This window comes from Thunnus maccoyii, chromosome 14, assembly GCF_910596095.1.
Source record: "Thunnus maccoyii chromosome 14, fThuMac1.1, whole genome shotgun sequence".
In the NCBI taxonomy this organism is placed as follows: Eukaryota; Metazoa; Chordata; class Actinopteri; order Scombriformes; family Scombridae; genus Thunnus; species Thunnus maccoyii.
Window position 1 is genome coordinate 17,674,642 of NC_056546.1, and position 277,634 is coordinate 17,952,275.

General features: G+C 39.4%; 28 protein-coding genes and 3 long non-coding RNA genes across 58 annotated transcripts in view; 17 read left to right on the top strand and 14 right to left on the bottom strand.

Annotated features, from left to right (window-relative positions):
* The first annotated feature begins 12,173 nt into the window (after positions 1 to 12,173).
* LOC121911873 lies at positions 12,174 to 17,391 on the top strand. Its single transcript, XR_006099967.1, has 3 exons — positions 12,174 to 15,305; positions 15,469 to 16,208; positions 16,467 to 17,391. It is a non-coding gene; the product is annotated as an uncharacterized LOC121911873 (long non-coding RNA).
* Positions 17,392 to 30,096: 12,705 nt separating this feature from the next.
* Positions 30,097 to 35,057, top strand: tmem72 (transmembrane protein 72). Its single transcript, XM_042433696.1, has 5 exons — positions 30,097 to 30,442; positions 32,781 to 32,847; positions 33,644 to 33,715; positions 34,045 to 34,184; positions 34,335 to 35,057. Exons 1-5 carry the CDS (start codon positions 30,367 to 30,369, stop codon positions 34,766 to 34,768), a joined length of 789 nt encoding a protein of 262 aa, XP_042289630.1. The 5' UTR covers positions 30,097 to 30,366; the 3' UTR covers positions 34,769 to 35,057.
* Positions 35,058 to 36,931: 1,874 nt separating this feature from the next.
* rassf4a (Ras association domain family member 4a) lies at positions 36,932 to 59,534 on the top strand. 4 transcript variants are annotated; one of them, XM_042433691.1, is made up of 12 exons: positions 36,932 to 37,223; positions 40,892 to 41,013; positions 44,801 to 44,869; positions 45,018 to 45,093; positions 53,404 to 53,510; positions 54,488 to 54,567; positions 56,325 to 56,494; positions 56,901 to 57,002; positions 57,091 to 57,142; positions 57,241 to 57,362; positions 58,469 to 58,566; positions 59,019 to 59,533. In XM_042433691.1, exons 2-12 carry the CDS (start codon positions 40,988 to 40,990, stop codon positions 59,086 to 59,088), a joined length of 972 nt encoding a protein of 323 aa, XP_042289625.1. In that variant the 5' UTR covers positions 36,932 to 37,223; positions 40,892 to 40,987; the 3' UTR covers positions 59,089 to 59,533. The 4 variants fall into 4 exon arrangements, with proteins under 4 accessions (XP_042289625.1, XP_042289627.1, XP_042289629.1 ...); XM_042433693.1 differs by lacking the exon at positions 40,892 to 41,013; XM_042433694.1 differs by lacking the exons at positions 36,932 to 37,223; positions 40,892 to 41,013 and adding an exon at positions 44,237 to 44,359.
* Positions 37,528 to 38,428, bottom strand: LOC121911830. Its single transcript, XR_006099959.1, has 3 exons — positions 38,319 to 38,428; positions 38,050 to 38,207; positions 37,528 to 37,726 (listed from the first exon to the last, which is right to left on the bottom strand). It is a non-coding gene; the product is annotated as an uncharacterized LOC121911830 (long non-coding RNA).
* On the bottom strand, positions 42,341 to 44,084 carry LOC121911828 (C-X-C motif chemokine 10-like). The gene is made up of 4 exons (XM_042433697.1): positions 43,940 to 44,084; positions 43,625 to 43,754; positions 43,448 to 43,531; positions 42,341 to 42,913 (listed from the first exon to the last, which is right to left on the bottom strand). Exons 1-4 carry the CDS (start codon positions 44,067 to 44,069, stop codon positions 42,787 to 42,789), a joined length of 471 nt encoding a protein of 156 aa, XP_042289631.1. The 5' UTR covers positions 44,070 to 44,084; the 3' UTR covers positions 42,341 to 42,786.
* On the bottom strand, positions 50,037 to 53,388 carry LOC121911829. Its single transcript, XR_006099958.1, has 2 exons — positions 51,050 to 53,388; positions 50,037 to 50,749 (listed from the first exon to the last, which is right to left on the bottom strand). It is a non-coding gene; the product is annotated as an uncharacterized LOC121911829 (long non-coding RNA).
* Positions 59,535 to 68,007: 8,473 nt separating the features above from the next.
* LOC121911589 (NACHT, LRR and PYD domains-containing protein 3-like) lies at positions 68,008 to 79,666 on the top strand. The gene is made up of 12 exons (XM_042433207.1): positions 68,008 to 68,094; positions 68,559 to 68,695; positions 68,863 to 68,988; positions 69,261 to 69,377; positions 69,646 to 69,762; positions 70,296 to 70,374; positions 70,550 to 70,781; positions 70,944 to 72,741; positions 72,859 to 73,032; positions 76,145 to 76,297; positions 76,610 to 76,656; positions 76,809 to 79,666. The coding sequence occupies exons 2-12, from the start codon at positions 68,607 to 68,609 to the stop codon at positions 77,372 to 77,374; spliced, it is 3,498 nt and encodes a 1,165-aa protein (XP_042289141.1). The 5' UTR covers positions 68,008 to 68,094; positions 68,559 to 68,606; the 3' UTR covers positions 77,375 to 79,666.
* Positions 79,667 to 81,277: 1,611 nt separating this feature from the next.
* Positions 81,278 to 88,890, bottom strand: paox (polyamine oxidase). The gene is made up of 10 exons (XM_042433155.1): positions 88,651 to 88,890; positions 86,739 to 86,915; positions 85,837 to 85,967; positions 85,507 to 85,694; positions 84,636 to 84,817; positions 83,365 to 83,534; positions 82,816 to 82,901; positions 82,595 to 82,707; positions 82,297 to 82,451; positions 81,278 to 82,206 (listed from the first exon to the last, which is right to left on the bottom strand). Exons 1-10 carry the CDS (start codon positions 88,802 to 88,804, stop codon positions 82,054 to 82,056), a joined length of 1,509 nt encoding a protein of 502 aa, XP_042289089.1. The 5' UTR covers positions 88,805 to 88,890; the 3' UTR covers positions 81,278 to 82,053.
* A 2,314-nt stretch (positions 88,891 to 91,204) lies between these two features.
* mtg1 (mitochondrial ribosome-associated GTPase 1) lies at positions 91,205 to 95,611 on the top strand. Its single transcript, XM_042433184.1, has 11 exons — positions 91,205 to 91,440; positions 91,561 to 91,625; positions 92,281 to 92,385; positions 92,675 to 92,761; positions 92,869 to 92,925; positions 93,400 to 93,490; positions 93,599 to 93,660; positions 93,736 to 93,832; positions 93,941 to 94,022; positions 94,128 to 94,240; positions 95,311 to 95,611. The coding sequence occupies exons 1-11, from the start codon at positions 91,338 to 91,340 to the stop codon at positions 95,406 to 95,408; spliced, it is 960 nt and encodes a 319-aa protein (XP_042289118.1). The 5' UTR covers positions 91,205 to 91,337; the 3' UTR covers positions 95,409 to 95,611.
* Positions 95,612 to 96,651: 1,040 nt separating this feature from the next.
* sprn (shadow of prion protein) lies at positions 96,652 to 98,476 on the bottom strand. The gene is made up of 2 exons (XM_042433200.1): positions 98,258 to 98,476; positions 96,652 to 97,541 (listed from the first exon to the last, which is right to left on the bottom strand). Exons 1-2 carry the CDS (start codon positions 98,381 to 98,383, stop codon positions 97,074 to 97,076), a joined length of 594 nt encoding a protein of 197 aa, XP_042289134.1. The 5' UTR covers positions 98,384 to 98,476; the 3' UTR covers positions 96,652 to 97,073.
* A 1,111-nt stretch (positions 98,477 to 99,587) lies between these two features.
* On the top strand, positions 99,588 to 104,513 carry echs1 (enoyl CoA hydratase, short chain, 1, mitochondrial). The gene is made up of 8 exons (XM_042433188.1): positions 99,588 to 99,771; positions 101,115 to 101,312; positions 101,431 to 101,558; positions 102,193 to 102,292; positions 102,409 to 102,513; positions 103,677 to 103,796; positions 103,889 to 103,956; positions 104,052 to 104,513. Exons 1-8 carry the CDS (start codon positions 99,681 to 99,683, stop codon positions 104,115 to 104,117), a joined length of 876 nt encoding a protein of 291 aa, XP_042289122.1. The 5' UTR covers positions 99,588 to 99,680; the 3' UTR covers positions 104,118 to 104,513.
* Positions 104,514 to 111,976: 7,463 nt separating this feature from the next.
* On the top strand, positions 111,977 to 117,439 carry fuom (fucose mutarotase). 3 transcript variants are annotated; one of them, XM_042433205.1, is made up of 7 exons: positions 111,977 to 112,202; positions 112,388 to 112,432; positions 112,955 to 113,023; positions 113,116 to 113,186; positions 113,275 to 113,373; positions 113,480 to 113,553; positions 113,841 to 114,233. In XM_042433205.1, exons 2-7 carry the CDS (start codon positions 112,411 to 112,413, stop codon positions 113,905 to 113,907), a joined length of 402 nt encoding a protein of 133 aa, XP_042289139.1. In that variant the 5' UTR covers positions 111,977 to 112,202; positions 112,388 to 112,410; the 3' UTR covers positions 113,908 to 114,233. The 3 variants fall into 3 exon arrangements, with proteins under 3 accessions (XP_042289139.1, XP_042289138.1, XP_042289137.1); XM_042433204.1 differs by lacking the exon at positions 111,977 to 112,202 and adding an exon at positions 117,421 to 117,439 and having other exon boundaries at positions 112,237 to 112,432; positions 113,841 to 113,924; XM_042433203.1 differs by lacking the exon at positions 111,977 to 112,202 and having other exon boundaries at positions 112,238 to 112,432.
* On the bottom strand, positions 114,257 to 141,379 carry si:ch211-217g15.3 (uncharacterized protein LOC368914 homolog). 2 transcript variants are annotated; one of them, XM_042433190.1, is made up of 5 exons: positions 140,943 to 141,379; positions 115,589 to 115,627; positions 115,378 to 115,441; positions 115,169 to 115,206; positions 114,257 to 115,078 (listed from the first exon to the last, which is right to left on the bottom strand). In XM_042433190.1, the coding sequence occupies exons 2-5, from the start codon at positions 115,594 to 115,596 to the stop codon at positions 114,409 to 114,411; spliced, it is 780 nt and encodes a 259-aa protein (XP_042289124.1). In that variant the 5' UTR covers positions 115,597 to 115,627; positions 140,943 to 141,379; the 3' UTR covers positions 114,257 to 114,408. The 2 variants fall into 2 exon arrangements, with proteins under 2 accessions (XP_042289124.1, XP_042289123.1); XM_042433189.1 differs by lacking the exon at positions 140,943 to 141,379 and adding an exon at positions 132,846 to 134,017.
* On the top strand, positions 138,294 to 140,948 carry msx3 (muscle segment homeobox 3). Its single transcript, XM_042433191.1, has 2 exons — positions 138,294 to 138,973; positions 139,397 to 140,948. The coding sequence occupies exons 1-2, from the start codon at positions 138,613 to 138,615 to the stop codon at positions 139,801 to 139,803; spliced, it is 768 nt and encodes a 255-aa protein (XP_042289125.1). The 5' UTR covers positions 138,294 to 138,612; the 3' UTR covers positions 139,804 to 140,948.
* A 133-nt stretch (positions 141,380 to 141,512) lies between the features above and the next one.
* On the bottom strand, positions 141,513 to 144,780 carry znf511 (zinc finger protein 511). Its single transcript, XM_042433185.1, has 6 exons — positions 144,497 to 144,780; positions 143,848 to 143,921; positions 142,982 to 143,183; positions 142,747 to 142,871; positions 142,027 to 142,296; positions 141,513 to 141,679 (listed from the first exon to the last, which is right to left on the bottom strand). Exons 1-6 carry the CDS (start codon positions 144,662 to 144,664, stop codon positions 141,607 to 141,609), a joined length of 912 nt encoding a protein of 303 aa, XP_042289119.1. The 5' UTR covers positions 144,665 to 144,780; the 3' UTR covers positions 141,513 to 141,606.
* A 1,525-nt stretch (positions 144,781 to 146,305) lies between these two features.
* Positions 146,306 to 155,728, top strand: adam8a (ADAM metallopeptidase domain 8a). Its single transcript, XM_042433131.1, has 25 exons — positions 146,306 to 146,595; positions 146,716 to 146,825; positions 146,922 to 146,995; positions 147,107 to 147,185; positions 148,266 to 148,342; positions 148,753 to 148,984; positions 149,696 to 149,773; positions 149,920 to 149,988; positions 150,698 to 150,867; positions 150,955 to 151,036; positions 151,144 to 151,286; positions 151,397 to 151,574; positions 151,666 to 151,755; positions 151,921 to 152,116; positions 152,215 to 152,296; positions 152,388 to 152,565; positions 152,671 to 152,757; positions 152,838 to 152,922; positions 153,282 to 153,390; positions 153,504 to 153,702; positions 154,021 to 154,053; positions 154,157 to 154,213; positions 154,298 to 154,348; positions 154,446 to 154,526; positions 154,862 to 155,728. The coding sequence occupies exons 1-25, from the start codon at positions 146,550 to 146,552 to the stop codon at positions 154,904 to 154,906; spliced, it is 2,631 nt and encodes an 876-aa protein (XP_042289065.1). The 5' UTR covers positions 146,306 to 146,549; the 3' UTR covers positions 154,907 to 155,728.
* Positions 155,729 to 155,832: 104 nt separating this feature from the next.
* On the top strand, positions 155,833 to 159,823 carry spef1 (sperm flagellar 1). Its single transcript, XM_042433192.1, has 7 exons — positions 155,833 to 156,044; positions 156,264 to 156,375; positions 156,902 to 157,049; positions 157,182 to 157,227; positions 158,294 to 158,378; positions 158,476 to 158,581; positions 159,109 to 159,823. Exons 1-7 carry the CDS (start codon positions 155,936 to 155,938, stop codon positions 159,220 to 159,222), a joined length of 720 nt encoding a protein of 239 aa, XP_042289126.1. The 5' UTR covers positions 155,833 to 155,935; the 3' UTR covers positions 159,223 to 159,823.
* A 7,294-nt stretch (positions 159,824 to 167,117) lies between these two features.
* erlin1 (ER lipid raft associated 1) lies at positions 167,118 to 175,674 on the bottom strand. Of its 3 annotated transcripts, none has more exons than XM_042433178.1 (12): positions 175,575 to 175,674; positions 173,675 to 173,803; positions 173,177 to 173,258; positions 171,820 to 171,866; positions 171,665 to 171,726; positions 171,442 to 171,567; positions 171,229 to 171,302; positions 170,623 to 170,681; positions 170,377 to 170,468; positions 170,111 to 170,200; positions 169,945 to 170,024; positions 167,118 to 169,847 (listed from the first exon to the last, which is right to left on the bottom strand). In XM_042433178.1, the coding sequence occupies exons 2-12, from the start codon at positions 173,797 to 173,799 to the stop codon at positions 169,656 to 169,658; spliced, it is 1,029 nt and encodes a 342-aa protein (XP_042289112.1). In that variant the 5' UTR covers positions 173,800 to 173,803; positions 175,575 to 175,674; the 3' UTR covers positions 167,118 to 169,655. The 3 variants fall into 3 exon arrangements, with proteins under 3 accessions (XP_042289112.1, XP_042289113.1, XP_042289114.1); XM_042433179.1 differs by having other exon boundaries at positions 175,509 to 175,608; XM_042433180.1 differs by lacking the exon at positions 175,575 to 175,674 and adding an exon at positions 175,363 to 175,428.
* A 3,194-nt stretch (positions 175,675 to 178,868) lies between these two features.
* On the bottom strand, positions 178,869 to 186,362 carry LOC121911546 (inhibitor of nuclear factor kappa-B kinase subunit alpha-like). 2 transcript variants are annotated; one of them, XM_042433139.1, is made up of 22 exons: positions 186,049 to 186,362; positions 185,326 to 185,462; positions 185,127 to 185,221; positions 184,877 to 184,994; positions 184,714 to 184,783; positions 184,531 to 184,619; positions 184,349 to 184,438; positions 184,131 to 184,255; positions 183,546 to 183,653; positions 183,282 to 183,417; positions 182,939 to 183,139; positions 182,293 to 182,395; positions 181,954 to 182,077; positions 181,711 to 181,862; positions 181,547 to 181,608; positions 181,345 to 181,454; positions 181,213 to 181,262; positions 180,472 to 180,580; positions 180,221 to 180,368; positions 180,055 to 180,104; positions 179,558 to 179,657; positions 178,869 to 179,279 (listed from the first exon to the last, which is right to left on the bottom strand). In XM_042433139.1, exons 2-22 carry the CDS (start codon positions 185,428 to 185,430, stop codon positions 179,220 to 179,222), a joined length of 2,205 nt encoding a protein of 734 aa, XP_042289073.1. In that variant the 5' UTR covers positions 185,431 to 185,462; positions 186,049 to 186,362; the 3' UTR covers positions 178,869 to 179,219. The 2 variants fall into 2 exon arrangements, with proteins under 2 accessions (XP_042289073.1, XP_042289072.1); XM_042433138.1 differs by having other exon boundaries at positions 185,326 to 185,465.
* Positions 186,363 to 191,632: 5,270 nt separating this feature from the next.
* On the top strand, positions 191,633 to 195,040 carry plaua (plasminogen activator, urokinase a). The gene is made up of 11 exons (XM_042433170.1): positions 191,633 to 191,716; positions 192,241 to 192,345; positions 192,435 to 192,492; positions 192,584 to 192,722; positions 192,810 to 192,892; positions 192,978 to 193,019; positions 193,113 to 193,293; positions 193,444 to 193,589; positions 193,672 to 193,812; positions 193,901 to 194,049; positions 194,678 to 195,040. Exons 2-11 carry the CDS (start codon positions 192,295 to 192,297, stop codon positions 194,870 to 194,872), a joined length of 1,185 nt encoding a protein of 394 aa, XP_042289104.1. The 5' UTR covers positions 191,633 to 191,716; positions 192,241 to 192,294; the 3' UTR covers positions 194,873 to 195,040.
* Positions 195,041 to 198,391: 3,351 nt separating this feature from the next.
* Positions 198,392 to 224,336, top strand: LOC121911538 (vinculin-like). 7 transcript variants are annotated; one of them, XM_042433112.1, is made up of 25 exons: positions 198,392 to 198,910; positions 206,210 to 206,280; positions 207,483 to 207,633; positions 208,273 to 208,381; positions 209,387 to 209,509; positions 211,007 to 211,167; positions 211,383 to 211,385; positions 213,878 to 213,968; positions 214,047 to 214,194; positions 214,306 to 214,459; positions 214,721 to 214,896; positions 214,980 to 215,078; positions 216,007 to 216,197; positions 216,623 to 216,649; positions 216,995 to 217,194; positions 217,517 to 217,645; positions 217,797 to 217,946; positions 218,035 to 218,143; positions 218,290 to 218,592; positions 218,708 to 218,832; positions 219,375 to 219,560; positions 220,630 to 220,806; positions 221,873 to 222,076; positions 222,160 to 222,264; positions 222,372 to 224,336. In XM_042433112.1, exons 1-25 carry the CDS (start codon positions 198,743 to 198,745, stop codon positions 222,516 to 222,518), a joined length of 3,507 nt encoding a protein of 1,168 aa, XP_042289046.1. In that variant the 5' UTR covers positions 198,392 to 198,742; the 3' UTR covers positions 222,519 to 224,336. The 7 variants fall into 7 exon arrangements, with proteins under 7 accessions (XP_042289046.1, XP_042289047.1, XP_042289048.1 ...); XM_042433113.1 differs by lacking the exon at positions 214,980 to 215,078 and having other exon boundaries at positions 198,393 to 198,910; XM_042433114.1 differs by lacking the exons at positions 211,383 to 211,385; positions 214,980 to 215,078 and having other exon boundaries at positions 198,393 to 198,910.
* A 727-nt stretch (positions 224,337 to 225,063) lies between these two features.
* On the bottom strand, positions 225,064 to 233,505 carry ap3m1 (adaptor related protein complex 3 subunit mu 1). 2 transcript variants are annotated; one of them, XM_042433165.1, is made up of 9 exons: positions 233,424 to 233,505; positions 229,487 to 229,764; positions 227,924 to 228,095; positions 227,659 to 227,796; positions 227,420 to 227,505; positions 227,154 to 227,287; positions 226,609 to 226,816; positions 226,328 to 226,472; positions 225,064 to 226,150 (listed from the first exon to the last, which is right to left on the bottom strand). In XM_042433165.1, exons 2-9 carry the CDS (start codon positions 229,757 to 229,759, stop codon positions 226,050 to 226,052), a joined length of 1,257 nt encoding a protein of 418 aa, XP_042289099.1. In that variant the 5' UTR covers positions 229,760 to 229,764; positions 233,424 to 233,505; the 3' UTR covers positions 225,064 to 226,049. The 2 variants fall into 2 exon arrangements, with proteins under 2 accessions (XP_042289099.1, XP_042289098.1); XM_042433164.1 differs by lacking the exon at positions 233,424 to 233,505 and adding an exon at positions 230,143 to 230,662.
* On the top strand, positions 232,423 to 242,795 carry adka (adenosine kinase a). Of its 2 annotated transcripts, none has more exons than XM_042433173.1 (11): positions 232,423 to 232,610; positions 235,508 to 235,582; positions 236,794 to 236,847; positions 239,039 to 239,117; positions 239,236 to 239,408; positions 239,511 to 239,619; positions 239,831 to 240,001; positions 240,097 to 240,132; positions 240,241 to 240,355; positions 240,459 to 240,545; positions 240,651 to 242,795. In XM_042433173.1, exons 1-11 carry the CDS (start codon positions 232,519 to 232,521, stop codon positions 240,773 to 240,775), a joined length of 1,116 nt encoding a protein of 371 aa, XP_042289107.1. In that variant the 5' UTR covers positions 232,423 to 232,518; the 3' UTR covers positions 240,776 to 242,795. The 2 variants fall into 2 exon arrangements, with proteins under 2 accessions (XP_042289107.1, XP_042289108.1); XM_042433174.1 differs by lacking the exon at positions 232,423 to 232,610 and adding an exon at positions 234,013 to 234,129.
* Positions 242,796 to 243,460: 665 nt separating this feature from the next.
* LOC121911583 (dual specificity phosphatase 29) lies at positions 243,461 to 246,568 on the bottom strand. Its single transcript, XM_042433198.1, has 4 exons — positions 246,475 to 246,568; positions 245,021 to 245,208; positions 244,713 to 244,936; positions 243,461 to 244,607 (listed from the first exon to the last, which is right to left on the bottom strand). Exons 2-4 carry the CDS (start codon positions 245,197 to 245,199, stop codon positions 244,372 to 244,374), a joined length of 639 nt encoding a protein of 212 aa, XP_042289132.1. The 5' UTR covers positions 245,200 to 245,208; positions 246,475 to 246,568; the 3' UTR covers positions 243,461 to 244,371.
* A 383-nt stretch (positions 246,569 to 246,951) lies between these two features.
* Positions 246,952 to 250,081, bottom strand: LOC121911562 (dual specificity protein phosphatase 13-like). Of its 3 annotated transcripts, XM_042433168.1 has the most exons (7): positions 249,711 to 250,081; positions 249,430 to 249,555; positions 249,104 to 249,345; positions 248,810 to 249,026; positions 248,598 to 248,720; positions 248,291 to 248,508; positions 246,952 to 247,416 (listed from the first exon to the last, which is right to left on the bottom strand). In XM_042433168.1, the coding sequence occupies exons 2-7, from the start codon at positions 249,552 to 249,554 to the stop codon at positions 247,187 to 247,189; spliced, it is 1,155 nt and encodes a 384-aa protein (XP_042289102.1). In that variant the 5' UTR covers position 249,555; positions 249,711 to 250,081; the 3' UTR covers positions 246,952 to 247,186. The 3 variants fall into 3 exon arrangements, with proteins under 3 accessions (XP_042289102.1, XP_042289103.1, XP_042289100.1); XM_042433169.1 differs by lacking the exon at positions 249,430 to 249,555 and having other exon boundaries at positions 249,716 to 250,081; XM_042433166.1 differs by having other exon boundaries at positions 249,104 to 249,555.
* Positions 250,082 to 250,787: 706 nt separating this feature from the next.
* zgc:153981 (dual specificity protein phosphatase family protein) lies at positions 250,788 to 252,371 on the bottom strand. Its single transcript, XM_042433201.1, has 3 exons — positions 251,823 to 252,371; positions 251,457 to 251,674; positions 250,788 to 251,366 (listed from the first exon to the last, which is right to left on the bottom strand). Exons 1-3 carry the CDS (start codon positions 251,945 to 251,947, stop codon positions 251,155 to 251,157), a joined length of 555 nt encoding a protein of 184 aa, XP_042289135.1. The 5' UTR covers positions 251,948 to 252,371; the 3' UTR covers positions 250,788 to 251,154.
* LOC121911582 (dual specificity protein phosphatase 13-like) lies at positions 252,138 to 255,253 on the bottom strand. Of its 2 annotated transcripts, XR_006099897.1 has the most exons (4): positions 254,657 to 255,253; positions 253,279 to 253,493; positions 252,906 to 253,168; positions 252,138 to 252,206 (listed from the first exon to the last, which is right to left on the bottom strand). XR_006099897.1 is itself a non-coding variant. In XM_042433197.1 (3 exons), exons 1-3 carry the CDS (start codon positions 254,881 to 254,883, stop codon positions 252,960 to 252,962), a joined length of 651 nt encoding a protein of 216 aa, XP_042289131.1. In that variant the 5' UTR covers positions 254,884 to 255,253; the 3' UTR covers positions 252,859 to 252,959. The 2 variants fall into 2 exon arrangements, 1 of the variants encoding a protein (XP_042289131.1); XM_042433197.1 differs by lacking the exon at positions 252,138 to 252,206 and having other exon boundaries at positions 252,859 to 253,168.
* A 240-nt stretch (positions 255,254 to 255,493) lies between these two features.
* Positions 255,494 to 266,333, top strand: LOC121911559 (sphingomyelin synthase-related protein 1-like). Of its 4 annotated transcripts, none has more exons than XR_006099893.1 (7): positions 255,495 to 255,622; positions 259,451 to 260,080; positions 261,532 to 261,627; positions 261,770 to 261,887; positions 261,995 to 262,145; positions 262,555 to 263,169; positions 266,251 to 266,333. XR_006099893.1 is itself a non-coding variant. In XM_042433161.1 (7 exons), the coding sequence occupies exons 3-7, from the start codon at positions 259,455 to 259,457 to the stop codon at positions 262,857 to 262,859; spliced, it is 1,296 nt and encodes a 431-aa protein (XP_042289095.1). In that variant the 5' UTR covers positions 255,495 to 255,622; positions 256,074 to 256,094; positions 259,451 to 259,454; the 3' UTR covers positions 262,860 to 264,529. The 4 variants fall into 4 exon arrangements, 3 of the variants coding, with proteins under 3 accessions (XP_042289096.1, XP_042289095.1, XP_042289094.1); XM_042433161.1 differs by lacking the exon at positions 266,251 to 266,333 and adding an exon at positions 256,074 to 256,094 and having other exon boundaries at positions 262,555 to 264,529; XM_042433162.1 differs by lacking the exon at positions 266,251 to 266,333 and having other exon boundaries at positions 255,494 to 255,622; positions 259,403 to 260,080; positions 262,555 to 264,529.
* On the top strand, positions 264,989 to 267,057 carry LOC121912147 (beta-microseminoprotein). Its single transcript, XM_042434238.1, has 4 exons — positions 264,989 to 264,994; positions 266,251 to 266,356; positions 266,689 to 266,791; positions 266,937 to 267,057. The coding sequence occupies exons 1-4, from the start codon at positions 264,989 to 264,991 to the stop codon at positions 267,055 to 267,057; spliced, it is 336 nt and encodes a 111-aa protein (XP_042290172.1).
* A 416-nt stretch (positions 267,058 to 267,473) lies between these two features.
* On the top strand, positions 267,474 to 271,845 carry npy4r (neuropeptide Y receptor Y4). The gene is made up of 2 exons (XM_042433159.1): positions 267,474 to 267,542; positions 270,365 to 271,845. The coding sequence occupies exon 2, from the start codon at positions 270,435 to 270,437 to the stop codon at positions 271,785 to 271,787; it is 1,353 nt and encodes a 450-aa protein (XP_042289093.1). The 5' UTR covers positions 267,474 to 267,542; positions 270,365 to 270,434; the 3' UTR covers positions 271,788 to 271,845.
* A 1,894-nt stretch (positions 271,846 to 273,739) lies between these two features.
* Positions 273,740 to 277,634, top strand: part of mcph1 (microcephalin 1) — a 37,063-nt gene continuing 33,168 nt past the window's right edge. For 2 of the 5 annotated variants that reach the window (XM_042433133.1, XM_042433136.1), the window contains exons 1-5: positions 273,741 to 273,848; positions 275,126 to 275,261; positions 275,344 to 275,435; positions 275,540 to 275,658; positions 275,794 to 275,878. In XM_042433133.1, coding sequence (XP_042289067.1) covers positions 275,228 to 275,261; positions 275,344 to 275,435; positions 275,540 to 275,658; positions 275,794 to 275,878 — 330 coding nt within the window. In that variant the 5' untranslated portion in view covers positions 273,741 to 273,848; positions 275,126 to 275,227. Of the gene's footprint in view, positions 273,849 to 273,962; positions 274,068 to 275,125; positions 275,262 to 275,343; positions 275,436 to 275,539; positions 275,659 to 275,793; positions 275,879 to 277,634 lie in introns of those variants that run through there. The other 3 variants (XM_042433135.1, XM_042433137.1, XM_042433134.1) reach the window with 3 other exon arrangements.

Below are 277,634 nucleotides of genomic sequence, written 5' to 3' on the forward strand. Positions count from 1 at the left end.
GATGATGACGAGATAGAAAAAACATGAATGTCACATGCCAATAGATTGTTAAACATTCCTTAACTACTATCCACCTCAAAAGAGAGACCATGCGCCCCAGGGGGGAAGGAGTATGGATGGCTGCACGTATTATGGTGGAGTGGCCAGTTTCTACAGATCAGACTTTGGTTTGAGAACATACAGGCAACTGGTCCCAGCGGGGGATCTGCCACCGCTCCATTGAGGCTCTGTGAGGCTGAGGGCCTGCTGGCTAAAGCCCTTTTGTCTGGTTTCCTCTACATCCTCCAGAGAGTCATGAGACCTCCACCTTCACACCGCCATATGGACCACCTCAATGGCCTGTCAACAAAGTCTTTAGCCATAGATGTTGAATCAAAAGAGAAAACAATGCTGCGGATAATAGCTTTATAATCACTGCTAGGTTTCAATTCCAGCAAATACAGCAGCAAAAAAACAATCCTACCACTAAAATTTAAAGGTCACATAATGTGACCCAATGTCCCTATTTTCAAGGAAGAGTCTCCATATTTGGTGCTTCCTCAGATTTCCTTCGACTCTCTCGCTAATTAGTTCTCTCTCTTTCTTTATTTTAAAAATGTCAAGCTTTCTGTTTTGTCCTCTAAAAAGGGTTTGTGAACCACACAAAAGCCTTGTTACAGAACAACATTGTCATCACATAAATACTTTACACAAATGTTTAATTATTGCAAGAAACCACACATGACTCAGGACCCTGTTTGTTGTGTTTGCTGCACACAAAAACTTAATGTTGGTACTGTGGACAAGATGCTACAACTTAATGTTAGATTAATATCAAACAGCAGAGTGAGTTTTTGCATTCTGATAATCCTTGAGATACAGTAGATAAAAGATGGGTGGTGACTTTACATCCAGCCATAAATTTCCAGTTTTAAACATCAGTTGTGCTAGTTTTTATGGTTTCAGCTGTGATTTTATGTGAGAGTGGGCCACATGAGCCACAGCTGGTGTTGAGCCGGTGGTGATGGGTACAGTAGTGGATCCATTGAGTTTGACACCTGGCGCTGTCCGACCACGGGAACAAAAAGCCTTCAGCTGCTTCTGTGATGTTGCCCAGGAGGAGCCGAGGAGCAGCCCAGAGACACATTAAGGTTCGCGGTAACAGCGCTGAATTGGCTTTTTGAAGTCCAGACTGATGATATACTGTTGTCATGCAGTTATGGTTTTTGTAAATCGAAGGAATGCTATTGCGGTACATCATCCTGACTCTTTCTGAAGAACTCGTCGCTCCTGCTTAATATTGAAGCGGCTTTCTCAATGGGTCAAAGAGATCTCACAACATTTAGAAAAGTTAGAACATTAATTCGGTTCTGGATTTGATTTAATCTGTACACCAGATAGGCTCGGCTCTGTTTCTTTCTTGCAGTTTCTCAATTCTGTAAATGCTGGAAGCAGTGAACCATAAACCTGTATATATATACACGCTTGTCCACGTGGTTGTGTATTGTAACTGTCTATAAACACACTAAATACCAGGACAGCAACGCATATGCAAACACACTTTTTTTTCTCACAAGCAAAAACTCTTGCAGTTTATTTTGTCACTGAAACTGAAAACCACAATACAAAAAATATGCCTCATGCTTTAGTCCCAACCACATGTTTAATCCTTTACAAAGGAACTGACACACAATCCCTCTCTCCATCTATCCCCTTTTTCTTTTTCCTATTCACTTTTAGCCTCTTTGGCTCTTACATTAGTCAAAGCATCTTCACACAGTTGATGTTTTTGGCTATTCCTTAAACCTGATCCATTTGTGTGATTAAAACCAGCATTAAAGACATATGGAGCCTGTTAATATTTCATTATTCATTCAATCTTGTGTGTCAAACAGCACAAGTCGTATCCACTATGTTGATCCTTTCTGTCATCAAGCTGGAGTATGGCAATGTGATGTTTGAGTGCTGAGAGATGCTGAAACAGGTGAGTAGGTGCCAGAAACAGCTGAAACCTTCACTGCTTAAAGGAAATACCTTTTAATGTGAAATTAATCCAGCCTATTTGGATTTGTTTATGAGCCACAAGAAACTTTCTTTCATATTTCAGTGCTTTCTAATTGGCAATATCAAAAATATGCAGTCTAGAGCTAAACCATTAGTTTCGGTTTGTACACGTGATGACTCAAACCAATACTTTCCCATAATTATACAATAATAATAATAATAACAAAAAAAAGCATCTTGGCTCTTATTTCAGGCAAAAGGGACCAGCACTAAATATTAAATAATACAACAATAACAACACATGAAGTGTCCTGTCACATAAAAACAGTCAGCTGCTTAAATTCAGCTGTGTTCGTGTTTTGCCATGACCGTATGAGGCCTTCACCAGTGATCCTCATCCTCAGACTCCCAGAGAGATGTATTTGAATTTTGGAACTCATATCAAAAGCTCATTAAAAGGCAAACAAGAAGATGGAGAAAAATGATCTTGGCTTTAAAAAAAAGCAAACAATATTCTATTTATGTGTGCTGAAAATCCAGCCAAACTCGCAGATTGTAAATAATTACCGTAAAAGCTTAACATGGAGCAATCATTGCAGCATCCACTCTCTGGTGCATGCATGAATTTGCTAAGTGCACCGGACATATCATATTTCCTAGACTGATCAATTATCATGGGATCATAATTGTAAAGAAAGCACTTTCCCCCAATTTAGCCACATCTTCCCCCTTTCCCTTTGCCACCCCCCATTTTAGGACAACCCCCCAGGTCTTTCTATTCTCAGTCCTCCGCTGAGCCGTAACGCCAACAGCTGCTGTCTCTTTACTGCTTCTCCATGCCCAGGTCACTACATAAAACACTTAAAGAGCATTTAAAAGGAGAGTTAAAGCTACAGCTGTCAATCAGAATGATAGAGCGGCTTAACATGACTGTCGCTTTTATGTGCACTCTTTGTAACTCTGTAAGCTGTAATAGTAGGCAGCTACGTATGGCAGGGCACAGGTCTGTAGCTGCAATCACAGGCCTATTAATCAGCGTGAGGAAACAGCACCAGCAGAGCAGCGAAGACAGAATATCTTGTCCTCTTTCACTTGGACAAATACGAGATATTGTTACATGCTATTCATCCTGCATGGCGCCTTTGAAGTAGTTCCCCAGCTGGGAAACAGAGGGTGATTTTTCATGAAGGCATAAATGAACATGAGGGGGATTATGTGTACGGATCCACTCGCGTGTGCCCAGACTCACGATCACACATACATGCATACAAACACACAAACCCACAGTCTAAAAAACAACTATGGATGTGTGTAAAAATCTATTTTATGGCAAAAAAAAAAAAATTATATTATGGAAATTGAGTTGTGGAGTTATAGATGTTACCTGATAATTGTGAACACGACGTGCGTTGACATGTTGGTGAATTAGCCTGGAGTTATTTTCCTGTGTTCCTCTGCTGTTCTTAATGGGCCGTGTGATCCTTGAGGCCTTGTGCAGTTTCGCTATCAGCAACATACATACGTCATCGATGTTCTCTGAGGAGCAGAGTGGATGAGAAATGAATGCAGGACATAAAAGGGACGACTGACAGAAGAGGGACAAAACAGGACGCAGAGTCAATGTCAGGTAAGGATGTGATGTTGGAGAGGAGAAGAGGAAAGGAGAGGAGAGGTACAGATGATGTAGAGGAAAGACAAAGTAGCAAGAGGTGAGGGAGAGAAATGAGCAGGCAGCTAAAGGTCTGTTTCCAGAGCTGGCTTTGATTAGTGACTGTAACCAGGCTCTGGTCCTCATTAACTCACCACAGCGTGGAGGTGTAGCTGCCAGAGAGAGAGGGGGCTGAGTCTTTCTGGGAGGTTAGACCATGCAGAGTGAACCAGAACTCCGTCCTGCTCTAAATTCATCCTCATACATCCTTCATTCCCCCCTCAAATTAAGGTCACCATAATTCAACAACAGCTTCTGATCTCATTGGTGTTTCCACTCTGGGATTCACGGCCCTTTACTGGTGTAAAATATGTGAGTTAGAATAAAGTGATCTTAACTGGGGGGTTAAAAGGCCTCACCTGCTATAAAATGTGTCGGTATCTTCATCAATGAGGCAAAACTACAGGAACGAAGCCTAAAGAAATATTTATTTTCTCTGTTTGGTATAATTAAATCTTTGTTTTTCCTTAAGTTTTTTTTCCTTCCAACCTCATGAAAACCCACATTGTAGAAAAGTATTGAGTTGGAAACCTTCCCTTTGCCTCAAATTGCATGCACATTTGATGGCGATGACAGAAAATGGCCATAAAATGTTGTTAGACTAAATACGGAAACAGTTTATGTTTTACATGTTATATAGGCTATGCATCAACAAATGTATATTTCTTTTGCTCACCAAAAAGTTATTTACAGACAAAGAAATGTAAATAGTGCCGTTACTCATCTTTGGAGTCATACTAGGCAGAGATCCAAATTGTTTTTATTTGATGCATAAAAGTACTGTCACCACTGGTATTCTCATAAAATTAGTATTAAGGTACTAAGTACCTAGTATTAAGGTGATAAAACAGTTTTAGTATTAAGGTGATAAAACAGTTTTAAGTCTATTTTTTGAGCTGTCAACATAAGAAAGACCATAAGGTAACAGGATTGTGCTTTATTATTTTCACCAGGTGAGATCAGGGTTCATTGTAACTTCACTCAATTAATAAAAAAATATCAATCAGTAATAGCTATCTATTATCTAATCAGCAAAGCAAAATGAAAGTTAGAAATAGGGTGTTGATATTATCTGGGTAGTTAGCCGTGGTCCATCATAAACACACACACACATACTCGGACACATGCAGGCTAATTATGGGTGTTCTTTGAAGTGGCCACATAAACAACAGCAAGTGCTCTTTTCAGCTTTTCCTATATGTGGTCTGGACATTTGAGCAAGTCTGACCAGTGTTTTCATGTTTTAAGGTCGTAAACCACTACGTCTCTCTCTCTCTCTCTCTCTCTCTCACACACACACACACACACACACACACGCACACACGCACACACACACACACACAGTATATATACTGTATATATATTCTCAACACACCTGCCTTGATTGACACACCGAGGAGTCTGTGTTCTGCTCGTACAGGCTGGTGATGCCAAACACTGCAACAGGATGCAACAGAAACCATTAAACTTTCATTGGGAGTTAATTTGTTTCTGTCACAGCAGGAATAGCTACACGATTAAGTGCATACTTTGAGGATCTTACACAGCTTTTGAATGAAAACAGAGAAAAATAGCTCTAAATGGTAGTGAAACGAGATCTGTTCATCCTGAGGACAAAGTGACAGATGAAAAATAGTCAAATTTCTTTTTCTGACTCTCCAAAACCTCAGTGGGCCAGTTACACGGGACTATAATGTCTTTGGTGTTCTGCTCTTTGTTTCGTCAAATTTCATCAAATTTCAGTGATGGACTATTTTTTCAAGGAAGGAATAAACTGGACCAATATAGTGTTTAGCAGCTCATTCACAGTTTACATCCTCTCCTCTCCTCTCCTCTCCTCTCTCCTCATCTCCTCTCCTCTACTCATTCATCCTCTCTTCATTGCTCTCCAGCGACAATGACTTCACACCCCCGTCATGTCGTTCTGACCACACAGAATTGAGGGAGGGTAGTGCTCATTGCAACAGGATTCATGAAATTCACATCTGTAAAATGTACATACACTTTGCATACACTGTGTGTGTTGCTGTATTTTCTATGCTGATGAGGACCATATGAGTATGAAACCTATTTTATTTTAATCTAATTCAGAATAATGATTTGGGTTTGGGGTTAAGGTTAAAAATAGTATTAGGTTCAGACCATGTCAGCATTAATGTTAATCTTACTGTTTTGGCTTTTTATCTACGCAAGCAGCCAACTCTCTTTTGCTTCAGGGTCTCTGTGAACACTCATCTTTCTGCTTCTGTTGAACGTCAGCTACACATATATGAAGTAGTGATTTGATCAAGTGTGTCAGTGTAGCATTACCAGTGTTACTGTTAGCCTTGAGGTAATGTTTAGTCAATCTATATTTTATATTGTTCAGACAGAAAGAGAGAGACCTTTTAACCAGGCGAAGTATGCATCTGTTTATGTTTGTCACAATGTCCAATTTATTTAGATGTGGTCTTTACCATTTGGTAATGTCTCAACCACAAATGAACTAAAAGTAGAAGAGACATGAGCATTTTCCCCATGCGTTTGAGTGTATATGGCAAACATTTTGAGAACAATCTAAAAATGCCAGTGTGGACAAAAAACTTCAGCACTTTTTAGCATGGTGCTAGGGATGGCAATGGCTGTCTGTCCACCACTTTGGGCAAGACTGAAATATTTCAACAACCATTAGATGGATTTCCTGACATTCATGTTTCTAAGATGATGTACCCTAACAACTGTGGTAATCCCCTGACTTTTCCTCCAGCACCATTGAGTTTCACATTTGTAGTTTACCTTTAACACTAATGACACCCCCATCAGCCTCAACTGTACTTTGTGCTTAGTGCTAATTAGCAAATGTAACAATGTTACCATATTAAACTAAGATAGTGAACATGGTGTACTTTATACCATACCATATAACATTGTCCATTGTGAGCATGATAGCATGCTGATGTCAGCATTTAGCTCAAAGCACCGCTGTGTTTTACAGCCTGTAAATATATCCACATTAACAGAGATGTGGCCTGATCAGTTCAACAGTTTAAGAGACAATACAGATGAGGGTTAAAGTTTCCTGTGGGAGGTAAACATAACTCATCGAGGTTCACATTAATCGAAAAGGAAAAATCTGTTTTGTATTTTTAGTTATAGTTAGCTAGAATGTAATAACTTTAATAAGAACAATGTTTACAATAGTTTATATATTCAACATAAACCTTTCTTTGTGTGTATTTGTATCAGTGTGTGTGTGAAGGCATGGAGATTCCCAGAGGCCTTGCCTCTGGACCCTAACAAGACTCTGTTAACCCCAGACTCCCCAGACAAAAGCAGCTTTGTGTCTGAGAGTTGTATGTGCCGTGAAAAGGTTTCGGGAGGTGAATGTGAAATAAGGCTCTCTCTTTTCTTCTTTTGCAACCATGTCTTTCATTTCCTTGCTTTACAAAAGTATGGATGCCATTAACAGGGAATCAAGACTATTCAAGAGGTGTATAATGGTCAAGAAGCTGTGATAATCCACTGTTCAGATGTTGGCCGGCCGTTGAAATTTGAGCTGGCTTTGCTTGGAACTGTATGTAAGTGTTTGTGGGTCTGTATGGCAGCTATTCAGCTACTGTGGCTTTCACTTGAATTACATTAAATAGCAGGCAGAGAATAAAAGTACTGAGACCAATCAGTACAGCAAACCTCTGCATTTCCCTCCTCCTCTCTGTCTCTCAGAAAACTACCTCTCTGTTTTTTGGCTGTAACACTTAATAATAGTCATGCAGGCAACTACCATTTCTGCATTTATTATGTGATGATGCTGAACTGGAGAGAGGGGTATTTTCTGGATTTACATGATTCACACACACTGAGGTAAAAAAAATAGGAGGTGCAGTGCTGCATGGACATCATTCTAATAGGGTTTCTGTGTAAATTTTAACTGGACTGTAATAGTGTGTGCCAGTGATGATGGTTCAGGTTTACTACAAGGAACCCTGCAGTGAACATACACACATTAAATCTTTCTGCTTTCAAGACTTCCTCATCAATCACAGCAGGCCTCCGTAATGCTGCATTCAACTGTTTAGAAGTATAAGAGCAGTATGTGATTTGTTTCACCGGACAAGCTGGCGGTGACACAGGATGTACTTGCATCGTTATCACCTGCAATTGGTGATTCATGAGATTGTAGGTTAGAATTTAGTACCCAGATAAAATCCTCTGTGTTAATCTCCCTCTTTGATGCGTCTCTTCCTTTCCATATTTTACTGTCCCCTGCAAACGGCCTTTTACACTCTCGCCTCTCTTCCTGGTGCTCGTTCTGAATCAGTGTTATCAGGTGAGGTTGGTTAGCAGGTCTGTGTCGCGCTGTGATTTTGATAAGGGATGTCTTGTTCCCAGGACGGAGTAGGACAGCACCAAGTGACCTTGTATTGGCTACCTGCTGTCAATCTGCCTGACCAAACCTGAAGAATCACGGGGGGGCTTCTGGGAAGCGTCTGACCTTTCAGGCACTATCTAGAACCTTATAAAACCTGATAACACCAGATAAATCAGCAAAGAAAGAGAAACAGCTTTCAATTAGTCACATTTTAACATGTATAGTAGCTATATAATGATTAAAAGGAGTTTAAAGGAACTGATTTGGCAATGTGGAGCAGGGCTGACTCTGTGACCCTCTTTGTGGGGCGTAATGAGAGGATACAAGGGAACCAGGCCCGCTGCATGACTGAACAGTTTATTGGCTACACTGTTTGTTGTGGATTCTTAGTAAAACAGAGCAACAGACCTCGCTCTAACAGGACAATTAAGGGATCTCTGTTGTTTGCTGAAGTCTGTGAAGATTATGTGTCTTAACTAGAGATCAGACTGGATTTGAAACTGTTTCAGGAGTAAAAATCACAATGTGAAAATGTATTTTTGTCAATGATGCACCAAAAAAAAGGGTCATCCAGTCTTCTTCAGAGATAAAAAAGTTCAGATATCTTTGCATTCAAAATCTCTGAGACGTAAAAGCTTCATTATCATATCTACATATATCTCTCTCATCTCACTCCAAAATAAGCAACATTTTTTTATTCTGATTATATATGAAGGCAAGACAGCTACCTCTGGAAAAGATTATAGAGCTTCCTTTTGACTGGTTCCATGTCTGTGGTTAAGGCTCTGCTTGGCAGTTTCTATTGTCCTGATATATTAGGTGTCCCCTCTACATATTTTATTTCTAAGGTCTGAACTCTCTGCATTGGCTGGTCTGTCGTCGTCTGCTGCAGGGCTCTTGTATGAAATGAAAGTTATACTCCCTGTGGGTAAATCGTTCATATTTTCGCAGCTGGCCCGGGCATGCGTGGAAAGACTTAGAAGTATTTGGACAACTAAACAATTTTAATTTGAAACCTATTAACATTCTGCTTCGGTTCGGGTTGAGGAAGATATTTTCAACGCTTAACGAGCACACAAGAACAGCATTTGTTTCCTGTTGCCTTACGTTTTCATCCGTGAAATCATAACCACCATGCGGGACCCTACCGCATGGTCTTCAAGAAGAAATGTGGGGTGAAAAACAGTGATCGAACTCCAGTTTGTTCTCTTGTGTTGAAAGAGTTGCCCACATGTCAAGCTATGAACAGTTAAGTGTCTGAGACAGTATTGTTTTTTGCTATATTATGTTATTTTTGCAGAGGTAATTATTTTTTTCCTTTAATTGAATCTGTCTGGGGCTTAATGGACTGATCCTGATGGATTAGGCTGGTTTCCTGTCCACCCCCACCCCGCCCACCCTAAACACATACACTAGTAAGCACTCTACTCAAGCAGTTATGACTTGCAAAGACAGCCCGAGGCCATTTTATCCAGCCATAATCTAATGTGGCCTTCAGGACAAACACTAACAAATGCAGCTTTCACACACGTGCAGCAGTTTGAGGCGACTGTGAACACACTCAGGTCTCAGTCTGAGGAGAACAACCATAGCTCAGAGTGTGATGGTGGCCCAAAGGTAAAGTTTGGTTCCCTAATGTATGATTTATGGGGAGCTTTCTGCAAGAAACATAGGAGTCTCCTCATGTAACTATATACTGCCCGTGTTAGTTTATAGCAAACACTCATGTCACCTTGATCCTTCGTGTTGTGTCCTTTTTGTTGAGTTAGCATTTCCGGAAATGAACGTAGCAGCAAGTGTCAGTCTCTTTAAATGTCTTGGGCTAGTAAAATAGCTTCACTCAGATAATCACTGTTATTCATTTATACATCAGATTTTTTTTGCATATACACTCATACACTGTTTAGAAATAAAATGTCTATCAAGCTGACATCTAAAACAAATGCAATACTGCACAAATACAAAAATAGTTTTAATAAATGAAAGAAAGCTACAACTTTAGGTTTTTAATTGAGGAACCAGTGGAGGATTTACTGTCTCTTTAATTTACTTGAAATTCATGATGCCTCTATTATAGAACATTTGATGTGTTTTAATGAATTATATTATCAGTTAGACAGTCAGTAATTGATTAATTACTATCACTTTACTACTATTATTTACTTGTCTTACAGCATATTCCTGTGTTGTGTCTTCTTGCTCAGCCTACAGTATTTATCCATACTGAATGGATAAATACTGCACTGTGCGTCTCAGTGAGAGATGTTCACTGTGGGTTTATCTGTCTGGCATTTGTTTAGACTGTGGTCAGGCTTGTTTCAAGGGGTCCTCGGGGGAAAACATGTCAAGCACAGACTCAATTTGTGAAGTAAATCTGCTCTTTTTCACCTAAAAGAGAATTATTTTCCTCTCTGTGTGTTTGGTCTTTGTCAAGTGTGGATGATGGTCTACGTCAGAGGTTCTCAAACTTTTTTGGGCCAGCGCCCACCTATCCATTATCCAGGTCCCTTACCACCCCCCATCAATTAAAATGTAGGCTAATTGTCTCCCCTGAATATTAATGTTGACTATTATTTTGTTTTAGATCATTAAGAAAACATGTCATTGGATGCCAAATAAAAGATCTGATTTAACTGCACAGTTTGAATATCATTATCATCAGTTTCCCATGCAGGGAGCAAAGAAGCCATGTGAATAAAAATTATATTTCTGAGTGTTAAACAAATGCAACAGTTAGAAATTTGACATTCAAACTTTAATTAGGTCACAGTATTGATCACAAACAGCAGCCAATCAGAAAGCACTAGTTTGGTGCCAAACAAGAAGTATTCTTATTAATTGTTCCAACTGAAAACAAGAGCAGCCTACAAAGGAAAAAGTCTGAGGCTACTGGGGCCATTTTGCTGATATGATATGATTGTTGTTGTTTTATGATGCTATCCAGTTGATTAAATAATTGGACCTTCAGCAGTGAAATAAAATAACCAGTTTAAGGGCCCACAGGGGTTTTGGTCAGGGGTTTGGGGTCCTCCCCCAAGAAAATATGATGTTATTGGACTAAAAAACTATGTATTTTCACATAATTTTGGACTATTATCATTACAACATGTGGTAACATTTTATAATAGAGCCCGCGTTTTACGGTGTAACTTCCTCGTATGAATCCGTACACATAAAATACTTTCCGGTTCTTACTGTTACTTAAATGTAGGTACAGCGGAAGAAAACAAAACAACGAGAAACAGGGGAGTAACAATTGGTGTTTTAAAGTGTAACTTCCCAACATTTACCATGTAACTTCCCGGAACTTATGGTGTAATTTTCTCGCATGAATCAGTACATTACATGTGTATATGTGTACTAAAATCAAATGTTTTTGCTCATGGCGGTTATCATTTTTTTATGCATGTGTGTTTGACAGACAAGCTTCACCCACACTCAAGAGATTTATTATGCTTATGTCTTCTACTTCACTGTATGAATTTCAATAGAACAAGTCGAGAAATGGGTCTATACTTTTGAAAATTAGCTCCTAGCAGCCATGTTGGTCCAGCACTGCAGCAGTTCATAAAAGGCAAACTTACCTCTCCAGTGCACAGCTATGAAAGGCTTGTATTGAGATCCGAGGATGAAAAAATAACAATACAGTAATGTAATAATATACTTAGTATATCTTTAATTACACAATAATAAGGTACGCAGGAAGTTATGAAAAATGATTTTATTCTTTAATTACACATAAACCACAACATATGTGCTGTTCTCCCAGTCTTACTCTGTAAATTCAGACTACTTACCCTATAAGTACATGGTAGCAACAGGCTGGATTATTTTATTTTATTATTTTAAATATAAGTATTTTATATGTACGGATTCATACGAGGAAGTTACACCATAAGTTCCGGGAAATTACATGGTGAGTGATGGGAAGTTACACTGTAAAACGCGGGCTGTATTATAAAGTGTTACCACACGTTGTAATGTTAATAGTCCAAAATTATGTGAAAATGCATAGTTTTTTAGTCCAATAACATCATATTTTCTTGGGGGAGGATCCCCAAACCCCTGACCAAAACCCCTGTGGACCCTTGAACTGGTTATTTTATTTCACTGCTGAAGGTCCAATTATTTAATCAACTGGATAGCATCATAAAACAAATATCAGCTGTCAAGCTGTAGCTACTAGCCAGCTGTAGGGACGGCTATATTTATCTTGTCCACAAAGAATTTATTTGTCCCATTTTGCACATATCACAGAGACACAACAGACTGCATTAATGCCATCTAGTCACTTTTTATCTCCATGTTGGAATAAACGGCACACATCAGACTTTATGATTCACTGATAAAGATTTATACTGTTTATTAATATTGGACTTTTGCTCCAGATTAATCATTCCAAAGCTCATGAATGGAGTCATATTGCTTTGCTGGTTTACTCGGGGTGAGCGCCTCAGAGCCAAAGGTTCATGCTCTAGAGGCTCTGGTGTCTGCACCAGTAGAGTCAGGGACATTCAGGTATTTTATCTGCTGACACTTTAGCCTGAGTTTGTTTAGCCAATTTCTGCCACACAGTGATGATCCATTTCCCTTAGCAATTAAAAGTGGAAAGTCCTCTGTTTGACCCTCATAGACCACCATGGCTGTGATCCTCCCCAAAACCGGAACACGTGGTGATTTTTCCCTTTGCATCTGTAGCAGTTCTTAGTTCCCTGTGGCCTCACGTTGAGAACGCTTGCTGCCTCAACGTTTTCACTCTCCATCCCTCTCAACTGACATGTGTCTCTGTCGGCCGTCTTCGTGTTGAGAACAATCTCAAAAGCTTTGGCAAAAGTGAGATCATTTTCAGAGAGTAGCCTCGTCTGAGAGGCTTTGTTTCTTATTCCACTGACAAACCTTTCTTGTAGTGATGAGTCTATGTTTGCACCAAACTCACAATTAGCTGCACATTGCTTCAGCTCAGCTACATACCGTTAGCCCACTGACTGGTTAGCCTAGTGGTTACACTAATTAAAACAGAACCTTTCTGCTACCAATAAACCTTTGGTTTGAAATGTTCCTTGTGAATGGCCACTATTTTGTCAAATGTTTTGTCTTTTGGCTTACTAGGCTGCACTAAATTTCTCAAGAGTCCATAGGTAGCTGCGCCCATTACACTTAGCAACGTGGCTACTTGCTTCTCTACAGCTATGTCGTTAGCTTGGAAGAACTGTTCCAGCCGTTCGATGTACGCTGACTACTGCTCATTTTCTGGCTTGAACTCATCAATTCCTCCAAACTCACTAGTACCAACACCTAGTGGAAAATATTATTTTAATAATCGTCACCAGTTTCTGTTCTGTGATGTATTAACAAGGTGGATGCAGAGGTAGCATTCATTCACTTTACCAGGCCATATTTCTCATTACAGCTCAATGCACATGCAGCCCACTTACAACCGTATTCATAGAGGTCCAAAAATATAAGTGAACATATTAATCGTACAACAATTATGTGATCAACATACCACAGTTTTTATCAGCAAAATCACTATATAAATTCAATAATATCTCACTTGAAAGAAATAAAAAATGTCAGCAAAATAAATAATAATCCTGTCATTAAGATACTGAGAAAAGTTTAGAAAGTAGACAAACACAGAACACAGACATCAGTCAGTATCATCATCCCGTCCTCCTCCTCCCCCCTCTGCTGCTGGTTGAGGGGAGGTGCTGTTTCAGCCAGTAGCTAAATTTACAGGGATTTGCCAAATTTAATACATATTACAAACTAAGCTAAACACAAACACTGACAAATAGAGCAGAGGAGAGGACAGAGAAGCTAGCGTGACCATAAATGACAGCAAAATGTGGTAGAGACTCAGCATAGTTTCCCTGTGTGTCTACACAGGAGGCGTACAGGTACAGTGTTGAGCATAGGTCACGTGTTTTAGGTTGCACGTTTCAAAGCACTCAGAGCCCAATACACAAATTTTACTGTAGTTATGCATGTAAAATGGAGGAAGATAGACTTAAAAAACAGGAAAACCCTGAAGTCTACTGATGAAATTGTGAAAATGTGCATTCGACTGTAAGAACTAAACTGACATTAAAAACAGACACACACAAGAACACTTCAATGCCCCCCTTTCAAAAATGTTGCTTCCAGCGCACCCCAACTTTCTCTGAACGCCCCCTGCTCAGCACTAACAAACCAGGACCAGTTTTGAAATCATTTAGGTCTCTCTAATAATGTAGTTCAATATCTGATGGCTTGTCCTTGACTTATCAGTCTAAAGCCGTTACCCTCATGCCAGCTGCAGTTAGTACATGAACTATGACGTACACTCAAGAAAAAATAAACATCTATTCTGGCAGACACACTTTACAACTATTATGAACTCATTTTTGTCCAACAGAAAATGTAAACACTGATACAAAACTATTAACAAGCCCAGCCATCATTTATGATTATGATGACGCAAAACAGTGAACCTATTCAATCATTTCCATTCAAACTCCACATCATTTGTTTATGTTACACTACAAATAGCAAAACAGGTTTATCGCTTAGTACAAAAAAATTGTGCCTGATGTCGCCATAGGACTTTGTTTTTTTTCCTCCACCTATGACAAATGATGAATATGTTTTCACAGGAGAAACCATGACCTCTGCATCAGTTAGCACAGCTCTGTGTGTGTACGAGGACAGGAGAGGTTACGTGTGTGTCTAGGCGTGTGTACTGGGCCATGTGCTTGTGTGTAGATGTTGAAATAATGCAGTGAAACCTGTCACTTGTTTTGATTTCTTCGCTTTCTTTCCAAGTCTGCCTATGATTAACCATACACTATGTCTATACATTGTGCTTATTGTGACATTTATATTACTCCTTGTATCAGTTTGGTGTGTAAAGCATTATTCCAAATTGAAGTCAGGCCTCCTGTAGCGATACATTGAGGAGTGACAGCGATGAGTCAGGGGGAGGGAGCTTGTGACTGTCAGCAGCAAACCTCCTGCAGTAATCCCACATCACCATCGGATTGCTTGTTCACAAGTTGTGTGCGGTCGCCAGAGGCCGCAGTGTTAAAGGTCAGAGAGTACAGATATATCATAGTGTGACCTCCATCAAATAGAGTGACCATGAAATCTGGACAAGGTGCAGTGTCAAGCATCACTGGCCAGCTAATCGTCAAATTATTCTGAGAGTGTGGTATGCGGAGATTGCTGGTTTTCTCTGAGGTCATGGGAAGTATTTTCATGTCAAGGAAATCTCTGCTGTTTAAAGAGGTAAATAATATGCATGTTACAAACCCAAATATGCATGTTGATTCGATTATGTTGTTGCATGTTTGTAGAATAAAATACCAGCTCATTTTTGTCATGTCCTGAAAAATTATTACTGTATACTGCTGCCAATAACCTCCCACTACCAGCATTTTTATTACTGCAGAAAATACAGATAATGTAGCCATACAGGATTCAACCTGGAGGTCACGTCTCACTGTACTTATGCAGGCAGCTGAAACGAGCTGTAAGTAGAATTTCAGGCTTTATATACCTGTTGGCCTTCAGGCATGTTTATAGCTCTTGGCTTTTAGTCAGTTTGATGTGTAGTGTGTAGCCAAAATAAGGGTTAACAGCTCTGCTGTTAAGAGCAGGTTGGGACGAGGACAAACAATAAAGTCATCAGATGCTTTATGGGAATAAAAGGGGATTTTTGCTTTTAGTGGGGTTGAAATTTGCAATTACAGCAGTGCTTTAGAAGGGAAATCTTAACTGGATAAAAACCAGAGCAGCTGCTGTAATCAGAAACTGACAAGTTCATACTTTAGCTGAGCAAATAACTATTCATTTCATTTCAGTTTTCCTTTCACCTGTAACCACTTTTGCTTTCAGGAAATGTCATCCGCCCCCAGTGAGTAACACAGACCCAATTTCAATTCCTATAGATAAACTGAAACAATTACAGTCATTACTACCAATGTTATTACAGTAAGACAATCGTGTTATTTCATATTTATGTACCCTGTGCATGGAGGACATGTTAAACTCTGTTGTTAAGTATCAATATACAGTTCATACATGACTTATTACTGTGCTGAGTTTCTCCATTTAGACAAATGGCCCTGGATGAAAAGGGACTCGGGGGATCTCGCACTTCAGGGTCACCACTTCCACTAAAACCTAGAAGTGAGAGCTTTGCTTTTTTCATGCCGCGCAAGCACTTGGCTTTATGAAATCCCACTGACCTCGCTGTTAACCTTCCACCAATCTCTTAATTGATCTTCTTCCTTCTTCCTTCTTCCTGTTCCACCTTCGATTGTTTTTTTTTTAATGCTTTGTCCTTTGCTACCCTATCATTTCCCTAATTTCTGAGCACAATGATATGCAATATTAGGATCATCTTCTAGGTGTTTAAATAATTGCCCCCTCACCTTGTTGCCATAGGAACAAGCCAACACAAGGATGACCCTTGACATCGCATGTCTTACAACATTAAAGCCGGAGCAGCAGCAGAGAGGGTTAAAGTGTGGCCATGACCCTGCTGAGGGAGTGCTTCTGGGTGGTCAAACGGGGTCACGGTTTCACAGAGGAGCAGCCAGAGGTTAGGCAGGAGTGACAGGAGACCAGCATACAGGCAACACATCCATCCAACACCAGAGTGAAACAAGTCACTCCGACAATGGTCAAGCTCTCATCCATCTTGTCTCAATGGTCCACTTACTCCTGTTTGTGTATGTTTCCCTCATTCACCACTTCCTGTACTTCTGTGTGTGACACATTTTCAGCTCATTGGCTGCATCAAGACACATGAAACATCTTTAGAGGCATTTCTGCATTTTTACTTGTGGAATTGGATCTTTGATGTGCATTTAAAAATACACCTTATGTTCACCTCTTTTCTGTTATTTAGATCATAAAGCATGATGTTCTTTCACTTCTAGAGTCCATCTGTTGACACTCATATCTTGTTAGCACAATCAGCTATGGAGACAGAGTAATTAGAGAACTTTGTTCCTGTGTGTCCTCTCATGAGTCTGATGTGATTTATGTATGTGACAGGTGTTTGTACAAATATACACACAATCGGGGCGTGCCGTATCTGTTATCACCATCAAGTCAAAGCCGTATTGTTACCAAAGAGAACTTTTGCTCCCCTCTCATTAGACCAACAAGTTTGCTGATGCCAGAATAAACCATTGCTGAATTAATGTCATCAGATCTGTCGATTCTCATAACATAGCAGAGCATTACTTTTGTTATGAAGTCATTTAAATTCATGTTTCATGGTCAACATTCAGAGTACCCTGAGAGGATTTAGTTGAACTGCTGCCCATTGGATAATTATGTTTATTTAGTTGTTTAATAAAAATAAAACTGGTCTAATAATAAAGTTAACAAATCTGTCTCATCATGATTCTTGACTCCACGCTCGTTGCCTCACAAACTGAACAAAAACATTCAATATATTAATTGCATTCTTTAAAAACTCAACTAATTTCCCCATCATTTACCCATGTGTACATAAATGTGTCCTTTTGCACGCACATAAAAATCATGTGCATGCAAACTTGCGCTCTATCAGCTGAAACTATCTTCCCGGCAAACTGTCCTTGATCAAGGCCTCCTCTCAGTGGCACAGCAGGGCAACCAGCTGTGGTTAGCAAGATTTTGCTGCATGGAAACATTTAAACAGGCTGAAGGATGGCCCTCACCCTGACCACCACACACACTCATAAAACACAGCCATATGTAAAGGATCGAGAGGATGATGGCTTCTCTTTTGATATTCAGCATGAGGGCAGTTGGCATGACTAATGACATGGTGTTTACAATGTGGCGTAAAATAAGACATGATTCCACTCTCTCAACCTGGGTCTTGAACTTAATCATCCAATTTATAAGATGTCTTTCTACAGTTGTAAAAGTCAGCTGTGGGTTAGGGGTCGTGTTTTTGGAAAAGACCATACTCAGAACTGCAGGGTGTGTTTTTTTACTGCCTGAAGGACAAAGAAGCTGCTTAGACTAAGGCCAATCTTCCAATCATAATTTTCCAAACTTTGCATCCATGCAAATCCAAGACCACCAGTCAAACAGAAGCTGCACTTTCTCCTGTCTGGATTCCAGTGGCTCAAAATGATATAAACACAAAGCTGCTCACCATCTGTTTGGGCCTCTGAGGATACTAAATTCACTCCTGGTTTGCAGCCTTGACAAACTCACAGGAGATAGAAAAACTTACATGAATACTTGATTATAATGGACTATAAAGTACAGTAACAGTCACACTGTATACATCTGTTCTTCAAGTCATGACTGCTTTTCCTCGTTGCTGGAGCAGTTTGTCTGTGTTTTGAATTTTGCTGTCATAATTTTTCAAGGTTCACACCTGATGCACCTGCAACGTGGACAGTTTGATCCCTTTGAGCTGTGGTGTCCTTTTGTTGCACTGAGGAGACTTCTCTTTATAATACAAATGTTGTTAATTGTTATGTAACCTAGTAAGATCCAAATTTGTAGTCGATTTGTAATTTTGATAAAGTAATGTAAAAGTTTAAGTCCCTCTTCATGAGGTAATTGGGTTAAGGTATCTGTATGTTTCAAACAAACTTGTTTGTACGAAGTGTCATTGAACATGTCTAAAGGCAAGGCAAGTTTATTTTTATAGCACATGTCATATACATGGTGTTCAAGGTGCTTTACATAATAAATTAAACCATTAAAAACAGCATAAAAACTATAAAATGCAAATTTAAAAGAATAGAAACTATTTAAAGGAAATACCAAAAGTTAAGAACAAAGGCAAAAGTGTTTTTGTCCGTTACAAAGTAGCCACACTTAAAGCCAAAAGGGGGAATAATCATTAAAATCATTACATATGTCACTCCTCAAAGACATTAATGGTCTTGTAATCTGCTGTGACATGTACACAGGTACACAATGATATTCAATGATCCCATATAAGCACTTAGTTTGAAGCATACTCAGATAGCAAAATTGCTGTGGCCCAGATCTGGCCCACACCTGACACTTTTGGCACTGTCATCCGGCTCACATACCATGTGGAATGATGGCACTTGGGCGGTCCGCCGCTGTTTCCCAGATCTGGGCCACAAGCAAGCCATATGTCAACCAAGAACAAACCAGATAAACCAGAAGTAGCCCACATCCAAAATACACATACCTGAGAGAACCGTATCTTTACCAAAAAAAGGCCCACATTTGATTTGGGATATCTGGGCCATATTTGCTGTTTTACATGTGGGCCATTTCAGATTCACATCCATTTTGTCCAGGCCAGAAGAAGGCCAGCAGTGCCGCATCATTGCCTGAAGTGGCCCACATCGGTATGCTATCTGGCTACTGACGCCTTTGGTGGTACATTATTTGTACAATCCCCTGAAAAGCTGTACTGTATCTGTTTTTTCTCATGTTTGTATTCTTACACACATGCGGGTGAGAAGTGTGTGTCCAGGATATTTGTGCTTTAGCTGTAAGCTTTTTTTTTTTGCTTTGGCAATATCTCTAAAACTAGTCTGTCTGCAAATATTAGTGTAGATGGTCTGTTTCTCAGACACAGATATGTCTGTTTAGCCTTTGCCTTTATTACTTCACTAAATTTATCTCATTTGGAAGTGATTTATGTAAACCATAACTGTATTTTACTGCTCCCTAATGAACAATACATTAACAATATTTTTCAACCACAGACCCACCCTGCTCTGTAATGGGAGGTCACCCAAAACCTGCAAGTTAGCTTTGTCCATTAGCCTGCATACACACGCTATACCGGGATGTAAAACACCATTTCCTCAGGAAGGAAAAACCCCTTCATCCTCCCATATCCCCTGCCAAGCTCTGACAGTCTATTGTATTCAATAGTGTATTAAGGATGGTTGATATCTGCCTCAACTCCTCTTCTCTCCTTTCCTCTCGTGAGATCTCAACTTCCTCAACCTCCTCAGAAAATCTTTACAACCAGGCCAGATTACCGTGAAAGCTTTCCCTCAACTCCTGAGTTGGAACAAGGAAGAAATGGGGAGCATATTTCAAAAGTTTGGATGTCATTAAAGGAATGTTATGAAACGCTTCTTCTGTTTACGATGAAATACTACACCATCTCAAGATATTATCATGGGGGAGATGATGCTACACAGCTATATGTTTTGAAGGAAGAATACTGTGGGTTTTTGTTGAAGTCCCCTAAGAATCTTTTATTCATATTTTAAATCATTTTAGATCCACTTCCTTCTGTCACATTTGACTTGCTGAAGAAGGCATGTGTAGCAAAGCCAACGTGGGCCAACCGGGCCATATGGGAAGCTGCCATCAGTCTGGAGGGAACAGTGGGGTCTGGGTTTGCGCTGCAACCCCTTGGTTACAGGGCAAATATTCCATCTTTTAAGAATTTGCACTCTAACCACAGAATAACTGCTCATGGGACAGACATGTCATTTCATACAGAAAGAAATTGAAGAAAAAAACATCTGAACCCCTCAGTACCAAGGCCAAACTCTGAATTGCTTGCAGTTCTCTTCTCTGTTCACTATCGGTGTGTGAATCTTATTGTGTGTGCACATGCGTGTGTGTGTGTTGATGTGAGCACTCCAGACGCATTGCCCTCTCACTTGAATTCCTTAACCTTCCCCCTGTAAGACAATGTGTAAGGACAGTTTGGCGCTGTTACTGCTCAAGATAATGATCTGTTATAAAAACAACAGACCAGTCTGACAGGACGTCTTTGGTCATCCTCTCATTGGCTGAAGTGAATTCTTCACTCATCTGGACAGCTCATCTGATGGCATTTGTCAGAATCAAAAGTTGTTTCTGTTAATTAGGTTTGTCTGTGAGCTGAAAAATGCTTTAGTTCATCATAAAATGCTGTCAATTAAAGTGAAAAGACAATCACCACAAAAGCCATGGATGACCTCCACGGTATGTGCTGAATACACGCAACACATCAAAGTCATAGTCTCTTATTGCAGAGGATGTCAACTTCCTGACTCAGCTCTGCCTAAATCAAAACCTGAAGCAGAGAAGACAGCTCAACATTAGCTTTGGAAAAGAAAATTGGAATTGTTTGGGATAATTATTGATCTGACTTTTCTTATGTGAAGTTGACCTCAAATTTGCAATTTAGAAGTCAAAGAGAAACACTCAGTAGTGCATGCACATACTGTACAGTGTGCCGGTATGTGAGAATCGGGTTTGATGGATGTAGACTAGACATTTCCTTGTTTTCTTAAGCCAGCTCATTTGCATCCTGTGTGAACGGGAATCAAGACTTCTCTCACCTCTGAGCTAAGTCACGCTCTTCCAATAAAAATTAAACACGTGAGCACATTTTAGATGAACTGGTCGTTAAAACTTTACCATATTTACAGCTCCTCACCTTCTCTTCACTCTCTACACTTGCAGTCAGAGGAACACCCTGTGGATAAGCATTGTTTAAATTTATTGATCTTGATATGCGTTTTGTGTCAAACCTTGTATTTGTAATGGGTTGGAAATGCTACCTGTTAAGTTTTTTATGTAAACAGACACCCCCTAATTTTTTTTTTATTATTTGAACTAATCTAACTCTGTTTATACAGTTTTGACATCAGGTCAGTACTCAAAGATGTCAGTAGACAGCACTCTAATGCCACTGTGGATACCTGAGGGAGATCACTCATACCTGCTCTGCTCATGCGCAGCTCAATATTAAATAAGCATTGGCTAAAGCAAGACGCTAACTTTGGCTCTCTCCCTTATTAATCCACAGGTATGTTAAAACTTGCTTTTCTATGATTAGTTCTGTTTACTAGCTAATGTAAATGCATTGCAAAGCGTTCTGTGAAGTTGTGACATGGTTTAGAGATGTGTTTGGAACGTATTTTTGCTGCTGTGTGTTTTCGTGGGCGCCGCCATTGAGAATATTTACCTCCGTGAATTTTGGTTTTCTACTGTTTTGTCAGTGAAAGTTACAGACCTTTGCATGTGGTAACATATAAAAATGTGTTTAAAAGATTGTTTCAGAGTATAAGCCAGTCAGTCACGAGTTAATGATAAATAGAGATGCTATATTCAAACAGTTTCACTTCCGGTCGCTCGTTCACAGCGCAGAGTCGCGCCATTTTGTTCAGAGGTTAAGTGCAAGTGAGTGTTATGCTAATGTTGCAGAAAGGTTCTGTGTAGGTCATATCAGTGTAGGATGAGTGTAACTGTGGTGTATGTGTTAAAATAGGAGTGATTGTAGTAATGTCAGTAAAGTAAATGTGTGTTTTGGGTAATATAACTTTTGTACTGTTATATTCTATTTTATACATATATTTTATATATATATATCTTAAATTATATTTTATACATATATTACATTATATTTTAGTTAAGCCTATTCTTATTTATTTAGAAATGTAAGTCATATTTTAAATTTGTGTGAAGTTATTTTTCTTTAGACAGACTGTTTTATATTGTTTATTGTGAATTTGGTTTCAACATTTATTTTATTTCTGTAACATGTTTTGGTGTGAATGTGAAATATGAACTTTGAAGCAGCAGGTTTTAGGAAACTGACGTAACTGAGAAATATGTACAGTTTTATACTGTTGTGTTAAATATTAAATGAGCATCGGCTAGAGCAAGACGCTAACTTTGGCTCTCTCCCTTATTAATCCACAGACTATGTTTTTATCAGCTACACAGTGCACCCTTGCCTGTGTAACCTTTTGCTGCTGGTCCAGATTTCCCCTAGGTCTGGCACCAGTAACATATTCACTGATATTTACATATTGAACAAGGGTCACACTTCCTCTTTTTGATGTGATGTTATCTGAGTCTATTTTTATCGTGAGTTCTTCCTAAAAACATTTTATCAATTGTTCGTTCCCAAGATTAAATGATCTAGTGCTTATTTTCTAATATTTCTACATGTCAGACAACAAACACCTGTCTCCATCTTGTTGACTGACTGTGTAGACATCAGGGACAATGATTGAAATAAGTCCATGACTATATCGTTCCATCCCTGATAAAGCCTTAGCTAGGGTCATCAGGTGATCACCCTCCGTCCTTGGTGTTTCGTTGATAGGCCTACGCAGCAACAGAACTTCAAGAGGATCAGTCAAGTTCAGGTTTCTTCTGTAAATGATTCTGTCCTGTTTGTGCAGACTGTAAATTATAACCAGCAGCAACAGAAATTCAGGAGGATCAGTTGAGTCCAGGTTTCCTCTGTCAATGATTCAGTCCTGTTTATGCGGACTGTAAATCATAACCAGCAGCAACAGAAATTCAGGAGGATCAGTCGAGTCCAGGTTTCTTCTGACAATGATTCAGTCCTGTTTATGTGGACTGTAAATCATAACCAGCAGTGGGGGGTAGGGGTAGAAGCTTCATTGGGGTTATCAGGTCGGCACCTTCCTTCCTTGGTGTTTCGCTGATAGGCCCACGACACCTCCAGAGGGTGCAATGGTGACACCTCATTTCTTTTCAGCCAGAACCAGAACCAGAACCTGCTTCACTCGGCAGCAAAGCAGCAACACTACCTCAAAACTGAGGGGGGGTCTGAACGATGTGAAATACATATCACCACCTTGTAATGATGTATAAAATCTGTGTTCACTATAAGATATATGATAGACAGACATTTCTTGTCCTCCTTGTCTTCACAAAACCTTCTCATGTTAAGTCAAGTCAATTTTATTAGTATAGCCCAACATCACAAATTTGCCTCAGGGGGCTTTACAGTCTGTACATAAATACAACATCCTCTGTCCTTAGACCCTCAATCTGAATAAGGAAAAACTCCCTAAAAGACCCTTTAATGGGAGGAAAAAAGGAAGAAACCAAGTGAAGAGCAACAGAGGAGGGATCACTCTTCCAAGACGGACAGACATGCAATAGATGTTGTGTGTACAGAATAGAACACAAATTACAGAAATACAGCATTGAACAGGATAACTAAATCATAATGGATGTATATGAAGAGTGTGATAAAGAGCTCACCAAGCAGCTTGCAGGTGCCACCAGAACAGTATAGGACCTGAGCCACATGACCTCTATCAGCATGGAGACCTGGCAGGAGGACAGACTACACATGCACACAGAAGTGACTCACATCACACCAGTCATGGGAGACATGAAAAGACATTATTCACACAGGAGAGAGAGAAGAATAAAGACATCATTCAGAGAGAGAGATATGAGGTGAGGCTAAACTCCTGCAGGATGGAGAACCAGATCCAAAACCCCAGGAAATGGTGATGATAGCCAGGGAAGCAGAGCAATTAAAGGATGGGTACTGGTCCAGTAAGAGATGCCTGAGAGACAAGAGAGGACTGGAGGAGAAAACAGGGAGAGAGGGGGAGAGAAGAGAGAGGGGCACACAGCTCAGATGCTCATATGCTTGTGGAAAAAACACACAGAGGGTTAGAGAGATGCAATGGTTATCAGATCAGTTGCAATAATCAATAATCTCATCAGCAGGACAGCACTTATAGGAAGGATAGGAAGCCAGTGAAGGGAGGCTAGAATTGGTGCAATATGGTAAAATGTTCTTGTTTTTGTTGAGATTCTGGCTGCAGCATTTTGAACCATCTAAAGACTTTTAGTACTAGCATATGGCAGACCAGAAAACAGGACATCACAGTAATCAAGTTTGGATTAAACAAATGCATGTATTTGAGTCTCTGCGTCAGCCATGGACTGGGAAGACCAAATTTTAGCTATGTTACGTAAGTGGAAAAAGGCAGTCTTGGTGATTATTTTTAATGTGCTTTTAAGAGGAGAGGCTGGGATCAAATGTAACACCAAGATTCTTGGCTGCCACACTTTGTGAAATCACACAGTTGTCAAGCATTACTGTTACTTGATCAAACTGGTGTCTGTGTCTAGCAGGGCCAACGACCAGCATATCAGTTTTATCTAAATTTAGAAGCAGGAAATTTAGTGACATCCATTTTTTCACAGCAGCCAAGAAGGCCTCTAATTTAGTAATTTTAGTATGAACATCACCCCTTAAAGGCACATACAGCTGAGTATCATCCAGTATCATCATGGAAATTTATTCCATTACTACGTATAATTTGGCCAAGAGGCAAAATATAAGGAGAGAAAAGCAGAGGGCCAAGAACCGAGCCCTGAGGTACTCCATATTTAAAATAAGAGAAATTAGATGTAATATTATTACAGCAGATACACTGTGTTCTTTCAGAGTAGGTCTTAAGCCAAGAGAGGGCTAGGCCAGAGACACCATAATTACAATTTAGTCTGTCTAGTACTATATAGTGATCAAAGGCACTGAGATCCAGAAATAGAAGCACAGAGGTGGAATCTGAATCCATAGCAAGTAAAAGATCATTTCCCACTCTGGTTAGAGTAGTTTCAGTGGAGTGACAGGCCCTGAAAGCCAATTGAAAAGGTTCATATCGACAATTTTCTTTTATATGAGTCGAAAGTTGTTGAGACACAACTCTCTCTAGTAATTTAGGAAAGAATGGAAGATTAGATACTGTTTGGTAGTTATTGAGAGACCCTGGATTGAGGTGCGGTTTCTTAAGTACAGGTTTAACCGCAGCTGTCTTAAAACTTCTGGGGACAATGTCAGCAGTAAATGATAAATTAACAATATCTAGCATTGTAGGTCCCAGAAAAGGCCAGAGGTCTTCAAAAAGTTTTGCTGGTAAGGGGTCAAGGTGGCAAGTAGTTGGTTTAGAAGCTGACATGAGTTTAGTCAAAGTTTCAAGAGAGATAGTTGAATGAGAGGCAGGGCTTTCAGCTAACAGGCTCCTCTTCCATGAAACCATCTTTCAGTTTAGATAGATAGGCTTAAAACTTTCGTTTTCGATAAAGCTTACAGTTAGGACCGGCCGAGGCTTGCCTTGGACCAGCACATTTTTATGCTGCTATAGGCCTAAATGTTGGGGGACTTCCCATGATACACTGAGCTCCTCTCTCTTTCTCCTCCTCTCCATCTGTACGCATTCATGTACCATTAATGCATGTAACAAACTTGGCATCTTCCCTGGAGTTTTTGTGCTTTCTTGTCTAACAGGTGGATCATGGTTGCAGGCCGCCTGGTCATGGATCACAGGCTTCCACGGAACTTGGCTGCAGACTCCATGGTGCCATGATCCTGCTTGATGCCCATGCCTGCTATTATTATTATTAGTCACATTTCAAAGAATTTTGATTTGCCACTGTTGCCAAGCGCTTGCTTATGAGGGAATGTTTGGTGTCTGTAAATTAAAGAGTACAGTCTAGACCTGCTCTATGTGAAAAGTGCCCTGAGATAACTTCTATCATGATTTGGCACTATATAAATAAAATAGACTTGACCTGATAGTCTCAAAAATTGTAATGGGAGAGACTATCTGTGTCTCTTTGAATATGATTTGGTAAGTAAGGATCTGCAGGAATAGCTGGAGTTGAAGAACTAATTTTATTTCTAATCTCATCAACCTTATTGCAGAAAAAGTCTTGGAAGTCATGAGCTGTGATAGGTGAGCAGCTAATAGACAGATGCTTTTTAGTATTTTCAACAGAGCCTGTCTCTGTAGTGAAAGGAGCCAAGTTTTCATTCAACTTCTCGCCAAATGCAGCTATAGTAGATGGACCGTGAAGAATGGTTAATACATCTGTGCCGACAGACCAATGATGCTTCAAATTTAATGAGAAAATGATCTGTCTCAGCGGATGTGGCTGGGAAGACAGTTAGGTTAGAAACAACTCTTTTTTTTAATCTATCCCTTTAGATAAAAGCAAATCAAGGGTGTTACTGTTGCACTGAGTCGACTTATGAACAAAGTGAGCGGACCCAAAAGTATCAACAAGTGCCAGAAAGGCTTTACTTATAGGTTCTCTGTGATTCATGTCTGTTTCACAACCGCACATTTTTATGCTCTTCCCATGTCTGAGCTTCATCTCTCTGAGTGAGGTTCCTGACCTCTTGGTATTGTAATATATGGGATCAGAGAGAACAGAGAAACAAGAGACATTTTTCCTGGTCAGCGTCAGCATGTAAATATGACAGTGACTTCATAAATCAACTGTATTATAACCATGGAGGGCTGCAATGTGCTAACACCTCTAAACCACCACTAGGTGGCTCCCTGCATTTGTAAATCTGATAATTAGGCTCTACTACAGCAGGGTAACATTATACAGTAACAACATGTAACATTCATATTGTATGAGGTAAGGTTTATATCTTCATGTTTTAAGAAATATTAATGTCTTCTGTTGAAATTAGTTCAGTCTTTCAGGGAGCTTTCCGAGTCCTCCACTGACCTTTAGATAAAACATCCCGTAGGAGGTGATTATGGAGAGATTCTGTGCAAAGCAACAAAACAGAGTAATAAAGCTGCTGGTGTAATTAAGATTAGAGCTGTTTTCACTGGTTCTGACAGGCACCAGACACCCACACCAATGGGAGAGGCTGAATGGTGGGGTGAGGGGGGGTTGTGAAGCCGTGATGATGAAAAGACTGAGGAGGTCTAATTCAGGGATGCAGGGTGAGACGACGTGTGAGCAGGCAAGTTTGAGAAGAGGGTAAGAGGTCAAAGGTTAGGCTGGGTGAAGCTGTGCGTTGAAAGGATTCGTGTCTGTGTAGCTGCACAGACCAAATGAAAACATGAAACTGTATTTGCACTGTAACATTAGATTTACAGACTCAGTAGATGGCAATCAGTCACAATTACCTACACTACTCCACCCTCTGGCATATACTGACAACTGCAATAAAACTCACAATATACAGTAAATGTCAACAATGATCTTCTTACAATGTACAAGGACTTGTTATCATAAATTATGCTTTTAAAGGGCTGTTTTTTCTGCCATCATGAGAGCCAGCCATGTCAAATAAACACAAACAAAGAGCCTGCTATGGCCATGGCAGCAAGGCTCAGTTTATATGCACAGCACACATTCCTACCTCATGTATGTCTGTTCATGTGCAACTATACACTGCAGTATACATGGGATTTAATCAAGATTTCTTCAAATGTATTTTTCTTTCTTATCAGTTAAATCACATGAGGTAGAAGTGGGCGGTCAAACGATTGTCCTGGCATGTACTCTGAGTCTTTTACAGCATTTAAGTGTAAAGGCAGCTGTGGCTCATTAAATGGTTTGTGGTTTGTGGCTTCTCCTGTCCACATGTCAGAGTGACCAGCATCTTGATGATTAGGTTATCAAAAGCAATTGCCTGGTAACTCTGCTGCCATTGGCGTGTGAGCCAATAAGAGACATGTTATAAAGTACTTAAAAAAGCACTGCATATGCAGTCCATTACACAATCAAAAAAACTAATAAGCTTATTATTATTGCTGATGAATGAGAGAGCTAGATAAAACAACAAAACAAGTTGTGCAAGAGGGGGATAGATTTTCTAAGCTGGAAATACAAAAGATGTTCTTAAAAATAACTATTACTGATATATTAGGCATGAATTCATTGTTTTATAAATAAAACCAGTGGTTACAACTTATAAAGTAAGTACCTCTTAATAAGAGTAAGAGTCTATAGCCACACTAGCAAAACTAACTGAACACAAAGCAAAGCTAAGGCTAATGGGATTGTCTTATGTTGGTATTTCGTCAAAACTAACGTTGGACAAATTAATTTTGACCCAATGATGATACTACATAAAAGGCTGAGGGATCACCAAAGTTATTACAATTCATCCTAAATTGTCAATTGTTGTCAAGAGGTTTTATCAAAACAACAAAAAATGTCAACTTTATGCTGGCATTGGAGGAAAGATCAGGGGACCATCAAAGTCAGTACAAATGTTGGTGCTAATCCATTAAGTGCATTTTGAGATATTTCACTGGATAAGTGCAAAATTTGACCTGGTGGTGGCGTTGGAGGAAAATTCATGGAATTATGAAAGTCAGTAGGCTCACTTATCTAGGGACAAGAAATGTCTATAATGAATTTCATGCCAATCTATTCGATAGTTGTTGGACAGTCTGGACTAAGGTGGCATACAGACATTGCCATCCCTAGAAAAGGAGCACAAATTATATTGTTACATTTGTCGCTGCACTTCTAGTATCAGTAGTCTTTGCTGCAGAACAGCTCAAACACACTCACGTACACTCTATACCATAAACGCCACAAATATACTGGATGCTAAGCTGGAAACAAGCGGAACTGGTACAAAAACACAAAGTGTCTTTGTTAGAGACTTTAAGGAGATTTACGTAGCTTACTTTGGCCCCTAACAGGAGTCAGGGTGTGTGTGTATGTGTGTGTGTGGGAGCTCTGTGACTCTTACCGCTCGTTCCAAAAAGGCCTCTGCTGTGCCTGAACAAGCTTACACCTCAGCCAAACCTGCGTCAACCGATTATGCAGGCTTGTAGTTTTGCCTGTTTAAGTGTGTCAAAGGGTCTCTGCTGGTTCTTGTGGCATTATTACACTAGTCACAACATACAGAGAGTCAAGGTTGCATCAAAGCAAACTGCACACTAAGTGGAACTTGTTTATAATATTTCCAAGCAGTAAAACATTGGTGTTTGCTCCCTGACGCAGGCTGCAGCCTATTATGCCAAAGCTTCCTCTCCTGAAACAGTGTTCCAACCAACAGATGCCAAAGTACAAGCTCCATGTATGACTGTGGCCTTGACAAAATAAAAAATGTTTCTGATTTATTTGATTACACTGAAGCACCTGAATCCTCCCAAGACTGTGAAATCACACCAAGGAGGAAAACAAGACGAAATTGTACAGACGGGGCAAGAAATTCTTTGAAAGGACACTGGTCTCTGCAGTTCAAGGGGGCATGCAAATGACTGTTAATTCTGAATATGTGTGTACATGTGTACGTGTGTGTGTGTTTGTGTGTATGTGTGTGTGTGTGTGTGTGTTAGTTTTATATTAATTCTTCACAGATAATTTTTAACCAGATCTAATGACATTAGTGATACAGTGCACAAATGACCCTGAGTTGAACAGTTTCACCTTGACACACAGGGTGGAATGCAAAACCAGCTGAAGGTGGTATTATTATTGTGTGTGTGTGTGTGTGTGTGTGTGTGTGTGTGTGTGTGTGTGTGTGTGTGTGTGTGTGTGTGTGTGTGTGTGTGTGTGCACGTTTGTGTGTGTATGTGTGAGGCTGATTAGCAACAGAGGCATTGAGTCACAAACCTTTCTGAGGTGAACACAAACAGTCTAAGAGCTTCCAACATCATGGCACTCATGGATTACTGGACTTTGGCTTTTCTTTACCCACATCTATTCACCAAGTTAACAGTCAACTATGTGTCTAGAATGCTACTTTAGTTACTGCTTCATCACCAACTATCTCAGAGAGCATTAGAGAAGTGAGAAGGTTACATTTTCCCCCCCCAAAAAAGTATTTACGGTCATGGGGAACTCAGAGAGCATGTGGTGGATTTTGGTCGAGTGCATCTGCAGGATCCTTGGTGTTTCTACGGCAACAGGTAAGATATGAATATGAAATCAAACAGAAAAATATAATAGGATTAAATTTACAGTCATGTGTATCACTGATTGTTCCAGTATAGGCCTGATTTGGCTCTTTGGATACTCTAGTAGATGCACAACAAACTCTGTGATAAGTTGGTCAGTCAGAGCTTACATACTGTTGTAAAAATATAAATAAGGACTTGAAATGCAACATAAAATAGGAGTAGTAGTAGTAGCAGTAGTGGTAATAGTAGTTTTATTTTACATAATGTTGCAATCTATTGTTTAAAGATGATATCTGACTCTCTATCTGTGCTGAAACAAAAAAAACATCTCAAAAGTCATCTTTTCAGGAAGTTTGAACAACCTTAAGCTCTCATGGGGACAGCGTTACCCAACTGTTTTTTTTTTTTGAAGGATTTCATAAACTCTAAATGTTAGAAGGTTAAAGCGTGATGTTGGCCAAGTGTATTCTTGACCTCCAAGAACACCAAACCATCTCTTAGCTGATATATATAGAGCATATAAAACTGTGCTTGGTCATACGCAGCTTTACTATTATTGTCCCTACTCCTCTATTGTTGCTCAGGCAAACAGGGACAGATTGCATGCAGCTCTCTTAGCCACATTAAATCATCACAGGGGAAATAGCTCTCTGCTTGCTGCCTCCTTCAAAAAATATGGGACCTCCCTCCACTTAAATTCAAACAGCTGCAGACACTGAACATTTACTGAGAGCCATGTGCCTCACATCACACCAAAACCAAGTCTCTGTATCCAGCTGGGTTACTGGGCACACGTGTATCACAAGTCGTTATACATTCTCACCTTCATGAGCTTTCTATGCATTGTTTCTATACGCGTGTGTGCGCTTGTACATTTATGGAGTATTTAACTCCCTGCCTGTGTCTGTCTGCCTCTGTGTGTGTTCTACAGACAGACATACATGCAGGGAGATAATATATGTTAATAACCGGCTGGTCTATATGCAGCGTTAATTCCTCTCACACTCTATAAACTACCAGAGAGCACTTAGCTGCATTCCCATGATTTCCCTCTGGTGTAGATTCTATCTCAGGGTTTCTGGTAAGTAGCTCATAGAAACTGCTTCCATGTGTTTGGAGGTGATCACCACTTAACCATGCTTACCTCTTCCATACCTCGAAGGAAGAATTCTTATCCGTCTCCCTCATCAATACAGCAGTGTTCGGTTTTTATTCCATCAAATGTGTTTGACCGTTTTGGGAATCTTCACATCTAAACAAAATGATTGTCACGATAGCAGAAGTGTATCTCAATTTACTTAAAGTATTTTATAGATCCTTTGAGAGAAATTATCTATTGGCCTCTTCCTGTACTATTACATCAGAGGTTAAGGGCACACACAAAGAGGAATAAATCAGCAACTTCAAGCTTTGGCCCAGCATCACTTTTTATGATCTCCAAAGTTTGCTTTCATCCAGAGTAATTATAGATACAAGAATAGAAGAAATACTTTTCTGTATCATGTATTTCTCATGAGATGAAGATATCAGATAAGTGGAAGGATTGTCAGAAAAAGCTGTGATCTACCATTTCACAAGTGGTGAGACTGTTTAAGATTAGAAGGCAACACGCACACCACTTGTTTAGTCTCTGCTGTGGTGCAGAGAATCAATTTGCCTGAATATCCAATTCCAAAGAAAAAAGTGATTAAAAATCTTTCTCAAGGAATCTTGAGAAAGGTCCTTGTGGGCGAAATGTTGAGACTGTTTAAGATGTCATGGTTCACTGGCAGAAGATCTGTGATGTGTTAAATGTCCACTCAGATAAAATGACCTATAGCCTGCTGGCAGTGACATGGTAATTACAAGCATGAGCAAGCTATTACCACAATTTTGTGACCATGACGGAAACAATTACAACAATTACTGATATAAAGTGCTCTTTAAGTATCTTTATGTTACTTATATCATCAGTTCAGTACAGATGTACACTATGAATTCAGCGTGACTTCAGGTCATCTTTATTGTCCCATGAGGAGAGAAAAATGGTTTGCATCAAGGACTAAAATCAATTAGCTGCTGTAAGAATGAAATTAAAGACTACGAATGAAAACAATCAAGACACAAGTGGGGCAAAAATAAACAGTAAAACAGTAAAAGTGAAAGCAAGACAGAAAGCATGTTTATGCATGTTGTCATATTTGATCATCTCAGTTTAAGATGCTTTATCCTCCACTGCACGCTTGCCCGTCGCTAAAGAAGAAAAATCATGAACAAAGTCTGACATCTGGTGGACAGAATTTGCTCACCAGTAAGTCACAGGATGGAAAAAAAGAAAAAAAAAATCTATATTTTGCTTCCTTTTTAGTGTTATGTGCTGTAGGAGTGGAAACCCTACAACTGGGAGAATTCAACAGCCTCGGCATCTACCTACTGTAAGTGCTTAGGTTTTTTATTCTACTTCTGTAATATACTATATCAAACCTCACAAAGCAATCCTGACTACTTCAGACTAACTAGTGCCAGACCGCCTGGATTTTAATATGGCAAAGAATGTGTGGCCCAAGGGCTCTTGGAAAACAATTACAATACAATACCTGCCTTCATAATCACTCATACACAAATATACTTGCGAGGAGATGCTGGGAGGGAGTCAGAGGTGCATAGAGAAGGAGCAGAAAAGCGACCTCTCTGCCACTTCTTATTATCTCTGTGGCTCACAGCCAAACTCCCACAGAGCCACAGGAAAGCTTCTCCCAGAGGAGAGCAGAAATTCAGCAGCTGTTTACTCAGTCTGTACACACAAATACATATGCACTCTGAACACACACACGCATACGTTTACAGAAACACACAACAGAGCGTTAACTCCTCTGAGAGAGGGGAGCGTACTTATGATAGTTAACCTCAAGGCATTTTTCTGGTTCACAAGTGAAGATGGTTATCAGACTATTTAAACACAATATAGAGAAGAAAAACCACAACTCCTTTGTACCTCATGTAAGTGATATCTCTTCTTTTTATTGTTTGTCACAGGATACTTGAAGCCTTTCCTTGCAACCCACATTTTGCTCCTTCGTCAAACAATCTTCGCTATCAGCCCTAGATAAAATACACAGAAACAAGAAAAGTCGTCCATATTTGGATCTAGTTTACATAGTTTAAGAAGTGATTTTTATCACAGACACTGTATCAGTTTCATCTGGTGCCAAACATATTTTTTCCCACCAGAGTGTCATCTGTTGGCATCATGATGTTTGAGTTGGCCTACTTCCTGGATACACTCCTGGTCATGTGTCTGCCGTGAGTAAACAACACTTATCTGCACGGGTACTATAGCACAAAGCAAGAAGAAACTCACTCATCATCCACTGAATGGTGTTCAGGGGTGAACCTTGTCAGTGTAAAGCAGATCCAAACACCTAAATATAAATTTTATCTTTATTTTTCTTAGTCTTCCATGATATTTGTCATATCAGCATTCATATAACTAGCTGTCTTTCCTGTCAAAAGTCACAAAAATTATAATTTTTCAGTCCTAATATTGAGATGTTGGTATAGTGGCTGACTGTCTGTATGAGAGAAAGCCTGTTTTACAGATTCAGCCCTCCTCCTCTCTCGTCTCTCTGTAGCCGTCCTCCAGACTGGCAACTGTTTGTGTTGTGGGGGAAGATGGCGCGCATCGGAGGCTTCCATAAGTTCCTCTATTACTCTATAATGTCAGTGGTCTGTTTCTTGCATCCTGTGTTGGTGTGGCACGCCATTATCCCAGGTAACATGATGCCAGCGGCTACCACACTTACACTAATAATTACAACACTGTTTACTGCACTGCTGGTGTCATAATCGGCCTTTTTTTACGTCAAACATATTGACTTAAAGTGCTTTTCTTACAGTGACATGTCAACATTTGTGATTGCAGGGACAATGCTGCTAGTGACTGCCTTTTTCAACTTCATATTGAGCAAGAAAACAAAGACCAAGTCTCCCAAGAGGCCACAGGAGAGCTACAACGACCAAGGCCTGACCACAGTGTGTGTGACAGAGCGCCCGGACGACACTTTCTCACTCTTCCACATAGTAACAGGAAGGAGAGGGGCGCGACTGGCTCTCGCAACCAGAGACCACAGCCTCGGCCTGGGTGAGAGAGGAGAGAGCGACCAGGCCATGCTGGAGCTGGAGCAGACAACAGCAGCTAAAGAAATTGACAGGGAGAGGAGGAGGCGGAAAGAGAGGAGGCCAATATGCTTAAGAGGCAGGGAGGAGCCTGTGGAGAGAGAGATGGAGGAGATGGAGGGGCACTATGAGCCCGAGCCAGACACCACCTCAGACACTGCACCTATGATTACAGACTGACTGTCTCCCTGCACTCAGACTGAGCTCCTTACTGATAACACACAATGAAAGCTTGAGTAATGTGTTCATACTGACTGAGTGCTTTTATAAAATATCCGGTCTGGTATTGAGTGTATGTGATTACAGAACCAAAATATGAAGATTATTAGATTTTTTTTATTACTAAGGTGTTTATTTTTTACTTCAAAAAGATCAATCTATTTGCGCAAAATGAACATTTTATGTGCTAAATCAATTTTGTTTGCTTCAAATGTATACATTCAAACAAATTAAACCATTTGTACCTACACACACGTGAACATGGGTGGCTTTTAGCCTGATAGTCTGTTTTTGCAAAGCCAGCATTGATTGAAAAGAAGACATTAATGCAGAGCAATCCAATCCAGTTAGCGCAGCATACATTATTCATAAGGCAATAAATTAGATCAACTGTTTCGTTCATTCAACATCAGAGGAAATAGGTGCAAATGTGAATGAGAAAAGCAGCTGCCGGAGCTTGTGCAGATGCGTGTGTTAGTCACGTTCAAGTCTCCTCATTGTGTGTTTGTCATGTAAGGCGCGGTGACCATGGTGACGGAGCTTTGGGAGGAGTGCTCATGTTATTATGGTGATGAGAGGGAACATCAGATTACCCACCACAGCGCCACCATAGGCCCGCATTTCAGCAAAACATATCTAATGTGCCAAATTACAGATATTATTCATGCATTAATAGAATGTCATACACTGTGCATTGATGATATTAACAGGCTGAGTGAATCAGACCCTCTACGCTCTATCAATCACCTTGAAAATGGCATATTTGTGATACAAAAAATGCCCATTTACAGTATCAAAAGCCTGTATTAATGTTACATTTCATTGGTTTTTCTTTTGTTTTTACCATGCTACAGAGGATACAACTCCCCATACAGACATTCTTCTTTTGTTCAGGCCATAAATCAATACTGTTTTGTTCTGTCAAACACACACAGATACTGGATATACACTCTGTACACACATTGTATTCCCCAGTCCTTTGTTCACTGAACTGTAGGTATATAACTGTATGTAGCCCTAAGAGGCAATCTCTCCACAGCATCAAAGCTATGGAGAGAATCAATAAAAGCAGGGAACCTCATTCATCAGAAAGCTCCTCACTGGGATCTGGGATCAGACAGCAGACAACACGCATGCACAAACAGCCTGCAGGTTAAACAGCTGGGTTATTCTTCCCCAGCAGCTATATGGTGTCACACACTCTTTCAACCTTTTAAACATGATTTTTTTTTTTTTTTTTTTTTTTTTTTTTTGCACAATGTGGCAAAGCCATAACATGTGAATCAAGTCAGGAGGGATGAGACGGTCTGGTGTTTTATGGAGAGAACAGGGAGTCTTTGTCCAGAGTTTGCTGAGGCCGCTCATCGGCCTATATTCAGGGCTGTATTGTCTTCCTCACAATGATATCTGGTCAATTAGCAGCTGAGCGAACCAGTCATAAACAGTAGAAGGGAAATGAACGTCAGTATTTCCAGTCCGCTTCCTTAAATGTTCCACCAACTTGAGGATGTTCTTTGTCATGCCCGTATCCTTTAGAGTGAGCTGTTCTCTTAGAGGGAAGTTATTCAGCTGCTGGAACAACTAACTTCCTCTGTATATGTTAAATCATAAGTCCCCTTCAGACACACAGAGAGAGAGAGAGAGGGAGAGGGAGAGAGAGAGAGAGAGCAAGAGACTTCCTACAGTTTGTGTTTCCACCCTGCAATAGTTTCCTAGATGGCAGAACCAGGTTCAAAAACAGGATGGGGGAAATAAATCTTAACAGGTCACAGTGACGTCTTCTTTTATTGCTCAGTTTGAAAAAAAAAAAACAGGATAGATGTTTGGGTTGCGGCTGTGTTAAGGTGATCTGACTTTGTTATCACTGCAAATAAAAAGGTAGAAAAAGAAAAGTGTAAAACTTTTTATTTGTTCTGTCATACGTATAACACCTTACATACAAGATTTCTATCCTTCAAATATTTGTCAATAATGAACCAAACAGATTTACTTTTGTATCCATTTGCTAGAAATGTTTCAAAACACAAAATTAGCCCAAATTCTACATTATATCTATAATATATTTTAGCATAAAAATGATCAATGAACATCTTCCAAATAAATTGATCTAATTGGTCTTCTGACTGATTTTTGCGCGATAAAAACCAGAATTGAAGCCTCTGTTATGACTGATGAGAGGCAAAACACCCAGAGGCACCTTGATCAAGAATTACCACCCTGACTGTTCGCCCCGCCCACGCTCAACGCTGATTGGCTAACGCTTATCAGCGCGGCCTTCTGTTGGATCACTCCGCTGTCAGTTTTATCTCACAGCTCTGAATACCGCACGGCCAGGGAGGCATGAAGACTGATAACGGAAAGCGGGATACATCGCCGGTGGATATACGGAAGAAAACGGGGGACGTGATCTGCTATGGTAAGACCCGCACTGATCCAGATTTGATTGTTTTATACGGAAACACCGACAGAGGCTGTAGTTTCTTTTCTAATACAGATGATGCTGTGTTTAAACCCTGAAAACGTCATAGTGTCTTCATGATAAGATGTTGTGAAGTTGGATGCAGGATATTTACAGTGTAAATTCAGTTTTGTGCATTTAGGAACATTAATTTAATGGTGGCTGCTATGAAAAACTTCCTCTTTGTGCGCTCTCATCTGTTGTGCTCCTTTATGCGTTCACTACAGTAATATAGTAATATATGTTAAATGATGATTACCTCTCTCTGCAGTCAGTATAAGTCTCGGAATTCATACTGTAAAGGTTTCTTGCGTTATTTGGAGCTCTCCTGGACATTTTTACGCATGGGAATAGATTGTCTTCGGGCGCAGCTGCCAGTGTAGGTGTGATAATTGGATATGAATCTCGCGATGATGAAATCAATTAACTTGCAATGAAGGTTCTTTGTCCACCGAGGGAGCCTGAACACAGAGATAGTGCGTGATCCAGTCACAAGACGAGAGGAGAGGAGAGGAGAGGAGAGGAGAGGAGAGGAGAGGAGAGAAGAGAAGAGACACACATTCAAATGTAAATTCAGCTAAATCTGAGCATCAAGCAAAAAGAGTGACCCCTACTTTCTTTGCACTGCTCTTAGCCCTTTGGTCTCCTGTGCAGCCATGTGTGGTGGTTGAATTATTCATAATAGGGACAGACTGGAATCCTTTAAGTTATGGAATATTTATACTCCCATTATTATGTATAAATATGTATGAGAGATAGACTGACCATCCCATTATATACGTACTTTGTCAGCAGTTTCCTTGGATGTAAGTGGAGGTCAGTAGGAAGGTGGACTGATGGACATTGCTTTTATCTCAGTAATTAACATAAACACTGAATCCATGATGTCTTTTTAGTCTCACTCATGAAAGAAGAGTTTGGATCTGTGTTTTTGTCCTTTAGCTGTATGAGGAGAAGAAGAGGAACTGCAGTAAAACACAGTTAAATCAGATTCTCATATCATTGTGTCTCCACACTTTGTGCTTGGCATTCATTGTTTAGCTGAAGTTTCACCTCATTTCCCAGAGATCACTTCCCAGTCAGACAGTGGTGTGGTCAGTACTGGGCAGTCTGCTTCCTGGTATTTGTGGTGGCTGTCACTGCTCATGCAAGCATTTTTTTTCTTCTATTTTTTTCTTCTCCTTAGAAACGTCTGTAACAGCTGCAGGAAATGCAAAGGCATCACTTCCTGTGTACCAGTATTTTCTTGGGGAAGTGCTACTTCATTTGGTTTTAAGAAGAACAACTATAAGTTCCATGCAACTGTTGTGATAGATCAAAATGCTAATGAAATGAAAATATATGAAAATGTCACAAACCATAACTTTAACCAATTAAACATCCCTTTTTAACATGTGGCTGAATGTGCTGTGATGTGGAAACTAAGTGGGTCATCTGAAAAGGGAGTGAGACTTCCAACCAGTAAAGTTTATATGAAAGCTTCAAAACACAACTATCTAGTATGTTGTTAGTAGTGTCTTGGTTCTGTCCCTGCAGGTGGAGTCAGAGTCAGGAGAGATCACAATCAAAGTGAAATGAAAGTGAAACTGTGTCTCAAGAGCTGCAACAATTAATCAGTCAATCAACAGAAATTCAATCTGCAACTATTTTGATAATTAAATAATTGTTTTAGTCATTTCTTAGTCATTAGTCTTCTCAAATGTGATAATTTAATGATTTTGTTTTTCATACGACTGGGTATCTTTGGGTTCTAGACTTTTGGCTGGACAAATCAAGACATATGAAGATGTCAACTTTGACTATTTGGCATTTTTCACTTTATTTTTTGACACTTTATAGACAAAACTATTAACCAAGCAAATACTTAGCTGATTATAATTGTTAGTCTCCTCTCTTCTAGTCTCTTCCACTTAACTTAATGAATCATTCAAGCAATGCTACTCCACTTTGCAAATCTGGAGAAGTTTTGATGCACTTCATACTTTTGCCACTAGGTGGCAGCATTGTAGCATCAACATCATGGCTATGTCCAAAGTGCATTTCAGGCATATAACAAACAAGTGTCGAAGTGCCAATGTCAGTTAAAATTTTACACTATCAGTTTTTTTTGTTTTTTTTTCGTTTTTTCGTTTTTTCAAGAGTGTCCTGGCCAAGGTAAACAGCAGCAAGGATGAGTACAGAAAACATAACATAATACATTATGTTTCAAGAATACATATCAAAGAGAAAAAACATTGCTGCGTAAATCATGAATGGAATTTTCATACAGTCGTACAAAATATTGCATCCTGAAGACAATGTGAGATTCCTTAAAACAACCCAATGACTATCTGGATACAATAAATTAATTAAAACGACAAAGATCATCTAAATCAGTGACTCAACGAAACACTGGAAGACAATGAAACACACGAGCTTCTAAAATACCCCTAAAAACATCATCAGCCAGTTGAGAGGATGATTTCAGTTCACAAAGAGGAGATAGAAGAAGAAATAGTTAAAATAGAAGATAAGATGTTCTTGCATTTTAATGAGACATTTCTCTTTCCTTTATATTCTTGTACTCTGCAGGTTTTTTCCATCAGTTATTAATGTTTTTGTTTTTATAAATCTGTCACACTGGTCTCACCAATAGCTCAGATTTATACTGTAAAAAAATAGAATAAAAAACAGTACACTGCTGTAAAAGTTGATAATGAATCAGAAGCCCTTACATATTGAAAAGGAAACACATTTGGTAAAAAGTCTTTCTTAGCTGGGATCTAAAACGATGGTTTGGAATATGTTGTGTACAAGTATTAGTTTGTAATGATGAAAAAAACTAATATAAATCTTAAAATGTGATTTTAACAACAGCAGCAGAAGTATTCAGATCCTTTACTTACAATAAGTAAAAGTAGCAATACCACAATTTAACTGTCATGAGTAGCGGGGCACGTTGACCCAAAAGCAGGAGACAGCAGGCAGTTGGAACTGAATCAATCAATATTTATTTCCTCAACTCAGGAACAGGAACTCCAGAGTGTAAGCAAGGCAAAACTGAGCCAAACAGAAAGACCAGGACTTAAATACAAACTGAACTAATGAAACAACAAGGAACGGGTGGCAAGACACAAGGGCAGGCTGGGAGCTGATTGTCTGGGGGAGATACAGGGAGCAGGACAGGGCTAACGAGGATAATGCAGGCAGGTGTGGAGGGAAAAGCAGGACAGAGACACAGGAGGAAAACCCAGAGCAGCAGAAAACCAAGAAGAAAACACAATCCTCAACCAACGTACATAAACCAGTCCAAGAACACACGTGAATACAACTTAAACACATGCACACAAACACCACAACCTGCAAACTCTTATCTACAATCTCATGATGATGCAGCTACTCAAATACGATGCATAGAGGCTGCAAACAAAAATTACTCAAAGCTACAGATGCCAAACAAACTCCTTTTTATTAATATGTTGAGTGTTTAGTAAAAGAGTCCAGCCATTGAACAAAACACCTGTCAGTCTCTGGATAAGAACGTCTGATAAATGGCCTAAATGTGAATGCAGAAGACATGTGGAATGAACTGCCTGGTGCATGAATGGCTGCATCCTTGACTAGGTGTGTCAAACTCCTCCGTCAAGGGCCTACCACCACTCAGTCCAGTTCAACAAACGGAGAAAGTCCAAGGGCATCTGGTGGATTGACGCAGGGACATAGAGCCAGACTAGGAAAGAACCATGACATTAACAAAACTCCAGTACAGGTAAAAGTCTTCCATGCAAATTTTGACTTAAGTAAAAGTAGAGATGTTAGGAGAATACACTCAATATTCATTTGGCAGCAGCTCCTGTCAGTGTTTAGTGTATTTTAGTATAATGGTTATTGTATTATTATTACTAATGCATTAAGCAGCATTTTAATGTTGTATTTGGTCGAGATGAAGCACATTTTTAATTGCTTATCAGCTGTTAGGTAAATTATTATAGAACAATGCAGTAAATTTAATAAGTTGATCATTTGCCTTGATTTATTATTAACATCTCTGTCTGCAAAGTAACTAATAAATGTAGTGGTGTAAAAAGTACACATTCTTTATGAATTTTTAAGTACTTGAGTAAATGGACTTAGGTACATTTCTGCATTTGATTTTAAGTGGATCCTGTTTGTTTAAAGGCATGCAGTAACAAGGCAGTTATCTTGAGCTGTAGATATGTATCGTTTAACTTTGTCACTGCAAAAACAATATTTTACCTCAAAGTACCAAACTGCTTTCATTGACATCAAAAACACACTAGATATGAAAAACATAGATATGAAATATATGAAAAGTCCGTGAAATGACTCAGAGAAAGGGGACTTTGTTTAACAAGTCACTTTCACTTTCCATTTTACCACCATGTTGTTTCAGTCACTGAGCAAAAATGGGATCATGTTGCAGTTCTGCAACAACCCATATCAAATACCAACAGGCTTTTTGGTAGCACATAAGACAAGTTAACACATGCCTTGGTTCTTCACTTTCCATTATTCAGATTGATGTTGGTGCAGGGCAAAAGTAAGCACAAGTGTTCAGTGTGTGTGTGTGTGACTAAATCCTGTCACATGACTTACAAGAAATCTCAGGGGTGATGTGAAGCAAGTTTACAACCCATTATATAACAGTCACTTTACCGCCCTGATCACCTGGATGTGCCAGTGTCAATCGTGCAACACAACGATATTCTAAAAAAGTGTAAAACATTAAGACCTGTGATATGCTAGAAATGCTCTTACATCAAGTTATAATATACTTGTAATTTTTTACAGTGGAATGTCATGGTGGGTGCTTTTCTACTTAAGGATATTTGTAAATTCACTTTAGAATACTAAACAAAGATATCTCCTGTTATAGCTTAGAGATATTTATGCAGATGTTTTGACTGAGACATGTTTGCTTTGTGCCTTCCACTGACTCACATCCTGTAGTTTATTAACTAAAGGTTGTTGGTGAGGTGACCCCTCATATCCTGTCAAGGAAGTAATCATCTATCACATCCTTCAGTTTTCAAGAAAATCAGGAGCTTAAACATTAAATAACACACACAGTGACATTATTGTTCTGATATATTTATTTAAAAAAAACAGTGTCTATAAATGCCCATATGAAAATAAATAACTAACAAAGCTTTTCCAGCTGCATACACATAATTACATATAAACAATACATTGACCGTTTAACAGTGTTTTAAAGCTCTAACTGTTTATGTTAACATTTATGACAAGCCTCCAGGGCTTAGTTTTCAACATCACATCAGTCATTTGCACACAAAAAAATAAAGTCCTCCACTGCTGGCCTAGAAGGAGTTTGATATTCAGGCCAGACAACGTCTGAGCTGCCTGACATTTATAGAGAGAGTAAAAAACTTAGAGGCATGCTGTTCTTTTTAACAGTCACTGATGACCTGGGTCTGCAGTTAAAGACTGCAATGGGGCAAGAATTACCATGAACACACTTTCCTTCACACAGTAGGTCTCTATCATTTGTCAGGCAGCTTGACTATTGGGAGTTAGAGGAGGAGGCCCTCCTGCTGTGACCTTGGCTCCTCTGCTGAGGGCGCTGGCCTCTGCCTCTCCTCCTTCTCCTCTTCAGGCACAGCTTCACATCACGACCCAGTTTATGAGCCCTAGAAAACACAATCAGAAGTAAAAAAAATTTAGCCTAGAGATGTGGAAGGATGTTACTGCAGTGAGTGACCATGTTTTTTCTTGTCAAAATATTTGGATACACTGCCTGTGAGGTAGCATGAAGAGTTTACATTGAAATGAAAGGAAAGCATGAGAAAAATGTGCTGATTTATGTTGGCGACTCTAACTGACACTCTTTACTGTTTCGCAAGTGGCAAAATGTGGGTAGGAAGAAGAACTGGCTTAGCGACAAATACTTTTGGCCGTGATTTACAGGAAATATGAAGACGGTTGGGAAAATGTCTGTAACCAATTAAGGTGCTGGGCTGAAAAAGCCAATCCTGTAATAAGAACATTGTATATCGCTGTTGTTGTGTGCAGCGGTCATTGCCAATTTTCACTTTTAACGTAAATTGAAAGATGATCCCCTGGTGGTTTACAAAGGCTTACAGATGCAAAATTTTCAGGTAACGGTAACTGTGCATGCACGTATGAGTGTGTGTGAGTGTTTGCTGAAGGATCAAATATCTCACCTATTCCAGCAGCGAATCAGCTGTTTGCCCATCCGTTGGTCTGGATTCAGACACACTGGCTCATTGTTGCTCTTCAGCGTCACTCTGAAAAACACATGCAAACCCACACATTTAGTCACCCTCCTGCGGACACGAATGTGGGTGAATGTGTGTGTATCTGCAGGTTTTGGTACTCACATGACTGTGAATTTGTTACAGCTGGGGCTTTTGGGGTAGACCGCGAGCTCCACAAGTTGCCCTCTGACACCCGGCTGCGTCTGTGGACACAAACATCTTCCCGGGACAAACGCGCTGTCTGACTCTCTCACTGCACAGACACAGTAAAAGGATTACAGGTTAATTCAATACAGCGCAACAGAGATTAAGTTACACTGCAAGATCACGTGCACGGACAGTTTTGCCTAAATAAAACAACAACACACACTTTTATCCAGATGTTACTAAATTAAAATAGACAGATGTAGTATATCAGATCAATCCGTAGATTCTTACCTGTGATCATTACACAGCAGAGCACCAGGAGGGCGATCTGACAGACTGACTGAAAATAAAGCTTCATACTGGAGACAAGCTGAGCATTGACACTGAGCCTCTGAACCACATGTTGCTGTTTTATACTCATGCTCCTCCCCCCTCACCCGCACTTCGAGCTGGGCTTTCCAATCCAGGAAATTCCCCACGGCACTTTCCTTCTTAAGTCTCAGGGCACAGGAATCAGGATGCTGGGATCAAGGACAGTAGTCCTCTGGGCTTGTCAGGAATGACTCAACACCCTGAGGGAAACAGTGACAAATAGCTTTGACCCTTTTCTCTTTATTTTAACTACGCACTGATTTTCAGAGAACCTGATGTTGCAGATGTAAACTCTGCAGAACTGTTTATTCTTCAGAAACTACACCACAGAGATGACTTGTGAGTTGTGTGTCTATTGATGAGTAGTTTTTATGATTAAAGAGTACAAACTGGTCACATATCAGGATTCATCCTTGAATGAGATATGCCGTTTTCCGGCCTTTGTTCGACACTGTCAAGGCATGTTTTAGTCCTGGCTGTGTGTCAATAATACCATGTGATTTCTCCTAATTTCCCACGTCTTGGTTTCAGCACAGAAACCCTTAGTTAAACAATGTGTCATTAAAAACTTCTTTAGTCCTCTCAAATTGAATCGAAAACAAAACATGACATATTAAACTAATGTGCATAGTTTATATTTATTCATAGTTTTTTTTAATGATACAGTATATATTTTTATGTGTTTGAAAGCATAAGGTCAAAGGAATTTTCCCTCTTGGAATGATAAAGTTTACCTGTATGTTATTGTTAATGTTTCTCTTTCATGTTTTTCTGCCACAGCTGGGCTCTAGTCAGAATGGGTGAGTGTCAGACCTACGTGAAGCTCAGTGAAGAGAAACTCATACCAAAGTGAGTCCTTTTAAGTTCACATTGCATAGTAATTACAATGCAGTGAAAGCACAGTGGTGATTACATGTGTTAAATGTCATCATCACTTGCACTGAATGGCATGTACAGGAGCTAATCTACCCATTTGTGGTCTTGTGTTTATATTCAGGTCTGATATCTTGTCACTGCTCAGGACCTACAATTGTTACCACGAAGGGAAAAACTTCCAGTTGAGGACTCGCGAGGTAAGAGAAGCTCAGCCACAGTCATGTCACCTGGCAGCAGACTGTGCTGGCAAAAATAAAAAGGTAAAGGTTGTTATCAGTTGGTGCATGTGGGTGTGCCGGATTGCAGGACAAACAGTATTGTAAAATGGGTCATGTGCATACCAAAACTGGAACCAGTTTAACCAGCACTTTGATTATTAGGCAGATAATTAGGACATAAAACCTGGGACTCAAACAGGCGTCAAATACGGTGTTTGTTCTGAGCACAAGACTTCCAGGTTCTTTTCCAACATGCCAAATGCCTGAAAAACCTCAAAAATCCCCTTTTCCCTCCATATGAACTATTATGTTTCAGCCATATACACTAACCGCTTAGCAAAGCATTTCCACAGAATTGCTGTTGTGGTGGTCTGTAAAGCTGTTGCAAGAGTGTGGCTATTTGTTTGATAACTATTCTGTGGTTTTTACGGTCCGGAGTTCCCCTTTGTGGTCACCAGTAGATTGCTGAGAGAGAGACTGTGTGTGTGTGTTTGTGTGTGTGTGTGTGTGTGGGCAGGGCAGGATGGTCATGATTTGTCCATCTGTTTTGTCCCCCTTCAGCCAGACTCACTAAATTGTCTCATTCTGGGAAAATCCCCCATAGTCACAGACCTAATATGGCAGAGAACATGTAACATATATATATATACATATACACAGTATATTGACAATACTAACCTAATATTAACAATCAAAATGATACAATAGCTTGAAACTCTTCAGAGGAACTGAAGACTGAAGATATCTGCTCATTATAATCCCACATTATAGACCAAAGAGTGACTCAACACTTTGCAATTTGGTGCAAAAACACTGTAACTTTGTAACAGGTCATCTGGGATGGGTAGCATAAACTGGACTTAAGTAAGCCTGGTCCTAACCACTAAGTCGGTCTTTAAGACCAAACTTCATCTTGAACAATCTCCTGCTGTTTTGCTAATTTGTAGATAATCATCTCTAATTCTTTAATGTGGACTTTTAACAGAAGCTGTAGGCAAGTTTATGTTATTCAACCAAAACCTACTTCACTAATAACTAAACAGACTTAGTGTACTTAATTAGTAACTTAATATGCGTCGCAAGTCTCATAGCTGTAAAAGGAGACAAGTGGTCCAAAGTTTCAGTTTCGTATGAAATGTGGAAAACTGACAAAAAAGGAGTTGAGGGTCCCACCCAGAATAGGACAATGACTCACTTTGAAGTGACAATGACTCATTACAGTATCTGATCTACAGTATTTTGTCAAGAACAATATACTCCCAAGAGAGCTGTATACCAACATCATGGCAGCCTTTTAGCCAGATTGTTTTGATAGTGTTGCCAAAATTTAACAAATTCCACATATATCTCTTGGAAAATACACCTTAATCTCAATGAGACTGCCTGATTAAATAAAGATTAAATAATTGTCTTAATTTAATGTCTAGCAAACATTGTTCATCAAAATGTTCTGGTAAGCATAAAGAAGCATAAATTCGGCCTGATGAAGACCCAGTGAGGTCAAAATGTTGCCTTTTCAGTCAGTATTAAAAGGAGCTACAATCCAGTGTGCACACACTTTCCTTCATTTTATTTGTTCTGTGCCTGACCTAAAACATGGTATTTGCAAGCATAAATGAATCACTGTGATTACAGACAAAACTGTGTAAAGACAGCATTGCTAGCTCAATTTAGTGTAACTGAAATGCTGCATTTGTTGGGAAAACATCTATTTTCACTGCACCTGTGAACCCAACACCATCAGATCATTTGAGTGATATGACTCTTGTTGAGTATACCTACTGCTGAGGAGAAGAGCAGGTCTTTTCTTGTTCCATTGTTCAGTTCTTACTGTGGAAGTTCTGCATCAAAACGATACAGAAACAACTTAACTTGCTATGAGAGGTTCTTCTCACAGGCATTACTGCTGTTAGAAGCTTTAATGAACCACTTATCAGTCTTATATTTGTCTGTCGTAGTACTTAGACTACATGTATCACATTTTGTCTGACACATTTTTGGTCCTGGACCAGCATCTAAACCAAATATGTCACTGCTGAGTAATACTTTGCACACATCTCCACAAAATATCTGGTGAGTCAGATATTTTGTAAAATCTTTTGGCCCAGTATTTGTATTTGTATCTCTTTTTGTTGAGGCAGCAAAATTATTTGTATTTGCATTCAAATAAAAGTGGAAAGAGGCTTAAAAATCCTGTTTTGTTTTTATTACGCTTTTAATTTTAGAAAATTAAAGTGTTAGTGTTTGTGAAAAAACTACCTTACGAAGGAGGTCCCCACACCAAGTCTTGAACTAGAGTCTCCCAGATCATAGACGACTGAACTAACTACTGAGCTAAAACTTTACTCAACGCCTTAATGCAGACAGACCTCTACCTATTTATACACCCATAACAGAGACAACACACCGTGTAACGTGTAGGGAAGAACTGCAAAGGCGATTCTTGCTTTGCACTTTTCATTTATTGCCTATTTGCCTACTACAACCTAACTTTGTGGAAAGGAGAAGGGGAACAACAGGTTATGGATAGTCCCTTGGGAGCACTTCGCATGTGCCCCCACGTGACAGACTGACAGACAGAGAGAGACTGAGATATGAGATACGATGTAACCGACCTGCGCTCTGGTATTTGACAAGTTTTTTTTTCTTCCTGAAAACAAAAATTTTTGAAAAGTATTTGTATGAAACAAATATTCATAAAACCCCACTATTTGTGCTTTGCCGAATAACGTATTTGTATTCGGGCACATCCCTAGTAAGTACAAAAGTATTAGCAGAGAAATGTATCAATAGTAAAATGACTTATTAGGCAGCAGAATGTTCCTGTCACTGTACTGTTATATATAAATAATGTTTTATTATATAGGATTTGAGGTGGTGAAAAGAGCTTTTCTACAAAACCATTAGTGACTAATTAAAAGGTGTGCTGTAAAGTAATTAAATACATTTACTCAAGTTTAAATGTGAGGTACTTGTACTTTACTTTAGTATTTCCATTTCATTCTATTTTACACTTACACTTCACTAGATTTTGTGACAAATGTACTTTTAACTCCACTACATCTATTAAGATTACATTTAAATACAACACACGTGGCCATCTGAGGCTGTAAGATGTGATGTGTTGAATTCAACAGTATAAAGTAGACCAGGTCAGCCTACACTGTGCTGTATGACTAATAATAATCTAACAATTTAACATTTTCACAGGTGGCATTCTGCTGCCTAATAAGTCATTTTACTATTGATACATTTCTCTGCTAATACTTTTGTACTTACATAAGTAAAATTATGAATACATGACAGTACAGTACTTGTTATGTAGTATTTTTATAATGTGGATTTGTGACTTCTTCCACCATTACATGATTATATATGATTAGGTTGAAAGTGAAGAAAGTGTTTCTGAACAAAGCACTTTTCTCCTGCTGTAATAATTTATGTTTGAAATGATATAGTGACATTGTTAGAAATTACACCAAAAAATTTTACAAAATATCTGACTCACCAGATATTTTGTGGACATGTGGGCAAAGTATTACTCAGCAGTGACATATTTGGTTTAGATGCTGGTCAAAGACCCAAAATGTGGAAACTCCTAATGTGAATTTCTGGATAATACGATGACTTGCACCAGACTGAGCTTCACTGTGATGATATATATTTGACATGTGAGTATTTGTTTTTATTGCTAGACGATTATCCAGACAAATGCAAAACAGGTTTTGTGTGGGAAAATAAAGGTGAGAGGAGGTGAGGTGGTAGAGGGTATGTAGTATAAATGTTGTTTTAAGATTACATCATGATCATGCTCTACAGGTGCAGTCAGGCGATGTGTGTTAGTCATGTTGTGGGAGTTGATGTCAGCACAAGAAGTTTTGATTACAGAACAAGCTCTAGCCTGTATGCCTACTGGCTGACAGTAGAAATGTATTAGCTGTAATAATGTTTTTGATTGTTGGAGGCATTTTCCCCTTTCACTGCTCAGACTGCAAAGCAACCGCCTCGCTAAGACGAGGCTAAACGTATATTTGCTGCTGTAATACCCCAAATATCAGTATCTGTGCATGCAGCTCCCTCTAGTGGCTCAATTTAAATTGTAAGAGACCCATCAGCTGTAGCACCATTTCAAACCACTAGATGGCAGTAGGATGTTTTCAGAGGCTTATTGACACATTGATTCAGACCCATTAGTAGTGATGGCAATACTACACTATAAAAGCACCCCAGTCACTGTGTGTTATACAGTATTATTATACAATATATTATTGGATTATTATTACTGATGCTTTAATATGTAAGTAGCATTTTAATGTTGTGGTTTGTATGTAAAATATGATCTGAAAATTAAGTAACTCAAAAAGTCAAATGAATGTAGTGAAGTAAAAAGTATTAGTAATAGTAATATTTTTCTTTGAACTGTAGAGGAGTTGAAGCATAGTAGTACACACTCAGTTGCACTCCACCACTGGCCTGCAGACACAACCTATCACAGTCTCCTAATACATCCATGGAGGCCACCCTGACAGTAGCATTACAATTAAGCCATTATCCACTTTTTCCTCATTTATCGTTCAGTTGATTAAATGTCAGAAAGTATTAAGAATGTCTATCACAAGCTCCCGGAGCTAAAGGTGATGTCTTGTTTTTTCTGACCAACAGTCTAAAGACAAAGAAATTTGGTTTATAGAGCTGAAAAATGCAGCTAATCCTCACATTTGAGAAGCTGGAACCAGGAAATTGTTGCTTGATAAATTACTATTACTATTATTAGTGCTAGTACTATTACTACTAATTTGTTGTCAAAAGTTTTCTTTTGATCAACTAACTGATTAATCAACAAATCATTTCAGATCTAATTTCAACTGGATTTGAGATGCAATGAGTTCATGTGTAGAATAAGAAACAGCAAATAATAAACATTTTCATGATTATTTTAGTATTTTATTAGAAACAATAAACTATACATTCTTAGAAAATATTAAACAATGTAAACATAGACTTGAGTCCTCAGTGCATAGAAATAAATAGATCTTCACTTTCCTCAAAGCCATGTGGTGTTTTTCTCTTTGTTCATCCATCATAATTAGTCCCATCATTCATCGCATTGTTGTAACGTTCATAAACAGATTCTTCCGACCTTTTTTGTTTATGAGACATTCCACCAAAGTGCCTGCAGGGCTCCTCTCAACAACATATCTCATCAAGTCCGTATCTGTCTGTATCTCTTTAAGTCCGAATCTGTCCAAACAGCCAGTCTACGGGGTCTTTGCCCCTGCAGTCTCGTTCTCTGCCCATTTTGAGAGAAAAATCCTCTGTGCTGTTCAGACTCAGACTGGAAGCTCTGGAAGTCCTTAGAGTGCGGGGAGACCCGCGAGGAAGAGAGGCCGACACAGAGAGCTTCATCTGAGCCTTTGAGAACTGCCGTAGCCTGGGGGACCTCTGGAGCCTGACGGGGCCGCAGCTCGGGGGTTCCACGGGGCGGGCAAGAGCCTGTATACTGGTCATGTAGTCCTCTAGAGACTGGGAGCTCTGGGTAGACTGGCAGGGTGAGAGATGGACGGGTGAGTCCTCCAGCGTCTCAGTAATGGTGGGTAAGAGAGGCAGGGAGAGAAGCAACTGCCTGCGTTTCATCCTGCACCGGGAGAAAAAAAAAAAGTTAGATTGTGAATATTTGTCCAAATACTTCAGTTACACATAATAAACTACTGATTATTGAAACTGATAATTGTACCTTTTTTTTCTTTATTTGATAGTGTGACTTACAAGTAAGAAACAATGTTAAACATTTAAGATGAAATGTCTGTCAAAACACTGAGTTCTGGTTCAAAATTTGTATTTTTATCCTCTTAAATCTGTGTGAAATTGTAGAAATGATTTCCATAATAAAGTGTAGAATATAATGAGGAAGAAAAATAACACAAAGCATTGTTACCTTTGATGGCCGATTTGTAGGTCTGACACGCAGAGTGTAACAGTGTGATGTCTAGTCCGCTCAGTTGAGTATTAGTGGACTGGAGCGTGTAGCCAGGCTTTATAGAGGCACTGCAGCACAGCGATTAACGGCTAACTGCTAAATATAGCTCTGCTGACCTTACTCACATGTGTGTGAATGTGTGTGTGCGTGTGTGTGTGTGAGGGTGTGTTCGTGCCTGTTCAGGAAACTCAGGAGAGGCGGGTTAGGGAGGTCCAGTGGTGCAGCTGCTCTGAATGTTTATATTCCTGAAACAATGAAGCCCTTGGAAGCCTCTCCTCCCCAAATACCCACTTTCTGCCTCTTCTCTCCTTTCTCTTTCCTTTCACAATTAAAATGACTGTTATCCATCATAAATGCGTCATAGTGGCACCAAAATGTATTATTACTCTTTCAGTAATACACAGATTTCTCACTGACAAGTTTCCTTTTGATCCCATTACTGTGAAACATTGACACAACCAATAACAGTATAAAGTAGGAAATACAATATGTCAGACACTAATTATCCACATAAATTAAACCATTAAGTCTGAAAATATATGCACATACATAAACAGCATGAGGAATTTGTTAAACTCGCTGTTTATACATAAATACCAACAATCATGTGAGTGTTTGTGTGATCTGAGTTGCTCATTTCAACTGTTTTCATCCGGAGTGTTTGTGAGCGTCAGTGGTCACATGCTCCCTGATGATGTCAATACTTTTCACTGCAGTGTTTTGTAGTTTAACCAACAACCAAATCCCTTTTGATCTTTTATGTCAAATATGTGTTTGGCAGTTTCTCTGTCAGACAAATTGTTCAAAAAGTAACATTTTTGTACTTTTTAGAATCTGATTGTGGAGACATGAACCCTCAGCTCTCTTTTTTTTGTCTTTAGTGGAGTGCAGTGATTTGTTCTTCTACCTTCAAACTAATTGTTCACTAATAATTTACCTTTTATCTGCCATGAGCTGACATTTGCCTTCTATGATACAATGTTTCCTAAAATAATTGTATTTAAGGACTTCCTAATCAGTAAGGTCTCATGTACTAATGGGTCTCTTTCTGTTTTAATGAAGGCCTGGTGCAAGTGTAAGATCAACCATTTACACCAATTATATCCTAAATACAGTATGTTTTCTACTACAGGGGTCAAATTTAAGTATTTGGTTTAAGTATTTGGGCAGTTACACTTTGTTTCTTCTTCAGGTTGTGTGCTTCAGCACATTCAATTTCAAATAAAATAAAGGATACTACATTAAAATACGAAGTCTCAGCTTTAATTTGAGTAGTTTAACATTCATATGTAAAGAACTGTGTAGGAGATATACTGTAGCCCTGGACTGTAGATAATTTCCTGTGAAATCTAAATAATTCCCCTTAAGTTAATAGTCAACACAGTAATAGTACTTTTCCCTAACTTACAGTATATTTCTGTGTATTTACAATTCATGTTTACATCAAACTGTTACATTACTTGGGATTCAAACCAAAACGTTACAGGGTGACCACAAACTTTAAGTCAGTGTATCAGCTGCTTAGACCGACTTCAGAGAATTGGAACACTGAAATTTAGCTCTTTTAGTCCTTGTTTGCGTCACTTTGGCTTTTCAATCTCTGTGAAAAAATGATTCATATACTTTTCCATCTGTGGGATCTGGCTTAAAAGATCCGCACTGTACTCTGGTGTATCGAATTAGATATAGTGATGATATAACAAGCTATTTACGACAGAAGAGTATCTGATAGTGTCTGTGATTTTAACAGTCATAGATGTGGTGTAATATGTGATTTATTACTGGTTCGGTTGTAAAATACATACAAAAAACTTGATTGGCTCTCCTAGCTTTAATACGACATGCTAAAGCCTTTGTTTTTTTATGTTCTTACATTTAAAATTCAGCTGTAACAATCTTAGTATTCAAGCAGAGTGGCAGTTTTTATTTCCTTTACAGTACAGCAAATTCGAAACAGAACATTCTTCTTCTAAATTTAGAGTTTCACTTTTGAGGAACCAAAATGCCTCCTCCAGCGTGTACGTGACCCAAAGCAGCCATGTCTCTGTTCTCATTATTGCTGCCTTCTCAGACGTGACTTCACCCTTGCTCTGTATAAAAAGGGTGGGTAAGACCTGATGGGGTTTCTTCCAAGATGAGAGGGTTCACCCTGGAGCTGCGAGCGACTGTTCTTGCACGTACACCTGATATTGAGCCGCTGTGGCTGGGGGCCAGCAGGATATCCCCTCTGAGCAGGAGGAATGATAATTATTGTTATACTTTGTGTGTGTGTGTGTGTGTGTGTGTGTGTGTGTGTGTGTGTGTGTGTGTAGGAAGATGGAGAGCTCATTCTCGAGGGGTTGCTGAACATCTACTGGGGTCTGCGCCGACCAATCAGACTTCAAATGCACGACGACAACGAAAGATTCCGTCTCAACCGGTATGACATGCCGATCCGAACTTACACACAGATGCCTGCATGTGCTGAACAAACAGATGTGGGCCTTCTTAATACACACTGACCTCTCATACAATAACACAGAAACTCTAAAACCTCACCTCATTGTGCACCAGTATCCCCACCCTGTATTATGTTGCTGAGCAAACTGGGGAAACTCCTTTTACCTTAGTAATACAAGATGTGGCTGTAATAAAGATTTGGTCAAACTTTTGTTTTTTGCTAATATTTTTGGAATTAAGATGAGAAAATATCAAAACTTACATGTTCACATATATATTTTTTCTGTTTACATTGGCAATGAAACTTTTTAAATGTCTAAAATATTTGCTAGTTCCAACTTCTAAAATGTGAACATTTGATGTTTTACTTTGTTATATATGATAGTAAATCAAATATATTTGGGTTTTGGATTGTTGGTAAAAAAAAAACAAAACAAGCAATAAGAATATATCACTTTGGGATTTGCGATATTATCAAGGCCATTGTCAATATTTTCAGACATATTATGACCAACATACATTATCAATTGATTATGAAAATAATTGGCAATAATCTACAAATGTCAAAATTTACAATATCTGCCTTTACCAAACAAACGAGATATAGTGTGTTAATAGTGAGCTAACAGTTTCCCCCTGCTTCCAGTCTTTATGCCAAGCTAAGCTAAATCGCTCCTGGTTGTAGCTTCATATTTAACAGACGGACATCTTTTCAACTGATTCTCGGCAAGGAAGTGAACAAAGTGATTGTTTAACTATCCTTTTAACTCAAGGTCCTCCTACTGCAGTTGTTTTTTTCCAGGCTTTCAACAGTATCTCTCAGTCTTCATCAAGATGAAGTTGAAATTCAGTTAATATCTGAATATGAATGTAAGACATAGATTTTAAATAGTGTGTACTGTGAAGAGTGTTGGGAATGTTAAACAGGGAACACATTTTTTTTGTTTCTTTCTACAGAAACGATAGATCTGCTGTGGCAAAGCAGCTGTCAGCAGAGTCCAACAATAATTCACTGGACAGAGCAAACGGAACTGCTAGTGAGTCACAAACACGTGCAGTCATCCTCTCACACACACACACACAGACACACACCTGATGGATTAATGTAGATTACACACACATGCTCAGACAACTTGCAGCTTGACAAATGCTCCCTTCAGCGTTTCCAGCGGAAAGGTTGGCTCACGTGTAAGCTCATAGCTTATCATGAGATGGCATCCAGGTCGGATCACCAACACTATAAATAAACAGGGTTTGGACTCCTTACTTACAGGTGTGACATTGGCCTCATCTGGCAGCTTTTTCCACTGTTCACAAGTCACAGGGCTCCTTCTTGACAGATAAACAACTTAGTGAATTTGTATTTTATTTCCTCCCTCTGCAGATCACTGGTTTCACTATAAAGTTTTGTGATGTAGTGATTTTAATGCTGCCTCTCAGGATTTAAAATTCAGATGGAAACACTGAACCATCACAACTAGTCACTTTAAGTCAAGTCACTTTATTTATAGAGCACATTTAAGAACAACATGACCAAAGTGCTTCATAGAGAGATGACAATTACACTCAAATAAAGTCACAGATATAAGTATGAAAATCAAAAGAAAATGAATAAAGTGTAGTATTCTACATTTGAATAAATAAAATGTAGATAAAATCACAAAAAAATAAAGTTTAACCAGTCATATCTTCATGATGAGAGAGATGGTCTGAAGAAGGTTTTAAAGATCTCAACGGAGGAGGAAGATCTAATAATGTAACAGTTTGGGACTCATTATTGGAATGAAAAGCAGTGATTGGTTGAAATCGTTAGGTATTTTTATTTAACTTAGAAGCTTAAATTAATTTATAGATTTAAATTTAAATGATTTTACTTTTTATTTGATTTGGTTTAATTCATAATTTAATATAACATTTAATGTAATTTAATTAAAATTTCATGTAATCTAATCGTTCCTTTTCACACTCCTGTGTATTGATGAATATTGACCGGTCTGTAATTTTTATGGATCGATCACCTGTCAACCAGTCACTGTGGACATATTGAGTAAATTAATTATTAGTAAGTAATTCATTCAGAAAAAACAATGTCATCCACAGCCATGAGGTCAACCCTGCCTCTTCTCTTAGTTTAGGAGTTCTCTCAGTTCCCCAGCAAAAGTTGCTCTTAGCAGCTTTGTGAAAAGGAAAACTCTTCCGTAACTTTTAAGTGTCTGAGTTAAAAAATATGGTGAATTGGATGGGATTGGGGGGGAAAAGATAACATATACTTTATTTGTGAGGCAACCACAGTGTTTATATCTGGATTTTATTTATTCTGGAAACCATTTAACCATTATTTAAGATATGGTGATGTTTAATCTTATGAATGAAATACTGGGCCCTGCTTTAATGTAAATGTAATGTTATACCATGCAAGGCTGCTTATTTATTTAATTTAATTTAATTTATATGGAGCCTATTGTTAGCCTATTTCTGTTGCTATATGATGTTCAAATCAACCAATTTGGACTAACTGATTTACATTGTTCAGTTTGGACTGAATCAAACTATTATTGATTCAGGTTCATTTTGTAAACTCAACACATTTTCCTCCAAACGTAGGTGATTGTAAAAATAATGGGTCACAAATTCAGGCCAAAGAAAACCTCACGTGTTGAACACCACATGTTGTTCCATCTTAACATAAAACTATCTGCAGATGTCTTGTGACGCAGACTTTCTCAGTCACACAATTGCTGACGTGTAGTAAAAACGCCCTCTGATGTGTTGTCTGTTTATGTGCATCCCTGAGGTGGTGACATGGGTGGTCAAGAGGAAGAGGAGTCTCCTCAGCTGCTGAGGACCAGGAGTGACGCTTCCTTCATGCAAGTTCAGAGGAGGTCAAAGACACACTCTCCCAGGGACTTGCAGCGCTTGCGCACACACAGGTTCTCAATCAACGGACACTTCTACAACCACAAGGTACAATGAACAGCACACGCTTACACGTGCACACATTAATGTATCCCGTCGATGACACATGTGCAGGTGCAGAGGGTTAGTGGTTTCCTGTCCGGGTGTGCCTGTACTTATACTGCTGTGTGCTGAATTCATTAGAGTGCCACAGAGTACAAGACTGCACTTGTTCCTTCATCAGTTTCTCCTGATTGTATCATGTGTATGTGTGTGTGTGTGTGTGTGTGTGTGTGTGTGTGTTGTTATTGAACAGGTTCCAGCTGCAGACTCAGGGATTTCCTCTCTGTTTTAGATTTCCTGTCCAAAATGTTCAAGCTGTCCAAGTGTTGATGAAGCAAAGTTCCTAATACTTTGTGTCCTTTCCTTAGAAATTTGCAGTTATAGATGCATGTTTCATTTCTCTTTCCCTCAGACATCTGTATTTACTCCAGCCTATGGTTCAGTCACTAACGTAAGAGTAAACAGCTCCATGACGACCATACAAGTCCTCAACCTGCTGCTACACAAGTTTAGGGTAAGCAGTAAGACGCTGGTGACATCTCAAATGGGGTTTAAGTAAAATTTCAAAACCAAGAAAGTAATCACTATTTGTGTCTTTTAAGGTGGAGAATAAATCTGAGGAGTTTGTTCTTTATATGGTGCACGAGTCTGGTGGTAAGTCGTAGCTTTCATTGTGCTTTTGTCACTAGAAATGTTGTGTTTTTGTGTTATTTGTGTGTGTTTGTGGTGAGCTGTTACCTTTGACCTTGTAGAGAGGGCCCAGCTGAGGGACGGTGAGTACCCGCTGGTGACTCGTGTGCTTTACGGACCCTGTGAGAAAATTTCCAAGATCTTCATCATGGAGGCCGACCTGGGAGAGGAAGTCACACATGATGTGAGTCTGGGCCTCTCTCTCTCTGTTTTCACATCTTTCCACGATACGTGACACAGACACACAAGGATACAATGGACCAAAGATAGACAGTTGGGTTAAATTTAGCAAGCTGAGGACAGATATCCTCCTTTGGGACTGATGTAACAATGGGCTGAAATGACCAACTGTATGTTGTGACTGCACTGAGTAATATAAATAAAACAGCATTGTTGCTGCAGACATTTTGCAGATTTTTTATGGTTGCATTCACTCTCACACATAGTAATACAAGTTAAAGGGTAAGTTCATTCAAATAACAACAAAAAAAAATCGGGATTTGAAATTTCTGCCTCCACCTCAACACAACAGAGGTCAAAGAAATTTAGTTTGTATCTCTCAGAGCATTTAAAGAATATGTTTGAAATATTCAACAGTAATGTTTCTGTCCAGAAATTCACAAACATCCTTTAAACAATGTTGCTATTAAATGCAATTTAGTGTTAATTAACGTGTCATTCAGTTATAGTTTTAGATACTGATGGGGGCTGGTTTGATCATAAGCATAGAAGTAGATAATTTCTAGTAACATCTTGGTTTGGTGGGAACATTTACATGAAGCATTGTGACTCTATGGACCCTCAAAAAAACTGACTGCATGATGCCCCTGCTAACAGGGACACTGTGTCTGGAAACAGATGTTCCTGTTGAATATTGTTTGTGTTCTCTTAAATTTAATTTAATTTCTAAACATGTGTTTTAGTTTTTGTTTGTTTTGGTGTGACATGACCCTTTAAGATAGTAATAGAGCTATTCTATTGTGTTTGACCTTCTATTGGATCATTTTGTGTTGGACAGAGAGTAGAGTCCACTATAGTCCATATCCACAAACTGAACTATTTACTCACCACTACGTCACTTAATACAACACATTGTATCACTGTACATGTATATCAACAGTATATTTTTGTAAATAAACTGCACATAGTAATTTATATCCTGGACGTCTGCATTTTATGCCTAAATTGCAATTCTGGAGAGAAAATGAGTATGAAAGTTGATCTGGATGCCTGTGTATCTACAGTATGTGTAGAGGACATGCTGATATGTTTGAATCTTTTTCTCCGCAGGTTGCCCAGTACATAAAGTTTGAGATCCCTGTTTTAGACAGCTTTGTAGTGAAACTTAAAGAGGAGGAGGAACGTGAGATAAACAAACTGACTAAAAAGTAAGTCAAGAGTCTCTCTAATGAGCAAACAGATTCAAACTAGCTCTATTACATATTAAGTCTATTACATATGTGAGGCCAATATCTGTGTCTCCTGCCAGCATTACACAATCAAAACAAGGCTACCCTTCAGTCAGGATGGTGTTTGTGTGACATATTCATCACTCACTGTTGACAGGATTGGTTAATCATTTCACTCATATAACTGAGATTGCAGCCCTGTAACCCTGACGGTGTGTGTCTGTCATGATGTCATGATGTTACATCCACACTACACTGTAATTGCCAGTGTTAAAGTAACAGATTCAACAGGTGTTTGGGAAAATTGTATTAGTTGTTCTTTTATCACTCAGTTTATGTTTTTTTTTACATGAATGTATTGAACTGTGGGTTTGAGTGCCTGTGTGTGTGAGATAGAGTCTCTAATCATGTGTGTTTTCTCACCTCTGCAGGTACAGCGCTCTAAAGTCTATGATCCTACACCAGCTTGAAGGCAGAGGGAACACCAGCGACAGAGTATGAGTGTGTCTGTATACATGACTGATGTAACCTTTGTGTGTGTGTGTTTGCGTGTGTGAGTGTGTGAAAGGGTAAGGGGCGGGTGCAACACCGATGATTGTTGATTTACTATGGGAACATTTCCAAGTACAGGAATTCAGTAGTGAATGTAGGGCTGATGGTAAAAGGGTAAAAGCAAAGGCTGCAATAGAACGATATCAAACACCGATGTGCTTCTACTTTTAGAATTACACATCTCAACAGTTTGTAGGACCTGTTTTGTTAATGTTATTGCTATGAAGTGTATCACTGCTTTGATATTTCTTCTATTAATATATTTGCATTTTCTATGAACATTTTTACTGCAACTACGGATATTTATACCGGCTGTTTTTTGTAAAGTTTTCTCTGACCTGAACCTTTTTACATAATAAATCAGTTTTAGTGTGGCCTTTATAAATGTTGTTGAATCTCTGCTGACACCAAACATAATACCTAGCTCGGACTTCCCACAAAGAAAACAGCCATCTTTATTATTTCCTGTACCTCCACAGAGACTGGAGCACATATTAGCATTGTTCTTGTGAGTGACCTGCTTTGCCAGCTAGTTCCCATGAGCGTTATGTGTGTGTGTATGTGTGTGTGTGTGTGCGGTGAGAGAGAGAACACATCAACATTACACAATGGGATTATCCTGAGAGAGGAGGGCTGTGCCTTTTTCCCACAGTTTCACAAACAGCCAGATTGTTGTAATTTTGGTGGGCCAACCTTGACCTTAAACAGTCAGCTGACCCTTATTATTATGATTTGATTAATCTAATTACAGTTTTTAAAAAAGGAACAAAAAGTCCAGTTGCTATCTGACTTGCTGGTGCATCAGAGGCTGCAAACTCTTACTTCTTATTAGTATTCAGCTTAACTTGCTAGTGTAGGTTTCTTTGTTATGATTTAAAGCAGTTGGTGCTACTACTGCATCAGTCACAACCTGTGCATAAGTATTTAATGTGGCAATGGGACATGTGTAAAAAATAATGGAACAAATGTATTTGCAACATTTGTCGTAAGGCAAGGGAATATTTCCTCACTTATCTTATTTTTATTTTGTGCAAGCAAAGAAGGCAGACACATTGACAGTGTATGGTGAAGAATGCTACACAGCATTAACTGTATAATACTGATTAGATGTGGCATTTTTACAGTTAAGAATTACATAACCAGGCAGTCATATCCACATATCACAGGATCTGTTTCAAAATGCAAACTGATGTATGTACTGATAATAACATCCAGTCAGGCTGTTCTAGCACTGATATACCACTGTGTGTTTTCTTTCATTCTATTGTCATTTTATAATTCTGTTTTATTTTTCTGCTAACTTTATATAGGCTGCATATTTGTTTTCCAAAAACCTTAACTGTAGAACAGAAGAATATCAAACAAAAATCTGTACATAGCAGTGGTAGAGTTGTAACCTAAAGCAGGGAGAATATAACAAATTATTTTCTGTTATGTGGATTGTTTAGGGACAGTGGTGGAAAGTACATTTATTCAAGTACAGTATTTAAGTACAACTTTGAGGTACTTGTACTTTACTTGAGTATTTCCATTTGATGCTTCTTTATACTTCCACTCCACTACATTTCAGAGGGAAATATTGTATTTTATACTCCACTACAGATGAAGATTTGACACAATGGATAATATAACAAGCTTTTAAAAAACAACACATTGTTAAAGGGCTTTTGACATCTTACAAAAAGCAGTGTGTAGTCTGGGTCACATTTCACATGTCTATGAGTTGTTAACAGCTACATCAAATAGTGATTATTCCCTCTAAACTTCTCACATGGTTTCATTTCAATAAATGTCCAGATGATCCAATATTTCACCAAAAATCAAAGATTAGAGAAAATGTCCACAAATTGAAAACAGGTTTGCGTATCAGAACTTTGTTTTTCCGTCTTTCCTCTTCCATTAATCATCTCACGACCCCTCAGATTTATCCCCTTAGGTTGGGAACAGTGGACTAAACTAACTAACTGTATACTGTGTATATTGAAACTAGCTCCACCTCCAGCAGCTACAACAGCAACATGCTACTTACACACTGATGCTTCAGTATTAATAGTCTAATGATGTCATATATAATAATATATCAGTCAGAGGGACCAAACCACTACTTTTACTGCAATACTTTAAGTACATTTTGCTGCTAATACTTATGTACTTTGACTTCAGTAGGATTTTTCATGCAGGACTTTTACTTGTAATTGAGTATTTCACATTGCTGTGCTGGTACTTTTACTTAAGTAAAGTAGAGTACTTCTTCCACCACTGCACCTGGGCTTATTAAAATAACAGTTAGACAGGAAAAACACAAAGGGCGGTCGGTTCAAAGTGTATTTAAAACAACGTTTTTATTTTTTGGCTTTTGATGACAATTTTCTGGACTTTGGACTTGGAGGTGGGTATAAACTGGTTTGTGACTGGATCAGGATGGCGACTCAGGTAGTAGATGAAGATGATGATATGGATTTGATGACTGGACTCCAGTTTATAGTGGGAGAGGACGACGAAAGGGAAAAAACAGGCAAGATGTCAGGTAAGTCAAGGCAGTAAAAGAAGCTTGGAAGAGAACAGATCAGATGAAGGCAGTAGAGTTGTTCACATAAAGATTGTGAGAGATTAATTGAAAATAATCCTTAAATTCAGAAAGGAGGATCAGCATGTTAATCTAAGTCTGATAGTGTTGTCTAGGGAAATGAAAAAGAAGCTAGGAGAGGTGGAAATGGCTAAGATTTTTAGAGATGGAAGCTTGCTGGTAACAGGTTAAAATTAGATATATAAGCTTCCAAGTTAGGACCTATATCCCTCCGCTGTTACAAGTGCCAGAGGTGTGGGCATATAGCAGCAGTTTGCAAAGGAAAGCAGAAGTGTCCCAAATGTGGAGGTGATCAAAGAGTTGAAGACTGTAGAGATAATGTGCAGGATAAATGTTGTAATTGTGGCGGCTAACACATGGTCACATATGGTGGTTGTGAAGTCAGGAAGAGGGCTGTGGAAACTGAGCAAGTGAAAGCAAGTTAACGACATAAGCTATATAGAGGCAGTGAAGAAGGGACAAGGACAGAGGGGAAAGGCTGAAACTGATAAAGTTAACCAATATTCGAGTCCAGAAGTAGGTCAAACAGAGAAAACTAACTCAGCACTGACAGTTGATTTTGGTCATTGCCTATATAATCAATTGTACCAATCAAGTCAAATACAAAACAGAGAAAATTAAAATAGTTGTGAAGGGACCTGAGAAGTTTTTGGGTATAAAAAATGGCTCCTTGGAGCATATCGATAAAAGACTTGAAGCAGATGGGTGATAAGACAGATTATTCTACAGTGAAATGAAAGAATTTTAATAGCAAATGGCCAAGAGTTTAAAGGATTCATTAAAGATCTTAAAAAGAAACTAGAAATCGTATGTGTTCAAGAAACCTGGATTAAACCAGCATTAGACTTTGTTATTAAAGGTTATGATAGTATCCGCAGAGATAGAGGGGAGGGCAGTGGAGGAGGGTGTATAATATTTTTAAAGCAAAGAATACAATATAGAGTTTGGGGAAAGAAATAGTCAGAATATTTGATAACTGAAATTTTTACAAGAGAAGGAAATATCAAAATTGTTCACTTTTACAGTCTATGTAACAGGCTTTCAATAGATTTAATGGATGAACTTGCTGTACATTTAGGAGGGAAAGTGATATGTTGTGGATATTTTAATACCCATTGCACGTTATGGGGTAATTGTAATGATGACAACGGAATAGTGATCAAAGAGTTAATGGATATTAAAAATCTAGTGTGCCTAAATGACAGAAATGGTAAAAGAATTAATATCAGAAGAGGCACACAGATCTTACACTAGTGTCAGATTCATTGGCAGGTGTTTGTTCATGAGAAGCAGTCAGAGAAATGACTGTAGGGAAGTGAACACTACCCTATAATAACTGAAGTAGGCTTGAGTTGACAGAAATATTCTTTCAGTAGTGCTGGGAGACATCAGTGATCAAGAAATGCAAAAATTGATATTAATGAATGTTTCTGTTTGTAAAGCTATTTTAGTTGCCGCAAAGAAGTCTGTTCAGAATAAAGGAGGTAGGCACAAAAAGAAAATTGTACCATGGTGGACAAAGAAATGTGATAAAGCAATTAAGTCTCAAAATAAAGCTTTTAAAATGTTAAAAAGGAATCATCAGAATCTTATTGAATATAAAAGGTTGCAAGCAAATGTAAGGAGAATCATAAAAAATGCAAAGGACTTTCAGAGGAGATTTTGTAACTCAGTGGGAAGTGAGACAGAAATTGATAAAAATGATTTAAAAAAAAAAAAAAAAAAAGTGAATGGGATTAAAAGAGAGTGTGGGTATCCAGTCTTAAATGATGGTGAAACAACAGCAGTAAGGGATGAAGAGAAAGCAGAGATGCAGGCAAAAACTTTTATAGAATTTCACAGTTCGGAGCAATATTAGTGAAGAGGGAAAAAGAGGAAGGAAAATACAATAGTGGAGAATGAACAGCTATGAACTTCATATCAGGCTGCAAACTTTTTTTTTTCAACAGATAGCTACTGTCTTTGTTTAATGAGACTGTGCACCCACAGATAGTTATAATAAGATACGAGATATCAGGTGTAGAAGCGGCTCACAGGCTCTCAAAGCTGGATTTCATAATGTGTTTATAATGAAGTGGAGGAAGAATAAAAACAGACAGATTGGGTGAGCGTCCAAATATAAAACCTGTTTCAGCTGCAGTTTTTCTTCCTCTCGCTTTTTTGCAAATCACAAAAATACATTTTCCTCTCGAAACTTGTGTATACAGATTTTGAGATATCCAACCCTGTCCCATAGAGAAGCTCCGAGAAGCAGCTGAGCGCTGCTCTTTAACGGGGATGTTGAGGTTAACCAGACGTACTTTTGCCAAACGAACCAGTTAGTCTTCATCATTAAAGTGTTTTCTCCTGTAAACCCTGAATTTGCCGTTTAAAAACACTTCTGATATTGCATGAATCTCACCTTTATTTCACTTGTCTAAGTAAGCTTTTAGAGTGCAGCGTCTTCTTCGTGTCATTGTGGTGCGACAGACCGTAATGTGCTCATTACCGCCCCCCTGAGGCCGGAGGCCGGAAAACACCCACCAGTATACAATACAAATAACAGTACGGGGAGTATTGAAGAATAAATAGAGAAAAAATAAACTAATCACAAAAACACACGCATAAATAAAAATATACAATGTAAAAAGATACATGATATAAAAAAAATAAGAGAGAAAACTAAATACTACTTTAAAAGTGAATAATCAATATTGCAAAGATATTGCAAATCATCTGGCAATGTTGTCCACAAACAACACAAAACAACTCTCTGAATGAGTGGTTGTATGCATGGGAACAACTTAGCTAAAGCAAAAATACAGTTGGAATCACATCCATGGTTTTAATAATTGTGTAATTTCCATTTAAACCAAATGAAAGTTACTTTAATTAAAGGAGTCCAGCCTGAATAATCTTTTTCTCTGCAACCACAAAATCCTCTTTTACCCCCACAGGTAATAACATTACAGCGATCGGAGCAAGTTACATCCACAGTCCATCTGAGGTGAATCCACTGTTTTGTCCGGGTCATGACTATTGTATAAAAGGCTTGGACATTTATGGGTGCTTATCACTTTAATACTCACATTATCAGGCCGTAGGAGATGACGTGTATTTACTGTGCCAGCATTTGCCATTGTGTGTGGGTGAAAAGAGCGAGTGCTAATGCTAAAGGTGTAACGTGTTGTGGTTAAGTTCACTCACCTGTGATGACCCATAATTTTTTTTGAGCATCCTTATTTTGCCTGTGTGGTCCAGTGGTATTCCCAGTATTGAGTCAATGACGAGAAACTGATGACAATGCTAGTGTTGAACTGCCAATAAACACAGCTGGACCACAGCACAGTTCAGAGAAGCAATTACGTCTCTTCATCCTCATTCCTGTATCCTGACCGATACACCATCCTGTTTACTGTCAAACCCTAAACAAGCTAGCTCTACCTAATTAGCTCACTAACAACTATGGTCTCCTGGCTCCGGAGACCCTTACCCTAGAGAACCAGGCCATGGTTCAGCAGTTCAGGTCAACAGCCTGTTAAGATAAATCATAAAGCCTCAAGACTGTTTCGGGCTATGTGTGCATTAGCATTGTCCTGTGTAAAGTTTGTGTAGTAGTCTGCTTATTGATAAATGCAAAAAACAGATTGTTACTGTTATTAATATTTTACATTCTGCAGGTGATTTGCAGGTCAGAGGCTGAGTGCTAAAGACATGAATCCTGCTCTGGAGATGTTTAATGAACTAGTGGATGAGTTCACAATTTGAAAATCAAAAAGAGACACCCTGGGCCATCATAGGAGATTTCATACAATCAGATGCACAGTGTCTTTCAAAGACCCCCCAAAGTAAAGATCTGAGAGGTTCTTGATGATAAACAGAAGTCTGTGAAAAATGTTTGGTTGCATGTCTGCTCATGTGTATTCTGTGTGGGTGTTTTTGTACTGCTTACAGGCACAACAGCAAGCAGCAGAGAGGTGGAAAGATAAAGATGCACTCACTAGAGAGCTGCTACTGTGCGCAATCAGTACCATGTTGAAGGCAAGAGTGCTGTCAGTGGGACTCCCACCATGGATGAAATAGACCTCAGATTTTGTATGTACAAGAGTCTAACTGGACTGGACTGCACATTCCCTATATTTGTACTCCACCATCTCATACATGAACATACATATTTATACATATCAAGTCATAGGTATAATGTCAGACTGTATGACAGACTCTACATGTTTGGTCCTCCTAAGCACCCTGAGACAGACCAATGCTGCATAAGTAGAGCTGAAATGATTGGTCAATTAATTGATTGGTCAATCAACAGAAAAGATATCGGCAAATATTGAAATAATATGTTAATTGGCTCAATAACTTTTCAGACAAAATGCCAAACACTCCTTGCTTCCAGCTTCTAAAATGTGAGGATTTACTGCTTTTTTTGTCACTGCATTTTCCATTTTCCATTTGGCATTTGGCGTTTATACTGTATGTAAATGAAGAGGCATGGCCCAAAGACTAGAGTGAAGGTTTGAAACGGCCAGGTTGCAGAGACACCTTATGGACAGCAGGGGGAGCTCACTGCTAAAGAGCACAGTGAGTTTGGCAGAGCAGCATGAATGGAAAATGCCAAATGGTAAAGTGTAAATGTTTGAGTTTCATATTTGATGTCTCCCTTTTTTTTATTTCCATTGCTATTTTCAATTTCATCTTAACCATTTAAGCTTTCAGATTGAGCATTTCCATTTAAGCTTTTGCATTTTAAATTTCACTTTTTTCATTGTCACTTTACGTTTTCAAATTATCATTTTACATTTTACATTTGCTTTTTCAATTTCCTTTTTCTTTTTAGGTTTAACTATGGCCTGATTATTCCTAGAAGTGTCGTAAAATAATAATCTTTTAACTTTTATCTCTTTTAATTTTCTATTTGGACTTTTAATTTTAATTATGACCAAAAATATCCTCCATAAGAAAGTGTTCTGCGGTAAAGTTGAAAATAGAGGACAATAAAACTGTTTTTCTCAGCAACTCAAGTCAAGTCAGTTTAACTTATATAGCGCCAAATCACAGTTATCTCGGGGCACTTTTAACATAGAGCAGACCTTTTACACCCGCTTGACATGACTATCCCCCTGTTAGGTCACTGAGAAGTCCTTCTTTCCCTCTGTCGACATTTTTCAGTTAATATTCTCAGACTCTGAATCTGACTCTGAACTCAGACTCTGAATCTGTGAAATATGTGGTTTACTGATGTGATGGAACTAGGAAACGTAGATACTAGGTAGGTCTACGTAACTAGGTCTACGTAGACCTAGATGCCTGAGCCGTTACTTTGACTTTGACTTTGACTGACATCGTGACATAGTGTCGTTTCGCCATCTAACGGTAATGACAGTTTTTAATTTGTGAGACTTAAATGGTTCTTTGTTCATGTCGTTAGCGCTATAACTGAGCTCCTCTAGAAACAGCAGAAATCTACGGTTTGGTTGTTAAAAGTGTCGTTTGGAATTAAAAGTTAACCCACAACTAACGGCTGCAACATTTTCCGCCTTTTGTAGTTGAGGAGTTTGAAAGTGTTGAATAACAGTTAATGTGAGGTCATTCTCAGTAGGCTAGTTGAACACACTGTTGTCATTAGTGTCCCACGACTGACTGACACTCTTCATTGAATTTCACCATTAAAAAAATTACAGGATTAAGTAATGTATTTAGTGATAAAGTGCAGCCAGTGTTAAAGTGCAAACATCAAGTGAGTCCAAAACTGTTTTGTTCGATAACAGGATAAACAAATATAGAATGCATTATTTTGTTTATCCGTTTTTCGTGTGAACTAAAAAAAATGGAATGCTGTGCCAATTGCCGCTTTGAAGAAGCGGCAATTGAAATAGAAACCAAAACCAGAAAACAACTTTTTCGCTATTTATATTGTTATATCTATATTAACTGCACCCTGCATTTCTACAAAAACATAGTTATTGACTATGCTTGCTATAGCATAGATATATTGATATATAGATGAATGGAATAATAACATAGCTCTGGAGAGTTTCCTCTGTCCTGTCAAGTTTATAATTACAGTTTTAATTTTGCTGCTTAATGTTTTTACTCGTGTCGCAGCACCCCCGTCCCCAAGTGACTGGGAACCTAGGCCCATTTGTGTTGTTGCGGTAATTTATCTATTTATTTGTGTGTGTGTGTGTGTGTGTGTGTGTGTGTGTGTGTGTGTGTGTGTGTGTGTGTGTGTGTGTGTGTGTGGATTGGGGAAAAGAACAAAGCGTTCTTGACAGAGCCGGAAGTTGACGCAGCCACTTATTGTGGACATTTCACTCCATTTCATGTGGTCCCTATAGGCTATATTGCTTTTGAAATTAAGTTGAGCAGCGTGAGCTTTCCAGGTAACTTCTTTATTGAGTGTTGTATTGATGTATGTGTGTTTTCTTTAGCGATTTATTTTAAAGATTAGAGATCTGCTTTCAGTAATTGTAAATGTTTCCATGCGCACAGTAATGTCACTGCAGCAAATATCGTGGGATATTTAAGCAGCAAAACTAAAAACTGTAGTTATAAACATGACAGGACAGAGCAAACTCTCCAGGGGAAACAGCATTAAACTTTTAGCTTCTGAAATAAAATGTTTAGACAGCTTTGATGGGGCTCAGGATTTATCAGGAGGATGGCTGCTTTACTCCAAACAATTTAATTGTATGCCACTGATGGTAGCTTTCTCTGCCTCACACTGCTGTCCAACTGCATTCACAATACAATACACAATAGAAAATAGCCAATCACAGGAGCAGCAGCAGATATTTATGATTTCAAGGAGAAATGATGTAAAAGATGATTTGGGTTTCCTCCCCAGATGAAAGGAGAAACTGTGTGTTACTGATATGGACGTGAATTCAGCAGCATGAATCAGTGTGAGGACAGAGAGGAGGGAGCCCTTCCCTCCAAAAGCTCTCTGTGTGGGGAACATGACAGCCAATCCAAAACTCAGAGGTGAGATAAGGGTCTCTTAACTGTCCATGACTGTTCTCCACTCACATCACTCCACCATAATTATTCACCGTCAAAGCTCTGTGTGTGTTGTGTTTAAGAATAAAGAAGAAGCACAGACCAGGCTCTGCTGACCTGTGATAAAACTTAAAGCATTTCTTTTCTATCAGGGTCCATCAGAAACCAGACTCCCCTGGTCCTGAACCTGAACCTGAACCCAGCTGTGTGTCCCTCAAGAGTGACCAGTCAAACCCTATTTTAATTGATTTTAAACAGCAACATTCATCTGATAAAAAGTAAGTAGTTCGAGCAATTGGACAATTTGAGCTTAAATCTAAATCAGGATAAATAGTTCTCAGTTGAATTATTTGAGAGTCAGACAGTTAATTGATATTTTTTATATGAGTAAGTTGATCCATAATGTCTGTAATTAGATCATTTTAGTTTGTTGTTGTTTATATTATATTAAAACAGTTAAAATTACGTATTTTAAAAATGTTTTTATCCAGGAAGAATTTTACTAAATACGTGACCTGTAATAAAACATTAAGCATTTCTTTTCTATCAGGGTCCATCAGAAAGCCGACTCTCCTGGACCTGAACCTGAACCCAGCTGTGTGTCCCTTAAGAGCGACCGGTCAAACCTTTTTTTAATTGATTTTAAACAACATTCATCTGATAAAAAGTAAGTTGTTCAGGCAATTGGACAATTTGAGCTTAAGTCTAAACCAGAATAAGTAGTTCTCAGTTGAATTATTTGAGAATCAGACAATTAATTGATATTTCTGATATGAGTAAGTTGATAATGTCTGTAAGTAGATCATTTCAGTTTGTTGTTGTTTATATTATATTAAAACAGTTAAAATTACGTATTTTAAAAATGTTTTTATCCAGAAAGAATTTTACTAAATATGTGACCTGTAATAAAACATTAAGCATTTCTTTTCTATCAGGGTCCATCAGAAACCAGACTCTCCTGGACCTGAACCTGAACCCAGCTGTGTGTCCCTTAAGAGCGACCGGTCAAACCTTTTTTTAATTGATTTTAAACAACATTCATCTGATAAAAAGTAAGTTGTTCAGGCAATTGGACAATTTGAGCTTAAGTCTAAACCAGAATAAGTAGTTCTCAGTTGAATTATTTGAGAATCAGACAATCAATTGATATTTCTGATATGAGTAAGTTGATAATGTCTGTAATTAGATCATTTCAGTTTGTTGTTGTTTATATTAAAACAATTAAAATGAGTCAGATGACGTTCTCTGAGCACTGCACTTTTTCAGCAGCACATTGCCTCACACACAGGCAAACCACCAAATCACACAGGCAAACACATTCACACCACACACTGGCTCTAGCTATCTTGCTCCATGGCACTTAAGCAGTGTGCAGTGAGGGAGGGAGAGCTTTATGTAGGGTTGATGAGAGCTGTTGGGACTAAACCAAACAGACTGATGAAGCAAAACACTAAACTGAAAGCTACAAACAGACTGAACTGATCATTCTCAGTTCTCTCAATTATTACTTGATGGATCTTCAGCTTGTGTTTGTCTCTGTGTAGACAGACAAAATGTGAGCTCATTCTTCATGATTCCTTCGCAGAGTGGACCAGGAGAGCTCAGAGGTTGTCAGTGGTCAGTTTGCCCAGCAGCATCTAACGCATGTGGACTACATATTTATGGTCTGTATATGTACAACAATTACTTTAACATATATTCAGTTTGCAATCATTTCCATGCAGCACCCTAACCCTAACCCTTTGTAGACCAGTGGATTTTCAGTCTGTCAAACAAGGATCTGATGTTTGCTTCATGATTATAGTTTGCTGGTTTCATTCATATAGTATTCTGTTCCAGCTGCTGGAGGAGAACATCGTCACTTTTGTGAAGAACGAGCTGAAGAAGATGCAGAAGCTTCTGAATTCAGATTACCAAGAATGCTTAGAGAGTCAGAGGGAGGATGACGAGGGGTTGGATACTGAGGAGGAGGAAGAGCAGAGGAGGAGCAGCAGAGAGGCATTTCTGAATATCACACTGCACTTCCTGAGGAGAATGAAGGAGGAGGAGCTGGCTGACTGTCTGCAGAGCAGTAAGAAGACTTCTATAGATTTAACATGATGGATAATTGAGACATTTACTGATGTCTTAAAAGATGAAGAGACATATGTTAATATATGCATTCTTTAAATTGTCATATTTTCTTTATTAATGATAAATAATTATTGATCGTGTTTCTTGTGTGGTCATTCAGAAACCCCTGCTCCAGTTGGTCAAAGTAAACTCAAGTCTAACCTGAAGAAGAAGTTTCAGTGTGTGTTTGAGGGGATTGCCAAAGCAGGAAACCAAACCCTACTAAATCAGATCTACACAGAGCTCTACATCACAGAGGGAGGGACTGGAAAGGTCAATGATGAACATGAGATCAGACAGATTGAAACAGCATCCAGGAAACCAGTTGAACCAGAAACAATAATCAGACAAGAAGACATCTTTAAAGCCTCACCTGGAAGAGATGAACCAATCAGAACAGTGATGACAAAGGGAGTAGCTGGCATTGGGAAAACATTCTTAACACAGAAGTTTACTCTGGACTGGGCTGAAGACAAAGCCAACCAAAACATACAATTCACATTTCCATTCACTTTCAGAGAGCTGAATATGCTGAAAGAGAAAAAGTACAGCTTGGTGGAACTTGTTCATCACTTCTTTAATGAAACCAAAGAAGCAGGTATCCACAGGTTTGAAGAGTTCCAGGTTGTGTTCATCTTCGATGGTCTGGATGAGTGCCGATTTCCACTGGACTTCCACAACAACGAGATCCTGACTGATGTTACAGAGTCCACCTCAGTAGATGTGCTGCTGACAAACCTCATCAGAGGGAAACTGCTTCCCTCTGCTCACCTCTGGATAACTACACGACCTGCAGCAGCTGATCTGATCCCTCCTGAATGTGTCAGCATGGTGACAGAGATCAGAGGGTTCAATGACCCACAGAAGGAGGAATACTTCAGGAAGAGATTCAGTAACAAGAAGCAGGCCAGCACCATCATCTCCCACATCAAGACATCACGAAGCCTCCACATTATGTGCCACATCCCAGTCTTCTGCTTGATCACTGCTACAGTTCTGGAGGATGTGCTGAAAAGCAGAGAGGGAGGAGAGCTGCCCAAGACCCTGACTGAGATGTACATCCACTTCCTGGTGGTTCAGTCCAAACTGAAGAACGTCAAGTATGATGGAGGAGCTGAGACAGATCCACTCTGGAATAAAAAGAACAGGAAGATGATTGAATCTCTGGGAAAACTGGCTTTTGTGCAGCTGCAGAAAGGCAACCTGTTCTTCTATGAATCAGACCTGACAGAGTGTGGCATCGATATCAGAGCAGCCTCAGTGTACTCAGGAGTGTTCACACAGATCTTTAAAGAGGAAAGAGGGCTGCACCAGGAGAAAGTGTTCTGCTTCGTCCATCTGAGCATTCAAGAGTTTCTGGCTGCTCTTCATGTCCATCTGACATTCATCAACTCTGGAGTCAATCTGCTGGCAAAAGAACAAACATCCCAGAAGTCTGAAAGTATAAAAGAATCTGCAAGAACACATCTGTACCAGAGTGCTGTGGATGAGGCCTTACAGAGTCCAAGTGGACACCTGGACTTGTTCCTCCGCTTCCTCCTGGGTCTTTCACTGCAAACCAATCAGACTCTCCTACGAGGCCTGCTGACACAGACAGGAGGTTGCTCACAGACCAATCAGGAAACAGTTGAGTACATTAAGAAGAAAATCGAGGGGAATCTTACTCCAGAGAGAAGCATCAATCTGTTTTACTGTCTGAATGAACTGAATGATCATTCTCTAGTGGAGAAGATCAAACAGTACCTGTTAAGAGGAACAATCTCCAGAAAGAAACTGTCGCCTGCTCAGTGGTCAGCTCTGGTCTTCATCTTACTGTCATCAGAAAAAGATCTGGACGTGTTTAACCTGAAGAAATACTCTGCTTCAGAGGAGACTCTTCTGAGACTACTGCCAGTGGTCAGCGCCTCCAAGAAAGCTCTGTAAGTACACAGATAGTTGCATTTATTCATCCTTATTTAAATACTCTGCTGTTTTTCAACAGGACAGAAAAATTAGTAACTTCTTACTATTTTTTCCCCTTTATATTTCCTCTCCAGGCTGAGTGGCTGTAACCTCTCAGAGAGAAGCTGCACAGCTCTGTCCTCTGTTCTCAGCTCCCAGTCCTCCAATCTGAGAGAGCTGGATCTAAGTAATAACAGCCTGCAGGATTCAGGAGTGAAGCTACTGTGTGTTGGACTGGAGAGTCCACACTGTACACTGGAAACTCTCAGGTCAGAATTCATCAAACTGTTCAACAGATGAACATTTAAAATCTGATATTAGAGGATAAACATTGAACTATTGTAGGATTGTCTCTGCTAATATGTATATATATATTTGTCAAACTAGTTTTTAATAAACTTCAGCAGTAGAGAATTACTTTCCATGCAGATTTTTCAGCATTTTCTGTTGTTTTTGTTTTTGTTGTTGAATTATTAATTACCACAGATGATTTTTAAGATTTCCTCTAAATGTGTTTAAAAACCGTTGTACCTGGACAGCCATGTATTCACAGGGGATTCCTCAAGCACCAATAGTAAGCTAAATAGCAGACTATTTGCCTCTATCTGGTGGATACTTTGATGAACCACTGAATTCAAATTTTATGGCAGGAGACTCCATGAGTTTGTGAGTGAAAAAACATCTTCTGATGCTGCTGGACATATTATCAGTGACTAGTGCAGTGCCCATTCAAAACATGCTGGTTGGGAACAGGCCTGTTGCTTATCATTTCATGAGAACCACATATATATGTATTGATTGACAAACATATCAACTAAAATGATAAGGATTTAGTAAATTAAATGGTTTAAATCCAGACAGAAACTTCACCAGTGAGACTAAACAGAGGTTGAACCGTAGAAGTGGTTAAGCCTTCCATTGGTTGATTCTGCTGCCAATAAAACGTGTCTGTGCTCCTGTTGGCCAGTTTTACTGCCTCTGCCTCTGTTTTCTTCTCCTGTGTATGCTCATTCTTCCCTCTTGGGCAGTTTAACTTAGCAAGGTGCGTGCCTTTTTCCCACTCAGCAAGTCAGAGCCCAGAAGCCTCACCCCGCTGTGATGTGAGGGTGTTTATAACAAACAGCCCCTGTTGCACTCAGACACAGAGCTGAGTGGCTCACTGTTTTCTTGTTTATTCAAAGTTTATTAATATTGAACATGTCGCAGGTCCAAACTGCACCAAAAGACCGTCTGTCTCCACAGTAAATCACCTGTTGAGTGTTTGATGGTTGTTTATTTGTGCTTTCGATAGGGCTGGGCAATATGACCAAAATCTCATATACCCATATAGGTCATTTCATATCCCGATAATGATACCTAGCTCGATATAGCACATTTTAATTCAATGCATAAATAGTTGATAGCTGAAGCTTTTATTGCACTTACAGTAACGTAATGAGTGAGTGATTTTTGCTCCTGAGTAACAGTTAAAGAAACCAGATGATTAATTGTGGTTTTAAACTATAATTTATGGTCAGAACATGACAAACACTTGCCAAACAGCGGAACGTTTCATAAATCTGAGATAGAATATTCAAAACAATTATAATGATAAAATCTTTTTTCAACATCAAAATATGCATGAGTAAAATTAAGTAAAATCCTTTTTTCTGAACAAAATAAATATCTTAAAAGAAATATTAAGTGCTGCAGTGTGATACAGCACACATGTAAGATGGCTGCAAAGTTAGTTACATATGTTATGATCCGGGTCTTAGGCCATGACAAATAAAGGGAAATACAAATGGTACTCAAAATAGTACTCAAAATCAATAAATTATATTTATTAAGAAATTGCAACAAAATATTAATCAAATGTGTGAAATCAGTAGATCAGTGGTGTTGGTGAGTGGATGCATGAATGTGTGAATGTGTAGTGTGGTGTACACTAAAGAGAAGTGCAACACAACCAAACGAACAAAAGAAAACATGTGGTGCAAGGGGGGGAGCCAGCGATGAAATGAAAGAGAGAGGAATGGTGATTCCTGATCCTAAATGCCTTCTGAATGGACTGGCCAGGTGCACCCAGTTGCACTAAAACAGTTTCCGCCTACCTGGACCTGAAGGGAGAAACACACTAACACAGCAGCCCAGGGCAAGACACAAACCTAAGGGCCATGGCAAAGCCAGAGGGCCATCACACATATCCAGCAACACATGATGATGTAAGCATTTAAATTCCAACCAAATTATACAAATGAAAACAACCACAATACATAGCCTACAGAAATCACCTCTGTCCAGATAAGGTTGTGACCTGATGTGCTGAGGTAGGCGTACTGTCTTATTTCCGGTTACTGGTGTTTCTGTGTTACTGATGGCGTTTTTGCTGCTCTATCTCAACCAAGTTAATTTTGCTATATTCTTCATTACAGCAGCTAGTTACCAGCTTACATTTAGGCTTACACAAGTTCTGCTGAAGCACTCATAGCTCTCTCTCTTCTTTTAGTGGACTTTTTTCGCAGTTTTTTACACACTATTCAGATCTGCTAGTTACTTTACCCTAGCAGCTAGCAATGGCTTCCCTCTCTCCCTCTCACTCTCCTGCTCTCCCATGTTCAGTGTGTCTTATATTTAGCTGTAGCTCTGCCTCATTTAGTGATAATGGTATATGTAATAAATGTAGTTTATTTGCCATGATCTGGAAGCTCAGCTCTGCAGCCGGTGCAAGCCGACCCAGCCTCTCAGTTTAGTTATATCGAACATTTATCAAATATTTGTTATATATTTCTATCAAGAAAATTATATCAAGATAATTATTGCTATCATGGTATCACCGAGCCCTAGTTGATCGTAAGTGATAGCCTGGAGTTTCTTGTCAGTATTTCCCTTTGCCATCCACATTCATGTTTTGATCAAACTGGATCCAAACAGAAGTCGAGTTGGATGCTGACCATTTCATCAGTCTTGTTTCTGGCTTGGTGCTGGCAGCAACTGGGTGGCCCACTAAAAGCTTCTGGGCACTCTGGATTTTCTCCAGGCCCTGCTTCTCCTGTGTCTGACCAAGGTTAACCCTTGTGCGGAGTTGCCTCTGCTACTGATGAACTTCATTCAAGATTGATGGATCTTGAGACCCCTTTGATTCTTGCACACCTTTCCACAAGGGCATTGATGGCTGTTAGTCGTTTCTCCATTACTTAGATCTGATGCCGTTAAATCCGTCCAGTTGAGGAGCTCTTCCGCCATCCCCATCTCCTCTGAGGGCTCAACTTTCTGGAACTCCCCGATTTAGTTCACCTTTTTGTTAGTTACTTTGTTTGTAGACAGTGTGTTGTTATTTCTGACTGCACATAGCAGTACTCTCAGGCTATCTGACATGTGTGTTGTTTTGTGTGTTTGCAGTCTTGCAGGATGTCTGATCACAGAGGAAGGCTGTGCTTCTCTGGCCTCAGCACTGAGCTCCAAGCCCTCCCATCTGAGAGAGCTGGATCTGAGCTACAATCATCCAGGTGACTCAGGAGAGAAGCTACTGTCTGCTAGACTGGACAGTCTCAGGTATGGAGAGACAATGTCTGATAGAGGAGGAAGAGCTGGAAACATTTTCTCTGTCAGAGCTGATCACAGATCTCAACTGAGCCTTTGAGTTTTTGTTATTTCTAACTGAAGTTTCCTGTAAATGTTAAATTAAACCTGATTAGATTCAGTCAGGGCTTCAGAAAGGGATACTGGATTCAGATTGGATAAAAGTCTATCAAAGCCCAATCTCACATTTGAACAGAATAATAAAACAGTAGACTAGAACAATGTAACATCCATGTTTGCTTGCTGAAAGAGAACGTGCTGCTCTGATCCCCCTCCTCTTTTCAGGATGCAGCCTGCTGGAGTCCAATGGTTGACACCAGGGCTGAGGAAGTGTAAGTGTGTTTTTCATTTGATTCATAAAAACAAAGCAAACTTCAAACTGTCATCACTTATTCACTACCTACTGAGGATTAAGATGGTGTCATCATCAAACAGATGATAGACCGATAACTGCAGCTATATTTTGTCTCATTCTCTCCATCAGATTTCTGTGAACTCACACTGGATCCAAGCACAGTAAACACAAAACTCAAACTGTCTGAAAACAACAGGAAGGTGACACTTGTGAAGGAGGATCAGTCATATCCTGATCATCCAGACAGATTTGAATACTGGCCTCAGCTGCTGTGTAGAAATGTTCTAACTGGTCGCTGTTACTGGGAGGTTGAGTGGAAAGGAGGGGTTCATGTATCAGTGTCTTACAGAGGAATCAGAAGGAGAGGAGACAAAGATGAATGCAGGTTTGGAATGAATAATCAGTCCTGGGCTCTGAGGTGCTCTGAGGGTAGTTTCTGTATCTGGCACAATAACAGTGGAACATCCATCCCCTCCTCCTCCTCCTCCTCTTCCCCCTTCTCCTCCTCCTCGGTCTCTAACAGAGTAGCAGTGTATGTGGACTGTCCTGCTGGCACTCTGTCTTTCTACAGAGTCTCCTCTGACACACTGATCCATATCCACACCTTCAACACAACATTCACTCAGCCTCTGTATGCTGGGTTTGGGTTCTGGTCTGAATCCCCTGATTCCTATCTGTCTTTGTGTTCACTGTAAGAGGGGGAGTGTCAGTGGTGTAAACAGACAGTGCAGCCAATGCAGCCGCACTGGGGCCTGTGCTGGCACTGCTCTGACACAACTGGTGCAGGCCCGTCTCATTTAGCGGAAATACAAGTAATATGAGATCAATTTACACTAGCGCTGTTGCTTTTTATTTGACATTCGAACCCTTGTAAATATTTGAACTGTAATGATCTGTTCAAATCCTAAATTTACAACCTATAAACAAAACAGACCATTTGAAGTAGTTTGCTTTGTGATCTAGCAGAGGGCATTCTGAAAATTCACTGTCAATTTGACCTATTTCATACTCTTTGACCTCTTCAACTTCTCCGCCCTCTTCTTTTTGTTTGCTGAACTTATTTTCTCTGAGCTATGCACTCTTTTAAATGTTTTAACTAGCATGTCTGCCTTAGCTTTGTTGTCAACTGCCTCCTGTCCTTCATATTGTAAAATTGGTACTGTAGATGTCCTGTACACCCCTGCCAAACTTTCTCTGTGCTCATCTTAAATCTGAATTAAATGCGTGAAACTTTATGAGCATGATTTGTGACATCACAACTAGTTTGGAGCCAATAATGGTCCAGTATACTCTTTACACAAGTGTTATGTGGTAGCCTCCAGTACACATTAAGCGTGGGACAAGGCAGAAAAGATTATCAAAAGAAAAGATGATCAAAATGTATCCTAATGTATCTGATATTTGTGACAGATATAACTTCTCAAAAGGTACTCTAGGTCATATTTTCTGGTTTTGTCCCAATATTGTCCCTTTTTGGCAGGATATCATTACTTGGTATAAAATTATGATTTACAGATTGAACCTGATGCACTAGTTGCCTTATTTGGTTGTTCCGAAGCTTCTCGTGCACTGCCACTGTACAGCAGACCCTTATGTTTGGTATGTTAGTAGCAAAGAGGATAATTCTCAAGGAATTCAAGGCTACCAGCACTCCTTGTTTCTCCAGATGGTTTGAGAAACTGGTCTCAGGGATACAACTTTTCATACTTTTATTGTAATTCATTCATAAATAGATACACCCACAAAATGCATTGTTTTTTTGTATTTTATACACCTGGTGATAAAAACCAGAAGAAAAAAAATCATTATAGTAATTTCATCATGTATTCATCAAGTATTTATATGTTAATACATACATTTTATACATTCATACAATGTGTGTGTATGTGTGTCTTCTGCTCCTCTAAATGTATGCATTAAGTACGTTTATATGTTTATTTGTTTTCCCAAGATCTGCCTCTGTCCTTTTGTAAATTCTTTTGTTATTCTGAGTCTAAGTTAATTGGTGGCCTCATATCTCATCCACTTAAACCAGTGTCTTTTATACAAGATTTCCTGTATTGTTACTTTTCATCTTTGAACTGATGGACTTCATGGTTTTAGCCAATTCCTAGTTATTTGCTTCAGGGCTGCGATTCTGAGTATTCTATGTAGGTACTGATCTGTTTTCTACATTAGCTCTGGTGGTGATTTTACAAGAACAATATGTATTGGGTTAATTGTTTTTTTCATATTGAGCCAATACACATGATACCCGCTATGACTCAATGCCAAAATGATTTTAAAATAGGACAGAAAAAGAAAATGTGTGAGTGGTTTGCCTTTGTCTCACCACATTTTCTCCAGAAATCTGATTTCATTGATGTGTAAATTTTAGAAAGTACATTTGGAGTAGTAAAAAATCTTGTACATAATTTTCCCTTTTTTCCATTCCCTCCAATATTTAGAATTTGTTGTTTTATAAATATATCTGCACATTTGCTTCCATTCTTCATTCAGCTGATCTATTTCAGAAATCCATTTTTGTTGAATTTTATTATTGGTGTCTATATCGTTCTCAAAAGTTTTAGATATTTTCTTATGTGTTTTTGATTACCTTGTTATGCTTTTTAATCAGAAAGGTAATTAAAGGGTATATTTCTTTAATAGTTTGTTTTTTTAAAAAATGTTGTGAAATGGAAACTTATACTTTTATGTTTATTGTCTTCAAATTATGTTATATTATTTTATGTTATACTGTCTTACAGCTCAGTGAACATGCTCAATTTTCCAATAAGTTAACAAAAGCGAACTGTATGATTCGGCCTTCAACTTCTACGTCTCACTAAACTAAAGAAAACTCCCTAAGGAAGAAACATAGATAAGGCTATGAATGAATAGGACATTGTGCATTAATTAAAAGACACCTGTTAGGAAGACAAATATGTCTAGCAAACTGTACTAGTGCTAACTGTGCTGTGTACTCTGGATATTGCAATAAAACTCTGAAAGACAACTTGTTATCTGTGAATTCATCTTAAATTTACACCACATTTTGACAGGTCCTTGCAGATATTTATAAAAATGATTTTGTACTAATCCATATCTAGAGACTAATGACTGAAATGAGTTTACGGTATTGTTTATCAGCATTTGTGAATATGTTTTTAATCCTTTTGATGCCTATACTTGCAGTATGTTATCTATCCTGTTTGGTTCAAATTGGGGATCCCATGCCATTTTTCTGAAGTATACCAAGTCGTTATTTTTTTTTGTGGGCTTTACATATATTTTTCCAGCTTTTTAGTGTGTCGTCTACCTATCTGTTTAGTCCTTTGATTTATGAATAATCCTTTTTTCTATATACAGTAGTGTTTTTATGGATATTGGTATGGATTCTTTCTCAATCATTAGCCACTTTGATTGTCGTTCAGCCATGTAATTATTGTATTTATTTGTGTTATGTTAAAATAGCTCTGCAGGTTAGGAACGGCTAAATCACTACATTCTTTTGCTTTGGTTAATTTATTACATTTTATTCTTTTCCTTTTGGATACAAATTGAGAGGCTTCGAAGCAACATACATGGTTTTCATGAAAAATTTGAGAGTACCTGGGGCCCAATTATTAGACACCTTAACTCTCCTGCTTGTTAGCTGAAGTCCGTGCTGTGTGATATCTAATATTGTTATTCTTCGTTATATGCTTTTCTTTAACAATAGGCTGATATAGGCAGAAACATTGATGTATTTATCTCCGTCTAGTCTGGCTTTTTAAAATTCTTTTTTTTGAATGCGGGGTGTGTTTGTTTATAAGTCTGTTTACAGATGTTATTTTTTTGTGTGTGAGATGAAAATTAGATATAATAATTTTAAAAAGACAAATAATTATTTAAAGCAAAGTATTTTTATGTGTTTTAAATCATGTGGCGGCTACATTAGGGATTTGCTTTCACCGGTCTCATAAGAGTACAACAATAAAAACAAGGACAGTAAAAATCACAAAAAATCTATCTAGTATCTCTTAATTAGTACTTTTAAAAGCTACATTATATTTATAAGTATTGTTTCTTTTGAGTAACCAAATGTGCTGTCATTAACCTCTGACTCTGATTAAATGAAATTTTCACTGCTTTTTTTCCAATCCATACTTTGTGTCTCTTTCTGTATGTGCAGGGTATTGTTGACATACTCATATCAAATGCTCTACTGACTTCTCTGTTTGACAATGATCACATAACCCAGATGTATGTATGTATGTCTAATAAGGGTGAAAACGTATTCAGCCTGGTATGTCCCAACATCAACCTTGTCTCTGTTCTTAGTTGCCACAAACATCAACAAGTATAAGTCATATGAAGTTTTACATGAATGTATTTTCTTCCTTTGCTCAACCCTTTTTCATCTTTCATTATTAAATATCATTATTAGGAAGTTTGAGTCAGGGACACTCACTTAACAGCTATTTGTCTGAATTTTTAAGAATATATTAATTCAAAGACTAATTATTTTATTTCTCTCCAGTCCAGTACCCCTTCTTCATGGCCAAATATTTCAACATATTATTGTTTTTATTTAAAAAAAAAAAAAAAAAAAGATTAAACAGAATGTGACACTCAAGTTTATGCAAATGCAAAAGGAAAGGCGTTTATTATGAGATACAAAGTGAAAAATGAAATAAGTAATTGAACTGAAAATTTTATAAAATTCATTTACTCATTGACTAAAGATAGAACTGTTTATAAAACCATATATTTATTTCAATTTTTAAATTTACACACATATAAAAGCGTATAAAATCCAGATGATAGAAATAAAACATGTGATAGGAGAGGTCAGGAAGCCACAGACTTCTATAACAGACCTCCCTCAACTTAAAGAATAAAACATTTATTAATATATTTATAATTTATTAATGGTATCTGACAATTACAATCATAAACATTTATAAACAATTGATAAACCATTTAATTGGTGAAAAGTTGATAATTTATGAAGTTCTTCAAGTCTTAAATATGACAGTGTATAATGGCATTGTTATTGGGCTGATTTGTAAACAGCTACATGTGTAAATCAAAGTTTATTCCTTCATTAAAATATACATAGAGGCCCTTCAACAATTGATATTTAAAGTCTGATCCTCAATTCATTCAATTAAAATATTGTTACTGTGCTGATCAGTTGGTTGAGTGCATATCTTAGATGACAATACCAGCAAATGCAATTTGTATTTTAATGCCATGAAATCAACAGAGTAATGTTAGCATTATTACATGTCATTGAGACACTTTCCAATTTTTTTAAGTGACTGATTTGAATAAACAGCTGCATGATCATCAAAATCCACTCTGCCATCACAGTTCAATCACCATCTTTAATTCTGCTAAATTTCTTCTTTTAAAGCTTTGACTTGGACAGTTCAGACAAACTGTTGGAGGAGTAGTGAGAGATGAGTCTATCAGCTTCTCTCCACCCAGTGAGAATGGCTCCATGGACAGTGGAGAAGTAGTAGGGATGAGTAGCCTCTCCGGCAAACAACACCTGCAGGGGCTGGAGCAGATCACAGTTTAAACAAAGAGTCCAAAAAACTGTGTTTGAAAAATCTGAAAAATGTGTGTTTAAAAGTAAACATGTAGGTACTTGTGACTGTGATCTCTTCGCAGGCAGGGGCTCCATCATGTTGTGCAGGTCCTGCACTGAACAGCTTTTTCCAGGGTGACTGTAGGATCCACATGTCCAGGGGTCATGAAACCACTGAGAGCACAGGATTCTCCTCGGAGTGATAGTAGGGTTCCCTAAACACACACAGTTAGTCCACCAGTGCTGACAGAGATTATCCTGAAATGACCAAGGCTCAAAAACAACTTAGAAAAATGAAGATCATGTTGAGGAAATAGTGTGCTCTTTATGGAGGAGTATTGTTGTTGTTCAGACTCACCTGTAAACCTGCGGATAAGTTGTGTGACGGCGTTTGTGACCTCCTGTTCAGACAGTGTCTCCATATACTCTGACTCATGCCCAGCAATCCAGCCACACAGAACGTGGCCATACCTGAGAGTTAAAACACAAACTGGTTTTTAATCAATGCATTTTCCATGAAATAGAACATAAACAAGCTAGGCGAGTATAAGAAACTTTGGGCCTAATGCCGTTGTTGACCTTTCAGTGGGTTTAAGCACCGTGAAGCCAAACAACTTCTTGATCCAGGATCTCTGAACATCTGGGACCTGGTCCACCATGGCATCCTGAATCATGACAAGAAATAAAACAGACAGTCCAAGTGTTTGTAAGGGTTTTACTAGCACCATAAATATCAAACACTGATTTCTGGAATACATATGGACGGAAAATAAGACAAAATGGTCACACATCTTCCATTTACATTCAGCTAATTATTCTTCCCTCATGTGTGTCCTGTTCTTTATTAATAAACACATTTCAGGAGGAGATAAAAGAGATGTGACTGAGAGAAATGAAAAGCACCCCATGTTTTACTAAGCCAGTACAAGAGAAGGTCAGGAGGGAAAAGGGAGAAAATGAGAAGCAGAGGAAATAATGTGAGCAGGAGTCTCTGTTTTAGATATAGACAGCAGTGACAGCAAATATAATCCTACTAAATTATATGTAAACATAGCTGCAGCACAGAGTATGTTAACTTAAGTACTGCACAGTAAACGTGCAGCTTTTTTCAATGAACACACAACTCACCTCATCTTCCCACAGCAGGTGGATGACCTCACAGTCAGTATCCCACCACGGTGAGTCAAACTCCACAAATATTTTATTGTTTGTTCCAAATCCAAGTCTCTGGATGGAGTGCAGCTTGTGTAGAGGGAGAGGAGGATGGAAAAGGGTTGAATGGTGCTTCTTTAGGTATCCTGATGAAAACAGAACAAACCAGAACAAGTTCCGTTATGCTCAATACTGAACAGCTTGAATTTATGTTGCTAAAGAATCAAAGCAAAAAGCCACGTGTGATGAAGTTTGACACAAGATTTCAACAATCATCATGTTTTTGCATCATTTTGAACCTGTGTTTTCACTCACGCTGCTGATTTGTCTCAGGCAGTACTGATTAATTAGTCAGATGTAGTTTAATGACACAGCTTTGGCAACAGCAACTGGTTCAAAATGTTATAAGTGGGTGTACAGGACCCTTCTCTTATTTTAAGTGATTAAACCTTGTATGAGGACTGTGTGGGAGTAATTGACATCAGACTGACTGTCCTATCTGTTTTCTATTGGGTGGGAGAGGTTTCATTTTTATAATTATGATTGGTTCATATAGTTTGACCTCATGTATTTACAGTCCTGCCCACCTTCAACCTGAGGTCTAATTAGCCAGAATAAATGAACACGTGTGTGTGTGTGTGTGTGTGTGTGTGTGTGTGTGTGTGTGTGTGTGTGTGTGTGTGTGTGTGTGTACAAAAGTGCCGTTCACAAAATTCAGGGCAACTGAATGCAGATACAGAAACTGCAATCTGAATCATGTCTATGGAGTACTTCAATCTTTCTGAAGAGATTTGAGAAGAGTTTTGTAAAACAAAATTAAATTGACGAGAAGTTAAAAGGGAAATATCGTGCTTTTTGTGATTTTCTGTTATTTACATACTGTTATGATGTCAGATATCTATGCTAAACATAGTTAAAATTCCAAAACTTGAGGTTAACGCATGTAGAAGTTGACAGTGGAAGTCTCCAGACGGGCAGCCTCACTGAGCTGGCCAATCAGAACAGAGTGGGCTCCTCTGGAGGGGGGCCTTAATGAGACAGGAGCTGCCTGTTTCACACACATGCTGAACTGATGGGCTGTGTAACGCGCCAGTGTGAGTTAAGTTAGTAGTTTTTGTGAACTGTAAATCATGCAAAGATATTCCAGTAGAGCCCCAGATTAAAAATATAGACCTGTAAATGTGCATAATATGTCCCCTTTAAGCAAATAGCAAACTATGCTTGTGTGTGTATGCATCTGATACTACCTAGAGGTACTGTGACGATAACATGATCAGCAGCAATCTTCTCCCCGTCATCACACTCGACTGTCACAGGGTTTTCTCTCTTCTCTGTGTTGTTCCAGTAGATGTGGCGCACAGGCTGATTGTACGTCACCAAACCACCGGGGAGCACCGACATCATGTTTTTGACTAGACCTTCATATCCACTGCAAAATAAATAAAATAATGTTTCAGTGACAGCACATGTGTGCTAAAACAATCAGTTAATTAACAGACAGGTTAATGTATTTAGATATGTGTGTAAAACTACAAACACCTGCAGGTTACAACATCACAAATACTACTATTTGCTTGTTCTTCTCAATTTCATGTCACTCTGAGATAAATACTTGGAGTTTCCTTTGGTTGCTGGTCAGATAAGCTATTGCAAGTTTTACTACTATATTATTAATATACACTGAGTTGCCAGTTTATTAGATTCACCTAGATAAAACTAATGCAGTATAATATAACAGCCCTGCTATAAATGCTAACTTCATGAGGGTTATAATGTTCATTTTAGAGGCTGTTGTTTGTGGTGCAGTTGAACTGTACTGGGTTATACTGTGAGAATAAATATTAAATGCACACAAATAGCAACAATACAAGAAATTATCTTAATTTAAAATCTTTAAGAAGTATGTATAAACCAAATATTGAGTACAAAACATAATATTTATGTACAGATGTCAATATGCAGTGTATTCAAATTGAGACCAAGTTGTATTATACTCCATTAGTTACGTATAAACTGGTAAGCGAGTGTATAAATGTAGGAAATAATGATCCAATGAAGTTAATTATTGAAATAACTGTTAGTTGCTACACTGTATGTATTCAGTGTTGGAGTACAAACCCTGGGAATGTGCAGTCGAGTCCAGGTAGAGTCTTGTATAGGCCAAAGGCCCCCAGGCCGACCTCATCCATGCTGTGAGCTCCATTAACACTGCACTCCACCTTCAACATGTTACTTATCACACACAGTCGCAAAGATCTGGTTGTCGCATCAACATCTTTCCACTTCTCTGCTGCTCTTTGTTGCACCTGTGCCAGACAACAAGCAATAGAACTAATTGTTTATTTGTTTTATTAAAAGTTTCAGTTTATTACCCAGAACATCTCAAATATCGACAGCTGAGAAACACACTTCCAGGAACATTATTATAGTCACTGAAAGGAAATGCACCTCTGACCGTATGAAATCCCCCACATTGGTCCAGGGCTCTCCTCCTCGACTGACAAATTCTGCACTTTCATTCAGCAGCTCAGTAAACATCTCAATAGCAGGATACAACTCCCCAGCATTCAGCTTCCGACCTGCAGAAGTTACAATAACCACAAAATGCTGATTAGGAAAATATCACCAGGTGTACTTCAATTCAGTCAACTTCAGTTCAGTCAGTGCACTCACACACTGACACTGCAGTAAGTAATCAATAACCAGGCTATATCAAATACACTAGCTATATGCCTGTCTATTTGTCTATTCTGGTCAAATGCTGGTTTCATACTTTCATCCTTGTACCTTGTCCTTACAGTTTTGCAATTATCTACTGAAGTTCTGCCCTCTGTGCAGCCACCAGGGTAGCATAAGATGGCAAAAACATCTGTTTCTCCTTTGTGTTATATCAAACTTTCAATTCTTGTTAGACAATTATTGAGGTTGACTGCTTCAGATAAATAATACACAATGAATGAGAGTAGAACCAGAATCCAGAAACAAAAATCACCAATTTCTTTTGGATATATAATAATCCAAACTTCATGCATATCATTTTTAAGTCCAGAACAGTGAGCAAAAGAGCCTTGGTAAAATAGGACAAGACTAAACTACAGCATAACTACTAATAATAGTTTATAAACTAAAATAATCAATTATGTCATGCCATTAAATTTCACCTTAACACCCTTTCACCACATATAGTTCTCTAGAATTGCTACTGAATGAAACAAATCCCACTACTGTGAATAAGTTGTTTGTTTATTGTGTCAGAAAGGTTGACTCAACCATATGGTACATTTCATTTTGTTCATATGATTTTGAACTATTTGAGGGGTCAGTCTTAAAATAAGCGATGATTTTTAAACCTGAACTGCTGAAGATGTTGGGAACCCAAGGGGGATGTCCTCCAACGTCCATGGCCTGGTTCTCTGGGGTGAGGGCCTCTGGATCCAGGAGCCCATACTGACGGGCCAGACAAAACACTGGGTTCTCCTCGGATGGTCCATGGATCCAGTTTGCTCCTATCTCAACAATATTATCACCTACAGATAAAAAAAAAATATGGTGTGGTTGCAGATAAGAGAAGGATTATTATTAATCTGGGTTGTTTTTCTGCTCCTTCACAGCAATTTTATTGCAGTCTGTTTATGATTATATAATGATCCCTTGCATAATTATCTCAGTCACATGATTTATAGCAGACATAAAATAAGTAGGTATAGTCATAGTTAAAAAAGAACAATACATTTAAAACAACTGATGAGACAATACTTGGATCTTTAAGGTCTGTTTTAGTGTGGGAAAGTGAATCATGATAAAAAGACTCATTATAAGTCAGTCAAAATAGTAAGTAGTAAGTAACTTTTTAAGACAAATATGAGATAGTAAAGTCAGTGTCTAAAATTTTGACTTACTACTGCAGAAATCTGGTTTAAAAAAAACATAATTTGACAAAAATGTTTACTTACGATGAGTATTTTAATTTCAGTCCTAACATTTCAGTCTTTTTTTCTGACTGTGGGTCAGGCTATGGTTGAAACTGGCTAGGGCTGTGACTGTGGATGTACTTATTGTTTCTATTGATATGGATGACGCTACAGCTGTAGCTGTATTGTGGTTCTTTACAGGTCCTAATGTATTAAAATTACTGTACTTCGTACAGATATCACAGATGTTGCCAAAATACACCACACGAGTTCAAGAGAAGCTTTACATCTTCTGCCAACACAGCCGTATCAATTCACTGCATACACACTACTAGGTCTGAAACTAATGATTAGCCTATTTTCATTATGAATTAATCTGTTGATTATTTTCTTGATTCATCAGTTAGTTGTTTGGTCGATAAAATGTCCAAAATTGGTCAAAAATATCGATCACTGATGTTTCCAAATGTCTTGTTTTGACCGCAACAGTCCAAAGATATTCAGTTTATAGTCATAGATGACTAAAGAAACCAGAAAATATTTACACTTTTGAGAAACTGGAATTTGAGAATTTGGACATTTTTTTCTTAAAAAAAAAAAAAGGCTCAAAACGATTAATCAATTATCAAAATAGTTGGCGATTCATTTGACAGTTGGCAACTAATTGATTAATCGTCAGAGCTCTACACAAAACGCCTTGGTAACCATAACAACCAAAGCAATAGTCATACAGCCATGATGACTGTTAGTATGATTTTTATCTGTCGGGGGGGGGGGCTTAGAGATACAAACAATGGGTCCCTAGTCAAGTTTGGAACTGTTCCAGATGTGGTATGTTGTGACACATAATATGTTGTGAGGTAGCTGTCAATCACTTGATGGACGGCTCCAAACTGAAGTAGTGCCCATGGAAAACATGTTATTCATGTGATAAGATACAGATGTGTAACCCCATATAAGCTATGCATCGATAGTGGTACGTTGCCCAGACCATCTTTGTACATGGAATGGACCCGATGGCCATCGTCTAATAAACGTCTTCAAAATAAGAACTTCGCCAGCTCTTCCTTTGAACGAAATCATCACACATCCTTCCTTTCAATGACAGTACAGCTATGGCCAAAGCTAAAACCAGTCCCATAGCTGTTGTCATAATCAAGGCCAGTTGATGTGAAGAGCTAGCTTCACTATCTTCTACAGTCGTGAGCAAAACTTGATAAGAGGGCCGCACGTAGTTCAGCAAAAAACCTACACGACTTTACGAGGGTTACACCAGGAAGTGAGTTTTTTGTGATGTGCTAACCGACTGAGATAGAAACTAACGTTACAGTTAAAGTTGTAAGTCGCTCACCCAGTCTGCCTGTTTTTATTCTTCCTCCGCTTCTTGCCGTCGCTTCAACTATCCGGACATTATGAAAACCAGCTTTGACGAGTTTCTGTGCCGCTGCTACACCAGATATCCCGCATCCTATTATAACTATTTTAGCGTTTACATTGACTGCCATTGCTGGTTCCGCACTCAAACACCACTGACTCTGGTGAACGTAGGGTGAACCTGGGGTCAACGTCCTGCAACTTTTTTTCCCAGGATGGCGGAGTCATGACCCGCGATACTCTGCCTCTGATTGGCTACTACTCGTTGCCTGCGTTTGTTAGGTTTAGGAATGAGGGGTCGGATTGGTTAGAATAAGGGTTAGAATATCAGGGTAAACCAATCAGAGGCAGAGTAGGGCGGGTCGTGACTTCGCCGTTCTAGGAAAAAAATATCGCTAATGAACGATCCCTCTTCTTCTTCTTTGATGTTTAATAGCAGTTGGCATCCATATAGTAGCCTTACTGCCATCTTCTGGAGTCAGTTAACTCATACGGTGTCCTGATTGTCGCGCTTTTCCTATCAGCACTGTTCTCCTCGGTATTCAGCATCTTCTGCCCAGTCTACTACCACCACACTCCAATATGTTCTTTAATTCTGTTCATGTTATCCCTCATTTTTTCTTTTCCTCCATCATGTCCTTCCTTTCTGACACATATTCACTGCAGCTGATGACATGTTCCACAGTTTCTGATACCTGACAATGTTCACAAAGACCGGTGGGTTGCATGCTTGATGCTTACCTATAACATGAAGTGTGCTATGCATGGATGTATAAAGTGAAGTTCTCTTTATACATCCATGGTGCTGTGTAGATTGCTGTGTCCTTTTCTTAATCGCTTCCTGTCTGTTTATGGGTAACGTGACATTTGTGACTTCCCTCTTGTTTGTTTGTGGGTTTTTGTCCAATTTGTACTGCAGTAGATATGTTGAAAAAAAATTCACAAATATGAGGTGCAAAAATTTTGATTTTTTTGATTTTATTGGATTTTAATAGTTGTAATCCACAGAATACAATCCACACATGTGTACCGTTTCACATGTACAAATGGATCCACAAATGGGTAAATATGACTTTACATGTATTTTTGTGGTGAAACTAGTTAACATTTGTAAAATCTATTATAATTTTTTTTTTAAATTAAAATACATGTTTACAGAGTAAGTAATTTTTGTGAATATGACTTTACACAACACAAATAAAAAATACATGTTTGTGGATAGTGAAATATTTGTGGATCATGGTGCACAATTGTGGATTGTCTTCTGTGCGTTACAACTATTAAAGTCCAATAAAAACTCCCATAGACCTTTTGATACGTTGCAGGGCTTTTAGAACAACACCTATTAATGCTGAAATGAAATAAATGAAATGGGGGAAACCACATTAGAGCTGAGAAGGAGCAAATTCTCTCTGAACTATTAGTCTAAGCTACAGAGTTATAGGATTTTAATACTTGCTTAGGGTTTGTTGGGGGAGCACTGGAAACATCAAAAAGTCTAGTAAACTCCATGGGTTAGAAAGCACAGAAAGTGGGAGTTAAAGACTTGTCGATGGGTCAGGCAGTGTACTGGCCACCCGCTCCACCATGGCTTTTGCCAGAACACGATGTAGATTTTTCAGTATTACACAGAATCATGAAGAAGGATGCAGATGATCCTGTGACTTTAGTTAATGGTTGGCTAAAAGAAAAATGGGCAGATTACATACAGATTTACACTGATGGCTGCAAGAATCTGAACAATGGAAAAGCTGCAATAGGAATAAGCGTTCCGCAGTCACAGATACATCATGGAAAACAGATATCAAATCATGTGTCAGTCTCCACTACAGAGCTTGTGGCAATCTTGTGGGCACTTGAGTTAGTGGAGGAAGTTAGACCAGGAAAGATAATTGTATACTCAGATTCTACTGCAGCACTAATAGCAATAATTTCTAATAGTAGACATTTTTACTGTGTTAAATCGAGAATCTAAGTTGAAGAACACTGTTGGGTTTTTCTGAGTCCCAGCTCACGTAGGAATACAGGGGGATGAAGGAGCTGATAGAACAGACAAAAGAGCCGTCAAAAGGAATTAGATCTGGAAGTACTGTGTGGAAGAGTTGAGTGTAAGAGCTTAATATAACAAGGAATATCAAAGTTATGGCGAAAAGAATGGGAGGAGGGAAACAAAGGCAAGTTTTACTTTTCAATAGAAACTATAGAGACTGAATAGAGACTGAAACACACGTCAAGTAGAAGAATGGGCAGGAAGGGTAATGTGTAGGTTGAGGCTGGGTCATTGTGCACTCAAACACTGGCACTGGTTGGTAAGCACCCAGATGGAAAATGCATCTGTGGAGAGGCAGAAATTGGAGCTCCAGATCATTCATTCAAATCAATACTCAATGTGAAACAACAAAAACTGTAATTAATTTTCTCCATCGCACTGGACTCTACACAACTCATTCAATGGAGTTCCGCAAATGACCTGTGGAGGGGAGCAACACACCTTTGCTGCGTCTAGTCTGCCGCAAATTTCATCATCAGAAGAAGAAAGTTGACGGCATGTAAACAGTGTTACACCGCCAATATGTTCAGGAGGTTTGGTAGCCTGTAGGTCAGAGTAAGTCTGTCATTAACACGTGAGAGAAAGATACAGTCTCATTTAGCTTCACTGTAGCCATGAGACTGTGCCAGGCGCTCCGTAATGTCGGCAAGTTTAGGACCGTTTTCGACTTTGGTGAACGGGAAGTGGCTCATTGGTTCCCCGGACACATGGCTAAAGGTGACAGCTTTGCTTCAACTCATCTCCAGAACATGTAAAATGTGTGTAATTTGAATATGGATGTGTTTTCCCTTGTGTAACGCAAGCGGTCACATAATCGATTCATCTGACTGTGTGCAGGACTGAAGCAGATGAGAGCCAACATGAAGAACGTGGACTGTATCATAGAGATCCATGATGCCAGAATATCCTTTTGTTTGTTTGTTTGTTTTACTGCATTATCGTTATAATATAGCAGGACTACAGTTTTATTTTAATTACAGATTTAACATGGAAATTAATCCAATAATCATCATAACATTAGTCTTGGGTCTCAACCCTGCAGAACCAGCAGATGTTTGCTGTTCATTAATGAGAAGAAGAAGAAACTTTATAGCACTTTCCAAAAAAGAGATTACATATTGCTTTACATATCACAAGCCGATTATAGCTGTGACAATTAATCGATCAATCGTTTCAATAATTTTTCAAGCAGAAATGCAAAACGTTCTTTGGTTCAACCTTCTCAAATGAGACGATTTTCTGTTTTTCTGTCATATATGACAGAACATTTAAAGATCCCCTCCAGACATGTATTGTTTTTAATAAAGTTGAATACATTTTAAAAGCAATCGGAAGCCATTGTAGGGACACATATGTGTGAAATATAGTGATCTTTTCTTTGTTCCAGTTAAAATCTTAGCAGCAGAATTTTGCTGCAGACATGACATAAACTTTTCATAAATGTCAGTAAACATGGCATCACAGTCGTCAAAACAAGAGGTAATAAATGATCTGATCTGAGAGATGTTCTTGAGCTAAAAAGTGAGAACTTTTAGATTTTTCTTTAACATTAAGCAAATCCCCTTCTCTGGAAGAAACCCTGTTTTTCAGGAGACTCTAGACGTCAGACCACACCTGCTAATTCTTAACAAGATGGACCTTGCTGATCTGTCCAACAAGCAGGTGATGTTTTCCTGCAACCAGAAGTCTTTCTGCTCTTTCAGCAGAGTCAAAACAAAAACCAGCTCCTGCACAATGAAATGGCTGATGAAGGTCACTTGATCAAAATGTTGCTGTTGAATAAATGTATCATAATTGTTGACAGTATATGGGATCTTTTTGTTTTGAACCATCCCCTGTATGTATACAGATGTGCAGAAAAACACTTTTTCAGCACATTTTAGCAGAGTCGTCCATCATCAGCATTTTAAAATGACTAACACAAAATCCTCTCTTTACATTTTTGCTGCAGAGAATCTTAAAGAAGCTAGAAAAAAATGGAGTGAGGAACGTTCTCTTCACTGACTGTCTCAAGCAGAGAGATGACAATGTCAAAAAGGTAAAAGTCACCTTCAACATTTGACTGTTTGCAGATGTTTGTCCTTGGTTGATATAAAATAAATATTATGAACTTGAATGTGCACATTCTTCCTCCTTTTTCTGTAGTTGGTGCCTATGGTGATGGAGATTATTAAGAGCAACCCACGCTTTAACAGAGATGAGGTATGTTCACTCCAAGCAGTGCAATGATTTATTTAAGTTCACTTCAGCTTTGAGAAAAACTGTCCTCACTGTCCTCAAACACACAGCATGTTTCACATTTCTGCTGATACTAATATATCTGCAATAAGCTAAGTAACATAAATTTATGAATACCACAACATTTTAGAAATAACAAGTGATACCCTCACAGAGTTATGAACAATGCTGATCCCCCAATCCTCAAATAAAAATGACTTTACACTCTGATATCCCATTTCTTCACACTTTGTAATGATCCCTCCCCACATTATGACCTAGAATACTGTTTCATCCAGAAATATAAAAGCAAGATGCTCCCAAAATCCACATAGAATAATTTTTTCTTCACTTCTGTATTTATTATATTTTTTACTGAACAGATTCTTAGTGTAATAGAGGATTCTTGACACTTTCTGACTCTGCTCTAACCATGTCGTGCATAAATAAATCTTTCAGAATACAGATTATTGCCTGATGGTGATTGGAGTGCCCAATGTGGGGAAATCATCTCTAATTAACTCATTAAGAAGAACAAATTTGAAAAAAGGTTTGTGTTATAAAGTCATTGGAAATTGTTTCAATATGATACCTGTCAAGATCATTTGGACTATTCACCTCCTCTATAATAAATAATCTAATCAAACATTCATTTCAGGTCGTGCATCTCGAGTAGGTGGGGAGCCAGGTATAACTAAAGCAGTCCTTACTAAAATTCAGGTAGGCGTAATGTTTGTCTCCATGTATGTGTGTGTATGCATGTGTACAGTATTTATAGCTGTCTTTTGTCCTCAGGTGTGTGAACGACCCATAATGCACCTGTTGGACACACCGGGAGTCTGGCCTCCTAAGATTGAGAGTGTTGAAACGGGCATGAAGCTGGCTTTATGTGGTGAGTGGAAGCACATGATGTGTTCACTTGGTGGAATGGTGAATTGCCACAATATTTATGTGTATCTGAGGTTTTTCCAACAAATATATTTTTTCTTTCTCTCTCCAGGAACTATACTGGACCATTTAGTGGGTGAAGACATAATCGCTGACTACTTACTCTATTCTCTGAACCGGCTAGAAAAGTTCAGGTGTGAATTTTCTCTCTAACTTATGACTAAGTGAACTTTCATATGGTCATTTTTCTTCACATTATTGTGACTGCATACTGGATGTGTGTGTGTGTTTTTGTGCAGTTATGTGGAGAAATACGACCTCCAAGAGCCTAGTGATGACATCCAGCATGTCCTCAAACGCATTGCTGTAAAACTTGGAAAGACTCAACGGGTCAAAGCCATTACTGGAGTTGGTAAGAAAGTCCTAATCTTACAAAGGAATAATTTAACATTTTGATAATTTGACATCCCATCTACCTCTTGCTAAGAGGTAGATGGGAAGATTGATGCCACTCTCGTATTTGTACATTAAATATGAATATGTCGATAGGGGGAAAAGCTAGCCTGGCTAATTATAATAAACCTAGTTGTAATTAACTTAAATGACATTTGAGTATTACTATGTGTTTAGCCTAATGAAATCTCAAGAGAAGGGCCGTTCACTCAACTTTATCAATGATTTTTTGTTGGAGAAAGCTGCTCAGTTAGTAGAAAAAGTACAAAAAATTATCACAAGCTGCCCCAAACAAATTAAAACCGCCCCATAAAATAAAAAGAAGCCCACCTGGGCAGATAACTGCCCAATCTGGCAACAGTGGCTGGGTGTAGTGACTTCTTTTTGTTTACCTGAGGTTGCCAGGCAACCAGTCCAGACTCCAGGAAGTCACTGAACCTGGCCAAGAAATAGTCCTGTACATACACCTCTGTTTTCTTTACAGATTAAACAAACACAAATTAATGCATTAATTAGTGAGCACTAGAGGTGTTGGTAGGCAGATTTTGGTCAACTTTTCCCCCTTGTTTCTAGTCTCTGTGCTAAGCAAAGCTAACCAGCTAAACAGCTCTGCCATGAATTCTCCTTTTATGAGGCTTACACATATTCAATTTTAGTTGACATTGCCAGAAAGGTGATAATTCAACTTTATGTTTATTATTGGGGTCGTAGTGGTGTGGTAGTGTACTGGAGTACATTATATGTTCCTAATAAAGTGCTTGGCGAGTGTATTTACTGTACAGACATGAGAGTGGTATTGATCTTCTCATCTTACTGTCTGAACTACATACTAATGTAGTAACCAGATGGACTTTGAAAACATAGGAACTGAAATTGTAAAATGGTAGCCTGTCAAGCTATTTTATAGTGCTCATAGAATAATGCTTCTCAATCTGCAGTTTCACTTAAGCTTGATGATGTGATCACCATCATATGAGCATCTTAAAGGTTAGTCCCGTAATGAAAATGTTTGTTCCTCATCTTCCTCAGGGAACATTACCATCATCGTCCCAAACTACACAGCAGCAGCTTACGATTTCATAAGAGCCTTCAGGAAAGGAGAGCTGGGACGAGTCATGCTGGACTGAATCGAGACATTTCATTGAAGATAACCAAAGACTGTTTCTGGATTTTGCCAGTTTGCCCTCAACCCAGAGCAAGGGAATGTAGTCCCTCTCTGTCCTTGTGCTTGTGACATTTTGGGGACATGTTGGAGTCTGTTTTGTTCGTGGGTGACATAAAAAAGGCGCCAGAACACTGTATCCTTTGTAAATAAAAGATTTTAATGTAATGTAAATTTAAATATTTTCTTAGTCTGTTTTTAGAATAGAAGACATGGTGTAAACAGGATATTTATCAGCATAAAGACAGCGATAACAAACTCTGTATTTATTATGTACACAATTGTTGTAGCATATGATTGAGTGCACTTATAGATGTGGAACAGTCTGTTGCTCCTGAGTGTCTACTGCAAGTAAAAAGCTCTTCTGGGATGATTGACAGATCATCACAACCTTCAGAGACATGAACAGTGAATAACAGAGCAGCAATTTGTTGTCTAGTTGTCCCTCCCGACCATGACACACTTCGTACACAAGTGTGACGAATATATTATTTCAGGTTTTGGAAAAGGGTATGAAGTGCACTGACATTTGAGATGATTATGGAAAGTGCAGCTTAGCTTTCCCAAAACACATATCACCACTGTTATTTGCCTTGTTTGACTGTAATTGTAAATCATTCAAATAACTAACCAACATCTTAAAATCAAGTTTTGCGAAAGAAGTGAGTCAAAACCTTCATGTTGGTTGAGGTCACAAGTTGCAAAATACACTTATTTTCCTTTCTAAAAGCAAAAAGTTCAATCAAGAATAAAACAAAATAACATGTAGTGGTTTTGTTTTCAGCTGCAGCATAATACTGGTGCCAACTTGGTGCTTCTACTCTGTTATTTAGAGGAAACTTTACAGAAATGGATATTCAGCTGCACTTAACTGTTCTATCTGAACTGCAGTAAGTCCAGGCTTTATATTTAGACGTCTACTAAAGCCTGCAAATGATTTACATCGGTTGTAATGAGCAGTAATACTAACGATTCTTTTCATTATCTATTCATATATTCGTTGTTTGGTCCATAAAATGTCAGAAAATTGTGAAAAATGTCAGATCATTGTTTCCCAAAGCCCAAGATGCAACCTCAAATGTCTTCTTCTGTCCCGACCAACAGTCAACAACCCAAAAATATTCAGTTTACTGTCATAGAGGACTGAAGAAACTAGAAAATATTCATGTTTCAGAAGCTGGAATCAGAGTTTTTGGACTTTTAAAAAATGTCTAAAAATGATTAATCGATCATCAAAATAGTTGCCGATTAATTTAATAGTTGGCAATTAATGGACTAATCTTTGTAGCTATCAACATTATTTTCTTCAATTAAATACAAGAATCAAGCTTTAAAAAAGGAAACTAATCCAAATTGTTCTTGAGTTTGGCCCCAGTTTCTGTCACACAGACTGAAGTAGAAATGAATACAGTGCTGGTAATGTACAGTTATAGTTGGTATAGATTATTATATGTGAAAAAATATACAGTACAGTGATGTGTTGGCGTCTTTGTTATTATTGTGTTCTTCCACCACTGCTTTGCACCTCTAACTGGTCTTCCCAGTGCAGATTCCAGCCAGTCCTGCACATTATAGTCAGGTCCACGGCAGAAGTCATACCAATAATTTATCCTTAAAAAAACAACATCTTCTACAGGATATTGTCAAGTAAGAGTCCATATTTTGGGGAGAATGTTGCAATAATGATAGAAACCAGTTGGGAGAGAGAGGATCCATTTTGAGTGGAGCCTGACATTTGTGCATCAAAGTAATTGGTCCTGTTGTAATAATCAAGATCTTCCTCTGAGCTGTCGGTGTTGCTGCGGCGGTAGGCAGAGGCGTACCATTTATCCGCAGTTAGCGCCACCGCTGCGCCTGCCGCCGCTGCAGCGGCGACCCGCACCGGGGACGTCCGCCCCGCCACCCTGAAGCGAGAGCGGGTCCCACCGTAGGCGCCTCCTCCCCGGTAACTGCCCGCTGTGGAGCTCCGGGAGGAGGAGCCGCGGGACGAGCCCCGGGACCCTCCACGGCCGCCTTTAGACAGCACAGGCTCACACAGGAAGGCGGAGAGCAGGAGGCAAGTCCAGCAGGTTGCAACTACCAGGTTCATGGCTGAGATCTGTGCAGGAAGAAGAAGATGGAGCGAAGATGTACATTTTAGGCCTGCAGGTGGTTTCTGTGCACCTTTGAATGTGTGAAATGGAAAAATAATCCACCTATCTTGAGCATGTACCTAATAGAAAAACATAAAGATTAGTCTTGATTTTGGGCAATAGAGCAGAAAACAGCTGTTCACAATTCTTTCTATTTACTTATCAATTCTGGATAGAGGGGAATAATGTTTATTATGTTTTTATTGAATTTGGTCTTCATAAACACAAACTGCAGGTTGCCCTCATCTGTTAAAGTAGGTCAGTGTAAAAATAAAGATGCTCACCAGAGAAATGTGCTGTTGGCTTTGAGCCCTGATACACATGAAATAATATTCCGCCTATGGATGAGTATGAATAAAAGGCAGAAGATGGCATGTTTGTTAGTAACAATAGGCCATCATTGGAAATGCATTATTGAGTTGTAGCGGGTTAACGGGGCCATGAATTACAAAATACAGTGTGTGGGATTCATTTTCATCATTGCACTTACGCATTTTTCAATCTCACATTGTACAAATGCAAATTCAGTGGTGATCTCAGTGTAAATTAGCCTGAACGCGACTGTATTGTAGCCTGAATGATAATCACACCGTTCAAAAAGAAATGAATTGTAGACTGGACACACACACACACACACACACACACTCATGATAACCAGCATATCATAATGGTTGGTGCTTACCTTGTCTCCGTGTGTTTTATGTCCTTTGGCACTCAGGGGGAAAGATGAAAGGGGATTGTCACGGAGGATGCAGGCTCGTTCACGCAGATGTCTGCGGGAACGCGCGGTGCGCTCACGAGGATGCATCCGAAGGGTCTTGGAGGAGCGTCATTATAAATACTGAGATGCTGTCAGACTAGGATATGAGTCCTGTCAAAAACGTTTTATAATCTTATTGGATTAAGTGCATTTGATATTAAATTACTGAAAAATGTTGACTTGATTTATTTCTCCATCTTATTTATGTATAAACAGGTTAACTTGACTAATTATAATATGTTGACAGGGTTATGTTTTCTCTGCAACTGGCCTCCTGTTGATCAACATAAATGTAATTGTACATCTTCTCTTCATATAGTTATTTTGTGAAAATGTTCATAGTGGGGTTATGTGGTTGAGATGATCTCATGTGCTCCAATAATTTAGCCCAGCAATTAAAATTGTGAGGATTTCAAGAAGCACATTAAAAAGAATAGACAAAATTATATTTATTTTCTAAGTCAAATTAATGCTGAATATTTTATTTTAAATTGCTTAATAATTTTCCAAATACATTTTCAAACCTTTCTGTTAAATGTGTAGTCTCCAAACCCAAGACAACCTGACACTTCAGACAGTTCCTTCAAGAGCCACAGAAAAAATAAACCTGTTTTTAAAGCTGAATAGTAGCGTCATGATGAGTAAACTGAATTTCATTTGTAGAGTGTCCCTGTAATACTTGAGAATTATATATTTTTAAAGAAAAAACAGGATTATTTTCTTGTAAAAAAAAAAACAACAAAACTAAAATGCATGTAATAAATATGTATATAATTTCAAAGTGAGCACTTTACCAGATATCACAACATATCAATACTGAGATCATAATGTTGATTTTAAATTGAATTTCTTTTCCATTAAAAATTTAAACCTGTAGCAACTCACCTTGAATATAATTTGACATATTTTTTAATGTAAATTTCTTTCTTTCTCATTTTATGTTATTTAGGATTATTTCTTTGTGTGTATATTTTTGACTGTTATGCAACACAACACCAGGACAAATTCCTTGCATATACAAACCTACTTGGCAATAAACCTGATTCTGATTGCAATATAAATTTTAGTAATATTAATTTTAATGATGTCCTTTTTCATATTCCAAAATGTATTTATTTTACATATATTTATGTATTTAATTATTTATTTCTGCATTTATATATTGATTTATACTTGAGTCACCCTTGGTGCTCCATACTGAAGTCCTCCACAGACACCAGGGGGCGGTAGTGAGACTTTAACTGCGGGCGACCAGCAGGAAAGAAGAAGCAGCAGGAAGGAGTTCTTGAAGCAAGTTCATAGCTTCGTAGACCTCAGTAGTCTGTCCTGGTCCTTCGTCGCTGTTATGGCTTTCCTGTGCAGAAGTGCTGCTGTGCTCCTGAAGCCGCTCAGAGCCGCTCCGGCCGTCCAGTCTGCTGCCCGCCTGTACAGCTCAGGTGCGTCTTTATCAAACAGTCCTCTTGTGTTCAGCTGTGTCAACAGCTGGCCTGTCTGCCTCAATGTCAAGAAACCTGCGTCACCCTGTGTGCGCCGCATTTACAGTTATTTTTTTCAAGTATTATAATGCATGTTTTATCAGAGATGTTTGTTATGGACGTAAAGGCCTGAAAGAGGATCTAATTTATTTATTTAAATAGGTTTTCTTTACTTTTTTGGACTCTGCAATACTGTTTGAAATGTGTAAGCAGCACTCTTGATCTGGCTGATAGTCATTTGTGGTGTCTTGTAACACCATGCTATTGGCTGGACAATGTTGAATGCATGAGAGAATAGTTGAAAAAAAACCCCAAAACATTCATTTATTCATATAAAACTCAGCTGGATGTCAGAAACTACGAGCCACCAGAGCTGTTCGCTTAGTTGTTGTCAAAGCTCCAAACTAAGTGTTTTTTAATACACACCTGTAGACAGGTGCATAGGGAAACTAAATTTAGCAGAGGTTGAACTTCTGCACAGTGAGATACCTCGTTAGTCAAGGATGTGGAAAAGGTCTGGAATTCAGCAGTTTCTCATGGACCAGCTCCAAAAAGTCTTACCTGATAACATCTACACGTCAAGTCTTCACGCTCTGATTTCCAGTTTAGAGGGACAGATGTCTGTATAGAGAAGGGAAAACATAAATATTGATATATAAATAGCGGCGGATTCTCTGTTTTTTCACCACTTAACACTTGTGAAAAAGTGTTAGGTCATTGTAGCAAAAGCCTTAATGCTGTTTAAATCCACTTCCAGATTTGTGAAACCTTTTTGCTTATTACAAAGGGCAATTTCACTGATATTTCTCCATCCAGAACACATTAGACCAGGTCCAAATCAAAAACCACTATATTTAGACTTGTCAAATCTGGACTAGATTAATAAGGAGACTCCAGAGACTCATTAAAACAGAGTTCCAGATTTGTGAAATCTTTATTCTAATTAATTTGTGTTGGGAATTTGAATTTTCTCAAAGGCCTAACATTCATACCAGCTGTATACTATATTTTATAAGCATCAAACATGAGTCTTGGTTCAGTAACTTTGCTCCGCAAGGCGTATCATCAGGGGCCTCAAAGGTCTCTGTAAGACCTTGACACAAGGCTGTTAGTGTTGATTCTTCACTTCTCCTTGAATGATTAACCAGGACTTCATCTTGCCATATGACGACATAAGTCATTTCATCTCAGACCACTTTGGTGACCCGTCACCTAGTTAAAAGGAACTCACTGCTCCTTGTTAACAGAACAAGTTGTGCAGTTCATAATAAGAAATAATCTGTGTTGGTTTCCTTCTCATGCAGGTGGTCAGTATGAGTATATTGTGGTGGAAAAGCGAGGAGAGAAGAATAATGTGGGTTTCATCCAGTTGAACCGGCCTAAGGCTCTCAACGCTCTGTGTGACGGGCTGATGAGGGAGGTGGGACAGGCCCTTGATGCCTTTGAGGGTGACAGCGACATCGGAGCTATTGTCATCACCGGCAGCGACAGAGCATTTGCTGGTGAGGGAATTTACTCTGTTTTCTATGCTTGTGTTTGCATTTTTCTTCTCTGAGCTCACAGGAAGCTGTTCACAACAATACATCAGTATCAAATAAGCTCAAATTCTGTTGTTTTCAGCGGGAGCGGACATTAAAGAGATGCAGAATCGAACCTTTCAGGAGTGTTATGGTGGCAACTTCTTGGCTCACTGGAACAGAGTGTCCACAGTGAAGAAGCCTGTGATCGCAGCCGTCAATGGATTTGCTGTGAGTGTCTCATTTTAAGTAACTGTTGTTAAACCTGCCCTTTAATGGATCATTTATGTGTATAATGTCCAGATGTGATTTAACCACCTTCCATTTACTTTCGGCCACACTGGTACACCTTTGCTTAGGAAAAAGTGAGAGGGCAGTTACACTCTTTTAAAGGTTGTAATTTTGTGGTTGAAGAAGGTCACTTGAGAAGAACACAGCAGTGACATTTATTTGAATATTTCTTCCCAAAACCTTTGATGCTGCTACAGCATTTATATTCTGCTGTAACAGACTCCACTCTTCTTAAAAGACTTATTACAAGATCATAAATGCAGTCGGACACTGATTTCTGGCGATGAGGTCTGGCTTGTAGTCCAGTTCACCCCAAAGGTGTTTGATCAGGCTGGGGCCAGGGTCTTCCACACCAAACTCAGAAACCCATTTTTTTATGGACTTCACTTTGTGCACAAGGACATTCTCATGTTGAAACAAGAGAGCACCTTCCCCAAACTGTTTAAAATATCATCATATATTGTAGCATTAAAACCATAACAGGTATGAAATAAGAGAGAGGCGAGACACTTTAAGTCTTATGCACTTCCTTGTTCTGTTTCTCTGCTTCACACTGTACGTTCTGCTGTTTCAGCTTGGTGGAGGCTGCGAGTTTGCAATGATGTGTGACATCATCTATGCTGGAGAGAAGGCACAGTTTGGCCAACCAGAGATCCTATTAGGGACCATTCCTGGTAAAGACTCCTCTGTATCTACTTTCCTTCCTGTTCACTCTTCACTTCCTCATACTGAGGTTACAAGATTCTTGCTTTTGAGAGGAGCTGTTGCCATGACATCTGTCTACCTGCAGGGGCGGGTGGCACCCAGCGGCTGACCCGCGCAGTGGGCAAGTCCCTGGCTATGGAGTTGGTGCTAACAGGAGACAAGATTAACGCTCAAGAAGCCAAGCAGTCAGGTAACAGATGCAAAACATTTCACAGCATGAATATTGCATTAGATTTTACAGCTGCACCTGACAAACCTAACTTGGTAAACACCCCACTAGAGCTGCAACTAACGATCACTTTCAATTGATTAAGCTGCTGATAGTTGTCTTGATGTATGGATTAGTTGTGAATAAAGTGAAGTGGTGAATAAATCATCATAAAACACTGAAAATGCCAGTGAAAAAATTTCAAGAGCTCAATGTGAAGTCATCAGATGCCTTGTTTTTTCTAAATCTAAAACCCCAAAATCATTTACTATAGTGTCAAGCCAATTTTTCATCAAATCCAGCATTTTTTACTTAAATGATTAATTAAATATCAAAATAGTCACTAATTATTTTTTTCTAATCATTGCAGCTCTACACTTCACCTTCCAGACTTAAAATATTAATATACAATCACCAAATATGTTTTCGGAGGCCAATTATGTGGAATTAACATTTCAGGAGGGAGTGAAACTCCTGTCAGTGCATAATGTGCACAAAGTTATCTGAGGAAATAACAAGGTTACATCTAAAACTTGTTTCTATTATTAATGACTATATAAAGCAATCCGGCCATTTCCAGTAATAATCCTGCAGACATGTCAGACTTTATTTTGATTATCCACAGGGGTTTGGAGATTTGCCTAGTAAGTAAAAAAAAAAAAAAAGAAGAAAAAAAAAGTGGTCATTATACAAATGATCTCAGTGTATCAACTTAGAGTATGTCTGGAACAACTCAAGTGTGTAGAAAAAGATCCTGGTGGTGCTGGAAGATTAAAATATTAAATGAATGCTTATGAAATTACTGTGTGCATCCACAAAATGACTGCACATTAAATGCACATATTGCTGCTGCTGATGGTTACAGGTATTTAACTGAAAAATAACCATACAGTCTTACAACTGGAGTGAGTGACATTCAGTTTCAGTCATTTTGGAGAGGTCGGAGTGTGTGCTTCAGCCAACAAGACATGAAAATTGCTTGCTAGGTTGTATGTGAGCAGATGGAAATACTAGTAGGCCACACATAATCTACTGACAACATGTAGGTCACTCTTGTCTCTGCAATTAGCTCGTTCTCTGTCTCTCTCCTAGAATTTTGTGCTGCTTATGCCACTCTTGATTCAGTAGATTTTTGTGTTTCTCAGGTTTGGTGAGTAAAATTTATCCAGTGGACCAGCTGGTGTCCGAAGCCGTGAAATGTGGGGAGAAAATTGCTGCCAATTCCAAATTGGTGTCTGCTATGGCTAAAGAAGCTGTTAATGCAGGTGTGTACAGCTCATTATTAAAACAAACTTTAAACCTATTTTAATTGAATAAGGTTCATTGTTGTGTAACTTGATCCTCTGTGTGGTTGCAGCCTTCGAACTGACTTTGGCTGAAGGCAATCGTTTCGAAAAGCGGTTATTCCACGCCACCTTTGCTACGGTGAGTAGAAGAGCTCATCTGACAGCGAGTGAGGGGGGGTTTGCTCTGATTTGGAGTGCCAAATCATGATGTTTGTTTCTGTTTTTCCTTTTTAGGATGATCGTAAAGAAGGCATGACAGCATTTGTGGAGAAGAGAAAGGCCAGTTTCCAGGACAAGTAAAACCGAGCTGATCAAGAGCTCAGCCACAAACACAACTATCAGCAGATCATTTCTTTATCTGCAAACAGTTGAATGATGCAAAAGTCCTGATGGTAGTAGAACACACAAGCTGTAGGATTTGGCACAGAGTGAAGTGCACAAGTGTCTTATCACAGTGAAGCCCTGCCTGCTGAGGCTCAGTATCAAAATCAAAGGCAGTCTGGGTGCAGGAGTGCAGTGGGTTTATATGTGAATACCATTTGATAACTGTGTCATAGTCAGTGTGTAATAGGAGGAGTCGGTCCTGATGACTTTGCCTTTTCATTTTCACTGTCAAATATTGCATTATGTCTGCATTTTGTAGACAACTTTTTTTCCGGGGTACATTTTACAAATAAAGCTCTTGAGTGGATTTGAGTACTAAGAAAAATATTGCTGTTGATTTAAAAAAAAAACCCAAAAGGGATGATATGTCTGCTGTATTTATTCACATGCTGTTGCTCCTTACTACATGATTATAATGTGAAAGGTCCCTTCCAGACATGTCTTAAAGAATATCAAAAATATTATATATGCAGAGTCAGCAAATGCCTTTTTTTGAATCTTTAAAGTGACTGTTCTGAGCAGTTAAAAGGGCTTGGATTATGCTATTTGAGGAGGTTTTTCTAATATTGCCACTTTCCAGGATAAAAGATAACTGAGAGGAACTTCTGAAGCAGATAATGTGTCTATGTTGGCAATTCATTGCCACATAATATTTTTTCATTTTCATTTTCATTTTGTTTTATTTGTAGTTCTGAACAGTAATTTCTATTCACTTATATACTTTCTTAGCTTAATATAATTTTTACTAAGTGTGAAATGCTGGGCTCAATTTAATTATAACTTTTTGGTTAGTGAAAAGATTATAACATAACATGGGTCCTGAAAATTATTGAAGTTACATACTGTGAGCATATTGGTGGTGGTATCTTACATTTATTGGAAAGTATAGGAGTTGCCTGGGGTAAGCTACGCTGGATGAAGGGTCTATTTGGATACTCATAATTACTTGACTACACCAGTGGCCTCCTCTGATTTTGGTGAGTCTCCTGCAGTGAAGAATCTCCCATCAGCCTCTCTTCCCCAGTGAAGGCATAGCTGGGGGCAGCTGTGTTCACCACTCCAGAATGTGAAGGCCGGTTGTCTCCTGCACTGTCCTGCATCTCTTGAGCAGAATTTTCCACCTCCCCCTACAATCCTGGCCTGGGGCAGGGTAGCATCTGTGATTGTCAACTGATTCGGTTGCTGGTACCCTGCTCTCGTCACCGGCACCACCACCCCTCTCTCTCTTAGCCTTCCTGTAGAGCGTGGGACTCGCTGATGGACCCAGTCAGCACTTCCACTTGCTTCAGGTTGTGTGGAATCTGTCAGCGGTCTCTCTGTACCCTCTTGATTGATGGCTTCTGGTGAAGGGGAAAGAAAAGGTTTCGGTCTTTTGAAATGCACAACCACCTCTCCCCTTTACCAAGTCTTAGCATAATGTCTACTGGAAGAACTATCTCCTGCCCAAAAACAACTTTATATAGTGTAAACCCAGTGCTCGAGTGAATACTACTCCTGTAGGCCACTGTCAAGGCAAAGAGGGGCAACATAGACAACAATGTTCTGTTAACCTTTCAATAATTCCACCAGACTGGGGATTATAGGATGATGTCTGGGTCGTATGAATATTTAACAACTGGCACAACTCTTTAAACAAGCTTGATTGAACATTTCAACCTTGATCAGTGTGGATAGTGCAGGGAACCCCAAATTGACAGACCAGTAATTTTGCTTCTGTTTGAGCTTCCTGATTAGGAACAGGAAATGCCTCAGTCCACTTAGAAAAGTAATCCCCAATGACTAAAATGTATTTATTTCACCCTGGGGTTTCAGGCAGCAGCCCATGAATAGCTAAAGCCACGCGCTCATATGGCCTAGATGTTACAGTTGGTTGAAGTGGAGCACACAACTGCACTCCAGCTGTTTTTCAGGAGCCACAATCCACACACTCCTGGCACCAACGCTTCACATCCACAAACCACCTTGGCCAGTAGAAACTGGCCTCTAGGCCTACCCTGGCCTAAAATTTTCGGCACCAGAGATTTGGGGAGAACAACCTGAACCTGACTTGCTGCATCAGAATTGGCTGGTGGATGTCTTATCAACCTAGAGTCCTCTAATTGCACCTTGGCCCACACCGGTGCATGCTGCTGCAAATCATTGGGTGGTTGTAGACATGCATTCCCCTCCCTCTTTAAAGCTATCATTTTCTGCAACTCAACATCATTTCTCTGAGCCTGAGTCAATTCATCTCCCTTTTCTTGACTTGACAATGTTTTGGGACTAGTGTGTTGTACAGTACATATCACCGGACCAACTTTCTTTGTACTTCCTCTCCTGCTTGGTCAAAGCCCTACTAGCATATGCCATTACATGTTCCAGTCTCCCTTCTTGCTGGGACAACACTGCCCTGTTACCTGCATCACTGGCATCAGTGTCTAAATGAATGTTTTGTTGGGGTCTGGATATGCAAGAATTCAGGCTGACATTAATCTAAGTTTGAGTCCATTTAAATCATCTGCCTTTCTCTGTAACCTGGTGGAGAGGACGAACAATCTCAGACAAAGCTTTCATAAACCTCCTGTAATAGGAGGCTAGTCCAACGAAATTCTTTACTTCAGTCAGATTTTTTGGCACCGGCCGCTGACACACTGCTTCTGCCTTAGCAGGATCCACTTTTACACTCCTTTCTGAGATTATATGGCCCAAGTAATACACTTGGTTAGCAAACAACTTGCACTTGGCTGGCTTTACTTTGAGATTAGCCTGACCTAATTTGGTTAAAACCTCATCCAGTCGAGACAGATGTTCTTGAAAAGTGTGCCCAAAGATGATTATGTTATCCAGTTACACCAGACAAGTGGTCCGCTGAAGATCTGCAAGCACCAGATTCATCAGTCTCTGAAATATACTTGGACTATTACACAGGCCAAAACTCAGGACATTGAATTCAAAAAGGCCTTGACGTCTTGCAATAACTACTGGCAAAGTCCAGAGTTGAAAACCAACAGGCTTTACTCAAGCTGTCGAGTGTATCGTCAATTCATGGTAATGGATAAGCATACTTCTGGGTTAAATCATTCAGTTTGAGAGTAAAAATCACTCTGACTCCAGGGTTACCAGGGGCACAAAAAAGCAGATTGGTTTCCAGGGGCAGGAAAAAAAAGAGGGAGTACCAGGGGCACAGGGGCAGCCGGGGCTGTTAGTGTGTAGACCAAGGAGGGGTGCTTAAGAGTGGGTCCAATGGTTCGACTGGTGGGCAGGGTTCCTGGGAGCTTGGGACTACTGGGACTTAAGACCCGGGCCTGAACCCCTCCACTGGGATTAGGGTCAGGGCATGGCATAGGGGGTGGCAAAAGGGTAAGGGGGCCCTGTCCGAGGGTGTGTGGAGGCCTCCACAAGGGCTTTGAGGGTAGTCTTAGGGTTACATATAGGAGATAGCGACTACTTTTTGGGTGCCACATCCTAAAATAACTCCAGACAGGAAGTAGCTAGAGACTTGAAAACTGGCGTGCAGGATCCCCTTGGGGATGTGCTTCGATGAGAGTGGAATGGAGCTTCTACGCTATTCCTATCTAGGGATCACCACAGACCCCCATTGTGAAATTTGGAAGCCAAATTTCACAAAATACCAAGGACAAAATCGTTCTCCTAGAAAGTGTCACCTTTCTCGCCCAAGATATGAACTTACAATGGAGGACAGAGTGGCAGGGCTCGCCTTGGTCAGGGTGGAATCCATGTTAAGTTCATAACTCCTGAATGGAAACAGCAAGAGACTTAAAATTTTTGAGGACATGATTGAGACCAGTCCGACTCATTCTGCATTGAGTCCGACATCGGATTTCATTTGTAACTACTATGATGGCACCTTAATGCATGGGTTTACTGGGGCTCAAGCACCAGGCCCCAGAGAACCAGGGGCCTCACAAGACATGAGTTAAAAAACAAACAAACACAGTGAACATGATGTAGGAGAGTAAGCTACCTGTGATACCGGGCAATACCCCCCAGCCCCCTTACCCATTTTTCAGATAATCCTCGCCTCACTCATTTTACCCATTTTTCGGGTAATCCATTTACTCCAGTACAATGGTCTGAAATGTTCAAGGGGGTTTTCACCAAATGCACGTCTATTAGTATGCATAAGAAAAATTTCATATTGTTTCATAGAACATATCTTACTCCTTAAACCTTTGTTACAAATGTAAGTCCTACAGGAGAAATTTAATTCATCTGTTTTGGTCCTGTGACCTTCTCCGAAAAAAGAGACATACATTCTGTTATTCAAGATGTTATTGGAAAACAGTTTTTAATGACTCCAACGCTGTATTTGTTCTAGTTCTACCTCTGAAACTATGCTTATCATACTTAATAGGTTTGTTAATATTTTTTTCATTTGTGGCTGAGAAATGTATTTTACTTTTATGGTCTATGCCACACGTTCTCTCCAATGAAATGTGGCTGGAACGGATTGCCACCCTGATGCAGCTGGAGAAGTTGACTTGAATCAAAAACCGTTGAAGTTCCGGAGGATCTGGGAATCATTACGCATATTTTTGCAAACACTCTGAACTGAACCCTCTAATTTTTATTTAGTGTGTGTTTTTGTTATTATTATCAATTGTTGTGGTTGTGCAGTGCTGGTGGGCCCAACCCACCCACCCACCGGCACTGCACAATTATGTATGTACTATGTATTATGTTCTGTATAATGTTTGTGTTTCTTTAAGCTTGAATTATAAATCAGAATAAAATTTATATATATATATATATATATATATATATATATATATAAATTTTATATATGCACAGAATAATTTGTGTCCAATATGGTTTTTCACATAAATGTTTAAATAGTTTTTATAGTAATTATTAAAATGACATCTCCTCCTTCTCCCTCATTAAAAATCCAGAATCTGTGAAATGTAAATATTTTTCAGTTTCAGAAGTTTCATTTTTGGACTTCACTGTAAAGTCTGTTCTCAGTGTTTGTGCACTGGAGGCTTCAAGTTTCCACATCAGTGATGTTATGCATAGACAAGTGTGATGTGACATCACACTTGTGTAAATTGAATACTGGACCATGATTGGCTCCAAACCAGTTGTGATGTCACAAATCATGCTTGCAGGTACAGGCCTTAGACAGTGTGTACAGAGAAACTTTCCACATCCAACATATGATTTTTATGACAGTATTCTAGTGTCAAACTCTGCACATACATCATTCTGCAACAACAGAACAGTCAAGCTCAACAGTGAAGCTCAGACATCCAACTGAAGGAACAAGAAGAAAAACACTATTTTCAGTGGATGGGAACTTTATGTGATACACAATGATTTAATATAAATGGTGTTTTATTGCTATTTGTAACTGTTTAAATAGCCTAGTTTCAAATTGTGATTTCTAACTTTTTAACTGGCGCTTTATAATCCAAAATAAATCTGTAAATTGGTTTATTTGATGAGATTTTGAGTCTGTAAAATGTTATCATAACTCAAATCAAGTAACAGTACACTCAACCCCCTTCTTGTATTCAACCAATGTGTACTTTACACCGCTAGATGGTACTATAGTGCTGTTACATGCAGGTACAGAAACTGGACTTTAACAATAAATTCAATGGGCCTGCTGCACACGCACCGGGTTATATATAGCCTACAGTAGCCTACAGATGAGCGCCTATTTGCTGCAACTGAGTGAAACTGCCACTTCTTAGGCTAAGTAATGAAAATACTGTGGAAAATCCATCATTCACTGGAGGTACAGAGCCGATTATTAATGCTTCTTCTTGTCAGCATCGAGTTTGGTAATAGTGATCTTTTTTTCAGCCAACAGATGGAAAACATTTAGGATACTTGCAGTAAGTGTCTCATATATTTTCACAAAACGATTGTTTTACACACAGGCAGTAATAGTCTAAAAGCTCAATTTTAAGGTATAACAGCTGCCTTTTGACAAAATGCCAGTGAACCTGATGATAATCCGTATGTGAGATTTTGATGATGATGTTAATATGGGCCTAAATGATACTATCCCAGAGAGATCGTATCTCCGGGATAATATAATTTGTACTAATTTCAGCAATGTTGTACGCCAGTTTAAGTTCACTAAAGTTTACGTAGGCTAGATTGGCGGAAAAGTGTAGCCTTCCACATTGGTCTTATGTTAAGGCATGCGCATCATATATTTGCTAAAAATATTCAGGAGCACATAAAACCATAATTTTGACTTCAAAGACAACACCAGAACAAATTTGCTTAGACTGCTTTTCTTTTGCCTCCAATCATCGCAAGGCACCTTTTTTTCTCTGTGATCTTCACACGGCGGCGGCCCATATCTTCACAAGGCCATGGCCTAATTGATTTTTATTTTCATTCAATATTCCCCCGGAGCTTGCTTTCTTGTCAGCCCCCCTGGAACAAAACTTTTAAAAAGGAGGAGAGAGAGAAAAAAACTGGTCTCCTCACTCCAGGGGAAGCACAAAAGTCTGCAGAGAGAGCTCGAAAAGAAGCTCCTCTTTGAGGCTACCGAAAGGTCAAAATAATAAATGTAGACTCAATTGAGGCTCTCCACACAGACAAAAGGGGCAAAACGTTACATTTTGGCAGCGCAGACCCTCATAGCGTGATAAACTCATTTAAAGAAGCCGGAATAAAGAGAGAGCAGCATGGGTCCAGAGAGGGAGAAAGGGGCTTTCAGTGCGGCAGACAGGCCTGGCTCCTGCGAGGCCTTTTCTCCTGCACAGCAGCCTCCAGCCTTCACCAAAACTCTCTCTTATAGTCCTCAACTTTACTGCCTCTCACTCATGTCAGGAACTTTCTCTATAGTTTTATGTCCACACACCGAGATGGACTCAGTTTTCCAACTATAGGTATTGTAATTTGATGTGCAGCAAACCTCAAATAGTCTTCATATCACATTATATCTAATACAGGTAAATAATGCAAGGATAAAGAAAAATATATTGAATGTCTGAAGGCAAAAAGATTGTTAATGTTTGTAATATTCAGAAATAAAAATATGCTATAAAGTACCAACATATTATTCTCCTGGAATATTTCAGTCATTTTTCTTAATGCTCATTATTAATAGCAGCTGCCTGACAGTACATTCAGTACATGGGTCCACAAGCCAAAGCTCATTTGTGACTTTGACATTTATAAAAAGCCTTTGTAGAGCTCACTACTTTTTTTGTATTACAGAACCAGGATCTGTGGTCATGAAAAAGGATTCCTCAGCATTTTTGCCATCCAGCTGAGAGTTTCTTTGACTCAGATGAAACCAGCCGGGTGGAGTATTTTTTCTCTGACAAATATTTTCATTATCTCACATTCTTGGCACCATGAAACTGTGTCGTAACACCACATTCACCGGTCTCTGCTCTGAATTATGCCCACCCAAGGGTGTCAGGAACAACACAGACCTAAGATTAACTGACTGCAGTCTATTGGATTAATGACACTAACCTATTTTAAAAAGACAGGCCCCCTGCATGTCATGAGATAACTTTTACTTAGTGGATTAACAAAAGTGACTATACATGTTTGAAAATAATTTATTTAACACGTAACATGAATATTTTACATTATTTAACGCATGACATTTTTGTGGTGCTTTTTCACATATATTGTTTTTTCACTGTTGTTCAACCCCACAACGCTATCTTCACGTTATATACAAAATTGAAATACATAATAATCATTTGATTTATTTATATTAGAAACAGGACTTACTGGCAGACAATTAAATGTTTTTGAAGCTGCAATATTTAAATTGTAAGTTTGTTGCAGAAACTCTGATGTGGCAGTCCCTCTGCTGCAATTAACCAATCAGATTACACTCCGTGATCACATGACGCTGTTCCTTGTTGCCTGGTTGCCAACAAAGACGTTAAATATCAAGATAGCTAACCTCGGCCTACGATAACCTCTGTTTGGCAGACCAAACATATAAAACAGTTTGACATTTGGCCTGACGACCAACCGGAGATATAACTGTACACGTGTGAGACTCCAGTGTCTGTAAACAGCTTTTATCTTTTTTGTTTACATGCTATTTTAGGGGCTAGCATGTCAGGCGGCTTAAACGAAAACGGAAGTAGTCTGGAGTGATTCCTCTCGCTTCGCTTCTCTATTCTCTGGTTCTCTTCTCTGTGTAACTGCTACTATGGTCGTACTTAAAGGAATCCCCTCTGTTTTATCCCCAGAACTGCTGTATGCTCTTGCAAAAATGGGCCACGGGGACGAGCTTGGTATGATATTCAACTATAGGTTGTCTTTCTTGTCAGCAGCGCTAGCGGTGATAGCTTATAATGTTTGCTCAGATACTGCTTGGCAGTAGGCGGATCCAAATTCAAGTCACTACAAAGAGTGACAGAGCTGGACTGATCTCACAAGATCATTAAAGCACAGGTTAAAAATTGTTCATGTCTGTCTTAAAACAACAGCCAGGTGCCCACTGACAGAGGGTTTTCTTGCTATAATCATTCCTCCTGTTCATACTGGCCATTAGAAGATCCCTTCATACAGGAGGTCAAAATCCACAAGCCTCCTTCTGTGCAAACATTTATTTAAAAGTTTATCTGAAGCTAATATGAAGCTTCATCTGTCCAAATTAGTCAAATCAAGTAGATATCTTTCAACGTTACAGTGGAAAAGAGGAAAACCTCTCTCAGTGTTCATATGGACACCTGAATGTTGTTTTTAGACAGACTTGATCCTGTTAGATCAGTCCCTTCAATAATGCACTGACTCTCTGTTTTTCTCTTTTTCAGTTCTTGCTGATGCAAATTTTCCAGCTTCTTCCATTTGTGCTTGTGGCCCAAAAGAGATAAGAGCTGACGGTATGTTGATGATCTGTCTGTAAATGTTGGGCAAGTGTATGTACTGGAACAGATTTTTTCCAGCTGTCTGAGTGTGATCTTTACCTTTCCAGGCTTGGGAATCCCACAGCTTCTGGAGGCCATTTTGAAGCTGTTGCCCCTGGATACCTATGTCCCCTCTCCGGTACAACACTCATAAATCTGCTGCTACTTTTGTTATCACTTTTTTTTTAAATTTCCTTTGTTACATCTATGCTGATGTGTCTCCACAGGCCGCAGTCATGGATCTGGTGGACAGTGACAAACAGAGATGTTTAGCTGTACCTGTGTGGGACACCTACACACACCTCCTGGGACAGGCTGGGCCTCAGGTAAACAACTTTTCACTCTAAAGGTTTAAAAAAAATGAGTTCAAAAACACACTTTAAACACTTTTAATGTTGGACTATTTCTGTGTTGATTTCTGTTTGCATACAGACTCCTCTTGAGAAGGTGGAAAGGTTTGCTTTCTATGAACGAGCCAAGAAAGCCTACGCTGTTGTGGCAACAGGGTGTGTTATTTTCTCTGTCTTCGTTTTTGTAGCTGCATTTTTGCTTCAGTACAATAAGTACACTCGCTTTGTTAAAGAAAAAGGCAGACATTCATCACTAGTAGAGCCTTTAGCAGTGGAGTCTCAAACTTTCTTTACTTGAAATGTGTTCATGGTCTGTGGGATTTTAATTACTGGAGATTAACATTTGTACATCAGAAGACTATAAAATCTCCACCAATATTTGACACATTTTCTAAAAATGCAGCTGATAAGTAAAAATAGTTTCCTCTGCTCTGTCTACACAGGGAAACTGCTCTATATGGTAACCTGATACTGAAGAAGGGGGTCATTCCTGCCGAGCTGCTACAGTGATACACACACACACACACATTTAACGTAATGATAATCTAAGATATGTGAGTATTGGCTCATTTTTTTCTTTTCGTTTATGAGTTGTTGTTTTTTTTCTGTGATTCCAGTTGCAAATGTCATTCCAATTAAATCAAGAGAAACTGCTCATTTTTGCATAATTATTTTCAATCTTGTTCAGTCGGGCCTCTCCACTAAAAGCTGTGAATACATAAAAACATGATTTATTCCTGTTAATTTGTGATTAATACTGTAAATATTGTCTTGAGTATGCGTGAGGTGGAAATGATTTTGTACCCCCTTCAATAAATAAAACACACAAAGTCTTTGTTGAGTGTGTTAAAGTATCTTTATTAACAGGATACATACAAGTGATATTAGGATTTATATGTATTTATTCTTGTTGTGGTTTAATAGAGTCAAATGAAACTCCTGCTGCAGCCACATTATATCAGCTGATTATAAATGATAAGAGTCTACACATGTTGAGTTGTTGCTGAGCGATCAGAGGTGGTGCAGATCATCCAGATCTTCCTCTGGCTCGCTGTACTTCCTCTGAGACGGCTGATCAACAGGAGCGGCAGCTTTGGCATCATCGTGGCGAGGGATGGGTTGTTGGAGGTCTGGATGGTACAAGTCGTCCATGTCCTCCTCTGGCTGAAGGTGAACTCTGACCTCACGTCTCAGCAGCTCATAGTGATGATACTGTGCAAGGTCCGGAGCTCGGAACTCGGCGCCGGATTTGTGTTCAGCGACTAGCGGGGCCAGATATGCATCCAGCTCCTTGTTTGCTTTGCGGTAGATTTCATCCCAGTCCTGCTCAGGTTCTTCGAAGGCCACGTTACTGAAAACAGGGTGATCAATGTCATCTCTATCTTCCTCTGGCACAAGATTGTACTCTGAGTTGGCATTTTTCTGCGAGGGCTCTGACTGGATGTCGGCAGCAGGGAGGGCGTCAAGGTTGTGTGTTTGAACTTTGAGCAGATCAGCCACAGACGGATGGTACAGCTCATCCAGGTCTTCTTCTGGCTTCAGGGGCTGTTTTTCCTGGCCAGTGCCTGTCATCTTCTTCCAGATCATCATGCTGGGGTCAATGTCATGCTGAGTCTCATCCATGTCCTCCGGAGGCTCCACTTCCACTCTCCAGGACATCTTCCCTGTGGCGTCTACTGACCTGAAATAAATATTACGCAATCTCAATCTGCGTTTCCTCGGTCCAAGAGAAGATTATTCACATTCATAGTTTAAGGAAATTACAACTTACATAACCGTATCCAGGAATGCTTCATGTGTGAGTTGATTCTGAGAAAAAAAAGCCACAGATATTACATAACTGCTGCCCCAATACAAGTTATTGGCCATACACACAGAACTTTCAATTTACATTCATCAGGAATAATGTATCATGTGATTTGAAGCTGTTGAGTCTATACAGTGTAATATTCTAGAAAGCTGAGAGGAATATATACATACCCAGGGTTTATACGGTTTTGCTGTGACGCCACATATCAGAAAGATACACACGATTAGAGAAATCCTACAAAGAAAGAGACTCAGGGTCAATGTTCAGATTCAAAAGATGACACACAGTCTTTAGTCTCAGGTTGAAAAAAGCAATCTATACATATTGAAGCATTAAAACCAGGTTAATAGACATTATAGGAAAAGACAGGCAGCTGCTTACCTGGACATGTTGTCTCTGTTTCAGCTCAGCGTTTTGGATCTACAAAAGAAATGTTCCCCTCAGTTCACCTCCCGTGGAAACGAGGGACCAAAGTTCCACCAATAAACCGGTTATGTTTTCTTGACCTTTGTATCTTCCGAATGTGGGAACATCAGTGCTCAGTTGTTATATCACTAGATAAGGAATCTAGTCTGTGTTGCACATAACAAAGTGGCTCATTGTTTCTTTAAAAAAGTGCCTTTAGCAACATTTTGTCAAAATAACTATCTCTGTGCCAACATTTATTGCAAATTCAAATTCTGTCATCAAGTCTAATAAGAGTGAATGTACTGTACATATATCTGGTCAGAATAAGATAAGGGCCTTTTTTATTATTTTACTATGCCGTGATTCTTGTCTGATGATTTTGACATGCAGAGACAGTCAATAGATCAAAAATACTGTATTCTATACTGAACTAATACAGTTATCAGTATTATAACTACATATTATGTGATTAATCTTCCTTATCAGCAGTCAGTGACAACAAGGTAATAATGCCGTATGGCCTTAAAGCTGAGGCTGACATATCTTTATCATGGTGTAATCTTTTCTTCAACTGCTTGGGCTTTATGTCACTACAGTGCAATATAAATAGTTTATTATTATGTATTACAATATAATAAATGAGAATGTCTTTCTGACTTCTTATCAGCACTTTATCATCAAATAATAAAATAAGAAGTTACTATTCAACACTCAGTTTTATCACTGTTGATAAGTTTGCTATTCGTGCCTGTGCACACAAGAAAGAAAACACTGAAAACACTGACACAAATTTATATACAAAACACTTTTCAATAAACTACAAGCAAACATTTAATCTCTGTTAGGTTGGAATACAAAAACCTACCAAACCTGCTCCTAAGACTTCCTGTCCCACATCCGCATCCCGCTGCCTGTTCCCCGAGCTCGATCCTGAGCTATGAAAAGTTTAGTTTCGCTTGGGGCATTTTAGGAACATGTTTTTATATCTCTATGTTTTTAAGTGTCCTTCTTTTAACTGAGTGACTTATATTTTTACAAACTTTAAGTTATAATTTAACTTAACTAATTTATCAGTGATTTCTTTCCTGCTTTGTATCATGTTTTTTATATTCTAACGTGTATTATTGTTCTTTTTTGCCATGATAATGGCACAAACCCTCGTGCTTGGCTTACGTTCACAGGAACCTTCTCAGACGCAGACAGACTCCCTCCTACTGTACAGCTTCAATCAATTAAAACAACTAATTACCGTCCACACACACATCCACTGCAGGAGGACAGATTGGAGGCAGATGATCGGTCTGTGATCTTAGTGCCAGGCTCAACGCTCATTAAAGTAACTGTTGAGTATGTCAGCTCTGATCTATGTCTGTGCCAAGATCCTATCACACTGTAAAACCCACAGTTTCGACTAAAACAGATTCATGTTTGATGTACAGAAGTTGTTTGAATTATAACTGAGTTTATTGAGTACATTTTTCTGATATGCGGCCAAGACAGAAAACTTTTAACTAAGACTATGTTAAACATATCTAAGTTAAAATACACAGCCATAAAGTAATTTAAACTAATCTAACATAACATATACACCACACAGGGACGTAATTTAATTTCAGCTCAATGTTTCAGCGTCAAGAGATCCTTCCATCAAGCTGTGTGAGAGTTTGCAGAGTTTTCTCCCTTTAAGTCATGAGAACACTTCACTTCACCTCTTTCACTCTTCATACAACAGTAGGAGTCATTAAGTTAACATATGGGTTAATAATGTCTCATGACAACAGGACTGAGCACACACAACACACAACACACACACACACACACACAATGTAAGTACAACAGGAGCAGACAGACACGCCACACACTTCCTGCCTGTTCAAGGGATGGCTCCACCGCGTCTGCTGGTTATCTACCTTCACTATCAGATCCATATGTGTCTGTACAAGTCCAATGTTACCCCTCGACTAGCCCAACCCCCAGGTCACTGAGTGGTCTACTGTCTTCCACCCAAAAAGGCTCCTCGTGCAAACACCCATCATCTATATAAGATCGTCTGTGATATACTAATAAGGAAATGGCTACCGTTTCTACTTTTATTACTGTATTCGGACTCCACATTGAAAGGGATGTTTCAACATTTTGGGAAGTACGCTTTTCTTGCCGAGAGAGTGTACAAAGTGTACGCTAAATATGAAGCTACAGCCAACAGCTGGTTAGCTTAGCTTAGTAGACTGGAAGCAGGGGGAAACAGCTAGTGTAGTTCTGTCCAAAGGCAGATAAAAATCTGCCCGCTAACTTACTAATTAACGCTAAATATCTCATTTGTTCCCATATAAAAACCAAAGTCAAAAAATGGCAAGTTGCGGTTTTATGGGGGTGTTATGTGTTGGACTATTTCTTGACTGTGCAATATATTTTTATGGATTAAACTAACGAGATATAACATGTTAATTAGTGAGCTTTAGAGGTGCTGGAAGACAGATTTTGTCACTTGTGGACGGCGCCAGGCTAGCTGTATCCCCTTGTTTCCAGTATTTGTGCTAAGCTAAGCTAACTGGCTACCATACTGGTTTGAAAGCGGTATCAATCTTCTTGTCTAACTCGCAGCAAGAAAGCTAATAATTATTTTTCAAAAAATGTCAAACTATTCCTTTAAATGAAACTTCTTGAAGACAATAATAAAAACAATGTTACAGTTATACAGGGGGACAAACTGGCTGTTAAACTGACATTGAGGCCATTATGGAAATGCTCTGTCGGTCTCCCAGAAACCACAACCCTGTGAGCAGACATCCCGCAGCCTCAAGCCTTGAAAGTGAGGTTTGATGGATAAAGTGTGCTGAAGCTTCCACCAATCCACCCCCTGTGTCCTGCACACATCAGTGGAACAGCTTTCATGTGAAGCCTGGAGGCCCAACAGCTACCATCACAGATTTACCACAGGACTGTGCTCCCCTGAACTGCCAATGGTCCTGCAGAATTACATGAAAAACAAGCTCCTCTGAGGTCTAACCAGCCTCTGGTTGGCAGAGTGCTGCAGCTCAGAAAAATGAGTCCAGCTTTCTCCATTGGAAAGAAAGGTGCGTCAGTCACTACAGTGAAAGATGGATCAGATGTAGGAGCAAGATGATGAAGTGTCAGAAAAAAAAGAAAAGTCTGCAAAGGTAGTTTGTCTGTGTGATGCAGACGAGGTATGTGTGTGTAATCTGTGGAACTATTTAATCTTTTGAAGTTTGCATTTTGTAGTCACTTAAATGTGTCTCTATAATCATAAAAAATATACCTTCAATAAAAACACAATCTATAAAAAATTTTTTAATATCAACATGCACTTTTACCGCTTTGATGGGTTCATAGATTAAAAACCAAACACATATTTACATGTTATTGTATCTGACAGGGATGATGTATGGCTCATGTGTCACTAGGAATTTGTATCCACAGCACCTATCTTTGGTGGTGAAGAAGTTTATGTAGTGTAATTATCGAGCCTGGAAGCAAAACAAGTAAAAGAGATGGTGGAATATTTCTTAATGAGCCCCCCCCCCCCCCCCGCTTCTCCCCTTTCATACTGGCTGCAGGTGATATGAGGATAATTGAATCTTTATATGTGGTGTGTACAGATTGTGCCCTGACACCTCTAGAAGCCATCAGAGGCTCTATTTGATCTGCCAAGTGCATGAGAAAATATGTTTTCCTGCCTTTCACACTGCATACTTGCGCTTGGTGAGGTGTGTGTGTGTGTGTGTGTGTTTGTGGTGGTACGATGTATGAATGTGCATGTATCATGTGAATGACAAGCCTTTTAGAAAATGTAAGGGCAACAGTAAAGAGCAGAACGAATGGGAGTTGTCAGCAAGTAATGATTGCCTGCCAATAAACTGTGAAACACACACATATGCGCTCACACACACACACATACAGAGTTATTGCACAAAATGCGAAGAAGGAGCCAAGAATAAATTGCCTGTCTGTAACTATTTAAATGCAGCAGTAAGTCATGATTTACGCCCGTAATTCTGGGATGGTGAACATGCTCCAAATGTTGCAGCTTGCAGCAATTTATGGGGGAAACCACCAAAATGAATATTTGACTGAATTCCCATTTAAAATGAACCTGGCTTTATTTTGCATAATGTCTCTGTTTTGTTGCGTTAGGTGTAAGAGTGTGCCATGTGCAGCATACACGCGTGCACAATGTGCAGTCAGATACAGTAGATTAATATGTCATTGCCACTGATGACAGCACTTTCTTCAAATTGTAACTTTAAGTGCAGAATCCGATGTCCTGGCTCTGCCCCAAAACCACAAACAGCTTATTACTGCTAAGACTGAGAGGAATGCAGTCATCGTGTTTCTACTTGACTTTAAGTGGCATCTTTATCAAGACTTCTCCACTGGTAGAGAAACAAATAGAAAACAGAATATTCAACAGGCGGCGATCAGCCGGAGACATCAGACTCCACACTAAACCTCAACACATACTGTATTTGAAATGTAATAATTGACATGTTGTATGCCTCGGATGAAAACAGAGAAGTCCCTCCTCCACACTAACACAATCATCAGCACCAAATCCTCATCACCACCGTCATTACTATCAGTAAATCCTGTAAAGGTCGTCTCTAGGCTCAGGGCTGTATTTGAGGCTAACCACCTCCTCTGTTTTTACTCACAGTCTTCCGTCATATCCCCCCACACTCACAACGTTTAGGAAAGCTGGGGTTTTCTAAATAACTAAAATTAACTCAATGATCTACAATTAACTTAATTGATGCTCCACCAACACCCATTAAACACACATTAGACAGCTCACGGTGGAGTTTAACCGCACGAATTACAGGGCTTGGGGGAGGACCTCCATGGAAGAGCGGAGGCAAACATGAGATGTTGTGACGACGATTTGAGCTGTCAGACTTGCGAAGCTGACACACAAAAGAATTAGTGAGCCATCTGCTCAACAGTTGCATGCAGGCGTTTTAGCTTTGACACTGACTTTAACATGTTTTAATGTTCTGGTCTTGAGAAAAGTGTAGTATAAATAAAATGTCTCCTCAATGAAGAGGTGGGATTTTAGAGGGGTTAAAATGAGGGGAGTGATGAGCCAGTCAGTCTGGGGCCCCGGAGCCACCTGACTAACCGGCTCCACAGGTAATGCCTTTCCCAGCTACAATAGCGCTGATGACAGCTGAAGGAGACGAGGGGAGATGAACCAGGAGCTGCAGGAGACAAACAGAAATAGGAACTTTCTCCTCTGTCTGTTATGTAACAGATGACAGAAGACTGGGATGCTCTTTGTCTGTCTGAGAGGGGAACGCAGGGGAATATAGTTGACCTTTTTATCCAGGGCAGCTATTCTGAGTATATGTGTGAAAGATGGCCATTAGCAATGCTAGCTGCTTGAAGCCACAGAGCCATTACTCTGCCTTGTCAGTGTGTATCGACCATGGAAATATTTTATTAGAGACACAATAATGAGAGGGAAAGCTCAGGTGGTCCTCCTCCCTCTCTCTCTCTCTCTCACACACACACATACCGTACACCCTTATCCTCCCTCAATCACACCCCTCATAAACTCAGTAAACATGTGGGAGCTGTTAAAGTAAGTTTAATGGCTATTTACTGTGTTTTGTATGCTTCTCATTAAACACATTTTCCACTCTAGGAGAACTAATGTTTTGGAAAACTCTGTTAAATGAATCACACATCATGCCAACACTTGCCACATGTGGTGTTATAATTAAGAGATGCGCCCTCTACAGGATAAACCAGGGAACTACAGAAACGTGACTCACAGCACTTCACAGCTTTGGCTTCATAATATTTTTTTCTTTCCTGAATTTTTAACCTGCAATATCAGATTTTTTGGCTACTTGGGGCCAGTTAGAATACGAACTTGTTAGCAAACAGTTGCGTATTTACCAATCGAGCACATATGGAGCAGCATTAGTGTTCATTAGAGTCATGTTTCTGCATATGATGAATGTAAGTCCAATATTCCCTCTCCTTCTTGGTCTCTGTAATTCCTGAGGGAAATATCTCGTTCGTTAGCTGCTAAACTATGTTTTCCAGCTACTCACTACATTTGATTGTCTGACGTTTAGTACTGGGCAAGAAGCGTACGGTATGAGAGCGGACAGAGTGAAACAAAACAGTCGGAAAACCAAAACAATGAGCCGAAAATTGCCAAAAGGAACGTAATGGTGAGGGGGGCTGCAGAGTCGGGTGATAATTATCTGTGGGTTCATCACTTCGAGTGAGCCTTTTCACATACAAGTGTGATCCATTGTTAACATAAAAATACTTATTATAGCTTCTCGAACTTTTAGAGATAAAGGCCTATAAAATGCTATGTTTTTTCAGCTTTATTTAATATTTCAGCATATCTATGGTTCATGCCATCACTAAAAGGAAAAGAAAGCCTTGAGGGTGGAGTACATCAAACAAAACAGAGAGAGAAACACATTCAGCCTCCTCCCCTCCTGCTCCAGCCACTGAATGCTTCCTCACTGGAGTCCACTGCAGCCCTGGCTGCCAGCTGGAGTACCCCTAACCTTTAACCTCTGACCCCCAGCATCACAGAATTCATCACAGAGCTGTCAGCTCAATGCACTCGGCGGGGGGGCGCATCCTGTGAAACAGTGTCATGACGACAGAGAGGAGCGCAGGTGTGAGCAATGAGTACAGGTGTTACAGATGTTCTTTATGCCACCTTATTTGCTGCTCCTTCCCTTGAAATTCATAACCCAATGCATCCGTGAGATCACAGAAATCCTCTCAATGTCTGTCACGCTCTGAATTAAGGTCTGTGCGTGTTTGGCTTCGCGTGTCATGGTCCCATCTGTCCTGATGCTCCTGGGTTAAAGAGAGGATCCTGCTGTTCCTTGATGGAAAGCTGCTTGCTACAGAGAGATCCGGTTACAAGAGCGCCGCGCTTTCATCCTTATTAAAGAAACATGTGCCCGCTCTGTGCAGTTATGTCGGCGGATGAAACTTTTTGTGCTCTCTGCTTTTGTTTTTTCCTCAATACAGATAAGTTTATTCCACATATAAGATCAGTTGACAAAATAAGTCTTTGGCTCTCACATTTTTCTCAAGATTATAGATACTTTTATGATAAGAAATAACCAGCTCGGCCTTTTGGAATATGTGAAGATTAATAAAAGACAGTTATTTGTATCCAAATTAATTTATGCCTCTGTTTTGCGCAGCTTCATATCTCAAATACCAATGGTTTCTTTGTTACGCAGTTAAGAGGATAATTACAGACTCCCTGGAGACAAGAATGTAGAACCCAGATGATTCAGTTAAAATGATTACTTAATCTTTGTTCTTCATCATTTATCCACAACTAATTTGAGCACTATTCCTACAGCTGTTCTCATGTGCGGGCTTGGCATCGCAGCTATGCCATTCCCACCATGGAGGGACCAATTTGTCCTAAAATCTTAATCTTCCAAAAGAATCTGAGAATGTAATTTAGGTTTTGTTGCATCTTTCAATTAAAAATCTGGGCTGTCACCGTAGGAAGAAACTTCCCAACATCAACACACTGTCCAAAAGTTTTCCTAACAATGATTTTCCTAACAAAGTAGCACTGCACAGAATGTAACTATGATAAAAAACCAATCATCTGTTTTGAGTCTCAGACATAAAACAGATTATTAAGGCTGTCCTGATGTCAGGATGAGGACAGGAAGTGGAGTCTGTGGGAGATTTCTAACATTTTGAATGTTTAACCCTTCATGTGTGTATCAATCCTTAGAGATCATTAGAAGAAAAGTTATTTTAAATTCAAGAAAACTGTGTCAAGCTGAATTAATGGTATATGTGTATACAGTGATAAATAATACAATCTGAAACTTGTATTTACTGCAGTTAATTATTGGATTTAAAAATCTCTAATGTGTGATCAAAGCATGTTTTTGTGGATAACTTTTCTTCCAAAAATCTAGAAATATGAACAGATTTCCATTGTTAAATTGTTATTAAATTCAAATATTAAAAATACAATACGTGTTTATCATCTCTCAGTTTTTGTTTTTTTTTCAGAAATCTTTTCTATTGTTCAGTGTCATTTTTATTATGTTCTTATGTTCAGTAACTGCAGTGCGTCACAGTGACAAATTGTAATCGGATTTGAGGAATCCTGTTACATGTAATACATCGTTCATCAACTGCAGCTAATATAAGAACCTTCATTCATGCCAAATTACTCATTACACATCATTCAATGCCACGTAAACTATCCTCAGCACAGTCAGAGGATGTGAGTCAGGCCTCTGACTCCTCTAACAGACTTTCATTTGACGATGATGACTGTTAGATGTGTATCTCTGTAGTTTTGTAGCCGCCGTGCAGCCACTGTGCTCCCTGACCTCGTCTCCCAGACCCTGCTTTGTTCCCACGCTGTGCCCTGTGGAAAGTCTGGCTCCAACCTTTTCAAACCATAATTACATACCTGCAGAGCGCAGACTGAGTAAAGACAGACACAGCATGAAACGGGGTCAACATCAGTGGTAACTTGCTGCGGCGTTTAAGTTTGTTTCTGTGTCATCCTTGAAAAAACTTCTGGATGCGTTGCTTGTCGCTGTTTTGCCAAATCAAACTAAACTAACAGTCATGCTGATTTGTTCCTCAGTGCCACAAAGTTCCCCCGACTCAACAGAGAAAGCAAGCACCAATGCCACACTGTAACATATTTGTTCAGTGATAAGATTATTGCTGCTGGACATGTTTACATAGTGTGGATAAAAAAAGCTAAAGATAGTGTGCAAGTCAGGACAGAAATAGAAACGGAGTGGAAGAAATAGAAAAAGCAGATAAGGAGACACAGTGCAGTGATGTTTGCATGGTTTTTCCTTGTGATTTAGATGTTTCTGAATATGAGACTTTAAGACTCTGGAAGTCAAACTGAGCTGTGATGTTTTCATATTAAGTTTTAGTTCTTTATATTATTCAGGCACAGCTAAATAAAAGTCACACATTTGTTGAAAATGATTTCTGTAACTGCTGCATGTCATGCTGTGGTTTGAAATTTATCACTGAGCTCAATTTGCTTTGTGGTGACACAAACAATGACTTCATGTTCTAATCACTTTTTAATTAGATGTTTACGCAATATAGGGCAATGTGGGCTGTAACCGATGATTATTTTTATTTTCTTAGTTAATTGTTTAATTTATGGTTTAAGTGTGTAAAGTGACAGACAATAGCGAAAAACGCCCTAAAGTTTCCCAGAACCCAAGTGACATCTTTGACATCTTTCTTTGTCCATCCAATAGTCCAAAACCCTGAACAGGAAATCCTCAAACTAGGAAGCTGGAACCAGCAAATGTTTGTTTGAAAAATCACTCAGACAATTAATTGCTTATAAAAATGGCCTATAAAAATGTGGATTACTTTTCTATTGATCGACTAATCCACTAAGCATTTTAGCCCTTGTGCATTGTAACAACAAAGCATAACATGGAAAAGTAAATAATCTACCAGAATGTCCCGGGTGTTTCTTTTTTTTATTAAAATATATTCCACAGCAGGTTTGGAAGAAGATAATTTTGTTTTGTTTGTTAAGCTTTGAGTTAAATCTGAGTGTCAGTGCTTTGTCTAAGACATTAGGTCGCAGTATTTAATTTCTTCTCTCTTGTGATCATGTGGAGAAAGTCACAGATCAATCACTTGAACAAGGTGTTAAAAGGACCACAGAGGAGCGTTAATTGTTACAGACATACTGTCTGTATCAGACTACAGTACTGGTAAACTTTTTATAAACATTATAATAATAATAAAACTGTAAATTCTACTCAATCATACACAGAACAAGCCTGTGCTCACAGTATTTTATCTTGATGGGAGATAAATTCCCCTCAGAGTAAAAGCATTTTGGCTGTGGAAGGCTGAAAGTACGTACTGTACATATTTCTATTCACACATGTCAACAAACAGAGTTAAATGTTGTATTAGGAGAGGTTGAACTCAAAAGTCACAGTGTTCTTTGCAAATTAAACTAACACAGTAATTAATGATACCTTCTGTGTCCTCTTCAAATAAGCCAACACAAGATGAATCTCACTAAAGAGGGTAACTATTACATTATTGGTTTACATAGCCTTATGAGCTTATCCCTGAGGAAAGACGCTTGCCAGAATGGGATTTTACTAATGTCACTAAATCACTCCCAGCTGGCCTGACTGCAGGAAATGCTTCTTTCTTCTCAAAACCTCAGAGCAAATAGTACATGAAGCGTCGTGCATTCACGAGCATGTCTGTCCTCAGAACTTATGTTGAACTGTCTGTCCTGGATTTCATAGCGTTTAATGTCCTCCAGGGTTGTGGTCACGGCCTGTCTCTGTCAGTCCGCTCAACCCTCCGTGCTGCCATTAGAGCCCCTATTCACCACTTAACCTTTCAAAAGTGGTCAACTAACTTCAGAAGGAAAAACGATTCCTGGCTTAAGAAGGTGTGAGGGACGCCAGATCAGCTCGCATTGATGCCATAATGATGGCAACAACCGCCGTAAGGTCAGCCACACACTGACTGTGGGTCTGAGAGGGTATTTAAAGGGTCTAATAGATATTTGAGCAGGCTTTGGTCTCATGCTTGTGAAAGCAGTTTAGCAAAGAGGCAAACAGCCCGGGGCCAGCAATAACAGAGTGGAACTGATTAGAGGAGGAGAGGGAAGGGAGGGAGAGTGAGAGAAAGAAAAGAGAGGAAAAATGAGATAGGGACTGATAGCATCTCCTTACCCAACTTAATTATATTAGACAGCTAAAGGCTCCATAATATCTCAGACCGCTGCATGTTTAAAGCCTTATGTGAAATGTAAACAATAACAAAAGAATATGCTGTAGAAATATTTCTGCTGTTTGGAGTAGGGGAGGGTGATATGGGCAAAATAAAATAACTATCATGAATACTGATATGATTTTTTAGTAGTAGTAGTAATAATAATTATTTTCATTATCGATTAATCTGTCGACTACTTTCTCAGTTAATCATCAATAAAATGTCAAAAAATGTTGATCACTGTTTCCCAAAGCCCAAGGTCTCAACCAACAGTCCACAACCTGAAGATATTCAGTTCACTATCACAGAAGACTAAATAAAAAAAAATAAGAAGCTGGAATCCAAGAATTTGGACATTTTTTCTTAAAAAATGACTCAAAACCATTAATCAATTATAAAAATAGTTGGCAATTAAGTTTTCTGTCAATTGACTAATCTACTAATTGTTGCAGCTCTAAGTGTTAATCATGTTAGCAAGACTACCACCATGCTATTGGTTGTGTGAGACTGTTCCTCGGCACAGAGCTAAATACTTTTCATTTCACAAAAAAACAAGACAAAAAAACACAGTCAGTAGGATTCATCCAGTGGGGACCATGAATGTCTGTACAAAATTTTATGGCAATCCGTTGCGTAGATGTTGGGATATTCAGCATGGATGAAAGTGGCAGATCGATTGGCTGACTGTGCCATCCCTAGAGCCATGCTGCTAACATGGTTAATTAAATGTTAACCTCACGGTCATTCCAATGAGTTAAAGGGGGATTTATGTTTACAAGAACAAAATCCTATCAAAATAAATAAATCATCAAATATTAAAGATCTCATGTTGAGAGAAATTTTAGTAAAACTTTATTTCATTTATATATAAGAACCATAGGAAAACGGGACATCTTGATTTGAGAATATACTCAGATTACAGAGACAACAAATAATAATCCTGAATTATTGCCTTGTCCTAATTTGGAATCAGAAATTTGGAGATCCAGGTTGTCAAATTATATTTCTTCCGCCTTACAGATTTGGTAAATGGTAAAATAATTCACTATGTGCTGTTTTTTTTTGTTCTACACTGGCAGGATGTGGACGTGCTGCAGTTACCAACAAAGAGAGAGGATAACCCCTCACTCTGTTTCCTTCATCACTCCTCTCTATCCCCACACTTTTAAACTCTCTAACCATCTCTCATCCCCTCCCTTGCCCTATCTCTCTGTTGCCAACTCTTCATGTCAGTGAAAGCTGTTGCTAATAAAAGTTAAAAAGCAAACTGTGAAAAGGAGGTGAGAGGGAGCCGAGGGAGGTGCATTCTTTCCTCCCTGCATGGGAAGAGTTTGGCTTCGGGGCGAAAGGGAGTCCCAGTGGTCTGGGACAGGAGTGGAGGAATGGCGGGTGAAGAGAGGGGAGGTGTGGATAAGAGATGAGTGTCACCCCCATCACCCCAGGACGGCATTTTGTTTCGTCGGGTTTCAAAGACACAGCAATTACATCGGAGACGCAGGATGACTGGACATCCCTGAACGGCAACGGAAGGCAAAAAAAAAAAAAGCTGACCACGCCTTCAAAAACTTAACAGGGGGAACTCATCCTCTCCGCTCTTCTCTCATCACCTCTCCTCGACATGGCTATAAGCAACACTAAAGCAGCACCCCAATAGCTCATCTCCATCTTCTCTGTGTCCGGAGAAGGCGGCCATTGTGTGCCCGTTCCTCTCTCCCCGAGTCAGTTTCCTATTGAGGCACTGAAAGGGCCTTTGAGGGGCCCTGTTTTTGGCTGTGCAGCTCACCTGCAGAGGGGAAACTATGAGTCTATTCTAAAGCCCAGCAGCTGCCAGGGCAGAGAGGCTGGCACCCAGTGGGAGAGAGAATAGCGGCCGTGGAGCCTTTCAATATGAAGCCACTTAGTAACAGAAGGCATGTGCCAAGCCTGCAAAGCCAGAATGAAGAGTCACCCTTTGGAGTTCACTAAATATCAGAGAAGAGTTAGACCCATCTTCACTCCCTTTCTCCCTTATTCCCTACCTCCTATCTTTGCCTGTCTGTCTGTTTTTTGTCTGAACAGCAGGAAAGTGCAACAGGAAAGGGGTAAGTAAAGTTTTTGGGTAAAGCGCAGATCAGGTGGGATGGTAGAGAGAAAAAAAACAAGAGTCACAAAAATGCAGTTAGCTCATCCATGTTTGAGAGAAACTGCCGAGCTCCTTGTCACGCAACAGATTCGCCTATGACACTGCTGTGTGGATCCCAGAGGCTGCAGGCCTGTGAAGGAGCCTACCACACAAAGCCCCTTTTCTGTCAGCAGGCTAGCTCCCACACTGGCGCTAATTTACGATGCCCTCACAGCGATTTCCACAGTCAGAGAAGTTCAATTGTGTTTTCCAGCTCATTAAGCATCAGCACAACAAAGCTTTCATCTTCTCCTTCATCCACTTCATGCCCCTCTTCTCTCCCTCCACCCATCTTCCTCCCTTTATCCGGCTGTCCTCTAATCTGCCTCTTCTTTCCAAGCATCCAATCTAAAAAGATTAAGTAGTGAAGGTAAAATGGGCTTCCTTATTCCTATATTTAATTCTATTTCTGTCTGGCTTTTGTGTTTTGGTTTGTTTAAAGCACAGTCCCGAGTCTGGAGGTTCCCCTCATACAGGCGTAGGGAGAATTTAATGGTTGTTTATTCAGGGGCCTCTGCTGTGCCCTCCCATCTCTTTCAGAGCTTCATGAGACAACGTGGAATCTATTGTAATCTCAGAAGAATCAACTCAGCATATTTGTTCAGGTTGTCACTGTGCTGAGATCACAAGCCTCACATTCTCACACAAACACAGGTTACTGCCCTAAATATTTTTTAATTTAACTATATTTTATACAGAATCTGTGTTTACATGTGAGATTTACAAGTACAGCATTAGCCTGAATGTCACAGAGGCAGATGTGTGACCAGAACATCATACTGGCTCAAATGCACTGACAGCCTTAAAAAAATCTGCATGAGGGGAAGTGAATGCAAAGGGCTATTCCCACCATCGAGAGCTAATGCAAAATGCCCCCGAGTGAGGCATGTAACCCCAATTTGTTCCAGTTTCGGCTCCTCTGTGGCCAACACTATCGGAGCCTCTGGTAGATGATGATACCATAATTTATTGACATAATTAACATGCCTAGAACATCTTTTGATGTCAATGTGAGTCACAAGCTCTGAGGAAATATGAATCAGAAGTAAGGACTGAAAATGTGTGCAATACTGCTATATATATATCCGAACAAGTCACTCTCTCAACATTAAATTATTCGGATAAAATCCGTTGCCTTTACTCTGAATAGCCAACAGGAGTATACTTATACTGAAATATGGCTTAAAACACACAGCAAGTTCTCTTAAATGTCAAATGAACTCTTGCAGTTTGCAAACAAGAAGATGAGAAATCCAATAAGGATTTTTTGATATGGTTAGGTTATACTGAGGATTACAAAAGTGTCATTTTGCCATTGTTTTATAGTGACAGAAGAGACACAGACAGGAAATGCGTAGAAAGGAAGAGCCACATGGTACAGTATGCATCCTAACCACTGGGCCATCAGATATCCCAAACAGTTACAATGTTTTTAATAAAGTTTGAGCAACAAACAGCAGACTTCATAGTAATTGTTGATGTTTAAAGGATAGGTTCTCAATATTGTCTTAAAACAATATTCAGGTGCCCAAATGAACATTAAAAGAAGTTTTTCTTGCTGTAATTATTCATTCTGTTCATATTGGCCATTAAGAGATCTCTTCCCAGTGTACTTACAATGTAAGTAATGGGGGACAAAATCCAAAGTCCTAGTTTTGTGCAAAAATGTATTTAAAAGTTTATTTTAAGCTCCTATAAAGCTTCAGCCATTTTTCAGTCAGTTTAGTGGCAAATTCCCTCTTTTTGTTATGATCCTCCCACTGAGGCTCAACATGAAAACACTGTCTGAGGAAGCACAAAGAGGGAATTTTATACTAAAAAGGCTAAGTTTGGAAGATATCCACTTGATTTGACTGACTGCTGAAGCCTTATTTACATTTTTGCACAAAATTTTGTCCCCCATCAATTACAATGTAAGTGCATTTAGAATGGATATTCATTGTTCCTATGGGCACCAGACTGTTGTTTTAAGACAAACTTGAAAAATTATGAACCAATCCTTTAATGTCAATGTCAATTGCTAACTTTCTTTTGAACTCAAAGGGGTATGACTTGAATTATGAACCAATTCACACCCACAGTCCACCCATACAAGTGTTTTCATGTATGCTGCCTGATTAGGCCTCTTTTCAAGACTATAGGTCCATCCCAATACCCACACTTATCATCTTAAGCACTTAAGTGCATGTTCACGTGCTGCGAAGTGTGTCCCACATCTGAAAAATGCCAACACACAGTCCACTTAAACCCACACTAGATGCACACCTCTCCTAGTACCACTTCACTTCAAAGTGGTATTCAGAGCCAAGTGTATACCTCAATTCACAACGTTATATTGTACAACACCAGTCCAATTGTGGGCAGTAGTGCGCCTATAGGCTGGTTTTAAAACCGTCAATAATCTACAGACATCTTGGATTTAGCATAAATATTATTATTAATATCCAAAGATATGATAAATAATCTTGTTGTCTTAGCTCGATTGAGTCATGGACAGTAACCTATAGGTATTTACATGAGTGAAGGGATGTCCTTGTTAATCAACAGTGTCCCAGTGAGCTCTGATGAACCGCCACACTTTTGCAGTCTTAACAGATACTTGGGCACTGTGGCAGTTACTGGAAATACGTCACAGAAGTAGCCACTTGACAACTTGCAAATACCACAAGTGTGAGTATTAAGATGGACCCTGTGTGTCTAAAGCACACTTAATTGAATTTTCCCTCATTCTCCTGTTTTGTTGCTCCTGTAATTATTCTTTGAGTTTGGTGTTATCATGTAATTCCCAAACATAGCTCCACCCAACTTTAACCCAACTAGAGGTCTAATTAGCCAGAGTAACTGAAAACACCTGTTTGTGTGTGTGTGGTCTCTCATAGGCTACTTCTGGGGACTAATTTCAGACTTAGGACCAGTTAATTGGGGACGGCTTGACAAAAGCCATGTCCACAATCAGGAAAAAAGCTGAGTTTTGGTTCATTGCTTAAGGTTAGGGTTAGGGTTAGGGTTAGGGATTAGGGTTAGGGTTAGGTTTAGGGATTAGGGTTAGGGTTAGGGTGAGGGGTTAGGGTTAGGCAAGCAGTGGTTATGGTCAGGGTTAGGGTAAGTCTCCAGGAAATAAATGTAAGTCTATGTAATGTCCCCAAAAGTGACCATGATCTGGTGTGTGTGTGTGTGTGTGTTCGTGTGTGTGTGTGTGTGTGTGTGTGTGTGTGTGTGTGTGTGTGTGCGTGTGTGTGTGTGTGTGCGTGTGTGTGTGTGTGTGTGTGTGTGTGTGTGTAGACTCTTTAAGAAACAATAAGGTGTCTTGTTTTTGAGTGTCTCACTTATCTCCTAACCAACAAGTGCTTTTTGGTTCTGTGTGATTTATTGCAGTTTAATTTGTCACTGAGTGTTGCAACTGCCATCGGTGGTTTTCAGAGAAGTCAGTTTATATAATGTGCGGGAAATGTTTAAACTAATTTGAAAATAGCCAATCAAGAACAGCTGTTTGACACAAATCATTTTGCTTCCACCATTCAAGTGGGCCTACACCAAACTGTGTTCCTTGTTGTCTTTCACTGTGCTGTGGTCTTACTTCATTCTGCAGCTCATTGAGAAGCAAAGTGGGAAACTGATGCTGTGGGACAGACTTTTGTGAGAACTAATAACTGTAGATCTATAGACTGTGGCGGACAAGAGGGACAGAAACAGATGAGAAACAGAATGAGAGTGAATAACATTAATATATGTGGTGGTAACATTCTCCAGTCAGCCACAAAATGGCTACAAGTACTGTTTGGCCATACCAGTCCTCCGTGTCCCACTGTGAGCCACTGGAATGTTGCTCTCATTACTTTGAGTTTTTCAATAGTTTTCAGTTGAGCCTCTCTGTATTTCAAGACTCAGACTCTGCATGGGGAGAGCTGTACCTTCGTGTGTGTGTTTGTTTGTGTATGTGTGTCAGGTTTCTCCTGCTCCATTAGTCCTGTGATGTCCCCTGCTCCTCTGCTGTCATCACCCTCATACTAATGACGCCTACATCTGCTATCATGGCCAGACAATAAAGAGCCTATGATAATATGACATCCCTAGCCTCAGTTAGTGTGTCATTTTCTAACATCATCATCATTATCATCACTTAGTGCACGCTACCATCTGAGTCCCCCCCTCCCTGCTGTCAGCGCTGTCACTGAGCTCACCCCAACCCCTGGCTCGCTCCAGGTCCAGATAGGGTGTCTGGTTCCATTTGTCCCCCACCATTCCTCCCAGACCACAACAATACAGCAACAATATCTCTGTGTTCACCTGTTAGCACCTGGCGTTGCCAGCAAGACTCACTGCCCAGTCCCCATCAGCCAAACACTCTGCTCATCTCTGTCAAGACGCCATGTGGAACGCGCCTTCCTGTCACCAAACCCAATATCCTACATACAAAACACACAGAGGCATAATAACCTGCTCGCTGCTCGCCTGTCAACACTTTCCCCTGACAGCCGAGTCATGCTAACATACAGGGGATAAATGAAAAGCACTTAACCAATCAGCGACCCATCAGGTAATTACAAAGGTTTCAAGCATCATCTGCCGTGTATGTCCCAGTATGTTCTCTTCAAAAAGGAAATTACTAATATATTATCCTAACAACAAATGCTTAAAACAGGTAATGACTGTAGCACACCTGTATTTTTAGTTTCAATTGCCTTAATTTGGTCAATTCAAGGATCATATTACACATTTATGTCTTAAGATCACTAGATGTTGGGTGATCGTGGTCCTACTGTACCTTGGCTGAGACTAGATGTTGAACCACGGCCAATCATAGCTTGCAGTCTTTCAAAACCTACATGACATGCAAAGATGATTGAGTAGGGTGCTCCACTAGACATCAAAGGTCAGGAATATCCACAACCTTTGTTGTCCAAACAATCATGGAGTATATTGTAGGTGTCGGCAAACTAGGTGAATGAAAGCCAAAATTTCTGACATGCTTTTCTTTTGTTCAGGGCCTTGCGAAGGGGTCAGTAAACTTCAATCAAAGTGCTTATTGTATCATCAAACAGCATCTGAAACCTCCCTCCCCCCACACCTTTCCAAAATTAGAAACTGGGGGAGCCGCAACCATAGACATAAAAAATAATGGATGTAGCCAGCGTGATGTCACCCATTGGTTTGTGGACATTTGGCATTTTGACTGTTGCCATCTTGGATTTCTGGAGCCAGAAGTGAAGAGAGGTGACCATAGTTGGATGACAGGGTGAAGCTGACCCTAACGCTAGCTACTAGCTATATTAGTATGGTGCATTTACAGTCTATGGTTAAGTATACTAATGCTAATACCAATTTTCACTAGCAAAAAACAGACTTAAACCATTAAAAACAAAACGTACTTACCAAAAAAACGGAACATCCTTAGAGGGTTTTTTAGTACAATCAAACACTTAACAAGGCTTTTTTAGGTGACCAAAATGTTACAATTAACTTTCATAAACTGAAAACACACTGAAATAGTGACGGCCAACGTTTTTGCCATAGTAGCAAACTATCACAACGTAGCCACAGCCTAAAGCATACCCTGCTTTATCGTCAAATGTAAATTAAATGGGACCATAATTTACAAAATGAACATCATGCTGTATTGAAGAAGACTAGTAATTGAGACCATCAACTCATTAGAAATTGTTTACTGAGGTCATAAATCAAGTGAGAAGTAGATTTTTCTCATAGTCTTCCATACAATTGGACTTCTTTTTGGAGCCAGTGGAGTTGCCTCCCTATGGCAATTAGAGAGAATGCAGGTTTAAGGCACTTCTACACTGGCTTCATGTAATGGACAATCGTTGCGTAAAGTGGGCATGATTATCGGTTTTGGAAACTCTCCCTATCCCAACGTCGGACAGGTGAGAGTGGGGTTTAAGGCACTGTTCAACCATCCGACAAGCACTTCGGTTAAAGAATACTGACACTTGTTAATTACTTGCGTAAACCTCCTGTGGTGTTTTACTTTTTGACACCCTCAGAAATGTTCTTAGGTGATATTTCAGGTTTGGAACCACCAGAGGATAGGTTAGAAAAAGGAGAAAAGGGTAAGTACATAAAAAGGGTTGGCAACTCATATAATCAGTGACCTTTTTCGCAGTTGGGGTCGACAGTTTAGACGTGACCTTGAAATGGTTCAGATAGAGTAGCGGCTTACATTACACAACATGCTGACAGTGGGAAAGATGAAACAACTAATCAAGGCTGTCCCCCTCCAGCTCCAATCAGATAAGGAGAAACATCACTAGAAGACCTCAGGCCCCCTTTGGCATGATTGGCATGACTGGGCCTGAGTGAAACTGAGTTAGAGCCAAGTGTGCATGTATGCCTGACTTTATTATTTCAGTAATTAATGTAACACCCAGATCAATCATGCTAATTTGCAAGGTGAGTGCTGCAAGCATGGCACTGCATATAAGCAATAATTGGTGCTTAATGAGTAGGCTGAACAAAATAAACAGCCCTGAAAATCAGTGATCCCAGTTTATCTCATCGAAGTTTTAGCTTTGCTCATATTAAGGTTCTCAGTATGTCCTCTTGATTCTGCCATGTAATACTATCATTATGTGATGGCAGGAGATGAACTTGTCACAGAGTTAATATTCCTCAATAATGGTGTAATGATATGCAAACCAGATCAAGTTCTTGGATTGTAAATTTAGAGTTGTGGACTCAAGTCAAATGACCTGAACTCACATCTGACTGCATAAAATGAGGATGAGACAGAGTAGCTTTGGTTCCTCTCAAAACATAATTTGCCATTAAATTGTCAAGATATGATTTATTTCAGACATTAAACTGGATAGTGAACTCTGGAATATCTGCAATTGAGACTTGAGTTGTGACTGGACACTAATGACATTTACATTTGACTTGTTGCTTGTATTTCATGATGAGAGACCAATTTAAGGACACAAGCAGAGTTGACTTGGTCACGTCTCTGCATGAAACTGACCCAATCATAAATGTGATACTGTACTTATATGTGAATGGCAACCAACACTTCATTCTGGCTGTAAGGATAGAGAGCAGTCATATAGAGTGAGATTCATTATAAATGCCAGTATGGAAAAGAAAAGGTTGTGATCTCACGTCCATTAACATTTTGACATACCAACGTTGGCAGGTCCACTCAAACACAGGATAATGTTCTGTTATGCTTCACCAGGCAGGCCTCTCGTCTCTTTTAAAGACGATACACTTTCACCACAGAGTTCCCTGCTGTGTGTTTCATAAATGTTTATCCCACATTACTCCAGCCCCCTCCCCAAAGTTTGCTTAGGATAGCTGTGAGCGCTGCCAAGTCTCATGAAAGAGGAAGAATAAAAAAAAAAGAAATATATAAAGCCTGCTTCAACATGTTTGGTTCGAAAGGAAAACTCTTTTGGAAACCACAATTACCTCCTTAAATAATCCTCCACTCTAGTAAGCCAGCAGGGTTCAGGGAAGTGTGTGTAAGTGTGTGTGTATACACTGCATAGATAGATAAATGTGAGTGAACTTTTATATTTGAATTTTAATGAGTAATTTACAATATTTAATTCACAATAATTACAAGACAGGAGGAAAGACCAGGTCATGGGAGGCGGAGGGTGGACTATGTTGAAATATGGTGAAATAGTAATGGGGGTTTGGGGTAAGGGGTAAGGGATGGGAGGTAAGGGGGCGTTTACTGTTATCGGGACATATATACAGTATATTAGTATATATAATTTTCAGTTTTCCCATTTCACAAATGGAAGAACATAATCAAGTAAAAAATAAGACAAAAACTTAATGTCATCTTGAATAGCCAAAGTTTGCCAAGATCTTTTTCCTTGGAAAACTATCTGAATACTTCAGCTGATAGGTCTAATAGCATATCATAGAATTATAAATATTCTTTTTTACTATTTTCCAAATGTATTTAAAAGTAATACATGAATAGACAAAAGATGATAAATTCAGCTCCCTCATTTCTTAGACAAAAATATTCATTGTTGACTTTCCTGGCATGTGCGTGCTGCTCTGAGAGAAACAGGAAATATCATTTACTCATTCATTATAAAACAATGGAACAGAAAGAAAACATTACAGACAGCCCTGTATCCCTTTTCAAACGGGAGGAATCAGAGCGAGAGTGGTAATATTCACATTAAGTAGGGAAGAATGTAATGTTGTCGGACACTAAATTACAGTCATTGAAAGCTTGTATAGTTACCCAGCGATCTATCACTGTCACACAGAGAGGGAGAGGGGGAGAGAGAGCAGACAGGCGCCAGTCGCAGCAGGATCAAAGCAGAAATGTACCTCGGGGAGAGAAACAGTTAACTCCATTTAACCAATTGTCCTACAGACAGACAGTCAGTGTGCCGCTGCAGGCCCAACAACAGTTCCCATAAGAAAGAAAAACTCTCATATTGGGTTTCGCTGGAAATGATTTGACTTGATTTGAAGAGCTGCAAAACCAGACCAATTTGGATGGGCCTCTTCAATGGGCCTCTCCAACTTCATTTGGGGTTTTACTGTCTCTCGAAGGGATGACAGACAATGAACACAATATGTCCAATACACAGCCATAGATAATTTGATTACCCAACAGGCCACAAGACAGAAATTTACAGTGAGAATAACTCTTAAGTGTATAAAAAGTACTGTAAATCACAGCCTGGATTTCCTTACTGCTTTAATAAAACACAAAGGAAGCTTTTGTCAACATATTCTTGAGAACAACTTTTCAGATGAGGCCCTAGAAAAACTAAGGCATTATAGTTTTCATAACATTACAGCAATTTTTTATAGTAAACTTTTCTAATCTGAATTTCCTATGGTACCTATCGGGTGAAGTTTTGGTTCACTTTTTTGTTAAATCTGCATTAATTGATATTTTTTGACATTTAGGGGAAGCAGAAAGAGCAGTAAACACAACACTGACATAATATGCCCTTATATGGCAAACAAGCATGTTAGTAAACAGATGCTTGTTTACACATCCTGCAGATATGGAGCAACATTAGCATTCATTTGAAGTCCAATTTCTGGCCACCCAACAACCAACTCCAGAGGGAAATGTTTGTCCAACAGCATACTGACTAGATGCTAACTTTGCTGTTTGGTGCTGGGCAGGTAGAACACAGTGGGTTTATAAGAGCTTTCTTACTGAAAACAGCTGCCTGTTGCTGCTGTAAACAAAGTCGATGAGAACAGTGAGAGCGAACCAAAACAGTGGCGGGCCATAAAACCAAAACAATGCAATGAAAGATGCTAAAATGCTCTGTAGAACTGAGGCAAACTGCAATTGGAGTCGGGTAATAATTATCTGTTCCTTCTTCACTACCAGCCGCACCCTTTATAGTTGTTTGATCCATTGTTAGTATAAAAATATTGATTGGTGCAGCTTTAAAGTTGCTATTAAATCAAAAAAAGAGTTTTGGGAAGGTTACAGTAAGGTTGGCCCACATCTAATTTGCATATGTCAACACAAATAAGCCCAAATTAGCTAAAGTTTCATTCATCAAAATGAGGGACCTCCTGCAATAGATGTAAAGTATTACTATTACAATTACTGTTATAAATGTGATTGTCAGGTCAGTTTCATCAGTACTAATGATCTGATCTAGGAGCCCACAGCAAGAGAAGGGAAGTAAAAAAAATCCTGCTGTGAAGGGAGAAGGGGGAGAGGGGCGAGGGGGCAGCAATGCATGCAATAAGACATTATTTTGGGGACTGGGAGTTCCGCGCTCCGCCCCTGATCGGAGGTTTACATCTGTCGAGCCACCATGCAATGAACCACAGCACTGTTATTAAAAGCCTGACCTATCAGAAACGGCTTGGGCGGAGTCACGTGGACACATCGACTGACAGATAGGCAGGCGGCAAGGTGAGAGAGGAACTTATGGCACTTCGCGGAGGGAGAGGCAAGTCTGTGCGTAAAAACTGAAGTTTACCACGCAGCTGTGCAGCATCGGGGGAACAAGGGCAATAACACAAGATTTCATCGGAGTGAAGATACGACAAACAAAACAGCAACTGAGAGAGCGGCAGGAAAAGTGGTTGTATGGCACCTCAGTCGTGCGTAATGAATCCTGCGCAGGGATCGCCACCCTCGGCTGCTCCGGGGGAGACCTCACCAGAGGACCGCGCCGCTGGAGGCATGGGAACTGACGAGCTCGACCTGTCACCTGTCAGAAGATGTAAAACCAAAACTGTAGATCTGCCTTTCAGCGTGGAATCCCTCATATCGGACAGGACGCCGACTAGAAGTCTCCATTCCCCCGAGCCTGGTTTAGGCTGCGTCCGGCCGGAGGACACTGAGTGTGCGCCACCGAGTGGACTTTATCAGTCCAAAGCAGAGACGGTGGACCTCAGCGACAAGGAGACGAGCCCCTGGCTCCAGGCTCCTTACACATCCCCTCCAAGTGAGTGTTGACTCTTTTCTCTCTCATTTCTGGGAAACATGCGCAATTTTTCATCTTTCCAACAGTCTAAAACGGTTTTGGAAATATCCAAAGATCTTTGCATAATATTTGATATCCTATGTTTTTTTCATGGAGTTGAGGAGGAGGAAAATCAAGATAAAAAATGAAGCCATTATCCTTTATAATACTTCTCCTGAAATGAGATGATGTAATATAAGGGCGGTTTAGAGAGAGGCGTAAAAACGTTGAAATGAAGGCTGTGCTGCTTAAAAAGGTTGCAAGTCAAAGATGCAGCTATTCATTTTGTAGTATTTTCCCTGTTTTAGCTTTGCTTTTATGCAAAAAATCAAACAGGCAAAGTCACTGGTTGATTACTTATGTGAAATGAATCACAATGATGTGACTTTCTAAATGTACTTGCAGGACTTCCCAGCCCACCACCGTGCAATCTGCGGAAACACAAGAACAACAGGAAACCCAGAACTCCCTTTACAACCTCTCAGCTGCTTTCTCTGGAGAGGAAGTTCCGTCAGAAACAGTATCTGTCCATCGCGGAGAGAGCAGAGTTCTCCAGCTCCCTCTGCCTCACAGAGACCCAGGTCAAGATTTGGTTTCAGAACCGCAGGGCCAAAGCCAAAAGACTGCAGGAGGCCGAGCTGGAGAAGCTCAAGCTGGCCGCGAAGCCGCTGCTGCCGGCCTTCGCCTTCCCTTTCCCCCTGAGCGCACCCATGGGCGCACCGTCCCTCTACGGGGCCCTGAACGGACCGCGGCCTGCCTTACCTGTCCCAGGACTATTCGGTGGACCATATGGGATGTACTACTTGTCTTAACACTCACTAACTCTGAACTGCTTCTTTGGAAAAGCTGCCTTAAAAAAAGCCTTAATACAGCAAATAATCTACACTGCAAAAATGTCCATTTCAATGAGTCACAGCGTCTGAAAGTTTATAAGCTATTAAATATTTTATAAAATCTTTCTCGTTACAGTGAAAAACATCTAATGGTGTGAGACGAATAATTATTTTTTCACAGAGACACATAAAACAATCTGGCTTTAATATAAATAGTATTTTTCTTTCAAGAAAAACATGGAACTGAAACAAGTTAAATATTTTCACTCTATTGTAATTTTTCATAATATTTTATTTAATTTTCTATGGGTTATTAAAATAATCCTTAAATAAGATTTACTCAACGGTCAATTACTCGTTAACGTGGTCATTTCTGCAGTGTATTCAGTATTTTTTTTTTCAATGACGGAGTCTCACTGAGCTCATTTTGCGGATTAAAAATTCTAATTTCATGTGGATGTTGAGCTTTTCTGTTGCAAAAGAGCTATTTGATCAAGTCAAAATAAGTCAAAAATGACATCAACAAATCATTTAAAGGCCTGAAAATCAGTAAGTCGCGATAACACCACAGTGACCATGTGAAGGTTAAATCTATATTCCAGTGGCCTTATAATAGAAATCATTTCTAAATTTTTAGAAAAACACTCAAGAGCATCTAGGTTTAATCTTCCACATGATTCCGTTCAGGCCTTCACAGTCTAAAACACTTTTTTGAAACTTTTTGTATTGGGAATTTAATTAAGCCCAGTCACAACTCTCCGTTTTTTTATAAGATGGATAAGCCAAAAAGTTATCAAGTCTGACTGGTTATATCATCCCTAAAATTGTGATCAGAAGCTATAAACAGCCAATCTAAAACTTATGAGTTCAATAAAAACGTGTTTTAGCAGTTTACATCTTCACAAATATGTTCCCTTTGGCATTTTTATGGAGCTGTTAAAAGTTGCCCATCCATTTTATTTTAAGTTGCTATGAATCATGGTCTTTCAAGGGGAATTTAGTAACATCGAAACCACATTATTTCCAGTCAATGTTTGTTTCTTTTTTTATTTCACCAGATTAAAATGATGACTCAACTGTAAATATGCTTTATCATTGTCCTTTAAATTATACTTTACCTCAAAAGAAGAAACTTTTCTTTGCACAGATGTTCAAAGAGCTCTCACAGCAGGCAGTGTCAGTTTCTGTAAATAAAAATCGACTATTTTTGAGAACACTCAAAATGATAATGATGGATTTCATTAATGTACAGTGTATTTTATATTTGATGGGTGAAAAAGTGTTTTGTAAAATTATTAAAATCTATTACGTAAATTCTGACATTTGTCTTATTTTTGTACTCAAAGGCTCCTCCAGTACACTTGTTAAGTTGGTCTGCAATTTCCATGTCAACTGTAATTGTGATGTTGGTTTTTCCACCAAAAACTCAACACAGCTCAAAGTAACAAAGAGCATCCCATATGGAGCACTTTGTACTGTTTAAAAAAAACAGATATACAAATAGAGTTTCTTTATAAAGACAGACAATTAACATTGATGGATTGCAAACAACTCTGTGCTGATGTTCCTGTCAGTCCAACAGACTGAAGGTCACCAGAGAGGAGAAAAGTGAGACGGGAGTCAGGAAACAAACTTCACACAACAAGAAGTATTCTTAATCACCTGAATGATCATCTGAGGACATTACATAATATTGTGCAAAAAACCCCATTTTATTTTAAGTTAAGGACACATTTGACAGTAAAAGTATATATTTAGTACAAGTAACACAACTTCATTGTTTCATTTCCTCCTTCCACGCCGTCCTCTGAAGCCACGGACAGAGCCGTGACCGAAGCACACATTTGTTGGGACCCTGAGAGAAAAGAACAAGGCTGTTGAATTTTGTATCTCAGATAATTTATCATTTCAAAAGCAAAACTGGAGTAAATATTACGAAGATATCAAATCACATACAGTTCAGCTACACAGTGTTGCACCTAAATGATTAAATAAACCCTTCTTACAGTTTTCTTCATCCAGAGTGAACTAAATATTTACACTTTTTAACTGGAGACTGGAATCTTACCTAACAGCTGAAAAACAAAACTTGCCCTGAATTTACAGAGTTAACAGCGTCAAAGTGGCTGCAATAGTCTCTCTTAGCACAGGGCTAAACCAGCCTCAGAATATATCCAGCAGCAGATTTGTTTAAAGACTAACCTGTAGGAGTATCGTGGTTTCTGGGGGTCTGCGCTTGTGTTCGCAGTGCTGTGAACTGCAGCCGAATAATCTGCATGCTCCTCGGCAGACGCAGATTTTGCCATTTGAGAAGCTTCTTCCTCGGACACATGCGTCTCCATGGATTCCCCTTGCTCTTGTTGGTCAGATGCCACATCACACATAACCTCACACACACCCTCAGACTCACACACATCGTCCACTACCTCCATTGTTGTGTCTTTCTGCTGCTGTTGCTTTGTCTCTCGAGCTCTATTGACAAAGATAATAATGTCAAAATATTAACAATAGCATACACACAAAACAGGGTGTTTAAGAAAAAATATAACGATTACGGTCAGAGAAACTTAGGATACAAAATATACATTCAAAGCAAAACACAAAGAGTTTTAAAAGGTAAAGTTACTTTAAACACCAAATCTACTGATTGGTGTTATTAAAACAGCAAAGAGCATCTCACTCTTTAAATGGCTTTAATGAGCCAAGTTATATCATGTTATGTTAAAGCAAAAATATGAAATACATTACTCAAAACATTTACATGGCTTCAGCAGAGCAACATTTTGTAAAAAAAAAAAAAAAAAACATTTAAATTTGAGACATTAAACAAAGAATTCCAAGATAAAAAGCTTGCATTAAGTGCTATTTCTAATGACATTTTGCTGCCATCTAGTGAGCAAAATGAGGTAAGTGCAGTCTTACCCTTTGTCTTTTTTGGTTTTGTCAAATCTGAAGTCTGGAGGGTACGCGTGAACTCTTATAAGGTGATCCTTCCTGTGTTTACTAGTCCTGAATTTCTGTCCACAGCCCTCCACCAAACACTGGTACTGAAAAATACGTAGGAAGCGTCATGAGTAATTTGTCTTATAAGGGTGAGTGTCCGACATTAATGATGTCGTCATAATGAAAATAAGCTCAGAGGATTTCTTTATCTTACCATATCTTGCCTCTGTGCGAGGATTGTGAAGAGAGAGTCGTGCCACTCCTGAATGTGAATATCTAGTAGGCGAGCAGTTGGCAGGGAGCGACGACAGGAGCAGCACACGTGTCTGTGCAGGGAGTTGTAGTGATGCTCATACTCCTCCAAAGTGCTATGGACAGCACTGCATCCAGAGATGTGACAGGCAAACTCGGACACACTGCGAGAAAGGATGAGAGGAGGAGTGAGTGACAGCCTGACCAACACTGGTGTTACAGAGGGAAGAAAATTCAAGAGCATTTGGGAAAGTAATGTACATTTCTAGGTCCAATTTGTTGTTTGGTGGTTTATTTTTCCTATTTTTGGAGATAGCTGACCAAAAAAAGACAATGGGGCATCACAACCAGATATATCTACAACACATACGAGAAATTTTGATAGAAAACAAAGTTATAGACAGTATAAAAAATCAAGGTTTTGGCATTGGCTTGTAATAATCAAGGTCTTCTTCTCTCACCATGTTACTTTTTTTATTTACCAACCAAAAATATTACAAACAGTACCATATGTCTGACACAATTTATCTATACCCAGAATGATGCAGGGGGGTTATTGACAAAATCAATCACAATACTTTTAACTCATTATTTTGAGGTTACATTTACAATATGGTTACTTGGGTATGATACTTCCTGAGGAGGCAGAACAGGTGCATGTCCACATATCAAAGTGTCCTTGGGCTAGATACTGAACCCCAGATTGCTCCCGATGGTTACGCCAGCACCTTGTATGGTAGTTTGCTAGCATCAGTGTGTGAATGGGTGAATGAGAAGCAGCAATATTGTAAAGCACTTTGAATAAAAGCATGGATATAACCATCATACCTCATCGTGGGCTTGTCCTCTGCCTCTGAGATGTAAAGGTCTTGTAGATACATGTGTCTGTGAACGTCTCCATCCTGTAAACAACCAGTCACATGCAGGAGTTTACGTTATGCTGGGTACGTTAGCTATTATACTTGTCCAACACAAGAGCAGCTCCTTTCAGTATATTGTCAATATTTATACTTTGATGGCTATATTTTATATCCACAACGCAAATTTCCAAAAATCTCCACCTAGTTCACTGCCTTTTCTTGGAGAATTAAATTCAAAGTCTCCTGCAGTCTTTCAGGCACATGAAGAACCACAAAAGTGCCTTCACACTCCACACTCACAACTCACTTGTGTAAAACATGTAATCTTTATCTATTCATTTACTTCTTTATTGACTTCAGTGCTCTTATTTCTTTTGGATTTTTCGTTTGATTGTTGTGTTTGTTTGTTTTTTTTTTTTTAAATATATCGATTGTTTGTTTTGTGTGGTGCTTTTCCTGTATTCGTGTATTAACCGTATGTGTTTTATATTTCCAATTATTTATAAATACATAAATAAATAAGCTGGCTGTTATTTATCGCAGTGATCAAACAGAACGAGTAACAGTCGGCTCGGGTTGTTGTTGCCATAGATACAGAAACACTGTTGCTATGTTACCTCCAACAGTTCGTGGTCCTTGTGCAAGTGGATGAGCTGCGGGCTGAAGTTAAACGGGTTTCCCTCCTCCCCCTTCCTCCGTGTGTCTACTGTCACACAGTCTTCATCACAGCTTTTTACTAAAACCTCTCCCTCTGTCAGAAGTCGGACCAGTTCTGGCTGCAACATTCTCCCTCAACGTTGTCACACTCTCTTAACTGTTATCTAAAGAAGGATAACTGTCGTGAGAATGTCGGTCGCATGGTAGTCGTTTCTGTTTAGGTTGTAGTTGTCGCAGAATGATCACGTCACTATTTCTTTTTTTTTTTTTTTTTTCAAACAAAATGGTGTGTTACTGCCACCAACTGGCCAGATTCAACTATGGACTCAATCTGGAGAAAGTCCTTTTCTCATGTATTTTATGTCTGTACTCATTTAAGTAACTTTTGGACTCAAATTTCTTCATTAATCTGGAAGACTCATGAGGTCCCGATTACAGAAAGTATGGTCTTATTTTTGAATGTAGAGTCTAACAACAGTGAAGTTGATAACTTGATAAAACTACTATATCTTTTGGGCAAAACATCATAGTCACAAAGCAGATTTCTTCAGTTTCTTCCCGAACAAAAACTTGTTTTATGAACTTCAGTCTATGACTCTGTCTGTAGAGTATCTAAAAACAAATAGCTTTAAAGACATCTCATCTATTGTGAACAACATTGCCAGATGATTTAAGTTGGTTTGCAATATTGCTTATTCACTTTTTGCACAATTTTATTTCCTCTTGTGTTTTTGTGATCAGTTTATTTTATTTATTTTTCCCCAATACCTCCTGCACCTACTGTTGTTTGTGTTGTAATATTTGAGCAAAAATATAAGTATAAAATTATATTTCTGCTCCAGGCAGCACAAAAAGCTCAGGTTTGAATGTGAGCATCTGATATCTGAGCCACAAAGTAAGTTTTCTGGTTTTCTGGCTCGGCAGTCACAAATCCGAACTATAATCTTTTCTTTTAAGTGTTTTAAGTCAAGTCTGGATTACTAAATGGGCAAAAACCACTATTGCAATTGTTTTGTGATCATTTTGATTCATCGTTTTATTTTAATCATAAAGAATATAGTCATTTTTCAGCTTTATTTGTATGCATTTCTGGGAATTCTGGTAAACTATGTTTACTATTTCTATATTCCACTGTCCACTGCAAAAACCCTTTAAATTTAGCCTAAAAGTATTATTTTTCCTCTCACAAGTAGTACAGTAAACACATGCAAATTTTCTGTTTTTGCAATGATACACGTAAATTCCTATAGAAATAACACAAGAAATATATTTAAAAATATCCCCTGCCTATGAGTGATTCTGTTTAATTCAACAGTTTGGCCAGTAGATGGCGACAAAAGCCAATCCTCTGCTGTTGTGCGCTCTATATTGTGAATTGGACATTTTTATAGTAAATTAGGGGTTTACGTCAATGTAATGCTGTTGATCTGCTAGAATTAAATATGTTTACATTCAGATTTATTTCGATATTAATCTAGCTGACCTTTATAGCAATCAGTGGTAACAGTGGTGAAAAGAAGGAAAAGAGTGGAACTGAAACAAAAAATGAGCCAAACAGCATAGTTAAAAAAAAAACAAGACACAGTAAAAAAAGTTGCAAATACCGGTATTACACTACCTTATAACAATTTGTAGAAAACTTGAACATAAATAAAACTGGATGCTAAACTTATCTTGTAGCAGTTGCTTTCTTTGTTACCGCAAAATTACTGCACTTTTTTTTTTTTTAAACTTTTTTTTATAGTCGAGGCTCATCACAGCGTATTTGACCTACGGAAAAGTCATGTCTATTAGCTAATTTCGTCTTTCTTAGCACCTCATAAAATACATTTGCATTGAGGAAGAAAAACGTTTAACTTTTTATAGGCTCGTTCGTGACTCATGTGGTTCTCAGCCTCAAATGGTAATTTTGAGGATGTTGCAGCAGAGAGGGGCGGAGAGCTGGACATCCTCTGTAGACTATTTCTCTCAGACAGACAGCACACAATGAAAGAGTCCGTCCAATAGAGCAACATGCTACATACTGGATATTTTATATGGATATTCTTCTCCTCATGGGGTACGAGTTTCTTTCTTTTTCTTTCTTTCTTTTTCTTTCTTTCTTTCTTTCTTTCTTTCTTTCTTTCTTTCTTTCTTTCTTTGTCTGTCTTTCTTCTAAACATATCCCTGATATTTGCAGGAATAATTGCGGGCGGTTTGAGGACTCTACCTCATGTGATGAAGTACCAAACAGTGATACCTCAGAAGTTGAAGGCTTCCTCTCACTTTAATGATGCTGCTACACATCAGGTAACACACAAACTCTGCTGGACTGTGTCATTAGATCATTTTTAACCTCTAGAAGAAAGCTCTCAAGTCTCATCTGCTGTGTGTTTGTGTGTGCAGACGTACCCTGATGAACTCCAGTACTCTTTGACGATTGCAGGACAAAACTATACACTGCATCTGGAAAGAAACAAGTGAGAAAACCTAATATGTATATTTGTTTCCTTTAAGTCGTCTCTTTTTAATGTGCTTACTGTATTTTCTTCCTTGAACTGAACTTATACATTAAACTCTGATCTTTTCAGAGGTCTTGTTGGGAAAAACTTTGCTGTGACACACTACTCAGAGCAGGGCACCCAAATCACAACGACTCCAGATCTTCAGGTATGCAGCTTTGCTTTCTTTCCCCACTATCTCACTAACATTAAGAAAACTCCTGTTTTCACACAGAACTTGCAGATTTATGTACTTTATCTTTGTGTTAGCTGAGTCAAAAGCAGCTGTCTGCGTTGCTAAAACTCAGACTATACATTTTAAATGTTTGCTCATTTACATTATAAAAATCCTCACCTGTGTTTCATAAATGTGTTATTAATTAATTAATTAGGTAGAAATGTCTGAAGGCAGGAAATTATCTTTGTTGTCACTGCACACTTGACTGAGTTATTTGAGAGTGTGTATGTACTTATCTTGATAATCAGACTGAATTAAATTTCACTTCTTCTGACTACTTGAATTGCTGAACATATGAGATATGCTGGTGGTGGATTCAGTGGTTTGAAACCAGGCTGGTATATACTGTACCACCAACGAATCATCTTACCATATAGGGCGCACAGCCTTGAATGAATCAAGCACAGGATATCCTGTGCCATCATACTGATTCAGTGTCAGTGGTTTTGTTAGATTTGCCTTCTTCTGCAGATGTAGTTTTGTTCTCAGTCTAAAATCTCAGTCACAGATCTGAACTGTTAAATAGATAAAGAGGTTTGTAAAATGCTGATATAACATAGCCAGAACATGTTTCATCATCTTATCAGTCAGTTGTTTAAGGCTGTACAACACAAAAAAGAAAACACACAGAAGTAATGAAATGCATATTTTATCCACAGTAATTCAGATGAATTGCTATAGATCCCAGTCGTTTTCACCATCTGCTTTTGAGAAAGTCATGTTGAGGACGTTTTAAGCAATACATGCCAGTAATTCTGCTTTATTTTTGATGAGAAGCCTGGATTTCTCAATTACAATGTTCCTCATTATGAGAGATGACGTCTCTTACTGGAAAGCTTTCAGCTCCACTAACATATAAGGTCAAGATTGTCGCTTATGACACATACAGTATATCTTCCTCAAATTAGACTACGTTTTTACACTGTGCTTGAGATATTTGTCAGTTTAAGGGAGAGGAAAAACAATATATGAGTTAAAATCTCTCATTTAATTCCATGTCTGTCTATTTAGGGTCACTGCTACTACCATGGAAACATTGTGGGAGTGGAGGACTCCTCTGCCAGCATGGAACTGTGCTCAGGAATGAAGTGAGTCTTTTTTTTTTAATTTCATCGTGTACTGCTAATTACAAAAAGGTAATTGTTTCCCTAAACAGAGTGACAAATTTAATTAATCTCATGATCAATGGGACTGTATATGTGTTCTGCTGTGACTCATGATCAGCATGCCTGATCCAAAGAGAGGATCAGTCCCTCAGCATCCATTTCCTTCATCACGACGACCATTAAGCTGCACGACTCTGTCTGAAAACCTAATCAGCAAAAATCATGCAGAACTCTCTGATTAAAGCTGCCTTCTACCTGCTATAAAAGACACTTCTATGTGGATCAATGTGTTTTGAGTAGTCAAACTGAGATCTGTTTGAGAATTAGATTTGCATAAGAAAAAAAAGACATTTTCTTCTGTCCACTCTAAAGTTCTTGTTTTTGCACTGCAGGGGGTTCGTGCATCTCCAGGACGAAATGTACCTTATCGAACCTCTGGACAGTGCAGGAGCTGGACAGAAGGCCAGCAGACAGAGCTCTGGAGCTCACAGCGAGGAGAGTCTTCATGCTGTTTACAACTACAAACACCTGAGGAGGAAGAGGAGCTCCTGTTCCCATGGAAACACAACCACTTTCTACGACCATGGAGCTCGTCCGTCTGGACTGTTCCAGCTCAGCAGTCTGGTAAAGCGACACAGCACTGACAGATCCAGATATACACCAGTGTTTCAAGCCTACAGCTAATATCTTTGGACTGAGACTGCTGATACCCAGTATTTTCTGTTATATTCTTAAATTTGATTGTTTTTATGCAAAAACCCTCTCCAGAAAGACAGGAAGGTGGTGACAGTAAAACACTGATATTAACTATAGCTCGGTGAATTATCACAATAGAAAGTTCTGTATCAAATTTATCATAAAAACAAACACATTCCTCTTGATATTTTGAAGATCTTACAATATGAGCGGAAAAGGAAGTTAGTTTAAATTAAAAAGTTGTGTTGCACTTCACTTCAGCATTCAGTTCAGTGTAACAAATTAAGATAAAGGGGAAACGTAAAAACAAAGAGGGACATGGAAAAAATAGATACCAAGAAAATGAGGAAGAGAGACAGATTAATTTTAATACAATTTTGCATAACTATTTGCTTCAATTTGCATATTTTCATAGATAAAGTCATACTTTCTCATCAAAATATGTCTGTGGGATGATCATGATATTCGTTTTGTTGCTACAGCACAACACTGCTCTGAAAACATGTGCACTATGAAACACTAAAACTCTCTAAAACACTGTAGATTATCAAATCAATACTTACTTAACCATTACAGGTACATATTCATGCACAACCACATTTAATATTGTTAATACTTTCCTCTTTCTGTGTTATTCAGAAAAGCAGAGCCCAGACTAAAGACCAAAGAGGAAAACCCAGAACAGTGGAGCTTGTTGTGGTGGTCGACAACACAGAGGTTTGCTTCCTATTTTCCTTTCTTTAGTTTGTCAATAGTCATTTTCTCATCAGTAATACGTTTGTCCTTCAAGAGGTGTAGTGATTATCTTTATATCTGAGATGTTGTTGATTGTATTACTAATATGAATAATAATTTCTTTCCAGTATAAGAATTTTGGCAGTAGGAAGACAATAGAGGGCAGAGTGCTTGAAATAGCAAACCACGTTGACAAGGTACCTTTTGTTTCACTGTTGACCCAATTATGCTCTAAAATCTACTGATCTTGAAAAAACATTGTGAACAAATGTCCCTCAAGGCCAGAAACAGCCAGAACCGTAAAATAGGGCATTCCGAAGTTCATGCAAGTGTAATTTTATGCATTTTTCCCTCTGGATTAATAAAGCACGCCATCTATTTTTACCAATAATTTAGATATCTAAAATATTTTTATTGGCTGCAAAAAAAAGGCAAACATTTTTGCCACAATGCAGCACATCCATGTGTCAGGCACTTCAACAGACTTTTACTGTGGATTACAGAAATGCAGGAAATCTGTCCTGATACTATCTGCTCTTTACAGACTGGAATCTGACCAATAAAAGGAGAAAAGAAAAGTTCTCTTGCTGTGAAAATGTAACTTTAACTGTGAATTTTCACACTTTGGCTGAAAAATTTTCACACATATCACACTATTCCCTTTGCATACTCTGAAGGAGTAGGGCCAACATGAATGCATCATCAGACAGCACTAGACCCAACAGTGTTTCCCTGAAGGTGACAGCATTATAGATACACCCTTGGTTCTGTGGTAGCATGAGATATGAGACTCCTTCATATTCAGAAGTACTCTTAAAAACTATTCATCTGATAATTCATTCAGCTTAAGGGTGGATTTTCACTTTGACTTGTGTGCTAACAATGCTCCCTGCTGCTCTGTTTCAGCTCTATCGCCCCGTGGGTGTTCGTGTAATGCTGGTCGGTCTGGATATCTGGTCATACAAAGATCAGATTTACGTCAGCAGAAATCCTGAGCATACCCTCAATGACTTCCTGAAATGGCGTCAGCAGAGCCTGCTACCAAGGATCAAACACGACAACGCACAGTTCATCACGTAAGACACTCCTGTCTTCCACTGAAAAGACCAGTGTCAAGATACGTTAGAGCTAGTGTCTAAACATTTTGTCTTTTCTTCACTCAGAGGTGTGGATTTTGATGGCTCCACTGTCGGCCTTGCAAACACAAATGCAATGTGCACCTCTAAATCTGGAGCTGTCAATGAGGTACACACACGGTTTCATTTAATAAAAGTATTAATATAACATTTCTGGCACTTTGTAATCTTCATTTCAGTTTTACTTCACTCCACTTTTGTCCACTGTACATACAGGATCATAACAGTAATGCAATCGGAGTGGCGTCTACTGTGGCCCATGAGATGGGTCACAACCTGGGCTTGTCCCATGATACTGAAAATTGTGTCTGTGGCTCTTCAATATCGAAAAAAGGCTGCATCATGGCTGAGAGTGTTGGGTAAGCTCAGTTTTTCATCTGCACCTAGACTACCCCAAATTTACTATTCTTAAAATCCAAAATAAAGCAAATACTTTATATTTCCTTATTCTTTCTACGTATTCTTTTAGCAATGTGTATCCAGAGCAGTTCAGCAGCTGCAGTCAGCAGCAGCTCAGCACATTCCTGGAGCAGATCAACCCTGCCTGTCTGCTGGATACTCCCTCTACTGATCGCATCCACGGAGGGCCAGTGTGTGGAAACGCCTTCCTAGAGCCTGGAGAGCAGTGTGACTGTGGCACTGTAGAGGTATGCTGCACTCACACAAACACATACGTAACCAAAGCAACGCAAAGAAGACTTGATCATAATATTCTTCACTCCTCTGCCTGCCTCCTAGGAATGCAAGAATCCCTGCTGCAATGCAACTACCTGCAAATTTAATACAGGAGCTCAGTGCGCAGAGGGCGAATGCTGCCACAACTGCCAAGTAAGCGATCCTCACTCTATGCTCTCTAGATGAGTGAAGTCACACTGATACTAACTGTGTTACCATATAGCTAGACACAGTCTGACTGCGCCGTCTGGCAGCTTATGTGTGAACGTATTTCAGTAGTTGGTACACCACCATCTGTGTTTCTTTTTCGCTCTGCAGCTGAAACCAACAGGCAGCATCTGCAGACCAAAAGGAGGAGACTGTGACCTGGCAGAATACTGCACAGGACTTTCCGCCTCCTGTCCTACTGACGTCTACACCCTAAATGGCCTGACCTGCAACCGTGGGAAAGGATACTGCTACAATGGACAGTGTCCGTCACGGCGGCAACACTGCCAGAGACTTTGGGGTCCAGGTAAAACACCATCGAATTACACTTTCAACTCATCACTTTGATTCTGCCACATCAAGACTCTCAATCTAATCTTGTGTTTTTCATATGATTCTCATAAGATGCTGAAGTAGGTACAGAAGCCTGTTTCAACTGGTACGGAAGCTGCATAAAGAGTCTGTATAAGCAGAGATGTTCGAGCCAGTATGTTATTCAACAGCACTATAATAGCACATATTAATAGTGTGGTATTCTTGTTTTTTGTTAATCAGTTCTTTGTGGTGTTTGGTTGCAGAGATAAATTATGTGGGAAACTTTTCTGCTCTGGAGGCTGGGAGTTTCCGGTAACATCCAGGAAATCCTTCTACAGAGTAGGAAATGGTATATGCAATGAGGCAACTATGGACCCTGAAGACAACTACCCAGCAGACCTGGGCATGGTGCCTACTGGTACAGCGTGTGGCATAAACATGGTAAGAAAACTGACCGTGTTGCTGCTGACCATTAGCAAAACTACCATAGACTCAAAATCTGGACACTGTGTCAATGTCCTCACAATGTTTCCATCTATCTGGCAGGTATGCTACAATCAACAGTGTCAGGAGATCAAAAAGATAAAAGAGTACGGAACAAATGACTGCTCTGCCAAATGCAACAACCATGGGGTAAAAAAAAATTGTCTACTTCTAAAAACTTTAGTGCACTTGATAGCAAAGACAGCATAACTGACTGTGATTTATGGCAGGTTTGTAACCATAAGAGTGAGTGTCACTGTGAACCCGGCTGGGCACCGCCTTTCTGTGATAAGCAGCTGTCAGAGCTGCCTGAAGGTACAGTGCACTTTATTTTCAGATATCTTCACATGTAAGCAGTGATAGTTAGTGTCTCTGTATGCGTCTGTTCATATGCTTGACCTTTTAATGACCATGATTTACACATGACTGTTAGTATCTGTTCCTCTGGTGCTCTGTTTTCTTCACCAAGACTTGGAACAGATTCCTCATGGACTCTCAAACAATTACGCTCTGTTCTGGTGAACACAAACAGACACTGATTTAATGGAATTCCCCAGTTATTTCGTACAAATACAGTAATGATGTTACAGTCAATTTGACGTATGCTGTTACATGCTTGTCCTTGAGCAATAAAAGGATACGGTCGTAATCAATGTGTGTGTTTGTGTGTGCAGGAGCAGGTCCAGCGTTGATTGTGTCAGTGGTTGTCAGCTTACTTCTGCTGTTTGTCTTGGTTATTGGAAGTTTGATGTGCTGCATCAGGAAAAAACAACCCGCAAAAAGGTACAGAAAGAAGACATATCTGTGCACATGGCATTAAAGACATGAAGCTGTGCAGACGGAGCTCTTTATCTTGCCCATCTTTAAGTCTAGATTTTGTGTGTATTTCTTTACAGAGCACTCCCATCTACTTCAGGACAGTCCAACCCGTTGTTTGAGAAAGGCAACGCACGAGGCAGCCCTCGTCTCGGGTCTACAAGTATCAGTCAGCCTATATTTGTTGAGTCTTCAGCCACTCAGGCCTGTAAACCCCTGTCCTCTGCTGCTGTCAAACCACCTAATGGAGCATTCAAGCCCAGCAGAACAGCTCCAGAGGTGAGTTCACATTTTGATCTATTATTGATCTAACAGCTTCAGCACCAGAGCACCTGAGTTGTTTTTTTAATCTTTTTCCTACATTAGACACAATAGTTTTGCTTGTATCTTTAATTAAATCATTATAATTGTTAGTGTAAGCTTTGTCAGATTGCAAGACCAAAGGGTTAAAGGTTGAAATTCCAGCTAGAGAGAGAGCATGCAGCTGCTATAATGTCACTATTTTAATTAAACTTCAAGAACCAGAAAGGGTTATGGTTAAAAAAAAAGACTAATCAAGCTTTTGCTTTCACTTTTCTCTGTCCTTGTTCCTTACAGCCCCCCAAGAAGGTACCAACTGTACCTCAACAGGTAACGTGATCCACTGTTTCGTATTACACTTAAATGTAGCATTACCATCCTTAATGTTTATCTTTCTACTTTATTTTAACCAGTAAACAATGTTTTTCTTTAGTTTGTAAAGCCGGTCATGCAGTCACCAACTGGTCCAAGCAAGCCAATCTACACTGAGGTAAAAATGCGTACAGAATTTGATAATATTTGTTTGCTTTATTTAATGATGTATTGATTGCTTTTGTGTTTTCTTTCTTTTCAGGCGAAGCCGCTACCTCCGTCCAGACCTCTACCACCACTTGCAACAAAATCAGTAAGTCACATTACAAGTCACTTACTTAGCCACAGTTTTCCTATTTTACTGTTTTTGTCATCAATGTTTGTTTAAAATGTGATCATCTGCTCTCTAGGTCATGAAGCCAAAACCTCCGATGCCTCCAGTGAAGCCGAAGCCCTCTGCAGGCCGGACTCCGCTGCCACACACTCAGCTGGTATGTAATGACAGCAGCAAGAGTCAACCGGACTTTCCTAAACCCTCCAAATCCTGGCAGTTGGTATTCAGACATTGTTAATGTTAGTCAAGGAATTCACGTGTAAAAAAGACATCAGTGGTTTTGGGCATCGCCCCAACATAGCAGTGTAATGAACAAACTGTGGCTCAGCGTTAGTCAGTTGGTAAGCACACAAACATCTCCTGGCCACCGCTGAATAACTTGTAGCCTCAGTATACAAAAGTGAGTAGACAGAAAAATAATCTACACATTAGAGAGTTGTATTGAGAGAACCTCATCCGTAGTATGTTTGCTAATAGTATTTGTTTTTATAGCTTGCAGGGAGAGCTGCCCTGATGCCCCCCAACAGGCCCAGATGATTGAGGGAATAATTCAGCCTGGAGTAAACCTTGAGATCCTCTGACAGGGGACACTGTTGTTGTTGTTGTCCCACCAACAAAATCCTCTCAGGAGACGTCTGTCTGTATTAATGTGGGGAACGAGATCCCACTGTAGGATCAGCAACAATAAGTGACAGAGCTTTTCTGTCAATTGTGGCCTCCCCGAGGATTACCGCCATCTGTGTCTTGCTTTTGTAGGCCTTCAGGATGTTGATGAAAACCTGAGGCTGTGATTGACAGATTCAGCTTGTGTACTATAAATGACAAATGGTTATGCTGCCATGATGATGTGTTTTTAAGGGAAATGTTTCTCTGCCTTGATCCTGGGACATGTGAACACTTTATGGAGCAATTGCACTATTGATGCTGTAACTGTTTTACTAACTGCTACCATTGCTGCACATAGTTTTTGGTACTGCTTTTCTAAGAGATAATGTAGTTGTTAAGGGATTTTAAAATGTGGCACCAACATGGGAACTTTTTTCAGATTTTTGTATTAAGGACATAACACAAGGGGTATGATTTTGCCTTGAACCTTTTTGTAGTAAAGTATGCTTGAATTTGTGGGACTGTGTCTTAAGATTTTTTGTATTTGTTGACTAAACACATGTTGATTGTAATTATTCAAGGGATTTTTGTATTGCATTTTCTATACAGCAGTTCTTCACTCATAATGCCAATGATTGTGTTTTTTCCTTACAATGAGGACTCTGCTTGGATTAATGCTGCAAACTTAAACTGAAAAATAATTTGAATATTTATGAAGAATTTCTTTATGTATTTATGTGTATGAAATTGTGCTTAAAATAAAAACCAATCATCAATATGTGTTGTGGTTATTTATTTTTTTCTTTTTACACAGGCCTATAGTCTGTGTTGCCATAGTTAATGGCCGGTTGCCTAGCAACGCCTTAAACAACCTGTTGTCGAGAGAAGCTAACAAGCTAGCTCAGTGAAACATTTTGGATCTTTACAAACTGCCCAGAAACACATGTCGCTTTGTAAATAATGGATCGAGAACTGAATGAAGAAGAACTGCAGGACTTGTACGCATGGATAGATAAAATACCTCTGTCCCGGCCCAAAAGACACATCACAAGAGACTTCAGCGATGGAGGTAGATGTCTTTGGTTAGGCCAGCGGTCCACAGAGGGGATAAAATATGCAGGCAGCAGCAGAAATATGACCCAACCTAGTCTTAAGCTCCGTGTTATAACTTTGTCACGTATATCCAGCTACAATCATCTTGTTTTTGGTTGTTTTAACGCAGTTTAGCAGCTCAAATATCTGTTTGTTTGTTTGCTTGTGGATTGACTCTCTGCTGAACCCTCTGCAGTGATGGCTGCTGAGGTTGTAAAATATTTCTTCCCAAAGCTTGTCGACCTGCACAACTACATCCCTGCAAACTCCACACAGCAGAAGCTCAGTAACTGGAACCTTCTCAACAGGCAAGACACCTGCCATTTTTATTGATTTGTTTACTTAAATTGCATGTGCTGTGAATAGGATATGAAATGATTGCATGAAAAGCAACAAAAAAAGCAACAAAAATGTAACCCCATGGCTGGAAAAAGCACTAAAATAAACCAAAATTGTCATCCCCGATTTATATCTCTTTAATCCATATGGCAGTCATTACCAAATGTTTAAATTTTCAGTAATATCTTATCTAAACACTGACACAGAGAGGGAATATAGGCTGACCTTTTGTTGAGCACCACGATGGGCCTCTGTGTCTGGCGATGAGAACCACTTCAAACACACTCAAACAATCCTCTCCCTGGCAAAAAGCCAGCCACAGATTTTATGAGTCTTAAGTCACAGTAAACATATTGGCCCCTGTGATGTTCATCATTACCATACATCATCAGTGAAATCACTTTCAATCTGCTGCTCCTATTGTGACTAGTTTTGTAAACTAAAAACAGCTGTGTGTGTTTGTTTTTATTTTATTTATTTTTTTCTTGTGGACAGGAAGGTGTTTTCCAAGCTGAACTTTCACATGCCCGAGGAGACAGTGAAGAGGATTGCATTGAGCACTGCAGGAGTGATAGAGCCTGTGCTGAGCGCCCTCAGGGAGAAGATAGAAAAGAAACTTGAGCACACCACAGACAATATACCGGTGTGTATATTTGTTTGGACTCTATACGTTACTCTCTTTCTTCCACAAACCTTTCCTCTGTATAAGTAAGCAAAGCATTGTTCCATGAAAGATTACCACTTTTTCAAACATTTTTCCCCCTTTTTGAATCAGGATTTGGAATACTATGACACCAGGAACCAGGAGAAACATCATACAGGTGGAGTAGCTTTTATGTTAGTATATTCACACAAACCCTAACACACTTTTTATTCCACACATTAGTAATAATTGTCTTGCAAACATGATCCTCTGATGCCTGGCGTCATATTTGACCTCACAGGACAGAAACAAGAAGTTACAAGTTATTTATGAAGAAGTTAAACAACTGTGATTAAGTCCGGGAAATTGTGACGTCAACAGAATTACACAATGTGGACTGCTGAATTGATAAAAATGTGATGACTGTATTTTGACATATCATCCTTGTGCAGAATATCTTTCTGTTATTATCATTTGTGGAAGGTATTTGCTGACACAATCAGTCACTGACCCAGATCCAAACTGCATAGTCCAAATTTTAACTTTTTTTAGCACAGGGAGGGAAGTGGGAGTAATTTTAGACACTTTTTAATGATGCTCTATCTACTGGTCAGCTGACAAACACAAAATCAGCATATTCAAGAGGCACTGACGTGGTTCTTGTGGTTGAGTGACGGCTGTGAAGGTTGATTCTGCCTCTGAAATTATGTTCTCCTGCCTTTCTCTTCCTGTCTTGTCAGCAATTTGTGCCCTGCTAACAACTTAATGCTAATCTGTCCCAGAGATAGCGGTTAGCACACACAGACACAAACATACCTACAGTAATGATTAGAGACCTTCAAGGAGTGAAAGGGTGACATGTCTCTCTTCCGTTTCCCACACCTCATCTGTCCCTGAAACTGTCCTTTTAAGCTGACCTCAGACCAGCGCCTCCTCCCACAGCTTTTTCCTCCTCCATCTACACCCCATCCGCTATCAGACACACAGCTGAGGTCCTCATATCAGCTCACAACATCACCAGATGGCCATGATCGGTGTCCTGAGCTCAGCACTGCTACACCTCAAGGCCTCTCTTTCTCCATCTTCTAATCTAATCGTACCTCTCGTTTCCTCCCTCTTTCTGCTTCTTCTCATTGCCTGCAAGATTTGTGTCCTTGAAGGTTTCCAACAACAGCAGATTTTTCAGTCGCAGTGGTTCATATTTTTGTTGGGGAAATTTCATAGCTTTGTTTTGTTGTCTTCAGAAATTCATCAGACTGAAACAAAACATCTGGCTCAAATGGCAGGAGAAGAAATGAAAAAAGATGAAAAGAGTAGACTGAAAAATGGGTATGACCAAAAACAAAAATCACAAAAAAGTTTAACATGAATCAAATGAATCAGTTGCAGTGTTGACAATAACGTCTCTGTGGTTTTTGCTGTACAGAAAACCGCTGCAAACGGTGCAGTTTTACTCAGACATGGACCCTACTTTACGACTAATTCTGCAAGAAAAGGAGCAAGCTGTGATGGCTTTGCAGGAGACAGTGGAGGTACACACACACACACACACACACACACACACACACACACACACACACACACACACACACAGTTCAATCCAGGAAACACATGCTGCTGACTGGTAGAACATCTGCAAACAAACTTCTCTTCTCGTTTTGATGCTCTGTAGGGGAACAGCTATGTCATACAGACACCAGCTGTAATTTTGCAGATGTGTGTGTATGTGACACAGAAATTTAGGTGTGTGTGTGTGTGTGATACATATGCGTCACAAGCTGTTTCAGCAGTGGTCAGTGACTCAGTATCAGCTCAGCGGATATAAATCTTTTTTTCCTTTCTTTCCCGTCTGTGGCCACATCTGCATGTTAAGAAAGAGACACAATACGGACACCTACGTGCAACGTTTTCTTTTGACTTTTCAGGGTGTGAAATCATCAGTTTCAGAATAATACATCCTCTCCTTTTACCACATCCCTTTGCATCCCCCTTTGTGTGTGTGTGTGTGTTCGTGTGTGTGTGTGTGTGTGTGTGTGTGTGTGTGTGTGTGTGTGTATAGATCCTCCAGATGAAAGTCAACAGGTTAGAGCATCTGATTCATTTGAAAGATATGCGCATTGAAGACCTGACGCGGCATCTGGAGACATACAAAGCTAAAAGCCAAACCCACTGACACTATTAATATGTAAAACACAGACTCAAACACAGAGAATAAGTCTTATCATCAACTGCAATAAACTATAATTTAGAAAACTTCAGTCCATCATGGCACACGATAAGTTCTTTATTGTCCTACCAGCTAAAAGCATCATATCTGTTGAAATGCATTGTCAGCTTTACAGATGTTATGTTTCAATACTGTCTGTTTTTCAGTAAGTAGTGTTTTTGTGATGCAAAAGCAGAGTTTAGTAAATTCATTTTTATTAACATTAGTTACACCATTCAAAATCAAGAAATGTAGGTACTAGTGATATATTTTGTGGAGATTGGAGTGTGAGGCCATGCAATAACTGCCTTTTATGTAATAGATATTTTTGCATCCCTAAAGATATTGCATATTATGTCCTTGATTCTGTTGTGAATGATTTATTATATTTAGCCTGTTTTGTGAGAAAGAGGAGTTGTTTGATTAACAATATAAATAGTTGCCTTGAGTTTTAAATGTGTTTTGCAGAGTGTTTTCAGTATCTGTAGTCTTCTTTGACTTCTGTGCCTTTACACAGCCTCTGTCTTCTGACCGCCAAAGTGCTCAATAAATCAAGTAACCACTTTAATTTTCCAAATTGTCTTTTTGAATATGAGCAGAGTGCAGCAAATAAACAGAGCGCAGATGGGAAGCTTGCTGCTGCAAACTAGATGATATGCAGTGTTAAATTTATATTCTGCAACCGACACTTCCTTCCAAGTCTGAAAAACATCATTCATTTTCTATGACACTCTTTTTCCTGTTTAGGGCGTCATCATCAGTTAGCAGTGCGCTGTAATAATGCGGTTATGAATTACTTGAATTTTCACAGAATAGATGCATAATGAAGCTGACAGATGACCAAATATAGTAAAGCACTGCTGACACAACAGCCACAGCCTTACTTACACAAAGTATCTGATTGTGCAAGTGACATCCCAGATAGCAAAACTGCTGTAGCCCAGATCTGGCCCACACCCAACACTTTCGGCACTGTCATCTGGCCTACATACTGCATGGAATGATGGCACTTGGGCGGTCCGCTGCTGTTTCCCAGATCTGGGCCACAAGCAAGCCATAGCAATGCCATATGTCAACCAAGGAAAACCAGATAAACCAGAACTGGCCAACGTCCAGAATACACATACCCAAGAGCACTGCATCTTTACCAGAAAAGGCCCACATTTGATTGGGGATATTTGGGCCATATTTGCTATTTTACATGTGGGCCATTTCAGGCTCATATCCATTTTGTCCAGGCCAGAAGAAGGCCAGCAGTGCCGCACCATTGCCTGGTATGCTATCTGGGACAGGCTTGGGTGAGTTGCTCCATGTTGTCAAATTACATCAGATAAGACCAAGTGCTGCGTCTCTGTCAGTCCCTGTGTTGTCTTTGATCTGTAAAATAACAGGAGAATGGTGACCTGCTGAGATGTTTAGGAGCAGCTGATCTTCTCCAGCTGCCTGCTGCTGTGACTGAGCTCTATTGTGGTAATTACCTTCATATCACCTGATCAATCACCAGCATTGTTACGCTTGAAGCAATACAATGAAATCAATTTTGTCTGCACTGCTTACCTTTTAGCTTGGTAAGCAGTGCAGGTGCTCACAAAACTCTGCTTAGGTTAAAAGCACACTGGTGCAGATAATCTTGACCCATATCTTCTTCATTTAAGTGCCCCCTTAATCTGTTCACATTTAGCACATATTTTTAACTAAACCTTTTTAACAGGTATGATTCCAGTTTTGTGGAAAAGTACCTTTGTAGTACCCTTACACAAAAGTAGTGACGTCTTAGATTTCAACAACTGCTGTCCAATATCTAAATTTCCCCTCTTAGCAAAGATCTTTGGATTATTGGTCAATTTACAACTACACGCCTTTGCTGATTCACTAAATTTACTACACCCTCAGCAGTCTGGTTTTCTACCAGGTAACAGCACAATAACAGCTGCAGTTTCAGTCATTAATAACATTGTCTCCTGCCTAGATAAAAAAACAATCTTGTGCTGTTCTCTTCATTGACCTCTAAAAAGCATTTGATACCATCAATAATAAAATCCTACTTCATAAACTACAGCCTGTAGGCTTAGATGAAGTCATGCTTAATAGGTTCCACTCTTACCTTACAGAGAGAACTCAGACTGTTGTTGCTGATGGTGCCTAATCAAGACCTCTTACCATCAGGAATGGGGTGCCACAGGGGTCTGTCATTGGTCCACTGCTGTTTACATTATACATAAATAACATAATTCTTCCTAATTAATACTTCAATGTCCTTTTTTTTTTTGCACATGATACAATTTTATATGCCCCAGGTTCCACCCCATCCCGGGCTATGACTCAGTTTCAGTCTGCCTTTGATGCTTTCAAATTACCACTCCTTAATCACAGACTATTATTATTAATAATTACAGGTATTTTCCACCTCCACCTTTGACTCTGACTATCCTGCCATTAAAACTTAAAATGGCACCCATATTACTCTTGCTGAGTCATACAAATACTTTGTATTGGCTTGACTATAATTCAAGATTCATATTCAACATTTGACTCAGACATTAAAAAACAAAGTTTCAAAGCTTCTTGTATAGAATCAAAGGTTGTCTGTCTTCTTCCAAGCATAAAACTATTGTGCAGTCAACCTTCATGTCTGTCCTTGACTATAGAGATATTCTGTATTGTAATACTGCCCTATCTACACTTCAGCAGTTAAACCTTGTGTATCGTAGTGCATTACACTTTATCACAAATGACAAATTTCGTACTCATCATTGTTCTCTGTGTCACAAGGTTGGTTGGACTTCCTTACAGTCAAAAGGAAATAACCATATCATGTTACTCATCTCTAATGTTGCAGCTTCTAACCTACCTCACATGGTTTCTCTCATTTGAATCTAGTAACTACAGTGCACAATCCAGTAACTACTTAACCTTAGATATCCCTCATGTTCACACTAATGTTGGCAGAACTGGTTTCAGGAATGAACTGCCCTCAAACTTGAGTCTTTCATTCCTCGTGGAGATTTTAAAGCTTTAATATCTGTTGGTTTTTTACAATTCTTGTAACTGTTTTTATTAATTCATTGTTGATTGTGTAGTTTTGTTGTTTCTGTCTGCTGATTGTGTTTTTGTCTTATGTATGTTTCTTGTCCTCAGGTCTCTCTTGAAAAAGAGATCTTAATCTCAATAAGACTGCCTGACTAAATAAAGATTAAACAAAAGTAAAATAAAAAAAAAATACATTTAGCAATGAATAACACTGTAATACCAGTATCATAAAGTATACAGTGTAAATGTGGGTTAGACTGATTCACCAGTTTACTAAAATGCAGACATTGTCCAGGCAGAGTTTACAGCTACATAAAAACAGTCTGTAACACCTGCAGTTTTTTTCCACATTTAGTTAATTTCATCATACATTTCTGTTTATAATTAAATTAAATATAGCAACGTATTATATACCCCTGAGTATGTGCGATGAATCACCTGCCCACAGCTGCCGCAAAACCACCATCTAACCTCACTGGTTTGAGTTTGTTTCCATTTAGAAGACCTTTCTACCCTGATGAGAGTGAAGTTCTGATGGAAACAGCACATCTGCTTATTATAAATATCTGCTTTATCATCTATTTTGTATAAAAATATTAATTTAATTAATTAATTACCTTATATATTTTATTGAAAGAATGTTTACTACATAAAAAAACTTTTTCTACAGTCTCTTTTTTCTTTCTTTAAAGGAATTTCCATCTCACTCAGGACACTTCAAGACAAAACATAACATATATTTATAACTAACTGACCCTTTAAACATCCCTGATCTCATGTAACATCAAGGTCCCAAATAGAATAAGGAAGGACAAACATGAAAAAGAAAATATTTTTAGGAGAAACCAGTACAAAACATCAGCTATCGACAAAAATATTAGTCAAAGTCAAACCTTAGTTTGCAGTATTTGTATATTAAGTACAAAATCATACAATACGGTAGTGCAGCAAACATGATGTTGGTAGCTTACTATAATCTTTAATGATGAGGCCAATTTGCTCTATAAGTTAGTACTAAAATAGTTGACAAAATAGTCACCACAAGGTCCATTTAGTAGCTGCTCTGGAGCTTTTGATCATATTATATGCTCTTCAGCAGATGGAGTTTTTCCAGTTGTCGTGCAATTACAGATGTTGATTTTTCTGATCATTTTGAGCACTTCTCGTCCATGATGTGACAGTATATTAGTATAAATAATACTATTAACAGATTGTGTTGAGATTATTTTGTCAACTGTTGCTTCCAAGGTCCTGAATGAACTTTAAAGCCAACATTAAAGACGTTGCTGACAGAGTACAATAATGTTGAGGGTGCAACACAGAATGAGAGCTGGAATAATGTAGAATAATGGAAGAGCTGTACGGTAAGGACCAGAAACTCATTCCTGAGGATCAACACCTACAATAGAGGATTATATAGAGGAGAAACAGCGTGAAGTGCTGATAAATAGCAAAGATAATTCTCTTTGTATGAATGTGTGTGTTGCACCAACACACAGGAGAGGAATGTGAAGCAAAACTGCTAAACAGAGCAGCTATTGATGACTGCTGATGAATCATATTCATCACCATACTGTTGTTTGGGGACTAGATTTACTCTGCTACACTCAGACATGGGTGACCACACCCTTCAGTCTCTAAAGAGGTACGCCGACCTAGGCAGTGCAGGATAGAGGGATCATGCAGGATCAGATGATAGAAACTCACAGGAAGGAAAGAGGAGTGCTGGCTCATCCAGGAAACAGCAAACCTGACCTTCACCTCACTTCCTGAGAGGGAGGGCTTTAAACTCGCTGACTCTGCCCTCCTGACACCACATCAGACCACCCATTTAAATGAGCATAAAACAAAAAAATCCTCCTCAGTTAAGAAAACATGATGAGGCTGAGTGAAGTTTATTTACACTCATAAACATGCTTTGTGATCATATTTCTCACAAATCCTGACATCAGGAAAAACTGGGGTCAGACTTAAACTAAACACCCTCTGCTCATTCAGGCAGTGGTCACACGCACACACTCTGAATATTTCCTGGAAAGCCTTTGTGTGCAGCTGACTGGCATTGCTGAGGGCAGGACTTGAGGTTTAAGGAGTCTCTTGGGAATACCATACAACATTCAAACTCCCCAGACGTCTTTACAACACATAATGCAGATTCGAACAACAGGGACTGTGTGATAGAACATGTATAGGTTCACTGAGTCATCCTCACGTTGTCACAGCCACCCAGCCATGAAAATTAGTGACTATCCAACATTTCCTCACATGCATGTCATATGAATTCCCACTTTTCAACAGTATTTTCATCTGTATTCTTATACTTCGTGCTCTTAAGCTGATCTTGGTCCATTGTTTGTCTTTTTAAGTTCTTGCTGCCGTTTGTGATAAAACCAGAGCATTTGTGTAACATGGTGTTAGTTCTCCTCCTATTGGTATCTATGTGTACTACACTAATGTTTCCCAACCAGGGCCACTTGTGCCCCAGTTGGTACTTCTGCAGCTGCCAGTGTTGAAAGAAGTATTCAGAGTCTTTAGATAAGTGAAATTACCAATCCAACAATATAACATTACTTAACTTTGCTTACAAGTAAAAGTGATGAATAAGTAGTAAAAGTGCAGAAGTATTATTAGTAAATTATTAGATTGTTAATACTGATTCACTGACATATAAGTAGCATATTTTGGTTGATGCTGAGCTAGTTTTAAATACTCAGGTAGTTCAGTCTTTGAAAATGAATTGAATATTTGAGCTCATGTTTGTATGGATAAAACCTAAAATTCAAATTATAACTACAACTGTCAGACATAGTGGGTAAAAAAGTACAATATTTGCCTCTGAAATGTAGTGGAGTATAAGTTTGTGTGGCATAACATGGAAATACTCAAGTAAAGTGCCTCAAATGTACTTAAGTATAGCACTTGAGTAAATGTTTTTAGTTATTTTGTACTACTGGCAGCTGCCAAGAGGAAAGATTATTTAAAAGCACAGCTAATTCACATATATACAGCTCTGGAAAAAAGTGAGGATACCATTGTACAATTATCAGTTTCTCAGGTTTTACTATTTATAGGCATGTGTTTGATCTAATTTTTGTTTTATTCTATAAACTACTGACAACATTGCTCCAAAATTGTCAAAATAAGAAAAAAGATGCAGTGTTTTCAGACCTCGATTAAGGCAAAGAAAACAAGTTCATATTCACTTTTAAAAAACCAAATACTAATGTTTTAACTCAAGGAGAGTTCATGATCAATATTTGGTGAAATAACCCTGATTTTTAATCACAGCTTTCATGCGTCCTGGCATGCTGGGTGACTTTATGCCACTCCTGGTGCAAATATTCAAGCAGCTCTGCTATGTTTGATGGCCTGTGACCATCCATCTTTCTCTTGATCACATTGCAGAGGTTTTCAATGGGGTTTAGGTCTGGAGATTGGGCTGGCCATGACAGGGTTTTGATCTGGTGGTCCCCCATCTACACCTTGATTGACCTGGCTGTGTGGCATGGAGCATCAGTCGTCAGAGTTGGGGAACATTGTCAGAGCAAACGGAAGCAAGTTTTCTTCACTGACACTGTGGCTTGTAAGCCTCTCCAGGTCTGTGTAACCATTAGAGGACTAGGTGTTGGGAAAAACTGAAAACTGGACTCATCAGAGAAGATTACCTTACTCCAAACCTCTACGGTCTATTCCTTATGGTCTTTTGCAAACCTCAGCTGGCTCTTCTTTGCTTCTCATTGATGAAGGGCTTTTTTCTAGCTTTGTATGACTTAAGCTCTGCCACTAGGAGCCTGTTTCAAACCGTCCTCGCCCAGCACTTCACCCCAGCTGCTGTTTACCATTCTTTTTCTGGGTCAATTGATGTCATCCTACAGCTGTTGAGTGACAGTTGAAGGAGTTGGTGGTCATCCCAGTCAGTGGTGAGTCATTTTCACCCTCTGCCGGTCTGTAGCTTTGTTGTTCCCAGTGTCTGCTGCTTGAAACTTTAAGGATGGAAGTAACCCGAAGCTCACTGCCTCCCTCTGCCAGTAAAGCCAGAACTGAACCTTTCTTTCCCTCACTCAAAACTTTTCTTTTCAACCTTTTTGGCGTGGTCAATAATTATTTTTTGATTCCAGTTACTTTTGAGGTACTACCAGCACTGTTTTAGCCATCCAGCTGGTCCTATTGCAAGATAGTGATGACCACAGCAGTGGTTTTTATACTTTTCCTTGTTAGAATAGTTAAGAATAATCAATTAAATAATGACTACCTCATTGAGTAGATTGATTGGTGTGCTTGTGCTGGCATTCAACAGACACTGGAGTGAAATGGCTGACATACATGTAAACATACTGATTTAAGGACATTTTGGAGTGGCCTCTTAACTTTTTCCAAAGCTGTACATTTATCCATATATTTGTTTATGAAGAAAATAAATACACAAAGAGCATTACAAGTTTAGTGTTAGTCCCTGTTACTAAACCATCAGCTGATAAGTTGAGTGCACGGGACATCTCCCACCAACCTGAGTCAATTGTGACATTTTACGAACTGTGATTAAGTTTGCGAACACTAGTTAGTGTGCAAGGAGAGAAAGCTAAATAGAAAGCTGAGTGATGGAATGTTTTAAATCCATCCAGCCTCTGCCACTCCAAATGGTAGCACAAATGTAAACTTGAACATCAGTCTTGTATTTAAAATAACTATAACATACACTTTTATTTAAATAATGGTGTTAAATAACATACAAGAGACATAATAAATACTGTTGAAGGCTGTTGGGGGACAGAGAGAACAGGATGGAAACCACTGAACCAAACAATGTTCACACACAAATCAACACAGTAGAAGAGAGGTACCAAAATAGGTTTTATTTTACATAAGAACATTGTCAAAACTTGAAAACATTTTGCATATAAACCTTTTAAAACAAGAAGACAATGTTTAAATTTCACAGATTGTACAAAATATTGACAAAAAAAAGATTTTCATGAGTGATTCATACACTTCTTTTGCATCTTTATTTGAACCCATCACCAAAGTAAATGAAGAGTGCAGCCTTTAAACTGCCATTCAGAGGTCAAGTAAACATCAGGACGCCTTCCAAACACGAGTAGTGTCCGCTGCTAGTTGTGTCTTTCTCACCTGGAGTCTATTGTGAGGCTGTGCAGTGTTTCTGTGCACGCTCTTCAGACATATCACATGCCAAGTTCACATGGAGCCGTGTAGTTAATAAGAATCACTTTAAACCTCGGGTATCCCTTCGTTATTTAAGGCTTGAATCTGAATATTGGAAGTATTTCCTTGTTTTTGAAAAACAAAGCTAAACAAAATCAAAAAAGCTTCACACACAATAAAACTAGCACCAACTTGCATGTTGTTTTAGCTCGAGCATTAACGACATTCATCTTTAAAATAAAAAAAGGAAGAAAGCTTGTTTTTGTGCACTACTGGAACTCATGTCGTCACACAAAACTAATTGGAAGTTAAACAAACTCATGAAGTGTGAGATACTATTTTTATTAGGAGTTGTGTGTTGAAATCTAAATCCTTCAAGTGATCTTGTTTAGCAAAGACTGAAATACTTCACAGTCCTTCAATTCTTGAAGTGCAGAAAATGTAAACATTTACAGTAGAACAGAGCTTTTGTTTGTATTATTTCCTTTGTGAGAGCCCTGTCCGCGTAATCTTCAATGTCAGACATCTACTGTAAATAAATGGTGCAATAAAATGGTGATGCAGCAATAAAAATGTCACCTTAGTTGAATGTGTTTTTCAATTTTTTGCATCAGCAGACTTTAATTTTTTGAATTAACTTTGCATATCCTCAAATCAAATAGTTCCTTTCTTGTTTCACGACTTCACTTTATCTACTTGAGTATTACCAGATTCAATTAATAGACTTCAATATACAGAATATATGCCAAAGTTCAAACATTTGCTTGCACAATAAGCTCTGTCTAACAACGAGCAGCTGTCCTGGGGATCTCTTAATGGCCAGTGTGAACATGGGGAATGATTACACAAAATAAAAAAAATCAATTTCCTGAGAATTAACATTTAACCACGTCTCAATAAGCTCTAAAACAAAAGAGTTGGCAGATAGTTACAGGCACTACTAATCATCTCAATCAAGCCACTATAAATTTCCTCATGCACGGCCCTGATAATCAAAACAAGATGGATGACTTCTTGATGAGGAGTACAAATCACAACTTCCTCCAGTGGAAAGCCCCACTGATACTGAGCTGTTTTATCGTTACTCTTCCCATTTTACTAAGTCAACTTGAATTTAAAGTTAGAAAGGCAGATTTTCTTTTAGCAGCACCAGAACGTTTTTTTTCTTTCCTCTCAGGTGGTTTCACAGTTAACGCCACAGCAAGTGTTGGTGCAGCATCTCATGTCTGTCCGTAGTGGCTGCCCTTTCACCCACAACTAATTAACACCAAACTATCACCAGTCTAACAGAAAATAAACCACATTACTACCAATCTGACACAACTGTATATTAAATATAGAAACTGAGACAACCATTCAACCTCAAGACTTGAGTGCCTATAGAAACATACTGTATCTCTCTTTATGCAGGTGGAAGTTTAACTAAATCAGGCCATTTGTTTCTAAAAAGCTGTGATTCTCAAAAATATTTCACAGCTCACTTTTCATACCTGTATGATTTCATATAGGTGGGCTCCATGTAGTGAATGAATCTCTTACAATCACCACATTTAATAATAATAATAAGTTCATACACCAGCAACGTTTGATTAAACAATCCTCTCACTGACTTGTGTTCAAAGAGAAGAGCCGACTAGTGATTCAGTGTGAGAGAAAAATGGCACTTGTACAAATCGTTCTGCGTATAATTAGTGTCACCTGTCGGATTCCAGTTCGGCTAAACCAGAAATTAATGATCAGAGTCAAAATCATTTTCAGCACGAATCACTCCTCTTGCATACAACTAACAGAAATTAATGCAGATCCAAAAGCAAAGATAAACACTGCACTGATTGCAAGCACATGTAGATTAGGGCGACTACTTGCTGTCGCCTTGCAGGCATAAGCATTTAATATGCTTTAGATTTTAAACTATGGCATCTTTCTCATTCCTAAAAAAATGTCTTTTTCCAAAAAGAGTGGAAGGTGAAAAAAAAACAAACAAAAAAAAACGTTCCCTTTTATCTTGTCCTTCCTACCTCTCGCTTCCACTTGTCCTTCGCCTTAAATCCTTACATTTTCTCTCTTTGCTGCTTAGATTTAAGACTGAAGTGTGTTGTTCACCAAACCAGCTGCAAAGCTATCCCACCCTTCATCTGAAGCTCAGTGCTCTCTACCTCACAAACAAGACAAGTCCTCAACAGGTTGTCCTGTCCTGCGCGGAGGCCGAGTCACTGCCCGTCTTGCTTCTCTCTAATCAAGTCTGGTTCGGCTTTGGACTTATGAGGGGAGCGCTCAGACTTTGGAGGGCTGTTTGTTCCCTCCATGAACATGGTGGGGATGTCCTGGCCGAAGTAGATCTTACTGTTAGCTGCTACGGCCTGGTACTTCATCAGCTGCAGGTACTGCGGGGTTAACTTCAACTGTAACAAATAGGGAGAAAGACAAGAACATATGGGTATTAGATGTTGTAATTGGTCATGTGTTTGTGTTTGAAACTGTGTCACCATCATCTTTTACCCGGTTTGCTTCGGCAGACTTGGCAGCAGTGTAAAATTCTGCATCAGCCTTTGCCCTCTCCCTCGCCAGGAAGGCAGCATCTGAAACAAAGAGATGGTGTCCAATGAGACAGATGCACTCATACGCAAACACAAACATCCATCCATGATAAAGTGGAGAGGCTAACCCTCTATTTCAGAGATCTTCTTCTCCGTCTCTTTCTCCATCACTTTCTGTTGGAACTGGATCTCTGCTACCTGGGCCACTTTCTGAGCCTCTGCAGGAAACACAAACATGAGTTTCAACAGCTGAAGGAAGGAAGTTGCGAGCGAATCATAGATAGTAGTTATACATGAATGACTGAAGAGGGGAAACTGACAAAATTGTAATTGCGGTCATGTAAATTATAACTGGCTAGCTGGCTGAATTACAGTAAAAAGCTGCCGCATTTACCAATAATGGCCTTCTTCCTCTCAGTCTCTGCTTCCTTTTCCACCACCTTCTGAGTCTGAGCCGTGATTAACAGACGAGTCTTCTCTGCTTCCCTGCACATATACACACACATAAGAAAACAATAAAAGTTCTCACAAATAGTTTCCTTTCCGCTGTGGTCTTACTTGAACTGAGTGGGTGGGTCACATGCAAGAATGTGAAATCTACACTAAGACTGTGCTGGTAAGTGCAGATTTGCAAACTCACATGAGTTCAAAGTTCCTCCTTATAGACTCGGGGATCTTTGGCTTGGTAACACGGACTGCCTTAATCGGGATGTTTAAATAGAGCAGAGAGAAAACAGAGAGAAAGAAAATGACCCTTTGCTCACAATTAAACTGCCAACAGATTTCACAGAGTGAATGACTGATTGATAGTGAGGATAGTTATGGTTTTAGGTTGATGAAAGAGTTTTTTGTCAGTTATCGTGACCAAGATATGTGGGTAAGCGCTGTTTCTAAATGACCTCAAACATATTTTTAGCCTTTCTGTACTTCACTTTGTTGAGTACTTATCGGCCAACGTATATGCCAATAAATATGTGATGATGCCATGTGACGGGTTGAGTTTTTTCACATGTTCCTTTGTTTCATGTTTCCATTTTAACCAAATGTACTGTATCTCACCACAGCAGTACAGGAGCAGGAGTCATTTAACAAACAGTTTTTAAATAGCAGTGACTAAATTGGTTTGCAAACTAACCAAATTTTATTTTATATCCAGTATATTGTGGCCAGATTCTTCAATGAGTCACCTAATTACTATTTTAGTCTACTGCTCAAGTTATGTGTGTGTATGTGTATAAATATCTACCTGTATTGTGAGTCCCGGGGCCATAGAATTAAGGTCTTTCTGCAGGGCAGTCTTCAGGTTCTCATCTATGATGTCTGCAAAACAAAAACCACAAGCTGTTTGAATACACAACATGTGTGGCACACTTTCAGGTTATTTCAGGACTGAATACATAGCATATGTTTTCCGAGTGTTGAGTTCAAACTTTCCGTCTCATTAAAGATGCGTACTAACCAAACAACTCGATGTAGACCTCCTGTAGTGTGTGCACACTGCAGAACTGGTTCAGTTCGTGGTGAATCTTGTTGAAAATTAGAGTTTTGTCATAATCAGCAGTGTAGTTCCTCACGATATCCACAACTACAAATAAATAAACGAAAGAAACAGTTAGACTATCGTAATGCTGATGAGACAACAAAATAAGGAACTTTTGCAATTATGTTAGAACATTTTCTACCTGCTGAGGGGACCAGCATGTTGACAACCTCTATTCTGTCAAAATAGATCATCACACCACCACTGTGAAGGAAAGAAAATTGTTGAATACATAATGTATTTTTTTTTATGAATGGATTAATATCTCAGCAGCTACATAACTCCATGTTTCTTTACCTTGTTCCACAAGGCACATTCTTGATCTCATCAGTTTGGAGAGTAGTCTGAAACACAGAGATTCAAAACATCATCTGATACTGATCACGATACTTCTCCTACTACATGGGTACACTAATTAACATGTGTCTGGATTCAACATGTGACCATCATTTCTACAAGTTGTTTTTCAACCTTCCTGTTTATGAATATATGCAACACAACCCGAGATACAGCTGTGCACGTTTGTTTACAACTAACCTCTCTCTATAATACATACAACACATATTCCGTTCCTTCTTGACTTTATAAATATTAGTTTGACAAGATAAATTGAATCTTAACTTAGTTCAAGTGATGACAACTGAACCATCTCTATGACTGCTGACTCCCTTGATGCGTTCAAGAAAAGCCTGAAAACTCAGCTCTTCTTTGAACACCTCGACTTGCTGCACTACTTTGTTGTTTATGATATTTCTTAAGCTCTTGTCTACTTTTCTATTCACTTGTCTTCCAGTTGTTTCTTACTCAGATCTATTAAAAAAAAAAAAAAACAACTTTCTGTCTAGCAATCTTTCTCACTGCACTTGTACCTGGTCAGCTACTTGAGAATTTGTACCACGGCTCTTACTGAGTCACTGTCCTGTAACACTTGACTCTCTTGCCTCGCTTGTAAGTCACATTGGATAAAAGCATCTACCAAATGACAAAATATAAATGTATAAAAACTGAACAAACCCCTTTCATTTCAATTTCCATGAGATGAAATTGTTTTGTTATATTGTAATGTGAACGGTTGATTTCATATTCATGTTGCAGCTATTACAGGTTTTTAAAAATTTCAATTCATTTCAAATGAATTTGAATGATTTTTGGGTTCAAATTCAAAGAGGTATAGCAGCATTTCTGCACTTCTGAATGTTAATTAAGTTTCTACAACGGCTACAACCTGAATATGATAGGCTCATGAAACATGAAAGGCTGATTACAAATCCTTAATGACAACCAATACACCCTGATAACATTAAGGGGTTTACTTAGTTTTGCACACCCTACTTATTAGTTATTACTACCTTCCTAAAACCAAGTAGAAATGTATACCTATATCGTGAAAGACGAAACTGTATATGTTTAATGCAAATTGAAAGGATGTTTTAAACATATTTCGAAGCACAACTAATAGTGCATAACCTATTTCTCTGAAATGTAAAATAAAGGCACTAAAGCCACGGTTGAATGACAACCGTTTGCATACTGTAGCAGATTTATTTATAGAAGATGACACTCTGGTTTTCATGTGCAGTGTCTTGCAGCTGAGTCTTATATTCCTCATGCCTCCACTTTAAGTCCAAGCTTCAAGGTTGAAAGGTGAGTTTACCTGCACTGATCTGTAGGTGGTAATAAAAGGCAGCATAATATGATATCCAGGGCCGTTGGGAATTGTCAGCAAAGCCCCACCCCTGAAAACAGATACAAACAAATGATTAGGTTTGGGTTCTCAACACTTGATTATGTTTAAGGAGGGTGGACAAAAGAAAAGGACAGAAAGGTATTTATTTGGGTGTTTTTATGTTATCATAGAATAAGGTTGCAGTATATTAAAGGGTGTTATTTTGTCCATCTTGTCAACATTATCAACAGTTAAGGTCTCATATCTTGGTTACATGCCATACTAAATATGCTAGTTGTGCACGTTTATTCAATTTCATTTCCCCAAAACTGAGCGACAGCCAAAACTTACTTCCCCACATGAATCAGTTAAGCACAGATAAGTACAAACATGAAGACTTTAAAGATCATGTATCTTAGATAATATTTATTATTACCAGGAAATGAACTTCTTGCAAAAAAGAACGCAAGGTCAGTGTTACAATACCTGTAGTACACAGCAAGGTGTCCTTCCTCTATCTTGTGAATGGAGGAGTGTAACAGGATTGCCATCAGTCCTGCTATTGTTGCAAATACTGCCCCTACATGCGGCATCGTCATCCTTGCAAGCATTCACCTGTAGGTAGAGAAAGGATCATAGACATGCTTACATGTTTATTAATGTATGTAAACCACATGGAATGGTTAAGCCTATGGTCAAACCATTAGAACAATTAGCAGCAAATACATGCATGACTTAACCAAAACTAATGCAGTCTAATACAACAACAGCCCTGCAATAAATCTTACATTTGTGAAGGTTATAATGTCCAGTTTGGTGCTGGCCTTTTAACATGATCATTTTGAAAGTATACGTTTGTGGCGCTGTTGACTTGTATAGTGTAATACTGAGAGGTGTTTCTGATATTCAGTCTATCCTCACTGATGTAAATAAAGGGGACAAGATATTATAATCACCTCTCAATAATCCAACAAGCTATAGATGAGGCAGAAAAAGTATTTTAGTATCATTTATTGCACTGAGCACTGTTTGACAGAGTATACTGTAAGACAGTATACTGTCAAAACATTATGCAGAGTACATTGCACAGCCTGTTGGGTAGTTACAAAGAATGCCTCAGGATGTCATAACTGCCATCAGTCTGTACGATGACTCTCCTCTGTGTCGGGAGAGGAGACTCCTCTTCTGACAGTGAAGACAGACTGCTCACCTGGATTTTTATTTTATTATTTATTACATTGTCCATCACATCTGTTGTATTTCCGATTCATACTTTGATCATCTTTGGGCACTGTCTGTATATGCTACTGTTATCATATGCATACACTCTGTGCAGATTATTCAGGTATCAATATACAGTATATTGTGTAGATTAATCAGGTATCAATACTTAGTACAGGCAATTCTGACATGCATGGACAATGATGCACCTTACTACCGTAGCAATATCCACCTGACTGTGCTATTCTGTCTGGTCTATTTATTATTTATACATTTAGTTTAGTCATTGTAAATAATTTAGTCTTTAATTGCATTTGTTTCTTTGGCATTTTTTACCTCACTGTTGGCTGCTGTAACATCGCTTTGGGATTCATAAAGTATCTATCTATCTATCTATCTATCTATCTATCTATCTATGAGTTCGTTGCTTTTTCTTACTGAAAAAGCTTAAGTTAATGTTGAAGTATAAACAAAACAACTTTAGGTGTCGGTCACCTTCACCACAAACTGTCAGCTTGCATCCCATCCATGATCACATTATTTCCAGTTTGAATACAGATGCACACAAGTCAAAATCGTTAACTGAACGTAACAAACAGTCATTCAAAGTAGTTTACTGAACATTTACAGCGAGTTTCACGTCCCGACAGGTCGAACGTTGTTATAACCCTTTATGGCTGCTGTAACTGGTGAAAATGACATCGATTACTGCGTTACAGTTAACTGTTTAGATTAGAAATTCCTCCAAAAGTAGCCCAAACTGAGCAGCTAACGCTAACAAGCGTTAGCTCACTGAATGACTTGTAGAGACACAACTTAACGAGTAACGTTACATTCCTGTCAACACATGAAGACACATGTTTGCACCACAAATACGTCCCCTTCAATATTAACTAACATCACACGGAATGTCTGAACTTATTCAATTCAACTAATGCAAAATGCTGACAGACCATTTGGGTGCGTTTGCTTGGTAACGCAGCTAGCCGGGGTTAGCTCATAGCAAGCTAGCTCCCATTATATCGGGTGGGCTCGGAAGTCAATTTGTTTTAGCTCAGTGCTAATATTAGCCGGCGTCAAGCAAACGACGTTGACTCACCTGTAAACGGGATAATCAATATTCAAGCGTTAGGATAAAGGGCTGGTGAAAGACAGAGAAAATTACCACTATATCGAGCAGTCTCCCCTCCTGTTCTTCTCGTTCAACGACCCCTCCCCCTCACCTCACCCCGCCTCCCACAGGTTCAGACAGCCCCTGAAGGCAGCACAGTGTACTTGGTAACGTTGTGCTACCTTCAGGGGCCCTCGGAAACATTTCATTTGCTATGGCATACCGTGTGTAGTTAGGTAGTTAGGTATTAGTAGGTCTTTCTGCGGACTAAAATCTAGTTCAAATCCCTGACTCTGGTGAATGGGACCACCAAACATACTGCACGAAAATTGAAATTATTAAAGGTCCCCTCCAGACCTGTTTTAAGATGTATATAAAATACTCTACTTTGAATAAGAACTTGTGTCTGATATGGTTTTTCCACAAAAAAAAGTTAAATGGTCTTGCTTTTAATTGAGACAAATAATATACAACATAAACTGTAAACAAACAAACAAACAAAAGTGTGTTTAGACTGGCTGGCTGCCAGTCTAAACACACTATGGGTATTGACATGTCATAACCAAAAGAACCAGTCTAATTTCCCCAAACAAATATCGCAACACACACACACACATATACAACACATACATCCACACGAATAATGTAATACAAAATGATGTACACACTCATGCTTGTACACACAAACACACATATACACAAATGTACTTGAATTAAATCAGAATATGTACAGGGGTAGGTGAGTGGGCTAAAACAAATAAACAAACGAAAGAAATTTAAACAGATAAATAATAATATAAATAATTTAAACAGTTGTAATGATAATAATAATATACAATATACAACATATAAAGTAGTTAAAATGTATAATGCTTACATATGAATGCATCAACAATTACAATCTAGTAATATAACATTTATCATTATGAAATACGCCCTTTTGAATAACAGGTACTTTTGGTAGTTTAAGTATAATTTGATGCTAACTTTTACTTAAAATTTTGAACTTTTATTTGTAAGAGTGTTTCTATACTGTGGTATTGCTACGTTTACTTGTTTTTTACCTCATTGTTGGCTATCTTCTTCTATGAGGTCTTATAATGAATTAATGTAAAAATAGAGCTGGTTTAAATGAAAAAAGGAAGGCAGACTGCCACGTGCAGCGCCGCATTTGGATGTGTCTGAAGCTTGGAGCTTGACTTCCCTACGTTTCTCCTACAAATGGGCCTTGAGCTTGTTTGGAGGTTCTAGCAGGGGAGCGCAGCTACTGGTATACCGATGGATGGTCGTCCGCCGGGGGGACCTCGTCCTCTTCCACCGAGCGCGGAGCTTCGGGAGGGACACACATGGAGCGGTGAGGGAGGAAGGGGACACCCGCCTAGCCAGCCAGATCAGCCGAATCAACCCTAGCGATCAATGGGGTGACAGATGTCGCAGCCAGATCGCCCTCACATCCGGCATAACTAAGAGAGGCGCGGCGGTTATATAGCGCGTAATATAACAACCGTTCACTGTCACGGTGTTTGACCGGGAACGGATCGCCGTTATGTCAACAGTCCGCTGGCATGTTTGTAAAGTGTACAAGAAGGTGATGTTTTTTGACACAGCGGAAGGCCATGCAGCGAAATTGACCAGTTTGTAGTTTTCCCATGATGTTTAGCGGCAATATGTTGATGAGCCACGTTTCTATTGGCCAGAATCAACCAATCAGTGCGCGTGCTCGTCTTCCGCTGTCGCTCGCTGTGAAGTTGAGTCTCAGAAAGAAAAAAACAATGTTTTGTGCACCGTTTCAAAAGACACAAATGTACACACAGTCCCCGGCAGCGTCCTCATTGACAGTTCAACTCATGTCTACAGTAATGGAAGCTTTTTAGCCATTTGTACCTTATGTAGAAAATTAATAACAGCAATGCTTTAGCTTATACACTTGATGAAAGACAAGATAATCATATTTCAGGCTTTTCTCATGTATATGTCTATGTAGGTGTAATATGTACGTGAATATATTATTATTAATATATTATTATTATATTATATATTATTATCTTTTAAATTGCCGTATTTTTTTCCATTTTACTTAATGACACAAATTAAAATAGGGTTTATAGGCTCGCAAGCAGACACATGTAAGTCCCTTTAAAAACAGTTTGCTGTTAACAAAGAATTGAACATGTGAGGTGAGCAGACTCCATTTGTAAATCTTTAAAGTACGTTTTCATTTTACACAATATGCAAATTAACTGTAGCTTTCCGAAAATAATAATAATGTTTCTTTTTTCAGATGACATTATTTACATAACTAATAATGTTTTGAGATAAGTTAACATTTTGCTATGGTGGTTGTTTCTTACAGCAGTTCATTCTAGGGGTCTCCAGGGACCCCAGTCCATAGTCCTTGTATGTTAAACATGTTGGTAGGCTGAGGGTTAAAATCACTAATAAATAAACCCATTAATACCAGTGCAATAACTTCCTAAACACGTCATATTTTAATATTCATGTGTATAATTTGTATGTGAAAGCAAATAGGAAGTTACATTTTACTAGATACAACCATTAGATTCATGTGGGGAAGTAAAGACCAACTATAATATCTACTGACATGTAACTCAGCAGAAGTTGTCTCAAAAAACGGACACACTGAAGCCTATGTCAAAATACATAGAGTTTATATACAGGGTTTTAAATGAATATACTGTATGTTCTTACATGCTGACTTAAGGTGGCAGTGTATTATTTTTTCAGTGCCTGGTATTCACATCAAATACTCAACTGTTAACGCACTACATACTTGAAATGTAAAATGTTTGTTGCGATCATGGTTTAAATATGAAAACTACACCTTAAAAACTATAATGTTCCTTCATAATGGACATCAGTACATAAGTAAAACATCAGGTACCAATGCTGTGTTGCTTTGCATACTAAAATTTTGCTACTAAGAAATCTTCCACGTATGGGAGGATACTTCCTCTTTTAGTCATTTAAATAGAGATGAAAGATAATATTCTGTTGAAATTACAGATGCTGACATTTGATAGCACTGCCCCTAAGCCTCTCGTTCTAAGAAATGCTTTTAGGGCTTGTTTCTCTACTTTTGTATTGTTCATTTTTTTATATGTTATTCTCTGTTTTGCCTCCTTGCTTTCTGGATTTCAGCAGCTCACAGAAGAATTTTGAACCCAAGGTCCTGTAAACAAGCAATTTCCTGTATGTGTGCGAACAGTCTGGTTCAGTGTGTGAATGTAAATGACCAGACACTCATTATCTGAAACATGCTGACACTTGCATAGTGTAGACAAACCACAATTAGACTGATAGTAACAAATATAGATCAGGGACAAAACATTGCAAGTAAGTATCATATAGTCTATGATTTATTCACATTCAAACATGCATAGTTTATCAGCAGCAATCCTTTACTCCAATCAGTTTTACCAGTGAAATAAATAAGTCTTGGTTACAGCTGGATATATAGATTTTAAAATTAAAAAATATACACCTAAGTTAAAACACGAGTAGCTTACCACATCAGTCTGTTTCACACGTTAACGTGTTGTAAATTCACAATCTGACAGCATTATATGTAGGTAAATGACACAGTTTGGAATCAAAAGGCTTTCGGATAGTGTAACTCTGATAAGGCACTTGTTTACAACATGTATCTGTGACTCACAACACTGAGTCTTTGGTCAGTTTTTATAGCTCCTGTGATCGAGCTTTCACTGCTCCATACTGAGTCCAGCTCCAGTCCTCATCCTGGAGAGAGAACAAACAGACCTTTTTACCATCAACACATTGCTTATACTGAACTACATGACATACCGTTCTCCACCCTCCCTGCTGAACATTATCATGCCATTCTCCCATCTTGAACCTTCTAATAAAGATGTCTAATAAAATTTACAATGTTAATTTTTTTTTAAGACGCCTTCTGGTCAAATATTTATAGTGAGCAGCTTAGTTTATATATAAGTTGTTACTTCAAGAATCTGCTTATATGCATGAACACACTCCCTCACACCTGTATAACATACCATAACACTGTGCTCCATCTCCTGGGTAGCGTCTTGCAGCAGAGAAGTTAGTTGACTCAGATAACGCTGATTGTCATCCAGTAATTGATGAACAGTTTCACTAAAAGAGAACAGAGACTCTAAATTGACTGTGTGAATGTGTTTTTATGTGCGAGTGTGTGTGTATCATCTCTCACCCAATTTATGCTGGACCAAAAAAATACTGTCTTTCAGGACTTTGGAGGCTCTGTATTATAGTCATCAAGTCAATGGTGATTCAGGAACGCATGAGTTGTCCTGTTTGGTTTCTACAAACTACTAAACTTTAAGGTGCATCGAATGACCTCTAGTGGTAGTTTTGTGATTTGTGCAAAACCCAGCAGCTGATTGTGCAACTCATTCTACAGTAGACCATCTTCATCAGATCATCTTCTACACTAATATCAGAAAAACAGTCACATGATGATATGTTGCTGTTCATGTATTGAGCTCTGTGAGACATGTGGCTGTGATCTTACCCGTCACTGGACCGTTGCATTAAAGACTGCGATGGAGAATTGCTCTGCGCCTTAAGACACGACAAGACACGCAGTATTAGCTAAGTATTATACTGAATTGCAGTGCTCCTAAACCCTCACTGAGAGCTAAGAATATTTCCTGTTGTTTCACTTGTTGTATACTCACACAGGCAATCTTGAGGAGGTACCAGAACTCTTTCTGTCTCTTCATTTGCATCTGCATCACTGCTGCCTCTGCCGTTTTTATGTTCTCTACCGCCCTCTCCAACTTTGGGAACAAATCAACGATGCGTTGCTTACACACCAGAATTGTGCTACAGAAAGAGAAAGATGGGGAAGTGTAAAATGATACCTCATTCATGCTGAACTTTGCATGGTTGTGTGTGTCTCTGTTTATTCTAGAGTGGTGGATTTTACCTCAGGTGAGTGTACAAGTCCTTCAGCACTCGGTCCTGGTTCTGAACCGTTTGGAGTATGGTCTTCACCATGTCCGAGCTGTCACTGTAGCCATGTGGAGGGTCAGGACCTGTATGAACGAACACATACTCCTATTACTACCACTGTGGTGTACTAGTTCATTGAATCCTTCTATACATTTTGACAGCTAATGCCATGAACACAGTACACGACTTTCTCGTCAGATCGCTTATACTGTTCACAATACACAACTTTCTGTCTTGTAATCGGGAGTCTTGAAGTCGTGGTTTGCGCACGACATGACTGATCGGCGACAGGGGGTTACACATTACAAGATCTTTCACCAGGAGGAATCCCCGACAAATCTGTCAGGTCTCCAAACTACATTTTGTCATGAAAACACAAGTGCAAAGTGCACTGATTTGGAGCAAAAAACCAGAAGAAAAAGAAAAAAACATGGGTGAGAGAATGGCATAGCGTACGCAGGCAGCAAGAATTGTCTATTTAGCCTGCTTGATATCTTTTGGGCGTCTGTGACGCATCGGTGAGCTCTCAGATCGTGTCTTTGAACAGTTCACCAAGTTCACCGAGTGGAAAATCAGGGCTAAAATGTGTAGTGTGAACTTGGCATAAAATATTTATTTCTTATAGCACTGAATTGTATCCATAGCAACAAGCATCATCAGATTCTGCAAAGTAAATGGTCTCTACTATTTTATATATGTGATGATGTGTACTAACTTTTGCATTTAGCTTTCAGTTGCTTGTAGAGTTCAATAGCTTTTTCCTCACTGAAAAGAGAGACATTAGATTAGTTTCTGTACATCACAGTCATTGAAATGATAATTGCATAATTATAACAGAAATACTGACAGCTGCTCCATTACATCCCCTTGTTTCCTCGCAAACGGACTCCTCTGCAACTCCACAATCTCAGAATGTAGAGCCACTATCTCTTCATCAAGATACCCCACGTCTGCAACCTACAGCAGAAAACACCCTCATAGCACGTGTTGTTTTTAAATAACTGCCAGTAAGGTTGTCACTATGACTGGGAATTTAACATTTGTCCTACCTTTGTAAACCCATCAGCCTTGTCTTCATTTTCCTCCCACGTCTTCAGCATTTTTTCTGAAGCTTTAGATAAATACGCCACAACAGCAGATTGTTTCAATTAGTACTTCTGTAATGACTTTAAATGTATGTATGTGTTACAGCAGCACATTAAGATCCACTCACAGATGCCGGTGTGTCTCTGCTTGGTGTATTGCTCAAGGTCGTGCTGGATGCTGGTCTTAAAGAAAGCCAGTTTGGCTCGGAGCTGCTGCGACTGGGAGAACAGCAGGTTCTTGTACCGCGTCAAGTTGGTGTTGTAACGCAGCAAACTCAGCCTACACAAACATAAGGGAAGGATACTTCAGTAGTGTGTGTGTGTAAGTGTATGGATATACTATATATATGTGTGTGTTTGTGTGCACTTACATAGCAGCCCTCTGTCCCTGGTACAGACGTATGTAGTCTTCTTTCAGCCCACAGATGTAGCTGACTGCCTCTCCCCACACCTTCCTCAGTGCAGCCAGTGGGAGTTGCGTCTTGGTCTCCCTGACTAAGACAACACACATTCCCACATTTACTTGGACATCAAATTCAAAGCCTCTTCCATAACTCGTCGGATGAAATTCAATTCGATTGACTTTCAAAAACAACAAGGTTTTATTTAACTTTTCTAAAACCCGCATTCTGAGGACAACAACACACAGAGAAATTGAAGAGTAACTTTAGGACATGATTTACAGCTCAGTATGAAGTTAAATATCTCACCTATAAAGTTGACACTGTCTGGCAGAGGTCTGGCAGTCAGTGGCCCAGAGTACTTGGTCAGACTCTTATCAAAAAGGAAGACTATGGAGCTGTCCCACCCTCGCTGAAAGCAGAGAACAAATATCACCGCGTGTACTACAGTGTGTGTTAGTGGAGGGTCACAGCACACCGGTAGACATCTATGCTGAGGCTTAGATTTAGATTTGACTCTTCAGTTTCTACCAGTTCAGCCAAAAAGACAAACGCTCTGCAAACTTAATGTCAAACGATTTGTCTATTTGTTCCTACAAATCAGCTTGTTTGTCTTTTGTACTGTAAAGGCATTTTAAATATCTTTTAAATGAATTGCACTGTTGTAACATTTAAGCAAAAATGGCAAAAAATCAACAACAACCCATTCCTACTGCTAGAAACAGCAAATTCAGTGTGATGCAGAACTGTTAAAAAAACAGTAGGTCCTCTTGTGGGCTACTGTGTATTTACATGTGGCTGAGCTGGTTTGACATTAGATATTTTTGTTTGTGTGTGTGGGTGCGTGTTTGTGTGTGTGTGTTTGTGTTTGTGTGTGTGTGTATGTGTGTGTGTGTGAGTGCGTGTTTGTGTGTGTGGGTGCGGGTATGTGTGTGTGTGTGTGTGTGTCACATACCAACCCATCTGGCAGGCAGTGTGCAGGCGGTCTGCGTGGGTCAAGGGAGATTCCCGTCTCTAACAGCAGTTCCTGACTCAGCGGGGAGATGTGTGACTGAGTGTGTGTCTCCAGACGAAGCTGGAGGGAGTGTAAGCTCTCTTCAGAACCCAGAACCAAGGAGTGCAGCTGGGCTGATGTCATGTCCAACACATGGATCACCTGATAGAAGGAAAAGGTGTTGAGCACGAGGTTTGCTTTGGACTACTGTCATCTAGTCTTGTGGCAAATATAAAACCATAAAAGCACTCAATAAAATCGGGTTCAAATTGGTGTAATTACAAGCGAGGTTCATATTATTGACCTTCATGTTGAGGATATTCTGCAGAGCGGTGTAGCAGTGCGGCTTGTTTGTGTCAGGATCCAACCCTCCACCACGTGTTGCAGGGTCCCACAGTAACAGCATCTGCAGAAGAGACTCAACTGGCTCCAGCAGCGGCCTAAACACACACACACAGGCACGCGCACACACACACACACACACACACACACAGGTTAGATGATGCAGGTAGAATGAGGGATGCTTGACTTTGGTAGGAATGAAAAAGTGTTCTTTTTTTGTATCTACCTGCTGAGATTGTTGGGATATGGAAGATGTGTCGAGAATCTGACTTCTCCATTCATGTCCTCTACTGCTATGATGTCTTTGGGACCTTTGTTCTTCACTTTGCTTGTCCTACAAAAGCAGCCAAACATGCAAAGAGAAAAAGACTGACGATATATCAGACAAATTGCAAGGTAGAGCCACAAAATATTAATTTGTCCCAAAACACTTATTTAGGATAAAAATACTCCAGACACTGAAAACTGGAGATATTATCACTCAAATATTCAATCAATTTTTGGTTCATATCACAGCTGGAATATATAGTAATAATATAGTGAATCTTTTGATAATCAATTTGTTGTAACCTAATTAAGTATTTTTATGTCCTGTGATAACATTGAGACAATGGCTTTTTCTGTATGTTTGAATACTATCATTTGAAAAAATACTGTAGGATTACTTGATTTTCTCACTGTAATGTGCATAGTTTTTGCAGTGTGTGTATTTTTTGTATAAATATAAAACACTGAAGAGATGTTAAAACTGTATCCCCAGGGTCTCCTATGAGTATTGAAGAGAAAAATACTGCTGCCATGGTTGACTCACCACTGTACAGGCTGCATATGGTGTAAAAAGGGACGAAAGCCACAAGTGCATTCAAATATCACTGTCCCAAAGCTCCAGTAGTCGACAGTTACAGTGTAGGGTTTACTTTCAAACAGCTCTGGAGCCTGGCACACATAAACAGACATGTATAAAACAGGGCTTAATGAATGATACGTCTTGTAATATGAAATGAAGCGTAATACTACTGCAACACTTACCAGATACTGGAGAGTTCCAACAAAGGATGTACAGAGACTGCCCTGGTCCAGGTCTTTTGCATAACCCAGATCAATGATTTTATGGACAAGCTGGAGGAATACATAGTTTCAGAGTGAGAGCGGGGCGAAAAGGCAGATCACAGAGGCTGCATGTGTGTAAGTACAAGAGGAAATTAGTTCACCTTCCCACCAATCTCCTGTAGAACTATGTTCTCCGGCTTTAGGTCTCTGTGGATGATCTTGTTTTCATGGAGATACTGGATACCAGAACCTGTGTAGATTTTAAAAAAAATATTTCATATACATTATGTATCAACATGTGAAAACAGTGGCTTTTTATCAGAGTAGAAACTGAGGAATATTACCTATATCACTGAGCAGCGAGAGGACTTCACTTTCCTTTAGTCCACAACAGTTTTCTGGTTTATTCAAAACCTACAAAATGAGGAACAGAGAAAGAGGTGAATACTGTTATGTATGAAAAGACAATAAATTACTTGTGGTCTTTAGGAAATACACAGTGGGTACCTTGCGTAGGTCTCCTCTGGAGCAATGCTCCATGGCCAGCAGAGGTAGGTCATTTAGAGCAATCGAACTCAACTCCTCTGGAACTTCTCTGGCCTGAACAACATTTACATGGTTCAACCTGTAAAAGAAAGAAAGCCAAAGATTCATTGATGGTTTGACAAGAAGAGAGGTGGTCAGTTATCCAAGCAAATATACAACAAAGCTTATTATTGCGCCAGTTTCCAAACACAAGCAGATGATTCATACTCACTTCTTCATGATCTGGATCTCTCTGCTCCAGCGATCTCTGTTCTTGGAGTTCAGCTCTAGGCGGCAAAGTTTCACAGCAATCTTTTCTCCAGACTCCTGCTCCAAACACAGGTCAGAGGTAAAACTAAGCCAAAGACACACCTGGGTCTGCAGTTTATGTTCTCCTGATTATACATGGGTACATATATGACAGCACTTACAAGGTGCTGATACAGGTAGACGTGCCCAAAGCCTCCCATCCCAAGTCTCTCCTTCATCTCCCATGAGCCACACAGCTGGCTCTGTTTAAGTGCTGCACGCTCCATAACGTGAGGTCTGCTGTGGCGTCAGAGGTAGTCTGCTGAAGTAGAGCCAAAATAACAAAAAGTGTGTCACTGTCAAAATATGTATAGTATGGCTTCTTTTCAGTTGTTTATACTTTTTAGACCTTTTTAATCATGATTTTCCACTACTTGTGGTATTCGTCTGCATCTGCTTGGACAGTTAAATGTTCAGTACTGCTTTATATTAATGTATTGTAATATAAGTTGTAATAACACAAATGTTAGCCAGTGATTTATTCCTCAACTTAACACTAGTTTAATGGTAATTTTAACTCTTAATTGTTATGTTATTCTACTTTCAGGGCTTCTTTTTATATTCTAGTGGTGCACATAGAATTAATACTGTTGCTGAATATAAGATTTTGCTGCAACAGTTACCTATTTTTCCACGGGGATCAACAGTTTAAATTCACCTTTTTATTATATTAACTGCTCTTGAGATGTTGTATTTGGCTCATACTGTCAGTAGCTTGGTAAACTCAGGATTAAAAGCCAGTTGTCGTTGTTGTTAAAAGCCAATTTTAAGTTTCCTGAAGGCAGATAACTTGCTTAAGTCTACTAAAAGAAACTCACCACTCCTCAAAGATCAGATACACTCACCTGTCCAGGAGGTCAGAGTTTATAGATGACTGAGGTCATTTCTTCAGCGCTTTATGTCAGAACATTGTTGCCCTAAAAGTTAGCTAACCGTGTTGTTTACGGTCCCTTTTCTTCGTGTTTACACTTAACAGTTAGACGGGAACCGGCGAAATTTAACCTTCAATCTTCCCAATTCATCAAACACAGCTTTAACGATACGTTTACGCTGTTCTTGTAGTAGTTTTGGATGGAAACATACAGCGAGGGGCGGCTTGATATATGCGGAAAGTGAAAGTATGTAAACTGACAGGCAGGCAGACGTTGCATCTGCGCATGCGTGCCTGGTTTGCAGAGGACGCATGGAGGCAGACTTCAACTAGTCCCTCTGTTTAGGGGATTTCCCATCCAACCCACACCCAAACCAGCGGACAGGGTGTTAATTGATGAATTTAATGTCAACATGGGTGCAATATTTCCACTCCTTCCTTTTTTTCCATCAGCAAGAACAAATCTTCCCCCAAAGCTATGATAAGGTCCTCATTTGTTCACTAGATGGTGCCATATGCACAGTTTCAGTCCTGTCAAAATACAGTACAGTACACAGACTGAAAGGTTCCACATTAGATAAAATTACAAGTGCATTCAAACTATTTATACGGAGAATAGTATTATAAAGCAGTTGTTCCACACTCAGTGGTAACAACTGTGGTACAACTGAAGCTAAAATATCCTGTGACCTGACATTAGCCTATAATTATTGTATTTAGACATTATCAGAGAGCAGTTCTTCTAGTAGGGCCTCATAGATACACCATGCATCTCCCTTCTGTTGGTAAACATCTCTTTTTTTCACATAAGATACAATGGTGAGTCAAGAAATTATCATCTGTAATAAAGTGCAGGGAACACAAGAGGCTTTAAGGTGGAGGGAGATTTATGTATGCAGTCTAAAAGCTACAATATCACTTTTATCAGGTGCAAACATTATTGTAGAAAGGTTTTCCAAGTAGCAGATGAAAAACATGGTTAGTTTCAATATAAAATTCCCCCCAAATAAATTGTTCAATTGTTCCATATGGGTCTTTAAAATCAGTCTTTTCATCCAGCCAGGTTCCCAAATATTTGAAACATTCAAAAATTTGAGAACCAGAGGTTTGATTTGGTTGATATATATATGATGAGGCAATACTGTTTTAACATCAGATTAGCCTGAAAGTGTGTGTGTGTGTTTGTGTGTGTATATATATATACACACACACACACACACACACACATACATATATATACATACATACATTATATATATATATATATACACACACACACACACACACACATACATACATACATCATATATATATATAATGTACATATAAGCCCGACTTATCCTTCACTGAGATTACAATGATAAAATGAAATGCATTCTTAAAATTGTCATCAAATGTCATCTTTTACTTCAAGAGGATATCAGTATTTTCTGCATTATTAATGATTTATGGTTCCAGACATCTGACATCAGGGGGAGCTCACAATTTCTCAATTCACCAAAGCTGTGATGAGATGAAAGATGTGGTCACAGTAGCGCTTGAGAAACGTGATGTTAGTCAGGAAATCTGACGACATGGTTAAAACGATGATTAAAGGACTGATGTAATGGCCAGTGCTCCTGATGTTGGCAACCATGAAACAAAATAAATTGCAGCTGTCTGTGCTTTTGTTGTGTTTGTTGCCTTCTACGTGAAACAAAGTATGTTTGTGAAGCAATAAATTTCAGAGTGTCCAATAAAAAAAAATCATGACTCATGACTAAACTGGTTCTTTGCTTAGCAGGTGTTCAACTATTAGAAATATTTTAGATTAGCCAAGTTTTATATATCAAATATTGGTATTCAAATAGTATCCAAATAATATAACTCACTTATAGTGAATTATATTATATTTCTCCTTATGCAATACATTTTGTTATTTTTGGCAGACACTTTTATCCAAAGCAACTTGCAAGCAAGGCAAGAATAAAACAATACAACGAAAATTCAAATCTGTTTGAATCTGTTGTGTCTGCAGACTATTAAGAAGATGAAGTAAGAAGAAAACATGGCTTGTAAATACTGTACTGTAGAATTACAACTAATAGTGGAAATCAAATTGGGGATGTGTAGGCATGCATGTATTTAAAGCTGTGGTTGCACACCCACCCTAATAGTTTCTAAAACTGCTCGGCTTCCCTTTTTATTCAAAAAAGTTCTACATTTTCTCAGAACACTGGAAAGGAGAAACAGATAGGTGAGTCTGAAATCCCCATCAATACATTGTTGGGTGAAATATGTGTGAATAGTGAATATAGTGAAAATAATTGCTCTCAGAGATGATACATAGTTGGCACTTTAGATAAAGGAAGTAAGGCCTTGACATGACAAATAAACTCCCTAGAATTTAATGGTTCATTTCGATGGAATAGTTACCACTTTAATTTACATTGTCAAACAATTATGATGAGGCAATACTGTTTTAACATCAGATTAGCCTGAAAGATTAATCACACTATGTTTCTGTGGCTTGTACTTCTCGTTTTCAACACACTAATGTTGAAACAAAATCCCACGGTCTATAGCTGTAACCTCCTACATAACACGTAGGAGCTTCTAGCTATTATTACAGGAGAATTCAGCACACACAACTATCGTAACATACAAACACATCTAATTTGAACAATTTAGAATAAGAGAAACAACAAAAAAAGCACTTTAAAGATCATCGGAGTTTGTTGACACTAAACACTGAAGGGGCCCTCTCTCCAACTGTGGGCCCCTGACCCTTCAGTGAGCATGTTGAGAGTCTGTTTATAATTTCTTTTAACTTACAGTACATTATTGGAGCAAGCTGAGGTGCATGACATCAGATTTAAAAATGATTCATGGAGAAGAGCAAGATGTGACAAAACAGCTGAGGCTGTGCGACAGCACGTGGAGGTCCAGACTGGTCTAAATGAGGAAGAAGACCAGACAAAATGACAAAATGAAACACTTCAAATTGCAGGTGGCTTCAAAAAATATTCTGGGCTTCCCTGGGTTTGGTAATTTTTGTGTAATTCATTGTTCTTCTTTTGGTGAAACACCTGAGTGTGGCTTAAAGTAGACATCAAAGTTAACACAGAGGAGGTTGCAATAGGAGTCAATACATTAATTAAATTAATGTTTTAAGCTGTTTAAATCAATGTTTTAAGCTGTTAAGTTGTTTCATGCTTTATGACTTTGGCACATTCATGTTGTAAATATTTATCTCATCCCTCGGAGATCCCAAGCCCCTTAAGCCTCACAAAAACGTATCAAGTCCATTGTCCCCCGTCAAAGAGGAGGAAATTGACTCATACGGGCGTCAGTGTAGTTTATGAGGAAATGTTCATGTGAAAGATTTATGCCAAGAAAGCCCCAAAAGTCTGACACAATGCTTATTGTTTTGGGGGAAGTTACTCACTGTTTATACTATAATTGAAAGATTTGCTACTCTAAGGAAGTTGGTTAAATGAGCCCATCGGGTAATATCATCATCTTCTCAGGAAGTTTCAGGAATACATGATTTCTTGATTATCATCTTGATTAATGATGTAGATGGAATGGAGGAAAATAGCTGATAATTCAAGAGGATGTTGATGCACAACATGATCTAATAGAAGTGAGATCACTTTGTTTTATGCAATATCTGAGCAAACAGATTTAGTGGTCTATTTTTTTAAATCTAGAACACATTTAGCTTTTATGCTCTTTTCTACATTAAAAAAAAACCTTGGAGACCTACTCTCCCTGGGGTCCACAAAAAAAAATAAATAAAATAAAAATGGCTTATTATAAATTAAACAAAAGTGAAAACATTACATACATATTTTTATACATAATGCACATACATGAGAGTGCAAAAGTTTTAGGCCCTTAAGATGTTTATATTTTTATCCATAATGCAATACCATCAGAGAGGCGTCTGATCGGTCCCAAAATTATTCTACAGCATAACAATGACCCCAAACATACAGCCAGAGTCATAACGAATTATCTTCCACAACAAGAAAAACAAGGAGTCCTGCAACAGATGATATGGCCCCCACAGAATCCTGATCTCAACATCGTGAAGTCAGTCTAGGATTACATGAAGAGACAGAAGCAGCTGAGACGCCTAAATCCATAAAGAACTGTGGCAGCTTCTCCAAGATGCACAAACAACCAAACTCAAAGTACCTTGAAAAACTGTGTGTAGGTGCACCCAGGAGGACTGGTGCTGTTTGAAAGGCAAACAAATATTTATGTAGGTTTCCTCTCTTTGCTGAACTTTGTATAAAGTTAATTGATAAATAAAAACTATTCATGGTTATATTTTTGTAATATACATACAGACAAATTAAAGGAAAAATTGGTACAGGTTTGAATGCTTGACCCCTACATTGAGGGTAACCGATGGCTCTGTTATGCTGTGGGGGGGCATTTTGCTGGCATGGGTTGGGTCCACATAGAGGGAAGGGTCACTGCAAATTAATACAAAGTTGTTCTGAGTGGTCACCTTTTTCCTATGAGAAAACATTTCCATAGGGCGCGAGGGGTAAGTATGAAAATGATGTGAACCATATGCTATGACCTTCACAGTCGCCAGATCTCAACCCAATTGAACACATATGGGAGATTTTGGACCGATGTGGTAGACAGCGCTCTCCACCATCACCATCAAAACACCAAATGGGGGAATATCTTTTAGAATAATGGTGTTCATCCCTCCATTAGAGTTCAGAGACTCGTAGAATCAATGCCAAGGTGCTCTGAAGCTGTTCTGGCAACACATGGTGGCCCAACACCTTACTAAGACACTTTATGTTGGTTTTTCCTTTGATTTGTCACTTGCCTGTACCTACAGTACCAGTCAAAAGTTTGGACAAACTCAAGGGAACTAATTCAAAGCACTGTACATAAATACACATACACATAAAATTTGAAAACATAAAACAAGGCACAGCACTAGATTGTATTATAATCAGCATACACATTGCATTTAAACCCCTATTGACTACTCAGCCTTCAATCAAAACAGAACACTTCTTCATTCTGCTCTTGTCATGATAAGCTGTAAAAGCCCTGTATCAGTCAGAAAAACCTGCTGTTTATCGGTGACTTGTTATAATATAATAATACATTTCTTCAGCTGTTGTTAAATGTAAAATGACCTTATGCAGTGATTTGATTATAAAGAATGGTAAATTATTCCACCAGCGGCCACCCTTCAGTCTACCAAATATATAATGTGGTGAACAATAGGGGAATTACTTATGAGTCTTAAAACTTTCCTTATAGTTTGAATGGGCAGATGTGCTCATCTGCACTCACAGCAACATCCGTTTCAATGTACACATAACCAATTTCGGATAGATTTTTTTTTTTTTACTGTTTTTCTGCGGTTAAAGGGGAAGGGGTGTATGTCTATGACAGGACATGACAAATTCTTTGGTCAAGACAGATCAGCAGCTGAGAGCCAGTCATATTTTCAGATGTGCTGATAAACCCCTCCCACTTGTTTCCTCTTTGTTTTTAAAAGGGAGGAAAAGCAGGCAGGATTAGAACTGCAACACCAGAGCAACTAACAGCGTGAGTCTGAATCTTGCTACGACAACAGAACAAAGACCTTCATCAGGATTACAAGTTTGGACAGAAAGGTAAGGATTTTTTTTGTCTACTTCATGAATGATAATAATGAAAGAAATCCAAGACTGATATTTTGTGGCAGAAACTGTGCACAGCTCTAACCATGCAATCAGTTTCTTGTGTTATTATCAAGTCGAGAATGTGTCTTGATAGAGAAATATTAACTGTACTGCAAAACTAGAGTGGTGTAATGATACACTCATCCCGTACAGTAATCTACAAGCCTGCAATGATACTGCACTCACTGTACAGATATTGATAACATTGTCTTTATAGTACAGACAGTGAGCATGTTCTATCTGCTGCTCTTACTTTAAAACTCTCCACAGCAACAAATGTACACATGCAATCGAGACTAATGTGATAAAACACTGCAGATGGGCACAATTAAACCCAGACAAAGAACCCATGTGTCTGTTTCTGTTCCATAGTCAGACGTGTGTCCATGCGGTCATGTGCTAAAAGATAAACTCCCTATAAGGTCATCCAGTCACTTGGCGTTGTTCCATTTCTGTAAATTATTTTCTTTTTTCAGGCCATCATCTGACAAAAATATCCACAATAAGGAGAAGCAAAACCAGAAGTGAAGATGAAACTATTAGTCATCCTCATCATCCTTGCAGCAATGAATGTTAATGTGGTAAGCAACAATGAGAGGAAGTAGCTTTGGATTTGAAAGCCAGTGGATTCAGAGGCTTTTATGAATCTGTCTGTCTGTGCTGTTCTCAGGTTTTCTCACGACGGTGGTCTAAAAATAGAGCGCTGAAACCTCGAGGCCTTAATGGAGGTAAGTTAAGGCATTGATATATTCTTAAAATTCTCTGTTTGTCACCAGATATCATAATTTCTCTCCTCTCTCTTTGTGATGTGATCTTCAGAGAGTTGTCAGTCCGGCGATGGGAGCAGTTACAGGGGAACTGTTTCCAAGTCAGGTCGCGGCAAAAGATGTCTCAACTGGGACCAGTTTCAAAACCCTTGGGGAGCCTCAAAGGGAATTGGCGAACATAATTACTGCAGGTATACTTTGAGTATCTGGCACCTAGATATATCAGGGGAAAGTATTGTGTATGTTATGTGTTTAAAATTGTTGCACTTGAATTCTAGGAATCCTAACCAGGTCTTGATGCCATGGTGCCGTGTCATAAGAGAAGGGAGGGTTGTGAGAGAATTCTGCAAAATTCCCAAATGTAAGACCGAGACTAACGATTTAAAAGTTATTGAAATACTCTGATTTGGATTTTCCTCATGATATCTTTCTTTGTTTCCATACAGGTCCAACATCAACGGATAATCACCCCACAGCTGAGGATACAGGTAGTTTGTTATCTCATATTTAATATTCTTCACAAGGGCATTTTGTTATTTCCTTCATTAGCACTCACTGACTTGTCCTGTGTGTCCCTGCAGAGCTGACATGTGGCGAGAGGTCCGAACAGAGGCTGAATAAAATTGTGGGTGGTTCTTTCATACCCATAAAGTCACAACCATGGGTGGCTGCTATCTACAAGAATCGTAGTGGCTTCCTTTGTGGTGGCTCTCTCATCTCGCCATGCTGGGTTCTCACTGCTGCACACTGCTTTGAAGATGGGTGAGACAAAACACTGCCCACTATCACTTCCTCCACCGTAGTTCTCAAACTATAATAGCAATGTGACTCATGAGGGTGTGTAATGTGTTTGCACATTTCTGTGTGTGTGTGTGTGTGTGTGTGTGTTAACCATGTGTGTATTTGGTGCAGTGAGAAAACCGACATCAAGCGTCTGTCTGTGTACCTGGGGAAGAGCGCCATTAATGACACAGATGCAATCAGGGAACAGAAGTTCACAGTGGAAAAACTGATCGTCCATCAAAAATATGATGACAACAACTACGACCATGACATAGGTGTGTGTATAAGAGTGAGAGAGAGAAATAGCTGTATGGGTGCTCTGTGAACAGGACTCATTACTGTCTTTTTACATTTCAGCACTGTTGAAGATCAGAACTAGAGATGGAAGATGTGCAGTGCGATCAGCGTCTGCACGGACAGTTTGTCTTCCTCCACCTCACACTCACCTGCCTGCAGGATTTCGATGCAGCATTGCAGGATTCGGCAGGGAGAGATTTGGTATGTACTGCAGAACCTCTAACCTACAGATTCATGACTGAACTTTCAGCCATTTGAGTGATTCTAACTAGCACTGTGTTCTCTGCAGGCGCATGGCACTATTCACAGTTACTGAAACAGGCCGAGGTGAAACTCATCTCCCAGACTGACTGTAAGAGTGATTTGTTCTATGGAGATCGCGTCACTGACAACATGCTCTGTGCTGGGAGCCCTGACTGGAGCACTGATGCCTGCGGGGTGAGCAAAGACGTCATTGCATGAATAATATGTGAATAAAAAACAGCCCAGAGTACAAACCTTAAGTGAAAAAGATTGGAAGCACCTTGCTTGCAAACAGATGTGCATAAAGAACTTAAAGAAACTAACATGCATATATGCACCAGGCTCAGTGGAGGTGTGAAGAGGACTCCTTCTTGTGAGCTTAGACCTTCATGTGCATCCTTTGCTCTTGATGTGGTTTTGCTTATTTATGCACATCTTAAAGCTTTAATTTAACGTTTCAGTCTTTGCATAAAGGAATTTCTAATCTTTTTCACTTTTTGATCTATTCTTATTTTATAAATTGCATTGATGTGTTTGATATTGTTCTGTGAAGCAATTATTGATGTTAAAACAAATATCTTAGATCAAAATTGATTGTTGTCACCCAAAAAGTGTTCATTATTCTGGGTCTAAATTCCACTTCAGACCATTTTAAAATCATTCAAAAAATACTAAATGCCTGATAGCGGCAGATCGGTTTGCACAGCATTCATTTGTTCACAATATTATGGATTTAAACCTGTAATTGTTTCATTTACTGCCAGTCAGTATCCATATGAGTCTGCTACAGGCATTGACTGACAGGTGTGTCCTCTCCTCACAGGGTGACTCTGGTGGTCCATTGGTGTGTGAAGCATCTGGCCGGATGTTTCTGTTCGGGGTAGTGAGCTGGGGTATTGGCTGCGCCAAGAAGAACAACCCAGGAGTTTACACACAGGTCAGCAACTACAACAAATGGATTGAAGACATAACAGGGCTCCCCAGATACACAGCAGGAGTCATGTATCCCAGAAAATGAAGCTGTGGCAGAAAGTTACCGGTCGGGCATTTCATTTTTTTAAAGGAAAATTTGGCAGCAATGTTGTAAGCTGTGTGTGTGTATGCAGGGGTGGAGAGTGGCAGCCGCTATAAATGCACAATGAAGGATTTACTGTCGTATTTCAATGTGAAAAATATATAAAATATAATGAAGGATTTACTGTCATATTTCAATGTGAAAATATATAAAATATAAATTATAATAATAAAATATTTTGTTGAATATATGTAATTTTATATATTGTATAATAGGCTAATACTTATTACCTTTTCACTCTCTGTGCTAGATCTGTTTTTATAAGCAAGCTATTTGAAAGTTTATTTATCTAATTATATGTAAGAGGAATGTCCTCTTGTAAAAGGCTGGTCCTGCTATTGAGCATTATTTTGTAATAAATAATAATATTGTGTATTATATCATTCTCTGTCTCTCTTTTGCACATACAAATGTACACACATACACACCCGCTTATAGTACATACTTCTGTCCTTGTGTTTATTCTGCACGTCAGAGGAATAGCAGCTGTGAGCAGTTGCTAGAGGACATACATGTGTGTCTAAGAAATGAAATATGTGTATATGACAAAAAAAAGGAGAGAAACAAATATCACTTGAGTTCTCTTTAATTTGCGCCTGTCTGCAGCTTTTGAGTTTGAAAACAAGGACAAGAAAAGTAAGCAGCAACAGTGATGGGATAATTAATCCCATTATTGCTGATGTTAAAAAAAATCCCAAACAACTGAGTCCAGTGCCCAGACAGTTTGTAGTGAGATGAGTTCAGTTTAGTTTGTCACTGTCTTTTAGTGCCGGTGTCCATTGGCCAAACACTGGAGGGCACTATTGTGTAATCCACATGTCACTCAGTCTTCTCAAACAAGTATTACTGTAAACAATCACATAAAAATGGAGTATCTTCGTAAGAGAGGACAGCTGTATTTTCAAATTCTGCACTTGATACACTTTTTAGAGATGGTAAATAAATTGTGTGTGCAGCAAATTAATAGAGCAGGACTTTTTAATTATTTTTCCCACTCAGTCTCTTTAATCATCACTATATTCTGATTCCTCAAAGGCATCTAGTACTAAAAAGTTCGACTTGTTCTCAACTGAATCTCTCTTACAGTAGGATGCTGTGAATTATTCTACTAAACATCTGTCAAATGCACAACAGCAGATTTATCTTCAAGCCTCCCTGTACTGTAGCTTAACAGCGACATACAGTACACTGTACATGTGACAAACAAAACAAACTAATGTCGGTTGAGTCAGAGCAGGCCAGCAATCAAAACTCCCATCAAAACTTTTTATTCCATGCCAAGAATAAGTAAAAGTAAAACAAGCAGACAGGATGAGCTACTCTACACGTCTTTTCCATTATCAAATTATTTCCTCATCTGGTGTTTCACTTAACAAGATTGTCAAGAAGAGAGTTCCTGTCAATAAAAAACAGACAGCCACAGTTCATCAGAGCATTTGAGCACAGTAAACAGTAACAAAAAGTGAAAATTAAGCAGACGACAGGGAACAAAAACAAAAAATAAAAGTAGAAAGATGAATGAATGATTAGGTTTAATGTGGTTGGTTTTACTGTATTGTCACAAAGGAAGCATTGCATATTAATATATAATCACTTACAATACAATACAAGTGAGCACTGACTTTGGCTGTACAAACACCAGTTGTGTGCACACTGAACCACAACCATGCTTTTCCAGAGAATGTTTAGTTTTGGTTTCTGTCCCACTATCAGCTGTATTCTTTTGCTTCTATGGAGTTATTTCCTCTTTTTAAGAGAAACTACATATTTTAGGACTCTGTAAGAAAGCACAGTTCATATCCATATGTAGCAATCTACTAAAACATGGTTCAGCTGCTGAGCGGGGAAGGCTTGTCAGAGGGTTATGATTCCCAGGAAAGTCTAAGCAACGAGTGTTTATGTGTCCATTTGTCCACTGACTCAGACTTCTCTGTCTTATTACCCCATACCTCCAACATCCACACCCCCTCTCAAAAACAGAAACATATCACAGCAACGCTAAGCACCAGTGCTCCAATCATGACAGACAATCAATCAACGCAAATATACAACACCAACACACACAGTCAGACCCAGGAGGACAAATTGTAGTGTATAAGCATCACTTGTTGCTCTGACCAACCAGTGATAAACAACCCAGCTGGTCGTCACGTCATTTTTGAAAGCATACTTCAAAACCTCTCCAAGCAACCTGCTGCAATGGTTTCTAACAAAGTCTGTTTGGACAGGTCCACATATACAGACGGTTCACAGCAGTGCTACTGGAGCCAATTGCGGCCCGTCGTGTTCCCCCTCAATTACTCACACGGTCCAGTTTACTTTACTGCTCCTCTACTCTGCCTCAACCCATATATGGGTTTGAGATGCTGCAAGTATGAGTCTTACTCCTCTTTAAGGACAATTCCTAAGGAAGAGGAGACGAGAGGAGAGGAGAGGAGAGGAGAGGAGAGGAGAGGAGAGGAGAGGAGAGGAGAGGAGAGGGTCTATTCAACCAGGTGGACCAGAGAGTCCAGTCTCTCCGGTTTGGAAGGCAGCCTCTTGTCTACACCTACACTGGACACACACACACACACACACACACACAGGGGTCGATGTTTTGGGGGTATAAATACCGCTGCTTTGCGGGTGGGGTCTCTGGTTTCTCCAGCACAAATTGAGGAACAGAGATAATATCAGCACACATTCACACACAAACACATGTACAAAAACTAAATTATTACCAATAGTTAAATCTGAATTGGCTGAAAAAAAATCAGTTTTGTGCCTTTATCACTAAATGAATTTCTTTCACTTTCACACACCCAGTAAGTGCAGGTGGATGTTAAACTGCTCATGGTGGATCTTCAGTGTCAAAGTCAGGACGCTGGTGAAGGCAGAAAGTTAGTGTTGTGCGTGCAGGATCTACAGAGTCTCCTTCTCCTTCTCTCAGCTGCAGCAAGCTGAATCTCTGGTCTTAATTTAGACCTGGACATTGAAGCCTGGAGACATGAACTCCTGACCCACCTTTTAATGCACATAGATCATATGTCAGATGCAGGTTTTGAAGCTTTGTAAAAAAAAAAAAAAGAAAAAAAAAAAACCTACCAAAACTACCATTTTCTTCAACAGTACAGGTGCTGGTGCAGCTCTATGTCCTCCATGGTTTCCGAGATGAAGCTGACCTTTTTAAGGCTGCAGAGAGCAGGTTCACCACACAGACGTTATGTTCACAAACCGTCCCTCCTGTAGGTGCCCCCTCCTCACTGAACATCTCCTCCTTATATCTTGGAATCACAATCTCTTCACATGAAGTTACCCCAACACTTTCCTTTTTGGGGCCACTGGCATGCATGACGTAATTTGGGAAGAGCTCTCACTTGCAGCGTGTGTGTGTGTGTGTGTGTGTGTGTGTGTGGGTGTGTGTGTGTGTGTGTGTGGGTGTGGGTGTGTGTGTGTGCGTGATGTGTGTGTGCGTGCAGGGAAAGCGTCAGTGCGCACCAACACCGACCCGCTTGCCAGCTGTATTTCTTCGCTTGTGATTGGGCGGAGGGCGGTGATTCCTTCTGTCACGATTTGGGTAGCTCCCACCGGAGGACACCGACAGTCTGAGTCCAGTCTTTGCCGTGGTGCCCACCAGAAGAGACGGTGCACACCGGGAGGAGAGACGCGTGAAGGTTTCGTCTCAGGGGTCGGACTTGACAACCCAGGATTTGTCCTCCTGCCTGTGTCGGCGAGGAGAGGAGCGGCGAGGAGAGGAGAGAAAAGGGGGGATCTTCTGTGCTGGAGCGACCGGCCGCCTTTCTTCTGTCAGGGCTGCGGTAAAAGTCGTTCACGATGCCGGTGTTTCACACCAAGACGATCGAGAGTATCCTGGAGCCGGTGGCCCAGCAGATCTCTCACCTGGTCATCATGCACGAGGAGGGGGAGGTGGACGGGAAAGCCATCCCGGATCTGACGGTACCGGTGGCTGCGGTGCAGGCGGCAGTCAGCAACCTTGTGCGGGTGAGTCCCGAGTTTGAACCTCAATGGCACAGACTAGTGCCCGCATCCAGGGTCATCCATCACCCAAACTTCATTTCTGGAGACTCACTGGTGCAGTCACTGCTCTGACACTCTAGCTGTTATTCAATCAATGTCATAGATTATTAGTAGGCATATAGCAGTTCACCGTCCTGTCCTGCAGGCGCACTTCATGTAAAGCAATGGTTTATTATTTTTTGTTCTCTTATGTTGCTTCTGTATAGAGTGGCAGTCCCAGCTTGATCTTTGCTCGCCAATAAATGATATAAAACTGCCATAGCCTACCCAGCTGACGCTCATGCGTGTTTCACGAGCTCCTGCAGTCGTTTTTTTTTCTTTTTTGTGCGCCTCAGTGCGCGTCTGTGCGCACAAACACACACACACACACACACACACACACACACACACACACACACAAAGCAGCACAACAACATGTCAAACTTTGCTGCTCCTATTGATAATCAGATGGCTGCTGAACTCAATGAAGTTTGTGGGGCGGAAGAAATGAGTGTTGATTGAATTAACAGGATGCCTCTCTCTCTTCACAAACACACACACACACACACACACACACAGAAATTTGCAGTTTATCTAAAACAATGAGTTTAAGAACATAACAACCTCCACAGAGAGTAGAAAGATCCTAGAAAGGTCATTTATCAGACTCCCACTTCCTCCATTCATCTTCTACTCTTTCTCCTCGTTCTCTCTCTTCCAACATCTTTGACCCCTTCAGTCATTTTCACTTCCCTTGTCTCATCTTTTCTGTCATCTTGAGTCTAAGTGGTGACTTTGTACAAAGAGGAGGAAGTTCAGTCAGACACTGATGTCTGTATTTGCAAAGACTGGAAAAATCAATACGGGACACACCATTAATGCTGATCCGGGTCGTTGTTATTGATGTAAGGGCAACTGGGCTTCACTCACTCAGGAGGAATCAGCAGCAGACAGATGGAAACTCTCATTCGCTCACTTACACTTTCATTGTTGAGACTGCTAAGCAGACAAGAAGTTAGTTTGTGTTGTTAATGCAGAGTTTCTGACTCATGAAGGAGCTGTCTGCTGTGTTTGGTCAAGAGGTTGTGTCTACTTCTGCGTTGATCAGTTTGGCAGTATTATCTTGTTCTCACCTCTATGTAAAAAATCTGTCATAGTTTTATACAATGCTTAAATCATAATCTTGGTGCTGCTCCTCAGTCTGGCCAGATCTCTGCAAAAAACAAGATTCTTGTCACTTAATTGAACTGTCTGTTTAAAATAAAGCTTTAAATTGTTATTGAATGTGATGCTGGGATGCATGGATCATGGTTTCACTGCAAGAGATGATGAAACTAACTGGCTAAATCCATTTTATAGAATTACTCAGAATGTAATATAGTTAAAAATACATTGATTTTACCTACTTATTCTTCACTTAGGTCTTTCAGGGGAAGACAGAGGGACAAATTAACACGGGAAAGATCATTAATATTTTCCTTGGTGTCTTTGATTGGAATATTCAGTCTTGCAATGTTTTTTAAAGTCATCTGTCCTCTTAAGCATGAAAAAAGATTAAATTAAGTTTATTTAACTTCAGTTTATGACAGAATATAAAATATCACTGTGCAAAACCTTTGAGAACTAACTGCAAACTAAACCTCACTTATTAGTCATGAATGTTAAAGGAACAGCTCACAGAAAAACACAAATTTAGTTCCTCACTTTCTCACTGTGTGATTAATATGTCCAGATAGCTATGGTTTGATTTGCAGATGTTTGGAGATGTCACTTGGAAAATATGTGAATGGAGGAAAAATAGTTTTACACTGTTTATTTTAATTGTTCCTTTAAAATATCTTTAACTTACAGTATCCTATCCTATCCTACTGAGCAAGGACACATAAGGTCATTTTGATAAATATCTCATTAACTGATAATGAAAAGGTCTATTCAGTTTGGACTCACCGTGGCGGGTCTTAATGAAAGATCTTTACTGTATGCGATGCCATCCGACAACAGTGAGTCCTTGATATCCCGTTGCTACTGGGAACACCTCCTCTGTCTCTCTCCTAATCTGCTTGTCCTCGTTGATCCTTTCAGTTGATCCATTCAGACGGCAAACAGAAGGAAGCTAATAGCAGCCTGGGGCATGTCACTGGGTTTCAGATGATGGAGATGCGAGGCTACAAGGAGGGATAAGAGCTGAGGACAGTGTCGGACAGAGGCTATTTTGGTGGGGATGGAGGGAGGGAAAAAAGATTAACACTATGGAAAGTAGAGAGAAAAAGTTAAAAAAGGCCCTCATCTCTCTTCAGCTCTTAACTGGTTCCTTTTTGTTGCATTTACTTTTGTATCTTTGGCGATTTAAGAGTTTTAGGATAACAACACCAGCTTAATGTCAGCTGAAGAGGAGATGATGACTAGGTAGTTGTGTTGATAACTGATAGAAGAGTGAGAGTTTAGAGACAGAGTGAAGTGGTTGACAAGGAGGTGCTGAAAGAGCACAAAAGGAGCTTAAGGACGCTGCTTGTAAAATCAGCGGTGGCTGGTTGCTGGGTAGACAAACTTAATTGGACGTAAACGACACCTAACACTCAAATACACACACTTCTGAGAGCATACACTTTATTTTAGAAAGCTGATTCATTTCTACACTTAAGATATACAGCCACCATCCCCACATGCGTCCCACTGCACACTGATACAATTACACTGTTAACCCCGTCCAGGGTGGGCTGGCTGTGGGGGGTACGTTAAAAACTAGGTCACTGATACACTTAGAGGCACGCACACACACGCACAAGATGGTGTCAGTCTCAATCTGTCAGAGGTTGTGCGTGGGTTGATTCAACTAAAGATCTGAAAGATGCTGTTGGTGTATTTGGTAGAAAGTTTGAGTTTGCTGAAGTTGTGCTGATGAAGGAGCTGCCTCAGTGGTGTTTGTGAAGTATCTGCTCCTGAAGGAGGCAAAATAGATCCTGGGCATGTCTGGGGGAGTGGGGAGGAAGGAATAAATAGATTTACCAAAGAGTTAAGTAACCGCACACTGACAGAGCAGAGGAGAAATGGAGGAAGGGAGGGATGCGAGGAGTGAAACTGCCGACTAGGGATGGGACAATATACAATTAAATAAAATAAAAAATACTCACAAATTGTCATGATAAGTTGATTGTGGTGAATTTCCATTATTGGGATAATCCTGAATATTCTCATGAGTGACTTGAAAAAGCTGAATGATTACCTTATTTGAAATTGTTTGTTTGTTTTTCTCTAAAAAGGATGTTCACTAAAAAAGATGTGTGTCCTATCTGTGATGCAATAAAATATTTGTTTCTTAACATAATGTAAGGTAACATTATTATAGCATGTTTTAGAGCTATTTTAAGAGTTTTAAGCATATTTTTATGATAATGTCTTGAATCGCGATTATTCTCTCTAGAATAATGATGACTTGAAATTTTTCGTATCGTCCCATGCTTACTGTTGACTAAATCTGTCAAGATGGAGAGAGGAGGAGAAATAGCCACTGTCCTGTCTGTTGGATGCCAGCACCCTGCGAGGGAGGGAAAGTGTCTCTGGCGTCTTCAAACCAGACTCTGCCAACCCTCCCAGTCCATCCACCCCTCCCCCCCTCCCCTATACACACACACAAACACACCAACTGTCCTCAGACTGGTCTCCCATGTAAAACTGTGCCATCACTTCTTGTTCACTGGCAGACTCAGGATGAGTTTCCAGCTGTGTGTCCACACATCCCTTCTGCTTCTCAGTCTGCCTTAAATCTACTCGGGGCTGATGTCATCAATAAATAGTCGCAAAATTGCAGCACTTTTTACTTTTTATTGTATTGTCAAGTGTTGAAAAGATTTGTTGATAAATCAGTTACTTGATTTCCATTTTTGCTAATCAATTTAGCATTTATGTCTTTAAAGCTAATAAATATATTTGTATAAACAACGGATTGAATGACTATGTGTGATGTGAAAGCAGTCAAACAAAGTGAAGAACCCACAGAGAATTATTACCCAACTCTGCAGCTCCTCTCAGCTCTAAGTATTGTTTTAGTGTCTTTCAGCTCATTGTTTTGGTTTTGCGGCCTTGACTCTCACTGCTCTCCTCAGAGTTGTTTACAGTCGCAGCAGGCAGCTGTTTTCAGTGAAAAAAGCTCTGAACCACTGTACACCACCTGCCCCCACAGACAGACAAATTTAGCAATTAGCTGTGAACATAGTGGAGCATTCAGCAGCTAAAGAGTCATATTTCCTTTCAGCAGTTCATAGAGACCAAAAGCATCTAAAAGAAGAGTGAATACTGGACTGAGATGACTCCAAATGAAAGCTTATTATGTTCTGTATGTTTGATACAGTGATTTTTAGCTTGTTGTGGTGTTCTTACCTCAGTGGCCAAAATTGAGTAAGGCACCTTTAAGATACGATTTTAAGATAAGATTTGCTTGGTACAGTTATACACATGTGCAGGATTGCTTCTTTTCCACATTACTTAACATTTACTGTAATAGAGTATATGATTTAATTGTGACCTTCCAATTTAAGCTAACTCTGGCACATGTACATCAAATGGTTTATATTTACTGTACATAGTCCCTTACAGATAAAATAAATAGATAGATTCTGAACAATTGAATTGGCTGCTGGAAAAATCTATTTTGAAACTTAAGTCTCTGGCAAATCTGGGCTAATACATATATTAAATATTAATATATTAAAAACTAATCAAAAAGTATTTTTAGGGGCGTTTTGCAGATTTAGCAGGCGGTTTGTGTTCATTTGATTGGCAGCTGTCTGTTTCCTACTAGAGCTGTCACACCATTCAGGCTGTATAACCACACACACACATCACGCTTCGTGTCCAGCAAACCACTTAACTGCACATTAATTATTTATTGAATAATCGATGCCAAGCGTTGCTGCTTACAGGAAACGCTGGAGCTCACACAGCTCTTTCATCAGTCACCTGATGTGGAAGAGTGAGGTTGTCCGGAAGGTTTCATCAGGCTGCGCTCTACTCGTAGAGCTGCATTCCTCAAATTTTGGAGTCAGGAATCTCCCTACATTTTTTTAAAGAAGGAAATTCAGATAGTTAAACTGAAGCCCTCAGATGTTCCTTGTATCCCCTTATCTTCACATTTTTTTTGAACATTCATTGCAATGTTTCACAGTGACAAATTACCACACTGCCAGACAGACAGTGTCATACAGATTTAGATCTATGTTAACTTAAGTTTATAAGTAGAAATAAAAGAAATGTCATTCATTTAGAAACAGTAGAAGGGTAATGACATACATGTAAAAGTTCATTCTCTCAATACTATGTTTGCATGTTGTCTCTTTTACTGTAAGTAGAGCTTGTCTTTGTTGCTCTTTGATGCAGAATCAGATTAAAGGTTTTGAACATTTAGTTCAAGTTCATGCTTCAAAACTGAAGCTTGACTGGACCCTTTTAAAATTAGTTATTTTGTGTTATGTACATTAGTTGCACAAAGATGAAAAAAGAATCAAAGGCAATATATACTGCATGAAATTAACTCATAATTATATAAACTATTAATGTATTTTATAAAGTGGAGTTACATTGGCTGAAATTGGATTTCTTGCTGTATTTTGATGTAGGAAGACTATACAGAAGCATAAAATGGCTTTAATTGCAAAATTGTGTGTAAAATCTCATAAATAAATCATACATTAGGAGGTCTGGATGATTGGAGGTCAGTGTTCTTTAGTTGTATGATGGCTGCTTCCTGAGTCTCTGGAGCCAGAAAGTCTATTAACGGACTTTCATCAACGCAGCAGCAAGAGACTGATTTCATCATCTCACTGTAATTGCATCTCGTGTGTGTGTGTGTGTGTGCGTATGTGTGTGTGTGTAATCATGCTCTTGTGTTTGTGTGTGCTGTAGGATGTGTTTTGTGAGTGAGAGCCTGGGTTTTTGGAGCCATGTTGTTTTTTCAGCCAGCCAGCTGCATCACTATGGTGATATGCACATCTGCAAAAGAAGTGAGCAGTGTCACCCTGCTGTGTATCTGTGTGTGTTTAGGTGTGTGTGCTGACAGTGTGCAAGCATACAAGTGTGTGAGCGTGTAGCGTAATCTACCTCTATGAGCTTTGGCATGAAATAAAATGTAGTGAGTTTGATGAAATGAAATGAAAAGAGATGCTAATTTAAGTCAATGCCCACACTTGAACTCATTTCATTGTCAACAGTGTTTAGCTGATTCAGTGTCGACTGACAAATTGAAATTTGTGCATATTTTCATATTTTGCTGACAGAATATATCTTTTGTTCAGAATTTCCCTTGAGTTTATACAACATTATAAGTCTTATCTGTTCCCAAAATGTAATAATATCATAATAATATGATATATAATGATATACAGTATATATATACAGTATATATATCGTATATGATAATATTTCAATACAGCAGTTATAAAGAAGAAAGAAAGGTTAAGTCGAATTAGTTATTTCTATTTAAATCACCTCATCAGTGAGTCACCGTAGAGATGAGAGGGTTTCTTATAAATAAACTGAATCTCATAGAAAAATGTTCTATGTTCTATCTATCTAACGTTTGATTGGCTGGTTTTTTGACGTTGTTTAGTATATTTATTGTGAGCAACTGAAGTCTACAGAGAAATTCAATCAAGCTGCTCAGTGTGCTGAAATAAATTCGATGGCATGAAGACTTTAACATTTTCTGTTCGTCTCTCATCTAGAAAGAAAACAGTGTGTGGCGTAGTTGGGGGAAATAATCAAGCAACTCTAATAGAAAAATCAGTACACACACTTGTGACTGTCGAGTTCAATTTGCTCAGTAAAAAGAAAGTGTACACATTTAACTTCACCAGGCCTGAGTCACTGTGAAAAAACATTACACCCCTACCAAACATTTTCTGCATTGTTGAAGCTTTACTCATGAATAGATGATAGAAATCAACACTACAGACCTCCAGCTGTTGATCACATGTGGGTGTTTGGTCTCAATAGTCACTGTTGGGTCAAATTAGAGCAGCATAAACCTCTTTCCCCCGACCTGCCCTCATAGAGAATAACAGAGTCAACCTGAGCCGAGCGTGCATCGGGCTGCTTTCCCTCGAAGCCTGAAAGATATGACATGCACGCATGGTTGAAATAGGTGTGAATTGATACACACCCGTTCACCCCTCAGGCTATTAATAGTGGTCACTTGAATTGCCACCAATACTTTATAATAATTTCCTGTCTTGCTGCGGTTAATGATAATAAAACAAATGCTCCATTTATGTGTGTTTGTTTGTGTCACAGGTTGGGAAGGAAACTGTTCAAACCACTGAGGACCAGTTGATGAAGAGAGATATGCCTCCTGCGTTCATCAAGTGAGTCTCTGAATCACTTCTGTCTCTCTCTCTCTCTTCGCCCACTGTCACTCACATAAATGCCCAGTGTCAAAAGTATGGAAAAAATCCACTTTATCTCAACAGACAGAGAACTTGTTAAAAAGAGGATTCCAGGCAATTTAATGTTAGGAAACGTGGCTGCGTTCCCAGCTGCAACAAAGAGCCACTTCTGAGGCCTCCGCACTGCTGTCAGAGGCCGGGTGACTGCCCAGCTCCAGCATCCAGACCGCTGAGAGGCTGTTTGTTGTTTTCCAGCTTGCATCCAAAGAGCCGACATGATCTCTGGGTGCTGGCTGAGAGCTGCTACTCAGCAGTCCAGGGACTCAGACATCAGCCTGTGTTTACTTGTGTGTATGTGTGTTGCATTATGATGTATATTCAGGCAGTCTTAAGGTCGTTATTGTGTGTTAAATATCATATTTTTAAGGCTTGTACCCTCCCTGATTTCCTTTTCCGTCGTCACTTTTTTTTTGACGTCAAATTTTAGCTTTAAGAAAAGAGTCTAGATCTCAAGCAGATCCACACAGCGCTCTGTCAAGCTCGCTCACACATACACGGGGCAGCACACCATAAATCTCACTCACAGGGCTTAGGAGGGGGCATGTGGGAATGTGAACCCACCTAAAAATAGATGAACCAGCAGCCATCGATACTCCAACCAATGGGGGTCAGAAAGTGTAGGGACTTGGCTTTATTCAAGCACTCTTAAAATCCATCACCTCCTTCAGGCTAAACTGATCATTGATCTCTGAGCAACAGTTAATCTAAGTTAGAACATGAAAGCGCAGATCTTTCACCAATTTAACACTGTTAAACTGAAAATCTGCATATTATAAATGAGTTGAAGTTTACATAATTTCAACCACAACAAACTCTAAACTGAATTAACTAAAAGACAGCATCTTTGCTCTTTTACATGGAGGGGACAGAACTGTATAATGAAAATCTGTTCAAATTTGATACACGACATCACCTTGATATGACACCTTGTAAACCATGAAACCATATGTTGTGCCTTGGAGAGCAGCTTTCTTTGTCAGCTTTAATTTTCTTTGGTAGATCTCATTTGCAAGGTGATAAATTCCTGTTATTAGTAAATGTGTGTATATTATATATATAATGTGTGTAAATGTGTATGTGCTACTGTAGGTTTGATGTGCTAATCCGGCTGTGTGTTTCAGGGTGGAGAACTCGTCTTCTAAACTCGTCCAGGCAGCTCAGATGTTGAAGGCAGATCCGTACTCTGTTCCTGCACGAGATTACCTTATCGATGGATCCAGAGGGATATTGTCTGGAACGTCAGACCTGCTCCTTACCTTTGATGAGGCCGAGGTGTGTGTGTGTGTGTGTGTGTGTGTGTGTGTGTTTGTGTGTTTACCTCAGTATGTCAGAATCACAGTCACTCCTGCTTCAGAGGTGCACTAACTTTCAGGGAAATTAAGCTTTATATAGCTGCACACAGGAAGAAGGAACCCAGCTTCAAGCAAGTCTGTAATAGAGTCTCAGATGCAGCCAGATCTAATCACTGGGATCAAATGACTTCCCTCTGTCATAACTCAGGATGTGTGTGTGTGAGGTTACGGTATGTACAAGCTCGCTGTTGGGTGTTTTGGATGTTTGATGGCAACTCCATAAGTGGAATCACATTGTGCACGTGATTATGCTCACCATGTCTCATCACTCGCCTCATTTTTGAAAGAGCAACTTCTCACAGTCACAAGACACACATCACAAGACTGTACACACACACACACACACACACATGCACGCACAAAGACAAAGACACCACACAAACACACCAGGGTAACTTAATGCTGTCTATAAAAAGGCTCATGCACACATTGAATATTTCTCTCACAATAAAAGAGTTATACTTGCACATAGGTTTTATCTCTAATCATTATCACTCTTTGTTTTATGCTTGTGTACAATATTTCACCTGCTTGTGATTATGTCCGTGTCATGTCTTAGGTGCGTAAGATTATCCGTGTGTGTAAAGGCATCCTAGAGTATCTGGCGGTAGCTGAAGTGGTGGAGACCATGGAGGACCTCATCACCTACACCAAGAACCTGGGACCAGGTCAGCAGGAATTGTTTCTGATCTTCTGACCTGGAATTGCACCATTCAAAGCATGTTGTACTTAAACGCTCAGGCGTGAAGCTGATTGACAGGGAGGACCAGAATTGTGAATGAATGAGAATATTTTTTGCAGCTTTCATTACAATATCTCAGAAAACAAGGGTGTCTTAATGGAGCGTTTAGACATTACCAATGCAGGCCAGTCATAAATGGCCTCATAATATATACAGAAACCCTGTTTAATTTAATGAAAATTATGGTGTATAATATGCCTGTTTTAGGGAGGCATAAAGGTGGTTTCAGTGGGCAGATCCATCTTATTCTACCTGCATTGGGGTCGAGCACAATATTTTTTTAGAAACAAACACATCAGAGAAGTAACACGTTTCACATTTTGAGTAAAGTTGTTATCCAATAAACTCTACTGATCACCAATTTTAGCTTAATAATGCAGATAAAATAGAAAGCTATCACAAATGCATCACAGCATTTGGCATCAATGGTGATGGTTTTTTTATGTTAAAGCCATGCAAATCAACCCGTGTTTTAGATTATTCTCAGGGGTTAAAGATATACTTGTCGCAATGAAAAACTAAAGCTGCTCCTCTGACACTAAGACGCTGTGATTAAGGATCAGCCTGGCAGGAGAGCAAGACCGTAAACAGGCTATTTATCATCAGAGCTAAAAGGTCAATTGTGTTGTCAGTGCACTGTGGCATAATGAGCTGGGGGAAATCTGACGCCAAGGGTTTTTCACACTTGATTGATGCTGTCATTGTATGAGATCAGTCGTTCGTGAACTAGTGATATGTTTGGATGTGTTGGAACTACTCAGCTGGTGAACGCACTCAAGGAGGCCTAACCCACGTCAAACCCAAAGTCACGACCATTTGCTGTATTCTACTTGCAGAGTAGTTTGATTTTGGTGACCTCTAACTTAGACAGGAAAATGAATTCTCCCCATCTCTCTCTCTCTGTCTCTCTCTCTCTCTCTCTCTGTCTCAGGGATGACCAAAATGTCAAAGATGATTGAGGAGAGGCAGCAGGAGCTGACGCACCAAGAGCACAGACAGATGCTTGTCAACTCCATGAACACTGTCAAAGAGCTGTTGCCTGTCCTTATATCAGGTGTGTGTGTGTGTGTGTGTGTGTGTGTGTGTGTGTGTGTGTGTGTGTGTGAGTGACTGTGTAGGCAAACGACAGTGAAACAGTAGCAGGAAAGAGCAGGTCACTGAGCATCCAACAGTTGTTATAGCAACGCTGATAATTACAGTCATTAGCTGCACCACCCACAAGCTGCCGTCTCTTGCACTGTATGCTGCACCAACAAAGAAGAGAGCACAGTTACAGCTCTACATTCAGATGTTGATGCTCCTCTGTGGATGTAATGTCTGAGTAAGTTGCACCAAACCTTTGGTTTTGCAAGATCATGACCCATTTTGCAACTTAAAGTTCCTATAATCAACATTTTTATATTAAAGGATGAGGCTGGCAATTTTCTATATTTTTCTTATTGTCAACAAATCTTATGTGCAAAACCAAACCAACAATTATGTACAACAGAAAAGTTAATGGCTAGATGGTGAACGTAGTGGAGCATTTAGCAGCACCAAAAACAGCACTAAAAGGAGAGTCAATGTAGGTCTTCATCAGGAAGATGGAAACATAAATGTTTCTCCGTGTGTGCTGGATGTGTAACGGCCAAAATACACTAGGCACGGATACAGCGCGACACATCTGTCGCAGCATGGCCGTAGCAGAGCGCATCCATTATAATTAACTGAAGTTGCTGCACTGACCACCATCTCTATTTTTGTGTGGCTGGTCTATGTTTTTTTTCTCTACGCATGGCTAGAAAGCCCTCCAAAAGGTAAAAACTACTTAGAACAGTGCAAAAAAACAAATACAATCTGTTTAAAAATGATGAAAATAGATACCTCGCTGTAACAGAAGCAATGTGACTCAGCAGAGCAACCTTTTTTTACATTGCACATTAATATAAATCAGTCAAATCAAATGTGTATCTATGATCCTGTAGTTAAAACGATTTAGTTAATTAATTCAGTACCAGTTAATTTAGCCTACACTTCCAAACCCTGTATAACCAACTGCATTATCACTTGGCAAAACTCAATATGCACGCAGTGATGGAGACGGAGTCTGTGTAGCACTTAGAAAAACCCACACGACATGTGTCTGGTGTATTTCAGCTGTGCGTAAGCAACTGTTTGTTAACGTGTTCGCCAGTTCAACTTAAAAAGTGAACTGTCATATGTCAGTGTTGTGTTTATGGCTCATTTCTTCTGCTCCCATTTAGCAGAAAAATAATTTAATGCAGCTTCAAAGGCACCATGTATGGAAGTTTAAGTGATTATTGTTGTATAGTTTAGTTATATGTTTCACATTATTCGCACTTTTTGTTTGTTGAAAAATTTCACTACTCTGGTGAAACCTGGTGCAGTGTCTGTGTTTTTTAAGCTTGTTCATCACGTTGCTGTTTGCGACACCATCTTTTTCGATAGTACGACTAGTGGGGACGCCAAATAAATACTGGCTTTAATGAACAGTTTTATATTTTTGTGATGAACCTCTATTTCTTTATGATTCTCATGTTTCTGTCTTTAGCTGTAAAGATTTTTGTCGCAACCAAGAGTAGTCGAGGTGCTGGTGTGGAGGAGGCCGAGAGGAACAGAAGGTTTACTTTTGAAAAGATGAGCGCCGAAATCAACGAGATCATAAGAGTCTTACAGCTCACCACATGGGACGAAGATGCCTGGGCTAACAAGGTATGACCTGCGCTGCACGTGCAAACTCTGATTTATTTCACTTTACACCCTGAATCTCAAAAAACAACTTCCCCACATACTTAAACCAAATACTCTCCAAGAATTCACTCTTTACTTTCTGTGTCCACTTTTCTTTTTGCTCACTAGTATAACTCCTGGTTTTTCTTTTTCTTTTCTTTCTTTACCTTTCTCCTCCATTCTTTTCCTCCCTGTAGAAGGTAAGCCTGTTTCTCTCCCCCTCTGCAGTTTCCAGCATGCAAATTGTGTATGTGAGAGAGAGAGGGAATATGTCCTCATGCTTATATATTCTGTATCTGTCTTGCTTTTATTTAACAGTGTCATGTGTTTTCAGTCCACTGACTGTTGATGTGATGATGTACTGCATATATACAGTGTACTTCATCACTTTATTGTTACATGTGCATCTGTTTGTCTCTTGATGTCCATTTGAGTGAAATGGCTTGAAACAGATGACAGTTATTTAAGTGTTTCAGCTAAATAACTTTTTTTTTTCAATCAGGGTATTTTCTTTCTCTTGTTGCTCACATTTACTGAGTAATAGAGCTGTAAGTAGCACAATAAGATGTTGTTTTGGGCCGAATAAACTGTCTTGGTAATGTTTTTGGGTACATTAGTGAGAGACTGTGCCATGAGATCATTTACTGGTGAAGTTAAGATCTGTTTCACTAGTCTAACCTGTTACCCTGCATGTTTTTTTTCTGCACACAACTAGCTCAGACAATGATCTCTCTTTGTGTTTGTGTGTGTGTGTGTGCTTGCTGTGGACATACCGCATACTCTTGTGTATGAGCTGTGATAAGCACTCCCTGTCAGTGTGTGGGGGAACTGCTGGCAAACGAGGACTGTCCTCTCAGGTCATGAATTATAGAAATGAGCTGGTTGATGTCCAGACACATACATTATAGATGGGCTGTATTGAACGGTTCCACTTATGCGTTTCATTCTCCTCTGACCTTTTTTTTTTCTCCACCTGGTATAAACAGATAAAAGAGTGTGTGATATTTTAGCTGTAAGTAGGTAATTCAAATGTCACATTTCCCCTTTTTGCATCAGTAGTTATTACTTTTAATGCACACACATCAGTTAATTAGTTGGGCTGACCAAAATTTGTGAGTGGTTATTGATCCCACTTAAAGGGAAAATTTGCAGATTTTCAAGCAGCATTGTATCATTACAATGTGGGTTGTGTATACAAATGAACAATGTTCAACAATGTTGCCTGCACCCAGAGCTCCCCGCTCATTTGCTGGCAAAATGTCAGGTGACACAAAACGCATCATCTAGCGGACTTTGGAGATCAGCCAGACTACAAACTACATTTCCTCATTTTCTGTAGTGGTGCCTTCAAGGACGGTAAAATGTGGGTCTCCTAAAACACTCCTGACTACTAAATGCTTTAAAATATCAGTATATTTGGAACAAAACTAGTTTCATGATACAAGGCCAAGTATTGTGCTGTTGAATCAGACACAACAGAATCTGGAAGAGGAAGCGACCACCAGAGCAACTTTACAGCCGCAGCCTGACTTCACCTGCTGAGTTTCTCTGTGATACCAACACTAAGACAAACAAACAACTAGCTTTACAATATAATGTCGGAGCAGAGATGTGGTGCTACTATTTCAACTTATGAGGCCAAATATCACGCTGTGTAATTAGACAAAACAGAGTGTTGATGAGGAAGTGACCACCAGAGTTACGGTACAGCCGCAGCTGAAATAGAGGCGCTGCAGCTGGGGTAGCTTTGCAGCATCGACCGGTGCCTGTCCGGTGATGATCATCAGATGGAAACAGAACAGAAAACTCTGCACTGCAACAAACTTTGCTGTGCTTTGGTAAACCTGACTTTGTTTTCTGACAGAATATTATAGTGGATAATAGTGCTAACTCTGAATATAGAACAGAACAACAGTGACTGTGTGACTGTGTGCATTCAGCTTTGACCAAAATCCAGTCCAACTCATCATAGTCCAAAATAGGTAAAAGAGAGAGCGTTTGCTTGCACACCATTTCGATATATCCAGACTTGAAAAGGAAAAACATTTTTTAAATGAAAATAAGCCTCATTAAAGAAATATAACGCTGCATTAACTTTGTCTTTGGTGCCCTGCTGGCCGTGAACACACCATTTTGTCCAAAAACTATTAAAAACACACTGACTGACATGTTCCTTTATTACAATGAATACTGTCCCTGTAGTTTATCCCTGGTGATGGAAAATACTTACTTTGTGTATTCATCCACAGCTGAAAATAGTCCCGTTGCAAATTCACTATTTACTCCTGTTTTAGTAATGTTTGCTTAAAATGACAGTGTCCAGTTGTTCTAGAAAAGAGTTTTTCTTCATGAAATGAAACTAAGTCTTAAATTTGTGAAGTCATAAAGTAATGAGAGACAGATTAATGCATTGTAGGTTTTCGTCTTTTCATAGGATTTGTTGATAGTAAAAAAAGGAAGGTAACACCAGCTTTATGCTTTGTTGTAGGCTCACAAACTAGCAACCTAGAACTTATTTTTATTATAGCGACATGTTATCGATATAACTGCAATCAATTAGTTATTAAAAATGACTAAAGTAATAACTGAAAACTCTATTTGTACAGAACATCGTAATGTAAAGTACCTTCTTATTAAAAGCCCACTATTGTTTTGACAAAGCTACTCACAATGCTGTGTTTTTTCTCGTCAGGATATGGAGGCTTTGAAGAGATCTCTGGCTTTGATTGAGTCAAAGATGGCACAAGCTAAAAGCTGGCTCAGAGACCCCCATGGACAGCCAGGTAACTGTGTTTTCTTTTTCTCAGTCAATCAGCTCTCTAGATTTTATTCCACAATCTCACCCTGTGATGTGTTCCCAGGAGACCCCGGTGAGATCGCACTGCGTGTGATACTGGATGAGGCTGGTAAGGTGGGCGAGCTGTGTGCTGGAAGGGAGAGGAAGGATATACTGGCAACCACTAAGGCTCTTGGACAAATGACAGACCAGATCGCAGATCTTCGAGTCAGGTAGCGTGTTTGTTTGAGAGAATGTGAGTTTTCTTTCTGTTTACTTCCCCGTGTTCATGTAATGTATTTTGCCGCCATGTTTCAGCTATATGTGTTTGTCGTTTCTGACAGAGGCCAGGGCCCGACCCCAGGGTGTGTGCAGCGCGCAGGCCAGTGCTCACAAGGCTTAGACTTGTTATTTGGCAAAGTGGACAGTGCTGCACGCAAACTGGAGGCTCTAATCAATGCCAAGCAAGCCATTGCCAGGAGGCTGGATGCTGCACAGGTCAGATAAAAGACAACAACACAGTGATCCGTGTTAACTCTTTCCCCAGTGAATGATACTTTCACTCAGCACTATTTCTGTCTCTCTTGTTCTGTGTGTTTATAATATCAGTGAAGAATTTAAGCTTAACTTTATAATTTACGTTATAATATAGATATGGATGAATAAATGCCTAAAATAGAAACTGTCCATTGACCTTTAACCCTTAGTAGTCTCTACAAATTGTTGGCTGTCCTTGTGATGTTTTTGTACTTGACTTAGGCCTGGTTGGCTGATCCTAACGGCGGTCCTGAGGGTGAGGAGAACATCAGAGCGTTACTAGCAGAGGCCAAACGTATTGCCGATCTGTGCGAAGACCCCAAAGAGAGGGACGACATCCTGCGCTCCATCAGCGAGATCGCAGGCCTCACCGCCAGGCTCGTGGAGCTACGCAAACAGTGCGTTTTCCGTCCTCGGACACATGCATGACCAACAGGATTTTGTGAAGACTTTATGTAATTCTTAGACCCTCTCTTTCTAGGCTCAAACTGCAACCTCATGCCACCAATAGCTGGCATATTTTACCTGCCTGGAAAATATGTTGTTGCCTATCGACTTTGGGCATCAGCCCTACAATAAGGTTTCTAAATTGTTGTGAATATGGTGTGGATGTGGTTATGGTGTTCATTCAATGACTGTGGAGGGTCGGTTAACAGTTTGAGGGTTATAAATTGTGTAGAACTTAAAGGAAAGTACCACATTTAACTTTGATCTACTGAATTTCATATTTTAATTGTTTCTCATAATTTCTGATGTGAAAGCAAGTTTGTTCTTAAATGGTACTAAAGTTCAGTGAATCACAGCAAGATGAGTCACTGCTAGGAATATATTTTGTGTACTGAGCTTGCTCTGCATTTATTAACCATAAAAGGGAACCAGACATAAACATGCGAAAGCAAACCAACTTTTGCCCAGATTTGTACATAAGCTATGTATTTGATCTTTAAAAGGAGAAATGTGACTGTACTAGTACACAGAAGGATTTTTGGGATAATGAGGCATTTTCTAATCTGGAAGAGATAGTACTTTTATAATATGTGGCTTAGATCTATAACACTGTATGATAATATAGAGATAGACTGTACATGGCCATGAAGTCTGTAATATTTCCAACTCATGCGCCATATTCAGAACATAAATATTATTTTATTCCTCTGGCCTTGGATCTGTCAGTGGTAATGAAACTTATTACAGTGAACTGTGCTACAAGAGCCCTAAATTAATGTTAATGTGCACCAGAAATGTCTGTGGAAAACACTTGTGCTCCTAGTAGAAATCAGCAATACAAACTTTTTATCTTTATTTATGGGTACAGGAGACAAATGTGGACAAGTGGCATCAGCCTTTGACAGTGGTATTTCCCTTTAAGGATGGTGTCTAACACTGGATTGGTGCCACTTTTAATGGGCTTTAAGTCTGTATTTAACATCTTGTTTCTATACTTCATGGCTGACGCGCCTTATTGTTTACCCCTCAAATCATCTTTCTCTAATCTGTTGCTGTCTCAGGGGTAAAGGCGACAGCCCCGAGGCCCGTGCATTGGCAAAGCAGATTGGAGCGGCACTGCTCACCCTGCAGTCCAAAACCAACCGGGCTGTGGCCAACATGAGACCAGCCAAGCCTGCCGTCACTTTGGAGGGCAAGATGGAGCAAGCCCTCCGCTGGGTGAACAACCCTGGAGTGGACGACAGAGGAGTAGGTGAGTAGGATTGAATGACAGCCCTGGGGAGGGATGCTGTAGTAGTTTAGTTCAAAAATAAACACTCTGACCTTCTGTGCCTTTTTGTTAGCGTACGTGGGCGATGGAGAGTGTTTGAAAGTGGTCATGGCAGCACCTGGGAGTCTTTTTTTTAATGTGGATTAGCTGGAAGTTAAAGGATCCTGAAAGGATGAGACACCGCCACGTGTCTCCGTTAAAGAATAACTGCACTGATGATTCTGATGATTAATGCCATTTCCTTAAATTCCCAGAGTGATGTATTTCAAACATTAATCACTGAATGACTACCGTGACTTCGTCATTCAGGAGGCACTGTATTGTTCTTGATGCTTTGTTTTATGCCTATTGCTACATCACTGTTTTGTCATTTGATTGTTCTCTCCCATGCATCCCTATGGGAGCAGAGTATGAGAGACTACAGTGGAACACAGGTACACTGCTGTTTTTATGTTTTCTAAGAAGATACAACCAACCTCTATAAATACATATTACTTAATGACTTCCTAGAAACTTTTTTAGGTCAGCATGTATCACAAAATACATCATCCTGTTCTCTAGTTTACAACCAGTCATTTCGCACCCCTGCCAGTATTCCCCTCTTCTAAGTACTCATAGATAATGTTAACCAAAAAAAAAAGTGCCAGATGTGCTACAAGTTACAATTAGCTTTATGTCTAAGTAAGGACCTGTAATTGTTGGTTTATATTGAAGAGCAAGGAGATATCAGGTATACATACGTGGCGTGAGAATGACCTCTGACCTGTTTCTCTCCTCAGGTCAGGCAGCAATCAGAGGAATGGTTGGAGAAGGGAGGAGGCTGGCAGGAGGCCTGTTAGGCCCATATCGCCAGGATATGACTGGACGCTGCGACCGGACAGAGGCCTTGATGACATCTTTGGCAGACATGGCTGGCAGGGGCGAAGCTGAGGCGCCTCACGCACGAGCGACAGCCGCACAGCTACAGGACAGCCTCAAGGTAGCTCAACAGCCTCATTAATCCCTGCTGTCATTACAAACTCATGCTTTGCAGCCAAACATTGAACTAATTCTTAATTCTGGTAGAGATTTTAAAAGTTTCCAAATATCCCATATATAGGCTGAATTTTGGGGAAATGTGAATAAAATGATGCAGAATTCATAAATTTTTATAAAATTTGATGCCATGGTACAGGAGAAAAAAACAGGAGTCTTGGTTGGAATATTTGATGCATAAATATGACACATGCTAGTTCATTATGATTGAAATTATTGGTGCAGAGCACCACCTGGTGGATAACAACACACTCTGCTTCTACCAGGACCTGAGGCAGCATATGCAGGAGGTGATGACCCAGGAAGTATCAGATGTTTTCAGTGACACCACCACCCCTATCAAGCTGCTGGCTGTGGCTGCAACTGCTCCTCCTGATGCCCCCAACAGAGAGGAGGTCAGTAATGGACAAACACCTGTTACAGTGATTCAGCCCTTTTTGACAGATTCTGCATCTAAATGTTGTGTGTGTGTAAAGAAAAGGAGCCTAAATAAAGAGCATGATTGTGTCTTTAGTCTGACTACACTAATGTTAATGTTTGTTGTAGGTTTTTGATGAGCGTGCAGGAAACTTTGAGACCCACGCAGGTCGGTTGGGGGCGACCGCAGAAAAGGCTGCTGCTGTGGGAACAGCCAATAAGACTACAGTAGAGGGGATTCATGCTGCTGTTAAACATGCCCGGGAGCTCACGCCACAGGTGCTTCTGTTTGTTCTTCGTGATTGCACGCATGGATGAAATATGTAGCAGCGGGAGTCTTGACTGTGACATGTTTTTTGATGTCCAGGTGACCTCAGCTGCTCGTATCTTGTTGAAGAATCCTGGAAACAAAGCAGCGTACGAGCACTTTGACACCATGAAGAACCAGTGGATCGACAATGTGGAGAGACTCACAGGTGAGTCTTCTCAATGTTTCCTTATGTTACTTTACATTTTGAAATTGTTCATTTTGTTTTTAACGAATAGATTTTTTTCTCCAAACTTGAGAGATTTGACATTTAAAGAGTTAAATTTGGTACATGACATCTCTCTGTGGCCCCAGGTCTGGTGGATGAGGCCATAGACACCAAATCTCTGTTAGATGCCTCTGAGGAGGCCATAAAGAAAGACATCGACAAGTGCAGAGTTGCCATGGCGAATGTTCAGCCCCAAATGCTTGTTGCCGGGGCAACAAGCATAGCAAGACGAGCTAACCGGGTCCTGTTGGTGGCTAAGAGGGAAGTAGAGAACTCTGAGGATCCGCGGTTCAGAGACACTGTGAAACATGCGTCAGACATCCTCTCACACACCATCTCACCCATGGTGATGGATGCCAAAGCGGTGGCCGGGAACATACAAGATAAAGGTACAGGAATAAACTCATGCTCAAGACACTTTATGACACAGAATGACACCTTGTTATCTCACTTTATGCCACTTGTTGTTCACACACTTGATCTCCTGGCTCCTCTCCTCCTCAGCTCTGCAGAAGGCCTATCTGGACTCCTGTCTGAGGATTCTGGCTGCAGTTGGAAAAGTCAGAGAAGCCTTCCAACCTCAGGAGCCTGACTTCCCCCCTCCACCTCCCGACCTAGACCAGCTCCATGTAAGCGCACATATCCACTGTTGAGATTTAAAGGACCCATCATTGACCTTCATACTGTGAATTAATGTTTTAATATAGATGGAAAAAGTGAAAAAATATTTTTTCATCAGTTGTGGTGAAGGTGCCCTTGAAGTGCTGCTTGCTGCTACAGTGGAGCGACTCAGTTGTCTACAGCAGCAGAGTATTTACAGTGTGCAGCTCTAAGGTTTAACTGTGTGTTTGCCAAGTGCGTATTTTTGGATACTTAAATAAAAGATTACGATAACTGAATAAAATGAAAACAAATACCTATATTTTAATATTTTAACAGTGGGCATCACATATGTCAGTCTTTGCATGAATCAACTTCAGACTGAACATTTTCAGTTTTAGCATTCAGGTGCATGCAGCGTAGTAAAAAAGGAAACACTGGGACACCAATACTAAAATGGCAGTTGAGGCCCCAATATGTATGCGGAAATATCCGCTGTACCTCTCACACTCCCCTTTCTTCTTGAACTATCAGTAGGTAACATACGTGTGTCTGTATGTGTATTTTGCAGGTTAGCGATGAGCAGGCGCCTCCCAAGCCGCCCTTGCCAGAGGGCGAGGTACCTCCCCCTCGGCCCCCTCCTCCAGAGGAAAAGGACGAGGAGTTCCCAGAGCAGAAGGCTGGAGAGGTGCTCAGCGAGCCCATGATGGTTGCAGCCAGACAGCTGCACGATGAGGCTCGCAAGTGGTCCAGCAAGGTCAGTTCACACACGCGCCCACACACAGAGAAATATACAGTTTGCATATTTTTTCTTTTTCTCTCTGTTAATTAACTATAATAAACTTGAACAGTGGTTAAGTGAATTCTTCTTATTCTGTAAATATCTGAATTTCCTGAAATCATGTTGATCCTGAAAGTTGACATCAGTGGCTCGATTCCAGTTTCAGAGGGAAACTTGAAACTGTCATCTGGCCATTAATGGTTTAATACACATACACACTTACATGCAAAAAGAATATGAAACAGTCCACAAAGCTCATCTGTGGAGAGATGATCCAGCTTCACCTTTTCAGTAGAAGAGAAGAGGAAGGAGACTTTTTGTGTTTGTTTCCACTCGTATCCCTTTTGGCGTCTATGTATGTTTTGTATGTGTGTGTCCAAGTGTTTTTGTGTGGAGGAGCTGTGTGATTATCCAGGAATAATGCCCTCTCGCTCTATTTGTGACGTTCATAACCATTTCCCCCCTCTGTAGCTCTCCTGACAGTTTTTCCACACCTGTTTCATGATCTATGCATCAGAGGTGTGTTTGGAAACCAGGCAGAAAACGTGTCTTGTAATGACACCCATTTTCCCAGCACGCTGCTTTACTTCTAAATATACTGGAAGGATGGAGGCCAGCCACTGGTTTTAGTTACAGTTAGACCTGCCTCAGAGCAGGACACAGCATCCAACTGTTACCTGCCCAAACCAGCTCCTTTTTTCCACTTTTTTTCCCCCACCAAAACCATCTTTGCCTGTGCGTGCAGTTCCACCTCCCCTCTCTGTCCCTGCTCTTTCACAGCGCCTGTATTCGCTTCTCCTCCCTCCTGTAAATCTCCTGTCCTCTTGTTTTTCCATCCAGTGCCTCTCATACTGTACTAAATGCCTCCTTTTCCCATGCTTCCTTCCATCCTGGGCTTTCTCCTTCCCCCTTCTTCTCCACATTCCTCCTTTTTTTCCACCTCCCTCCCCCCCTTTTGCCTCCCTCCCTTTCCCTCCCCTCCCCTCCCGATCGATCCTCCTCCAACCACCACCAACAATCCCCCCCCCGCCCCTGCCCCACCCAGCCTGAGGATGAGGAGGCAGTAGAGGAGAGGGAGGTAGATGATGAAGATGAGTTTACTGATGGTGAGGATGACTATGAGCCAGAACTGCTGATGATGCCCTCCAACCAGCCTGTCAATCAACCCATTCTGGCAGCTGCCCAGTCTCTCCACCAGGAGGCGCGCAAGTGGTCCAGCAAGGTCTGCACATATACATGCACATGGATGTACACACAAACAGCTGTGGGGTCAAATAGTATTTACAGAAAGCTCCCAGCTGTTTGACCCCCCCTCACACACACACACACATCCATGCATGCAAACACCACACAAGGAAATCCCTGCAGGACACAGAAACACCCTCATGGAGTACTAGCTGACAGTCTCTGTGGCTGTACGAACAATGAGCTCTGCATCTGCCACTACCATGGAAACCTCCAACCAGCTGTGGCTGCTGTTTTATGGTTGTTGCATCACACTCAGACACACGGTTATGCCGATGCTAAAGTTGCACTAAAGGTCGAGGATTGTTGGAATGGCAAGTTTGTTTGTTGCACCACGTGGATAAACTGGTACTGGCTTCACAAGTCCCTCCCTTATGTTCATGATTAGGTAAAGTGGTTTAAAGGAGGAGCCAGTCACTCTGTCTCGCTGTTATCGCTGTTGTCAATCTCTCGTTGTCTGGCCAACCTGTGAAGCCAAGGATGACAGTTTCCCCAAAGACTTCTGGGTGATGTAGCTTTGACGTTAGACTGCCTGCCTGCTCTGATAACCTGCTTCTGCTTCTTAGTCTCAGGGTGTGTATCGATCGCTGCCCCACTGTGAACGTCACCTCATGGGTACTAACCTAAAGCTGACTGTGATGTGAGGGAGACGGTGAGAATTGGATCAGTCTCAACACTGTTTCCCTCCAAAACAGGGATGTAAAATTGATAATTATCCTTTCCCATGAGGGTTGAAGAATGTGAAACTTGCACTGTCACTGCATGCAGCTTTCTGCTAAAAAAAATGCTTGTAGTTTTAGTATCTGTTTTGCTTTTGTAATTCAAATTCATTAAAAAAAACCACTAGCATTTGCTTATGTGTTCAATAACACTATTTTTTATTATATTACAATCAGTATTATCAGAAAAGCGAGTGGAAACATGTCACGTAAAATATGTTTCCTTTGCATTTTCAACTATTATCCAAAGCCACACTCTTCTCCCCAGCATCCTGCTCACAGCTCTCACTGCTTCCCCCTCTACACCATCCCTCCTCTTCGCAGGGTAACGACATCATCGCAGCAGCCAAGCGGATGGCCCTGCTGATGGCAGAGATGTCTCGGCTGGTGCGCGGCGGCAGTGGGAACAAACGAGCGCTGATTCAGTGCGCAAAGGACATCGCCAAGGCCTCGGACGAGGTGACGAGACTGGCTAAAGAAGTGGCCAAGCAGTGCACTGACAGACGCATCAGGACTAACCTGCTGCAGGTGATGGTGCACACGTGCAGACACAACCACATGCTGAAAAGTCTTGTATGGAAAATAATTTACAAATGTTTCTCCTTCTGAAGGTGTGTGAGCGGATCCCTACCATCAGTACTCAGTTGAAGATCCTCTCTACTGTTAAAGCAACCATGTTGGGACGAACCAACATTAGTGAAGAGGAGTCAGAGCAGGTAAACTCACAAAATCAGTGCATCCCTTTTGGCTGGTCTTCATTTTGTCCTGTCTCTGTTGTTATTTTACCTCTAACTGCTTCACTTCTAAATGTCTCCTTGACCAGGCCACAGAGATGTTGGTCCATAATGCTCAGAATCTGATGCAGTCGGTGAAAGAAACTGTCCGAGAAGCAGAAGCAGCTTCCATCAAGATCCGCACAGATGCAGGATTCACCCTCCGCTGGGTACGCAAGACCCCCTGGTACCAATAAACAAACCCGGTTAATTAAAGGAGTCACACTCTCAACTTGGCGATACGATAGCACATACTTTGAGTAAAAGTAGCAATGTGCATACTCATTACTAGTGAACATGTGTACCTCTTCAAAGAGACAACTGCAGGCGATTTCTATCCATTCTCCGCTGTAGTTTGTACCAGGAAACATACGATTTGGTACCAAGCAGGTTTCATTTATTGGAGTGAGTTCAGCTTTTGCTCTCCAGTTCCCTTTATCTGTAACTGTGGAATCACGCAGGCTAATCGGAGACAGTTTTTAATATATATTTTTGGTATGTTGTGTTACAAGAGTTTATCCAAATCCCAGGTATATATATTTTTTGCATGAAAATGTTTTCTATTTTCTAAAAGGCAAAAATATGACATTAAGACATGATGTCTCAGAGGACATTTACTTTTGATTTTGTCGGTGAGAGTTTCTTATCGTCTCTTGTATATACAGTAAGTATTTGTTTAATGGACAACACTCAGCTATGAGCTTTATTCACTGATTCTGACACTAAAGTGCGGAGCCTTGTCTGGGCTGACAAGCTCTCCTCTCGTCATGTTTACTTTTAGTGATAACACTGTTCTTAATTGAAGATCTGCCAGTGAATTCAAAGGTGAGACATCATCACTGCTGTCCGGTGATGTTTATACTTGAAGAACTAAAAGGTCTTCTGGATTTAAAGTGTTATGACTCTTAGGCAATGTTACAGTTTAAAACAGATTATATACTGTAATTTGAAAAAAAGAATTTATGGTTTTCTTGATTGCTGGAAGGTTGACACTTAGATTTTCACTTGACAGTGGCAGTATGTGTGGCAGTAAGGTATAATTCAAGGTTAGTTGTGATGTTTTAATGTGTGTTTGGAGTTATTTGTTTTAACTTTATTTAACTTTCACAGTGAACAATGCCAAAGGATTTGTTTTACATTACTGTAAATTCTTTAAACACTTAAATCCAGGTTATTAAAAACAGCAAACATGGCAGGACTTTTTTTCTTTGGAGACCCTGGAGTTCTTTTTGAGGTCTGTTATTTTCTACAGGGTTTTTTTTTTTAAATACTTGTTGTGCTTTGTTTCTGCACTAAAATCCCAAACAGTTGAACTGTTTGAGATTTTTATCAAAAGTGATCAAAAAACTATGATTTAAGACAGCCATCCTTTTCTTCTTCTCCATGTGTAGTCCCACTCTGAACGCTCTGACGCAACATATGAACACACATTTTCAAGACAACCCAGGTGGTTTGTGAACAAAAACAACCTTTTTATGTAAAACCAGTCTAGTTTGTTTGTTTTTTTAGATCTGAATCAGGAAACTATTGAAAATTAGCTTTCGTTTGTAGTTATTAACAGTGTTTTGATTGGTAACTCAACATGCAGCCAGATCTATGAATGCACATTTTCTTATTCTGTCAGTTGCTTCCATTCCTCATACAGCATTTCATCCAAGTTTATAAAATATTTTTTACAATATCTGGGCAAATTTAACTGTTAAATGGAGAATCTGTATGTGTGTGTGTGATTGTGTGTGTGTGTGCGTGTATGTGAAGCCTCTTCACATAACAGTATTAGTGAGCCGCCCACGATGGTTAGGGACAGAGCTCCAAAGAGCAGCACCGAATGTTAACCACATTTTCAGTTTTATTTGGGCCTACTGAGCATGTAGCAGTCAGTGACCCCTCACTGAGAGCGACAGGGTGTAGTCCTGTGTGTACTTGATGTGTCACGCCCTGAATGTATTCTGATAGCTTCTAGCCCTGCCAACACATCTGCTGTGCCTTGGAAGAATAAAAGAATATAATGATGACTAGAGTTGGCCTCTTAATTTGCTTTCATATAGTAAATCAATGGCACCATTACATAAAAAAAGTGTGTAACAAGACTAAATTAGCTGTATTCCAGTAATCAATACAAGATTAATGGTTTTGCTCTGTGAAGATGTTCAGCAGTGATTTCACATAAATCCTAATGTCAGACCATCTTAGTTTAGTGTGGTAACATGCTAACATTTGCTAATTGGCACTAAACACAACATAGTCGGTGGAAATCGTTAGTTTTACAGGCATTTAGGCATAATTGAAAACCTGACCTGTTACAATTCATCCTGACGGGGAACATGAATGTCTGTACAAGTTTCATGGCAACTCATCCAATAGTTTTTGAAATATTATACCTTGAACCATACAAGTAGACCTGCTGGATGGATCATCTGAGACTTTAGGAAACATCCTCTGGGAACCAAGAATGTGTGTACATTTTTGTGCCGATCCTACAAGTAGATTTTGATATGTTTCACTGGATAACTGAAAACTTTGGGCAGCTGGTAGCACTTGGTAAAAAGTCACTGACCAAAATGGAGGCTTCAACCTCTGGGAACCACAAATGTCAAAAATGTACAAAATTTCATGGCAATCCATTCAATATTTGTTGAGATATTTCAGTCTGGACTGAAGTGGCAGACTGGCCAAAAGACCAACACTACCAGTCATACAGCCACAATGCTAGCTTGGCTAAATAAAACACACACAAACAAGTCATTTTAAAGCTTTTATAAGACATCTCATACACAGAAATACAGATTCAACTTCATACAAGAGCTTTAAGTAGTATCTTCCACGTGGATAATTGATTGTGCAATTGCTGTGCTGAGTAAAGAAGTTGCATTCAAGATTATGTGAGGATCTTGCAGATTTCTAAGTGAGTGCTTGTATTTGGCCCCACAGCCAATTGTACACTGATGACAAGTCCTGATCCTTCAGCAGGAACAGTCAGCTTGGTGTGCAGATATCACTTGGGGCAAACTAGGTACCATAGATATAACATATTTTCATCCACCAAAAGACACAGATTGTGCTGTAGTGTGCTTTACAAAGCACTTTAACTTTACAAGGCCACATTATAGAGTGAATGTGTGCAAAAATACCTGCGCAGTGTCTCAAGACACACTGCAGCTATTCAAGATACGTTAGATTTTTCAAAAATAAACAAATATATAAGTAAAAAACTGGCTACCTTATATCATAATATGCAAAAAGTTTGTTTGTTTTTTTTAAAGGCTTGGCTGCTTACTCACAGGCAACATGCAAGTAAGTTTTCCCAGGTGTGGTGGTTTAGTGAGGAGCAAGGTGTTGTAATGGGGAGCTTGTGAGTGTGTAGGCTGTGAGCTGCGAGTGTCCCTTTTCAAACCCAAATATTCCCCTTAGGCAACACTCAGAAGGTGTTAGACAAAAACAAAAAAGAAAAAAAATGTTATGAAATAGTCCAAAAAGAAAGAGGAATGCAACACATTTAAACTGGAAACTAATAAGATCACATTAATTGTTAAGGCTTCCCTTTACAGGCCACAAATAACATCCACTCATTTATATGTAATGCCAAACACATAATAAATAACTGTTAGAATGCAAAATGGTTCATTAATAACAACGAGCTGCAGGATATGTAAGACTTCTTGGAGAGCTGACTGTGCCCCGTATTTGGCACATTGGATTGTTGACCTTTGGCCTCTGATGGACACACTTCAGGTCCGCACTTGGAATTTCCCTGCTTTAGTCAAATATTTGACCCCTTTAAATGGTTTGTACTTCTCTCCGTACATGTCAAGACGACTCACTTTAAGACCTGTAACAGAGGGGACAGTTTCAATCCAAACATTATCACAGAAATCACTGTTATTGCTGCTTGGATCATTAAAGTTGGACAGTGAGGCAAACAGAGAACACTAGTTAAGTACCTGGACTTTGAGCTGGGTACCAAGGCTCATTTAAAAGATTACAGAGGTCATGCGGTGAGGGTTACCTGATATGGCCAGCTGCTGTATCTTCAGGTCAATGTTGAGTGAGGGGTTATCTTCAGGTTTGGGGGCTCCTGACTGCATACTCAGACTACCTCGCAGGTTAGGAAGCTTCTGAGGGTTCAGTTTCCCGATATCCCAAACCAAAACCTACCAAAGCACGGACAGGCATAATTAAAAAAACAATAAAACAATAAAACAGAATCCTATTGACTCTTTAAAACCATCAGTTGCTTCACTATACAGCTGCTTAGGTCATACTTTGGACTATCCTGTGAGCGGTTACCTTGGTAGCAAGGTCGTAGGTGTAGTTTCCCTGTGTGGCTGTGAGGTTGGCGCTGAGCACAGCTTTAGGCATGTGGATGGTGACCATCAAGCCCTCCACCGTCTTCCCCATGGTCTGCTTGGGTCCAATAGTGATGTCCAGGCGACCGCAAGATCCCGTCTCAAAGAAACTGATGTTCTGCTTCACGTAAACCGGCATGGCCACGACACTGAGAGAGGAAACAGCATTGACAGTTATCAGCAGGCTTTGCAGCTCGTGTTTATGAAGTGAAGATTGTGAAATCCTTATTGAGGAAATGAAACCAGAATTTGAATCCACTCCTCTGAACTGAAACCCCAAGAAAACAACAGGACAAAGGTTTTATTGTTGCTAGAAGATCTTGATTACCCCTCATGATTATACATAAACTGATAAGGGTTCATTTAAAAATGTTAAGGTAACCAAATTCCTGCTCGTTGTCACAAGAAGCACAAGTCTGGATGTGATTAACAGACAACATTTTTTCAATTTAATTATAAACAAGACAGAGTGCTGCCTGTTCTTACTTTTGAGAGCTGACGTGATAGCTCATGAGCGTGAAGTTTCCGTCTGGCGGGATGAAAGAGAGGACTCGCTCTGACTCCCAGCGCTTAAACCGCACACACGGGTGAAAACTCACATCATCGAGAAGACGAGGATTCTGTCATCAAAAAACGACAACACCGTGAGCGGACACACACACACACACACACCATCACACATACACATAAAAACCACACACACACACACACACATAAAAAACAGGTAAACTGTGAAGAGGAGCGGGACCCACCATAAAGGACAGAGTGAGGTCAGGCATCCCAGTGAGCCTCACGCAGGCTTCAATTACACCCTGGATCTCTGCAAATACAGTCGTACCTAAACATGAATGAAAGACAAAGTAGATGAGAAAATGAGAAAAAAGTAATCCATCTATATAACCTTCCTATCCAGAAACCTTCACTGTAGGTCAATTTTTGTCTTACTGCCATTGATAAACTCTTCAACTATGGTGATCAAGCAAGTTCGTACCTGATTTGTCCAGAATGGCATCAATTTCCTCTATTACATCAAAATATGCCTCATTATTGGTGTATTTAACACCAGCCCGCCTCCAGGGGATATTGGACAATTGACCAGTTGGCAGCGTGTCTCCGACATTACTACTTCCTGGAAAACTCAAAAAAAAAAAGTTTTAAGCGTAAAATGTACAAATAAACATAAGTAATAGGATTTAAAACTGGGTTTAGAGACAAGTAGATGAAGGGTGGTTCAGGTCAGAGTTTATTCTGTTTACCTGTGAGTGTATTGACGACTGATCGCAGGATGGTGGGAGGCCTGATCATCTCTTTGAGGACGTTGGACTCGGTTGCCAACGGAAAGCCGTTGTCCAGCATCTCTTCCAACAGCTCATACACGATCACCACGTTGTCTTTGATTACGCCTTCTGAGCATTCTCCAAAGTAGTCCTGTTAACAACAAGATCAGTTAAACTCCAAACAACTGACACATGCAAAGTGTTGTAGAAAGTCTGAGTGGATTTGTCAGTGCATGATTTATCTTTGGGATTTGGAATACAATCAGGAAGAAATATTTCCAGTAAGACCCAAACTCCCAATTCCATTCAACATACTTAATGTATACAGTATGATATACTCATTTTCATGGTATATTGTTTCTGCTGTAAGTAAACAACAAATCCATCCACTTGTACAATGTACCGTTTTACTCTAACAGGAAATAATGCAATAAATGTGACCACAGATGTCAGTCAAACTACAACTTTGGACTGATGCATAAACGTCACACAGTGAGACCATCTGCAATTTTAGGGCTGCAACTAACGACAATTTTAATTATTGATTAATCTCTTGATTATTATTATTAATTGATTGATTGCTGGTCTACAGAATGTCAGAAAATGGTGAAAGATGTCAATTGATGTTTCCCAAACCCCAAGATGCAACCCAAAATGTCTCAACCTAAAATTTTTTAGTCCTGACCAACAGTCCACAATCCAAAGATATTCAGTTTACAATCATAGAGGATTAAAGAAACCTGAAAATATTCACACAAGCTGGAACCTGAGAATTTTGGCCACTATCAAATAGTTGGTGATTAATTTTCTATTGATCGCCTAATACATACGCCTATACAATTTGTTTTAACACTTTGTGGCTGTGAGTAGCTCCTCCATTTCCTTTGTATAATGCATTTATGCAAGAAGACAGCTCTATAAAAACAGCCACTGCAGCTACTTGGCACCCTCGGTGCACTTTGGGCACATTGAGGACACACAGATGTGTTCACCACTGGATCTGCCTTGTTTAACACTGGGAGACACTGACTGGGAGAGGAAAGAAGAAAAGGCAAAGTTCTTAAAAAACACATCTGTTTTCAGTTTTTGGACTTTTTCTCCAATCTTTGATTTTTGGTGAAATATTGGATCATTTAAAGATTTACTGAAATGAAGCCATGTGAGAAGTTCACAGGGAAAAATCACTATTTGGTGGAGTGGTTAACAACTCATAGACATCTGAAATGTGACCCCGACTACACACTGCTTTTTGTAAGATGTCAAAAACCAAAAAGATTGGAAACCACTGCTTTCATCTAAACAATGTGGGTTTTTTTTTATAAAAGCTTGTTATATTATCCATTGTGTCAAATCTTCATCTGAAAATAAATGTAGTGGAGCAGGAAGTACAATATTTCCCTCTGAAATGTGGTGGAGTGGAAGTATAAAGTAGCATCAAATGGAAATACTCGAGCAAATACACAATCTGATGAGGTTATTCAGGACAATGAGCACTTTGCATTATATATTCTTTATCGAGATGAACACGGAGCTTTGTCACACCTGAAAAGTGTCTGCCACTCTGTGCAGGAACTCAATGACAAACAGTGGAGGGACTTCGGTCTGGATGACAGAGAGGAAGAACAGCTTGTCCCTGTATATGCTGATGAGGTAGTGGTGTGGGGTCTGCAGGACTGGGGGCACATTCTCCGGCTCCACGGCCTTCTCCCTCGCCTCGAAAAAGTAATCACACACACTCCGGCTGATGACACTTTTCCAGTGTTTCTCCAGGAAGATGTCTCCCGAGTGATTAACCAGGAACAGACTGTGGATCATCTCAGCTGCAACAATGAGAAGATTGTTATTGTTGTTGTTGTTGTTGTTGTTGTTGTTAGGAGTGCACAGACAAACACAGACAGTCAGACAGAGAGGGAGACAGAGAGACACAGACACAGACAGATTAATTCAGGAATCATTTGTTAGTGCATAAATTAAAACAATGCAGTGTGAATGTAATATAGTGTCACTTGATGTCAACATTTTTCCACTATCAGTCTGTCAAACTAACTTCAACCTCAGGTAAGTTAAATGTTTACAGATTCAGACATTTTTACTATCTGCTGTTAAAACAAATGCAATAAATGATAGAACAATAGACCTAACAGTGACATAACAACGCTGGATTGAAGGTGATGTACAAGTTAAGTTAAAAGTTTTACCTGCTTACTCCACTTGATTGTGCCAAGAATATGACTTGATGCCAATATGGCAGAAGTGACCGAGTCGTTGAGCAGACGGCAGCAGTTAACGTTACGTGCACACGTAAACACACCGAAGTCACGAGAGCAAATCGATAAATCGAAACAATGAGACTCAAATACTATTCGTGAAGTATCGAAATATTTTCTCGATGGTTTAAATGCCAAGCAACTCTGATGTCAACTTGATATTTGCTTTCGGAGCAAAGTTTCGGGATTTTTTGTCAGGCAGCATCTACGGGCAGCTTTCAGATTAGAGCTTTTGTTGCCCTGAGTCTCGTCTTACAGGTTTTTCTGCTGCATCTCCTCTCAAAATGCCAAAAATTTTCACTTCCTTGTAAACCACATACTTAAATCCCTGTGTCAGGTTTCACTTATTGAAACATTCATGGCAATGTGCTACACTAAGAATCCCAACTTGAGATCCATCAAAGATATGGTTCTGACCTGGTACAAGTCTGTCTCAAAACAACAGTCAGGTACCCATATGAACACTGAAAGAGGTTTTCCTCACTGTAATCATTCTTCCTGTTCATACTGGCTATTAAAAGATCCCCTTCAAATGCTATTTCAATGTAAGTGATGGGGAATCTTCAGTGTGTCCACGCAGCCATTTTGTGCATTTAAAAGTTTATCTGAAGCTTTTATGAGGCTTCAATGGTCTGAGTTACTCATACCAAGTGGATATCTGTCCCATTTATGGTCTTTTAAGCATAAAATTCCATCTGGTCGAGATACAGTGATAAAAAGAGGGACTTTGGCACTAAAAAGACTGTTGAAAGATATCTGCTTGATATGACTCAAGCTTCATATTAGATTCAGATAAACTTTTAAATACATTTTTCCACAGAAAGACTGGATTTTGGTCCACTTGCATTGTAAGTGCATTATGAAGGAATCTTCTAATGGTCAGCATGAACAGGAGGAATGATTACAGCAAGAAAAAACTATTTTAGTGTGCATTTGGGCACCTAACTGTTGTTTTAAGACAGAGCTGAAAAACTGTGAACCCATCCTTTAAGTAGAGCAAAAAAGACAGTGTGCACCACATCCTACCCATTTCTATGTATAAACAGCTTTGCCTTTTTTCAGGTAAAAAAAAAAAATTAACTTTTTGGTCTGTCTGTCAAAAGTTCATGATTTAACTCCAAAACAAGCTGAACATTATGCACACATTTGTAATGACCTGACAGAGTTTATATTTCTAATTAGTAATTAGCCAATTTGCACATCCAGCACACATATGGAGCCATATTTGTATTCATTTGGATCATTTCTGTCCACTTGGCGAATGTCCAATGTTCACTGTCCTTGGGGCAATTTGCCTGTTTAGCAGCTATGCTATTTTTAAGTTTAGGAAAGTTAATGTTAGGGAGGAGATTAATTGAAGGCTGGTTTTTGTAGTTAGGTTTTTACTTGGCTTTTAAACGTGCTCACTGACGTCACCTCTTTAATTTCTGCTGGTAAAGTGTTGCAGATTTTAGGTGCGTAAAGAGAGATGGCTGCATCCCCAGTGTTTTTATAGGTGAAGTACGGTGAGAGCAGCAGCCAGGTATTAGAAGACCATATTCACCAGCTGGTTGTTTATTTTATTTCTCTGCCCTGTAGTGCTTGGCAATGTACAGTGGGTTTATTTTAAGTTTTTTCATGGAAAATAGCTACCTGCTGTGGCTGAAAATACTGGAAAGCATGAGTGTGAACCAAAACAGTAAAAATGTAGGCCATAAAACCAAAACAAGGGCCGAGGGACACTAAAATGCTGCAAAGAGCTGAGCAGAATGACACAGTTGGGTGATAATTAGAATAAAAATCAGATTTTATTGCCAAGTAGGTTTGCAAATACAAGGAATTTGCCTTGGTGTTGTGGTGCATAACAGTCAAAAATATTAACACAAAACAAAGTAATCCTTAATAGTATAAAAGAGAAAGAAAGACATTAACTATAAAATATGTAAAATATATTCTGAGTGAGAAGAGCTGGCACAGGTTTTTGAGGAGAATGAAATGACATGTACAAAATATTGATCAAATAACTATCTAGTTTATCGTTAGGAGCAAATAAACTTGTTATACTTTAGTTATGACGTCCGTGTATAAATATCGATTAGTGCAGCTTTGAAGTCTTTAAACAAGAAGTTTTATGAGTTTGTTATAAAAGAGGCCGGCCACGTTTCGAGCGAACCTTCACGTGAGGCTTTTGATTGGTGGAGCTCCCAGGGCACGTCCCACAGCCTACAAGGCTGCACTCAGGGTAAATAAACTCGCACTCGTTTGCTAACACGGCTGCATTTTTCACACCGGTGTAAGGTGGTTGCAACGTGCTCTGCTCAATCAGCCATGGCTTCAGACGAACCAAAAGCAAAGAAACTCAAACTTTCAGAGGAGGAGAAGACGGAGTCTCCGACCAAAAAGTCTCCAGCGAAACTAAGGTGACCGAAAGCTGAAGGGGAAAAAAAGCTAAGGGAAGCAAAGGAGACACGACAGCGCTCCAAGTTGTTTAAGTAATTGCTAATGTGTGCGAATAATATTCAGTTTACAGTGTTACAAGCATGCATGTGTGCATGAAATGGTGAGGTTGGACGGTTTTTGGTGCCTTGAGATCATTGAATGTCTGTGGTGTGGGGAGAGGGGGGCGGTGCGAAATGTTTTGGCTCCTATCTTTTCACCTGCAGCTAACCGCGTCTGTAGCCCTGCTGCACCAGCCATGTGTAAGTTCTCTCTTAAGTTACAGTGTAAAGTCGACACTAGAGGCTTAGTTTGTAACTATATCCGCTACTAACATTGGTCGTACCACGAGTACTTTCGGCATAATCTTAACGTTACTAGTTTGGACATAAAATCATAACTAAGGCAAACTGACCAATCAACGAACAAAGATAGAGTTTCATTGTCATGGTTACCGTGCGCATTAGCTTTCTGGCTAGCATGAGCTGCTTGGCATCGTAGCACATGGTGGTAAGCTAGATCGACATTGAAATATATCAATACATTATGTCTCCTGGATTACCGTTGCAGAATAGCATGCAGTTAATGAAAAAATGATGCTGTGTGGTATTAAAACTACTGTTTTACTATTATTGATTATAATTCTGTGACATTTTATGATTTCCACCTACCCTATTTAGTTGTTAGAGTTGTGTTGTAACTTATCTCCGTGGTGCAACCGCTTTTATTTTTAGTAAAGCATAAATCAACAACTTAGTGATAATTTATGTTATATCTAAGGCTAAGTTTGAACTTACACACAGCTGGTGTAACAGGCTGCTGAGGTGTAGTTGTAGATGGGTGTGCCGGGGTGACTTCAACGTGACCATCAGCTGCTCCTGCTGCATGTTTAAAATGTGCAGAAAGAAATACTTGGACTGATCTTGGCACTCCGCCTGCCCTATCAATAACTAGCTATTCAATGCCGAGGATTGCTCCGCTGTTTTGTATTGCAGTCATTGCAGAGGAAGCTTGCCTGAACCGTCCTGAACCAGCTCTCAAAACAACGATTTGCAGAGTAGTCACGTGATCTTGAATATGCAATGTTTTGGTTTTCGTTTTTTTCTTCTTGAATAACTCTGTCTCAGTGGCTTTCCTTGTCTAGCCCCGAAGAAATCTGCTGTTATATCATAGTATCTCAGCAGCCTCTAATAATCAGCACGCTTCTCACGATGTGATTTAGCTTCAGAATAGTGAGTGGTTTGAGGCTAGAGCCGGCATGACAAGCCAATCGCCAGACAGAGACAGACTGTCCTGGCCCTTCCTCCTCCAGATGCCACCAATCAGTCAGTCCACAGTAGGAGGAGCTGTGGTTGCAGGGGAAAATCGATCTACCCCGCACACTGAGCTGAAATTGTGAAGTTTTTGAATGCTTAGCTCTTTCTGAGCTGGTTTTAGGTTGCTCAACAGGTCTGTCGACTTCTAGCTGGTACAGAGAGAGAGAGACATCATGTCTGCTGCAAGGTAAGACCACGTTGACCTACAGAGAATTGATCTAAAGGCAAGGATGGTTTAGTGTAAGTGGCTGCACAAGCCCAGTGATCATCTTGAGTGCATACTGGCAGATGTATGTGCTGTGAGAAATGATAGTAAGGGTGTGGCATCTCCTGGGTGGATGCCTTTTCTAGTTTTTAGAGATAAGTCATTGTGTGTTGGGTAACTACATTTCCCCCTCTCTGCTTTTTTAAAAGCCACTCATCCACGTTGCTTCATCTTGGTGCATTAAATCCTGCCCCCAGGCGAGTGTGGGGAGAACATGGGAAAATATGTTAGCACATGTTCATGTGGAGTGTGTTTTCTGTTAGGGGCTGTGTTCAAAGACTTGCTCCATCTGGGTTGTTCCCAGAAAACACTGACAATATTGTGGTGACATCAAGGGCTAGCATGCAGGCGAGAAGACAACACCAAGACACAGATCTCATGCTACTACAAACTCTTTGTGTTGTTGCCGTGTCATACACGCATTGTTCAGTGTTTGCTTACAGAAAAACAAACAGAAAGAGAGTTGTAGACGGGTAACTGTATTGCTTACTGATATACAAGTTCCTGGTTATGTATTGACACAAGGCTCGGAGGCTCTTTTAGTCTCATTTTGTTGAGCACCAGTGGTGGTAATGCTGCTTATGATGATTTGAAATGGTTTTTGGCATCACAAGACTACAGTTTGCTATGATATTAAATCTTCTGCTCAGTTGTTGCCCCAGGAAAGGACACAATGCACAAACAGAGACACACAGGCTGCTGCTGTCCTGATGTTGCCTTGCTGTGAATGTCATTACGCGCTTACACACACGTGGCTAACTGGGTCCTCATCATCGACCACATTCATATAATTTTGTGATATTTGTTGATGAGTCATCTATGTTTCTGAATTTTCTCTCAGGCACGTACTATTTCTGCTTTTCTTTCTGTGTGAGCTGAAGGTTTTAGGAATCATGTGATTTGAAGTCACATGGAAACAAAACTTGTGGGTTTTGCAAATTTAATAAGCACCAGTTTTAAAAACTCAGCACACTCAGAAGAGAGAGCAAACATATATCTGCCTTTCTTAAAATGAGTTCTGAAACGAGGGCTGTCTGCTCTTGTAATGAATCAACTTACCGGAGTGAATCTATTACTCATTTCAAATATAGTTTAACTATTAAGAACAGTTTCAGAAAGTAAAGACAACATGGCAAGGTGTTCGTGTTATGACTGTCATGCCAGCTGTGTTAATGTGATGAAAACTTTAAATTTATATAGAGCTGTAAAGAAAATTAAAAGTATTCCATGCTGTCATGTTAAACCAAGCCTTTTAGGACTGTGTTGTTTTTTGTTTTAAAATTTAGTCTTTATGTTTCAGCCCTAATTCACTCTTTGGGATGGGAAACCCCTTACTGGACATCTGTGCTGTGGTGGACAAGGACTTCTTGGACAAGTAAGCACTGACGCACTGAAATATAATTATTGTCACCTAAATGTGCTGTCATCAATGGTTGTTTCTGATTGGCTGAATAAAGCTCAGAGAGGGTGTAAACTACAACAGAGTTAGCACAAACTGGCTCCTCAACAGTTCATTTTTATTTAAATGTTAAAGCACATACTGAAAATCAACATTTAAGTGTACCCAAGAGTTACATACACAGAAGGAGAAAAACAATAATAATGAATTAATATTTATTCCAGAGGTGTATGAGCTCTGTTTGTAAAAGACGTGGAGCATGAGAACATCTTTTTGCTGCTCTAATATCTCCATAAAGCCACGTCACCACCAGATCAAACGAGAAACAGACATTTGGTGTCAGTGAGGTCAATCCAGCAACCAGCTGATCACAAGCAAAAGAGGTTCTGTGATGTAAGTTGATCATTGAAGATAATATGAAAGAGCACAGCAAATTAAATAAGAGTATTATTACATTACTGAAGGTGGTACTGAATGTGCTGTCCTGGCTGAGCGAGATGAACAGTCAATGCCTGTTTATCATCATATTCACATTGTATTATTATCGAGATGAACAAAGCCCAAGAAACTCAATGTGTGACTCAACAGTTCTCCTTGTTTTAGAAGAAGTCATAGGATTTTGATCATGTCCATTGCAATAATCAAGAGATTCATTATCTTGTTTATTTACTTTGTATTCTTTGAAATAGTGCCAGCCATCAGTCATCAGCACTGTTGGACAGACAGTTTTCTTCTGTCTGTCCGAGCTTTGTTACACTGTAGTGACCAGGGCAAAGGGCTGCTATGGGTCCCAGTTCAGAGTCCACCCTCAAACCCCTTGCGTAAACTCCTGGATTAGAGCTAAACCAGCCAACCACAATTCTAATTCAGTCACAAAATAAAGCAGGACTAATACTGCACCTTAATCCCCAACCTGCCTTTGACTTTCGAGGAAACTAGACTCTGTTCAGGATACTGACCAACATATTGGTATGATTTGGACCGAGTGTTCAGATGGTGTTAGGTAGTAACAAAGAGTTTCTGTGATTTCCCTTAGGCATGAACAACACTTTTGGCAGCACTACACAATTCTTATCCAGATAAACATAAGCCAGATCCTGGATCAGCAGGGTTTAGTAATGTATTTGTTTTCAATGACTTGGAGAAACTGACTCCTCTTTTTTTTCCCTCTTTTTAATTATTTGCAGGTATACCTTGAAGCCCAACGATCAGATCCTGGCAGAAGACAAACACAAAGCGCTGTTCGTATATCCAACAGTATATTGCAACATTTTTTAGAATACAGGTTGTGGTAGAGCTCTTACACATGTGTCTAGCACATCTTGTAACAGGGTTTGTAGAAAGTTGTTACGTCTGAATTCACACTGAGTTTGCTCCTCTCTGTTCTGGATTCGTCCAGTCAAAACAGGCACACACCAGAAATCACCACGATTGACCTCTGTTCCTTTATAGACAGCCAATGACAGAGCAGCAGATCCAGCACAGAACCAGTCTCAGCCAATAGCAAACCAGGACACTTCACCTCCCCATCCCTTTGAGACAAGAGCCAGAAAGCAAACATTTAACAGCAGGAGATAAGAAAGTTGTGTGCGTGAGAGGAGGTCATACTGACTCTCAATTGTTATGTGAGGGATGGCATGTATTCCTTTTAGTATTTCTAATTTTTAAGGTCTTTAAATCAAAGATTTTCAGTTATTTTACAGTCAGAGTATTACTGCAACTGATTTTTCGTATAGCCTATTGTTTAAAAATTGGAGCCAACTATTATGCAACCACTAAAGAAAATAACATGTCTATATCCAGATTATATATGTTAATTTAAGAGTCAGCCATTGCTTCAGGAGCTGAGCGGGTGAACGATGTGTTGGTAGGGAAACCAGTTTCTATGTATGAAGGTGTAAGGCCGCCTTAAGACCGACTTGAGCCCCGAGTGCAAAAACACAGCCCTCTCCTTCACTTGAATGAGGTGAGTCATGGGGCAGCGGGGTGTCTGGCAAAGAAATGCAGAATCATTTCACAAGAATATTGAACCAGGCTCAACTTTTACCACAACGCTGGTCATCCAATAAGGTACTGCTGTGGCCAATCACATACTTGCAAGCACACATTGCTGGTAGATTATTATGTGATGTGAACGCTGTATTTTTACTGTTTACCTTTCAAATATGTGACAGAAGATAAAATAAGTGCCTGTGTTATAACTGCACAGTTGGGAAATGCTGAAAGTCCACACATGACAAATGTCAATTTGTCTGCCTGTATTTGAGCCACTTTCTTGTTTTAGTGCTCAGAGGGATGATTTCTCCCTCATGAAAATACTAAAGGCACACAACAGACTGTAAACAAAAAAGAAAAACAAGCTAATTTCTTGAAAAGACAATCACCCTTCACCCCCTCCCCAGCTCCATTTTTCTGTCCTTCCCCCAGATGTCTCTCACAGCAACCTCTGGCTCAGTCTCAGGACCTTTAACAGCAGTGGGCCTGTTATAGTTCCCAATGATCCATTTGAACACACTGTCTCTAACACTCGCATAAACCACACAAACACATATCTGTGTGTAGGTTGATGTGGCTGCTATATTTAGATTGCATAACATGGCAAATTAGAGATGCTTTAGCTCTAAGCGGAACATCAAAGTGCTGCTTCAGTTATTGTGTTATGTAATGGGCGTAAATGGTTCAAATAGTGTAACGAATGATCAGTCGTGCATGTGTTTTATATTTTACCTGGAAGAAATAAGGCTGGTCAACCCAAAACTACATCCAGCACCGTGCACACCACACGGGGGCCATGACAATAAAAGGAACACCTGTGTAATATAATAATCCACTGCAAACAATTTTTGAATGTGTGATAAATTATTTAAAGCAGGTTATATCTCTAGCTAAGAATAAGTAGACACGGTTTGCTCAACACAGAAAAATGATTTATGTTCAGTGTCCAGTTATAATAGATAAACAGTGTCTACACAGGCTTTGCAGTGTAAGCAGCACATTAGTGGAGCTGCAGCCTCAGTCCTCCATCAGTGTCCACACATGATGCATTCAGGCACAGTACTGCTGTGTAGGTCACCTGCATTTAATTTAGTTGATTGAAATGGAAGAAAAAAAACACTTGAAACCTAAAAAGGTGGCATGAAGTGCAAGTAAAATGTTCACCATAGTGCGACCTGTAAAGACAGACTGGTTGGTTGAAATTAAAGAGTTTCAGATGTGTGTTAGATGGACAACTAAAAACATGGCTGAACTCTTTTGTAGACAGGCCTTCAGTGTGTCGTGAGGATTGAAGCGTTGCAACAGTGATTGTATTTTCCAGCACTTAGCCAGAAAGATAATTTATGCCTCATGTGAACATACTCACTGCATGACATTGAATCTTCCTTAGGACAGATGAATAATGTGAATTACATGAGTTTATGTGTCTGTGTGTAGATTTGAGGAGATAGTAAAGAAATTCAAAGTCGAGTACCACGCTGGAGGAGCCACACAGAACTCCATAAAGATTGCTCAGGTCAGATGTTTACATCACAAACTCATCACCGTCCTCTTCTGTCACCACATCAAAGCTTTGTGTGATTTTACTGTAACTGTTGACATCTGCTGATAAAAGCTGCTCTTGCTGTCTGTAGTGGATGATCCAAGAACCCCATAACGTGGGAACATTCTTTGGCTGCATTGGCAAAGACAAGTTTGGAGAGATCCTGAAGCAGAAGGCCAAGGAAGCCCACATCGATGCCCACTACTACGAGCAAGATAAAGAGCCCACAGGGACATGTGCCGCTTGTATCACCGGAGATAACAGGTGGATGATTAAAATTATAACCGTACTGTATGTTACTCATTAAGATCTCATCTGTCTGTAACTCTTCATCTCATTTTTTTCTTTTTTGTTTCCTTCTCTCAGGTCTCTGGTTGCTAACCTAGCTGCTGCTAACTGTTATAAGAAAGATAAACATCTAGACCTGGAAGAAAACTGGAAGCTGGTGGAAAAAGCTAAAGTCTACTATATTGCTGTGAGTAGAAGTACCTACTTATGATATTCAGGTCAACTCATGTCTTGTCCCGTCACCTTTGTACCCACGGATAACCATCAGAGGACCCACAGGGGAATTTCCAGACACGTGTGCATTTTCTGTCCAAGACCTCACTGAATATCATTCATTACAACCCATCACAATATAAAAAACAGATCAGTCTTGACCCAATGTCACCGTTTGCTTCCAGGGATTCTTCTTGACTGTCTCTCTGGAGTCCATCCTGAAAGTGGCGAAGCACGCATCCGAAAATAACAAGCTGTTCTGCCTGAACCTCTCTGCACCCTTCATCTGCCAGTTCTTCAAGGACAACCTCATGCAGGTCATGCCCTACGTTGATGTGCTGTTCGGCAATGAGACGGTAAGACAGACTTTCACTGTAAATTTTTTAGATGTCGCAGATGTTGATGATTAGCGCATCACTCTGGGTAAAACATTAATCTTTTTGTTCTCCAGGAGGCAGCTGCGTTCGCTAAAGAGCAAAATTTCGATGTGAGTAGATGCACAATCTCATTTAGCTTTTGCACATGATTTTGCTGCTTTTTCATGTATTTTGTGCATTGACAACTGATTGTGTTAATGCTTATTCTTTTTCTGTAGACGAAGGACATTAAGGAAATTGCCAAAAAGGCCCAGGCTTTGCCCAAAGAAAACAAAAAGAGACAGAGGATTGTCGTGTTGACTCAAGGAAAGAGTGAAACGGCTATGGCCACAGGTAAGATTTTCTAGTTTTTCTTTATTTGCCTCCTCATGTTACACTTATTTCTCATCCTGTCTCATTCTCTGTTAGAGGTATAATTCTTCTTCTGTGTGCTCAGGTGACAAAGTCGAGACTTTCCCTGTGCTGAAGATTGATCCCAAGGACATTGTGGACACAAACGGTGCAGGTGATGCCTTTGTAGGAGGTAAGTCCTTCCTGTGTTGGCATTTGATACATTTCTAGGTTACATCGTGTCTCCCCTTTTTGTTTCCTGCAACTTTTGTTGAGAAGTTTTCCCTCTGCGATGCAGGTTTCCTGTCTGAGCTGGTCCAGGAGAAACCGCTGGATCAGTGCGTGAAGGCGGCTCACTACGCTGCCAACGTCATCATCAGACGAGCAGGTTGCACCTTCCCAGAGAAGCCCGACTTCAACTGAGGACTTCTGTACAACTTTTTCTTCAGCCTGAAACCTCATAACCCACCCTGCCTCTACACAACTCTGACCCATAATTTCCACTGTTTTCTACAAATTCTACCTTCAATTCTTGTAGCCCCATCAGCAACCCGTCCATGTTATTTTTCAAACCATTCACACGTCATCTCTCACAAATTGTTCATTGGGTACTTTCTGACGTGTGTGCCTGTCTCTGTGTCGTCCACTTGGGGCCGCTAGAGGACCATGCAGCCAATAGGTTCAGGGGGGTCAGTCAGTTTAAATATAAATGATACCGATAAGGAGTCATAATAACACCACAGGATGGAATAATTTTACTTTACAAAAGGATCTTAATTGGAAATCTTGTTTTCATGGATAGTTGGTATGATTTTTTTTTTTGGATTGTTTTTAAATATTTTTTTTGGCTCTGTCACTGTCGGCATCTGGATGCACCAATACACATCAGACTGCTGCGAGCACTCGTGTTGACATCTCACAAGTCTGATGTTTCTTCCCCTCGGAGATAGAATCAAAGCACAGGAGGCTAATTCCACGACGGGAGGACGCATACACAAACAAAGGACTAAAGAATAAGATATCACTGTCAAGGGAGGGTTTGGATACTGCATTGAAATATGCAGGAATGATTTATTTTAAGCTTTTGTTTTAATCTGTTCTGATTATGAGTCATGTATTTAGATTTAATTTAACAGGCCAGTTATGAAACCAAATGTTTTTCCTTTAAGCGCACACTTTTTGGCTGGACCGCAGGGCTCAGCCCTATAAACGTGAAAGTCTGTTACAGAGTCACTGATGGAGTGATAAAGTTACACCATTGAGTGATGAAGTCACACGATTGGTCAACTGAGTGATGATGTTACACTATTGAGTGATGAAGCTACACCATTGGTCAGTCTTCAATGATGTAGCTTCATCAGTCCCCTCAGCCAGGTGTCTCCATGTGTCGCCACTTCCTGTATCTGTTATTTTAGATTAAAAGCCCTCTAGCGGTCCAGCCATATACTGGGTTTTGACTTAGGTTTATTAAATGTGTTCAGGCCTCTGCCCACCAAGTCCTGTGATCACCATTAATGGTCAGCTTCACCGTGTCGATGATGTTACCATGTCTGACGTCCAACAGTTTATTTGAGCTGCTAGTGCCTTTTTTCTTTCTCTACAAATGTTACAAAGTTTGAAGACTTGATGAGCAGAGGCCTACAGGTTTATGAACCCACATTTGTCTGCGCTGAGAAACTTGCAAGCTAGACTACTGATGGGCAACTGGTGGCTCATGGGCATGTAGACAGACACACGACACCTCTAAAATGCATGTACACCAACTGGTATTGTTGGAAATACATGACTATTTTTTAATGTTCTCTGTCAGGAATACAGTGAGGATTATTGCTGACCTTTTCTGTGATTTTGTTTGTAACCCAACATCAGGATTGTCAGCTGTGCTAAATCAGATATAAATGGACCATGTTTGTTTATGTTACATTCATTTTATTTAAACAATTTCCCCTAATCAGATTTTAATATTTTTGTTGAGCGGTGCTGGCAACAGCTACTAATTGAAAAGACAAATTAAATGGGAGGGAGGGGACAAAAACATGAACTAAATTCAGGTCCAAGAATGTGCATCTGCACATTTCCTACACTCATGATATTGGGTTTAACATTTCAAACTATCTGTATATACATTACTGTGTTAAATTGTGGTCAGCACATGATTCAATACTTGAATACAACTATCCTGAATATAGGAGTGTCCTTAAAATGTTACAATAATGGACAAGAAATACATGTGGATATCTGAGGATTACAAGAGATGTTTTGAAACTTGCAAATCTACCATAATGCATATTGTCCCTCCATTAAATAGTCTGTTTTTTGTATGTTCAGATACACCAAAAAGCCTTATGTGACCTTTTCCTTCTGGTCCCAGAATCACTGAAGTTGCCCATCTCTGTGCTAGACCATGATGTCTAACACTGACAAATAAAACTTACAAGGTTGATCTCTGTGGTCTCTCATTAATTTTTTTTTTTCTTTTCTTTATGCCTCTGCACCGGTGACAGCCATGGCTGGAGGTATTATGTTTTCAGGTTGTCCGTCCGTCCTTCCCATTCTCGTTAACGCAATATCTCAGGAACACCTGGGAGCAATGTCTTCAAATTTGGCAAAAACGTCCACTTGGACTCAAGGATGAACTGATTAGACTTTGGTGGTCAAACCTCACAAAACACAGATGTCTAATAAGATAAAATGTTAAATGAAGTGATGACATTTTATATCTAAAAGGTCAAAGGTCACCTTCACTGTGACATCCTAATGTTCTGCAAAAACACTTCTGGCCGTTATTCAACTCTATAACTCAGGAACAGAAGGGAAGATTGTGACCATATTTCACATTTGGTCAGATGCTGAATTGGTGACACTAATCTTGGGTGTTCACCTTGAAACTGTGCTGATTGTTTAGATCTTCTGTGCTGCCGGGTTGAAGATGTGTGTGAAGCACCCATGTTTTACAATTTGTAGCTTCTTTAAAGCAACATCCATATCTGAAGCATTGTTTACTATCATGGCTACAACTTTGTGTTGTATCAGAATCAGTTTTATTGGCCAAGCATGTGAACACATACAAGAAAAAACTTCATATCTTTTATTAAATTCCTTCAAAGTTTTCACTTCAAATGTTATGAGTCTGGACAGACATGGATGTAAACTGCAACTTGACTGGCCTTTCCTTTATTATTACATAGATGCCTGATCAAAATTCACTTAATCATTTATGACTCTATATAATACAGTAGATCTCCCAAAAGTGTAAGATAATAACACAAGTAAGGTCAAAGGCTGCAGCTCTAAAAAAAAAATGCATTCTGCCAACAGTTAATACACTCACAGTATACATACAATTTGCAGATTTTATGCATACTGAAATCTACTTTTTAAAAGTCTTTGGATGATTGAAAGTGATGATACATACTATTAGTGTAATCATCTCTTTGCTAAGTCAGACAGTAAGACATCAATAAAGCATAAAAGTATGATTTTTAAAATGTCATACAAATCCACTGTTCAGCTTTCGTAATAATGTATAATCTGCATGTTAAGAAGGGTCATTTCTTGCTGGTCTGAAATGACTATTTGGTTTTTAGATGTAAGACGATGCAGTTTGGAGGCAGATCTGAGGAAACATCAGCGTGTTAAACCACAGTTTGGTCAATATCACTTTTTTTTCCTTCTACAAATGAACCAGACACAACTTTGCTGCTGGAAACTGAAGCAGAGATGAGACATTGCTTCATCCAGTCTAGACATGATCAGTTCATTCAGATCAATATTTGAATTGGCTTTAACATTTCTCTCATTCCCTAATCTAGATGAGGCAATAAATGCAAAAGATCTCATCCTTCACTTCATGAACACAATGAGATTTGTTGTTCACTAACAGTGTCTTTAAAAAGTCAGACCTGGCATATTTATGAATAAACATTTTGATTATACAACAGTTAGAACATTTTTAATAACACTTGTATACCTGAGATGAAATGAAAAGTAAGTAAAAGCAACGCTCATAAGTTATGTATCTATTGTACATTATTTATATCTTGAGTCTGTCTTTTTTGTCGCAGTTTCTCCTCTTGCAGTGCGATGTCCAGAGCTCTGAGTTGTTTTAGGAAGCCGTGATTGGGCAGGATGCAACGGCGCTGTCGCACGTGCTCAATAGCATCCACCACAGTCAAGTTGTGTTTCATCATCAGGTATGCCAAAACCAGGGACGCCGACCTGCTGCGACCCATCACACAGTGAACCAGCACCTTGTCTAGAGCAAAATAATATAGAAACATACAACAGTGAAGCGTATAAGAGAGAATGGTTTTACAAGTTTTGATAATAACACTTGCCCATCTTCTCCTCCAAGACTCACTCTGTGGGTGACTGAGGGCCTCGTGGATGAACTGGGTTGCAGAGCAGAAGTACTGGGAGATGTTGAAGGTGGGTTTGTCATCAGCTTCAACACCATAGTACTGGATGTCCATGTCGGCGTAATAATCAGCACCAGTCAGCACATTATTCCACTTCCCCTCCGCTGCATTCAGGACATGTGTAATACCCAAATCCCTCAGGCCAGGCCGCTCCAGAGCCGTCTTCCTGTTTCACACACACAATATGAAGCTGTCATCATGGATTTTGACACAGCTGGCGAGTTTAAAAGGCGAGTGTGCATCTACTCACTCATCCCCGATGAAAACACCAGGCCACACTTGGTTGACGTGTGCGTATTGAGCACCAGTGCCCGTCCAGAACAGCTGTTCCAGGTCTAATGTTCCTGGTGTGATATAATCGCTGTCTGGGTCCACCTGAACTGCCGTGTACGGGTTTTTTCCTCTGGATTTCACCTCACAAGAGGACATGGTTCACCTCTGCTGACCAGGAAACAAAACGCACACAGTGTAACACATTATAAAGAGTTGAGAAGCTTAACATCTGATCCACAGCTGTATAGACTGATATACAAAACACCTAAACACCAGTGACCATTAATTATATGCTACCCATGTATGGAGGATCTAGAGAGATTTGCAAATGGATTTATTATAATGCATCCATTAACTTATATTAAATTAGTTAATTCCTCTAAACACAGATACATTTATGGGGATTTGAAGGATTTTAAATATGGGTTTATAAAGGGCAAATAATGACAGAATTCGCAATACATGAAGAAGTACTGATTTTAAAAGGAAATAGATTTTGATTAAGCAGTTGGTGTCACACAAGCATTTCACCATGTTTGTCGTTGTCCTTTATGTGACGCTCTGGGACTTAATTGCTTTATTGCTGATCAGATGTAACAAGAGCTCTCCATGGTGAGCAGATGTCACTTCTTTAAAAGCCACCTCAAACAAGTTCAAGTCAGGCAGTAGTGAGACTTATTGTTAAATAATGCCACAACAGATCAATACAGTTTTGAATTCCACTTAAATGATAATAGAGGACGCAAACGAAATAGTGTGTGGAACTTGTGAGTAAAACAAAACACACAAACTGATAAAGAACCTCCATTTATTTGCTCTTTGAAAATCTATGTAAATATATTTTTCTTTTTAAGAAATGCATTGCCAAATTTATCAAATTGCCTAATTTACAAGATATTAATGAATCTATTGCATTCCAGTTATGTATTCATCAATGTTTTTATTTTTTATGTATATGTTCATAAATCCTCACTACATTTCTAATTTGAGACATGTATTGATGAAATGACTAATTTATATGCAAAGTATTTGATTAATCATTCTATTTATTGCTCACTTGCAGTATATTATACACACTTTATTCATTATACTTATTATACACTCACCTTTATTAACTAATACATTTATGCCCATTATTGGATATTGGATCTTAGTTTCATTTTTTACAACCTACTCTATCTGCTGCACTTTCTGTCATTTTCACACCAAACTCTCAATGTACATCATTCTCAGACTGAGCAGTTTTGAGTAAATAGCGTTGTAACGGTTGTAATGTCACAGGAGGATGTGCTACAGGTGGACATGAGTGTTCAGGTGTATCTGATCTGCTTGTGATTGTTTATGTCTTACAGAATAACAGTTTGCTCGATGTTAATCTGCTTTACATTATTATTAATATAATGAAGTACTATGGTAGAAAAAATAACCTACCTCTTTCTTTTAACTGTTTGGAGTTTGGGATCCTTCACTGAGCAGGACTGCAGACCGACAGCTCAGTGTCTCCTTAGCGGACATGTGTGTGTGTGTGTGTGTGTTTGTGTGTGTGTGTGTATCATCGGAGACCTCCCTCCACAGTGGGCATGAAGGCTGATATACAGATCAGGGATGGTAACTGCTCTCTCATGCTCTGTTTAAGATGATATTTTTAGGCAGCTGGGCTACATCACCTGACCTCAACAACGTGACACACACACACACACAGCTGCTTTCTCACAGCTTCTCTGATTTAATCTCAGAGCGCTAATGTGACAAAGATTACTTTCCTTTAGCTTGTATGGTAAAGCAACACACTAAAATCATGTGACACAATGCTAATAAAACAAAACAAAAAGTGTAGTAAGAGTGGAGTTTTGCATCATTGACATTATAAGAATCTCACTTATGTGTGGACAGGTGTGGGGACCAGTTTGCATTTGTCACTGCAGAGTTATTTCTGGAAACTTGAAGCATTCAGTTGTTATACACTGCTGATTGTTGCTTGGCCAGAGATAATCTAACAGCCTGAAGACACCTTTACTTCTGTAACAGATCACACAGTATGAACATTTCTATTTGTCAGATTTAATTAGAGAAAACTTGGATTCAACAGTCTCTTAAACCTTGTGCATGTGTAACAAGGGTGAAAAGGCAAGTTCCTTAGTCTTCAGGACGCATTGGTGTGGTCGTCCTCTGTGATCTCTCCGCTCAGTGGACTGAGACTCAGGTCCAATTGTCTGAGCTGCTCCAGAAATCCAGAGTTAGGTCCAATGTCTCGGGTCAGACGCACAGCAAGGATGGCCTCCACTAACGACAAGCCCTGGCAGATCATTAAATAAGCCAAAACCAGCGCTCCAGAACGACTGACACCCATAGCACAGTGGACAAACACCTTCCCTGGAAGACGAATCAGTTGCACATTTCAAAAAAAAAGTTCAACATATGCAGTATTTTATCCACTGATGCATTGAAACACTCGTTTGTTCTCTGGCTCAATCAATCCCGCCAAATTAAGCAAACACTGTGAGTGTTACGGAGGTGTTGGTGAGCTAAGTATGTGTGCCTTTGTAACTGTTTATGCTCTACTGATAAATGATCATCCTGAGTGCTCTCAGATAAGCCTCCACTCAAACTTCTCAAAAATGTAATCCAGGTTTACAGACTGTCTAAATTATACAGCTGTTATAATAACGCTCAATTGATTGAACTAGTATTGAAAACAAACTTGAGTTCAGAACAATCAGTGGAGATGACTTTATTTCATTTTCAAGCTGCACATGCCCTCTCAGAGTATTTGGTACCTATTTCTGACATTTCACAAAAATGAAGTTGAAGGTTTTTGCTGGATTTATTTGAAATAGTTATTTATCTGTTTGTTTTCATTATTCATTATATCTAGAGATATAAGAAACTTAAGTTACAAATATCTGAAAGTAATGGTGAAAAAAAATATTAAAAGAGTACAAGAGGTAGCATAAAGTGTAAAATAGAATAAAGATGAATAGAGGAAAAGAGAGAGGCATTACATCGCAAATTAACTGGGCAGCTGAAAACTCTAAATGGATAGCATTCAAAAAAGAGAAGAAGACATTTTTGTTGTACCTTTGCAACCCCAAACATGTTTTTAGCTCCTCCCCTGAACAAGGCTGTAACTCGAGACATCAGGCAGCAACTAAGCTAACAATAGAGATTTTTCAGTTGTTTCAGAAAGTGCATCTACGTTGCTCTTTACATTCTGAATCAGCTTGTGTTCTCGTATTTGCACACTGACCGCTTTTCTTCAGAGCGCTGTCTATGAATTGAGAAGCGGTGCTGAAGAAAGGTTGGAGGTCAAACTCGGGATGGTCTGCAGCTTCAATGCTGTGATATTCCACTTCAAGGTCACTGTAGAACTGCTGACCCGTGTTGATGCGGTGTCGACCTGCTGCAGCATTCACTATGTGAGTTACACCCAGAGATGAGAGCATGGCTTTGTCCCGTGCCACAGACCTGCACAAACACCACATTCTGCACAAACTGATCCACTGTAATATCCTATTACAACATTTCAAGCTTCCAGTTGTGCTTTTTCTACTCACTCATCTCCAATGTACAGGTTTGGCCAGACTTGATTGACAGGTGCCACTGGCTTCCTGTTGTTCCAGAGAATTTGCCTCAACTCTGTCAGAGACGGTGTTTCCTTCTCCTGGGCTAAGTGATCTCTGTAGCAATAAAAACGTGTGTGTCTGTGTGTATATGTGATAGTACACTGTATGTTTATGACTTTGTGTGTACCTGTGTGTGTCTTTACAGCATATGGGCCTGCCGTCGTCTCCTCCTCTCCCTCTCCAGGCTCTTGTCAAGGCTGCGGAGCTGCTGCAGGAAGCCTGGGTTGGGACAGATGTCTCTGTGTGGCCTGACAGCAGCCACGGCCTCCTGCAGCCGCAGGCCCTCAACAATCATCAGGAAAGCCAGCACTAACGTCGCAGAGCGGCTCACACCCATCAGGCAGTGGACAAACACTCGTCCTGGGACAGAGACATTCACTGTTGACTTCTGCACCAGATAAGCAGCATCAGACATAGTACCGGTATGACTGACTTGCCTCCCATGGCCAGTGCAGCTCTGATGTATCGTGCTGTTGGGTAGAAAAAAGGACTAAGGATGAACTCTATTGCATCATCAGCTTCCACCCCATAATAATCCACTGACATGTCTCTGTAGAAGCGTGGGCCGGTGTTGACATAGAAACAGAGTCCTGGGCTGGGGTTGGGGGGACCATGAGCAGCATTTACAATGTGAGTGATGCCCAGACTGTGGAGAGACGCCTTGTCACGAGCCGCAACCCTGAAACACAACCACTCATTTACATCTGAAAGAGAAAAGATGCTTATACACTGTAGATGTGTGTGTATGTGTGCATGAACCAACTCGTTGCCTATGTAAAGGTTAGGCCAGACTTGATTGACATGCCCAGTGGGTCGTCTGTTGGCCAGCAGGAACTCTTGCAGCTCTGAGACAGATGGAGGTTCATACAGTGGATCCCTAAGAGACATACTGACACACACATGCACAAACAATAGGCGTTTACCAGGCGTTCACTTGTGTTTAAAATATGATCTTAAGAGTTTGACACATAAAAAAGCCAGAAAATACACTGAGGAAACTGACCTGAAACAAACCTGTTTTCACTCTGAATCATATGAACTTACCTCACTTCAAGGCAGTGCAAACTCTCCTCCCACTGCTTCTCCTGCTTATTCCTCTACAAACACTCACGTACAAACTGCAGCTTGTTTCCTTTTATAACTGTAATCATACACTCATTACTGACAAAAATATCCTGCAGACTGTCTTCAGCAGCACTTTAAACCCGTTAAAACACATTTGATCGTTTTAACTACGTCTGGAATCATTTACTGTATTATGGAAAATAATGCAGCATTATTCTTAACATTAGCTCACTTACTTTCCATGACCACAGACTGTTATGTAACACACTACTGGCTGTATGTGTTTCTATGCTGCCACCCACGAGTTGAGTAATGCCTGCTGCTGATATATGATCCAGTGACATGTTTGCTTTAACTGCGTTTGTCATGTTGAGAAACTCACACTGAATTATTTACTGTAAATCAAATATGTAGGTTATGCTCATTGCATCTTGCAGCTTTACAACATTTACAGTTAACATGATATGATAAGAAGTTTTTCAAGCCACATTTCTTTTTTTTTAGTTCAAAAATTTATTTTAAACTTAGTAAATAAAATTGTTTTTCATGGCAAAGTTTCTCATTCATACCATTCAGATGAAATATTGGTTTTTATCATCAATTTGAAATATTGATTTAGAAAGCTGAGATTATTACCCTCATCAAACATGTTCTGCTTTGTGAGAATATGATCTTTGAAAATATTTAATTACATAATGTTTGTCTACTCCTGGTTTCTCTCAGAATAATGAAACAACAGTCAATAAAATCAGCCGTCACAATAATGAAAACAGTTAGATTTAAATCAGTAAAGACATGTCTTAGCTTATGCAAACATTTTTTGCCTAAACATGAAACCTTACTTACAGTACCACTTTCCATTCACTTGAATGAGAAAGTGTGTCCAAAGTCTTTTGACTGGTACTGTAAGTTTTTAGAGGAATAACACAGCACTTTATTAACAAACTATTTAAAGAAATGTATTGTAAAGTGTAATGTGCATAGTATAAACGTATATAAAAAAGATTATCTGTGAATTATTTATAATATCCACTCAAAAAAAGCATTTCACTGATATTTCATAAAAAGGTATTTAATGTATATTCCAACGAGTCATAAAGCTGTATTTACAAAGATTGTAGACATGCCCGACAACACTGAACATTTTAATAAAGTTTGAACAGTAAAACTAATCTGAAAGAATTGTATTTCATAATACATGACCTTTGCTGATGTACCCACAAGTTAAAATTGTGCATGAAAGGCTCTGAAAGACAACCTTAAAAAAAAAAATGGAATTCAAATGTCACTTCATTGTTCATCACCATCAAACTCAAACCTATATACAAACACCGTCCATACACAGCAGTGGAGTGTAACACATGGGGAGATGGAGAAGTCTGATGTAATGAAGGAGCAAAGTGTGAAAAGAGATAAAGTGATGTCAGAGGAGAGGACACAATCTCCGTCTTAATGTCAGCTGTTCATCAAGCTTGTGGAGGAGCGACAGGAAGTTTTGGTTGGGGTAAATGGCTCTTTTTTGGACGACATGCCTCAGAGCGTCAGCGAGAGGGAGACGCTGCCGCAACATCAAGTATGCCAGGACCAAAGTGGACGATCGACTCATGCCCATGATGCAGTGAACCAGCACTTTTCCTGCGCAGTAGAAAGGAAAATGTGAAGGAAAATAAAGAAAAGTTAGACAGCTGATGAAAACATGTAAAGCTTTGGTGTTTTATACTTTACCGTCTTTGCTCTTTAAGGCTTTATGTATGAAGTCAGCTGCAGGTTTAAAGTACTGACTGATGTCAAAGTGGTCTGAATCTTCTGCTGGTATGCCACAGTAAACACAAGTGTTCCCATAAAAACTCTGGTCACCGATGCTGCCCTGCTTGGAGTGAGCTGCATTCAGGACATGAGTGATGCCAAGCTTACATAACGTCTTTTTATTCTGTGCTACAGCTCTGAAAAACACACAGAAAAAGACAAACACGGGAGTCATGTGAGACTCATGGTGTGTTATTACGATGCAAGTTCTGAACTTTTCAATTTCTCTCTTGCAGAGCTCACAAAGCTATCGCTCCTTCTTGCTTCAAACAATGAGACACTCACACGTTTCCTATGTACAGGTTGGGCCAGACTTCGTCCACCGGTGTGAGCTCCAGTGTGCAAGAATCCAAGATGAGCTCCAGTTTTTTAATGAGCACCAGGTCTTGTTGCTGGTTGCTCCCTGACATTCTCTCCCGGACGCAGACTGCTCCTCCTCAAACAGACCACAACACCGCTCCTGCTGTCTGTGTGTCCACTGTCCCCTCACTGCCAGAGCCGGCTCAGTGAGAGACATGAGCAGGTGGTTGTTTGAACGCTCCAAAATTAGCTCTCTGTGTTCAGTGTGTTCTCTCTGACTCCATGTAGTTATTTAACATTGCTGTTGCATTGATTGTTCTGGTCAGTGATGCCAAAGCTCCTCGGGGAGAAAAACTCTCTCTGTCGCAACTGAGGTCACACAGGGAGCAACAAGGGAGGGCAGTTGTTCAGTGTATGTGAAAGAGTAAATGGTGCAAACGGTGACAGTCTGGCATGGTATAAATGAAGACATTAAAGGACGGGTTTACAATTTTTCAAGTCTGTCCTAAAACATGAGTTAGGTGCCCAAATGAACACTGAAATAGGTTTTTCTTGCCATTCCTCCTGTTTACACTGACCATTTGAAGTTAGTTCATAATGCATTTACCATGTAAGTGGTGGCGGCCAAAATCCACATTTCTTATGCACAAAAAGTATTTTAAAGTTAATCTGAAGCTAATATGAAGCTTCAGCCGCCCAAATTAGTCATATCAAGTAGATATCTTTGAATGTTGCAGTCTTTTTAGTGCCAAATTCCCTCTTTTTGTTACTATACTTCCACTGCAGTGCAACGGGGAAACACTGTGGAGACACAAATATATACTCAGATAGAACTGTGGAAGATATCCACTTTATTTGACTAACTCAGACTCATATTAACTAAACTATTAAATAAGCTTCCCCCATCACTTACATTGTAAATGCATTATGAAGGGATCTGCTAATAATCAGTATGAACAGGAGGAATGATTACAGCAAGAAAAACATGTTTCAGTGTTCATTCAGGAACCTGACTGTTGTTTTAAGAAAAATTGTGAACCAATCCTTTAACTGCTGCTGTTCCACTACCTCAAGGACTATTCTCCTATGCATTCACTAGATGGGATTGCTCCTTGCTTTGTTTTATTTTGGCTCAGTCAACCCTTCTCTCTGCAGTTTTCTGTCTAGGCTAATAAGTTGTCGCAGGAAGCCTCTGTTGGGGAAAACCCAGCGTTTCTGTTGCACACAGCGTATAGAGGACAGAAGACTGAGGTGATGATGAATCATCAGGTAGGCTAGGACCAGAGCAGCAGAGCGACTCACACCCACAGCACAGTGCACCAACACCTTTCCTGGAGATTATAACACAAGAAGACACAAATAAGCAGAACAATTTACAGTAGCAGTTTCTTTGTAATGAGGACGGTTAGGGTCTGAAAACATGTTTGGCAGCTTACTGTACCTCCTGATGTCAGAGCCTGTTGAATGAATTCAGCGGCAGGGTAGAAGAAAGGTGAAAGGTCAAACGTCGGCAGGTCATTGGCAGGCACTCCGTAGTATTTTACTGTGGTTCCATAGAAATCATCGCTGCCTTTACAGCAGAGTTTTCCGTGTGCAGCATTCAGCACATGAGTGACGCCCAGCTGCCAGAGTCCGAGCTTGTCATGAGACATAAACCTGGTTCATAAACACCAAAAGTAACACATTAATAACAATCCACACACATAGGATAACACTTAAGTTTTTGGATCATTTACTGTGTGAGTTTTGAGAGCCACTCACTGCAACTTTTATAATGTTATTGCTGAATGTCTACTGAAAAATAGACAGTGATTTTGATTGGTTCAATGTCATTGTTGTGGGTGTGGTGTTAGTTTACAAACTGGCTCACAGAGCTGACTCTCATGGAAAGATTACTGACAATTGTCAGCTCTGCTCTGTCAATTGTCATGCAATAATCAAAATTTTGCTTTTAATCTATATTTATACTGTCAATGTTTGAAAATACGCTATATGTTTTTATATATATATGAAACAAATTTTAAGAGATTCTTATTTAAAGCACTCAACCTGCTAACATTAGATTGAGTGTGACAGAGCTTCTGGGATAAAAAACAACTCATAGCAATGATAAAATGATAAAGATTCAAATATATAATTATTTGTTAATTAATAGTCGTTAATGAGGTCAAATATACATAGGAATATGTATATACATGAAATTGCCGTGGTTTACATGGATAAGCCTGCAGGAGACGCACACTGAAAAGAACAGACAGGAGGGAGAAGAGATGAATGAAAGTAACAAATAAAGGAGAGCAAAGAAGGAAAGAGAACCAATGGAGGGAAGACAGGAGGAGAGAAGACACAGAAGAGAACGATAATAGGAGCAACTGGGGGAAGGCAAGTGTCTAAATTTGGTATTTTGGACTTGGAATGTCCCCAAATTTACTCCACAATTATGAAGATGTTGCCTTTAGATGTGATATGATGAGGTAGGTAAATAGGTTTGAAATTATTTTGTGGTGATTATATGTTTTAATTAATTATATTCACATTTCACAGTCTATTTCCCCCACCTACATCATAACTACTGAAAAAATAAATAAAATAAAATGGATGTGTGGATGTAATTTCAGTTAAACTGAATGATATTAATATATATGTAGTGTATTTTTCTGACATGCATGATGTGTTTCATGAATAAAATACACAATAGAGGGTGTCATATAGGATTTATTTGGCCATAACTTAATTTTAAATACTTTCTAAAAATGTATTTCACTGCAGGCATGTAGTCAATAACCCACTTTACCTGATATACAACACATCATACTCACATGTCTCCCAGGTACAGGTTTGGCCACACCTCATCTCCATGGCGACAGGAGCGTGGAGCCGAGTGTAAAAGCTCCTCCAGCTCCTGGAGAGATGGGGTGTCCCACGTACTCCTCGTCCTGTGTGAACTCTCCGTTGCACATGTGCACTCTTCCTCCTCTTTTGGGTCTTTGACATTTCTCTGCTCAGAGTCTTGTGTCTCACATTTCACATCTGTCACAGTGCTCATTTTTTTTAAAGTTCAAGGTATTTATACTATCTTCTTTCCCCCCAAACTAAATGCTGTCTGTTGCCTTTGCTTTGCTCTCTGAAGACGGCTGCAGCAGCGTTTTAACTTCTCTCAGCCTCTGACTGTCAAAGACAGGTGGTGCAGTTTGGCAAAGAGTCTCAGTCAAACTCTCCCTTTATGGAGATGTGTTTACATTTACATTACTGCCTGGGAAAGCTTGTTTTGTCAAATTAAAACTAAATACTCCATGGAATCCACATATTTTTTAGGCTCTAGAAAAACATAACCTGTAAATAAATCCCAGTTTTTCCTATATTTGGCCAGCAGATGCCAGTGTGCTTTAAGTAGCAGCCCTGCATTGACCACCAGCTCTTCTTTACTGGTTTTGTTTATTATTGTCTCTTCCTGTTTGCGATTTTTTTTTCCTAGGATGGCGAAGTCACGACCCGCCCTGCTCTACCTCTGATTGGCTTATCCTGATACGCTTACCTAACACTAACCAATCACACTCCTCATGCCTGAATCTAACCAATCCAACCAACGAAGGCAACCAACCAGCCAATCAGAGGCAGAGTAGGGCGGGTCGTGCTGTCGTAACCCCAGGAGAAAAACTTTGGCTTCCTGTTTGATGTTGCCTAGTTGTCAGAAGCATGTTGGCGATGAAATACTCCTACGTTTTGAGAGCAAACAGACAGCTCATCTACACCCTCTGACAGCGCACTGACAGCGGATTTTTTGGGTAAGAGAGGCAGCTACTCTTGAGTTTTACCTTTTTAAGAGAGTTTAAAACGCCAGACTCCTCTGTATGTTCCCTGTTTAACTTGTAGTCTAGTACTACTTGTTTATGTTGAGAAAATATATGTCAGATTTTCCACTGCCGTCACAAATATCTGATTTATCCACAGGATTTATAACTCTTTTGCTGAAATGTAGTAGTGTGGTGTTACATTGAAGCCCAGGGGTGAACAGACTATGAGCCCTTTGTCAAATTGTGGCTCTCTGACACACTGAAGGGCTTTCTGTCCCTCACAGCAGTGTGTCACTGCTCTGTGTGACTCACTGTAAGCCAGCCAAACAGGCTGACATAGCACTTATGAATCCCCAAGTAAAGCCACAGGCCAGAGAGGCTGCATGATGTTGCCAGTAAAATCTAAAGGGTAGTTAAAAATAAGTTATTTCTCTCCCTGCAGGATCTGACAGCAGCCAACCAGGTGAGTTTATTTAGGTTTCAGACGTGAAGATATCCAATACTGATCAGCTGATTTGCTGCATTAAATATTTGCAATATTTTGTTATAGTGGCAGCCAGCTACTGTATGGTCTGGAGCTGCAACAATTAATTGATTAATCAATTAGCTGCCAACTATTACATTAATTGCCAACTGTTTTGATGATTGATTAATTGTTTTGAGTCTTTTTCTTTAGAGATAAAAAGTTTTCAGAATCCAGCTTCTCAAATGTGAATATATTCTGGTTTCTTCAGTCTTTTATGACAGTAAACTGAATATCTTTGAACTGTGGACACAACAAGACATTTGAGGACGTCACCTTGGGCTCTGGGAAACTATTTTCACTATTTTCTGACATTGTATGGACCAAACAACTAATCAATTAATCAAGAAAATAATCAACAAATTAGTTGATAATGAAAATAATCGTTAGGTGCAGCCCTAGTATGATCTGCATTATTGATGGTAAACAGCAACTTTCAGTAAGTCTGAACATCGGGAATCAAAGATGGCAGACGTGACATCATATAAAGTGGGACTGTTAATCTTAGGATAATGTTGTTTTTAAGAAAAAAAAATATTTTAAAAAATGATAGTTTTTTAGAAATAAATTATAAGCAATGTGGAAATGACAAGAGATTCCTTCATTTAAGAAAGGTGAGAAAAGTGTTACAACATGTAAGACAATAACAGGACATTTAAACTGTGTGATAGATGAGATATTGCTTTTTATCGCAACTAACAAATATTTTCATTATCGGTTAATCTTTCGATTTTTTTCTTGATTATTCAATTGATCAATAAAATATCAGACAACAGTGTAAAATGTCCACTACAATGTCCTTGAGCACATGGTGGCATCATTAAATGTCTTGTTTTGTCCAAAACCCGTAATATTGAATTCACTATCATGTAAGAACAAGACAAGCAGCAAATTCTCACATCTAAGAACTGGGAACCATCAAATCTTTGGCGTTTTTTCCTAAAAAATTACCTAAGCAATTAATCAATAGATGCCACAGTAGTTGCAGATTAATTTTCTTTCGATCGACTAATTGATGAATCAACTAATTGTTGCAGCTTTACACAATACTGATAATATTTTCAGTTGTTTGAGCAAAAACAGCAAACTTTTGAGGCTTCTGTGATTGTTGACTTACATTATGTGAAACTGAAGATGTCATCTTGATCTCTGGGAAACATCAATGGCAATTTTCACAACTTTCTGACATTCTACAGACCCAACAACTTTCCTTTTTAATCTTGAAATAACTGGCAAATTAATTAATAATGATAATCATAATTTGCAGCCTTAATTTTTAAGTATTTCCCAGAGGCAGTGTACAGTTATCTCAAGTTTCTCTTGAATCTTTTGCCTTAATCTAAAGTAATCATAGAGGAGATCTACACAGTTTATAATTCTGCTCAAGCAATTACTGTAACTTTTGAATATTGACCATCTATCAAAATATAACATACATCTATATTTATCTTATCATTGTGGTGTTCTTCTGATAAGTCTAATACCTAAAAACGCAGCGACGTCTCATCCATTACTGATAACTGAAACCTGCTTACTCAGGTTATTATTACATCTGTATCTTCTGTCCAATCAGCTTGTAAAATGTTGATGAAATTCAGCTGTGACCAGTAGTACAGTCATGTTGTCCTGAGACCTTTGGAGCAGCAGGGAGGAACAGTGTTGAGCTTATCAGCAGGTCAAAGGGCAGTGAGAGAAAAAGAGAAGACAGCAGCGTGTTTCATCAGTGTGTGAGTCCGTCTGTTGGAGAGGAGGAACCCGTGATGGTGACTGTTCTGTTTCTTATTATGAAATTTAGTCGTCTGTGGAACAGAGCGCATAGTTACGCTCAGTTAGCTTGAATTCCTGTTTGTTTGTTTAGGTTTGACACACAGACGGCTGGCCTGCTTAATGTGGATCAGGGTGTCAGTGCATACTTATACTGTAAGCCACCGCTCTACTGCACAGTCACTGACCTGGACTCAGACGATGATGTAATAGCACTAAGTAGCCAGCAGTGTGTAATGCGAGGTCACAAAGAAGCTGCTCTTCAGCTAAGAATGGGAGGATATAAGATTTTATCTTATAACGGGATAAAAGCATTCAAGATAATTTAATCGTGGTGAATTTCCTTTATCAGGAGAATCATGAATGTCCTCACATGAGTGACTTGAAAGAGTTGTCCTGCTCACTGACGTACACTCCTTGATTTCCTGATTTATTTTGAATTGCCATTTGCCACAAGGTGGAGCCCGAATCTTACCATTTATTCGTCACTGTGGATGAAGGCTCGGAATGTGGTGTTTGGATATCAGGTTGATAGGTAGATTCTTTTTATTAATAATCTCATTGTCATTACTTGCTGGGTGTTGGGGAGAGTCCGAATCTGTCCTTGTTGGTTTTTCACTAAAAAAGGAATACCTCCACCCCCAAAAAAGATGTGTCCTATGATGCTATTGTTTCTTAAGAAAATGTATGTAAATATCAAGTGATTCCAGTATGTAACATTTCTGCCATTGGCCTGCCTTCACAGTGTGTGTCAGTGACTGTTCTATAGTGCTGAAATGATTAGTCTAGTAATTGATTAATCAATTAAGCTACTTTTCTGTTGATTTAAGCTTCTCATATGTGAGGATCTGCTGCTTTTCTTGGTTTTATATGATTGTAAATTTAATACTTTTTGGGTTGTTGGTTGGATAAAACAAGTAACTTCAAGGCATCCCTGAGTTCTGGGAAACAGTGGCAGACAGTTTTGACTATTTTTATAGATTAAATGATTAATCAAATAATTGAAAAGATGGTAAAATATTCATTAGTTGCAGCCCATTGAAGAAATGACACTCATCCTTTGCAGATGTTTGCTGGAGTGGTTTGTAACACTACAGTAGTACACAGTGAGCTAACAGATGAGAGAGAGAGAGAGAGAGAGTGTGTGTTTGAGTAGGGAAAACACACACAAAACAAAGACAGTGGAGCTCATTTACACAATACAGTACACAGTAAGTGGTTGCGATCAATAGCATTCAAATTAAATAGTACTTCCAGAGCAGTTTTGCATTCAAACAATAGGACCAACAATGACAGTAAGACAGTAATGAAATCAAGTGATGAAAACGCAGTGGAGGAGGCAGCTCAATTATCTGTTGTTAGAGAGATTTTACAGAAGGCTTTGATCAGTTTTATGCTCATTTAAGTCTTTTTGATGACATCACTTTGTCTCTGGTTGCATCCTAAATTGTGCGCTTGACCATCTACATTATTTTAATCTTCAGGAAGTCCTGCTGTATGTGACTTAACACAGTACATGTCTGTATCTGCAGTGGCATGGCATCGTCAGAGGACAGTGTAAGCACCTGGAGCTGTAAGCAGGTGGCCCAGTGGCTGCAGGAAGAAGGTTTCGGGGAGTATGTGGAGCTACTGTGCACACAGCACCGCCTGGACGGCCCCAGCCTGCTGGCTCTGACTGAGGCCGACCTGCGCGGGCCTCCGCTGGGCCTCACCGTGCTGGGAGACATCAAGAGGCTGACCTTAGCCCTCCGCCGGCTCCAGAGACGGAACCAGGCCCAGCTGGAGGAGCTGGGTCTCCAGCCTGCAGATAGCCTCGCTGCTGCTGGGCTGTCGCTTGGTGCTGCGAGGGTGGAGTGGAGCTGTGACGGAGCTGACAGGAGGTGTAATGGAGGTGATCGCTTGTGTAATGGGACTGAGCTGCGCCTGAGGAATGGGGATAGATCTGGATATGGTTCAGGAGCCGTCTTGTGTCATATGCACTCCAACGGGAGGTGTAGGCAGCACCTGGCTGGCAGATTGGACCCAGAGGTCTGGAAGACAGTCATCAGTTCCATATATGTGTTCTTTGTGTTTGGATTCACATCATTCGTCATGGTCATCGTACATGAGCGTGTCCCAGACATGAGGACATATCCACCACTACCTGACATATTTCTGGACAGGTATAAGCTGCATATGTTCTGCACAAGGGCATAGATATGGGTACGGATGGTCGGGACATGTCTAGCTGCTTTAACTCCACATAATGTTAACAGTAAGATCTCTGCAAAGTTGCCAGGTTTGTGTGTTTTTGTGTGCGCTATTATGATAAAGAGTGAAAGAGAAGGATATGGGGGATACTTGACTTGATTATCTGGCAACCCTCAACTTGAAGCTGTACGCATTGTTGACTAGCAGCAGCAGTAACAGAGTTGGTGAGGTGGAGAATCGGTTAGTTTTTATAGTTTAAACGTTCCAAACATCACAGAATTGAAAATGACTTCACTGGACAAAACTAAGATCATTTGATATTATATTTAATTTCAGGCTTTAGGTGTCATTAGCTAATGTGTGATTGTTGCTCAGACATGCTGTTTAATTAAACTATTTTATTACTGTTGGTGAAAATTCCTCCCAAAAGCAAATAAAGACATCTGGTCCTTTTTAATGAAGAACCAAAGTGTCAGTAACAGTTGAGCTAAGTTAATAAACATTAATCTTTGAGATTTTCCATGAGTGGATCAGGAGCAGAGTTACTATTGTATATGTCTCATTAAGCATGAACATTATCTTTAAGTTAAATTAGCCACAGCTTGATCTGTTTGTGACTGTCAGGCATCATTTTATTATCAAAATCCTGTCAGCAGCAGCCTGAGCAGCACAGAGACACACAGACAGGTGAGCTGCAGCCTCTCAGGTGAACTCTGATCTCATAGTAGAAAGATGTAGCCATAAGCTCAGTTGAGTAAAAAATAACACAAAGAGAAGTTTTTGGGATGATTTAAAGATAGGTTTGAGCATCACTGTCATGAAACTCTTGAGTTGAAAGAAGTACAGAGTCTCAGGTGAGGTTTGAAAATACAGCAGCGAGTTATAGAGCAGCACATTACCTACTGCTTTCTATACATTTATTTTATTGTAACAGTTTATGATATGTTATTTTAAAATTAATTTATTTATTTAATTCTCAGATTTATATTTAAGTAGCCTATCGATAGAATAAAATGTAAAAATCTGAGAAAAAATCATGATATAAGTCCAGTTTCAGGTAAGTCAGCAAATGCATATTCAGTAAAGTAACAGTTTGCAGAGTCAAGCTCTTTTTGTGTGTATGCGTGTGCACAGCTGTGCCTAAAAAAAAAAAAAAAAAAAAAGAGAAAAGAGAATGACAGAGAGCAAGTACACACACACGCACACATTTTGGCTATCCGACAAAAAATGTCCCTTCCAAAGTTAAAACCAAACCTACGCCCTTCTGTGTTTGCTTGAAGGAAGTGTTTTACACTGATAAACCCCAGTAAATATGTGCTTTAAGATCTCATGTTGAGCAACTACCCACACTCCATAGTTCACCTATACATTCTCTTTGTATCTAATCTACACACTGATACAGATGTTTCTGTAATCTTTACAGTGTTCCCAGAATCCCTTGGGCTTTTGCAATGGCTGAAGCCTGTGGCCTCATCCTGTGTTATATGTTGCTGTTGATCCTGCTGCTTCACAAACACAGGTAGCCCACAGTTTCATCTAAAACCACATCACTGCTAAATTACAAATTACATTTTTAACACTTTATGAAGTACCTGGAAAAGAAAAGTTGTGAATATTCTGAACATATTTTTCAGATAAACCCTATTTTGTCTTTATTTTAGGTCCATTCTCTTCAGGCGGCTGTGTTCTTTGATGGGAACTGTATTTTTGCTGCGTTGCTGCACCATGTTTGTCACCTCGCTCTCTGTGCCAGGGCAGCACCTGAAGTGTGCCAGTAAGGTGGGATGAACACACATAAGATTAGATGGCACCTTACAGCTTATTGTTGACTCAGCATTACTGCATGATTCATGGCGTGGCTGATAACTAGAGTCGCTTATCCCCAGACATACGGAGATACCTTGCAAAAGATACAGAGGGCACTAGCGATATGGAGCGGATTTGGGATGACTCTGACTGGCGTCCAAACATGTGGAGATTACATGTTCAGCGGACACACGGTTGTCATCACAATGCTCAACTTTTTTGTGACCGAATGTGAGTGTACTGCATGTTTATATAGTATACATAATATGTGTGAGCTTTATGAAAGGATAAGGCCGGCATTATTCCAAAAGTTTAAATCTTAAACAAATGTGATGAAACACCAAAACAAACAGGGTGTTAGTTTGTCGTTAAATATTTTCTGACTTCCCCGCCCTGTCTGTGGTACTCCACCCGAAGTCCATCTGTTCCTACTGAAGACAAGTTTTGACATGTCTTTAATGATTTTTGGACACCACTGGAGGTCTTTGGCACAGAGGAATTAGCTAAATCAGACTTTGGATAGACAAATAAAGATAAAACTTGTTAGTAGGATCGATTCATTGCTGGTTTTGGCCTTTTTTAGGTTTATTCATATATTATTCCTTCAGCTTCATCCTTAAATTATCCATTTTAATTGCAGACACTCCACGAACCTGGAATCTGATTCACACCATCTCCTGGGTGTTAAACCTGTTTGGGATTTTCTTCATCCTGGCGGCTCATGAACACTACTCCATCGACGTATTCATTGCCTTCTACATCACTACCCGCCTCTTCCTCTACTACCACACTTTAGCCAACACCCGTGCCTACCAGCATAGCCGGAGGGCGCGCATTTGGTTCCCCATGTTCTCCTTCTTTGAATGCAATGTGAATGGACCTGTCCCCAACCAGTACCACTGGCCCTTCAGTAAACCTGCCTTCATGAAAACTCTGATTGGGTAGAGAGTATTTTCAACAGGACTGAGCATGGACTGTAATATTGAAGCCTGAATGAGAAACTTTTTACCTAAGATGCTGCTTTCGATCTCTGAATGGTTGTAAATTTATTATCTGGGATTTTTTCTTTTTCTCATTTGTAGAAATTGGTTATCTTTATTTTGGCAACTAATCATGACATTTTGGAAGTTAGATGAGAAAATTAATACTACTCATATGTGTCTGTTGAATATGAAGCTACAGTCAGGGGACAGTTAGCGTAGCTTAGCTTAAAACCTGAAGCAGGGGGAAACTGCTGGCCTGGCTCTGACAAAAGGTAAAATCCACCTACCAGCATCTCTATAACTCACTAATTAACAAGTTATAACTTGTTTTGTTTAATCTCTACAAAACTGGCAGTGTAATGGATCAGGGTGTCGGTCAAAACAGACATTTTGTGACTGCGGGCAGTCACTGCTCCTAGGCAAGAAATAGTTTGGCACATAGCTCAGAAATTGTTGTTTTACACTTACATTTTTATATGGATTAAAAAAAATAGATGTAATGGGTTTATTATTGAGCTTTAGAGGTTCTAGTAGGTGGATTTTGTTATCTGGAGTGCCCCGCTAGCTGTTTCCTGCAAGCTGTTTCCCTCTGCTTCCAGTCTTTATGCTAAGCTAAGCTAACAGGCAGCAGGCACCACCTTCATGTCTAAAGGATATATATGGGTGGTATTGATCCTCTCATCTCACTCTCAGTAAAAAAAAAGCAAATAAGAGTATTTTCCAAACTATTCTTTTAAAATTTATTTGCACACTGCCAACTCAAACAAAGAATTGTGGTTTATTTGGGGACTGAAAGCTGCAGGTACTGATAATTTCCCAGACAGAGGACTAAAGGAGATCAGACGTGTAATGCCTTAAAGTGATCATTTTTAATCATTTATGCTCCACTTTGGTGATATTTAAAGTTCATGGGGGGGGGGTTGGGTTGTTAGTCTTGCTCAACATTTATAATAATAAACTGTATGGGTTTCACACAGCTATAATGTAGTTGTCACCTTATGGGAGTCATTATGGTGACGAGTAAAATGTTGTCTTGCTGTAAAGAGATTTCACACCTGTTTGGTAACAACCACCAAAGGAGTTTCTTTTGATATGCAACAGGAAAAACACTTCCTGTTCTCTCTACTGAAAGAGAACAAAAAGTCACTTAGAAAACAAATGTTTTTTTTTTCATTTTCACTTTATGAACTTAACTCTACAGTTGTGTTGTGTGAAATAATGTCACCGTTGGGATGGTTTATTTATATATACAGTAGCAGTCAAAAGTTTGGACACACTTTCCCATTCATTTGAATGAGAAAGTCTGCCAAAACTTTTGACTGCTACTGTATATTCATCGTTAAACTCAACCAAATATCTGAACGTTTATTGTAATGTTCAATTTTGCCAATTAGCCCTTATGTTATGTATAATGATTCCTTTGTCCCAATTTGATGTTTTGTTATAGTTTTTATCTTCCTATTTCTTCCTTTTTTTCTACAGTTTAATTATGTCATGAGTACAGAGTGAGTTTTCCTCTGTTGCACAGTACAAAGACTGACTTTTGAATTATCACAGCTGTTGACAAACAGATAGCAAAGCTTCAAAAGTTTATATTGTTTACTATGTCATAGTTGATCCAAACTATATATTTTTAATAATTGTTTACAATTTGTGGCTTTATTTGCAATGCAAGTGATCTATTGCTGCCTTTTGGCTCAACAATGAAGGTTTACAGAGAAGGAAACAGTTTTTATATTTCTAACTGACTGTTTCCTTGGCTGCTTTTTCACTAACGTATTTCTTTTTTGCATTTGTTAAATAAAGTTGATTTTGAATATAATTTTAAAAATCTAGTTTCCTCGTGAGTTTGTCAATTTTAGAAAGAATCTTTCATGGGGGAAATTGATTCAGAGAGGTGTGTTTTTATAAGCAGTATCAACATAACCTGCACACCCAACCTTCCCACCCTTAAGCAAATATCCGATAATAGCCACTTCCTTGTGAAAAAAGCTTTCAATAAAGATATGTGGCAGTGAACACTTGAATATAAAGGCATCACTTAAGAGTTCTCACACACATCAGCCTCCTGACTCAATCACATCACATCTCATGATGGTGAGTATTTCATGGACTTACGTTCATATTCACTGGACTTTTTTAAATTTAAAAATGCAATGTAAATCTATATATAGTATATATTAGGCTTTAAAGATGTCATTGCTGTCAGAGTGTATTCCAATTTTTTGCCAACATTTGAAGTAACATTCAAGTGCATAGTTAAGCTTTATGCCATTATGTTTTATGAAATTGCTGTAAGATTATTATGACTATACCATTTATCAAATCAATATTCATGGTAGAAATAGTAACAGCTTTGCCTTTTTTAAAATACAGCTTGAACTTTTAAATGAAGGGTTGAAATCAGTGCGTGAACCAAAAACAGAAATGTAGTACATTAGTATACGAGGTTAATGATGATTCCTCATTATAATTATTAAGATAATTACACATACTAAAAAACAGCATATAATGTGACTTTTAAGACACATTTAGTCAGTTTTGCTTAATATAAGCTGTAATTCTGTCAATCAGTACAAATGTATAAATCTTATTTTTACATATGTTGCAGGCAATTTTGTAAATTATACAAATTTTGTATAATTTTGTATAATATTACTTCATTTGGAATAATGACAAATTATCCAAAGATGCTTGCAAATAGCTGCAATACTGAAGTCTATGACAGCAGGGTTTTTTTCTCCATGGGTTTTCGGTCTATTTCACATCATTTTATTTTATTTATTTACTTAACCTTTATTTAACCAGGAGAGTCTCATTGAGATTAAGAATCTCCTTTTCAAGGGAGACCTGGCCAAAAACATATATTTACAGACAGAAAACAAAAAAGGAGACAAATTTTTAAAAAGCAACAAGCATAAGGAATCTCACATTTCAAAAGAGGAATTTTGAGGAATCAGTTGTGTCACCAGGTAAATAAATAACATTTACATCCTAGAGAATCTGCCTCTAATTCTTTCATTTTGTATTTAAATGCATTTAATTAATTTGATGAGTTTCAAGTCATTCTTCAACGTATTCCATGCAGAGGGTGCAGAATACACAAATGCCATTTTTCCAATATCCGCACAGACATTTGGGACATAAGGGGGTTGGCTGAGGTTTGCTGTTATTTTTATGTGAACATTATCGGACAACCAAAGCATGAATAAAATCTACACGTTCTCTTTCAATGTTCAAGATATTTTAAAAGGATGTGTTGATGAAGTTAATTTAGGAAAATTGCCTACATACAGTATGACTACTGAGACTATACAACATGCACACTGATGTCCTTTTGTTTACTCTTTCAGGCTTCCCTCCGTGTATTTGTTTGTCTGCTGGGACTGGTTGTCCTGTGCGACTCTTACTGCTTCTTTCAGGGTTTAGAGATCAAAGATCTGAACAACCCTCCAAAAGGTGAGTTGATACGACCACGGCTGGCTGAAGTGTGACACAGCAGCAGCAGCATGGTGATAGATTTGGTGAGATGGAAACTTTTCTCTGTTACATTTGACAGAAGGGGGACAAATAAGTCCGTCTTTATCTGTCCAAGTGTTCCAGCTGAATGCATCATCCAGATGTTGTGTGTTTACTTAACACCAGCCAGCTGACTTAAAACTTATCAAAACCACACCTATGCACACATTGATACACACTCACACACAATTAGTCACCACCACAAATTTATCAGAGCGTAATAAGTGGGTCACCAGCTCCTCTGAACTGTGTTTTGATTTCTTTACATGTAGGGTGTGTGGATATGGAAGGAAAGATGCGTAATTTTGGCTCTGAATGGGTGAAGGACTGCAATGAATGCTCTTGTACGGAGGAGGGTATGAGCTGCTGTAGCCGGTAAGATTTTCATGCTTCAATTTGTAATCATTACATTATTTTTGCAAACTCCATTCTCCATTCTCGAGGCTTCTAATCTGCACACTCATTTTAAGAAGGCCTTTCATTACATCTGAGGATAATTTTCTTTCCTTATGTCTCTTAGGATCCCCAGTGCAAGCACCGTCAACGTTCCTGATGAGTGTGAGCTGCTTGTGGATAAGGAGGCTTGCACTGCCAAAGTGGTGATGAAGGCAGACAAGACAAGAGAGTGCAACCCTAACTGAGAGCACTGCAGAGTGACCTCTACAGACTTGCTGAATTTGGAATAATTCTGTTTTATGTTCTTTTTTGGTTCATGGTGTGTGCATACAGTAAATTCATGTATTATCATGTGTGACGAATCAGCCTTGTTGTCTGTCTTTCTTATACTTGCAATGACAATAAAGGGAAAACCTGGAACCTGCTCCCCCTCTGCTGCTCCTTCTTGCCTGCTTACTGTCTCTTAAACAGTATTTATACAGCAGGTGTCAATTTCAGGATGTAATTGAATAAATCCACCACTGTGTGACAGCAGAGCTCGGTGCGCAGAGGGGCTCTGGCACCCAAAGGGCTCTATCAGCCCAATAATAGCTGCGTTCCCCTCATCGCTGCCTCTCACAGAAACGTTCTGGTTGTCATGATGCTCAGCACCGTCTCCAACTCTCATCTCTGTGGATTCACACCTGTCCAGAGCATTGTATCTTCTCTCATCTTGGCTTCAATCCACCATGTGAGTGCTTTGTTGTTGTTGTTGTTGTTGTTGTTGTTTTTACACATAATAATGACCTATTACACATAATAATTATCTTTCTCGAGGAAAGTCAGAATATGTTTTCAATTAAGCAGTAATGAGATGTATGAGAGGTTGTTCCTCCACTGTCTGCTTGTTGCTTATAGTGTGCATGTGTATAGTATGGTAATTCCTTTGCAAATGTCTTTGAATGATACCTTCAAACAATAGGTAGCAGTCTACAGAAGGCTTTTCTGAGAATATATATCCACTTTCAGCAGGAGGACTGTGAAAAACACAGAAAAGCATGCAATTGGTTTGCATTAAGTTCCATATACTGTGTGAAATTGGGGCGACTATATCCATCTTGTGACAGTATATAGTGTGGTAATGGTTTGGAAGGTAGCAACCGAGAGCCCTGAAACCCCCAGCAGAGAATAATGAGGCTTGGATCATTATCTCAGGTTGAGCAAACTACAGTGGCTGCAGCTGTTATCCCACTCCACCACACGCAGGAGGCAGAAGGAAAGAGGAATTGTTTGTGAATAGTACCACTGGCTGAGCATGTATGTGGAAATATTGTTGTGGTGCCTCAGATATGTGTGCACATGAATTCACATTGACTGAATACATTAAGTGTTAATATTCACTGGTGCAAAACTACAGTGAGAGAAAGGAAGCAATATAATATTAATAAGCATCTTGAGATGTACAATTTATATAAATAGATATGAATTAGTGACTGCACAGAGGAGGTTGGAGAGGTTGGGCTTCCTCTTTGTTTTTCTGTTAAGGACAATTGTACTCTGCTTGTCATTTTCATTTTTAGACACATTTATTTATTGTCTAATTCATTTAAAAAATAATCAGACGAACGAATATGGAGCAGTCTAGTAATTTATCAACTCTACCTGTCCCCCTGATAAAGGATTGTTGAGACCCAAAGAACTGAAATTATATTCTAGTCAAAGTGAAGTTTCAAAACTGGAAAATGTGTAATGATGAATTATAAGATGTGTATGAAATGTCATATGGCATGATACTGATTCCAAGAATCTTTGGCAGACAAAGAATATGTGAAATTGTCATCCAGTGTGAAAAAAAGAAAAAATTTGAGAGAAAGATTGGGGATGACGTGGGTTAAAATGTAAATAAATGAAATAGATTGTTGCACAGCACAACTGCTCTCAGAAAAATAAAAGAGAGAATCAAGAATGATCTGGTCCAAGGAAAATGACATTCAGCCATTTTTTTTCATTTTTTTAAGACAGCACAATTTTCTCAGAGATGAAGGGCTCTTTGCTGAGACAGAAAAGAAGAATATGATGGACAGAGCAGTGCCAGGTCACAGTGCTCCTTATGCTGCAGAAATTTTGTTGTGGAGGGGGGATGATCACAATGCCACAACTATATGCAGGACGTGCTTCCTGCAGTGTGACATAATTGTAACACGATGGGTTCAAATTTGCCCATTAATGGACCTTTTTATTCCTGCTGGTGTTTATGGCTCCTCTGCTCTGTTACAGCTGTTTGTTACATCTGGTTAGTGGTGACGCTACACTTGCCTTTCCTCCCTAAACAAAGGATGATCAATGCTGTGCAACCCTGCCTGCAGCTCACTCAACACACTGACAGAGTATGTTAGTAATGATGCACTGTGAAGTGACTGATAGCTAAGTGTGTATGCTGTTAATGGAAAATGACAGGCTCATTTTCTTTGCGATGCAGGTTTTCACAGCAGATGGAAGAGGTTTCGGGGTGAGAGAGCTGCAATCCATTTTTAGGATTCTGACAATGTCATGCCCTTTCACTTCGACGTACTACATCATCATTTATTGTGTCCTTAACAAACAGAAGTCTCTGCTCAAATGTATGCATTGTAATTTTACTGTCATTAAGCTGTTATGTTCAGTCTTGAAACCTGACTGGAGGATTCATTTGTGGGAAGAAAACTGACAAGTCTGAAATATTAAAACAAGTAAATTCAGAGGGAAAGAGAGTGAATGTCAAGACCACTGAAATGAAACTACTGTGCTACTGCAGTACTGCTTCAAAATGCTAAAACAATAGCAAAAAAAACCCTACCGTACATTATAATCACATTTGGTATCTTATACTTTCCCTCCATCAGTTAGCTGTGTAAAGAGTTTAAGCATTTTTCATAATCTACGTCATTATGGGGTTAAGTTAAGGGATCAGCAAAGTCATCAAGTAGTTGTTGAGATATTTCACAGGATATGTGAAAATTTTGACTCGCTGATGGCCATAGAAGAAATGTCGGGAGATCACCAAAGTCATTAAGATTCATCCTCATGATATCTATACCAAATTTTATGGCAAACCATCAAATAGTTGTTGAGATATTTCAATCAGGACCAAAGTGGCGGACAGACCAACAGCACCATCCCTGGAGCCACACTGTTAACGTGGAAAAAATGCTGTGTACATTTTAAATCACCTGTTGTACCTTATACTGTTTTTTCCATCAATACAAAAAGTGTCATAGTACAGTATGTCATTGTCTCATTGTGATGTGTAACATTCATGTTTAATTAGGTGTGTATTTTGTGGACAATCAAACCAATAACTCTCACATCCCACAGTGAGGGATGCTAAATTGAAAAAATCTACATGTTGCATCTTTTCTAGACTTTGAATGCAATTTTTCCCTCCTTGGCAACAGGCCTCCTCCTTCACTCTGCGCTTCTCTCAGACCAACAGTATCACTTCTACATGAACAACTCCTTTGACCTTTACAAGCAGCTGCTTTGCAAGTGAATGGTGTTTTCTTCTCCCTCTCTCTCTTTGTCTCTTTGTCTCAGATGCATGTGTTAAGAGGGCTGGGATGGACAGTTTCATCCTGGGGGCTGGTGACACTCAAGTCCTGGTGAGATGTCCTTGAGTGGCAACACGAGCCGGTCTTCTCCGTCGACAGCAGCTCTGCCTCTGCCCTTCAACAACACTACCTCTCCACAATCCCTACTGTGGGAGAACGGACAAAGCAGTCATGAGTCTTTGCAAGAGTGGCCAGGGAGTCAAAACCTGCTCCTCCCAGACCTTTCTGTGCTCGGGCAAGATGAGCAGTGCCACATGTCACCTGTCCTCACGACATTTCTAGTAGTGTGGTACAGCATTACAATGGTGCTGGGGCTGGCGGGGAACATCGGTCTTATCTGCATCATCGCCCGTCGCAGAGAGAAAGCCAACGTCACCAGCATTTTCATCTGCAACCTGTCATTCTCTGACATTCTGGTGTGTGTCTTCTGCCTGCCCTTCACTGTCATATATACCCTTATGGACCATTGGGTGTTTGGGTCACTCTTATGTCGGCTGGTGCCGTTCATCCAGTGTGTGTCTGTCACCGTGTCAGTGCTGTCTCTGGTGTTCATCGCTCTGGAAAGACATCAGCTCATCATTAACCCCTCCGGGTGGAAACCCAGCATTCCTCAGGCCTACATAGTGGTTGTTGTCATCTGGATTCTGGCGTGCTTCACCTCCTCGCCTTTCTTGGCCTTTCAGCTGCTCACAAGTGAGCCCTACACCAATGTACTCCTGCCCCAGTCTCCCCTCTATCACCAAGCCTCTCCTCAGGATTATCTCAACTCATCTCCACCACAACCTGTCTCCCAAACATACAAAAACTCATCTGTGCCTCAAAATTCATACCGCACTCTACTTTCCTATGTCCCCAACCCTCACAATATGGAGGCATGTCTGGAGCACTGGCCATCCCAGCAGCACAGGCTTGCTTATACTACATGGCTCCTGCTGTTCCAGTACTGTGGGCCTCTGACGCTTGTCCTGCTCTGTTATGTTAGAGTGTTTGTCCGCCTGCGCCATCGTAAAGAAATGCTTGACCGTGCCAGAACCCCAGAGAGCCAGCACATGACCCACAGCCGCCGAATCAACATCATGCTGGTTGCCCTGATAACAGCCTTTGCGCTTTGCTGGCTGCCACTCACCATCTTCAACGTGGTATCAGACTGGAACCAGGACGCTCTGCCCATTTGCCACCACAACCTGCTGTTCTCCCTCTGCCACCTGCTGGCCATGTCCTCCACCTGCATTAACCCCATCATCTACGGATTCCTCAACTACAACTTCCGGCAGGAGGTCAGAGAGGTGCTCCTGCACTGCCGCTGCCACCCTCTCGAAGAAGAGTGTGAGCGTTTCCCCATGTCAACTGTGCACATGGAAATGTCCCGCACCTCTGTGCCTCTCAACTGCAGGAGCAACTCTGTTTGACTGTGATGCTGCCTCCTACTGGTATAGTAAGGTGTAGGATGTCACACACACTGTACAGTTGTAGGACCAACTTCTGCTGTTTTCTACCTTTAATGACAGTACAACAGTTTGGATAGTGGTTGACAGTGCAACATTTTTTTCAGTTTTTTGAAGTAAAGTGTGCAGTACAGTGTTGGTTTATCTTACTCTGCAGTAACTCACAATTATATGAAGAGTGTTTTAATGTAAAAATCGTACCCTTTGAAAAGAATGTCCAAATTTAAACTAATCTTTGTCTAAGTTTGGCACCTTGCAACTGTGTTACACATCATCACTATATATTATTACAAAAAAATATGTTGGAACTATGCTCACAATGAGAGCTGTGTGTAGTGTTATGAACATAAAAATGGGTGAGAAACTTAAGAAAAAAACCTGAATAAATGTGAAGAAAAACATGCAAATTACACCACCAACATCAAAACAAAAAAATAACAAAAGCGGGAATATCATTTGGAAGAGTGCTCTTCATCCCTCTTGTAGTGTTGCAGGAACTTGTACAATATCTGCCACAAAGAACTGAAACTGTTCTGAAAGCCTGTGGTGGTCAAACTGTATTACACATCTGTATTTTGTGAAAACAGTAATATAGATGCATTTTGTGATAAACTGGACACATGTTAAAAATGATGTCCTTCATGAATAGACTGCTGCTGATGCATATCTTACATTTTATTACTACTTTTGTATTTATGACATTTGTGCCGTGAAATTGGTGTGTTACCTTCTGTGTGTGTGTGATTAATGTGACTTATAGAGGAAGTTTGCTTTATAAGGGTTTAATAAATTAATGAATAATGTCAATTGTGTTCATGCACAACCTTTTAATGGACATTAAAGTGTGCCAGTGTAGTCTCTTTCTTGCATGTCTTACCCATCTCTTTCTCCTCTGTTTCCTCTTCTGCCCACTGTCCAATAAAGGCAAAAATGCCCCCCAAAAATTAATCTTAAAGAAAAGTGTGCCAGTCTACAATTTTTGTACAAGACAGGATGGTTTTACAGTTGCACTGTAATTACCACCAGCTTAGTATTAAAGGATAGGTTTACAATTTTTCAAATCTGTCTTAAAACAACAGCCAGGTGCTCATGTGAACAGTGAAACAGGTTTTCCTTGTTGTAATTATTCCTCCTGTTCATACTGGCTATTAAAAGATCCCCTTCAAATGTGCTTTCAATGTAAGTCATGGGGGTCAAAATCCAGTGCGTCCACACAGCCATTTTGTGCAAAAATGCATTTAAAAGTTTATTTGCAGCTTATATGAGGCTTCAGCAGAATGAGTTAGTCATAGCAAGTAGATATCTGCCACATTTATAGTCTTTTTAGCATCGAATTCCCTCTTTGTGTTCCCTCAGACAATGTGTCCCTGTTGAGCTGCAGTGGAAGTATAGTAACAAAAAGAGGGACTATGACACTAAAAATACTGTAACAATGAAAGATATCTACTTGATTTGACTGATTTGGACAGCTGAAGCTTCATATTAGCTTCAAATAAACTTTTAAATACATCTTTGCACAGAAGGAGGCTAATTGATTTTGTCCCCCATCACTTACATTGTAAGTACATTATGAAGAGATCTTCCAATGGCCAAAATGAACAGAAAGAATGATTATGGCAAGAAAAACCTATTCCAATGTGCATTTGGGCATCTGACTATTGTTTTAAGACAGACTTGAAAATTTGTGAATCCGTCCTTTAAAAATTCTCAAGTCTTAAAAATTCTTAGATATCTTGGACCTGCATGGCCTACAGATAACACACCATTATCTGTCTGAGAGACAGAAAAGGTTTCATCAGTCACTATAGACTCCTTAGGGCTCTTCTTAGGGACCCTACATCGCTCCCTTTCCCATCGCTTCCGGATTAGAAATGACGTTTGTTCTCTATCAGCCAATGATTGCCTTTCGTCCCAGAATGCATTGCATCACAAATCGCACGCGCGAAAGATGTACATAGTAGTCAGTTATTGTTGGAAAATGCGCGATTTAAAAACTCATTAACTTAAACCTCAACGCCGCATAAAGTAAGTATATGGCAGTCTCTCAAAAGTACTGTCAGACAACTGTATTCGTGTCTTTGTACAACAAGTTAAAAAAAAAAAGTAAAATACATATGTCAGCATATCGGAAGTGGTAACCTAAAACTTAGCCACACCACAAGTTAGTTAGCTCGCTAGTTAGCAGCAAAATGTAGCTTTAACTAACAGTAAAATAGCATCAACAACATTAGCCGTTCTAGCAAGGTAATACACGATATAAATGTCTGTTGGATCACTTGAATATTGTACGTAACACTGTAACTAATCTCGTCTGTCTAATGTTACATAACTAAATTGTTCTATAAAACTTAATCGGTTCATAATTAACGCTAAACGTAACGTTAGCTAGCGTTAATACTACAGTTCACGTTTCTGTAATTGGACGTATAACAAAATACTACACCAAGGTAATGTATTTTAAAGAAGTAGATAGAGGTAGGAAGGCACTGATTTTTTGTATCTATTAACCACCATTAAGTGGAAGAAATTCAACTATTCATATCAGCTGTTGTCGTCCTCTTAAAGTACAGTGTTGTTAAGTCTCAGTCAGGTTTTCATTGTGACTGTCAGTTTACAGTACTGTGGTATCACATGATAAAACATGTAGCTGTACAGTTTAGATCACATTGATTAGTTGATTGATAGAAATTATATTAATCATCCTCAAGCAAAATGCAAATCTACAGTCCTCCTTTTGTGCAAAAATGTATTTAAAAGTTTATCTGAAGCTAATATGAAGCCTCAGTTGTCCAAATTAGTCAAATCAAGTAGTTATCTTTCAACGTTACAGTATTTTTAGTACCAGAATCCCTCTTTTTGTTACTATACTTCCACTGCAGCTCAACAGTGAAACACTGTGGAAACAAAAAAAAGGGAATTTTATGCTAAAAAGACTGTTAATGAGTCAGATATACACTTGATATGACTAACTCAGACTGCTGAAGCCTCATATAAGCTTTAGATAAACTTTTAAAGGCAAAGCAAGGTGGAGACACTGTGGATTTTGGCCTCCATCACTTACAGTGAAAGCGCATTTGAAGGGGATCTTTTAATAGCCAGTATGAACAGGAAGATGATTACAGTGAGGGAAACCTCTTTCAGTGTTCATATGAGCTACCTAACTGTTGTTTTAAGACAGAATTGAAAAATTGTGAACTCGTCCTTTAACTGCTTAACTGACTAAACTTCTATAAAGTAAAAAATATCCCACTGATATGTTTGCATGAAGGACTAGGGAGTGATTTCATATTTTCTTTATTAAGGGGCCATAGTGTGTGAAATTCCTGTGAACTGTGAATCTTCCATCTCAAAAAGTATCGCCATTGGTTTTGTGGAGGTGAATCCTGGAGCCAACAAGGCCAGTAATGACCACAAGCAATGATGGTTCAGTTCTTAAAGGTAATGTACATCAGCAATACAGTTATGGCAGAATTTTAAGCGTTATGGTTTATGTTTACACCTCGATTCAATGTCTCTGCAGATGTCGTTGCCTATGTTGATGTGTGGTCATCTGACAAAACAGCAAACTATTCAAAAGCATTCATTCAGCAGCTACAAGAAATGGGAGCTCAGGTAAAGCCACAAGGCACCTAAACATACTCGTGCATCATACTTGTACGGCATTTACAGACAGTGAATATCTATACTTAATATATCTAAATGCCTTTTCTTTACAGGTATCAAAAACATTCAATAAACAAGTCACACATGTCATCTTTAACAATGGTCATCTGGCTACATGGAGGAAAGCAAAGAAAAGTCACGTGAAGCTCGTCTCTGTTCTTTGGGTAGGCAGGTAAGAATAAAACTATGAGCCAGCTATCTGCTTTTTTCACTTAAACAATTCTACGATTTTCTTATGCTTGCTTGTATTGTTCGGAGACATGTTACTTGACTTAACGTGGCTGTTTTTTGGTGAAATGTTGCCCAGATGTTATGATGACGGAGTGCATGTGGATGAGGAGTTGTATCCAGCGTTGAATGATGAAAGCAATCCTGTGTTGAAGAACAAGAAAGTGAGTACTTTCAGATTTACATGTGATTTTGATGTTGATCTCAAAGTTAAAGCTTGTTAAGCAAGTCAGTGTTGGACCACTGTTTGTCAAGTCATTCAGTGTGCTGGTTTTGGGTTGCTGACTGGGGTCTGAAAGACATAATATCTAACTTTTCCGCTTTAAAATGTCTAAAAACAACTAGACCTATGTTATATATTTTGTTAGAGTTCGAGTTGTGTACTAACATTATCCCAGATGTTTCCAGCAATGTTCAAACCCAGAGAAATCAGTAATTTTGATCAAGGTAACGGTCCGTTTCATTTAGTCACCTGTCAGAGGTGTTATGTCGCCTTTACCCCTTCTAGTTGCTGTAACTTCCAGGAAAACACAGGAAAGACCAGATGCAGTGTTTCCACTGGTAAGATTTTGCCGTGGTGGCCCCTCACGGTGAAAAAAGAAAAAGAAAAAAAAATCACAAAAGAAAACAAAACGTTCCACAATCAGTCATCCGTAAGGTGGTCATAAAACTCAATCTGAGCTATCTTAAGTCAGTCTTGTTCTCGTCTTGATGATCCGATAAAATCAAACATGTTTAATATTATAAGAAGCTTCTGGCTCTCTCCAGCACCAAACAGGAAGCAGAAAACTGTGTAGTTACTAAGGTAACAGCTGAAAAAACTCCTCAAATACTGATGGTGGCTGATCAGGCTAATTATCAGCTAATTGTACTCAGTTTCAAACGGTAGTATGCAGTAAATGGTTGCCCTTTGTGTGCGTGTTTTTGAACTACTTTCCTAATTAAATATGATGTGCTTGATGGTTCCAGTGAAACTTGAAAGCTCAGCTTTCTCGTTGCCCTTTAGCATCCCTTTTTATAAGTCACGTGAACATTTATTCACCTAGAAAAAGCTAATATTTCTCTGTATAATATGACCTCCTCTTTCTGTCAGCCGCTGTGTCTGCAGTGTATTTACTGTTTTTCACACATGATTTCAGGCCAGTTGGAGGAGTTAAACCTGTGACTTTCTGCCTTTGTATAATTATCCAGACTGCTGCTGTTTCATGCAGTTTGCAGGGTTTAAAAACAGAAACCCTCCAACATCCAGCAGCTGAAAGTGGTGTGTCCAGATAGTTAGTGGTTGAAGGTGGTTCCTGTGGGTGGCTGTATAATCTATGTAGCTGTTTTAATGTTTTAAAAATACCTTGTTTTCCCACGCATCCGGGAAAACCTGGAAATTTAAGGCTTTTTTCAAGTACAGGATGACACCTTTTGAAATCTATTTATTTATCTATTTATTTAAATGAAAATGAGTTAATAACAGGAACAAGCAGTGTGCAGTGTCTGTTGTTTCTGTTCACAGTTGTTTTTGTTCAATTATAACTTAATTAATTAATTAATTTAAATTTTTGGCTGTTTTTTTTTTTTTTTTTAACAAACCACTGCTCACACAAGGACAGCTGTGGCCAAAAGTGGCTTCTGTTACTGCTCCATTGTTCAACAGTTTTTCTTCTTGTAAATTTCCACCAGGAGCAGGATGGGAAATAATCTCAAAATGAATCTAGTTGTAGTCTTGTCCCCCATTGCCCCGTTCACAATGTCCCCACGGCAAACCTCTTGTTCCACAGGAAACACTGCCAGATGATACGTCAGAGAGTGAGGAAGGAACTTGACGAACTAGCTAGCTAGTCACTCTATTGTTTGTATCGCTCACTCGTGACGGAGTACGATTATTCATTGCCGTTTGCTGTGCGTTCTTTTGCCGAAGCTGTTCCCGTA

What these genes read in the sequence shown, in the direction of transcription:
- fuom (XM_042433204.1), top strand. Translation starts at nt 112,348, where the DNA reads ATGGTCGTACTTAAAGGAATCCCCTCTGTTTTATCCCCAGAACTGCTG. An exon ending in ATACCTATGTCCCCTCTCCG is followed by an intron (nt 113,187 to 113,274) that starts GTACAACACTCA and finishes GTGTCTCCACAG; the next exon opens with GCCGCAGTCATGGATCTGGT. An exon ending in TGGGACAGGCTGGGCCTCAG is followed by an intron (nt 113,374 to 113,479) that starts GTAAACAACTTT and finishes GTTTGCATACAG; the next exon opens with ACTCCTCTTGAGAAGGTGGA.
- LOC121911582 (XM_042433197.1), bottom strand. Translation starts at nt 254,883, where the DNA reads ATGAGCACTGTGACAGATGTGAAATGTGAGACACAAGACTCTGAGCAG. An exon ending in AACCTGTACCTGGGAGACAT is followed by an intron (nt 253,494 to 254,656) that starts GTGAGTATGATG and finishes TTTATGAACCAG; the next exon opens with GTTTATGTCTCATGACAAGC. An exon ending in ACAGGCTCTGACATCAGGAG is followed by an intron (nt 253,169 to 253,278) that starts GTACAGTAAGCT and finishes TATAATCTCCAG; the next exon opens with GAAAGGTGTTGGTGCACTGT.
- LOC121912147 (XM_042434238.1), top strand. An exon ending in TCTGAACAACCCTCCAAAAG is followed by an intron (nt 266,357 to 266,688) that starts GTGAGTTGATAC and finishes CTTTACATGTAG; the next exon opens with GGTGTGTGGATATGGAAGGA. An exon ending in GGTATGAGCTGCTGTAGCCG is followed by an intron (nt 266,792 to 266,936) that starts GTAAGATTTTCA and finishes TATGTCTCTTAG; the next exon opens with GATCCCCAGTGCAAGCACCG.
- LOC121911538 (XM_042433112.1), top strand. Translation starts at nt 198,743, where the DNA reads ATGCCGGTGTTTCACACCAAGACGATCGAGAGTATCCTGGAGCCGGTG. An exon ending in ATCGCAGATCTTCGAGTCAG is followed by an intron (nt 214,195 to 214,305) that starts GTAGCGTGTTTG and finishes CGTTTCTGACAG; the next exon opens with AGGCCAGGGCCCGACCCCAG. An exon ending in CGGGAACATACAAGATAAAG is followed by an intron (nt 218,593 to 218,707) that starts GTACAGGAATAA and finishes TCTCCTCCTCAG; the next exon opens with CTCTGCAGAAGGCCTATCTG.
- mtg1 (XM_042433184.1), top strand. Translation starts at nt 91,338, where the DNA reads ATGAGACTGTGCCAGGCGCTCCGTAATGTCGGCAAGTTTAGGACCGTT. An exon ending in CATGAAGCTGGCTTTATGTG is followed by an intron (nt 93,833 to 93,940) that starts GTGAGTGGAAGC and finishes TTCTCTCTCCAG; the next exon opens with GAACTATACTGGACCATTTA. An exon ending in AACCGGCTAGAAAAGTTCAG is followed by an intron (nt 94,023 to 94,127) that starts GTGTGAATTTTC and finishes GTTTTTGTGCAG; the next exon opens with TTATGTGGAGAAATACGACC.
- rassf4a (XM_042433691.1), top strand. Translation starts at nt 40,988, where the DNA reads ATGACATTAACAAAACTCCAGTACAG. An exon ending in CAGAGCAAACGGAACTGCTA is followed by an intron (nt 54,568 to 56,324) that starts GTGAGTCACAAA and finishes TGCATCCCTGAG; the next exon opens with GTGGTGACATGGGTGGTCAA. An exon ending in TGCTGCTACACAAGTTTAGG is followed by an intron (nt 57,003 to 57,090) that starts GTAAGCAGTAAG and finishes GTGTCTTTTAAG; the next exon opens with GTGGAGAATAAATCTGAGGA.
- znf511 (XM_042433185.1), bottom strand. Translation starts at nt 144,664, where the DNA reads ATGTTGCAGCCAGAACTGGTCCGACTTCTGACAGAGGGAGAGGTTTTA. An exon ending in GAGGACAAGCCCACGATGAG is followed by an intron (nt 143,184 to 143,847) that starts GTATGATGGTTA and finishes CCTTTCTCGCAG; the next exon opens with TGTGTCCGAGTTTGCCTGTC. An exon ending in AAAACCAAAAAAGACAAAGG is followed by an intron (nt 142,297 to 142,746) that starts GTAAGACTGCAC and finishes CTTTGTCAATAG; the next exon opens with AGCTCGAGAGACAAAGCAAC.
- npy4r (XM_042433159.1), top strand. Translation starts at nt 270,435, where the DNA reads ATGTCCTTGAGTGGCAACACGAGCCGGTCTTCTCCGTCGACAGCAGCT.
- si:ch211-217g15.3 (XM_042433190.1), bottom strand. An exon ending in CAAAACCGTATAAACCCTGG is followed by an intron (nt 115,207 to 115,377) that starts GTATGTATATAT and finishes TTTTTTTCTCAG; the next exon opens with AATCAACTCACACATGAAGC. An exon ending in GCATTCCTGGATACGGTTAT is followed by an intron (nt 115,079 to 115,168) that starts GTAAGTTGTAAT and finishes TATTTATTTCAG; the next exon opens with GTCAGTAGACGCCACAGGGA.
- msx3 (XM_042433191.1), top strand. Translation starts at nt 138,613, where the DNA reads ATGGCACCTCAGTCGTGCGTAATGAATCCTGCGCAGGGATCGCCACCC. An exon ending in TCCTTACACATCCCCTCCAA is followed by an intron (nt 138,974 to 139,396) that starts GTGAGTGTTGAC and finishes ATGTACTTGCAG; the next exon opens with GACTTCCCAGCCCACCACCG.
- plaua (XM_042433170.1), top strand. Translation starts at nt 192,295, where the DNA reads ATGAAACTATTAGTCATCCTCATCATCCTTGCAGCAATGAATGTTAAT. An exon ending in ATTCTGCAAAATTCCCAAAT is followed by an intron (nt 192,893 to 192,977) that starts GTAAGACCGAGA and finishes GTTTCCATACAG; the next exon opens with GTCCAACATCAACGGATAAT. An exon ending in CCCCACAGCTGAGGATACAG is followed by an intron (nt 193,020 to 193,112) that starts GTAGTTTGTTAT and finishes GTGTCCCTGCAG; the next exon opens with AGCTGACATGTGGCGAGAGG.
- LOC121911589 (XM_042433207.1), top strand. Translation starts at nt 68,607, where the DNA reads ATGAATCAGTGTGAGGACAGAGAGGAGGGAGCCCTTCCCTCCAAAAGC. An exon ending in CAACATTCATCTGATAAAAA is followed by an intron (nt 69,763 to 70,295) that starts GTAAGTTGTTCA and finishes ATTCCTTCGCAG; the next exon opens with AGTGGACCAGGAGAGCTCAG. An exon ending in GCTAGACTGGACAGTCTCAG is followed by an intron (nt 76,298 to 76,609) that starts GTATGGAGAGAC and finishes TCCTCTTTTCAG; the next exon opens with GATGCAGCCTGCTGGAGTCC.
- paox (XM_042433155.1), bottom strand. Translation starts at nt 88,804, where the DNA reads ATGGCAGTCAATGTAAACGCTAAAATAGTTATAATAGGATGCGGGATA. An exon ending in CAACATCTTCAGCAGTTCAG is followed by an intron (nt 85,968 to 86,738) that starts GTTTAAAAATCA and finishes TAACTTCTGCAG; the next exon opens with GTCGGAAGCTGAATGCTGGG. An exon ending in ACCTGCTGTGGGAAGATGAG is followed by an intron (nt 82,902 to 83,364) that starts GTGAGTTGTGTG and finishes GTCATGATTCAG; the next exon opens with GATGCCATGGTGGACCAGGT.
- LOC121911583 (XM_042433198.1), bottom strand. Translation starts at nt 245,199, where the DNA reads ATGTCCTCTTGTGAGGTGAAATCCAGAGGAAAAAACCCGTACACGGCA. An exon ending in GGTGTTTTCATCGGGGATGA is followed by an intron (nt 244,937 to 245,020) that starts GTGAGTAGATGC and finishes TGTGTGAAACAG; the next exon opens with GAAGACGGCTCTGGAGCGGC. An exon ending in GGCCCTCAGTCACCCACAGA is followed by an intron (nt 244,608 to 244,712) that starts GTGAGTCTTGGA and finishes ATTTTGCTCTAG; the next exon opens with ACAAGGTGCTGGTTCACTGT.
- LOC121911828 (XM_042433697.1), bottom strand. Translation starts at nt 44,069, where the DNA reads ATGAGTATAAAACAGCAACATGTGGTTCAGAGGCTCAGTGTCAATGCT. An exon ending in TGTAACAAATTCACAGTCAT is followed by an intron (nt 43,532 to 43,624) that starts GTGAGTACCAAA and finishes TGTGTTTTTCAG; the next exon opens with AGTGACGCTGAAGAGCAACA. An exon ending in CTGATTCGCTGCTGGAATAG is followed by an intron (nt 42,914 to 43,447) that starts GTGAGATATTTG and finishes TGTGTTTTCTAG; the next exon opens with GGCTCATAAACTGGGTCGTG.
- erlin1 (XM_042433178.1), bottom strand. Translation starts at nt 173,799, where the DNA reads ATGCTTGCAAGGATGACGATGCCGCATGTAGGGGCAGTATTTGCAACA. An exon ending in AATGTGCCTTGTGGAACAAG is followed by an intron (nt 171,727 to 171,819) that starts GTAAAGAAACAT and finishes TTTCCTTCACAG; the next exon opens with TGGTGGTGTGATGATCTATT. An exon ending in GAGGAAGAAGGCCATTATTG is followed by an intron (nt 170,201 to 170,376) that starts GTAAATGCGGCA and finishes TGTTTCCTGCAG; the next exon opens with AGGCTCAGAAAGTGGCCCAG.
- ap3m1 (XM_042433165.1), bottom strand. Translation starts at nt 229,759, where the DNA reads ATGATCCACAGTCTGTTCCTGGTTAATCACTCGGGAGACATCTTCCTG. An exon ending in GAGTGGCAGACACTTTTCAG is followed by an intron (nt 228,096 to 229,486) that starts GTGTGACAAAGC and finishes TGTTGTTAACAG; the next exon opens with GACTACTTTGGAGAATGCTC. An exon ending in TATCACGTCAGCTCTCAAAA is followed by an intron (nt 226,817 to 227,153) that starts GTAAGAACAGGC and finishes TTCCTCTCTCAG; the next exon opens with TGTCGTGGCCATGCCGGTTT.
- echs1 (XM_042433188.1), top strand. Translation starts at nt 99,681, where the DNA reads ATGGCTTTCCTGTGCAGAAGTGCTGCTGTGCTCCTGAAGCCGCTCAGA. An exon ending in TGCCCGCCTGTACAGCTCAG is followed by an intron (nt 99,772 to 101,114) that starts GTGCGTCTTTAT and finishes CTTCTCATGCAG; the next exon opens with GTGGTCAGTATGAGTATATT. An exon ending in CAGCGACAGAGCATTTGCTG is followed by an intron (nt 101,313 to 101,430) that starts GTGAGGGAATTT and finishes TGTTGTTTTCAG; the next exon opens with CGGGAGCGGACATTAAAGAG.
- adam8a (XM_042433131.1), top strand. Translation starts at nt 146,550, where the DNA reads ATGCTACATACTGGATATTTTATATGGATATTCTTCTCCTCATGGG. An exon ending in GTGACTGTGGCACTGTAGAG is followed by an intron (nt 151,575 to 151,665) that starts GTATGCTGCACT and finishes CCTGCCTCCTAG; the next exon opens with GAATGCAAGAATCCCTGCTG. An exon ending in AAGCAGAGATGTTCGAGCCA is followed by an intron (nt 152,297 to 152,387) that starts GTATGTTATTCA and finishes GTTTGGTTGCAG; the next exon opens with AGATAAATTATGTGGGAAAC.
- LOC121911559 (XM_042433162.1), top strand. Translation starts at nt 259,455, where the DNA reads ATGGCATCGTCAGAGGACAGTGTAAGCACCTGGAGCTGTAAGCAGGTG. An exon ending in ACCTGAAGTGTGCCAGTAAG is followed by an intron (nt 261,888 to 261,994) that starts GTGGGATGAACA and finishes GCTTATCCCCAG; the next exon opens with ACATACGGAGATACCTTGCA. An exon ending in CAACTTTTTTGTGACCGAAT is followed by an intron (nt 262,146 to 262,554) that starts GTGAGTGTACTG and finishes TTTTAATTGCAG; the next exon opens with ACACTCCACGAACCTGGAAT.
- adka (XM_042433173.1), top strand. Translation starts at nt 232,519, where the DNA reads ATGGCTTCAGACGAACCAAAAGCAAAGAAACTCAAACTTTCAGAGGAG. An exon ending in ACTCCATAAAGATTGCTCAG is followed by an intron (nt 239,118 to 239,235) that starts GTCAGATGTTTA and finishes TGCTGTCTGTAG; the next exon opens with TGGATGATCCAAGAACCCCA. An exon ending in AGGTGATGCCTTTGTAGGAG is followed by an intron (nt 240,546 to 240,650) that starts GTAAGTCCTTCC and finishes TCTGCGATGCAG; the next exon opens with GTTTCCTGTCTGAGCTGGTC.
- tmem72 (XM_042433696.1), top strand. Translation starts at nt 30,367, where the DNA reads ATGGGGAACTCAGAGAGCATGTGGTGGATTTTGGTCGAGTGCATCTGC. An exon ending in AGCCTCGGCATCTACCTACT is followed by an intron (nt 32,848 to 33,643) that starts GTAAGTGCTTAG and finishes TTTTCCCACCAG; the next exon opens with AGTGTCATCTGTTGGCATCA. An exon ending in GTGGCACGCCATTATCCCAG is followed by an intron (nt 34,185 to 34,334) that starts GTAACATGATGC and finishes TTGTGATTGCAG; the next exon opens with GGACAATGCTGCTAGTGACT.
- LOC121911562 (XM_042433166.1), bottom strand. Translation starts at nt 249,554, where the DNA reads ATGTCTCTTAGGGATCCACTGTATGAACCTCCATCTGTCTCAGAGCTG. An exon ending in AACCTGTACATTGGAGATGA is followed by an intron (nt 248,509 to 248,597) that starts GTGAGTAGAAAA and finishes GTGTTTGTGCAG; the next exon opens with GTCTGTGGCACGGGACAAAG. An exon ending in CAGCGCTCTGAAGAAAAGCG is followed by an intron (nt 247,417 to 248,290) that starts GTCAGTGTGCAA and finishes TTCGTCTTCCAG; the next exon opens with GGAAGGTGTTTGTCCACTGT.
- sprn (XM_042433200.1), bottom strand. Translation starts at nt 98,383, where the DNA reads ATGCATCCTCGTGAGCGCACCGCGCGTTCCCGCAGACATCTGCGTGAA. An exon ending in ATAAAACACACGGAGACAAG is followed by an intron (nt 97,542 to 98,257) that starts GTAAGCACCAAC and finishes CTTCCTGCACAG; the next exon opens with ATCTCAGCCATGAACCTGGT.
- LOC121911546 (XM_042433139.1), bottom strand. Translation starts at nt 185,430, where the DNA reads ATGGAGCGTGCAGCACTTAAACAGAGCCAGCTGTGTGGCTCATGGGAG. An exon ending in TTGGAACTCTCCAGTATCTG is followed by an intron (nt 184,256 to 184,348) that starts GTAAGTGTTGCA and finishes TATGTGTGCCAG; the next exon opens with GCTCCAGAGCTGTTTGAAAG. An exon ending in TATCCCAACAATCTCAGCAG is followed by an intron (nt 183,418 to 183,545) that starts GTAGATACAAAA and finishes GTGTGTGTTTAG; the next exon opens with GCCGCTGCTGGAGCCAGTTG.
- spef1 (XM_042433192.1), top strand. Translation starts at nt 155,936, where the DNA reads ATGGATCGAGAACTGAATGAAGAAGAACTGCAGGACTTGTACGCATGG. An exon ending in AAGAGACTTCAGCGATGGAG is followed by an intron (nt 156,045 to 156,263) that starts GTAGATGTCTTT and finishes AACCCTCTGCAG; the next exon opens with TGATGGCTGCTGAGGTTGTA. An exon ending in AAGAGTAGACTGAAAAATGG is followed by an intron (nt 158,379 to 158,475) that starts GTATGACCAAAA and finishes TTTGCTGTACAG; the next exon opens with AAAACCGCTGCAAACGGTGC.
- zgc:153981 (XM_042433201.1), bottom strand. Translation starts at nt 251,947, where the DNA reads ATGTCAGGGAGCAACCAGCAACAAGACCTGGTGCTCATTAAAAAACTG. An exon ending in AACCTGTACATAGGAAACGT is followed by an intron (nt 251,675 to 251,822) that starts GTGAGTGTCTCA and finishes TGTGTTTTTCAG; the next exon opens with AGCTGTAGCACAGAATAAAA. An exon ending in AGCCTTAAAGAGCAAAGACG is followed by an intron (nt 251,367 to 251,456) that starts GTAAAGTATAAA and finishes TCTACTGCGCAG; the next exon opens with GAAAAGTGCTGGTTCACTGC.